The sequence below is a fragment of the Archocentrus centrarchus genome, chromosome 6, assembly GCF_007364275.1.
Source record: "Archocentrus centrarchus isolate MPI-CPG fArcCen1 chromosome 6, fArcCen1, whole genome shotgun sequence".
NCBI classification, from domain to species: domain Eukaryota; kingdom Metazoa; phylum Chordata; class Actinopteri; order Cichliformes; family Cichlidae; genus Archocentrus; species Archocentrus centrarchus.
In genome coordinates, this window is record NC_044351.1 from 9,136,743 (window position 1) to 9,387,152 (window position 250,410).

The 250,410-nt window shown below is 40.6% G+C and overlaps 4 protein-coding genes and 1 pseudogene across 13 annotated transcripts; 4 read left to right on the forward strand and 1 right to left on the reverse strand.

Moving 5' to 3' along the window:
• The first annotated feature begins 3,850 nt into the window (after positions 1 to 3,850).
• Positions 3,851 to 23,902, forward strand: slc6a15 (solute carrier family 6 member 15). The gene is made up of 12 exons (XM_030732412.1): positions 3,851 to 4,033; positions 5,619 to 6,114; positions 10,472 to 10,629; positions 10,854 to 10,980; positions 11,094 to 11,275; positions 16,338 to 16,448; positions 18,429 to 18,670; positions 19,021 to 19,225; positions 19,991 to 20,183; positions 20,989 to 21,148; positions 21,550 to 21,712; positions 22,475 to 23,902. Exons 2-12 carry the CDS (start codon positions 5,814 to 5,816, stop codon positions 22,853 to 22,855), a joined length of 2,223 nt encoding a protein of 740 aa, XP_030588272.1. The 5' UTR covers positions 3,851 to 4,033; positions 5,619 to 5,813; the 3' UTR covers positions 22,856 to 23,902.
• On the reverse strand, positions 23,903 to 56,893 carry lrrk2 (leucine-rich repeat kinase 2). Of its 3 annotated transcripts, none has more exons than XM_030732415.1 (52): positions 56,370 to 56,893; positions 55,570 to 55,652; positions 55,000 to 55,109; positions 53,567 to 53,655; positions 52,647 to 52,781; positions 51,258 to 51,392; positions 49,980 to 50,111; positions 48,961 to 49,080; positions 48,663 to 48,823; positions 48,500 to 48,579; positions 48,314 to 48,420; positions 47,981 to 48,110; positions 47,674 to 47,798; positions 46,989 to 47,116; positions 46,328 to 46,472; positions 45,801 to 45,940; positions 45,456 to 45,581; positions 44,782 to 44,952; positions 43,705 to 43,969; positions 43,252 to 43,440; positions 42,361 to 42,476; positions 42,094 to 42,166; positions 40,927 to 41,123; positions 40,599 to 40,849; positions 40,273 to 40,421; positions 40,005 to 40,098; positions 39,704 to 39,890; positions 39,434 to 39,615; positions 39,135 to 39,358; positions 38,585 to 38,712; positions 36,485 to 36,703; positions 34,250 to 34,451; positions 33,954 to 34,042; positions 33,070 to 33,248; positions 32,831 to 32,985; positions 32,621 to 32,752; positions 31,500 to 31,679; positions 31,188 to 31,334; positions 30,973 to 31,085; positions 30,563 to 30,753; positions 29,799 to 29,959; positions 29,447 to 29,617; positions 28,889 to 28,989; positions 28,460 to 28,672; positions 28,050 to 28,255; positions 27,728 to 27,800; positions 27,432 to 27,622; positions 26,820 to 26,972; positions 26,113 to 26,330; positions 25,666 to 25,734; positions 25,418 to 25,554; positions 23,903 to 24,954 (listed from the first exon to the last, which is right to left on the reverse strand). In XM_030732415.1, exons 1-51 carry the CDS (start codon positions 56,503 to 56,505, stop codon positions 25,430 to 25,432), a joined length of 7,596 nt encoding a protein of 2,531 aa, XP_030588275.1. In that variant the 5' UTR covers positions 56,506 to 56,893; the 3' UTR covers positions 23,903 to 24,954; positions 25,418 to 25,429. The 3 variants fall into 3 exon arrangements, with proteins under 3 accessions (XP_030588275.1, XP_030588273.1, XP_030588274.1); XM_030732413.1 differs by having other exon boundaries at positions 55,570 to 55,655; XM_030732414.1 differs by having other exon boundaries at positions 25,666 to 25,731; positions 55,570 to 55,655; positions 56,370 to 56,505.
• Positions 56,894 to 62,491: 5,598 nt separating this feature from the next.
• LOC115782323 (proton myo-inositol cotransporter-like) lies at positions 62,492 to 71,483 on the forward strand. Of its 7 annotated transcripts, XM_030732440.1 has the most exons (13): positions 62,502 to 62,541; positions 63,485 to 63,951; positions 64,230 to 64,389; positions 64,573 to 64,781; positions 64,886 to 64,994; positions 65,122 to 65,285; positions 65,867 to 65,981; positions 66,388 to 66,513; positions 67,766 to 67,884; positions 68,461 to 68,613; positions 69,517 to 69,689; positions 70,553 to 70,621; positions 70,721 to 71,483. In XM_030732440.1, the coding sequence occupies exons 2-13, from the start codon at positions 63,510 to 63,512 to the stop codon at positions 70,727 to 70,729; spliced, it is 1,848 nt and encodes a 615-aa protein (XP_030588300.1). In that variant the 5' UTR covers positions 62,502 to 62,541; positions 63,485 to 63,509; the 3' UTR covers positions 70,730 to 71,483. The 7 variants fall into 7 exon arrangements, 6 of the variants coding, with proteins under 6 accessions (XP_030588297.1, XP_030588300.1, XP_030588296.1 ...); XM_030732437.1 differs by having other exon boundaries at positions 62,492 to 62,541; positions 63,488 to 63,951; positions 70,553 to 71,483; XR_004020130.1 differs by having other exon boundaries at positions 69,517 to 70,621.
• Positions 71,484 to 73,827: 2,344 nt separating this feature from the next.
• On the forward strand, positions 73,828 to 156,226 carry kif21a (kinesin family member 21A). 2 transcript variants are annotated; one of them, XM_030730729.1, is made up of 34 exons: positions 73,828 to 74,154; positions 119,249 to 119,471; positions 122,059 to 122,241; positions 123,347 to 123,487; positions 123,644 to 123,775; positions 123,914 to 124,084; positions 124,667 to 124,782; positions 125,871 to 126,066; positions 126,211 to 126,400; positions 126,539 to 126,605; positions 127,537 to 127,740; positions 129,254 to 129,341; positions 129,425 to 129,539; positions 130,403 to 130,591; positions 131,556 to 131,755; positions 131,851 to 131,958; positions 132,076 to 132,144; positions 132,257 to 132,402; positions 133,203 to 133,347; positions 133,559 to 133,753; positions 134,604 to 134,705; positions 135,294 to 135,459; positions 136,110 to 136,130; positions 136,880 to 136,937; positions 137,122 to 137,176; positions 137,271 to 137,473; positions 138,098 to 138,223; positions 147,993 to 148,129; positions 148,673 to 148,847; positions 149,150 to 149,314; positions 151,117 to 151,234; positions 151,427 to 151,597; positions 151,798 to 151,997; positions 153,041 to 156,226. In XM_030730729.1, exons 1-34 carry the CDS (start codon positions 74,111 to 74,113, stop codon positions 153,129 to 153,131), a joined length of 4,710 nt encoding a protein of 1,569 aa, XP_030586589.1. In that variant the 5' UTR covers positions 73,828 to 74,110; the 3' UTR covers positions 153,132 to 156,226. The 2 variants fall into 2 exon arrangements, with proteins under 2 accessions (XP_030586589.1, XP_030586591.1); XM_030730731.1 differs by lacking the exon at positions 136,110 to 136,130.
• An 8,533-nt stretch (positions 156,227 to 164,759) lies between these two features.
• LOC115782114 (copine-8-like) lies at positions 164,760 to 232,595 on the forward strand (annotated as a pseudogene).
• The last annotated feature ends 17,815 nt before the right edge of the window (positions 232,596 to 250,410 follow it).

The following is a 250,410-nucleotide window of genomic DNA, read 5'->3' on the forward strand; positions in this document are numbered from 1 at the left end:
TTTTTTTTTATGAGCTATTATGCAATAAGACAAACCAGGCTGAAGACCTACAGGATGTGGTCCATGAACTTTAATTTTTTTGCCACACCTGTCCTAAATTTTGCTTACAAGTATTTGGGTATATGGATAGATGACAAGCTTCTCTTTAATGTATACATTGCTAATCTTATTAGGAAGCTCAAAGTGAAGATTGGCTTTTACTTTAGAAATAAATTGTGCTTTTGTGATAATGCTGAGAAAAAAAAACTTGTGGAAGCTGCATTTTTGCCTGTAATTGATTGTGGTGAAACACTGCATATGCTACCTCTTCAGTTCTAACAAGTTATGCCTGCTACAATTCTTCTTACACTGTGAACTTTAAGTTGTGACTTTGCAATAAGATTCATTTATTTCATTTCATATTGAGAGTACTGAAAGCACAAAGCCTGAACAGCAACAAATAAACAAAGCAAGAACAAACCTTAACGATTAAGATGCTAAGCTTGAGTTTTAACTTGTAAGAAAATGATCAGTGTAGCTTGTGGTCAGATAGTAGACCTAAATTTTTCTACTTTTTCAATTTTGTTAAATGGCTTATTGTTATGTTTATGCGTGTTATGTTTATGCACTGACAACTTGACACTGTTTATCTGCTGCTCAAAAGAAATCAAAGGAACACTAAAAAACACCTCAGATCTAAATGGGGAAAAATAATGCTAGATGTCTACATGATATGGACTGGGTAATGTGTTAGGGATGAAAGGATGGCACATCATTTGATGGCAATGAAAATGAGGCCAGGCATTGTTGAACCCAGGACCCACTGCAGCAGCGTAAGGTCTGACAATGGGTCCAAGGATTTCATCCTGATATCTAACAGCAGTCAGGGTGCTGTTGCCTAGCCTCTAGAGCTCTGTGTGTCCCTCCATGGATATGCCTCCCCAGACCATCACTGACCCACCACCAAACCGGTCATGCTGAACAGGCAGCATAAAAATCTCCACAGCTTCTCCAGACCCTTTCACGTCTGTCACATGTCCTCTGTCATCTGTGGAAACCACAGGGACCCAGTGGTGGACCTGGTGTTCTGGTGTTCTATGGCAAATGTCATTCGGGCTGCATGATGCTGGACAGTGAGCACAGGCCCCACCAGAGGATTCTGAGCCCTCGGGCCACCCTCATGAAGTCTGTTTCTGATTGTTTGGTTAGAGACATTCACAGCAGTGGCCTGCTGGAGGTCGTTTTGTAGCTCTGGCAGTGCTCATCCTGTTCCTTCTTACACAAACAAGCAGATACCGGTCCTGCTGATAGGTTAAGGACCTTCTACGACCCTGTCCAGCTCTCCTAGAGTAACTGCCTGTTTCCTGGAATCTCCTCCATGCTATTGAGACTGTGCTGGGAGCAGAGGTGGCAAAAGTACAGACATTCTGTACTTAAGTAGAAGTACAAGTACTTGTGTTCAAAAATACTTTGGTAAAAGTCAAAGTACTGGTTCAACTTCTTTACTTAAGTAAAAGTAAAAAAGTACAGGCTCTGAAATGTACTCAAAGTAAGAAAGTAAAAGTAGTTCTTTGGCAGACATTTCTACCTGCTATTTTTGTGTAAAGCTAACCGAACCTCATTATATATTATTGTAATTATATAAAATAAACATGAGAACACAAATGTTACTCCAGTCTAAATTTTAATCCTAATGAATGCACTCAGCTTGAATCTGTTATGTAGGACAAAAACTGTGAAAGGCAATTTAAACACAGCTCTGTTCTCTGTGTCCTCCATAGTAGAGGGTGACTGTGCCTCCACCTAAACACAAACATGAGGATACTCAGGGGTTACAGTGGGATTCAGAAGGTGGAGGAACCCTAAGATCAGCTGTAGTGGCTCTGCATGGGGAGAAGAACCACAACTTTCTATTGTGAGCTCCAGTAAACGATGTTGGTGTGCAGGCTGTGATCAGCTGACCTGCTGCTGCTGCTCTGAGGTTTACTGCTCTGTGTGGATGAACTGAACTCACAAAGATGTAACCCAGTATTTCACAGCTCTCTGAGCTGATCTCCTTCCCCTACACTGACAGCATACAGGCTGCATAAATGTTGGATTCAGTGAATGAATCTCAGCATCAGCAGCTTTGATTCAAACTCATCTCTGCTGCACTGATGTAACCTGTAACTCTGACCATGAACACAAACACTGTGCTCCAGTCCAACACAGAGCTTTACTGTAAATACAGTACAACAAGCTAACCTGTTTATCACACTAAACTACAGTATTTTCATACAATCTTTGAATTACACAACGTCAGCATACCTCAGTTTATTTTGCGGTCCTTACCTTTAAATCTAACCTCTCTTCTTCCTCTCCTGTCCTCTTTCTCCATCTCTGAGTGAACTTCTCTCTCTTTGCTCTCCCTGAAATACAGCAGCTCTTCTTTTAGCTAGCAGACACACTGTGTTACAAACTGCACACACTTTGTGTGTTTGCTGATATTTGTTGAGCATTTAGAAACGTTGCATTTACCTGCCACACGTTACTCCCTTCATGCTCGCTCCTCTTCAGTAGCGCTAGCTAAGCTGTTTATGTGCCGCAGCGCAACTTACGGACTCGGTCCGGCCCGATTATAGCGCTATAAATGATACATTAATTATACGGGTTTACGTATTTAATCCCTTTGTACCCTTTAAGCCCCGGAGGATGGAGGATAGGCCAGTACGATTGTCTCGTATCTGTTATTATTCCTCCGTTTAGCCTCAGATCGTTTGTTTGACTGCGCACTGACTGGAAATGCAAACTTCTCCCTGACGTGTTAAAAAGTAACGAGTCTGTTTGAAAATGTAAGAAGTAGAAAGTACAGATACTTGTGTAAAAATGTAGGGAGTAAAAGTAAAAAGTACTGAGAAAAATAAATACTCAAGTAAAGTACAGATACCTAAAAAATCTACTTAAGTACAGTAACGAAGTATTTGTACTTCGTTACTTCCCACCTCTGGCTGGGAGACACAGCAAACCTTCTGACACAGATTATATAGACAACCTGTGTAACCTTTGTAGGGTCCATCTATTGTCTCATGCTACCAGTAGTGACACTGACCCTAACCAAACGCAAAACTAGTGAAAAAAGAGCCAGAAAAGAGGAGGGGAAAATCTTAGCGGCCTCTACCTGTAAAACCATTCCTGTTTTTGGGGGTTGTCTCATTGTTGCTCCTCTAATGCACCTGTTGTTAATTTCATTAACACTAAAGCAGCTGAAACGGATTAACAACCCCCTCTGCTACTTAACCGACCTTATTAATATATGTTTTTGCTTTTATTAATTCTAATATATATATATATATATATATAATCAGCTTCTCTGACTTGTCTCGTCTGGAGTTTATGTAAATATCATCGCACCACCCTGCGAGCTTGAAACGTGGATGTCGCGCAAAATGTCGACCTTGGACTAAAAACCTTGCTTTTTACACGTTGTGCTCATGAAACAGTCTGTATTTGATTAATAACAAATTGTATAAAAGTAATCGAAATAACATCCAAACACGTAACGAGTCAGAGAAAATCCGCGTTTATAAACAGAGGCACATTGCTTTTTATGCTTAAGCCAGCCCCTTTTTCCTGCCGGATTAGTAGTAGTGGAGTGTACCATGTAGCAAACGGGGGACGATGAAGGCGGTTAGAAAGCACAAAAATGCTTATTTCAGCTAAATAGCAAAAGTGGAAATATGTGTGACGTGTAGCGTCACATAGATTTGTGATATAAGCTATAATTAAGTAAAATATTAATTAAATAAAGTGTTGGCAGCATGCTGTCAGGGAGGCGGAGAAGCCCCGCTCCCCTCCCCTTCCCTCCCCTCCCCACCCCTCCATCATCACTACCACCACCACCCTTCTCTCTAGGAGGACCACTCATCTATCTAGACAAGCGAAACGCAGGAGTCTGAGGCAGCACACTACACGCCGGTCGAAAAGAGAACCGAGTGATAATGTCTTCCCCGTGCATGTGCTCTCACAATTTCATTCCTTGAGACGCATCGTTTCAGATAATTGTTATTCCGCAAAGGTGAGTACCATTTTATTTTCAGCAGGAATAATTAGGCTTATGATAAAGGCATGGCGTGATGCGTTTAGGCGTGAGTGTATGGGGTGCATTGAGGTACCAGTGCGCAAGATGTGGACGGCCAGTGAATGATGAAACACCGCACACAGATGACACGAAGGCTGTACGCGGGAGGAGGAAATGAATTTGTGCTCATTCTTCAGAGAACAAATTGTGCGAGGGCACTCACTAGCGAGACTGGTTGGGTTAATGTTAAAAATAATAATAATAATATAATAAATACATTGCTCCATCCGCTTTGTTGTGTCATTTTAAACCAATAGGCCGAGCCATGTGCACAGAAGAAAGAAACAAATGAATGAATGAGTCATTCTCATCCTAGACGCACTCATACCTTTAATAACCGTAATAACTGTATTCCTTTTGCAACTACTTTAATAACTGCGAGGAAGGTTACGCAGCATCATTGCTCCTTTTTGGAAGCTGTGTTGCGTTCACTGTATTATGAAACGATGGCCTTTGCCTCATTCAAACCAGGCTAATCTGGAAGCGGTAAAGGAAATCTATTAATCTCTTAATCCTCTGTGCGGTGAAAGGCGGGAGACATGCCGGGCTTCGTCGTCGCGACGCCCCTTATTTCGGGGCTCACATGAAAATGCTCGAGGATGAATTTATGCGTTATGCGAAATAAGACGCCCCAGAAGGATGGTGAAATTTAGAAGTCAAGGATGCTGCGCACCTTAATCAGTCTTTGGGTGGCTGGCGTGCCCACACCCTTAATTCTTTCAAAATGCTGCTAATACTGAATGGTATTAAATGATGTTATGGGGCATAAAAGTATAATTACGGAAGTTAATATGCTTTCCTGTTTGAGGGCTTTCCCCATCGCTGAGAAATGCAGGAAAAATGGAATGTTTTGGTTTGTATGCAAATTGCTTTCAACCTTCAATTATTCAGGATCCTTGAAACGGGATCGTCTCCATATCTTAGTGTGTCACTGTGCTCAGCCGGGCCAACGCTCCCAGGCGTTTTTTGTTCAGAACAAGGAGTAAGAATAAAATCCCATTCACTGATTTTGTTGCCCTTGCCAGTCGTGTGATATCCATGTGAGAAGGAACTGGGCATCCCTCAGATAGAGAAAAAATTCTCAGTGTGGAGCAAATTCAAATAAGATGTTGTGGGATAAGAAGTAGGGTGAAAAAAAAGTAGTTTATTTCCTTTGAAATAAAATCAGACTGAAAATGCTCTATTCAATCATAGGTTTAGAGTTTACCTTTATATATATATATATATATATATATATATATATATATATATATATATATATATATATATATATATATATATATATATATACATATATATACATATATATATATATATATATATATATATACATACACACACACACACACACACACACACACAGAGAGAGAGAGAGAGAGTTTCTAAAAAGTAATTTCTTGTCACCTTTTATCAAAGCTATTTTATGAAGGAAATAGTACCTGAAACTAGACATAAAATAAACAATAGTTATCACTTTTATTGGATATTTATGCACTGCTGTGTTTCTATTTCTGCCCTACAGATATATGGTGATAATGAAGAAATAAACCTCTACAAACTGTCTCAAACCCCACTGGCCCTTGAACCCAAACACCTTCAAATTTGTGCCATTGCACAAAGTTCTTAAAAAAGTGACTTTTCACACACACCGGCTCTGCCCTACCAGCCTGCCAGCCAAAAAGACATTCCACCCTTTCGCCCTTGTTTGCTTTATCAAATGCCCAAAAACAGCAAGGCCGTCAAGAGAGAGCTTGACGACGATGTCACAGAGTCTGTCAGAGACCTGCTTTCCAATGAGGACGCCTGTGATGATTCCTTCAAGAAGAGCTCGCTGATTGTCAACAACCATGAAGGGGAAGGGAAAGAGTGTGATGTGGAGGAAGGGGGCTCAGATGGTGAGGAGGAGGAACGACCAGCCTGGAACAGCAAGCTCCAGTACATCCTTGCCCAGGTTGGCTTCTCTGTAGGCCTGGGCAACGTCTGGAGATTCCCCTACCTGTGTCAGAAGAATGGAGGGGGTGAGTTATAACACCAGCTAGCACCACACATCATTGTAAGAGCATTATTGATGGGTAGCATCATTTTAATCATGGCAAAAATCTGTTTATTTGTTTTTAATTGCATTCACAGAAGTGAATATTCAGCACAGAAAGATGATGAGGCAGGTAGTCCATCAGACAGCAGATCAGAAAAATGTAGAAAGTAAAACCAAAAGAAAACTGGGTGCGAAGAGGAGGTTAAAGTTACTTCTGGAAGTTTTAGAAACAAGTTCACCTTCATTAACTTTTACCAAATATGTTTACGTAACATTTTAAACAATTTTGCCACGTCTCAAAAATGAGAAGCAGTTCCTTGTTAATTAAAACTGAGTGTTGATTACCTTACTGAGCAGTGTCATTTAGTGATATTCAGTTACATTAGTGAAGTTCTATACCTGCAAGCCTTTCGCATATCATCACGCAGTGTCATAATATGATAGTATGTCTCAGTGGAAAATTGCATCAAAAAAAGTAAAGTAAAATAGAAGAAGTGCATCAAGATATAATATTCATGGGTGAAAATCAAATCTCTCGGGTGTGAGACAAGTCTGGCACCTACACGTGTTTCATATTAAAGGGGACAAACATGTTAAAGAAGCCACGTGTTTCATTTGCTTCTATAGCCTTGTGGCCTGCGTCAGTGCCTTTTTTTTTATATATTTTACCTGGAGTTGTCTGTCCTTACTGAGAAACCAGAAGTATAGCCTTACTCTTGTAGCTTTTTTTTTTCTTTGCAGACAGTCTGAATGGGCATTAAATGACATTTATGCTCAAACATCATGAAATGATCACGCAGTTTACGTAGTGGCAGTGTGCCCACTGTGTTTACAGCATGGGTCCTGTATCAACACCTCTTCAGTGAGTTTTCTGACAGGAAGACAATAATGCAGAGCTCCTAAAACAGACACATTGTTTATTCCTGTGCGGAATGAAACGTCAGCTGATCGGCTCCTCCAGAAAGTTGAAATTAACATCAGAACGCTGAAATCTGTCCTCATGAGTAGAGTTAAAATGTCTGGAATCAGCATGAGGCAGACAGATAGCTGTCTGTGTCAGTGAAATGTGTCAGAGTTAAAGAAGAGGAAACGGAGCCTATCCTTTTCTAGCACTCGTCCATCAAAACTAGACTGCCCTGCGACCTTCACCACTGACAGAAGGGTCATGTGACTGTGTTGTTGTGTCTGTGACTTCATACAACATACAAAGGCACAAACCAAGCTCATAACCTTTTACACTGCTTTCAACATACAGGAAATTATTCTACGAGAAGCTCAGATGCTCCTGATTGTATTTTGCAATAACCACATTCAAGCTTACTGCAATCAGAAGCACATTTCCTATAATGTGGTGTGCTCTACTTGATTCACTCCTCACAGGGCATTGTTTGTGTGTGTGTGTCCTGATAAGGTGTTGCACTGAGATTATGTAAAGCTACTGACTGTCTGTAGAAAGCTGATTAGTTGAACAGGTTGGCCAGACGACATAGAAACTCAGTCCAAGTTTATTACTACAGTGAAAGTCTGAATGGGCTGTGAGAGCCGGAGCAAACAGCAGTTCCTAAACTAGAAAAACATCTCAAAAATCCAATTTAGGTCCAAGTGCTTTATCATCATGATATGATCATATGGTGTTAATAAATGGTTATTAATGATGCCCAGCTCTTAGTCTGCGTGTGAACCTACACACTGAATCATGACCTTAGAAGTATGTTTTAGTGTACATAATTGGCATGACACTGTATACATCTTTGTGTATGCACGTACACACTCAGGGGTGTTAGCCAAAAAAATCACCGCCTCCAACTAGACTGATGTTTTCAAGTCTGTTTTAAATGGCTCTGGTCACCCTGCTGTGTTCCACTGTAATTAGATTAAAATGGAGGCTGACACAGGTCTGTGTGTGTGTGTGTGTGTGTGTGTGTGTGTGTGTGTGTGTGTGTGTGTGTGTGTGTGTGTGTGTGTGTGTGTGCGCGCGCGTTTTGGTAAAGGAAAGGTCCTTCATATCATCAGTGGACTGTTGAGGGTTCAGACTTTTATGGCTCAGGTTCAGGTTAGATTAAGGGCCAAAGGAGTCAGTGACCATCTTCATGAAGACAGCCATATAAACATATTTTTATTTTTTTGTCTTTTTATTTTGTGTATGTTCATCAGTGCCATTCATCTTTTTATGACGCTGTTGCAAGTACAGATGTTTCTGTTTGGGGACTTTTAAGTACTGCTAGCTAGTTTTTTGTAGCCAGAACTGATCATACTTGATTCAAGGGTGGCATGCTAACATAATGTTAGCGAGCTTGGTTAACAGGGTACATTCATACTCTGCATTTTTACACTGCACAAAGATATCTGCTAATTAGTGCAAACTACAAATAACTTACTGTAATTTTGTTTTAAAAAGTAAATTAGCACAGATTTCTTGAATAGGCTGTTAGTAGAATTAGCTGAACAGAAATCCAGACTTGAATTGGTTTAGGTAACACCAACAGACCATTAGCAACCAAGTTAGTACCTACTTGTCACTAACAAACAGACAGCTCTTTCATAAACACACAACTACAGGCCTTTATGAAATTTAAACAGGTAAATTAAAAAAATCACCCCTTGTAAAGTAATTCTGATTGTAGTGACCTAAAGGTAGGCTACCGCTGTATTTTCTTGGAAGTTACCTTTGGGATAGAGTAACTATTACTTTTGCAATCTGTTTTCATTTTTCACCTTCCCTTTAGAGAACATGGACATAAATGTTATTCTTTAATCCTTAATGTCTACTATTTGGAGCGTCCCAGGAACACTTTCAAACCCAATGTTGCTGTGGCATTTTTTGTCAAAAACAAAAACATGGACATCATCCTGCATTTTGCTTTTCAGCTCATAACATAAATCAAGTCAAGCAATTTTGGGGGTGGATAGCTGGAGAATTATTTCTCCTAGCTCATAATATTCTATACAGAGGATCCATACATCTTGGTAATGCACATAGGGCAATACCAAAAAAATCCCAGAAATGTTGCACGTCTGGTCAGTTACTGGATAAACCAGATATACCACCTTCACTTGCTACTGGAACTGAAGACGGCTGTGCAGCTTTTTCTTAAGAAGGAACAGCAAAAACAGTGCGCTCTTGTTGGGCTCTCAAAGTGTCATCAAAGTGTTTGAGTATCCCAGGGAGACTGTTGAGGTTCTCAAAAGACAATGGAGACCGGGGGGGGGGGGGGGGATGGGGGGGGGGGGGGGGTTTGATGCTGACTGATGTCAAAGCCCAAAATAAACTGTGGACTTAGTTTACTAGAATTAGATGTTTTATTAATAGAAACTACTGATTATATTGTACATACACATGCACACACACACACTCATAAAAAACATAGAAACACACGTATTTATTTCTCGTGCGTGACCACTCCCATCAAGGCCAAACCTGGGCGGACTCCGGAAGGGACCCGAATGAACGCCCCACCAGATTAAACAATAAGTTCTGTTTAAAAAGGGATGAAACTGATCTTAAAACAAATACACCTTTTGCGGAAGTTTTGGCGCTGCTGTGAGTGACTCATAGCAAACATCAGAGCGCGTTGACGCACCAGAGGTCACATTTGATGTGGCTGAATCTCAAGATTGGAACATTGTCACAGACGGGGATTTTTTTTTCTTTTTTCTTTTTGGTGAAGTGTTACGTCTCTGTACTTGGACCAAATACATTTTTTTTTCCCACATAGTTGAAATGATGATGCAATGGTTTTTAACAGATGTGGCATCCTGTATTTTTTTTTTTTTTTTTGCACCACACTATTACAGCACTTAATGTTAATGTTACAGTTAATGTTAGCTATTCACCCAGAAACCTTAATTCTAGAGAGAAATGTGAACTTTGTAATGGCTCCCAAAGCAATCAGACTATAATTTAGGTAATTTTAGACTTCAGTGTCTTTTCTGGTTTCCATAATGATTTGATTGCACTACACACCATAGGGACCTATAAGGGAGAAACACACAAATGCAGCAGATGTGTATGCAGTCATTTGCATCTGCTTGTGTGTTCTATAATGTGGTGTTTAGGTAAATGTGTCACCATCGGGGAGATATTAGGGAGAAGTATAGTTAAAGTTTAGAACGCAGCTGTGTCTGTTGGTGTGATTTTCTAGTGAGCACGTGGCAAGCAGAAAGATACAAAGAAAGCTGGTGTGTGTGTGTGTGTGTGTGTGTGTGTGTGTGTGTGTGTGTGTGTGTGTGTGTGTGTGTGTGTGTTGTCAACACGTGTTTGTCGACTGCTTTCAAGAACTCCGATGTTAGGGCCTCACGTCCTTCATCTTACTTGTTGTTCTTAATGTTTTGACTGACAGGAGCATATCTGGTGCCCTATCTCATCCTGCTTGTATTGATTGGCATTCCGCTGTTCTTCCTGGAGCTTGCGGTGGGACAGCGAATCCGCAGGGGCAGTATCGGTGTGTGGAACTACATCAGCCCTCGGCTCGGGGGCATTGGCTTTGCCAGCTGTGTGGTGAGTCAGACGCGGGGGTCTCATCTGTTGGAACAGGATGAGTGAAAAAAAGGATGAGGGTCTTTACTCTTCCTGAAGCTGTCTTCTTTATCTACTGTAAGCGCGTGGCTGAATGTTGTGTTTCACACTGTTTATGAAGATTCACACACGTGGCTTAAGGAAACATCTTTATTCTTGCTTTCAGTTCTGTGTGTCTGAAGTTAACTTTGTTCTCTCGCCTGTAGGTGTGCTTCTTTGTGGCTCTCTACTACAATGTCATCATCAGCTGGAGTCTTTTCTACTTCTCCCAGTCCTTCCAGCAGCCTCTGCCATGGCACGAGTGTCCCCTCGTGAAGAACAAGACCAGCACATGTAAGACATAATTAAGTAATGACTGTATTCAGTGGCAAGTCTTAAAGTTTTTAGAGCACTTGGAAATTCTCATTTAATAAGTTCATTATGACTGCTTTGGTTTTTGTCCATAGATGTGGTGCCAGAGTGTGAGAAAAGCTCAGCAACCACCTACTACTGGTACCGTGAGGCCTTGGACATCTCTGACAGTATCTCTGAGAGTGGAGGACTTAATTGGAAGATGACTGTATGCCTGCTGGCTGCCTGGACCATGGTTTGTCTCGCTATGATCAAGGGAATCCAGTCTTCTGGGAAGGTAAGCAGAATATTTTAAAACATTTAATTAAAAAAAATCTTAGAAAAGATACCAGTAGAAAATGAGAGAAAGAAAACTGCACCTACTCTTGTACTATGGAAAATGGGAAATAGTAAATGGAACAAAAGGCCTTTTCTTGCCAAGTATTTTGGGAAATCTTTTCATATATAATTGGCTCACTTCAGCGGGGCGTAAAGGCACTGACCACAGTAATGTGACTTGATAAATGTTTCTAATGATGCAGCCTCAAAGATGATTTTCAGAGCTCATGTGATCTTTTGTAGGACCTCTGGCTCAGCTTACTTTAGCTTAGTGTAACAAAGCTGACAGTAGCGTGACCAGCATCCGGAAGGATTATAGCCCTGGATAAAGGTTGTCATTTGCTTGCAAACTCACTCTGCTCCTCGTTTTCTTTTAACAGGTGATCATTATCATTCCACAGCTCATTATTTTGGTTTTATAGCACATTTATGGAGCGGTTCAATCTCAGCTGCCTTCATCAAGAAACAGCTGAGACAGAAACAGCTTGTTATGGTTAAAAACAAAGAACAACAACAAAAAAAAAATCCAGTCTGCCAAGCATCAATTTTGAAGCTAACACACCAGCTGTGATTATTATTATGTTATTTTTATTCGTTTATTCATTTGCTGTAATAAATTAGTATTGCATCACTTTTGAAGTTCATTACAATTAAAATTTTTACTGCATCCCCCTGTTCCTTTTGTTGCTACAGAAGGAATAGATGAGGAACAAAGAAGATCCTCTTTTGTATTGTTTCTGGTTCTCAGTTAAATGGAAACGATTCTTTGTGTCATAGCTGCTGATCAATTATAAACAGCTCTCGTTCAAAAATTCATTAAGCACAGCTCCAATACACTCATGAATTGTTAGAAAGAGACTGATGTTGGCACAACAAATATGCACAAGGAGTTGCAAATTAGTAATTTGTTTATGATATAAAGAAATACTTTTGATGGCACCAATCCTGCAATATAAAAAGTTACTTTTAAAAGTAACAATATCCAACAGTCAAGCACAGAAAATTAGTTACTAGCTAGAGAGCTGGTAGTTGTTTGCTACTGGAAGAATACCTGTAGCTGCTTTGTAAAGACGTTTGGCTCCAGGTGAAGTGTGAAGAGAGAAGCCTGCACCTCTAAGACCAAAAAAAGCAGCAGAAAGTCTGATTGAAGAAACTGAAACAGTTGGGTCCAAAGAGGAAGCCAGAAAAGGCGCAGCTTTCCAAAGTGCTTCCGCTGGAGTGACGGGGTTATGGTTAAAAACAAAGAACAAAAAAAAAAAAAAAAAAAGGCTCAGGCTGAAATAATGGAGGTTCTAAATATCACTTCCCTTGAGACAGTCATTATGGCTTAAGTAAAGGTTTTGGACATCACAGTTGATCCATACTGATAAACATTATCAGAATACATGAAAAAGAAGAAAACAGGTGGAGGACAAGGTCCACATGATCTGTGAGCCCAAGATGAGAAACTCACTGCAATGAAAAAAGATTCTCCAGCATCCGTCCTCCACCTTTTCATTTAGTATTTTGTCTTCTTTACATACAATTAAATTTTGTATTTATTTTTAATTGAATTGAAATTCTGAGCATTTAGTGGCTTGTGGTGTTTTAGAAAATACTAAATAATGTCTTAAAAGCATTAATAACTACTACTACTACCCACCTTCTGCTTATCAATTCTGGGTTACTGTAGCCTATCCTAGCTGTCATAGGGCAAGAGGCAGGCTATACTCTGGACAGGTCACCAGTCTATTCCAGGGCCAACACATAGAGACAGACAACTATTCACACCTACAGCTAATTTGTAATCACCAGCACCAGGCTGGATTTCAACCCAGGCCTTTTTTTTTTTTTTTTGTAAAATAAGAACAAATTCAGGTACGAAAATATTGCCAAATCATTATTTTGTGCGTGAAATGTTTGTACTCACAATTTACACACAGGATTGTGGGTACGCACTTTTAGTAAATGAAGACCACTGGCTGTAGCTCAAGTCTTATCCCAGCAACTGACTACTGTGCATTTGGCTTTGCGTCCACCACAGCAGAGACACACAAAACAAGATGGATGCCCTCTGCAACAGAGGTTCTTTGGTCTTTGGCCACTGTTGCAATGATTTGTAACGCTGGTCTCTTTTCTGCTGCTTGCCATACCCTGCTGCCTGGCAATAATTTTTACCTATGAACACAATCAGTGTATCACGTGTGCTGCGTCATCACGGGGGTTACAGACCCTTAAACAGTTATCAGTAAGATACAGTGAATTACTGAAAGAAATATATAAATACTGAACATTTTGCAAACTATAATTTTTGGAAGTAATCAGAAGCCGCTCAAGCTGCCAGTTAATTGCACAATTTGAGCCAGATGGTTGTCCTACAACCACCTGCTGTGTCTGGATGGCCCTTTCGAGTTGCCCAGAGCAGAAACTGTACACAAACTTTCTGTCCAAGTAGCCAGCTCAAAGTGTCTTTGAAGTTTAATCAGCAGCATGTGATACAAAAGAATATTAATGCCCTCTCTGCCAATGTTCAGACAAAAGACTTGTCCAAAGAATATCCCTGCCACAATCTGCCTGTCTGCCCCATTTGTGTGTGTGTGTGTGTGTGTCTGTGTGTGGGCATGAAAAGGGATCAAAACATTTGGTTTCCATGGTTATACACACTCTTTTGGCTTGGCTTGATTGTAAAGAGCGTGGCAGGAAAAAAAAGTAGAAGAAGAAGAAATGAAAAAAGATAGATTTGAATTGATAAAATAATGGAGAGATTATTAGAATTATTTAAAAGCTGTTAAACCTTTCAAATGCAAATAATGCTTTTCTTTTATTATACTTTCAGAGCCACACGTGTCATCTTTTAAATGTTTAATAGCCTAAAGTTTACTGACGCAGAAAAATCCTTTACAAGTAGATTTATGACGTCATCATAAGAAAACCTAACTTTTTTTTTAATCCGTTTGTGTAGATAACAGTTAAGTTCCCAGAACTTGACCTTGACAAGAAGAACCTGCTATCTGTAATGCTGCGTAACTCCAAACTCCTGTTTTGAAAGAACGTACTGTAAGACTGAGGTGGAGCCTGTATGGCTTTGTGGTGGCCAAGGCTACCGCTAACGAAAAAGAGGAGAAACCAACTGAAGAAAGGCATCATATTAGATCATAATCGATGATATTAGATCCTATTAGACTTTATATTAGGGATTTTCACTTGAGAAACATTTAACTCAATATAAAAATTTGATTCTGTTAGTTGTTTTAAATTCTGTTTGGTGTCTTATATTTGAAATTTAGCATTTCACAAAAAAAATTTCACAAAAAAAATAAGAAATAGATTTTCAATCTTTGTTTTAAATACATATCTCACTACATTGTTTTAATCTTTTAGAAAACACATTTTGTGAGTAGTTTTAATGGGTTCAGAACAGAAAAAAAATAATGTATGCATGATTTTATGTTCAGTGCCACCATGCCATGATTGACTGAAGCTAACCAAGGCCAGGCTATTGGCATGCCGGCCTCTAGCATGCGTGTTTGGACTGTTGCTACAGCCCAATGTGTCCATGAGAGCAGCATCTGTGATCTGATTGTTCATGTTGGAAATGTGACTAGACAGAGGTACCAAGATGAGGTGCTCCAGCCCGTACTTGTGGCAGCATCTCACCCTCCAGCTGTTTAATTAGGACAGTGTTTACCCGCACACTGCCAGAGCACCACAGGCTTTTCTGAATCAGCAGCATATCCAGATTTCCTTGGCCAGCATTTTAGTCCCAGTATGTCTCCTACTGAGCATGCCTGGGACGTGCTGGGTCAGTGTGTTTATCAGAGGCATCCACAACCAATGAGCATTGCACAGCTGCAGGTTGCACTCATCCACCAATGGAGAGCAATTCCTCAACAACAGGTGCAGATACAGTACATACAGTCCAGAATAGGCTAAGCCTCGTACTAAATGTCTATAAAATCTATTTAAAACACAAACTTGTGTTTCTTTTTTGACTAGTATTTAAAAACGTGGGGGGAAATCCCATATTATATAATATTACATAAATACTGTACATTTAGCATAATATAAGCAGCATGTGTGGTGTCAGTGAGAGGGGATATTCTTATTTGGATACCCCACGGCCCTGCCTGCCTGCTGTTTGAGAGGGGCAGCCAATCAGAAGAAAGTTAGCTTTGAGGGAGGGTGTGGCTTTAAAGGGGAAGGAGCTAAAATGGCTTCTTCTACATAGTGGACTTACTGAGGTGGTGCACTAACATACAGTATAAAATGATTAAGATTACGCTGAACTCATGCAAATCATGCAAAGCAATCATGAAAATAGAAGAATAAAAATGTGGAGTTGGAAATGAGCATAAAGAGTCCCCTTTAAACTTTCAAAGATATTAATGAGTCCTGTTTTGGGGTGTTTTCTCTAAGATGAGACATTACACTATTTCCTTCACAGCTACGTGTGGACCACCAAGTAGGACACGTGATGTCTCTGAATCACTGACTGTGCTCATGACTCGATCCCAAACTAGCTCCTGGTGTCTGCACCCACACCCTGCAGTCGGCTCTGTAAACTAACTGACTCAGGCCTTCATCCTGTTTTTAGTCTTTAAGCGCCAACTTGTCTATCCAGTTAATGATATGTAGGTTTGGAGAAAAAAAGGACTCTTAGGTCCACCCACTAATTAGTGTGATGTGATGTCATCATCACATAAAAGATAAATACTTTTAAAAAAGTGCCCTGACCACATCCTGCAGCTGCTTGAAAACCTGAATAAATTAGAATGGAAAAAAAAAAAAGGCAAATGACAGAAAAAAGCTTTTTTCTATAACAAAATGTTATCAGCTCTCCACAGACCTTCACTCTGTTTTCCGAACAGTTTGATGTTCCTGTCAAATCATCACAGTCAACACTGCATAGAAAGTCAGGCAGTGAGATCGCACTGCATTTGCACTGCATTTATTTGTTTTATTTTAATTTAATGTTTTCCAAAGACGCCTGCTCTCTGTCATCTGGAAAGCAATTTTATGACAGGAACTGTGATTGCTTGCAGGTGATGTACTTCAGCTCCCTCTTCCCATATGTTGTGCTGATTTGCTTCCTGGTTCGGTCGCTGCTCCTGAAGGGCTCCTTGGATGGGATTCGCCACATGTTCACACCGAAGGTAAAGCTCCTCTTAAAACATTTAGCTTCAAATTCAGTGTAATTATGATGTTTGGAATCAGAAGTTTTTATGATGCTGTATATTTGCAGGATCATAAAAAATACATTTACATTTTACTCCACTACATTTGACTACACTGAAATGTTACAAAGTCACTTTTTTTATTTATACTAAGACAGTGGTCTTTATATATATCGACCACTGAAACCGTATATAGTGACAGAAAATAAAGAAAAATGTACAGTAATAGGTCTCCTTTAATGAATCAGTCATAATAATCTAATGTAACCATATAACACTGAACAGGATTGTACAGTAAGCATCATGACTTCCCTTTAGATGATAGCACTGCCTTTATACTTAGGTATGACTTGAATAACACTCGGATCAGAATGCCCTTATTTCTCCTTCTGTTTATTCCCTGTTGAAATCGCTGCTGAATTAAACTGTGTCTGAACTCAAAAAGAAATCTGCACTGTGATAGGCTCTCTCCTCAGCAGCAACGGGCCAATGGCACGTCAGGCTGCAGGCTAATGTCACCATGGTAACAGGAGTTGCTGAGTTTATGTAACCAGCCAAATGAAGGCATTCATCGCAGCAGAGCACGTCTTTGTGTGTCTGCTCTGTCTTGTCGCTGACATCTTAGGACTCGCGTTCTGCCACCATCTCTCCTGAACCCGCAGACATCAAAGTCCTGCGACGTGTGTGTTCTGCTTTATGCTCAGTGTCATTTATGACTTTTGTAATAGAAAACTATAAAGAGGCCAAGAAACAAAATGCACACATAAACCGATGTTTAAAGGAATATTATATGGCCAAAAATCGACTTTAATTGTTCAACTTTCAGCTGTCAGCAATTGTTTTGTCTTGCGAGCCTGATGAAACACAGAACGCACGCAGACTTATGCATGATGTTCAGAATATCTGCAATGAATCAAACAAAAAATGGTAAACATGTAAATTAACAGACCCATGTTGGAGCAACCATTGCTCCTAAAACTGCAAGAATCTACAACTTTTACAATTGCTCAAAATGTTGGAGTCGCTTAGAAATGTCCTTGTTTTTGTTTGTTTTTGGTTTTTTTACTTTTTATTTATTCTTTAATTTTCTTTCTTCCAGGCAGGAGTGCCAGTACAGAACAGGCAACACAAAAACACAAAAATAGAAGAAGCAGATCACAGATATAAGACTAAAGAGCACATTAATCCTGAATTTACTTTTACAACATTTCTGATCAATTCCAAGTTACACATTATCAGGCATAACATTATGACCACCTGCCTAATACTGTGTTGGTCCCCCTTTTGCTGCCAAAACAGCCCTGACCCATGGAGGCATGGATTCCCTGAAGGAGTGCTGTGGTTTCTGCACCAAGATGTTAGCAACAGATCCTTTAAGGCCTGGAAGTTGCGAGGTGGGGCCTCCGTGGATCAGACTTGTTTATCCAGCACATCCCACGGATGTTCGATTAGATTGAGATCTGGAAATTTTTGCTTTGCGGCAGGACACATTATCCTCCTGAAAGAGGCCACAGCCATCAGGGAATACTATTCCCTGTACACAACAAACTGCAATGCACTGTGTATTCTGACACCTTTCTATAAAACCAGCATTACCTTTATTGGCAATTTGAGCTACAGTAGCTCGTCTGTTGGATGGAACCACACGGGCCAGCCTTTGCTCCCCATGTGCATCAATGAAGCTTGGTCACCCCTCGTCCTGTGACCGGTACACTACTGTTCTGTCCTTGGACCACTTTTAAGAAACACTGACCACTGCAGACTGGGAACAACCCACAAGAACTGCAGTTTTGGAGATGCACTGATCCAGTCATCTAGCGAAATCAAATCCTTATGCTTGAATTTTCATCCACTCTTCTTTGCAGAAATGTTTCAATTCAGTGTGATTGTACATACACCTAAACTGTAATAAAATATGTAGACTTTAAACAAAGTCAAATCTATGTGTTCTGTTTGCAGCTGGAGATCATGTTGGAGGCCAAGGTCTGGCGTGAGGCAGCCACGCAGGTCTTTTTTGCGCTGGGTCTCGGGTTTGGCGGCGTCATCGCCTTCTCCAGCTACAACAAGCGTGATAACAACTGCCACTTCGATGCCGTCTTGGTGTCTTTTATCAATTTCTTCACCTCCGTGCTGGCCACCCTGGTGGTGTTTGCCGTGCTGGGCTTCAAAGCCAATATCATGAACAGCAAATGTGTTGCAATGTGAGTACAAGATTCTAGCAGCTACAGCAATGAGCAACTGAGTTTATTGAGCATTAGTTTAAGGAAAATTAGCAACCATTTTATTAATTTAACAATCATTTGGAAGGACATGTACATATAAAGGACATGATAATAAAAGTCACTTGACTTTAAAATATTCCCTTCTCCCTCAAGTGGTTGTTTCTTTTCTTGGACTAATGAAAAAATAATCAGATTCATTTATAATTAAGACAATTTGGCCTACTCGGTTCAGACAGTACATTTTCATACTGCACGATCTCTGAACTTGGTGTTTCTGAAGGTATTCAAGGATGATGTTTAGCTTTTAACAACTTCTTACATTTTTTTAGGAACACCAACAAGATTGCGGCATTGTTGGGGAGTCACGTCCTTGAACGAAGCCTTTTACCTCCCAACATTAACCTTACTCAGGTTAGTCAGGTCAGTGCTGAAGACTACCATAAGATGATCGAGATGATCAAAGGGGGGGTACAGGAGGATGAATTCCAGCAACTGGGACTGGAACCCTGCAGCATCGAGGACGAGCTAAATAAGGTACATGGAGATTTTAAAAAATGTAAATGAGTCTGTTTTCAAGTCATTAGACATGGCCTTATTATTTTAAGTCTGTAACATTTCATGCAAATGTTCATTTTCTTTATTGCCAAGCATACTCCATACATAGACGTGGTATCCTTCCCAGGCCAAGCTCAAGCATGTCTTGATCAACACCTTGTCAGTTGTAGACAATTGGCAATTAAGCAAAGACAACATCCAAAGACTAGTGAGCTGCCACTGCAAGGAGAGTAGGGGTTACAGAGGGGCAGATATGTGAGATATGAGGCCATGGTGGAATATGGACAAAGACTGGGAAAAAGGGGAAAGATTTGGGCTTGTTCCGGTCGGAGGCCATAAAATCCATCTTGAAGCTTTTATGTGTCAGAGAGTTATTTGTTTACAAGTGACTAAACGAGGCTTCAGCATCATCACACTGAACACAGGAGTTTAGTGGTGGTGACGCTGAAGTTGAGGCACTTACATTTGCACTTCAGAATTCATAAAAGTGGCGTCACTTTGTGAAAACCCTATAAAATAACCCATTATCTTTTTGTTGGGCCTCATGGAAACCAGGATTACGCTAACTTTTGGATCACTTATCAGAAAACTGCCACATTTTTTTTAGTCTTCATTCAAAAAAGAAACAACAAAACAAAGATGTTTGAAGCCATGAAGCCTTTAGGTCTTTAAAAGTAAGCTAGTGCTCAGCTAGTTAGGTCTTTGGTTCTGTGCTTTAACCTCTTCTTCATTTCTCCCTAACAGGCAGTACAAGGCACAGGTTTGGCCTTCATTGCCTTTACAGAGGCCATGACCCACTTCCCAGCCTCACCCTTCTGGTCTGTCATGTTCTTCCTCATGCTGGTTAACCTCGGCCTTGGCAGCATGTTTGGCACCATCGAGGGCATCCTCACCCCGCTGATAGACACTTTCAAAGTCCGCAAGGAGTTTCTTACAGGTTAGAAAGACCACACTTGTTTTATTCTAAAACTGAGTCTAGAGTGAAGTTTAAATGACAGCATTTAAATCAGTCTAGTTCTGTGAAAGGAATTTTAGGCCTATGAGCGGCACATGCCCAAACATAAACTGTGTACGCAGGATAAATGAAGGTAGTAATCAAGTCTTGCAAAAACAGGCGGATGACGATTGCAAAAGGTCTGTACAGACTTGCATGTTGAATTTTGAGGTTAGTTCACATCTCTGGATGTGTGTTTACTCTGAGGCAAATGTAGGAAGCAGGCTTTTCGAGTGCCCCAGTGATGGCTGGTTTATCTGATAGTATCACATTTAAACAACAAGGCATTGCATCCCAGCACAACTATGGCTACTAAGCAATGAAAATACTGTGAAAACTGTCAAAAATAAATGCACTATTTAAAATGCAGATGTTCATATTGTAATGCTCTTTGTTTGACTTTGCCCAAAACTGAGCTACTCCCTCAGAAAGAGTGGTAGAGGGAAATAAATATTTAGGTAAAAACACTTACAGAAAAACTCCACCAGAAGCAACAATAGCAGATTAGATTAATAATAGACGGAGGCAAAGTGGCTGCTACACTGCAGGTCGCTGAGCTGGTCTTTTGAACTTTTCTAGCTTAAAATGGATCCCGTTCCACTTAAATATGCGCCACTCCAAACTCATCTAGTGAACTGGGGAATGACAACCGTACTGACTTTAAACTGCCATCATACTGTTCATATTCATAGAAACTTTAATGCACGTCAGTATGCACGGTGACTTACTAGCTGTGTCTGTCCTGCAGTTGGATGTTGCGTGCTGGCCTTCTCCATCGGTCTCCTCTTTGTTCAGCGCTCAGGGAACTACTTTGTGACCATGTTCGACGACTACTCGGCTACTTTGCCTCTGCTCATAGTGGTCATACTGGAGAACGTGGCGATCGCTTGGCTCTATGGGATCGATAAGTAAGTTTACAATATATATCTTCTGCATGTTGTCCTAATATTTATTTAATATTTATAATATTCACCTAAAAATATTGTATACTTATAGCTATTTAAATTGTTCATCTATTTATATTTCTTAATGTATATTTTTATGCCTAACCAAAAGGCATGTAAGTGCAACAAAGACGACTTCTAAAGGGTTGCAAACTGCACTTGTTGCAGAGTTTGTTACATAACTTCCACATCTATTTTTGGAGTCTTTTTTTTTAAATGCAACTATTTGAATGACTCTGTAATGGCAAAATATGAAGCACGTATATAAAGCCATCCGGTTTGCTAAGTGAAAACATGAAACTATTGTGAATTCTTCATCTGATCTCACCCCCTGCTGCTTTGCTCTTTTTCTTCCGCCTTTTCAGATTCTTTGAAGACTTGAAGGACATGCTGGGCTTTATGCCGTACCGTTTCTACTATTACATGTGGAAGTACATCACGCCCATCCTGCTACTGGTCCTCCTGTGCTCCAGCTTTATCCAGCTGATAATGACACCGCCCAGCTACAGTGCCTGGATCCAGGAAGAGGTGAGTTAATGTCTCCGGCTGGGCTCTTCTGAGATCAGGGATCAATGTGGGCGGAAGTGCTCCTAAATGTGAAACCTGGAACAAGTAAAAAGCGAATTGAAGAGTTCAAAGCAAAAAAGTGAAGAAAAAAGGCCCGAGTTTTTTGGCTGCTAAACACAGGTTTCAGCATCCTTTAATCTGAGGAAAATCAACAGGAAGCACGGTCTGCCACATAGACCCTCAAGCACCAGTGTTATTATTTTAAAACCTTCATAAAGTGGAACAAAGGTCAGACTAGACCCCGAATTGCATAAGCATAAGAAAACCAACGGATGTATTAAAACGTGATGTTAATTTTGTAAATTATGGTCCCACTTAAAGTAAAATACATGATAAAGTAGGATATGCTTTAAGGTGTTGCTAGTTTTTGATTTAAGCAAGGCTGAAAAAGGAAGTCTGCAAAACCAACTCATCACGTCAGGCTGATTATAAACGTCTATAATCACGTTCAGATTTTGACATTTACATTTTTATTTGTCAGGTGAGATACACATTTTTCCAGTATAAACAATGGTTGCCAGGGGGTTGCCTGGCAATTGACTTTAGCCAGCATGGATGGCTCACAACATATCCTAACAGTTTTCTATTGAAAATAATGTTACTAGACCATTGGTTGTCTAAACACTATATATTATATTTCAACACTGTAGTAATCACATACTTTCATTCTTCTGTGAACTTCATTCACTACAGCTTGCTGTTTTTCTTGTGTCTGCCCTCCAGGCCCTAGAGAAGAACTTGCGCTTCCCTCTGTGGGGCATTGTGGTCTGCATCTCTCTGGTGGTCATGGCCATCATGCCTGTGCCAGTGGTCTTTGGCCTGCGCTACTTCAACATTATCGATGAGAACACAAGTGGGCTTTCCACTGTTTCTTACAAGAAGGGCCGCATCATCAAGGAGACCGCCCGGCCAGGGGAAGATGACGACGCTAGCCTTATTCACGGCAAGTCTCCCAGCGAGGCGCCCTCGCCGATGCCTGGCAACAGCATCTACCGCAAGCAGAGCGGCAGCGGTGGCACAGATGTGAACACCGCACCCAATGGCCGTTACGGTATTGGTTACCTGATGGCTGACATGCCGGATATGCCTGAGTCAGACTTATAAACTGACAGTAATAGTATGCTCTTCCCGGCCATACCTGGCGGCCATTTCTCTCCTTCACCCCTCTGCGTGCGTTTAGTCAGCTGTATTGTCAGTATAAATTTCTCTTGTATATTCTTTGTAGATATTGTAGCTGCTCTCTTATTTGTTGTCTCTGAACCTTATCAGCCAGTTTCAGAGTTATGGATCAAGCCTGATCCTGGACTAGAAGAAACGTGTTGAAGATCTCTACTGAAAAAAGTCTAAGACCAGGCTTGTTCCATGTCAAGGAAACTGAGCCAATACTGTCTCTCTTGAAGGAAGGTCTAGGAATAAACACCATCGTTGTCTAATCCTTCACTGATTTACTCATCTGCTTCCCAAACTCATCTCCATCTCCCTCCAGTCTTTGCTCCCTCCTCTTTGGAGATCCAGCAGGAAAGAATGAATGTAAGATGATACGATGGATGACCCACCACACGCCTACTTGAACAACAATCTCCATTAAGGAGTCTGCAGTCGACAAGGTCAAAGATCACTGCACCCGCATCTGTGGGCAGTGTGAATCTATCCAGCTTTAAGTCCTGATGTGTATATTGGTTGTGTTCATGATGATGATGATGCCCCAACTGCCCACAAGTACTGAGCTTAGCAGTAATGTAGGTGCCCAATGATGATGTGATGATGCAAGATCTGAAAAAAGTTCCAGTCAACGTAAGAGCAAAAGGATGGCTTCTGAAAACTGCTCCCGTGATTGTCTGAGAGAACAGTGTGCCTAAGTTATTTATATTTGTTTATAGAATACATTATGGCTATTATATATTTAAAGTATTCTGTAAATATAATATAAATATTATAAATATATTTATCTTGTTAGTTTGGATATCAAAGCAGTGTTTTCAAGGTTCAGAAGTACTTCAAATACTTAACTCGTCTCTTTATTTTTTACTAATGTACTGTCAAAGTTGCTGAGGACTGAGTCTTCTTTGTAAATATTTTTTTCCATGAAATGGCTTCAATTGTAATGTCTTTTTCCCCCGATTAAACCAAACATGATCCATACACTGAAAATCATTTTGTTTCTTTTATTTTTGCAGTGTTTTTGTCTCTGATTGGGGGGGGGGTTAAGTTTCAGTTTATTTCCAACATGAACAGTATGCCACTACTCCTCAGAGATATATTTTAAACATTTTTTTTGTGTAAATATTGTGTACAATATGCAAATGCAAAATACAAACATGAAACAGTGCAAACTAAAACCCAAACATTCAAATTTTTCTCTACATTTCCTTCTTATAAAAAATAAGTTTCCTTATCCTCAAATACTCATTAAAGCAACACAAACAAAGAGCCATCACAGTACATAAAACTGTAGTTACTGACTTGTGTTTGACACAATCACAGTCACAACAGGAAATAAAAACGTGGAACAAAACAGGCAGCAGACGTTCATGTCCTGTTTACTGATGCGGTGTGATGGAGGTCACAGGTAAACACGTACACGTAACAAAATAAATAGTCAAATGCAAACTTTATGAGGGTTTTTCCTCCTTTGGCTTTCTATCTAGTTTTCACACTGCTCTGAAAACACAAACCATCCGTGTCCCTTCAATCAGAATAAAATAAAGATTGTCTTCATCTGATAAAACATGGTGCAAACGTGCATCAAAGGGAACAAAGTTAAATGTTTCTTGAATCTGATTCTTTGGACTAATTAATTACAAAGTGATCCCCTGTTACTGTATGGCTCTTAGAAACTGAGGTAAAACATCCCCTTCAGTGTGCACGGCTGACGTGCTTCTGCAGGGGGGAAGTTGATCCCTTTTCAACAAACATTCTGCCAAAAAAAATAATTAAATTATGATGGTCAAAACCACTTTTTTTGTAATACAGTCACAAACTCTTTACAGTTGCGAGAATCGTTTGAAATTTTACGTATTTCTGCGTGACCTGAAACATCCTCATATAGAAGAAGAATTAAAGAATAGAAGAAGAGATCCCAATTAAACTATACATCTATTTTCTTCCATCCTTCATTTTTCTTCCGCTTATCCGAGTCAGACTGTAGGCTATTCCAGCTATCATTGGGCGAGAGGCGAGGTGCACCTTGGATCTGTCACAACCTAACACAGAGAGAGAGACAGACATCCATTCACACTCTACAGAAAATCAATTACCAGTTAGCCTGACATGCACGTCTTTGGACTGTGGGAAGAAGCGAGAGCAGCTGGGGAGAACACACAAACACCACACAGGACGGCCCCCCCAACGGCCTGGTGGACTTGAAGTCAGGACCTTGTTGCTGTGAGGCCACGGGTGCTAACTGTCATGCATGCTGTCCCCCAACTGTGTTCAGTTGTTGCCTCATAGCAAGAAGGTCCTGGGTTTGAATCCATGCTGGGGCCTTTCTGTGTGGCATTTGCATGTTGTCTCTGGATACTCTGGCGTCCTCCCACAGTTTTTATTATTTATATAAAAAAGAAAAAAGAAACAGTGATGGCTACACCAAAATAAATGATCTAAATTAAAATAAATATAATATATGAAGTGAGAAGCAGGATGTAAAGAGACTATGTGAAAACGTACAAATCTGTGGGTTCATTTGTGGTGGAGCTGCTCTCTCATTTTGGCTGCGACCCGCTCTCTCCGCTCGCAGTGCTTTCTCAGGTCTTTGACCTCCATCGGGAGCATGCTGCTCCACACCATAAGTACAGACTCTTCATCTGACAAGCCGAGACAGACAAACAAACACTTTGGACTAAGGGAGAAAAAAGCTGCACAGCAGGACAACTGTTTTCAAAGTTGTGTGAGAAACAATGAACCATCAGACTCACCACTTTGATTCTTGTGTTGAGGGAGTTTTCGGCCCAAAACCAGCACCACGTTCTTCCAGCTGAATGCTGCTATTCAAAAAAAAAAAATAAATAATGTAAATACAGAATTAATAGAGGAAGGCTGCAATATGTAATACTGTTGGTGTGATAGTTTAACCTTTAAGCTGTATTCAGTTTGGATATGAAATGGCAGTGTGTGCAGAACACTATTTCAATCACATGCAGTCTTTTAAGAGGTGCTTGAACTGCCTGATGTCCTGTTATTTCCAACCTCACACATGACATCAGTAAGTATATAAGGTGCATATATATGTGAAGCTTCTGCTGTGACTAACATTGTTACCATAACAATACATCCACACCACCCAGGTACAGTAAGGATCTGCTAATATGGCATCAGGCTGGCATGAAGTTTAAGGTCAAACTAAATAAAAGTTGAGGACCCACGTGTGAGTGCAGACGCCATGCAGCGGAGAGAATCACAGTGGGGCCCCATGACCTGCAGAATCTGGTGTTTGGGGAGTTCCAGCAGCAGCAGGTAGCCCCTTCTCGTGCCAATCCAGAGAGTTGAAGCATTTGGCAATAGCAGGGCCTTCACTGTGGCCCAGGAGGGTGACGCCTCAGAGGGCAGCTCAGCTTCTCTGCCCTGTCGGCCTCGGTCACGTCTGCAGGGAACAGAGGGCATTAACATGCAGCTGCTGCCATGTGGAAAAACTCCTGAATTTTGAAAAAAAAGACTGTGACAGCAGTCAACTGCAATTTTCCTGCACAGCTAGCTGTCTTGCTAAGTGCTCGGTAATGTGTTGTTTGTGTGTCTTTTCAAAATCACACATCAGCCAAAACTCGTGGGCTGCGCTGCATCGTCTTTCACCTTTCATTTCTAACCACCGTGGTCTCTTTCTCCCTTTTTATTCAGCCAGTGTTTGTATCTGATAACTTTGGCTGGAGGGGGTCTGCTTTATGCCTGTATGCAAACCTCTATATATGTGTTTCACTGCAGAATTTGCAGCTGATCCATATTCTTACTCCAAAGACATGGAGTACATTGATATTCTAAAAGAAAATACAGTTTTATTTAGTGGAAGATAATGGTCAGTGCAATTTTAAGTGTAACTGCAGAATAATTTTCATATCTCAGTGTGTGTCGTGTGCACCTAATAATTTGAGCACAGTCGATACAATCCACCACCCTCTCAGTCCTCTTGTCCCAGACCTCGACAGTTGTTGTCCCGGCTTTGCTGAGGTACACGTATTTATCCACAACCATACGAGACACGCACGTCTCACTTCCCAGTGACCGCTGCTGGCTGGAGAGTACACACACACACAGACACACACACACAGACACAGATTTTTGCTCTTATACCATCGCTTGTGAAACTGCCCATCCTTGGTACAGTATGACTGTGCAGAACAGATCTAAACTTTACCTTAACAAATCAATCTATTGATTTAAAGAAAAAAAACAACTTTTCACTAAGGACAACAGTTTGATCAAAAATGTTCCAGGAATAGAACTTTAACCATAATGCACTTCTAGGGAATGAGCTAAAAAAAAATAGCAGCAGCATTGGACATGCACAAGCTGATTGTCAAGTTAGTTTTTTTTGTTTGTTTAAATTCATATGGGATCATTTCCAAAACTTTTTGATCACACCTCAGACTTTCTAATCTTCACAGAACTTTCCAGCTCCAATCAACACGTTTTTCACCTGCCAAACCACATTGACAGAACAAGCTGCCTAAACATTTCCACACGGACTCACTAGGAAGAGAGTTTCGGTCTTGTGTCGATGGACTTGCAGACATCATAGTCAGCGGTGAAGGAAAGAACCTTGGGTCCGCAGCCGGCCCACACAGATCTGCTGTCCAGTAAATGCGTCGACCGGCCCAAACACATGACCGGAGTGTTGACGTGACCTACAGTGAGCGTTTTAACTGGTTGGCCATTCTCCTGCTAAAAGACAAGAGTAGAAAGTATATATCAGAATATCATCAGTTAAGCAAACAAAAAAATGACTGAGAACAGACATCGAGTCTCTTTTTATCTTTGAAGATTCACCTTGAGCACAGAGTCCTCATAAACACTGAGAATTCCATCTGCTGTCCCAACCAGCAAATAATTCTTTCTTTGGCTAAAAAAAAAAGAAGAGATCATAATGGAACATATAGAAGCCTGCTCAACCATAAATTCCACTTTGTTTTTGTTGATATTGTCAAACAAGTGAACACACCTAACCTCTCAGCCTTAGGAGGTCAGCGTCATCACAGGGTTAATACTTAGAGGTCAACGAAAGCACCTTTACACACACACAGGCTGACACACTGGCACACACACTAACTGAAGCTGCAGGAGTTTTCAGTTCACTTTTCCACATACTTACGTGCGTTGAGGGTGCACATGGAAGTGCAGTGAGGTGACAGCATCAGTGACTCTCTGCAGGTGGTGCCAAGTCGACGTGTCCTGACTGTTGATGACCACTAAGGAGCCAGACTGGGTGCCTGCCACCAGCCAGTCACTGTCCTCATTAGGAATCTGGACTGTCACGAGGCACAGGACAGGACTGGTGTCCACCTCAAAAGAACCAGCCTGTCAACACAAATTATAAAGCCACTATGGTTGAGATGCTCATTTTTATCTGGTGACAATGCTGCCAGTACTATCATATTTCAACCATGAACTCCAGAGAAGGGTCAAAACATTGAAAAGTCATTAAAACTGACTAAAGTCCTTTTTTACTTGCCATTTAAATTGCATCAAACATGTGAAATCAGTAAGATATTGCATCAGTACCCGCGCAGTGACCGTGGTGGTGTTCAGGTTCACAGCTGTGAGGGATCCCTTCCTCTGGGTGCTGCTGCCCCCACCGAGCCAGACCCGGTGGCTGCAAGAATTACTGTCGCTGCTGCCAGAGCTCAGCGTGAAGCACTCGGCACTGAAAACCCGAGGAACCACAAGCTCCCTCATGAGACACAGCATCTCACCTGAATTCAACCGATCAAACACCTCCACACACACACACACACACACAAAAGCATCTAAATTGTGTGTTACTTGGGCAGGTCTAAGAATCAAAATCAAGCTTAATTTAAGTCTGTTACTTGTATTGATGCATTTCTGTTGCATAGTGTGGGTGGGGTGGCTCCACCACAGACCTCCTCTACAATATCCTACCTTCTTTCTAAATCAGCAATGTAGGTTACACAGCCTGCAGATCCTAACCTGAGCAGAAGTGGGTCGATCCTGCGGGCTCTCCCTCAAACAGTCCTTCATTAGTGCCTGAAAGCCAGGCCAAGGTGAGCAACCATAGTGTTTTACTGGATCTGTGGGAAAAGTAATGAAAACTTCAGTAAATGTTCTTTATATATTAAAAAATATAAATAATAAAACAAACAAAAAAAAAATGCAGGTTTTGTAAATGAACAACTTAAACATGACAGCACCACCAAACAAATACAGCACCAACTCTTTGTCTTAGATATGACGATCATGAAGTGGTATGAAATCACCATGAAAGGCAGCCTGTGATAACCCTGATACCATCAAACACAACCCGGAAGACCATCTGTCATCTGTCATGAGGCAACAGTACTAACCACTACACCACTGTGACGCCCCTTTAGTGTCAAACATTTAGTTAAAAATCTGAGGCTGTCCTCAATTCGTCAGCTCTCAGCTGGACCAAACGCTCACTGCAACATTAACACACTGAATAGTGCAATGTTGATCCCATGTTTGAGTTTACTGTCAGTGATTATAGGTGAACTGTTGCATTCTTACCTGACAGTTTTCCCTGAACTGCAATTTCATCAAACTCGCTGGGGAACTTCATGCCATCTGAAATGCGCTCGCCACAGGTCATGAGGTCGTAGAGCAGCAGGCCAAATGAGAACACATCAGCCTGCTGATTATAAATCACATTACCTCGGGCCACTTCTGGAGCTCGGAAACCTGAAATACATTTATGACAGTCTGAAATCATAAAACACTCCAAATCAAGCGGACAAAATATGTCTTCAGCTTAGAAATCTGATTTGTAAGGATAATTTTATATTCAGATCAAATGACAGATGACGCATAAGCAGCCCTTGAAATAAAATAATGATAAAAAACATAAAAACAGGATTCTGACCCGGTGTCCCCTCAGAGCTTCTCACTCCCATGCTGCAGCAGTACTGAGCGATGCCGTAGTCGGTGATCTTGGCTATGATGTCAGAGTCGGTCTTCAGGTTGAACAGGAGGACGTTGTGAGGCTTCAGATCCCGATAGATGATCATGGCTGAGTGAAGGTACCTGATCGCACAGGTTTAACAAAAACTCACCAGGTTAGTTAATTTCCATACTTTACCATATCCTTCCATGTGAAAAAAGATGATCATGGGCATTTGATAGGCTGAAAACATTATATAAATTAAATGTCACATTTGGAGTTTTTGCTGCACTTTGCACTTTTAAATTACATCTTAATTTCCATCCATCCATTCGCTTCCGCACATCCTGTTAAGGGTCGCGGGGGGGCTGGAGCCTATCCCAGCTGTCATAGGGCGAGAGGCAGGGTACACCCTGAACAGGTCGCCAGCCTGTTGCAGGGCCAACACGGAGTGACAGACAACCTTTCACACTCACATTCATGCGCTCAGTCACACCTTACATCTTAATTTTCAGGATTTAAATCTGATTTTAAAGATGTTACTGAGGCGTTTAATGACAACAAAGTCATAATCTTAATTTTAGTTTGGGAAGATTTTCTTGATAGCAGATTAAGATAATATGTCAAACATCAGCTTAGCCATCTCCCCTTAGCCTGCATCACAGTTATATTTATTGCTTGTGTGAAAACCTGAAAGCAGACCACAGAAGACGAGGCAAACAGTGCAACAATTGCTAAGATTATACCTGAGCCCATCTGCCACCTGCAGGGCAATCCTGTGCTGGAGCTTTTGGTTGAGGCTGCCATTCTCATGCTCAAAAAGGGAATCCAGAGAGCCCCGCAGAGCCAACTCCATCACCAGGACCTGAGGAGTCGAGCCGGCTGCCAGCAGGCCCACCAGGCTGGGGTGACGGAGGTGGCCCAAAACGACTAATTCCTGAATAACAGTTGGAAATTTGAAGCAACGAAGGGAATGTTTAGCTCTAAAAAGGCTGCCGACATTTGTGATTTCTAAAAATTACATGAAAACCATGAAAACCATCAGGAAGACCTGCGGCACTTAAGTAACTGCTTAGACACTTGAGTCTAGAACACAATGCTAGGAAGAGCTGTCTTAGAGACTTGGGACTTCAGTAAGCACAATTTCCAGTGGCACCTGTCTGAGGAGTCTATAGATGTAAAGCTCAGACGCGTGCCTGCTGAATATCTTCACAGCTACGTCTTCATTTTTATACACGCCTCGATAAACAGTTCCAAAGCCACCATCTCCTGTAAGCATAAGATTAAAGATGATGAGGGTTCAAATTTTTCAATGGATTTTCCATTTTAAAAAAAGAAAGAAATTATTATATGGACATTATAAAGGCGTACCTAGTCGGTTCTCCTTAGACAGATGTACATCCAGTTTTTCACTCTCCAGTATTGTTCCTGCAGGCTGGTCACTCAGTAATAAGTCTGGGGCTGTTTGAAAGACGGGGAACGTGCAGGGCCGACGTTCTTCACTCGCTCGCAAAAAATCTATAATCCACAAGGGAATCACAATTTTAGACTACCTGAAGCCTGCATGCATGAAAGGGTTTCAGAACCCTTCCAGAGACCCCACTCAGTGTGTTTTGTACCAAACTGACCCGGCAAAGGAAACAATGCAAGTGTCGATCCTTTAATGAGATTTAAACCATGTACCAGTAAACAGGTCTTCCAGCAGAATCTTCGTCCACTCCCGCCCATCGTCGGGGCTGTACAGAGCCCACTTCTTTAGCAGAGCTTCTCCACTGCCATGCATGTCAGTGTTGAGCAGGCCTGGAAACCATTCCTCCAGCAGGGAGTCAATGTGATCCACCACCTGACCCAGTAACACCCGGCCTGAGGGAACAGAAATGTTGGCTTACATTTAAAAAGGAATCACAAGTGTTGTGAGCAGAATACAGACATCCTCCATAACGCCATAATAATTATCCGGATGGTAATGTGTTTCCAGTAGTGATGAGAGTTTGAAACTGAAGCTTCGATACGTGCTTCGAACCCTGGGCTTACAGCTCCATAAAACCATTGCACTTTTCCAGGAGAGGGCGCTATAATTGAAGCTTCGAGTAATTAACCTATTTCCGAAACAGTTGGTTCAAGTGGTTCACTGCTTCACAAAAGCTTTATTTTCTCATCACTAGTTTCCAGTACACCCGAATGCCATAATGAATAGAAAACATATGGACATGAAGGTCTGTTAGAAATTAATTTGGCACATAAATAAAATGTATTTATTTAAATCAGTTTTTACAGAGGCTCTTCATGACTTTTCCGAAAATGGAAATGTGGCATCCAGTTTTGCCACTTTATGGGTGTGTTACAGTTAAATGCTTATGGCCATACCACCCTGAACACACCTGATGCTGTCTACGATTATTATCATAATTATTGTAGTGGCAATCCAACCACCAAAAGGCCACTTGAGGGAATTTGAAGCCATTTCCAACGCGGTGGGGTGAAAAGACTGAGGTCTGCTACTTTCAATACTTTATTTATCATTTAAAGCTTAAAAAACTGGAGTGCATGATGACAATATAAAAGGTAAGCTCCAAAAACAGTGCAAAAAGGATTAAAATAGGGCATAACCCTCAGAACCAACCACACACGGTTGAGAAACTGTGTGGCTTCCTCCTGACTCTAATTCCCTACACCTGTGCCCCTAAAGACTTCCTTATATAGAGCAAGCACGCAATCTAAAAACTGTGCCCCCTAGTGCCCAAATGACACCACTACATACCAAAATTGGCTACAACAATTATCATTCTTAAATACTATGGCACCTTTGCGTGAAGTGGGTACGGTTATTCTGACACAGCTGGAAGGATTTTCCTCCACCAGGCAGTACGCCTCCTGGGACCAGTTTAGGTAAATGCCTCTGCTCCAGTAGATCCGGTTGGGTCGGACCACCTTTTCTGGATAGCACACAGTGTGAGATAGATTCAGTTAATAATTGGCTTCTTTAAATCTTGCACTGAATATGTTCAATTTACCTCTTCCACAAAGCAAGTAAGAGGAGACCTCCAGCAGGCGGCTGATCTGCCGAGACCAATAATCCATGGGGAAGTATGGCATCTCGTATAGACGGACAATCACCTCAGAGTTGTCACAGTGAGGCAATTCTATTACCGGTCTGTGTTTGGACAAACTGTGGATTGTGCAATGAGTGGTTAGAGTGTGTGAAGCAAGTATTTGTTGATTTTCTTGGTATTTCTGCAACAACGCAGCCTACCTGCTGGGTACCAATAACAGGTCCTCACCAAACGGAAGAGCAATCTGAAACTTCTCCAGCAGTTTTAAGAACTGTGTCAGGTGGCTCTTTGGGAAACATTTAGTCTCAGACAGAAACCGTTCCACAAAAGAGCGCTGAACCACTCCTTGAGGATGCTCACAGCTCTTTAAGGTCAGTTTCTACACAGAGGAAAGATAATAACTTGACAATTCTCACATAGCTACAAATATCTGATATTTTATTAAAGCCATCATTATATCGCATGTAATGGTACATTTGTTTCCTAAAACTTGTAAACTTCTCTCTACAGCCTCATTCTAATTCCTCCTCATCATCCTCTGATGCCACAAGAATAGATACATAACATCTTTACCACCTCATACCAAAAGACCTGTATTTATTCAAGATTAAGCTCTTTATGGTATCATGCTTAGATTCTGATTTAATGGCTCTCTTCCACAGTGTGTCTTTTGTCCTGTCTCCCTCCCCTCACACCCAGCAGATGAGCCTGGTTCTGCCAGATGTTTCTCTTTCCCACTGTCACCAAATGCTTGCTCATAAAGGGTCGTTTTGATTGTTGGGTTTTCTCTGTAATTATTGTCGAGTCTTTACCTCACAGTATAAAGCACCTTGAGGCGTCCATTTGTTGTGATTTGGCGCTATATAAATAAAATTGAATTGAATCCCTTTTTTTGTATTTTCTAATAGCTCAGAAGCTTTTGTTTTGTTTTTTTACCCTCTGAGTTTTCTGATACTGTATTTATTTTATTGAGCTGACTTTTGGCTGCTGTAACAGAATTTGCCAACTTTTGGGATAAATAAAGTTTTTCTTATTGCTATTCTGAAAAAAAAAAAAACCTGAACAAACAACAAATGCATGCTACCTGGGAGATGACATTGCACAGCCACTGTGGATCAATAAAATAAAGCTCTTGGAGCTGAAGTGCAGGATCATCAAAGTGCAACAGAACACCTACAGTGACAAAGATACAACAAAACTTGGTCAGATGTAGAGACAATATCAATACTTCAAATATACTGACCAAAATTTTAAGGGAACACTTAAATCAAAGATTGGATCTTGATGAGTGTAAAAGTTTAAAATCTTTTTTTTCAAATTCATTTCAAATTAATTTAAAAAGTGTTTGTTATAATGTTCATTGCCCCAATTCCAACTGACCGACTTCTCTGAGGAAGTGGATGGCATGGGGGAGCTCGGCTTCCTCCAGCTGTAGCTGACTATCCTGGATGAGCTGCATCAGCTCATGGTGCCTGAGGACAGGGAACTCTGGGGGAACCCTGCTTCTTTCCCGAAGAATCCGGCGCTCCAGCTCCACATAGCTGTCTGGCACCAGTTGACCCATCACAGGCTGGTCCTGAATCTATGAGAGGGACAGGACATGAACTGAAAACTAAAGTAAGGAACGGGCAGCAAAACACTTGGAGTACATTCAAATAGTCAAATTTCACTTAGGATGGTTCCTAACTGAATGAAGCATGGCAGCAATAATAAGAGCTGAGGAAAGGAGATTCAATACTGCCTTTATGAACACCTTTAGAAGAGGACACACTGGACCATCCTTTATGAAAGAAGATGAGATGATGCCATCCCACCATTCACAGTTAAAGAACCATCCAATCGTTCATAAAAACCATCAACGTGACAAAGTGGCACAGATCATGTAAATGATAATTACTATGTTTTTGGTAACGTTTGTGTTTGTGTAATTCTGTCTGTAAACATGATAACTTGAAATCAAATGAAACTTTGTAGGGGTGTAGAGTGGGGTCATGTTAACAATCCATTATAATTTGGCTTACATCCACCACAAGGTCACCTTAATGATTTCTTCAAGGTCAAATAAGGTCAAACTTTCATAAAATGTCTTTTATCTTTAAAAGTGTGCTTAAAATTTTACTGCCTTTGTTTATATTGGCATTTTTAACAATAGCCTGTTAAATGTACAGGTGATCCATGACCATTATGCTACAATAATAAAATCAGGTTCTTGTAAAGTAGTTGCCTTATGTAAAAGCATGAGATTTATATAAGCTCTCTAATTCAGGATTATGACCTTTATTAATTGATTGAGTGTATATAAGGTTCTGTACTATTCAGTTTGGATTAGTAGTGCCCATTATTTTTTGCAGGCTTTAGGAAAATTATTATTTAATATTTGGTTCAGGTCAGCTGGGATAAGTGACGGATGGAGGGAATTTTACTTTGGTCATAGAAATTCTAAACAAGAAAGAGGAAAGGAGTTACACTGGGTCATCTCACCTGCAGGAAAATATTAAAAAAATATGATTTAATTCATTTAATAGACTGTTGGGCAAATTACTGTGATGCCACAGTAGCAGGGCAATCTACTAATAATGTGCTGATTTACATACAAAGACACAATCAGTTCATTTCAATAATAACACATCCGAGCAGCTCAAAAACAAATAGATCCAATGATGGAGTGGGTCATGTATGTAAATGATGCCATGTAAGTGCAGGTCTTACATTGGCCCCTGTGTTCTGTGGTCTACATACGAAAACAGTGCGTCAATTCAGATACATGAGAGAAAACAAATTGCAGGGGACCACGTGTGGTCAGGCATGAGTCTAGGTGCCTCCTGGGTGAGATGTTACCGGGAGGAGGCCCTGGAGCAGACTCAGGATATGCTGAGATAACGCTTCTGCACCCCCCCCAGATGAGCTGGAGGAGGTGTCTGGGAAGAGAGAGGTCTGGGCTTCTCTGCTTAGGCTGCGATACCTGCAACCCGGCCCCAGATATCCAGAAGAAAACGGATGGATGGAGTATATAACATCAGCAAGTACTCGTAAACTGTCAAATCAGAGCACGCATGATCATGTCTGATTGCCTCTGCAAGGTCGGGCCTGGATAGTACTAGATAGGAGACTGATGGGGGTCAACAGGTGGCATTTGACCTGACTGTATCTCAGGGGGTAGAGCACGTCACCTGCTGGTTGGAAAGTTGGTAGTTTGAGCCCTACCAGTCAGCCGGATTTAAAGCTGCCACACAATATTTTATTAAAAGCACAGAGTCTGAAATTTAAATCAAATCATCAAAATCCCAGTATTGTTGAGGTGCAGAATTGTGTAGGGCTCAGCCTGAAACACTGAGGGTGAGGACTCAGTGAGGAGTTACAGGACAGAGACCAAATTTTGGAACTGCACCCACAGCTTTGAGCCATCCACCTGTGCCAATTACACATTCATTCTTATAACATCTCCACCTCTCATTCCAAACAAATGAAGACTCCTAAAAGCAAGAATCACAACGACACAGGGACGAAATAAGACCTTTCAATCGAGGTCAAAGAAAAGTGGTTGGGAAAAGGAGATAGGAGGTCATTTTTTGGACTATTCAAATGTACCCTTATTCTCCTTTTCTTTCCTTTTACCTTGAAGCTGGTGACCTCCCTGGCAATGGCCTTGCGGAGTCTGGCCATGCCATCCGAGTCCTCACAGATGGAGACCATGTAATAATCCCTGATAGCAGGAAAGCCTTGATGGGTCAGGAGCTCCTCTCTGATTTTGCTCAGGCAGTTCTGCAGCTGCAAGTCCTCACTCACATCTGTGTGGGTTCCCACCAGAATCACTGGAGACAACGGTGCGACTGCCTGAAGTAAAAGTGGAAGGAATTTTGAAAAGATGTTAAAAAAAAAGAAGAAAAACCCTGAACAAAACAAACATGGATGAACACTAGATGCTGTTTATCATTTTCTATTGCGCATTTCATTAAGTGTCACCAATCTACAGACTGAGGCTGCAACAATTCATCAAGTAATTCGAATGACTTGGTTATAAAAAATGCTCGACACAGCGTGGTCTGTCTACACCAGGGTTATAATAGTTTTGGATTTTACATTATAGTTTAGTTTTAGTTAGTTTTTACTTTTTTTTCTCTAATTCAGTTAGTTTTAATTAGTTTTCAGAGTGGTTTTGCTCGTTTTTATTAGTTTTTATTTTTGGTTTCATGCTTAGTTTTAGTTAGTTTCAGTATTAGTTTTAGTATTTTCATACCTGATCAGGTGCAAGATTCAAGGCGCAAAAGTGACTATTGTGTAATGAAAACTTGACAAAAGATACAGTTTAAAGAAATATAGTCAACAACCAACTGTTCATAAGACATGCTAAATTTGTGTAATATTAAGGACACACATGAACATCAACAGGGAGAAACAAAGAAAAACATGAACTCCCAAACTCAATAAATTCTACAATAAACTCCACAATAAAGTTCAGCATCAGTGCAGCAGATTAATAACGCCTACATGTGGTGTTAAACAAAAACAAACTCTTTGAAGGAGTCAAAGCTCAAATCCAGCTGCATCCTGATGTTCTCACCACCTGATGCTGCTTCTGGTTTGGAGCTAGCTTGGTTAGATGCTGCTAATTAAACCTGCAGGGTCTTTGTGGCCTCTGTACACAACCCACGGAAGTTGCCGACCTCATGTCCGCATTTATGCTTGTGTAGCTGGATTGTGTGTGTTAATTACCTTGTGGTCGTGTGCAGGTGTTTGTACTCAAAGAACCTCCATACGGGACTCTGCCGCTTTCTCGGCAGACCGCAGCCATTACTTTGCGGACCAGCGCGGCGAGCGCACGCACATGCGCACTCACACAGTTGTCCTGTGGCGCTCCCAGCTTAAACTCGGAGAGCGGAAACAATGATTTCATATCAATCCACAAGGCTTAAAAAACCCCCCCAAAAAAACAAGTAAATGAAAGTCAGTTTATCGATAATTTCAGTTAGTTTTAGTTAGTTTTGTAAACTCACAATTCAGTTTTAATTAGTTATCGTTTTTTCCTTTTAATTATAGTTTTTATTTATTTCAGTTAACGACAATGTTTTTTCAATTTCAGTTTTCGTTATTTCGTTCGTTTTCGTTAACTATAATAACCCTGGTCTACACACACGACCAAAAGCAAAGAGGCGGAGCCGTTACCGAGACGGTGACCTCAGGTGGAGCGAAAGAAAACGTTTTTTCTAGCGTCCAAAACGGTAATGATCATTAAAACCTTTACTGGGAAACAGCTGGAGGAGTCCTTCATCAAACCACCTGATCAACAAGCTCCAACGTGAAGAGAAGTGAACTTTGTAGTTGCTCCCATCCACCGCTGTTTGTTTTACACAGCGGAAACTGACAGTAAATAAAATATGCAGATGAACTGTTGTTTACGATCTTTAAATCAGGCGGCTCGCTGAAAGCCAACAGCAGGCCTCCTGTTTGATATGGCAGTGATACCTGCAACAAGTAGGGGTGAATATAAAAATCAAAGCTTTTCACAGGCCAGCAAAAATATACACAGGCCAGTAAGGCATTGCATCAAAGCACAGGGCAAACCTCAGTTCTGAGAATAATCAACAAAATACTTGATTACCAAAATAATCAATAACTGCAGCCCAATTACAGGTCAGGCCAGGACACTTTGATTATAAAACAGTTTGCAGACATTTATTTCTTATAACTAGATTTATTTATTGGTTTATGACTTACTTTGATGTTGAAGAGCCAAGGTTTGAGAGCGTCCACTTGATCGGCTCCCTTGCTGATGTTGTAAACTACCAGGTAGAGAGCTCTGGATGTCAGGAAGTGAGGGTGAGAACCACTGAACTCCTCTCCACCTGTGGGGTAAAGAGATTGGGGGCGGGGCGGGGGGGGGGGGGGGGGGGGGGGGACACGACACACTAAGTAAGAGTCGGTATAACAGGGTAACCAGCTGTCAATGGCAAAAACCACTCATCTTAGCAAAACTGCTGGTGTTTTATTGTGACAAATGATGCAACGTTAACAGTTTAGTGTAATTTGATTCTCTCAGGGGGGGGTTGCACTCTTATTTATGGATTTTTTTTTTTGCCACAGAGGCTTTTACTGGCAGTGGACAGAGACAGGAAACGGGGGAAAGATACAGGCGGGCAAATTGGCGACGGGCCGGGACTCGAACCCACGCCTCCCACACCGCAGCGCGGCATATGTATGTGGTCACCGGCTTCGCCACTAAGCCACCCAGGCGCTCTATTTATGGATTTTTTACATGGTGGCCAACCTGAAAAGTCCCAGACATTCAGCACCATTTTCTTCTTGTCCCGCTCCCTGATGGTCCAGTCCCGCACGTCAATGCCGAAAGAGTTCTGTTTTGAGTTCAGCTGGGAGCGTTTTAACTTCATCAGCTGCTGGATCAGGCTGGTCTTTCCACTGCCTGCATTCCCCACCACGATCAGCTTCATCCGATAGTATGGCACTGCCTTCTTCAGCCGCTGCTGAAGAAACCTGGGAGAAGAGGATAAAAGTTCATTACACGGAATTAATATCTGCAAAAAAGCAGCAGGTTGTCATCCGCCTGACCTGACTATGTCTTTTGTCTTGCTGCCAATGAGTTTGAAGTCCAGCTGCAGCCGAAGCCCATCTAGTGGCAGGTCCCACAGTCTGCCCAGTTTTCCCATTTCATCTGGGAAGGACTGCAGGTCAGTGTTATGACTCACATCCAGGGAGGTCAGGCCTTCCAACAAGCCAATCTGAGGAGGGATCTGAATGCAAAAGACACAACCCTCAAAGGGAATTCTTTGTAACAATATGTTGTTTACGCTCTAAAAAGTACTGTATACTCTCTTTTACCTCAGTGAGCCTATTGTCACTCAAGTGGAGTTTCTCCAGTCTGGTCCATTTATGGATAGGTCCACTCAGATCTAGAGTTTGTATGCAGTTCTGGCTGAACATCAGCTCTCTGATGTTGCTGGACACCCAGGACGCCGGACCAGGCAGAACAGCAATGTTGTTGGTCCTCATATCTACTGAGCGTAAGCTGCACAAGACATATCATGCAAGTATTTCAGAATCTTTGAGGATTATTGCCATTCCCTTACTGATATAACATTTTCATTAAAATATAGGAAAAGAAGGTGAGGATCTGGCTTACACTGGAAGCTCAAGTACAGCCTCAGAAACTGACGTAAAGTTATTGTTTGCTAGTTTCAGTGTTGTAATCTTAGATGGCAGATGGGACAGGGAACCTGGTGAAGATAATACACAAATTTTAGTTTCTTTAAACTATGCAATATAAATACAAAACAACCATTCTTGAATAACTCAAGACTGCGTGGACCCTTTTGAAGCATGAAGATTTTTTTCACACTATTGCTTTAAAAAACTACCCCGACAGAACTGATGGAGAAAGGAAGACTCACAGAGGCTGTTCATAGAGGCATTAAAAGTTTCCAGTTTGGGGCAGCCACTCAGGAAGTCTGCAGAAATATTCTCCACGCTGTTCCTGCTCACGTCAAGCAACTTAACGTTGGGCAGACACACAGGTGTGCACAGCTCAGTAATACAGTTACTGAAAAGAAAAAGATCATCTTCACCATTCTGCTAATTACACGTGACAGAAAATGGTCCATAAGTTTGTGCTGATGATGTCATTCTGGTCAAAACCTTAATTAATAAACATGATATAACTCATTTATGTAATCAGTGCCCTGCTTTCTGTTTTCGCTGCTGTAAAATTCATTCATACCCTTCCATAAAAAGCTCCTCCAGCTGATCCATCGTGCGGCCCAGCTCAAAAGGGAATGTGGTGATTTTGTTGAATGAAAGGTTGAGCTGCCTCAGTGACGGACAGGTAACGGAAGGGTCAAAGGTCAGTAGGGGGCCAACACAGTTACGAGAGGCGTTCAGCATGCTCAGAGAGGGCAGAGACAGCAGCTCCTGTGGCAGAGACTGGAGCTGATTCCCCTGCAGGTCTAGTCGAGTCAAATTCTTCAAACTCTGGGTCAAAAAAATAATTTTAAAAATTAGTGTACATTTTTATTTTTTAGTGACTCTGCACAGATGGAATGTATTACCTGGCAGAGTTGAGAGGGAAACTCCAGCAGACAATTGTGGCTCAGGTCCAGACGGAGGAGATGCCATAGCTGCTGCTGAACAAAGCCATCATTCATTAGACAGGACAGAGAGTCCAACTCATTCCCAGATAAGTCCAGCAGTTGAATCCTTTCCTTTTCTTTAGGCAGAGCAGCAGAGATCTCAGCAGATCCCGGCACTGACGAGGAGATACCAAGAGCAAAATCATTAGTGACTTAGGTAACATCCCACAATCTACTTTTTATGCAACTAAAACTAATACGCAAGAGCACCCCATTAATTTCAGATGTTGGGGACATCCGAAAACACACACAAAAATGTAGCTATCCAGATAGGTGTAGACCAGGAGTCAAACCTGCTGACCTTCTGATTAGGAAGTAAGCCTACACCACTGACACAACACCATCATTAGAACATGGGCATACTGTTGCGACCCAAGCAGGTCAGTCACTTGTGGACATTTTTGTGCCAAATAAAGCAAACTCATAGGACTGTTGCTCTTCTAGTCGTAGCTTAGAAGTGATGCCATCATTATTACAGCCAAGTTGTGTTTGGTCTGTGACAGCTGTGCAAGCGCAGTGTGTTTTTGGCTCAGAACGGTGTCAAGTTTAGCTAGCAAAAGTCTGCAAAGTCTGAGGCGACTGTGGAAAATTGGGCACCTGAGGCCTGTGTTCATGCTCTGTGTGTTAATGTCAAACTAAGCAGTGTTCCAGATTCAGCATGGAGAATGGAGGTTTCACAAGTCAGCACTTCTCTTTCACGCTTACAAAGTCTTTCAGAATCTTGTGTCTAAAAATAAGCAGCCTTGAAATTTGAATATTCCTCATCGGCCTGCTTTATTTCACGTGATGACTTTGAAAGGATGTTATATGAAAGGAGTTATAAGAAATGTGGGGAAAGGCTGTAAAGTGAAGTAAATTTCAACACTGAGATAAATATGTAAGTCTAAAGATTATGTTTTCCTGTGCAGAAAGGAATAAGGTGACAGCTGCTCATGAAACTAGGGACATGATTAAATATAAATCGATACAGGATTAATGGTCAAACAGAAAGACAAAGAAGGAGAGAAGAAGAAGAAACAGAGAAATAATGAGAAAAGCAGCGCAACTATCAGACATCACAGATCACAGATCAGATTTCTCAGATACCTTTTTGGCTCGAGCTATTCCTTCCATATCTTCTGTGAACAGGCTGAATGTGTTCATTCTCAGTTTGACCACTCTGCACAGATGAGAAAAAGCAAGCTTCACGATATATTTCTATTACAAAGGAAAGAACTGCTTTGGGAAGCACATCTTTAAGTCCAACTTAAGAAATTTTTAGAACAACGCTTAGAATGAGATTAAAAATAGCGATCACAAGTAAAATCTTATTACTGAAGCATAAAATATCAAATGTCTTCAAACAGCTCTTACCTCTGCGCTGGCATGTCTGCGACGCCCCTGCTTCCTTTTGAAGGATTCCCCTCTCAGCTCCTCTGTTGAATTGTTACACGGCTTTGGAGAGAGAGCAGCAGACAGAGAATCACTTCCTATAAAGAGGAACACAGTAAAAGGTAAGCGCTCGTACAAGACAGCTGTGCTGCAGCAGTATTTCAGACTAACGTGTGCTACCTCTGAAAAACGTGAAATTTTTAAATTGTATGTGCTGATTGAACCATCCTAGTTTGTTGTGTCTCAAACTGTCCAGGAAAAAAAAGGCACACTCGGTGCGTTCACTAAATTAAGAATTTTAATGTGCAGGATGTTCAGCTGTATTTATGGGATGATGACAATAGTACTGTGGGTAGATGTTGCTGCTTATACTGCTGGAGAACAACACAACTACAGACTAACAGTTAACAGATTATTTCTACTGGGTGCCGTCGATATTAGAACTATACTGTCTGTCTATGCAGTGATTTAAGCATATAAATCTAATAATATTCATGGCATGTCAGTCACATGTCTTCTTTGTTGCCTGTGTTGGAAGTTGGAAGTAGCTGGACTGTTTTATCGAAAAGAATAGTAAAAGTAAACGCTCTGTTTCAGATAATCCCAGGACAGTATTTTCTGTTCTTGGCTCTGTATTATGTTATTGACAGGGGATGATTATGAGGACACGCCAATCAGATAAAATTGTACCAAGGTTGATGCGGGCCTGATACAAACTATAGGCAGAGATAAAACACTGTATCATAAATGAGGATAATGTAGAGTTCAAGAATGTAAACATGGAGCTGGAAATTAGCATAACTGTCATTTTTTTTAGTCAGGTGTTATCTGACATGGACTAGGCTGAATCAGCATATTTGAGCATATCTTTACCGTCACTCTCCACGTCATCGTTGAAAACCAGGCCGTCTTCCACAGAGACAAAGCTGAAGCTGGAGTCGTCGCTCTCATCAGAAATATAGCCAGAGGTCAGACATGGGTCAGTCACCGAGCGGGGGGGGCAGCTCACACTCTTGGACCTCTGGAAGGACTGGATGTACTTCGCCAAACTCACACCTTTACCTTGAAGACACAGAGATGCTTGATAAAATAATATTTTTAGAAAACAGCACAGATTTCTACTGCTATGGATTATATCCAGCTACATGAAGCCATTTGACTGGATAAACAGCAAACATATTTTAAAGACATAAAGGCCTGGATAACTGGTTTTATCATATTTGGCCCCTAAAATCATCAAAACCACCATCTCTGCACTCTAAAACACTAAAAGACTTGTCAATTTAGAGCAAATTAAAACTGAGAAACTCAGCAAATCTTCCTCACTGTTGCTGTAACGTAGACTGTAAGTTCTGCCTCTTTCAGCCAGCAGGGGGCTCAGCCAGGCAGAGTCCAGATGGCCTAGCCTGAAGCCGCCCAGGCACAGGGCACTGTTGTTGAGGTCTAGACCCAGGCGGCCAAGCAGCTGGATGACTGTGGGGCCGTCACCCCTCTTCACACTCACAGCCAGAGCCCTGCGGACGTGTTGCTCATGGGAGCCTCGGCTTAGCAAGAGTTCCACCAGTTCCAGAGGTCCACCTCTCTCACAGACCTGAAAAAGACAAGCCACGATTGAGGCTGAACTGATTGCCTAATTACTGATTGCTCAAGTGGAACTGTGAATTGATTAACAAATGAGTGGTAGTATCATTTGTAATGAAGCTTAAGCATCATACAAGCGCTGCACCAGAAGTTTTGGAGTAACTCCAGTCTTATCTATGTTCCGACCCTAACTGTGGGCTGCGACTGAAAGAATGAGATCAGACACCAAATCACCAAAAAGAGTTCCCTCCACAGGATGGAATTCCATTAGCTAGAATATATATCCTGCCTTGTCTGGGAACACGTTGAGATCCCACAGGAGGAACTGGAAGGCATTGCTAGAGAGAAGGGTGCCCAGAATATTCTGCCTGTCCTGACGTTGGAGAAACAGAAGAAAACTTGTGGGGTTCATCCTCTGGGGAAAATTAATGTCTCATCTAGGTATAATGGCATAATTATTAAGCGCTAAAGTGATTCACCAGCCACCTCCAGCATTCATAGAAAATTAAGCGGAGCTGCTGGTAAAGAAGGTTGTCTAATCGGAACGTCTGTGGACTGAACTCCAGCTCTTATGGACATGTGTCAAAGTATTCTTGGGCAAGATACTCAACCCCAAGTTGTCCCTGATGCATCCATAAAAGCACTGTATGAATGTGTGTGTGTGTGTGTGTGTGTAAAAAGGTGCTACATAAGTACCGGTCCATTTAAACCATTGGAATGGTTCAAAAATATACAATAAATTCTACATCAAAGTCTGTTCTGTTCTTTTTCTTGGTTAAGATCACACAGACAAATCAGATTCAAACCATTGTGACCTCTGACCTGGTAAATGAGAGATTCACTTTTGGTCTTCTTGTTGATGTCAGCTCCCAGCTCAATAAGACACTCCGCCATTGTCGTATCTCCATCCATGCAGGCCTTTTCCAGCATGCTGTAGTGCAGCTCTGAGTCGCACCACATTTTAGACAGAGCCAGGCACACCGGCTTCCTCAGCTGAGAGCAGACAGGCAGGGAGACGAGGAGGTTAGAAAGGCCAACAAGTGCCCTTTCCAGGAAAGCATCTCCCAAGAAATATCAAACCAGCAGACCATAGATTAAATGATTACTGTAATGTGTGTTTGTGTTTCCAGTGTTTCAAGATAACTGCCTCCTGATACTAGAATAGAAAATATTACTCTTGATCATTTGTTGAATAGGAAATAATAATCATCCGAGTTAAAAATCACACCCAGACTGCAAGTAGAATTCCTAATGTTGAAGGACAGATTACCAAGGTTTTTTTGTTTGTTTGTTTTTTCAAATTACTGGTCAGGTTTAGGTGTCTGAGCACTAGATACTTGAAATTAAGATCTGTATCTGACAGCGCCTAGATGAAAATATTGAGATTAAAGTGATCACAAGGATGTGAACATGAGCGTAAAATTTCAAAGAATTTGTTCAGTAGCTGTTGAGACATTTTACTCCACAGATGTCAAACTGATGGTGGTCTAACTTACTGGGCTGATGCTCTGATCAGTCTCCTCTCTAAGGCACTGGAAGATCTGCCTGTCAAAGTCTTCTTTCTGCAGTTCAGCAGCTGCTCCTGAACAGGCGTCCAGCATCCTCAATGCCACCTGTAAACACTGCGAAACAGAGGGCCAGAGATAGTTTATGGCTTTATAAGCACAAAATTGTCAGCACTAACAGCCAAGAGATGCCTCGGGTCAACTTTATTAACAATATAGAAACAAAACATGCAATGTTCAAATTAGCCTTAAAGGGCTTTACAACCTTTTTAATTAAACTACGAGCCAGATTTATTGCATCATGAGATTATGTCTGAGTAGTAACACTCAGGTCACCTTTAGCAGCATCTCAGAGTCTTCTCTGTACTGAATGAGAGCGGTAACCACAACGGAGGCCAGTACAGGGACCATCATCCTCGAGAGCTTCTTCTTGGATACAAGGTATGTGAGCAGGGTCAGACCCCAGTAGTGTATCTCTGGAGAGCGCATGGAAGTTAGTGCAAGCACAGTTATTTGTCTTTAATGACCGCTGGTAAGAGAAAGGCTTCTTGTGCTTTTTATAAAGCAGCTATTGGCAGTAAATTTAATAAAGTGAAGAAAAGGATTCATCCAGCAATTCCTAAGTTTAAAATGAGTCCCTGGATCTAATCATTATTAATGTACACAAAATAGAGCAGTGATTAACAATGTTTGTTAAATAAATTATTAGCCACAGCTCCCTAGACCCGCACTGTAGAATGAATACTATTCAGCTCAACAAATGGGTTGCAAATCAATGTGAAGAGCAGGTTTAGCATTTTTCTATTTCACATGCATTTTTAAATTGGTAAATTCAGTTTGAGGTTTAAATGACAGCTGTGTACCTCGTTCCTGTGGGAACATCTGTAGTGTATGCAGTGCTGTGTCTATTGCCCCCTGCTGGCACAGAAGGTCCACTGCACCAGAGCTGTCAGCCAGAGCAGACAGCACCTTCAAACCACACTTTTGTATGGCTGAGCTGCTGATAAACTGCACACACACACACACACACACACACGCATAGAAAGAGTGAACTGAACTGCAGGTAGAGCTGAATAAAGTGTTTCTCAGTATACGCTTTTTATTTGTTACATAACAAGTAAGCAGTACAAATGCGGTCATGTATTATTGGAATGGGGAAAACATTAATTAGAGTTACACATGAACATAAATCTTAATGACAGATATAAAACATCTGAAGGCACTGAAAGTGTAATGACATTAATTTACTTTTAGAAAGTTGAACTTTTCTTTTGACCTCTTGGAGTATGCTGTGAACTGCTGAACAGCAGGTAAGCTGCTTAAAATCTGGACTGAAATTCATGTCCTGGGACTCAGTCTACTAAGACTGAGAAATTTCATTTTCATTATACGTGAAAGATCCCCAGCTCGAGACAGGGAGGCGACAAACTAGCGTACTGTCCATTTCAAAACAAAATCAAATGCTCAAACTGTGGGAGAAAGAAGACAAAGGGAGTCAGAAATAGTTTCTGGTATTGGTCGTACCCTGTTGAGAGCCTCCAGATAGAGGATGTGAGCTCCTTCCACCACACACTGGTTTTTCAGGACCTTTAGCGACAAGTCGGCCATGTCAGGATCTGTGACCGAGCTGCCGTGCTCCCTTAAACTCCTGTCTAAGAATTTACACACAAGACACAGACCTAAGTAAACGCGTGCTCTCAGACACAGGTGCTCTGTTATGAATAACTAATCTAATTGGGCGGCAGTGAGCTTATACCTTTAATCTTATTTTGATAGAAATTAAAGCTTAGCGAGCTGCTCCGCTGAACCAGCGTGTATTTAATCGATAATAAAAGCTGCTCTCTGAGGATTCAGTTAGACAAGCAGGTGAGACTAAGGATGCTTTCCGAACCAAAACCAAACTCACTGGTGCCAAACCTGCTACAGCTCTCAGCTCAGGGCAAACAGCCAAAACCTGGTTTGACTACAAGAAAACATCCTCAGTCCATTTTGTCCATCCTTTTTCTCTTATTCATACAAACAGACACAGGCTACTTGCTGAATTAAGGACATGCAGACAACAGATGCACACTTGTTTGAAGTATATTCAAGCATGCAGTTTGCATGTAAAGTACCATTAGCATTTGTTTGGCAGGTCACCTCTGTGCACAAACACCAAAGAACACTTAGGTGCTGGTAAATGGAAATGAGAAAAGACACAAGAGTGTACCTGGGCAAAGGAAGACCAAGCTGGCCTGCAGAGCCTCCAGCTGAACCTCAGGCTTAAAGTTATGGATCTTCATGCTGCTGTGGATCTGGTTCAAGGCCATGTTCAGCTCATCCAGACTGGCTGTCCTAGAAATACAGGGAGACTAGTTTCAATCCAAAAGCAAACATTTGCGTTTTATTTTTGCCACAAACAACATTTTATGCGCAGATATAAACCACGTGTCTTTAAAAATACCATTTTAAAGCTTCGATAAACTGCATGATTTTTTTGTTTTAATTATAGAAAGGAATCTGTTCTTGGGCCCCACCTTCCCTGGAAGAGCAGGTTTAGCAGTTTGCAGGCGCTGATGGAAACCTCTGCTGAGGCTGAATGCCTCTTCATCATCTCCACCAAATTCACATGAAGGCCACTTGACAGCAGCAAAGAACGCATTTCACCTGCAGTCAAAGCAAATATGTACTGTACCAACCACCAAAACAGTACTTGTTTAATAATATATATAGCATGCATAACATAAACATTTGTTATTAAAGGCTGCAGATAGTTTGTTGAAAACACAAAGACAAATAGATGCCTGCTGACAAATATAAAAGCTGCGTCTCTGCACACCAAGTGTGAGTCTCAGCTGCTGAAGACTCACTGTTGTTTGTGATGAGTGTGGTGATGGCACTGGTAGCAGCTTCAAACACACTAGGAGAGGAGGAGTGCAGCAGCATGGCCGCCATCAGCTGTCTATGAACAGGAGTCCTGTAGAGCAAATATCCAAGCAACATCGTTACATTCAGCTTTAAATGCATGTGTGAAATTTCATTGCGTCACTGTGCACCTTTCATCCTGCTGTTCTTCTAGATGGTTCAGTCCAGCTCCGTGCAGCAACAGGCTGTGAATGGCCCAGCATGCAGCTTCCTGAGACAGCACAAGTGATTTTACATAAGCTAAAGTCGTCAAGAGTGCAAAGTAAAAACTCAAGAGTTAGATGTTAGATAGACCTGAACAGCTGGCTCAGGAGCATGGAGCTCCAGTGCTGTGAAACATTCCTTCATCCAGCTCAGCTCCATGTCCTCCACCGCCCCCTTACCCCTGTTCTCCTCCTCCTCTCCTTCCTCCAGACCCTGCTCAGCCACCGCTTTGTTCTGCACGATGGTTGCAGCTAACAGAAGGACAAAACATGTTTGCAGCGCCTGTGCTTCAAAATCTTTCATTTAAGACACTGTTCTGTGATCTCCATCATTTATCCACACATGTGGACATAAGCTGTAAATGTAGTTTGTGAATGCGGGTCCTCACTGAGGTCAGCCAGGCAGGAGAGAGCGGCGGCTTGCAGCGCGGTGTTGTCAGGGAACGTCTGACAGGCTCTTACTGCGACTCTGTGGACACCGTGCAGCACCAGGATGCTGTAGTAACTCTCTGCAAGACACCACAAACCAAGCAGCCAGAATTAAACCGACGCCTCGATTATTCGCCTCTGTCTGCATTTGTCATCTGAAAAAATAAACAAGCTCGTTTATCAGAATAAATGAAATCCAAACACTGCTGTGTTGCAGATTCAGCAAACAGTGTTATCATTACCAACTGTCAACAAATGAGTTATTCATTAGTTATTGATTAACAGTACATCTGAAAGTTGGCTCCATTTTACACTTTTTTTGCCTTCATTTAGTTTGAAGTATAGTTAAATACAAGAGTATGTAAAAATAACTTTTGATACACAATAAAATTATATTTATTAAACTTTACTAATGGCTTTGCAGACCATCTATGTATGCTATCTGGACAGGTAATGTAAAGTTAGAACTGATGACTATTAAACATATGCATGGTTAATAACATAAAAACATAATATATATAATAATTAATATAATTACTAATATATGAACTAATATATGAACATTGTCATAGCTGATGCTCATATTACCGAAGAGTGTATGAGCAGGCAGGACGGTTGGTAGAAATTCCAAGATTGTGATTGTGGTCTGTGGTTTGAGTTCAGTTGGAGTTTTTTTTAATTTTATTTAGTCGTGTTTTCACTTTCAGCAGCCGTTTGATTTTAACTGATCAGCAATAAAACCAGCAAGTGAAAGAGTCATTTAACTGGCAGATATATAATTTAGTACTGTATATAAAATGCCACTTATATAGATGTAATTCAAAAGTCTTGATTATTTTGTGTTGGACATGAAAGTGTTTGGAGAATCTAAATTCACCCACAAAAACAAAACCAAACATGTAATTACTAAATTACATTAGAAGAGGAAAAACAAAATGGGACACAAATATTATTATTTTCCTGTTGCCTTTGCTCTGACCTGATGTAAACCTTTTGAGCAGGCAGCAGGCTGTCTCCTGCAGCTCCTCCACCTCAGGGAACGCGTCCATGGCAGCAATGATGAAGCTGTAGCACCGAGTGCCTCCTGACATCAACACCTCCACATTACCGCCTGCAAAAGAAAAGCACGTAACTCCAGCTCAGTCTTTGACTCAGCGAAGTATTGCTGAATTACAAACAGCATAACACTGCACTGTATAGTCTGAGCAGTACTTGCACACCAGCTATAAATAGGATTTAAGTACTTGGCCATCAAAGAAGCTTATTTTTTTTAAAAAAACAGTAACACTTTCCACCCAGAAATCATTCAGCTAAGAAGAACTTCGGTGTTACTGTTTCGAGCACATTAAAAGTAACGTCGTCTACTGTACAGTCCTATTTATTTAATATATATAATTCCCATTTAAGATAAAATAAATGCTAAATATTTCTTCAAGTTATGCATTAAATGGGTAACAGGCCATAATTGTATGTAAGTAAAACCTCAACAAAGTTTGAACCCAAGCTGGACAGTTAAGAAATGCCCCCGATCTGCCCTGGCCTTTTAGCTCTTTTCATTTGAAATGAATATTGACTTGTTGTCTCGCATGTTTGACGGGATAACTTTTTTGAAAATGCCAAGAAACTAATGTAATCCCTGTAGTGCTAAAAACAGGATTTGGACTTCCCACATCCTGATTATTTCATTTGGTCTTCCTAAAAATATAAAACGGCTCCAATGCAATTATCTGCTGCATGCATAACATGATTGACTAGCAAAGGACACTGCTGTGGTGCTCACAATGACAATTTGAATTTTTTTTTCCTTTTTTTTCTTTAATTATTTATTTTTATTATAATATAATAATAAAAAATGACATTTTTCTTTCCAAACAAGCACTGTTATCCTGTCCCACAAGCTGTCCTCAGAAGGACGACGTTATACATGTTTAATGGCATTAGAGGCATAATGGAAATTAAATCAAGAGTCCCTAAAAGCCATTGCAGTGACATCATGATCTACAAATTGACCATGTGAGACAAAGAAAGACAATCTTGATGTCTTATGTACATCTTTCATAATCTGTGTTTGTTACCACTGAGCCTTCGGTAAAGCAAAATGAAAATGATGCTAGCACCATTTCAGCTTATAGCACACTGCAGCACAACTACACTAATCAGGTATAATATTTTATGAGCACTGATATAGAGCCCTTCTTCCTGATTGTGCTGTAAGATTAGCAGTAACACAGACAGCTTTGATGTAATCAGGTCTTACCAGGGTGAGCCAGAGGGAGCAGCACTTTCAAAGCCTGCAGCAGCAACTCTGAGCTGTCTGGAAACCTCTGGAGAACTGCCAGAACCACAGCATGATCCTGGTTCTCCACAAACTCCACAAGATGGTCATCACTTACTGGAAACAGACACAATGAAGATATACAGCTACTGTTCACATAGATAGAAAAAAAAGGTTAATGTGAAGCTAGCAAAATGCTCCATAATATCCATAAGTTCTAAATAGAAGCAAGATAAGCTTCAGTAACATCTGACGTTGCAATCCTTCTAGAAGCGAGAGTCTGGACACTTATCTGGCAGTTATTTTGGATTTCAATGGTTATATTTCAGTGGATAAAAAACCACTTAAAAATGTTTGCTGACTTTGCCCTAAATTTAGGTTTTAAAAGGATTTTTTTTCCCCTGGAAGGTATACATCTACTGCCATCTTTGCTCTGGTGTAATTCTTCCATTCTATGTGCACCATTGTCTCTCTCTTATAATGTCTCTGCTGACATGTGTAATAATGGGTTATCTGCAGACATGTCAGCATCCTTAAGTTAGCACAACAGTGATAACAAGTCAGAATAATTAATTATATACTGGAAAAACTGAGCACTAAAATGCAATACACTGGGCCTTATTCACTAATACTGTATGTGCTTAGAAATCTTTATAAACTGTGTAAAAAAAAAAATAAGTGCACATGCAAAATTGTTGTCAGATTTATGAAACGTGCCAAATCCAATTTTGCTCTTACTGCTGTGCTCATGTTTGTGACTTAAAATCATTCTAAAGCCACAGGCTCGTGCTCACTTCCTGCAATCTGCATACTGTGATGCCATTTTTCTTCATAAGGAAACGTGTTTACTCTGAGGTGGAGTGGAAAAAGCGGTAATGGCAAATAAGCAAGAGAAAGTCCAACTGAAGAAACTGAAGCAGTAATGTCCAAAGAGGAAGACAGGAAAGGCACAACTTTGAAATAAACAGAGGTACCATTTCCCCTAAGACACTCACTGTGGCTCAAGTTAAAAACAAAAGATTTCACATCAAAACTGATGTGAAAAAAGGAAATAGACACTATATATACAAAGAGGGAAGCAGGTATGGAGTATGAGTATGTTACTGTTCTTTTTTAATTCTAATTTTCTATTTTATTTTTATATAGGTGTTCACGTGGCCTCTCAATTGGAACTATCCTCAGACAAAGCGTTGCTGCATGTAACAAACATAGTTGTTAAACTAGTTTGATCTCTTTCCTAGAATGAAAGTCAGAGAATGTCAGTGATCAGTCTAACACAAGGATAATGTAGGCTATACCTATTAAGACAAAGAAATTTGATTCAGGTTCATATAAATCCACATGCTATGAAGTTGCAGTGTGTCTGCCCACCTCCCTCCAGAAGCAGCTGCAGAGCTGCACAGCCTTGGAGCTGCACTTCTTCGCTTGTAGGAAACGTCTTCATGGCCTGCACCACGAGGCCAAACACGTCCTCTTCCTCTTCCAGCACCAGCAGAGGAATCATGTCTGTGTATTTAGATTAAAAAGTCAAGTACAATGAATATGTGTTTGCAGCAATTCGCCAAACCGTGACTATTTCCTGATTTCTGATTATCTTATCTGAGTCTTCCATTAAACTCACTTTATAGTTTTATAAGCAACCAGATCAAACAAAAGCTTCAACCACTGATCAATCATTTAGTTTTAGAATTTTTAAGCTATCCACCAAGACTGTTGTATCTATGCATTAGCGATGTTATCAGAAAATGTTTTGGTTTTTTTTATAACTGCATTTTGGATAGGTGGTCAATATCTCCTGACAAAGAGAGGTATTATTGGGTTACTGCATTGCTGCTGGTTTCTTGTCCTTAGCAGAGCAGTTACTGGCATTGTAAAAGTTTTGTAGACACCTGAATTAGCAGAACCGCTGCCTTTCTAAGAAGCTTCACATCACACAACTACACATTAGGGTAGAAAGGAGTGTGAACAAACAGCTCACTTAAAGAAAGAAAGTGAAAAGTTGTTCTACAAATAGAGTTTTGCCCATGTGACACCAGACGAGGGAATCCCCACATACCGGGTGTGTAAGACACTTTGACAGAGATTTACAGTCAACTAATTGGCAAATTCTCTTTTTGGATTCAGCTTTTCTAAACACATATTTGTTTCTAAAAAGTTTTCTAATACTTTTTACTTTTTATCTGTTAATATGACCAACTTCAATCTGGTGACATTAAAGAGTCTTAAATGAGCTTTGCTAAAACTTTTGGCAGTGTCATTTCGAGCAGGAAGGATCTTTAGTGTAGTCATACCTGATCTGAGCAGCAGTGCCAAGGCTCTGAGTGCAACCATGGTCACTCGACAATCTGCACTGTACTGAGATAACACCTTAAGGATCTGCCTGGAAAACACATAAGTACAAGCAAAACCCAGGGCTGTAGTCAGATCAGTGAAATCATTCTTCCATCTCCATGCAAAGGTCAAACTTTTGCAAAAATCAACTAAAATTTTTATATAATTAATATCTTTAAACTACTTCATCCTAAATACTGATAACTTGATTATCATGAGATCAAAAATGACTTTGTGTCTGAGCATAATTGTGTAAGAATTACTGCTAACACAAGTACTTGAAATGGAGAAAAAGACTAGTACCAGAGCAACTGGTGACTGTGGAGGCCATTTAAAGTTCAGTGAAGTCATTGTTGTGTTCAAGAGACCAGTTTGGGACAATTAGCTTTATGACAGGGTGCATTATCCTGCTGAAGATGATGGGTACATTGGTCATAAAGGGATGGGCATGGTCAACAACTACAGTCAGGTAGGCTGTGGCTTTTTGGTAAACATTCAGGGGCACAAACTGTGTCAAGAAAATATTCTCACACCATTACACCAGCAGCAGCAGCCTGAACAGTTGATAGAAGGCAGGATGGCTCCACATATTTATGCAGTTTGTGCCAAACTCTAACCCTACCATTTGGATGTTTTAACAAAAATTAAGAGTCATCTGACCAGGTAGCACTTTTCCAATTTTCTGCTGTCCAATTTTGATACGAGTGTGTAATCTGTAGCATATGTTTCCTGTTCTCAGCTAACAGGAGTGACACCCTGTGTGGTTTTCTGCTGCTGCTGTAGCCCATCTGCTTCAAGGTTCAATGCGTTGTAGGTTCAGAGATGCTCTTCTGCATACCTTGGTTTTAACAAGTGGTTATTTGAGTTACTGTTGTCTTACTATCTGTTCTAATGAGTCTGGCTGTTGTCCTGTGATCTCTGGCATCAACAAGGCATTTTGCCCAGAGAGGTGCCGCTCACTGGAATAGAGATGGCTGTGTGGGAAAATCCCAGCAGCTTGTGAAAAATTCAGACCAGCCCATCTGGCATCAACAACCGTGACGCATTCAAAGTCCGTTCAATCACCTTTTTTCCTCCATCTTAATGTTTGCTTTGAACTTCAGCAGGATGTCTTGACCGTGTCTACATTGCCAAAATGCATTGAGTTGCTGCCATGTGATTGACTGATAGATATTTGCCTTAACAAGCAGTTGAACAGATACACCTAATAAATTGGCAGTGATGGTATGTTATTAATGAATGACTTTGTCTCTTGTTATAGTCTGTATATTTTAACATTTTATGTACCTCCGTGCGGCAGGAGCCATCAGAGTTGTAAAAAAAAAGTCATTTATGTACAACCAGTTGATGGTGAATTAAACCCACACCTCCCAGAGAGCATGGTTTCACTTACTGGTGCACTCCCAGTACCTCCCACTCCTGGGCTTCCTCCATAGGTCTGGTTAGCTGGTCCAGTGTAGTGGGACATATTTCAATCAACTGACACAGCAATGACCAGCCCACCTGTAAAAAGAAGAACACACACTTTATTAGAAAGATGTGAATGAACATGCCAGCCAAGCATTATAATAAACAAAGGAAAAGTAATTATTCTAACATCAAACATACACAGTATTTGTCAAATTGAACTGTGCTGCTTGAGAACAGCACCTTAATCTCCACATGTTTTTGGCACAGTGAGAGTACTCATATATGACCCATATATGAGTCTTACAGTCTCACTTTCAGTTTGCTTCAAGATGCAATCTTACCTCTGATAAGAGGCACTGCAGTCACAAGACATGCTAGATAATGCACAGGTGTGTCAGTCTACAGATGATTTTTTTTTTTAACAGCACAAAGCTGAGGCTATTTTACCAAAAGATTCTGCAGAGCATGCCTCACCTGTGGTTTCTTCATGTAGCACCGCTTGCCACTAAAATAAAAGTTCATAATGGCCCATTTTTGTTGGGTCTGTCATTACCTGCTGGACTCCTCTACTGCTGATGTAGGAAGACAGAACCGGCATGAGGGGCACGTGGACATCTTTGTCTTCAAACAGTTCAGCTGCTGCAACAAAGAACAGGAGAGAAGAAGACATGATGAGACATGTGAGCGTTGACTAGAGGGACTACAGTATTTTTGTAGGGACTATAATACTATAATATTTTAGTTTATTTGTTAGAAAATCAGTGTAGTGTCCTGTTATTTTAGTTAGCTTTGTGAATGCACAATAGTTTCGTTTCAGTTAGTCTTCTTTATTTCAGTAGTTTAAATTTTCATATCAGGGAACTAGATTTTAGTTGCATTTTAATCAGCTATAATGACCTTAGTATGACTCAAATCGAGATTTTGAAGAACTACACATCATATTTGATAGATAAGATAAGATATACTTTATTTATCCCCCAAACTGGGAAATTACTACGTTAAAGCAGCTAAATAATTAACCTACTGTACATTTGACCTGAAAATAGGTGGATGGATGGTAAAAAAAAAAAAAAAATTGCACAAAAGGAGCAAAGTTAAATAGAAAAACGTGAACAGTTCAGTGAATTACGAGGAGTTTAGTGAGTAAAAACCTTTAAACAGGTATTGCGCTATGAGGTGATAAAAATGATAAGGTAAAATAGCGTGAATGTCACACTGGGCAAATACAATTTGAATGAATTAAAATAAATAAATAAAAATCTGACCTAATTCTCATAAAGCAATGAAACAGTGAAATTCTGGCTGTTTGTGAGCAGCGTGATGATGCGCACGCTGGGACAGTGCGGTTCCTACCATAGTCTGTGTGCGCCAGGAAAAGCAGATCCTGGATGATCTGAATCAGCGTGCACAGCTGCCGGTCTTCCTGGGGAGTTTTCAGCCTCACTAGAAGTTTCTTCAGCCTTTCTTCCAGCTCCTCTTTGTTAACCATGGTCTTTAAAGTGCCGTTTTCCAACTGAAGACTTGACGTGCATTGAGGTCAATCACTGCGCTCCCTCAGACCCGACAATGGCCTTCTAGCGGCCACACTGCATTCAGCAGTGGCATATAAAGAAATCACTGAGCAGTTACTGTAGTTAGTCATGTCATTACACAATATTACTGAATATTTGCTATGTTACATAATAATACAGTAGCTATAGACAGCTATAAGTGGCTGTCGCGACAGGGGAAGCGGTGAGTGTCGCGGAGTTTCGGTTCCGACATCACAGTCCTCGGCTAACTTTCCTGTGGCAGATAATATGTTCCTCTTTCCGGAGTCAGATACTTTCTGTTGTTTCTGCGTGAAAATGAAGCGAGTCCTCTCTGAAGGCGTGTTCCTGCTTCCCAACGGTCACATGATATGACGCCGGGCAGGGAAAAAAACTTCCCGTTTACAGAAGAGGAAGCTGACGACTTTCTCTGACAGGGGGAAGCTGTCACAGAGAGTCAAGTCAAGCGGCGCAACGCGTATATCAGGCACCGCAGCTGCGCTTATGTTATCCCCTAGCGTTTTTCTTTTGTTTAATGTATGTACTTATTTATTTATTGACTTACTTTTTTTACTTAGCGTCATTGAGCCCTCCCACCCGGTGTCTAATATTGACCTGATACTGACACGCGCTGTGTTTAAATCAGGAAATATTTGTTTGGCAGGTAAAGCAAATTTTAAAGCATTTAAAAAATGTATTAGAGTTCGTCAGGTGTCCCAAACCAGTAACCCATGAAACTAGATCCCCGTCATCGAGAGCGCACGGAGGAGGAGCCGCTCCGTGCTGGTGTACGATACTGGAAAATGATCCCAGGATCCTGACCGCTGGGATCCGTCTTCTTCCTCGGGGCTTTTTTAATTCCAGTAAAATAATTGAATAATTAAAATTAAATTGAATTTATTATTTGAATGTCTGCAAATATTTTATGGATAATCGTTCTGCTAAAGTAAGAGTTTATGATGATGGAAGTGGAAACATTACGCTTTGGAGCTGTTTTTCTGGTAAGGGTACGGGACGATTTCACCACATTGAGGGCCAATGGATGGATAATACACTCACAGTCAGTCAGCTGTCCCAGTGTGTGCTGAGTTCATTGATCTACTTTTGCACCCAGAGAAAATGTCTCTGCTGTTTGTCTCCTGCTTTGTATCTGCAATCTAAGACATACCTTTGCATTATGTGCATGTCATTGTAAATATGCATAGATTTTTGTGTGTGTGTGTGGAAGACAGGTACTGTGACATGCTGTGGAAGAGAACCAGAGATTAATAATAAGTCATGATTAAATACAGAGTGGGGTACAAACAGAGTAAAAAGACCTAGGCCTATAGCAGCATAACTAAGGGATGGTTCAGGGTCACCTGATCCAGCCCTAACTATAAGCTTTATGAAAAAGGAACGTTTTAAGTCTAATCTTAAAAATAGAGAGGGTGTCTGTCTCCCAAATCCAAACTGGGAGCTGGTTCCACAGAAGAGGGGCCCGAAAGCTGAAGGCTCTGCCTCCCATTCTACTGACTGAAACTCTTCAAATAAACCATTCATCTCGGTCAAAGCCGTGTCATCTGCTCAGCCCGAGATGTGCAATAATGTCATTTTACTGGCATTTGCTTATTTTTGGATTCACCTGCTTGTAGTTTTAACTGTTTGGTTTGCATGGAAACGCATTTTATCAGCTTATAGCTATGATTCTGACGTTTCTGTGGCTATTAAATATGTTTGTTTGTTTTTGTTATCCTTTCAACCCCCAAGGAGCATTATTATGATGGTGCAAGCAGCACTGGGTACTTGGCCTGGAGGATAAAAACTACTCAGAGATCCACTGCTCGAGGCAGACAATCATCATATGGAGGTAAACCATTAACAACACTTGAGGAAGATCTGAAGCTACAGGGATGAGGGTGAATTATTATTTTTTTTTTTTAAGTATTTTCTTATATTGTATAACATTATCTGAATCCCACTTTGTTCCAGAGACTGTCCTGAGTGAAGAAGAGTGTAAGGAAGCCATCGCACTGATTAAACATTCAACCGATGAAGACACAATCAAGAAGATGATGAAGTTGACTTCCTTGACCCACAACAGTTGAGCAACGTACTCTACGTCTTTCCACGTTTCAAAGATGTCAAAGGCTTGGTAATTATTTAAATGATTATTTTGACTGTTGTGAATGATGTGTATTTTTGTGACAGTCAAAAAAATGAATACAATTAATGTGGCTGTGAAATGTTAAAGTCCTTCATTATGCTCACCCTAGGTGGAGCAGGATTTTGTTCTGATGTTTGGAGAAGATGTCTCCGGCAAGTTTCTGGAGAAACGGGCGACCACATTCAAGAGAAAAAAAGGCCAACAATGCAGAAAGCTTCCACCCACTAGTGAGCTAGAAGATCTCCTGGCAGCTGCCACTCCTGAGGATGGCACTGAAGTGGATGATGACATTGGTAAGTATGACTCTTTCCATATTCCATTGGGTGCAGTTATCATGTGAGCCTTGCTTTGTGATGCACACATAACAATTGAAAATGCAGAATAACCAAATTTTGCTGATGGTCAATTTAACATCAACTTTCTGTTGTCACAGGTTGGGACAGTGACCTCTCATCAACTTTGCTGCTGCTACACCTGATTCCCCCCTCTGCCATGGGTCGTAAGAGACCAGGGAAGGTGTCTGCTTCCCAAGCAGAGAAGCATCTTGTGGTTTTCAAGAAGGTTTGTATTTGTTGCTAATTTTGTTTTTGAGGTTGTTTCACTGAGGTAGTTTCAGTTTTAGGGTAATGGTGACACACACCTAGTTAAATGTTGTATACCCACGAAAGCTGTTTTTGTGTAATAATACAGCCATAGAATTGTAATGGTATTGGTGTTTTTCCTTTTCTCAGACAGGAACCAACGTCCAAGAACATCTTGATGGCATCACGACAAGCACACAACCCTATCTCCTGGCTGTAGGACGAAGGAAGAAAGCAGTCCACCAGTTCTTCATCATCCTTGACAAAAATGCCATTGCTTGCAGCTCAAAATCCTCTCTTGGTGCCTTTGACGAACTGTTTAAGGCACATTATGTATTTGCCACAACATACAAACCCATGCTGTGCAACATGTTTACATTCATCCAGACCACTGTTTACAACGTAGATGTTGGCAAAGTGAAGGAGAGTCCTCGTGTGGCAGAAATTCGGGCTAGGTTGCTTCACTAGTACTTGAACAAATCTGTTTGGCATGAAGTGTTTTGTTTGTGAGACAGAGTTTAGTTGCACAAATGCACTTGTTCGGCATATATGAGTAGTTCATGGTTACTTGGATGGAAAAAAATCTTCGCCTTAAATGTGCTCATTCTGGATGTGGCCGTGTGCTTGGAACGTTTTCTGGGTTTAGGAAACATTTAAACACCAAACACACCAACAATATTGACCAACAAGTTAACAATGTCAAGTCAAGCAGAGCAGATCTTGGTGATGCAGGAGAGATGTTGACTGCTAATCCAGAAGAGAGAGCCACAACATCTACTCTGTTGAAGTCCAACAGCAGGATTTTAGATATGTGTGCTACTGTTATCGCACAACTCAGAGCAGCTGGATTAAGTCAGTCTAATGTTAAGAGATTTGTGTCATCCATGGAAGAAGTTTTGAGACTCACAGTCAGGCTATGGATGTAGCTTTACAGTGCTTGTCTTCAGAGGATACAGAAAATAGGAGCAAAGTAGAGCAATCATTCAAAACATTGGAAAATCCATTTGAAACTTTAAATTCTGAAGCAAAGCTAAACAAACATTTAAGAGAGAAATGGGGATTTGTTGAGCCTGTTGAAAAAGTGCTTGGCACAAGATTTGACAGCAGAAGAAACAAAAGTACTGGGACATATGATCAAGTCATTGTAACTGATAGGTTTGCTTATATTCCCATTTTGGAAACGCTGAAGAATATTTTACAAAAAAAAAAGAACTTGCAGACCTGTTAAAGCCCAGGTATATTCCCAAAGTAGGTGTATATGCAGACTTGAGAGATGGCCACCTATTCAAAAAGATGCCCTTCAGATTCAGCTGTTTTATGACGACTTTGAAACTGCAAATGTCTTGGGACCTAAAAAGAGTTTACATAAATTAGGTGCTATATATTTTCCTCTAAGAAATTTTAATCCAATTTTTAATTCATCTTTGATTAATATTCATTTATGTGCTCTAGTCCATGCACAGGACATCAAACGATACAGCTTTAATTTGATACTTGAACCTCTTGTTAATGATCTGAAACTGCTTGAGATAGAGGGACTTCAAGTTCCAATTTCTGAACATGCGATTCGTGGTACTGTTGTTCAGGTCACAGGGGAGGAGTTATATGAGCCTCCAATAACTTAATGCAGTGTTAAACAGCATGAGAATCAGAGTTGATTTGTCACCACAGTGGAGTAACTTATTAACTCTGCTTAGAATCATATTTACACTCATCAGAGTTATTTGACTTGTAGTGTTAAGTTTTATTAACACTGTACAGTGTTAGTCAGTGTTAATTTTTAACACTAATTTGAGTTAAATTGTACTCTGAAAATGTAACACTATGGAAAGAGTTAAATTGACACCAACTCCAATAAGGACCAAATAGATTCAGACGCACTGTTAAATTTAGCTCTAAGCGTTGATTTAACACTGCAAAATTTACTGTGTACATTAATAAAACTTACTCCCCACAGCTGTGTCATCCATCCATCCATCTATCCATTCATTTTCTTCCTCTTATCTAGGATCGGGTCGGGGGGGGGGGGGGCAGCCCAAGGAGAGAAGCCCAGGCCTCCCTCTCCCCAGCCACCTCCACCAGCTCATCCGGGGGGGGCTCCGAGGCATTCCCAGGCCAGCCGAGAGATATAATCTCTCCAGCATATCCTGGGTCTGCCCCCGGGGCATCCTCCTGGTAGGACATGCCCGGAACACCTCACCCAAGAGGCCAACTAAAGTAAATGTGAATGTTATTAAGAAATCATTAGACAGGAGGGTGTTTTCAGGAAATATTGTAAAGTCTTTAGTTTCTATGCCATTGAAACTAAAGACTGTCCTGTTACATATATATTATAGATATATAATTCAGTTTAAGTACAAAATATTGTTTTTGTTTTTTCTAAAGTTTAGCTTTAAATTTAGTTAACTATAGTATTTTTCACACTTTGCTTAAGGATCGTTTTTAGATTAATTTTAGCTCACTACAGCAACCTTGACAAACACAAAGCCTTTTCAGTATAGTTCATATTTGTGTATTTGTGTACAGTCCTGAAAAATACTACTCAATAATACTCAATATTAGTGAAGATCATAATTTCACGAATTCTTGTCAAATAGCAATAGCAGACTTTGCCTAACAGGTGCTCTGCAGTATACAGCTGCCTCTTACAAGATGTTTTTTTTTTTCTTTTCTTTTTTTGTGCTGCATTGGAGTCCCCTTTAGTCACAGTCTTGTTGTGAAACATTAACGCATGACTGAATGTCTATTTTAAAATAAATGCAGATGTGTATTTCAGCTTTCACCTATTTGTGTGTGGTTATTGTTGCATAGGTTATTTTACATTTTGACTGTAGAAGTATTTAGGTGCTGTTGTGTGTTATATTTCTGTTTTTGTTTAAAGATTGTAGTCATGAATGTAAACGTAGAATATAGGAATACTTGGTGCGTTTTAAAGCATACATTAGATCTTTTGCTTAATTTTCATGAGGAAAGGCGCTGTTGGAAACGTGTCTGTTTGTTCTCACTAAAGAAAATTCCACTCATATTTGTTGGGATAAAGTCTAATAAAATGATCATAGTGTACATTTCTGACATCTATCGTGGCCAGTGCAGATTCCTGGTGTTTGACTTAACCACGGCTGCGGGATAGGAACCGGTTAGATGACTTTTTAGAGCCACAGTGGGCGTGTTCACCCTTTGGGATAATATCATATGATCCACCTAAGAAACTTCCTGTTTGTTGAGCACATCGACAACAGCAGTCTTCCCCAAGACAGCAGTTTTCACAGGTATGTTTGGTTTCGGGGTTTGTACAAATAGTTAAGGTAAACTTACAACGTAAAGCAAGTCCAGGCAATGAGATTTATTTAACTTTTTTGCAAACAAAACTCGTGATTCTTTACATTATATTAGTAAATTAAGTAGAAGTTACATACAGAAATATACATGAAATTCGTATAGCCCCTAATTCTAGGGGATGTATAAAAAACAAAATATTTGAAAATTGGTCAGCCACGTTTTTGCCGAATTATCGAGTAGATAATACAGATGTTGTAAATTCTGCCTTTAACTACATAAACCTCGACGCTGAGTGAGGGCTTGTTAAAATTGTATATTTTAAATGGAGTTTGGCGCTGCGCTACAGAGAAACCGTAAATTATCCGTTTGGGAGAAAAAAAAAAAAAAAACATTTTGCAGCCAGTTGGGCACGTGACGTCACGCGCAAACATGGCCGCGCGCAGAGTGTAGAAGTAGTCCTGTCAGTGGTAAACAAAACGTCTGAAAACTGCCTAAAGTCATTAGCCCACATCATCCAGGCAAATTTTCCCACGACGCGACAGTGAAATCTGCGACACTAGCAGAATCTAGCGCTCGGTTACCCACAGGAGCTTATCACGAAATGCTGTGATCACCTTGGTTAGCAAGTATAGCTGCTAAAATCAGGACGTGGGGGGTTTCTTCCCCGTTGCTTTTTCGAGCTGGACAGCTAAACACACACACAGGTTTGGATTTTCGGTTAATGCTGTCGTTTTGTTGGGATTCACTGTAAAAACAAAAATAAAAAATAGATTGCTGTGATTTGTAGTCTCTCTTAGTGGCAAATGACTGCATCCATTTACACGTCACTGCCACGTCCTGTATGTATCACAGAAGTATGTCACCTGGCCCATTTAATTAAGGGGTGACCTGCAACCCCTGGTGAGCTTAACCCCTGGTTTCTCCTGTGCGCAGCAGCTATGAGTACAGCTTGGAGGACATGAGCAACCTTATGGCCAGCAGGAGACAGAAAGCGGGGGACGATGGAGAGCGGAGTCTCATAGGACCTCCATCTGGGGGTGCAAATGAGAATCTCCTGGATCGAGAGCCCTCCACGCCACTTTTTGTCTATCTGTTGGCATTTTTTTCTGCCTTGGGGGGATTCCTCTTTGGGTATGACACTGGAGTGGTCTCTGGTGCTATGCTGCTCCTAAAGAAGGAGATGAACCTGAATGCCCTGTGGCAGGAACTCCTGGTTTCCAGTACTGTGGGAGCTGCAGCGCTCTCTGCCCTGAGTGGAGGCTTCCTGAATGGATGGCTGGGGCGCAGGATTTGTATCCTTGTGGCCAGCTTTATCTTCAGTGTCGGTGGCATCATAATGAGTCTGGCCCCGGACAAGGTGGTCCTTCTTGTTGGCAGAATTATAGTTGGTTTGGGCATAGGTGAGTTGGTGGTTTTAATATTAGAGCCATTGTATCCAGGTAAAGTGACCATTATGATTTTGTTAATCTGCAACCCCATATTTGACTTTCACACAGTGTTTCATAATAATATGTCAAGTATTTAAAAGCAAATACAAAGTTTCCAGCTTGTGCAGAACTACACTTGGATAATAGTTACCTGAATTAAACACAGGGCTTTGGATCATATATTAAAATGTGTTATGAATTGGGAGTGCATCTTTTGTACATCAGCATGAAACTCTTATCCCCACTGTCAGGCATTGCTTCCATGACTGTTCCCGTATACATCGCAGAGGTTTCCCCTCCTCACCTGAGAGGTCAGCTGGTCACTATCAATTCCCTCTTTATCACTGGTGGCCAGTTCATTGCCAGTGTGGTTGATGGGGTTTTCAGCTACCTGAGACATGATGGCTGGAGGTACACAGGTTTTCTACTGTTACCCGTGCTGTATATGACGGGTCTAATTTAGTTTTATTTATCCCATTTGTTGCCATTATTCGAAACTTTGGCTGCTGTGTGTAGTTTCTGACTGCCTTAATTCATAATCCATCAGTGCCAACAAGTGGTTGTTTCTTCTCTCTTCACTCGTCCATGCTTTAGGTACATGTTGGGCCTTTCCACCCTTCCTTCCGTGCTGCAGTTTTTTGGTTTTATTTTTCTGCCTGAGAGCCCTCGTTGGCTCCTCCAAAAGGGCCGGAGCGAAGAGGCCCGTCAGGTTCTCAGCCAGATCAGAGGAGGCCAGAATGTTGATGAGGAGTATGACACCGTCAGAACCAGCATTGAGGAAGAGGAGAGAGAAGCAGGTGAAGGTAAAAGATCTCTGGGAAAACAGGAAGTTATGTAACAGAACGGGGTTCATCTACATGTGCTTAACCACATTGTATGTTTTCATTTTTTTTCTGTTTATTTTTAGGTCGGCTTGTTATTTTGCGTGTTCTCAGACATGCTCCAACTCGCCGGGCTCTCATCGTTGGTTGTGGGCTTCAGATGTTTCAGCAGCTGTCTGGGATAAACACCGTCATGTAGGCCGACTTTTTGTCTGGGAATAGTTTCAGAAAGCCTGACGATACCCATCACTCTAAAACTTCAAGTGGTAAATCAGAGCCTGTGTTGTTAATCTGTCCTGATCTGTCCTGTACTTTATCCTAGGTATTACAGTGCAACCATTCTGCAGATGGCTGGGGTGCGTGATGATAAACAGGCAATATGGTTGGCTGCAGCAACTTCAGCTACCAACTTTGTGTTTACCTTATTGGGAGTCTGGCTTGTGGAGAAAGTGGGTCGCAGGAAGTTGACGCTGGGCAGTCTTTTAGGTGTGTACTACAGAAAGTCCTACAGAGATTACTTGATTGGTAGATGATTTACTTCATTTGCGACATGACATCATCCACTGGTTTGTGAAGTCTAATTACTGAGCCCTGATTGGAACATTTTCACTGTTGCCAGCTTTTTGGTTTAAAACCAGGGGTTGAATTTGTCTGTGACACGCTCATTAACTAACAACTAGACAATCAAAAGTCCTAAGCCTGGATAATGATCATAATTTACAAAACAGACTCAGTGTTATAGTCCGTATGACCCAAAATGAGCAACTGAGCCCATAAACTCATCAGGAAAGTGTTTACAGTGGTCAGGACTGAGGGCATTTTCACATAGATGTCTCTAGGACAGAAAGACACACACACATTTTAGGTACTTTCGTATCGGTTTCTCTTTTGAAAGTTTGTCCGTCTTACTGGATCTATACTATCTGTGGTTATTCCATTACATTTAGTCAATAATATTATTCAGAGGCACATAAAATTAACTGGGAAGATCTGGATCTTAGTTTCTTTATGCAAACATCCTTGCAGGATTTATTTATTCAGAATTTTGTGTTTGTTGTCCAATGCAGGTACTGGTCTGAGCCTGGCTTTGTTGGCAGTTGGGTTCTTGCTGTCTGCCCTGAACTCTCCTCCTATAACCGTCCACCCATTTGACCCTCAAAACTCAACCTGTAGCATATATGGGTAAAAAATTAAAATCAGAGTGCAGTCACTTTAATTTCTATTTATTTTTGTATTGAAACATGGTATGTGAACAGTTCAACTTCCTTTTTTTGTGTACTATGTGTGATTCAGCATTTGGTTGAATTATGACATTTTGGTGGCTTCGTGGTGATGCTTATCTCGGCATTTCTACACTGACAGAAGCCACATCTGTGTCAAATGCAGCTTCTGAACTGACAAACATTTCACTCACTTTCATTCCTGGAGTGCCTGTATACACCTCTGTGTATCCCACCCTTCTTTCTACCTCCAAAAATAGCTGTATTTGTTTATTGAATTTAATCTTATTCAAAGGCTTAAAGTCTGCTGCTCAGTAGATTTGGTGACGCCTTGTGTGAGTGCGTTTGCATTCATCTCTGTCCTGCAGGTCTTGTGAGGGCTGCATGTTGAATCCGGATTGTGGATTTTGTTTCCTTGAAAATGGCACCAACGTGTATGGCTCCTCCTGTGTTCCGGTCAATCAGTCATGCACGGATCACGCGGCCTGGGGAAGGTCAGATTATTATTATTTTTTTTTTTATCATCATTGTGGGGTGAAAGTGAAAGTGGTTGCATTGGTTCACAGAGTCTGAGGTGTGGATCACATTTCAAGATCCTGAAAGTCATTCCAGTGACTTTTTCTTACAGTTAATGATGCTTAGGTGGATGGATGGAAAGACAAATCATAGCAAAAATACATAAAGAAATAATCAAATGTTACTGCCAGACTGTTGGAAACGAATTAACTGGGAAGATATAACTTAAATTTTACTAATCACTAATGCATCCACTGTCAAGGTAAAAAAAAAACAAAAAAACATTTGAATAATTATAAACTATCCTTTCACATAAAATGCTAACCAAATACATAACAGATACAGTTTGAACAGTCAGTTATTAACTTACAATACCCTCTTTGTTGTAACACAATGGTCAGGAGGAACAAAAAGGTGGAGTTTTTTAGCCTCCTGTGTGTCTAACAGGATACAGTGTTATGTGATGGGTGTGGTGATGTTGGGGAGGGTAAGCTTTTTAAACTTGAGTTGGATGTCTGAGAGCAAGAGTACAGTTCGGTTTCCTGACTTTGGCTTTAAAGTATCCTTAAAATAGAAGTTTCTGTGACCGGCGCTACAGTTTGATTGTTTTGCGCATGAAATGTTATGACGATAAAATGTGCATAATTTATCCCAAAAGTTGAGACAAGTAGCTCAATAAAAGAAAATGCAACATATACAAATGTTTCAAAAGGGGGAAAAAACTGAACAAAACAAAGATTCAGTTTTATGGGAAAAAATAAACTAAAAGTAATTAAAAATCTAAATATAATACAGTGAAAGTAAAATAAACTAGAAGCACTCAGAGAGCGCAAACCTCCGCCAAGGCCATAGGGTCACTGATGCTGTAATACGTGTATGTAAATACTGTGAAATAATCTTTCATCTTTCCCAGACAACAATAACTCCCTATCCCGCAATAGTGAAGAATCTTTTAAAAAATTCCTGGATCCAGATCGTGATCCGGATCACCGTCAAAATTTAATCACTTCTTCCTCTTGTCATTTCCAACCACTCCACAAAATTTCAGCGAAATCCGTTCATAACTTTTGGAGTAATCTTGCTGACAAACAAACAAACAGACAGACAAACAAATCAACGCGAATGAAAACATAACCTCCTTTTAATGAAATAAAATCGGAATGAAATACATTATGAAGTAAAATATGTTTGAAATTCTCTCCCTTTTTTTTTTTTTTTTTTTAAATCCAGGTGTTCCAATCGAACAGAAACGAACAACAGTCCAATTTGGGCCTACAACTACTGTCCCACACCCTACTCCTGGATTGTTCTTCTGGGCCTCATCCTCTACCTTGCATTCTTTGCTCCAGGTTTAAAATAATTTCTTCTTTTTTTTTTTTTTTTTGTCCTGAATGTCTCACATCTTTGCTCATCTTATTGCAGCTGAACCTAAATGTGCTGAGTCAGTTTCCATAATTTAGTAAACGTGATTGTGAGGCCACTGTTGCGCCACATTATGAAGCCAATGAGTGAGAGTTAGATCTGACTGCTGTCCTCTTATTGGCTGCAAACTTGTGATCGACAAATAGCCAAACAAAGAACAAACAAGTGTTTTTGTAATCAGATGAGTCGCGTCTCATCATTAAAGAAAAAACTTACGCCTTAGCTTCACTTTTCAGACCCGGAAGCTTGGTCCAGCTTTTATACTAAAACGTGTCTATTCAAATATTTTCAAATTGGAAAAGAACAAAAATATCACTTTTTAATATTGTGTAATGTAACACAAAGAAACTAGACATGAAATAGAAGCTATTTCCCAAACATAGGGAAATGCTTGTCCATAATTCCTCTTCCAAAATTTATTTGTGTGATCATAATCATAAAGAATAGCTAATGTGTTGATGCATGCCTAATGTGCTAAAATTATGCCTACCACACATATATAGGAATGGGCTCCATGCCTTGGACAGTGAACTCGGAGATCTACCCACTGTGGGCGCGCAGTACTGGCAACGCCTGCTCAGCCGGGGTCAACTGGATCTTCAACGTTCTGGTGTCTCTGACATTTCTTCATGTTGCAGAGTTCCTTACTTATTATGGTAAGACTGCTGAAGATTTTAGTGGCCATTCATTACGGAGGTTATGTTTCTGGCTTGTGTGCGCACGCATATTCTTAGTAGTGAGGAAATTTTGCAACTGGACGTGACAATTCTGGACTTCACTGAGCTCCTGAGAGCGACTCAGTCTTTCACAAATGTTTGTAGAAGCAGTGGTGCTTGGTTTATACATCTGTGGCCATGGAAGTGATTGGAACCCCTGAATTGAATTATTTGCAGGCGACTTTTCATAAAATGTATTTTATCTTTAAAACTCTGCTTAAAATTTGACTTCCTTTGCTTGTATTGGCAACATTTAGGAAATGATACTGGTATATGGGAATTCTAAATATCCCATCATAGTTTGTATCCAAATATGCCACATTTGACCTCTGACTTTCACATCTGCCTTTCTATCAAGTTGACCCCAAACTCTGTTCTAGCTTGAAATAACAAAAGTACTTTGCACTTGTTAGCCAAAATAAACAAGTAAATTACATAGTTATCTTTTTTTTTTTTTGTCCTCATCCATCTCTATGTGTTTGCTATTGTTTTCCATCTTTTAAGGCAGCGCCTCTAGAGGGCAGCATGGCCGCAGTCACCTATCTCCCCATGTTTTGTTGATTGTTGTTTGTCTTTTCTTGGATGAGTGTTCTGGAACGCAATTTCGTTATATGTCTGACATATGATGACAATGAAGCTATTCTATTCTATTCTTCTAAAAGTAATCAAATGGCTTAAGTAGTTAGCTAACTAGCTGACTAAAAGTCATGAATTTTAATAGGTGTACAATGAGAAAAAATGCATTTTTTCCTTTAGTTTTTTTTTTTCTCTATTTGAGTTTTTGCATTCACAGCCAAGAGTTTCACAGCTTCAAACCTAATCACAGAAATCCCTGTATTCCAGGTGCATTCTTCATGTACACGGGCCTGGTGGTGTTGGGTCTCCTCTTTGTGCTGGGCTGCCTCCCAGAGACCAAGGGCCTGCAGCTGGAGGAGATTGAGCACCTGTTCACCGGTCGGCTCTGCTCCTGTGGAGATCCCTCACCCAGCGACAATCGTCATGTCCACTACATCCGGGTAAAAGGCAGCAACTACCTCCCCTCTGACAACGACGCCTCAGATGTAGAGTAGACTGGGACGGCTTCTTTCCCCTCTGTCTTTTGGTTTCCCCGTCTTGTTGTTTAAAGATTGGGATGGCTGCTCACGCAGGGAGGAAAGGTAGTCACGTCTCGAACGTGACCAAACACAGGCTTGAGCTCCCCGGGGGCTGACTGTAACTGATGCTTTCCTTCATTCAAGCGAATCTTTCTTTATTTTTACTTCTGCTTTTATCTCGCCTGGGAATCAGGCTACATCGTATTTATTTCTTTAGTGCATTCTCCTTATTTCCCATAATCTTTCATGCAATTAAAAAAAAGGGAATATTGTGACAGTGTTGCTGGGATCATAAAATCCTTGTTTTCCAAACTGATCCGACAATAATGACAGATATTATTTTTAGAAACAATTGATGGATAATTCACACAGTTGGTTGCTTTGCTGACTCATCATTTATTTTAACATATTTCCCTTAAGTTGCATGATTTCTGTCTAATCATCCATTGTTTATAGAATACATAAATGATATACCAGCAAGAATGTCTTTGTTAAAAAGTCATGGTGTGGTGTCTAGAAACGAAACTACTTTCACTCTTTTCTGCCATATTTGGACTTTTGCATATCTGCACAATCTTTTATAAATCATTAACATGGGTTTAATCTTTTAATCAGGTGTAAAAAAAGAAAAAAAAAGAAAAGCTAATCACTTGTTTCTGTTGATTGCAAAGTGGGAAAGTTTGCACTTTAAAGCCAGAAAGGTGTCTTTAAGAAAACATGAAGTTCATGTTTTCTATGTGCCAGATTGCTATAGCAAGTTGTTGTTTTTTTGTTTTTTTTTTTAGCAAAGTTTGGAATTCAGCCCAGCAAACTATGGAGCTGTGGAGTCAGACAGTGGTATAGCCTATATAACTGTAAGTAATATGTCGAGGTATTAAAGTGCTACATAGGTTCATGTTATAACAGTAATAAAAATGTCTTTCATGTTCACTTTTATATCTTTGTTGTTGCAGCTCAGATAATCCTGATCAAGTACCCCGAACAACTTCCTACAGAGATTTTTTTGTACAGAATGTCAGTTTTTGCACTGGATTAAATACCAGGTTGCTTTATTGGCACTGCTGGCATTTACAGATGATAGATTTCTTAAATTTTTAATGTGTTTTTTTTTTTTTTTTTGGTAACTCAAATACAGGCCATGAAGTGTTTGGAAATTGCACAAAACGCCCACACGGGAACACAAGTATACTTGATACTTGTAGCCACGTAATCTGTAGTTACAGATCTATTGTCCGTTCACATAATGCTGCATTGGTTGCGAAAAATCACAAGAAAACCAATGTCATGATCGTGTCACCCATCCACTTTTCATCCAAAATCAATCAATTTCCCTCCTGTGCTGGACAAGAGTAGACTCCTGCCACCTTTGTACAAGAGTCATCATTTTCCCCTCAGGTGAACAGCTGATTGCTCATTTGTCTTGACAGTTTTGGGGGGAAAATATTTCAGGCTAAAAGGCCATAAATCCATTTTATAGATAAATGAGGCCATCAGCATCAACATTTTGTATAGAAAAAGTTACATCTGTTTACAAGTTACATTGTCTTTTGTTTTCTTCTGTTCATTAAATGTCATATGTGAGAAATAAATGTATACATGTCAAAGCAGCCTGAGCTGTGAAGTCAGTTAATGTGTGTATGAAAAGTGTTGCACAAGTATAACAGAAAGTAATGAATCAAAAATGTACTGTAGTGTTTAGATGTGCCTTAAGGCAACTGCCACTAGGGTTTAAAGCTTCTGGCAACAACTATTAAGTTATTTTTTCCATTAATTGATTGATCACAAGCTCTGTAATATATCAGAGCATAACACAAAGAGCACATCATTTCCCAGAGCTTCTAATCACTTATTAAATTTGCTTGTTGTATCTGACGAAACCAAACTTGAGAGAAGTGTTAACCTGTCTAATAGTTTCAAAGCAGGATAGCAGTTTAATTTTAGGTGATCACAACACTGGAACACTTAAATACTGTTCATCTAACTCGTGGAAGGAGGGAAAACAGAAGACTTTAGAGCTCTAACTAACTGAGGGTATTTCAGTGCATTTTATCATATATGACAATTCAAAAGTTATGATTCCAATTATGTTCTCCCAGGAAAAAGGGAATGCTATTTCAGGCCATGGTTGTTTTGGTGTGATAACCCAATTTTGAGGGGACCTGTGGGAGGCCAGTCAATTTTAATGCGTGGGTGGCCTTCCCCCATGCCCACCCGTGAGTCACAGCCCTGCTTTAAAAGTCAGGCCAATTTAGTTTTGGTTAAGGAGAGTTACATAAGATTTTAAACATAATTACAGTTGTAGATTTTTTTTTTTGCCCACTATAAAGTAAAATGGTATTAAACTATGTCAAGTTAGGATGAAATGTTTGGAAATAAGGAGATCCTGAAAGTGTAGACAAGGAGTGGGTTATTTGTTTAGTGGCGAACCTCTCTCTCTCATTCAGCTTTGGACTTGGCTTCAATTTAATCTACTTTGACATCTGTCTAGTCATTAGTGAGCCTGTATTTTACCAAGCCGCACTGTCCTTTATTAGCTTGTGATGGGACCCTGTATTAATGGTGTTATTACTCAGTAGTAATAACACAATCAGTAGAAAACTCTGGTGTTGTGGAGTGCTGGAGGCTTTTGCTTAATCTAAATATGCTTCTTCAGGAGATCTAATCTTGGCCTATTCTTCGGGTTTGCTGAGTCATGGTTTACCTCTGTAGATGTCGAGTTATGTTTATATTAGACGGGGTGCAAATTACTCAACAGCTCAGATATTTCTGTGTAGTCAGAGCCTTACAAACGTTTCCGCTGTGCGTGACCAGATGTGAATCTTCGTAAAAAAATATACAGATAATCCAGCAGTTTATCCTCTGCTGGCCCCTATGGCACCTTCATACAGTACTATGATCATTCAATCCACAAGATGGCAGTAAAAGCCGACCGAAGTGAATAAATGTTCTGTACTGAACAAAGAAGGGGGAAAAATACTTTATTTTGTATATATTTAAATGTACTTTCTTTGCTCTTTTTGCTGGGAACATTGATTCATATTTTGCTATTTACAAACTAAATGAATTATATGTTTAAAAGTGGGACAACAATATATTAAATTCTAAACTATCTTTGTTATTTATGTTGTAATTACGCTGTAATAAAGTTAAAACGATAGCTACAGCTTGCATTTAATAATGACAGGATTTGTGTTATATTTATTGGTTATTTGATATGGTATTTAAAAGTTGAGCTATTATTGTTTAAACTCAGTAAAATGTAGGAAAGTTAACTTGGTTCTTGACCTTTTTTTTTCTTGTGAATATTAAAATTTCCAAAATAGGCTACATAATTGATGAACAGAAATTATTTTTAAAATTTTTATTTTGACTAAAATAAAATAAAATTGCAACATTCCACTCGAGTTTCATAAAGTTTGTTACATGCATCGGGAATGTGTACTGTGAACAGATGAATAAATAATTTCATGTTACAGTCCACAGAAACAATATCCTTTTTGACTTGCTAATGTATCGAAATTAATAAAAAATCTATCCTGATGTCATTTAGGACTTCTTACAGAGAATCTGATTTTGCCCATCTTTTATAGACACAAAAAGCGCTAGCGTTCTTGTTGTGGTGATCGAAGGTTACCGCTATCAGCGGGCTGCTGACTTCATGCCTGAAAGCCAAATGGCTGATGCCGTAAAGCGGTTCATGGTGCTGTGAGTTCTCCAAGACGCCCAAAATTTAAAAATAAACTAATATTACCATAACCCTTTCTATCAAAAACATAATGATATTTGCCAGAAAAAATTACCTCACGAAATTTACATTTTGGGCTATAGATTCATTCTGGGCTTTCTCTCGAGCGCAGTTTTCGAATAAATATCACCCCAGCCGGCTCCCTGGAGAGGGCGTGGCTTGCTGACGCATTGCGGATCCCTCCCAGCGCGTAAACGGAGCAGAGAGAGGAACGGTGAGGCGCGCGCGCGCGCGTGTGTGTCTGCCCTCACGTGTACGAGCGCGCCAATGGCTCACCAGCAGCCGGAGCGGCAATGTGCATACGGGCTCGAGTCGGAGCTGAAGCATCCGGGCCCAGCTGCGCAGAGATGCAACGTACGTAGACGCGACCTGCGGGCACACTGCCGCGCCTTCTCCCTAATGCCATGGTTAAAACAGTGTTAAGATTTATTTTTGTTTCTTTTGAAATGGCGCCCCTGAAGTCGAGGTGATCCGCTCGCCTGCGGGAGTACTGCGCACTCTTTTCTCGCTGTTTTTCCAGGGCAAGGAGCCAACACAAATAAATTCCCTTTTTTTTTTTTGTTCTTTTCTTTTACTACCTGCTATCGTATGAGGAATCATGACGACGGGGCAGGATGAGAGCTCAGTCCGTGTGGCATTGAGGTAAGCCACTAAAGAGTATTTAAATTTTCCATTAACTCCCAAATGCGTAGCTGTCTCAATTGCCCGGTACCACCTGTCAGTCAGTGCCGCGGGCCTTGCAAACACCTGCAGGTCATCAGCATCATCTTGAGATCTCCAAACACACTTTGACCTGGAAAATGTCCATCTCATTATATTATGCGTTGAGACGCATATTTAGGTGGGCACCTTTTGCTGCTGTTACCGGCTTTCAGGACGTATTTACGGTGTATTTGTTTCTCAGCCGTTAGAATTAGCAGGTTATATGTTGGGGCTCTATCACAGACGTAAAGCATCACGCCCATTGGACAGGTGCGCACACACCATCCTCTGTAGCATGCTTGCTGGGAGGAGTGATGATATCATTTTGTAACGGCTGAGCTACCAGAGAAGGAAAGACAGATGGAGAAGGTGGAAGAGAGACAGTCAGCCTGTGTTTGTCCAACGGTCTGGCCTGTCGTCAAAGCCTCCTGCAGAGACAGTTGATCAATGAAAGAAGAGCTTCACTGACAGTCAGGGTTGAAGGAAAAGGGCAGTGGGCCGTTCACTGCTCCCGTAACGCTGTCAAGTCTGCTCTTTGTTTGCAGACATTCAGTGGACAGTCCAGTCACGGCTCCCAGTGATTCAGTACTGTTAAAATCAATTCACCAGATGGACAGGCTGCTTTACCTTTAATTTCATGCTCTTCATGCTCTCATGCTGAAGAGGGCCGCTCCCACCCAGATGGTGAAGAGGCAGTGACATAATGGGAAACCAATCTCTTTCTCTCCACTTCAGTCTGTTTGTAAATATAGTAATTATTAAAATGTCTCATAATGGCAGCATTGTTGCTTTTTTCCCCCCTCATCTCCATCTGCTTGCATGTGTTATTCAACCTGAAAGGTGCACAAGTCCCTCATCATTGTGACGATTTTGTCTCTGCAGAGCTTCCTGATTCCATTTCTCATTTGGAAAAAAGGCAAATCCACATTTCCTACTGTTGCCACTCCATGTGTCATTGGTGGCTTATTTTTAGTGCTAAATCGACTTGGTCTCAGACGTTGGTTTTGAACATAGATTACATTCACAGTTTTAATAGAGGGAGCGTTGCTTTCTAGAGATGCTGTTTTGTACCCCCATTAAAAAATTTTTTTTTTTTTTTGAGAAATCCCTGAAAAATCTACTTTTATAAAAGTGAACAGACATTTGTTCGGGCAACTGCCTGAACCTGTACAGTTGATTAAAAAACAGTTGCCAACACAAACAGCACGTCACCATCACCAGTCTGTGCTTCGAGTGGCACTTCTCCCCTGTGGAGTTTGTAATGCGGTCAGTTGTCTTTCCCCACCTGGAGTCTCCTCTGCTGGTGCCTTTCTGTTTGCCACTGTGGGGTTTCACAGTCAGTTGCACGAAGTGACATAACGGCCCTGCACTGCCTCACTATAAACATTTACTGCCTCGTGTTATTTCTCAGTTCTGTGGTGTGATTTTACTGGAGACTTGGGATTTTTGTTGAATTTTAGAAAGGTTTTTATTTAACTCTGTAACCTTTAGAGTTCATTTTGTGGTGCTGTAAGGGTTGGGAATGGAGCAGCTCCTGCTATAATACCACCACATAATGATGGTGTCATGTTACAGTGATTTTTGTGGGTCATTGCAAGACAGTTATGTTTGATGCATGCATAACACTATCTCAGTAACCGAAGATGAAAAATATTTAAAAAAAAAAAAAAAAAAAGCAAAAGTCGAGAATTATGCATCTATAAATGAATGAGTTGTGGTGTCAGTTGTTGCAGTTCTATTAAATCTGATTTCTGACATGCACCATTTTCTCCCTTTGAGATTGTTTTTCTCCTGTGCAAGTTAGTTAATTTCTGTTCACTCCACATTCATTCAGTTAATGAGGACCACCAAAAGTCATAAAGCAGAGACTCTGGTTAGTGAAACTGTTATCATATCAGTAATCTAATTCCACAATGACAATAATTTGCCCCACTAGATGAAATGGATAAAAGCAGGTGTTCTATATCGAATAGAAAACCCTGTCCCCTATTGAACAGTTTGAACATGTAAAATGTTTCTGATTAATATGCCAGTTTCATACCAAAAACAGAATGCATGCCTGTCTAAATTGGATGCAAGCATATATTTAAAATGATTTGCATTCTCAAAGTGAGTCACTATGAGAGCATGCAAATATCAGTGAAAGTGTGGACACCAGTCACTCAGGAAGAGGTGGATGTTTTGTGTTGTGGTTCCAGAAACTGTAAACTGTACTTCACTTTGTCCAAACTGTCTGATTGTAAGCATATCTGTCCCAACTGTTTATTTGGTAAATGTACCGTGGAAAGCACAGTTAATCTCTCTCATATTGATACGTACACCTAAATCTGACGCTGTTAGCACAGTTTTGCTAACATTCTGTTTTCATCTGTGATGAGTTTGTAGCGGCACTTTTTTTTACTGCCACAGCTGACAAAACTAAACTTTTCTGAGTGTTAATGTGCGTGTGCACAACCAGTTCAAATCAGGTATGAGAGGTTTTTTTTTTTTTTTTTTTCTCTCAGATAAATCCAACAAGCCCCTGGATATTTTGGTAGGTGTGTGTCAACAAAAACGCCTCCTATGTACATGTGATGGAAAAAGAGCTGAGCTCATCTGACAGACCAGCAGTTTCACGGATGCTGTTTTAGACAGGGTTGCTTGAAAGGACCACTTGAGGTGGGTTAACAGTTTAAGGCTCAAGCTTCTTTTTTTTTTTTTACCTTCATTCAGAAGGTAGCTTGCTCTTTCAAACTTCTACAAAGGAACTCAAAGTTCAGAACATTTGCTTGTCAGTGTTCACCCATGCATAAAAAGGGTGTCAGTTGAGGGTGTATTGAGAAATAGTTGCATTGTAGTATCCCTCCCTGACTACAATATATTAATTGTACTGTACCTGGTTTATTTGCACAGCACATTATGTCATCACAGTTTGTTTTAAATGGTAGGTGGACATTGATGGGAGGGGCTGAAAGGCTTGAACTGAGGACCTGCTGAACCTGCCTGCTGTGGTTATTATTGCAGTGCATGCAGCAGAATAATTATTTTAAATGTGCTGACAGATTAGCAGTGAGGATCAAAAGTGAGAGGAAGTATCTTTGGCTTTGTTTATATCTGCTGTAACAGCTTAGCTTGCGCATTAACCACGCAATAACATGAAGTGAAGCAGCCTACAAAATAAAATGCCATGACACATCTCACCTTGAAATCTAACATTTTTCCCCCCTGTTGTAAAGACTTGTTGTTTCTGATGCTCAGCTGAAGGGCATAACAATGACGATAATAAAATTAAATGGGTCCCTAAACCTCTTAAGGCTTAAGTTATAGCCGTACTTTAATGTAATCAAGTGTAGGCATGCAGCAACTGGTGTAAGCGGGTAAGTCTAAGCCCCAGGTTGTAGCTCACAAGCCAACTATAGAGACAGGACTAACTGTGGTAGAACAATCTTGTTAAAATGAGCTGAGTGATTAGAGCAGATATATTCTATTACTTAATGACCAGAACGGGTCTCAACTCAGCTGACAATAGCAGTGTGAGTCGGGGTTTACAATGCAAATAGAGATTAGTGTCTTTCATTGACGAGGGGAAAAAAGGAGCCAGTTGGACAATTGCTAAAAAGATTGGGGGAAAAGGATGTAGCTACATCTAAAAGACTTAATTGTATCTGTTGTCACATATTCACCAGACACACTTGTTGGCTTAACATGCTTAGTTTTAGTGTTAAAAAATAGATAAAAGTTTGTCTATCCAGAAGTTTTCAGTTTAAAGACATGAAGAAGTTTCTAATGAAGTTTAAACAGTTTTTGGGCACTTTGACAAGGGCAGGGCCACTAGGTTACTGGCAGAGGACCAGTTGGAGCTCAGATACAGGACATTTAGATGCATGTTCGTCACCCATGGCAGCACCAACTAAACACAGCCCCCTGGGTTAAAGCCTCTGCAGACCTGGTGCTTTGTTCACATCCACTGAGCCATGCCAGTCTGTCAGGATGTAGCTGTTGACCCACACTCTTGTGAATCTGTCTATGTATGGTTCTAAGAGAGTGTTGGTTTTTACCTGCTTTCTTTCTTCTCCCATTCTAGTATTAGTCCAGTGTAATATTTTTACCCATCACTGTTGGTAGAATTTTAAATATTCACCCTGGAAGCCTTTTTTAAAACTAAAAACCACTGATGGTCTGAGGGTGGCCTGACTTATGAAACACTACACACAGTAATAGCTTGATACAGTCACACAATTTGAGCCTGAGCTTGATTCTTTATTATCTTGTTTAAACTGATGTGGTGAAAGTGTTGAGTCAGTTCTGCCTTGGTGCCTTTTGAGAACCAGCATGTATAGCATTATGTGGCGAATGTTAAGGTATTATGTGGAAAGAAAATTAGGAGGAAAGAATCTGGAGGCTGCATCTGTCTATCATTGGTGAATTTGCCAGTGGTTTAAAATTTGGAGTGAACAATTTCATCAGGTGTCTCAAAGTTGCTGGAGATGACATCTTATATTTCTGCATTGAAAACCTGGATGGAGGTACCACAAAAAACATTGATCAGTTTACCTCAAGGATCTAGTAGTTACTTATTGATGTAAAAGTTCACAAATATAGGGCGGCATCTGACCATTAAAAGCTCTGAAAAGGGCAACTGGTGTCATATGAGACCTTTTTAGACTGGTGAGAAGCCGTGCTGCAGCATTGTGGATTGTTTGTAACCAATCCAGGGATGATTTGGTCAGGCAAAGGAGTAACAAATTACAATAATCAAGGCATGAAGAAATAAAAGCATCTATAATCATTTCCATTTCAGCTTGAGACACAGTGTATTTAAGACAGGCAATGTTCTGCAGATGATAAAAACAAATTTGGACAAGACAGCTAGTGTTTTTATCAAAATTGAAAGCTGAAAGTATCACCCAGAATTCTCACAGTTGAAAGATGATAATAGGGTATCAACTGCAGTACATCTAAAATTAGAATTAATCTGCTGCTGCTATTCGTATAACAGTAGCTTACGCTATCTTTTAGCCAGAGTGGCTGTACATTTATTTGTCTTGTGAAATTATAGACTGACTCAGAAAGAGAAAGCAATTTGAAGCCACTGCCTTAGGCTTTTGGAAAATTTTTTGAGTGAATATTATTGAATAATCATTGAGAGTTAACTGTTGAGCTGTTTCTTGTTATGAGTCAAGGAGTCTTAATGCAGATTTGCATTCCTTTTATCTCGGAAGTCGGATATTGGAGATGGGAGTGACGTCACTCCTGAGTTGTTGCAGTAATAGGTACTAGTAGTTGGGGGGGGGGGGGGGGGGGGGGGGGTTTGATTTGCTCCCTAATAATAGCAAAACAACAATGTGCCTGTTTAGTGTTTGTTTTTTTAGTTTGTTTTTTCTTGCTGTGGCACGTTCACAGATAGACTGGTCAGTGCTCTGTGTGTGGTTTAGTTAAGAGCAAATACACTTCAGTGGCAGTACAGGAATTCCAGCTTTACTACGGTTTATCCGCACTGGTACCACTCGGAATATGAAATCGCGTGTTGGTGGGGCTTATCTGACTTTCTGCATGGGTAATCTGACTCAAGGAGGCATTCCAGTTCAAGATTCTGACTCGGAACTTGGGATTTCCGACTTCCCAATTCAAATGGAACACAGCAAAACTAAACTGGACTTTTTCATGTTACTTGATTTAACATAATGCAAAACAGCATGAGTAACATTTACAATGGGCAAATGTCATGGATAACAATATTTCTCGGTACAGTGATGAGATTCAATTTATAATTTACACTATATTTCAAAAACAAGGGAAGTGTTAATTACTGAGATTGATAACTCTTGGAGCAAAATGGACCACCTTCACCTCCACTGGAGGGTCTGTTTTACTTGTTTTGGTTTTTTTGCTTTGTCTAGATCGACGAGTGTTTGCTTTGACTTGTGTTGCTTCCGCACACTTGTGCATTCTCATGTGATGATCCACAAGTTTTTGTTGGAGAAATGGCCTGAAGGGATCTTTCATAGCACTGTATTACATCTCTGCACATGCCACTAATCTTTATAAGCGTTAGCCAAAATGTGAAAGTACTAGCCAAGTTACCTTGACAGAAGCTATGAATAACACCTACTTGGCCTGCAGCATTAGTTGGAAGGAGGTGTGCGTTTCCAACAAGGAAACTGGAGCGCAACAGCGGCCAGCTTTGAATAGACTCAATTTATTACAGTGTAACATAAGTGACCTCACATCATTTATACTTCATGGTGCTACAGCATAACGAGTGTACTCAAGGTGACAGCCAGCATGACTTTATAGTGGCGCCATTTAGGTTGTCACAGCACTTAATCCTGTGTGATAAAGTGCTGTGATAACACAAACTCTTTAAAGTTCAACACTTAAGATTACAGTCCTTAGTTAGTTAGTACCTCAAATGTCAAAAATAATGACAAATTACCTCTGCAAGTTTATAGAACTTGATGGGATATCTTTGGTATATCTAAAACTCAAAAACCTCCAATTTGTAAAACAGAAACAGCAAATATTCTTTGGCACAACTGCTACATTTACCTAAATGAAAATTGTGGTTGTTTGAAATGAAATTAATCATCCTAATATGATTGTGTACCAGTTAAATCAGTCCAAGTACTTTGTTGCAGCTTCACAAATGTCAGGAATTGTTCTGTTTTGTACGTTTTGTAAATTGAATGTCTTTGGGATTTTGGTCAGACAAAATCTGCAGTTCAAAGACATCAACTTTAATTGTAAGAAACATTTTACTCAAATAGTTGTAGGTGTAGTGTATTCCCACGAAAGTTAGGTAGTTTTCCACAGCAGGCCTCACGCACTCACTTGAGTGGGACAATATCAGATATTCAAATTATCTTTAGTAACTGACTTTGTCTTGGTGACAGGCTGCCCTGTGTCATAGTAATTTGCGTGTAGCCTAGATAACACTTCCAGTGTTTGACCATCGTGACCTCCTTCTAGACAGAATGCGCTTCCATTTCAAGACTATGCTAAGCATAGCCTACACTTAAGCTTAACTTGCCTCAAAATAGACTCCCGACTGGCCGCAGCACCTCAGGAGTCAGCACATTTCTGCCAGATGCATCTGCACCAGTGCAGAGACCTTCAGCTGTGGAGTCTACATACACCACATGTGGACATGAATTTTGACAAGAACCGGATTTCCCGAATCCTTCTCTTCCATTATGCTGCACGAAAACAAGATGGCTAAGCAGAATAAATTGGATGTAATTACAGAGTAGCTTACATGCAAGCCACACCCTTACAAAAATGTTGTTGGCAGTCTTGCTCTGGCACTCTTTACATTTACCCCTTTTTTTCTGGGTAATTTTCTTCCTCATTGCTTTAGTGTTTTTTTTTCCTCAAGTGTGCTACTGCTTGATATTGATACAGTTTCCTGTTCACTGTACAGATCTGTCCAGTTAAGGGCTTAGCCAGAAATGAATGAAGTCTAAATATGGAACAGGAGCCACAAATAGGATGTGGATGTAACTTAACTTGCATCATTTAACTGCCTGCAGAATCACAAATAGGACTCAGACAGTCGCAAATAGCTCTGTTTGCATAGCAAGCAGCCCCCATATTTATGTCAAGAGACTCTCTGCAGTTAATAGGGACAGATGCTTTCTCTGTAAAGTGACTTGTTTTTATTCATGAATCAGACTTTGTTTTAACATTATATAGAAGTGTATTAGACATTGCTGTACTGATATGGAAGATGCATGTTTAACATGCAAATGCACACTTTGATAGGGACCCAGGACTATGTTAGCACTGTGGAATTCATTAATCTAGTGCTTAACTCCATGTTTAATGGTTCCAAATCTAAAAAGTCTATATGTCTATATTTTTAATAATGTAGAATAATGGAAATTATAGATGGTGATTTTTAGTTCACTTTCTAGGTCAATTTAAGAGGGGGATGTTGTTACAATGTTACAATTTCTAAAGCAATGTAAGATTGCCACAGTAGTGGTATGGCATTGAAGGTAGGTTTCAGGTTTTCCTGTGTGCAGTGTTTTCTTTGGTAATGTAGAGTTTTTAAGATAACAGCACTGCAACTGAAGATGTAGCCACTAAGCTTGAGAAATTCATGTTTTATCCCATTAATGAATCGATTCGTTTAAACGGCTGGGTCGTAGTATTTACAAATTACAAAACCATTCAACGTGCAGTACACGTCCTCTGAATGCCAGTGCATTCAAAACAAACATCCAGTTAGCATCCCAAGCGAAGATGGGAATTTTGTATAGTTACCTCAGCTGCCTTGATCCTTCTCTGATAAATGTGGAAAGGATTTTCCAATCAGATTTCCAGCTTTGGAAGCCAGAAGATCTCATAATCGTTCAGGCTCCTGGCAAACCGTGGCTCAAGAAAATGAAAGAGATGCTACACTTGAAAACTGTTCTGATCACCATGAATAAAAATGTTGTAATAGTTTCTGAATTACAAAACAGAATTATGTGTTGGTTATTGTTAAAAGTACTATACTCTGTACTGTAAAATTTGAGAACACAATTTATTATTATTTTTTATTATACAGGGCTCAATCTAAAGTGCTGACATATATGTACCCCCATTGCAATGTCTCACCTATTTATGATTCATAGTTTCTAAATGTCAACAAATAGTAAAATGTGCCATTGATTTTACACTGTTTTCTACATGTCCCTGTGAAGTCTTCAGAATGCCACTTTGTCTAGCCAACAGTCCCTGAAATATTCAAATTACATTAAAAGTAACACATTTATAACTCATATGAAAAACATTGTTACAGGGCTCTGTGTAGTCCTGTGAAATACAAAGTATATCATAGGATATACTTTCCATAGGAATTAAAAGGGTAAGTAGCAGCCAGGTGCTGAAAATCAGATGCACTAGAATGACTGATCATCAGCAAGTGTGAGCACCTCTATAAAAGCACAAGTTATGGCAGTTTGCTGGTCTGGAGCATGTACTGTAGGTGTGTGTTAACGCAAGGCCAAGGAGGAAAGACATCAGCAATAATCTTGGACGAGCAATTGTTGCAGCCTATTAATCTTGTCAATCTTTGCAGGAGTGGACATCAGAGCAGGTCCACCCAAGGTCAACCCATACAATGCTCAGAGAAACTGCAAAGACAAGAGCACTATCTCAGGCCTCAATTAGCATGTTAAAGTTCACGACAGTACAATTGGAAGAAGACTGTACAGTTATGGCTTATAGGGAAGGGTTGTCAGGAGAAAACCTCTGTCTAAATAGAACAACACAGCTCAGGTTTTCAAATCTGCATCTGAACAAACCAAGAGCCCTCTGGAACAATGTCCTTTGGACAGAAAAGACCATAAATGAGTTGTTTTGCAATATTGCACACACCACATTTATTGAAACCAAACACAGCATATCGGCACAAACACTTCATACCAACTGTCAAGCACAGTGGTGGAGGGGTGATAATTTAGGCTTGCTCCCTTTAGCGATTCACTCGGTGCAACACATATAGTATGGGACATCACGCCCCTGCATTGCCTGGCTGAAGACGCCTCTATTCACGCCTTTAAGGCAGATGACCCATGACACATGCGGCTCTGCCCGCACATACACACCCCTGTCATCCCACACCCCATACTCCCGCAGCACCTGCCATAGGAGACCCAGAGGGATGCGGTTGAATGCCTTCTCCAAGTTCACAGAACACATGTAGACTGTATGGGCAAACTCCCACGCACACTCACATATCCTCAAAAGGGTGAAGAGCTGGTCCAGCGTTCCGCAACCAGGACGAAAACCGCACAGTTCCTCATGAATCCGAGGTTTGACTAACGGACTGACCCTCCTTTCCAGCACCCTGGCATAGACCTTACCGGGGAGGCTGAGCACACCCTCCAGTCTCCCTTATTAAAGATGGGGATGACCAGCCCAGTCTGCCAGTCCAGTGGCACTTCCCCAGATCTCTACGCAATGTTGCAGAGGCGTGTCAACCAAGACTGTCCTACAACATCCAGAGCCTTCTGGAACTCAGGGCCATCTTGTCCACCCCAGGGGCCCTGCCAACCGAGGAGCTGTTTAACCACCTCAGTGACCTCTCCCCCAGTGATGGGCGAGTCATCCCCATCTTCCACTACAGAAGGCATGTCAGTGGGATTAAGGAGCTCCTTTAAGTATTCCTTCCACCGCTTGACCATAGCCTCAGTTGAAGACAGCAGCATCCCACCTGCATATAGACCATGTGAGTAGTGCAGTCCCCTCCTGAGTTGCCTGATGGTCTGCCAGAATCACTTCAAGGCTGTCCGAAAGTCTTTTTCCCCATGGCCTCACTGAGCTCCTCCCACACCTGAAATTTTTAAAAGATTTAATAGACATTTGTAAAACTTTTGGTTTTACAAATGTCGATTAAATCTTTTGAGAATGTCATTATTTACACTGACCCTGTTGTCTGATTTAATCATGAAAAATGTGTATCAGCAGATATAAATACAAGTTGAAAAGTGGTAAAGTGAAATTCTAGCTGTTCTGATATCTAACTGTTGGAGGAGTACTGGCTCACTTCGGCATCACATCTATATCATTTTTCAATGATGATCAGCAGACAGCTGCTTGAACAACACAACAGCTCCTTTGCTTGTCAAACACCCTCCTGCGTCTGACAGTTTTGCACCTAAAATGCAGGCTTGGATTAAACCCTGCTGAAGGCACCAATGTGCAAATGAACTCCCACCACCTGCTGGCATCATGTAGCAGCTGTTTGACTCAATCTACATATTCATGAGGTGTTAGCCTTTCACTTTCTTTCTTTTTTTTTTTTTTTTTTCTTTTTTGCTGCAGGTGTGAACACTCAATATGGGCAATGCCTTTGTTAAATATTTATGTGCTGATTGGTCACCCACTAAGAAATAATGTCAGAAAAATGAAGTCTTATATCTGACAGATGCAAACAGTTAAGAGCAGAGTTAAAGTGACTTCCACACTCTCTTGAATGGTGTGTTTACCTAACCTGCTATCTTCTATCTGGTCTGAAAACTGCAGATGGTGGCTGGCTGTGTCACACACACACACACACACACACACACACACACACACACACACACACACACACACACACACACACACACACACACACACACACACAGTTTTTAGGGGAGGCTTTTGTGTAGCTGACCCATGTTTGACACAGAAATGAGATTCCTGTGTCGACAGCGCATGGTTCAGTGACACTGCAGTCCAGGCCTAACTCTGCCTCTATCACAGAGCAATGTGCCACCTCACAATGTTGTTCATTTTTTTGTTATGATTTCATCCAGTTTACTAAAAAATTATGTTTTTTTCTCTCTTTCTGGTTACAGACTCTCTTACCCCCTTTGCGCAGTACGAAAAAAGATGGAGTAGTTGTCTTGTAGTCAAAAGCTGACAGCCATGGTACCTTGTGAGAATGCCCGTAGTAATCTTGTTGTGTATCGAAAAACTAAAGAAATACACTTGCAGCCTCATCAAAATGGGGGCAAGTGCTGTGCTGAAAACAACAAAAACGTGTTAAAGTATAAAAAAAAATAAATGAACAGCTCACAGTCTTGCATTTGTGTGATACTTACAACTGCTAAATAACATGTTACATGCTTAGTTCAATGTCCATTCAAAGAGCCAGGGGAAAGGAGCTATGCAATAATAACTCAAGTCTGAGTCCTGTAGCATCAGCATCACATTAAATGAGATTATGCATATAATATTTAATTGTCTCCCTAGCTTGATTTCTTAAGAGTGTAAGGCCTTTTTTAGAATCTTTGTTATACGAGATGCTTGCTGTCATTACATTACCCGACCCACATTAATGATGCCAGAGTTTATTTGCTGTGTGTGATGATCCACATTTAATTAAGCACCTCTCGTATTAGACTCAACATGTTTGCGTCAGAGTTTCCACTCCTGAAAAGGATGCATCGTTCAAAGCACGCTGGATGGCTGACAAATAAAGTCTTTCACCCATATTAGAAAAAGAGGCTTTAAAAATACTGCTGTACCATGTGTTTTTATCGAAGCAGTAATTAAAAGGGAATATTTCTTTGACCATGCTCTCACCAGACATAATTTGACTCGCATTTTGTGCTTCAGTAAGATCTGTTGTGGCAGGTGTGAACAGAGCGGCAGCGAGGTGACTGAAGGTTTCAGGTCTTAGCTGTTCCAAGTGATTAGTTTCTGGTCCATTTACACATTGTAATGAAAACACTTCAAATGCTAGACATATTGCATTTTTAAGACACACGCATAAGCTGCCAAAGCAAAGGACCACCTATATGCCAGCTTTTTGACCACTTAATCACCACTGTTTCTCCAACAGTAACTCTACTCTGTGTACTTTTCCCTTCCATGTTGACTACTTCATATGATCCCTAGCTGACGCCTCCCCTTTCCTAACCTTTCCCTCCTCTGGTTATGATAAAGCAGTCTGTTGCCTGACCCTTGACCTACAGGAAGCAGCAAAGTCGTTATCAGCGTGCCACAGGGATTCGGCATGCCCTGATTTGTTTTCAAAAGCACATTTTCTGAAAAGCTCTCCAACTCTGTAGGATGAGAGGGATATCAACACAAATCCAAAACCTTATTAGAGGAATCATGATAAGGGCAAATCAGCAGCAGGGCAGGGTCAGACTTCATACACGCGTCACGCAGACTGTAAAACAGTCAGTGTGCCCTGGCAGAGGCCTGGGTGTGTGTCTTGTTTTTGCAATTACTGACCTTGTAAAAGTATGTGCTGAATTTGCTCTCTCTGGCATTGTAACACACCTAAAAGTGTATAGATACGTGGCAGATTTATTTCAAATGTCCTGCACTGTTCAAAATTAGGGCAGGTGTACATTTTGGGAATAACCGTGGCAAAGGAACAGGAATATTTCCCCCATTTTGTGCGATTTTACCCTTTATAATCCTCAGGCGTCATTTGAAGCAGTTAGGACCAAGAGCAGTCATAGTATATCCCATTTGTCAGTCATTTCAGTGCAGGATTATTCCAGTTTTAGCCTTTTTATTAAAGTTTTTAGTGTTTCTGCAAAGGATTTGTGAAGCCAGAAGCCGGGGTGTGATCATTCTCATGCCCAGTCTCTTAGAGAGGGATGAGCTTTTACCTGTTCCAGGATTACGTCTCACTGTGATGTGAGAATTTTGAGGTCTGTTGCCAAAACAAGCTTTGTTTTTGTTGAAGTGATTAGGAAAAAATTAAGGGTTTTTCCATGGTTTATGAGAACTCTGCCCTTCCTTTAGGGTTTGTATATTTAGAGGTAGGCCTGCACAATGTGATTTTTTTTTAATTTTTTTTATTTGCAATTAATATTTACTGGTCAGCGTGCATATTAGCATTTCTTTATCTTGTAATAGATACAAAATTGTCAATAACCCACTAATGAAATAAAAAATAAATTGAAACATTCTTTTATTAGAAGAGGTCAAAAGTTTGTGTATAGTCACTGTTATTTTTATGTTTAAGGTCCTATATTTGCTCTGAATGATTGATATGTGACTGCTGTGTATAAGAATATATACATGTAGTTTGTACATATGTTTTTATGTGTACATGTTTATCACTGAAACACATGGTACTAACATAAACCTGGTAGTACTTTTCCTATATGAACTGCATAACAATACATTGGATTGGAAATAGAGGCGTACCTTCATAGATGGTAAATGGACTTGAGCACTCAAAGCACTGTCTATAGCATATCTCATTCACCCATTCATACAACCACTTTCTAACATTCATTCATATATTCACACTTCAGTGAACGCATCAGGGTTCAGTGTCTTGCCCAAGGATACTTAGGTTTGCAAACTGGAGCAGCCAGGGATTGAACCAAAAACCTTCCAAGTAGTAGATGACTTGCTCTACCTCCACTGCCAGACCATATAAATTGGACAGGCAGCCAGGTTTGAAAGGGTCATTTGGCTCGTGACACTTTGCTTTTTGGGGGGGGAGCACTTTCACTTGCACACATGATGGATAATTACAACCACACACCCATACTATGCTCACAGAGAAATGTAGCCACTTACAAAGTGCAAAAATATCTTAGATTTCAGATGCAAAGCAGGAGACAAATGGGAGAGACATTTTCTCTAGCTGCAGAAGTGCATCAGTGAACTCACACCCCACCATGACAGTTGACTGTGAGCATACAATATCACAACACATTTCCATTTGTCTTGCAACTTTTGAGTATGGTCGTGCTTTAAAACTAGTCACAGAAGCTGATGAATGACCGCTTACAGTTATGTGCTGAGTTAAATGTACCATCTAAGTGATCTACTGTCTTTGAACCAAAGCCAGCCCTGTGTCTGAACTCAGCTTTTGGCTATTTCATGTCACATCCTGTAAAAATAAACTCTATTTTCCAAAAGCAGCTCATTGAGGGCAGCTCTTTGTGGAATTAACAGTTTCTTACTTTAGGCTTGGCTGCATGGTTGAAGTTGAAATAGGGAAAATTATTCCAGTGGATAACAAATAATTACATGATAAGCTTTTATTTTTCATGCTCCGGTGATAGTGACAAGGATGCTTTACAAAGTTATTAGACCACCTATCATGACAACAACAACAACAAAAATGCATTTTAGAAATCTGTCAAAAACCTGTTTAAAACTAAAAATTATATTAAGTATTAGGCAAATAACAACTTGTTTTCACAAATATACCGTATACCCAAATTTGAGCTGGCACACTGGAATTCTCTGAGAAGTAAAGCAAAGAGCTTGCACATACTGGTGAATTAAGCATTACAGAAACACAAAAAGCTATTTTGGTAATTACAGTACTGTTTAATTTAGGGTACCTAATACTGGGTGGTGGTCTAATACATGTGTTAGGGACTGCCTGACTCCTTGGGTTGGTAGTGAATGAACCTCATCCTCAGATCTTTGACTGCCACAGGATGCTGAGTCTCTTTCTGTTGCCCGTCCACTTGGCATCTTTTGGTTGACCAGACCAGCATAATATCCCGCTGTGATCGGATTATGACTAATTCTTTGCCTCTATTACTGGTCGCCATGGCAACCCCCTTTTTTGTCATGCACAGCCTAGACCGCTTTAACAGTGTACACACAAAGAGATTTATATACTCATATACAGTTCTGTAGTATTGAGAAACAAATAAATCAGCACACATATTAAAAATAAGAGCATTTGCTAGTGATGGATGTGTTTCACTGTGGCACAGACTGTGTGTGCTTATCCCTTTTTTTTTTTTTTCCCTCTCTCGTCTCCTCTCTGGCCTAGTGTTGCGTTTAAAGTAGATGCTCCTCTGAGCTCTTTGTCTGGTGCTGTAGGTGGTCCTGTCAGGCTGAATGGGTAGAGCATGAAACCACTTCTGGAGTTTTTGATGCTAAAAATGCACCTTCTCATTGTACTGCAGGGCATTTTAAAAGCATTCTCCAAATAGAAGCTGCTCAGGATCTTTTTCTTTTAAGCATTTATCCTGCCTTGGTACTGCAGTTTTCTCTTGAATTCTTTTTTTTTTTTGCTTACCACCGCTTTCATTTGAGGTGGTAAGCCAACATGCGTGCAGCAGGCATAGAGTGAAAAAGCCAGTCTGTAACATCCTCTACTGCATACCAATGTCTCATTTCTGCACAGTAAATTCCCTCTTGCTAGTTTTTAATTTTGGTGAAGCCCAGATATCATTCACGCTCCTGCTGTGTTAAGTATCTGTCTTTAAGTGTGTAGTCAGCCCCTCCTTTTCCCTGCACAAACCAGCAGAGCTTTAGCTCTAATCCCTGCACTGCAGTTGATTACTTGCATGTAAGTGTAATATGCAACCTCTGCCAGCATGCAGTGTGTTTACACAAGGGAAAAGCATATAGGGAACTAAAAGTAGTAAGACTTTATTGATGCCAATGTCATTTTTGATTGGTTAATTTGTTGTTGATTCCCTTCCTGATTCCAGATTAGCTGTAGGCTTTTTGAGAGCCAGGCTACTAATCTCCCTCAATGTCTGTTACACTGATGGCCATTTTTTTTGGCAAAATGGTGACTGAAAAATAGCAGTTTTGGTAAAAATTTCACCATGGGAACCCTTCCCTTTTTTTCTGTAAAGTAGGATTTATGGCTTTTTGAAGATGCAGTTTTTGGTGTGGTGGAAAAAAGTGTTCTAGGTAACCACAAAATGCAGGTGCCTATGTGTATATCTTTTTAAGTATTAACAATGTTGTACATGAGCATGAAGGATACTAACGTTAACTTCTGGATTCAACTTCTTTAAGTACATTTTAATAGGAAAGCAACTCAAATGTGTTGTACCCAAACAGGGTTATTATAGTTAATGAAAACGAAATAAATAACGAAAACTGAAATTGAAAAAACATAGTTAACTGAAATAAATAAAAACTATAATTAAAGGAAAAAAACGATAACTAAATAAAACTGAATTGTGAGTTTACAAAACTAACTAAAAGTAACTGAGATTATCCATGAACTGACTTTCATTTTCTTGTTTGTCATTTTTTTTAAAGCCTTGTGGCTTGATGTGAAATAATTTTTTCCGCTCTCTGAGTTTAAGCTGGGAGCGCCATCGGGCAGCGGTGTGCGTGCACATGTGCACGCGCTCACCATGCTCGTCCTCAAAGTAATGGCAGCGGTCTGCCGAGAAAGCAGCAGAGCCCAACTTGGGTCATATGTGCCTATTACCTTGACAGCATTCTTCCCACACCCTTTTTTGGGGTAGCTGTAGCTAAGGAGGTAGACCAGGTCATCTACTAATCGGAAGGTTGGTGGTTCAATTCTGGGCTGCATGCTAAAGTATCTTTGGGCAACATATTGAACCCCAAGTTGTTGTCCAATGCAATCATTGGAGTATGAATGTGCGTGAATGTTAGACAATTAAAAAAAAAAAAAAAAAAAAAGCGCTTAGCTTAGTTACATATGGTAGTGCTGGTGTGAATGGCTTAATTAAACGTGTTCTATAAGCGCTTTGAGTGCTCAAAGAAGAAAAGCGCTATATAAGAACTGGTCTATTTACCATTTTTTTCCTGATGAAGAACAAAGGTTGCACATGCTGTGTCCTGTTCGTGTTCTGCATGCTTATTTGGACAGGGCTAAGAGTTTCCGAAATAGTAACCAACCTTTCATTTTGTGGGCAGGCCCTCGCACGGGCAGGCTTATCACTAAGCAACGGCTCTCAGACAGGTTTGTTGAGGCGAAATTATGGTTTAGGTATTTTATGCATTTGTAGGCATTGCAGCTCAAATCAGTCAGCATTCCCATTGCATTTTCTGCAGGAAAAGCTTTTTTCTAGTGATTTTTGTAAATTTCTTCCCAAATAAAAGTTTAAGCATTAGAGGAAAAACTTATTCATAACCATCTCAACGATCAGCTGCTTTCAACACTGCTGGTATTTGTTTAAACTCTCTCTCCAGTTGATCTTTCGGAGTAAACTTCAATAGTTACTTCCTCCAAACCATCAACATGTCTACTGGCTGTGTACCACCGACTTTTAAAGTAGCAGTAATTAAACCATTACTTAAAAAGTCATCACTTGACCCAACTATCTGAGCTAATTATAGGCCAATCTTGAACCTTCCTCTCCTCTCAAAAATCATTGAAACTGATCATTTGGAGAGGAATGGTTTGTTTGAAGAGTTCGAGTCAGGTTTCAGATTCATCGCAGTACAGAAACAGTATTAGTGAAGGTTACAGGCAATCTTCTGACACTGGGTAAAAAGCACTGGTCCTCGGAGAAGCAGCTACTGCAAATAATTCAGCCGTTGCACCCAAACAGGAAATGTGACCCTAATTACAGGACATAAAAAAACAAGACAGGACAAGGCAATGTTTTTTTTCTAGCCAATTGTTTTATTGATATTTGAATTTAACACTGCTCTGTTTTGGTCCAGTTCAGTTTTATTTATTGAGCCCCAAATCACATCAAGAATTATTGATGTGATTACTATTGTTTTGACTGTTGGGTTTTCTGTATAATTGTTGTTGGGTCTTTACCTTAGTATCAAAAGCACCTTGAGGGGAGTCACCTCAAGGTGCTTTATCTTGTGAGACCCTACAATAATTACACAGAAAACCCAGTAGTCAAAACAACCCCCTATGAGCAAGCACTTGGCGACGGTGGGAAGGAAAAACTCCCTTTTTACAGGAAGAAACCTTCGGCAGAACCAGGCTCAGGGAGGGGCGGTCATCTGCCGCGACCAGTTGGGGCTAGTTGTTAGCTCGGTGGTAGAGAAATTTATGGGATTTTCATCTTGGGCTAAACTGGCTCTCTGGGCACAGTGACAGACTCTGGCTGGCAGAATATTTCAGGTTCTTCAGGGATCACTGCAAGCTGTGGCCTCTTACTCACAGTGTGCCGGGTACGCTTTATGGGTAACCCAAATAAAGTGCGAGTGACTGATTTGTTTTTTGATTTTCTGGATTTCTTTGGTAAAGGGTTCTTGACATTCTTCTGGCTGTTATCTGGCTGGGGTCTGGGACCTGCGGCAGGCTGGGGTCTGGGACCTGCGGCAGGCTGGGGTCTGGGTCCTGGCCCAGCGTGGGGTCTGGGTCCTGTCCCAGCGTGGGGTCTGGGTCCTGCAGCAGCGTGGGGTCTGGGTCCTGTCCCAGCATGGGGTCTGGGACCTGCGGCAGCCTGGGGTCTGGGTCCTGTCCCAGCGTGGGGTCTCGGACCTGCGGCAGCCTGGGGTCTGGGTCCTGTCCCAGCGTGGGGTCTGGGACCTGCGGCAGCCTGGGGTCTGGGACCTGCAGCAGCGTGGGGTCTGGGTCCTGGCCCAGCGTGGGGTCTGGGTCCTGGCCCAGGGTGGGGTCTGGGTCCTGTCCCAGCGTGGGGTCTGGGTCCTGTCCCAGCGTGGGGTCTGGGTCCTGTCCCAGCAACCTGGGGTCTGGGACCTGCAGCAGCAACCTGGGGTCTGGGTCCTGGCCCAGCGTGGGGTCTGGGTCCTGGCCCAGCGTGGGGTCTGGGTCCTGCCCCAGCGTGGGGTCTGGGTCCTGCCCCAGCGTGGGGTCTGGGTCCTGCCCCACCGTGGGGTCTGGGACCTGCGGCAGCCTGGGGTCTGGGTCCTGTCCCAGTGTGGGGTCTGGGACCTGCGGCAGCCGGGGGTCTGGGTCCTGCCCCAGCGTGGGGTCTGGGACCTGCGGCAGCCTGGGGTCTGGGTCCTGTCCCAGCGTGGGGTCTGGGACCTGCGGCAGCCTGGGGTCTGGGTCCTGTCCCAGCGTGGGGTCTGGGTCCTGCCCCAGCCTGGGGTCTGGGTCCTGCCCCAGCGTGGGGTCTGGGACCTGCCCCAGCGTGGGGTCTGGGACCTGCGGCAGCCTGGGGTCTGGGTCCTGCGGCAGCCTGGGGTCTGGGTCCTGTCCCAGCGTGGGGTCTGGGACCTGCCCCAGCGTGGGGTCTGGGTCCTGCCCCAGCGTGGGGTCTGGGACCTGCCCCAGCGTGGGGTCTGGGTCCTGCCCCAGCGTGGGGTCTGGGTCCTGCGGCAGCCTGGGGTCTGGGTCCTGCCCCAGCGTGGGGTCTGGGACCTGCGGCAGCCTGGGGTCTGGGTCCTGCGGCAGCATGGGGTCTGGGTCCTGCCCCAGCGTGGGGTCTGGGACCTGCGGCAGCCTGGGGTCTGGGTCCTGCGCGAGCGTGGGGTCTGGGACCTGCGCCAGCCTGGGGTCTGGGTCCTGTCCCAGCGTGGGGTCTGGGACCTGCGGCAGCCTGGGGTCTGGGTCCTGCCCCAGCGTGGGGTCTGGGACCTGCGGCAGCCTGGGGTCTGGGTCCTGTCCCAGCGTGGGGTCTGGGTCCTGTCCCAGCGTGGGGTCTGGGACCTGCGGCAGCGTGGGGTCTGGGACCTGCGGCAGCCTGGGGTCTGGGTCCTGTCCCAGCGTGGGGTCTGGGACCTGCGGCAGCCTGGGGTCTGGGTCCTGTCCCAGCGTGGGGTCTGGGACCTGCGGCAGCCTGGGGTCTGGGTCCTGTCCCAGCGTGGGGTCTGGGACCTGCGGCAGCCTGGGGTCTGGGTCCTGTCCCAGCGTGGGGTCTGGGACCTGCGGCAGCCTGGGGTCTGGGTCCTGTCCCAGCGTGGGGTCTGGGACCTGCGGCAGCCTGGGGTCTGGGTCCTGTCCCAGCGTGGGGTCTGGGACCTGCGGCAGCGTGGGGTCTGGGACCTGTCCCAGCGTGGGGTCTGGGTCCTGTCCCAGCGTGGGGTCTGGGTCCTGCCCCAGAGTGGGGTCTGGGTCCTGCCCCAGCGTGGGGTCTGGGACCTGCAGCAACCTGGGGTCTGGGTCCTGCAGCAACCTGGGGTCTGGGACCTGCAGCAACCTGGGGTCTGGGACCTGCAGCAGCCTGGGGTCTGGGTCCTGCAGCAGCCTGGGGTCTGGGACCTGCAGCAGCCTGGGGTCTGGGTCCTGCAGCAGCGTGGGGACTTGGTCCTGCAGCAGCGTGGGGACTTGGTCCTGCAGCAGCGTGGGGACTTGGTCCTGCAGCAGCCTGGGGACTTGGTCCTGCAGCAGCGTGGGGACTTGGTCCTGCAGCAACCTGGGGACTTGGTCCTGCAGCAACCTGGGGACTTGGTCCTGCAGCAACCTGGGGACTTGGTCCTGCAGCAACCTGGGGACTTGGTCCTGCAGCAACCTGGGGTCTGGGTCCTGCAGCAACCTGGGGTCTGGGTCCTGCAGCAACCTGGGGTCTGGGTCCTGTCCCAGCGTGGGGTCTGGGACCTGCCCCAGCGTGGGGTCTGGGACCTGCAGCAACCTGGGGTCTGGGACCTGCAGCAACCTGGGGTCTGGGTCCTGTCCCAGCGTGGGGTCTGGGACCTGCAGCAACCTGGGGTCTGGGTCCTTCAGCAGCATGGGGTCTGGGACCTGTGGCAGCCTGGAATTTCCTCCTTCTGGGAGGCTCTGGCTGGAAGAATATTTTAAATTCTTCAGGGATCTCTGCAAACTGTGAGCTCTTACTCACACCCTGCCGGGTGTGCATCAGGGGTAACCCAAATACAATGCGAGTCACTGATTTATCTTTTGATTTCCTGGATTTTCTGGGCATGTCTTCCTTCTGGCTGTTCTTTTCAGACTTCTCTTTCTTCAGCAGAGGGACGTCTGAAACTAGAACCTTCAAAGAATTCATTTCACCTGCTTCCAGTGTGACCGCGTCACCTGAGTCCTTTGTGACTTTGCTGTACTCAACTGGTTTCTGGACCTCCTTTTGGGCTTCCATCATCAGGTCTTCAGTTCCTGAATTATTGTTATCCAGAGTAACAGGTCTGTTTTCACTGTTGCTTACTTTGTTGCAGTTTGTTCCACTTGCGTCCATGAAGAACGTTTTATGTTCTCACTTCAGGTTAGCTTCACTGTCGTTGTGCACTGACTGACTTGCTGAGAGCTGAATGCAGATACACAGGTTCTGTGGTCTACTTATATGGTTGGCTCAATCCTTTGATGTGACAGAATCTTTTGATGTGACAGAATCTTTTGATGTGACAGAATCTTTTGATTTGTTAGAATTCCTGTCACACGGAATCATAAGCAAACATCATATTTCCATGGCAATGTGGCCAGGAAGAAGCCCAGAGATTAAAGCAGCTGGCTAATAATCCAAAGGTTGTTACTTTGTATCCAACTTTAGATGCTAGTGTTCTCACAGAATTTTCTGATATTAGCTCAAAGGCTGTTCTGAAATGGAATGGCTACACTATGTTTCCATGACAACAGTGTAAACATATTTTTTCTCCACCATCCATAGTTGTAGTTCTGGAGCTTTCAGTCAGTCTTTCCTGCATTCTTCATGAGTTTGCTCTAGTATGTGCATCTTAATTAAAATTTGTATAGAGCTTGTTCTAATGGCCATGCCCAAAAGCTTTCTGATTAGACAAACTGAAGCAGAATAAAACATCTTCTGATGATGCTTGTGCTGCCTGCCTGTTTTCTGTACTTGCATCTTGCTGCACTCTACCTGGGCATCTTTAAATCCTACCACACAATGTTTTAGACATTCTTCATCTTTTTGTTCTGACACACAAACATTATTTGAATTAAGAATTAAACAAGTTAGTTTTTATGATGCTTCCATAATCTCAGGCTCTCTGTGTGACTCTATGTGTGGCTTGTTAGTCTACACTCTTACTGCCACATGCAAACAATTAAGCACACACAAATACAAAGACTAATACATAACCTCATGCCCACAACAAAAGTTTTGTTTATAGGGACGAGTACTTCCTTTTCTTTTATAACTCCCAGTTCCTCCCTCCCTGATGATACACACACTCTGGGTCGATGCCAGTCACTATTTACATTAACTCTAGTAGTTGAACATTAATTGGAGATGGTGTTTTTTAAATATTGATGGCTTTAAGGACAGAGGTGTTGGCTTTAGTCAAGCTGATGCCATAGAAACATCATTGTCTGTCTGGACAGCCACAGCAAATGTGTTGTTAGTCTTGCCGTGACAAGATGAAATGTTAAAGGTAGATAGATAGATAGATAGATAGATAGTGTTTATTTGTCACATGCACAGTTATACACAGTACAATGCACAGTGAAATGTATTTTGTACCTGCAACCATATATACACACACATATAAATAAGAAGAATAAAAATAAAAATAAGCAATTCACACTATACTCTATATACTATACACTATACACACTTTTACGTGGAATTATAGATTATAAATTATATTAAAACCGCAAGCGGTGATATCGGGCCCTCGCACTCCGCGCGCGTCGACCTGTGGCGCTCGTCGACCCGTGCCGCACTTGGAGGTTTTGTGATCGTGATGGGTCTCTAGAAAGTTGAATTCTTTTATAGGAAAAGGTATCTTTTGCTCTCGGCATAGACGCAATGGAATATTTGGGGGTGTGGTCAGGGCTCCAGCATGCAAAATAGGGCATGGGTCTGATTGACTTTTTTGATGGGCTGTTTGTCTAGATGATGTGGAGCCAATTTGGTCTCACTGGGTGAAATGCCCTAGGAGGAGTTCATTCAAATAGCAGGCCTGAAAATGGCAAAAATTGACACTTTCAATTGAAGATGCTGGACTTCCTGTAGGGTTTGGAGTATGGCTCCAAGAGACTTTTTTGTATGTCTTAGGATGTTACATGAGTGTGCAAAATTTCAGAGCTGTAGATAAAATGTAACTCAGGGGCTAGCTAAAAAACATGGTATATTATAATATTTAAAGCTGCCAGTAGGGGGCGCTCTAACGTTTATGGACTTTATGCATGTCAATGTGTTCAGGGCAGGAGGCTTATCAAATAGATGAGGATTTTGTAAGGAATGGTGAAAGATATTTCATGTATTTCAGAGCAAAACTAATTCTGTGGACGGTCATACAAATTTTCATTTGCTTCTGTAGGGGGCGCTATTGCGCCTACAGTCTTGAATCTGTAGTTATGGATTCAGCCTGGGTGTGTACATGAGTGATTAAATTTTCAGCCTGATCAGACAAAGCATGTGCGAACAAGTGCACAAACAATTTTGGTGGTGAGGGAGAAAAACAAAGGCCAAATTTAATGGCCTGGTGTGACAAGGCCGTTTAATATTTTTTAAAGATTTCCACAATATTTGATGGGCTACTTGTGTAGATGATCTGGAGCCAATTTGGTGTCAGTGGGTGAAATGCCCTAGGACGAGTTCGTTCAAATAGCAGGCGTGGAAATCGCAAAAATTGACACCTTCAATTGAAGATGGCCGACTTCCTGTAGGGTTTGGGGTATGGGTCCAAGAGACTTTTTTGTACGTCTTAGGATGTTACATGAGCCTGTACATTTTCATACATGTAGATAAAACGTAGCTCCGGGGCTACTCAAAAAACATGCTATTTTAAGATATTCGGAGCTGCCACTAGGCGGCGCTCTAACGTTTATGGACTTTATGCATATGAATGTGTTCAGGGCAGCATGCTTATCACACCACTGAAGTTTGAGCCAGATTGGGCAAGTTGGCTTTGAGTTACAGCCATTTTTGTGTTCATGGCGAATCATCGAACTTTGCCGTCCCATAAGGGTCACGCCCTTTTGTCAAAAACTCACAGTTTTGAAAACACAGTAAGTCCAACTTCTTAAGGCTTTCCAGGTGAAATTTGAGATGGTTCTGCTAAACCACCTTGGAGCTGGACCTCCAAGTGTAAAATATGACATTTCCTGTTCCCACTAGGTGGCGCTGCGACTGATATTAAATATTGTCATATGTATGTGTTCAGGGGGGCACCCTCATCCTACTGGAGAAGTTTGATGCACATTGGATCATGTAGGTATGAATGAGAGGCAATCAAAATTTCATGGCGAATGATCAAAGTTCAAAGGGGCATAAGGACCCCTCCCCCTTGGCAAAAACTCACCATTTTCGAGATTTAGATTCCCCTGGGGGTGTAGGTTAAACAAACCAAATATGAAGATGATAACATCTAAAACCTCTGAGTTATTAGAAAAAGTGTGAGGGCTGCAAATCGCCAAATTTGCATAATTAATTCAAAATGGCGGACTTCCTGTTGGGTTTAGGGCATGGCTCCAAGAGGATTTTTTGTGCGCCTGCACATGATATACATGTGTATGAAGTTTCATTCATGTACGTGAAACACAGCGGTGGGGCTCCAGTTTAGGGGGCGCTAGCGAGCCATTTGGGCGCGCCCTTGCCCGAGCCCATTAAAATACTTAAATTTTCACCAGGTGTGACGCATGTGCAAAGTTTCATGAGTTTTTGAATATGATAAAGCCCCCAAAAAGCCAATTCATTTGCCTGAATAATAATAATAATAATTAAAACCGCAAGCGGTGATATCGGGCCCTCGCACTCCGCGCGCGTCGACCTGTGGCGCTCGTCGACCCGTGCTGCACTCGGAGGTTTTGTGATCGTGATGGGTCTCTAGAAAGTTGAATTCTTTTATAGGAAAAGGTATCTTTTGCTCTCGGCATAGACGCAATGGAATATTTGGGGGTGTGGTCACGGCTCCAGCATGCAAAATAGGGCATGGGTCTGATTGACTTTTTTGATGGGCTGTTTGTCTAGATGATGTGGAGCCAATTTGGTCTCACTGGGTGAAATGCCCTAGGAGGAGTTCATTCAAATAGCAGGCCTGAAAATGGCAAAAATTGACACTTTCAATTGAAGATGCTGGACTTCCTGTAGGGTTTGGAGTATGGCTCCAAGAGACTTTTTTGTATGTCTTAGGATGTTACATGAGTGTGCAAAATTTCAGAGCTGTAGATAAAATGTAACTCAGGGGCTAGCTAAAAAACATGGTATATTATGATATTTAAAGCTGCCAGTAGGGGGCGCTCTAACGTTTATGGACTTTATGCATGTCAATGTGTTCAGGGCAGGAGGCTTATCAAATTGATGAGGATTTTGTAAGGAATGGTGAAAGATATTTCATGTATTTCAGAGCAAAACTAATTCTGTGGACGGTCATACAAATTTTCATTTGCTTCTGTAGGGGGCGCTATTGCGCCTACAGTCTTGAATCTGTAGTTATGGATTCAGCCTGGGTGTGTACATGAGTGATTAAATTTTCAGCCTGATCAGACAAAGCATGTGCGAACAAGTGCACAAAAAATTTTGGTGGTGAGGGAGAAAAACAAAGGCCAAATTTAATGGGCTGGTGTGACAAGGCCGTTTAATATTTTTTAAAGATTTCCACAATAATTGATGGGCTACTTGTGTAGATGATATGGAGCCAATTTGGTGTCAGTGGGTGAAATGCCCTAGGACGAGTTCGTTCAAATAGCAGGCGTGGAAATCGCAAAAATTGACACCTTCAATTGAAGATGGCCGACTTCCTGTAGGGTTTGGGGTATGGGTCCAAGAGACTTTTTTGTACGTCTTAGGATGTTACATGAGCCTGTACATTTTCATACATGTAGATAAAACGTAGCTCCGGGGCTACTCAAAAAACATGCTATTTTAAGATATTCCGAGCTGCCACTAGGCGGCGCTCTAACGTTTATGGACTTTATGCATATGAATGTGTTCAGGGCAGCATGCTTATCACACCACTGAAGTTTGAGCCAGATTGGGCAAGTTGGCTTTGAGTTACAGCCATTTTTGTGTTCATGGCGAATCATCGAACTTTGCCGTCCCATAAGGGTCACGCCCTTTTGTCAAAAAGTCACAGTTTTAAAAACACAGTAAGTCCAACTTCTTAAGGCTTTCCAGGTGAAATTTGAGATGGTTCTGCTAAACCACCTTGGAGCTGGACCTCCAAGTGTAAAATATGACATTTCCTGTTCCCACTAGGTGGCGCTGCGACTGATATTAAATATTGTCATATGTATGTGTTCAGGGGGGCACCCTCATCCTACTGGAGAAGTTTGATGCACATTGGATCATGTAGGTATGAATGAGAGGCAATCAAATTTTCATGGCGAATGATCAAAGTTCAAAGGGGCATAAGGACCCCTCCCCCTTGGCAAAAACTCACCATTTTCGAGATTTAGATTCCCCTGGGGGTGTAGGTTAGACAAACCAAATATGAAGATGATAACGTCTAAAACCTCTGAGTTATTAGAAAAAGTGTGAGGGCTGCAAATCGCCAAATTTGCATAATTAATTCAAAATGGCGGACTTCCTGTTGGGTTTAGGGCATGGCTCCAAGAGGATTTTTTGTGCGCCTGGACATGATATACATGTGTATGAAGTTTCATTCATGTACGTGAAACACAGCGGTGGGGCTCCAGTTTAGGGGGCGCTAGCGAGCCATTTGGGCGCGCCCTTGCCCGAGCCCATTAAAATACTTAAATTTTCACCAGGTGTGACGCATGTGCAAAGTTTCATGAGTTTTTGAATATGATAAAGCCCCCAAAAAGCCAATTCATTTGCCTGAATAATAATAATAATAATAATAAAAAAAAAAAAAAAAAAAAAATAATAATAAACGAAGCAATTACAATAGGGCCTTCGCACAGTTCGTGCTCGGGCCCTAATAATTAAAGCCGCAAGCGGCGATGAGCGGGCCCTCGCACCCGGCGCGCGTCGACCCCTGGCGCGCTCCAGCCAAGCCGCGCGTCGACCCGTGGCACGCTCCAGCCGAACCGCGCTTGGAGGTTCTCACAGACGAGAGAGTAGCTGGCTCACCCGGCTGCTGACGGCTCAGCAGGCTAGCCGTACTTCGCGTCGATCGTCTCCCGCTTCCACTAGGTGGCGTCGGTGAGTGCCCACTAATTAATATGTCACAATGCTCTATGTAATGCCTGCAGCCATCAATGAAACTGTAATGACCATAGGATGATGAGTATCAGTGTCCTACTGATTTCCTGTTGCCACTAGGTGGCGTTATGAGTGTGAAACAAAGCTGATAGAGGGGTGTGTCCGGTCTCCCTTACCCTCCCATTAAGCCTGTGAAGTTTGAGGCAGATCGGACAATGTATGTCAGAGATGTAACAATTTGGTGCACTGTGGTATATGAGTAAAATCCCACATTTAGAGGGTTGCTACGGCAACACCGTTCAATATTCTACAAAACCATGAATATCTTTTGATGGGCTACTTGTGTAGATGATCTGGAGCCATTTTGGTGTGACTGGATGAAAAGCTGTAGTAGAAGATGATTCAAATAGCAGGCCTGAAAAATGTGAAAAATGCTGCAAAAATGACACCTTAATTAGAACATGTCAGGCTTCCTGTTGGATTTCGGCTATCGGTCCAAGAGACTTTTTTGTACGTGTTAGGATGTTACTTCAGCATGCACGATTTCAGGTACACAGACCAAGCACTGCCCTGGGGCTGATGTTTAGAACCTATCTGGGCCTGAAATGGAAAAAAAGTCCAAATTCAGAGGGTTGCTACGGCAACACCGTTCAATATTCTACAAAACCATGAATATCTTTTGATGGGCTACTTGTGTGGATGATCTGGAGCCATTTTGGTCTCACTGGGTCAAATGCCCTAGGAGGAGTTGAGGCAAAAAGGCCTGGAAAAGGCGAAAAATGCTGCAAAAATGACACTTTAAAGTGAACGTGGCTGACTTCCTGTTGGGTTTCGGCTATCGGTCCAAGAGACTTTTTTGTAGATGTTAGCATTTTACATCAGCAGGCACATTTTCAGGTACATAGAGAAAGCACAGCCCAGGGGCTGATGTTTAGAATCTCTGTGAATTTGAAATTGAAAAAAGTCCAAATTCAGAGGGTTGCCATGGCAACACCGTTCAATATTCTACAAAACCCTGAATAACTTTTGATGGGCTACTTGTGTAGATGATCTGGAGCCAATTTGGTGTCACTGGGTAAAATGCCCTAGGACAAGTTCGTTCAAATAGCAGGCGTGGAAATCGCAAAAATTGACACCTTCAATTGAAGATGGCCGACTTCCTGTAGGGTTTGGGGTATGGGTCCAAGAGACTTTTTTGTACGTCTTAGTATGTTACACGAGCATGTACATTTTCATACATGTAGAGAAAACGTAGCTCTGGGGCTACTCAAAAAACTTGCTATTTTAAGATATTCCGAGCTGCCACTAGGCGGCGCTCTAACGTTTATGGACTTTATGCATATGAGTGTGTTCAGGGCAGCATGCTTATCACACCACTGAAGTTTGAGCCAGATTGGGCAAGTTGGCTTTGAGTTACAGCCATTTTTGTGTTCATGGCGAATCATCGAACTTTGCCGTCCCATAAGGGTCACGCCCTTTTGTCAAAAACTCACAGTTTTGAAAACACAGTAAGTCCAACTTCTTAAGGCTTTCCAGGTGAAATTTGAGATGGTTCTGCTAAACCACCTTGGAGCTGGACCTCCAAGTGTAAAATATGACATTTCCTGTTCCCACTAGGTGGCGCTGCGACTGATATTAAATATTGTCATATGTATGTGTTCAGGGGGGCACCCTCATCCTACTGGAGAAGTTTGATGCACATTGGATCATGTAGGTATGAATGAGAGGCAATCAAATTTTCATGGCGAATGATCAAAGGTCAAAGGGGCATAAGGACCCCTCCCCCTTGGCAAAAACTCACCATTTTCGAGATTTAGATTCCCCTGGGGGTGTAGGTTAGACAAACCAAATATGAAGATGATAACGTCTAAAACCTCTGAGTTATTAGAGAAAGTGTGAGGGCTGCAAATCGCCAAATTTGCATAATTAATTCAAAATGGCGGACTTCCTGTTGGGTTTAGGGCATGGCTCCAAGAGGATTTTTTGTGCGCGTGGACATGATATACATGTGTATGAAGTTTCATTCATGTACGTGAAACACAGCGGTGGGGCTCCAGTTTAGGGGGCGCTAGCGAGCCATTTGGGCGCGCCCTTGCCCGAGCCCATTAAAATACTTAAATTTTCACCAGGTGTGATGCATGTGCAAAGTTTCATGAGTTTTTGAATATGATAAAGCCCCCAAAAAGCCAATTCATTTGCCTGAATAATAATAAAAATAATAAAAATAATAAACGAAGCAATTACAATAGGGCCTTCGCACAGTTCGTGCTCGGGCCCTAATAATAATAAAAAAAAAAAAAAAAAAAAAATAATAATTAAAACCGCAAGCGGTGATATCGGGCCCTCGCACTCCGCGCGCGTCGACCTGTGGCGCTCGTCGACCCGTGCCGCACTCGGAGGTTTTGTGATCGTGATGGGTCTCTAGAAAGTTGAATTCTTTTATAGGAAAAGGTATCTTTTGCTCTCGGCATAGACGCAATGGAATATTTGGGGGTGTGGTCACGGCTCCAGCATGCAAAATAGGGCATGGGTCTGATTGACTTTTTTGATGGGCTGTTTGTCTAGATGATGTGGAGCCAATTTGGTCTCACTGGGTGAAATGCCCTAGGAGGAGTTCATTCAAATAGCAGGCCTGAAAATGGCAAAAATTGACACTTTCAATTGAAGATGCTGGACTTCCTGTAGGGTTTGGAGTATGGCTCCAAGAGACTTTTTTGTATGTCTTAGGATGTTACATGAGTGTGCAAAATTTCAGAGCTGTAGATAAAATGTAACTCAGGGGCTAGCTAAAAAACATGGTATATTATGATATTTAAAGCTGCCAGTAGGGGGCGCTCTAACGTTTATGGACTTTATGCATATCAATGTGTTCAGGGCAGGAGGCTTATCAAATAGATGAGGATTTTGTAAGGAATGGTGAAAGATATTTCATGTATTTCAGAGCAAAACTAATTCTGTGGACGGTCATACAAATTTTCATTTGCTTCTGTAGGGGGCGCTATTGCGCCTACAGTCTTGAATCTGTAGTTATGGATTCAGCCTGGGTGTGTACATGAGTGATTAAATTTTCAGCCTGATCAGACAAAGCATGTGCGAACAAGTGCACAAACAATTTTGGTGGTGAGGGAGAAAAACAAAGGCCAAATTTAATGGCCTGGTGTGACAAGGCCGTTTAATATTTTGTAAAGATTTCCACAATATTTGATGGGCTACTTGTGTAGATGATCTGGAGCCAATTTGGTGTCAGTGGGTGAAATGCCCTAGGACGAGTTCGTTCAAATAGCAGGCGTGGAAATCGCAAAAATTGACACCTTCAATTGAAGATGGCCGACTTCCTGTAGGGTTTGGGGTATGGGTCCAAGAGACTTTTTTGTACGTCTTAGTATGTTACATGAGCCTGTACATTTTCATACATGTAGATAAAACGTAGCTCCGGGGCTACTCAAAAAACATGCTATTTTAAGATATTCCGAGCTGCCACTAGGCGGCGCTCTAACGTTTATGGACTTTATGCATATGAATGTGTTCAGGGCAGCATGCTTATCACACGACTGAAGTTTGAGCCAGATTGGGCAAGTTGGCTTGGAGTTACAGCCATTTTTGTGTTCATGGCGAATCATCGAACTTTGCCGTCCCATAAGGGTCACGCCCTTTTGTCAAAAAGTCACAGTTTTGAAAACACAGTAAGTCCAACTTCTTAAGGCTTTCCAGGTGAAATTTGAGATGGTTCTGCTAAACCACCTTGGAGCTGGACCTCCAAGTGTAAAATATGACATTTCCTGTTCCCACTAGGTGGCGCTGCGACTGATATTAAATATTGTCATATGTATGTGTTCAGGGGGGCACCCTCATCCTACTGGAGAAGTTTGATGCACATTGGATCATGTAGGTATGAATGAGAGGCAATCAAAATTTCATGGCGAATGATCAAAGTTCAAAGGGGCATAAGGACCCCTCCCCCTTGGCAAAAACTCACCATTTTCGAGATTTAGATTCCCCTGGGGGTGTAGGTTAGACAAACCAAATATGAAGATGATAACGTCTAAAACCTCTGAGTTATTAGAAAAAGTGTGAGGGCTGCAAATCGCCAAATTTGCATAATTAATTCAAAATGGCGGACTTCCTGTTGGGTTTAGGGCATGGCTCCAAGAGGATTTTTTGTGCGCCTGGACATGATATACATGTGTATGAAGTTTCATTCATGTACGTGAAACACAGCGGTGGGGCTCCAGTTTAGGGGGCGCTAGCGAGCCATTTGGGCGCGCCCTTGCCCGAGCCCATTAAAATACTTAAATTTTCACCAGGTGTGACGCATGTGCAAAGTTTCATGAGTTTTTGAATATGATAAAGCCCCCAAAAAGCCAATTCATTTGCCTGAATAATAATAATAATAATAATAATAATAAAAAAAAAAAAAAAAAAAAAAAAAAAATAATAATAAACGAAGCAATTACAATAGGGCCTTCGCACAGTTCGTGCTCGGGCCCTAATAATAATAATAAACGAAGCAATTACAATAGGGCCTTCGCACAGTTCGTGCTCGGGCCCTAAATATTTACATTGTGCAATGATAGTCCAGTTAGGGCTCAGAGTTGAGCAGACGGATGGCTTGTGGGTAAAAACTCTTCTTCAACCTTTCAGTCTTAGCCCTCAGGCAGCGGTAACGCCGGCCTGATGGGAGCAGGGAGAAGAGAGAGTGTCCGGGGTGGCTGGGCTGTTTGAGGATCTTCATGGCCCTCAGCCTGCATTGCTTGGTGTAAATGTCCTGCAGGTTGGGGAGGGTGGTTCTGATGGTCCGTTCAGCTGAACGAACCACCCTTTTTAGGGCCATGAAGTCCTGCTTGGTGCAGTTTTCCATCCAGGTGGTGATGCTCCCACGCATGATGCTCTCGATGGTGCAGGTGTAAAAGTTCCTGAGCACCTTGAGTGGGAGCTTGAAGTCTCTCAGCCGCCTGAGGAGGTAGAGACGCTGTCTGGCCTTCTTCACAGTGATGTTTATGTGATGAGTCCAGGACAGGTCCTGTGAGATGGTCACTCCCAGGTATTTGAAAGTGTCCACTCTTTCCCCCTCAGCACCACTGATGACAAGTGGATGGTAGTCCCTCTGCTGCTTCCTGCTGAAGTCCACGATCAGTTCCTTCGTATTGCTGACATTGAGCAGGAGGTGGTTCTCCTGGCACCAGTTCTCCAGGCGGGAGACCTCTCTCCTGTAGGCTGTCTCCTCATTGTGGGAGATTAGTCCCACAACAGCAGTGTTGTCAGCAAACTTGATGATGACGTTGGACTCTGACGTGGCCTTGCAGTCATGGGTGTACAGTGAGTACAGCAGAAGGCTGAGCACACAGCCTTGGGGGGATCCAGTGTTGAGGGTGAGGGAGGATGAGGTGAGGTGACCCACTCGTACCACCTGTGGTCTGCTGGTCAGGAAGCTGTGAACCCACCTGCACAGGGATGGGCCCAGGCCCAGGTCCAGCAGCTTAGAGACCAGCCTGGAGGGAACTATGGTGTTGAATGCTGAGCTGTAATCTACAAACAGCACTCTCACATAGTTCCCCTTACCAGTGTCTATGTGTGAAAGGGTCTTGTGGAGGAGGAAGGATATGGCGTCGTCTGTGGATCTGTCTGGCCGGTATGCAAACTGTAGTGGGTCGAGGGTGGTGGGCAGTGAGGAGGTGATGAATGTCTTGATGAGTCTCTCAAAACATTTCATCACCACAGAGGTGAGTGCTATGGGCCTGAAGTCATTGGGGCTGCTGGGGTGTGGTTTCTTTGGGACAGGGACTATGATGGACTTTTTAAAGCAGGTGGGAATCACACACAGTTTCAGTGAGAGGTTGAATATCAGTGTAAACACAGGTGCCAGCTGGTCAGCGCAGGTCTTAAGGACACGTCCACTAATACTGTCTGGTCCAGCTGCTTTCCTGGTGTTTACACGTCTAAACGCCCTCCTCACGTCGCGCTCCGTCACAGTGAGTGTCTCCGCCCCTCCGGCCGGGAGCGCAGCGGGCTGTCGGCTTCCCGACTCAAAGCGCGCAAAGAAGATGTTGAGTTCATCAGCCAGAGAAGCGTCGGCACTCACCGGGGGTGTGTGTGGTGCTTTGTAGTCCGTGATGGTGCGTAGTCCCTGCCACAGTCCCCTGGAGTCAGACTGTTGTAGTTGCTGTTCCAGTCTGCGGCCGTAGCGATGTTTTGCCTCTTTCACCGCTCTGCGGACGTTGTATGATGCAACCTTGTAGTCCTCCATGTTCCCAGAGGCGAGGCCGGAGTTGTAGGCAACGGTGCAGGACCTCAGGGCGACGCGGACAGATTTATCCACCCACGGCTTCTGGTTGGGAAAAGTCCTGATGGTCCTCCTAAGTGAAGTGTCATCAACAACTTTCCCAATAAATCCCACAACAGTTTCCGTAAACTCCTCGATGTCTCCGCCCACGCTGCTGCGAAACATGTCCCACTCGGTTGAATCCAACGCACCCTGCAGAGCGGCCTCTGTTTGATCAGACCACCGTGTCACTTCTCTCACAGCAGGGGGTTCCTGCCTGAGCCGTTGTTTGTATTTCGGCATGAGAAGGACAGAGGTGTGGTCAGACTTCCCAAAAGGCGGAAGAGGCTTTGCTTTGTAGCCCTCTTTGAATGGAGAGTAGCAGTGGTCTAGGGTCCTCTCTCCTCTGGTGGGGCAGTCGATGTGTTGAATAAACTCCGGTATCAGCTTTTTCAAGTTTGCACTGTTAAAGTCCCCGGCTACGATGAGAGCCGCATCACGCTGGTTAGCCTGATAGGTGGAAATCGCCTCATGTAGCTTGGATAGTGCAGTGTTTGTGTCCGCCTGAGGTGGAATATAGACGGCGCTGAAGATGACCGAAGTGAACTCGCGGGGCAGGTAGTGGGGGCGGTATTTCAGGGTTAGGAGCTCCAGGTTAGGTGAACATGATCGTTTCAGAGGGACAACATTCCTACTGTCACACCAGTTGTTATTAATCATTAGGCACACACCTCCTCCTCTTGATTTTCCAGACTCACTCGTTCTGTCCGTGCGATGAACACTGAAGAACTCCGACGGCTGTACGGCGTGGTCCGATATGAGGGGGGTCAGCCATGTCTCCGTGAGACAGATGATGTTGCAGTCCCTTATGTCCCTCTGAAACTGTATCCTGGCCCTGAGTTCGTCCAGCTTGTTATCCAGTGACTGGACATTAGCCAACAGGATGCTCGGCAGTGGCGTTTGGTGCGCTCTACGCCTCAGCCTCTCTCTTACGCCGGCTCTTTTCCCTCGGGGCCTTGTCTGTGACCTGGGTGCTCTGCGCCATCCTTTGTTTGAGCTGGCCCACTGGAAATGCAGGATCTCCTCAGGCCAAGCCGGGTCGGGAGAAAAAGGTGTCAGAATACAGCCAGAGTGCTGTATTCTGATATTAAAAAGAGTCTGTCTGTCATACGTGATATGACACAGAGCAGGCGGAATTATAAAGTCCAGAATTAAAGCTAAACCTAATATAGACAAACAAAGCGTAGGAGCAGGTACGATGGCTGCTGACCTCACCGGCGCCATCTTGGAAGGTGTTCAGCTCAGCAATCAGAAATCAGCTTCAAAAACCAAACTCAGGATTCAGCATGTTTAAATGTAGTTTTTTTGTATTTGCAAAAAGGATAATGAAACAACACACACACAAACTGCATTTACGGCTACTTTTAACTACTTTATCAGTTAGAGAATAACAATCAGGAATAATTATCAAAACATCAATATAAGGACTCTCAAATGTCAGCAAATTCCTGGAGGGAGACTGCTGAAACTACGTGAGGGAATGAAGACAGTGAAAAAACAGGGACAAATATGTTTGCAGCCAAAAAACTGAGCACAAAGAGCGAGGACCAAAAAAAAGTCCCAGTACCGCATATAAAACACCAGCACACGACCACGTATAAGGAAAAGGAAAAACAAAATATATATTAGGGCTGCACGATATTGGAAATTAGTGCGATATGCGATATGGAGGTCTAGTATTGCGATAACGATATTGTCGCGATATTTTTTCTTTTTACCTAAAAATGCAATATACATGACCAATAAGAAAAAAAAAATCTATAAAATGTATACCAACAACAAATATGCATTTCAAATGTTGCATTTATTTAACATATAAACAAACATGTTCACATGTTTGTTTGTTTTTCATTTAAATGTTATAGTACATTAGGGCTATATGTCTTGAGAGTAATTTTTTATCTTTAACACTTACCAATTGCCAGATGCAGGCGATGGCCAAAGCACTGCACTCTGAACCAGTTGTTGACCTCAGCAGCCTTCACCACGTTCGCTCCGTTATCTGTTGTGATGGCCACTTGTTTGTGTTTGGGCAAGTTCCAGTTGTTCAAAACATCCCGCAGGGCAGCAGCAATGTTTTCACCAGTGTGTGTCTCGGGGAAGTATGCTACTTATAGGCAGCGTGAGCTCAAATTTGCATGTCAGAAAGTGCACGGTAAAACTCATGTATGGCTCAGTGGTTCGACTGGACCACAAGTTAGTAGTGCTAGCATAAAAATCCACTTCACTGAGCTCTGCCTTCTCATAAGGAGCGGCAGAAGCGAAACTATCATTTATGTTAGTTTGTGAACTTGCCTTTCGTTTGCTTGACTTTACCGGAGTAGGCTGTGGGTTTTTAGATGTTAAATATACGTTGTAAAGTTCCTTGTGGTTGTATTGAAGGAGGTTTGTCGTGTTTCCTCTTGACATAGCCACGATTTTTCGGCATGACTTACAAAGAACTTGTGTCTGTGACTCGTCCTGTGTGGAAAAACTGTAGTCGTCCCAAATGCTCTCTGTTTTCGTCTCGACTCGTCTCTTCAATTCCCGCCATGCTTGTTTTCCTTCTGTGTGTGTACGTGCTCCCTGCGCCGCTGAGAGCATGTGCTCGCTCTGGCCAATAGCGACGCGGCACCTTCACATTTAAGGTCGCGCGGGATTGGTCAAAGTGCGGACATAAAGAAAGACGTGATTTATACATTAAATAATTAGAAATTATCGCGCATTTTTTAGATATGCCTATCGCACGTGCCAATATCGCGATGACAATATTTTTTCGATATATCGTGCAGCCCTAATATATATATAAAAAATAATATTTATTTCTGCTTTTATTTCTAATTATGTCAGTTTTGGTCCTCAGTAGACCACAAGGCAGAGGCAGCTTCAGGTGATGGAGAACATCAGGATGCAGCTGGATTTGAGCTTTGATTCCTTCAAAGAGTTTGTTTTTGTCAAACACCACATGTAGGTGTTGTTAATCTGCTGCATCGATGCTGAAGTTTATTGTAGAATTTATTGAGTTTTCGAGTTCATATTTTTCTTTGTTTCTCCCTATTAATGTTCATGTGACTCCTTAATATTACACACATTTAGCATGTACTGCTACTGTCTTGTGAACAGTTGGTTGTGGAATATATTTCTTGAAAAGGGTATCTTCTGTTGAGTTTTCATTACACAGTAGTCACTTTTGCGCCTTGAATCTTGCACCTGATTAAGTATGAAAACACTAAAACTAACTAAAACTAAGCATTAAACAAAAAATAAAAACTAATAAAAATGAGCAAAACCACTCTGAAAATGAACTAAAACTAACTGAATTAGAGAAAAAAAGTAAAAACGAACTAAACTATAATGTAAAATCCAAAACTATTATAACCCTGTACCCAAAATCTGCACAAGCACAAAATGAAGAGCTTTGCAAACATCTCCAAATAAAGTAAGAGAATGCATGCCAAGTAGTTTCATCTTCGATTTTAAGGAAATTTCCTGGTTTGCTTTAAATTTTTGGGTTCAGACAGCCGTTAATGTGGTCACAGAAAGACCTATTTTGAGGCTGCACTACAGACTGATTTAAACTGTATTTCCAAATGGTCTCATTCAAGATCAGATGGGTGAGATTTGGCATTTAACCACAGTGACTATCAGGAAGATTAAGAGAAATGACAGCAAAGAGTTTCAAAGGCAGTTGAATTTGTGTTGCTGTAATTTGCAACTTGCCTGGCTAGTTCTGAACTTACTTAGAAAATGTAAACCCCACCCTGGTGGTGCAGGGTGTTTTTGTTAGGAATGATCGTCTGAGCTGATAAAGGAAACTAATGAAAAGTAACTGCCTCAGAGCAATCACTGTTAAATCAAGCAATGCTGCCTTACTTTGTTTACAACCAGAAGAAGGCATGTAGACACCAGCGTGTAGCGGCTGGCAGTTTTCTCTCATGCTACCACTTTTGTCTTCTGCACATCCTGGTTTTCCCTGCATTCACACAAGTATAGCTGTCTCCTCTGTAAAGGACATTGAAGCTTTGGAAAGCCCAGGTGCAGGTAACATTATCTGAGGCAGCTACACTGCTGTCCTCAGAAAATCCTAATAAAAAATTCTGGCCTTCTGCAGCAACCACTGAAAGGAGTGTTTTAGTTTTACATAATAATGACAACGTAATTCATTTTGACCTGACCTCCAGTAATATCCAGAGTTAAATGTTTAATTGCTTTATTTAAATTTCAGATAAAAAAACAACAAACAAAATATGACCATTAATAACTGACTGGTAATCCTTGGATAAAGTTGTGCAAGAATTGCATGTATTTAGTGCATCTATCTCTTACACATCCTTGAATCTCATTGTTTTACATTATTTTCATTTTTTTTTTTTTTTTTAGACAGCTGAATTAAAACTTAAACTATATGTGACAATGAAATACCTTTTGTAGCTTGCGGTCTTAAACAGGCACACAATTACACTTTCATGCATGCTATCCCTCCTTTTAAAGAAGGGTGATATCAGCACCTTTAATTATTTAGTGAGAACATTGTTTGGTGGCAGTTGGGTGGGGGTGTGGTAGCGTGTTTGGGCATGCTCCAATATTCATAGATGAATACTTGCATCTCAGATACAAACTGAATGTGTAAAAGTATAAATGTAAAGCTTTCAGTGATACAGTTCAGTCATATCTGCATACAGTATGGGAAATAACTGACCCCCTGCTGAATTTTACATTTGCTCACTTCCAAAGAAATAAACAGTCTCTAATTTTTACAGTAGTTTCATTTTAATGCTGATTACCCCCCCAAAGAACACCATCCCTGATGATGGGCATTGGATGGGTCTTCATCATGACAGTGACCCAAAACATACCACCAAAGCAACAAAGGAGGAGCTAAAGAGGGAGCACATTAATCATGGAGTGTCCTAGCCAGTCTCCAGACCTCAGTCCTATAAAAGAAATCTGTGGAAGGAGCTGAAGCTTTGACTTGCCAAGTGGGAGCCAAGAAATCTAAAGGATTTAGAGTTTCTGTAAAGAGGAGTGTGCCAAAATTCCTCCTGATGTGTGCAAACCTGGTGACCAACTGCAAGAAACATCTTGGCATTAAGTCATGTTTTGCTTGGGGATCAAATAATCATTTCCCCTTTACATCTCAATGGGGAAATTTTATTGTTTTACTGTTAACTTGAAATAATGAAATGAAACCCAGCAAGGAGCAGCAAGTTGAACTTTATATACTTTATAATAATAATAATAATAAAAATGGCTCACTAATGGGATAACATTGAGTAACATTTAATAACAGTTATTAAGCACCACTTTAGGTTTCCTTCGTATACATAGTCATGTGGAAAAAGTACACTCTCTGTCAGTTCTCAGATTTTAATTATGAGGACATGATAAACAAATCACCTGGTTCTGGTTTGTCCAAATACAACATCACCAAACTAAGCTGCCATTTTCATTTTAGGAAGAAGAGGCTTTCCCCTGGCAACATTTCCAAACAAGCAATGCTTGTTCAGTCTTTTTCATATTTTGCTGTCATAAACTTGAACATTTAACATGCTAACTGAGGCCTGTGGAATCTGAGATGGAGCTCTTGGGGTTTTTTTGTGATTTCTCTGTGCATTGCCCAGTCTGACTTTGGGATGAATTTGCTGGGCTGCCACTCCTGGGAAGATTGGCAGCTATTTGTTGATTTTTTTATTTTTATTTTTTTATTTTATTTAATTTATTTTTTTTATTTATTTATTTATTTTTAATATAGTATCAAATCACAACAACACTTCAAGGCACTTTATATTGTAAGGTAAAGACCCTACAGTACAATAATACAGAGAAAACCCCAACAATCAGACATCAGCTGGGGGTGAGGGAAGGGAGTCAGGACAAAAGACATGTGGAAGAGAGCCAGACATTAATAACTAATTATTAAATGCAGAGTGTGTATAAACATAGAGAGTGAAAATAGGTGAGTGAGTGAAGAAGAAACACTCAATGCATCATTGGAAGCTCCCAGCAGCCTAGGTCTATTGCAGTGTAACTAAGGGAGGGTTCAGGGTCACCTGATCAGCAATAACTATAAACTTGATCAAAAAGGAAAGTTTTAAACCTGATTTTAAGCTGAAGGCTCTGCCTTCCATTCTACTTTTAAATACTCTGGGAACCACAACCAATGAAGGGAGCCAATGAAGAGAAGCCAATATGGGAGAAATATGCTCTCTTTCTAGTCCCTGTCTGTACTCTATCTGTAGCGTTTTGTCGTATTTGGGGGGCTGCTAGCTGTAAAAGTTGCTAACTTTTTGTTAAGAAAGTAACAAAAAGTGATCTGAGAGCCCTTCTGCGTCTCTCTTCTTCCACCATGTATCAACCGGAAGTCAGCTGCAGCATTTTGAATCAAGTGTGAGTCAGTTACTAATAGTAGCCAAACTATAGGTCTCTGCTACAGTCCCATCATGACCTCTGACCCTGTAGACTGCAGCCTTCAAAATAGATGAGCAAGCACAGCTGTTTGTGTGGCCCCTTATTGATACAGTCAGCCTCAGTGTACTGCACTTCTTACAAATTCTTTTTTTTTGGCTTCATTTCAGTTGATGTCAGTAATTATTATTGAGGAATATTGATTTTAAATGTATTTAAAATATTAGCGAGTAAATGCAGTCTTTGTCAAAATCACCTACACAAAAATATCACAGCAGTACATTACATATCTGAGTATAAACAATAAAACTAAAATCCATCGCAGACCTTATTTGTTTTAATTTACTGTTATTGTGACCTAGTTATGTGTTTTAATACAGGAATTTGAATTTAATTCTGTAAAAATAAATTATTTGAACTCATCTGTGTAATGCTAATGCTGAAATGCTGATGGTGCTGAAAAAAAAAAACATTTCATTGTTTACATCCAGATGAAATGCAGAGTAAATTTAGGAAATGTCGTCAGATTCCCAGTTGTGAGTGAGTGCTGCGGGAGAGGACAGGATTACACACCCAATTAGTGAGTTAAATCATCTGAAACAAAGACCCCCACCCCCAAACCCCATGTGGTTACTGGAAAGGATTATATTTCTAGAACACTCTTAGAGACCATGGAAACATGTAATTGGTTAAATACGGTAAATTTGACATGGCATTTAATTTATCTTCTGACTGGGATTACATACATTGTGCATTAAGACAGCAACATGAGATCCAAATAATAGAGCACAAGCTTTAACTCAGAAGGGTTACATGGATTTGTATACTCTTGTTTACCCAGGGTTTGTGTTCAGAACGTGGATGACTCCCAGCGTCAATGTTAATGTTTACACTGATGTAATTGTCCCAGTTAATCTATCTGAATAGTATATAAGGTTCAAAACTTTCAGGATATGTTCCAGTTGCTTTATACTGTATTGTTAAGACAAACAGTGCAATTAAAGTTAAACCTCATAATCTCATTGAGAAGCCATGCACCGCTCCAGGTGCTCCTACTATGCGGAGTGCTCTGTAATAGTCACGTTTTAACCATTCGCATTTGTGATGTGCAACAGATCTCCTCCGCTGTGTCAAATGATGACCAGAGGAGCCAAAACTGGCTGCTGAGGTTCATTTGGTGATCCCAAAATACTTTTGCATGTCAGTGTGCTGTGAACAGAGACACAGTGGCATGTATCACAAAAGGAGTGTGCTCCTGATCTGAGGCACCACCTTCAGGATTGACTGTTGTGGACTCTCCCACTGAAAACTGCTGTTTGGCCTTTGGGGTTGTAGAGGGAGCAGGTTATTGGAATTCAAAGTACTCACAGATTATTAGCAAGCTGATAAGACAAAACAAATGTAACTAAGACAACAAAATATACAACATAAGCAAACTAAAACTAATAAAATAAAAGTGGTTTTAAAAAAATAAATAAAATAAAGGTGAATGTAAAAGATTAAAAAAAAACAAACCTCATGAAACAGATAAACAACAGTTAGTGAACTAAGAGAAAGTAAAATAAAACTAAAATTGAATAAAGTATATAACCAGGCAAAAGAATAAAGTAGTATAAAATTTAGTAGATTTTTAATAGACATTTAAAAGTCAGAACATGACTGCCGGGAAGAACATGGCAGGAGGACTGGGAACAATGTACTGCTGCAACAGGGAGATGACGTTGAAGAGGTTCCTGAACTCTAGACTGAGTTCAGGAACTGTTTGTTCTCACTTTGTACACGAGCATCTGATGGGCTGTTTTGAAATCGTCCGGAGCTCAGATTTTATTATCCTTCAACTAAAGCAATATTTAAAAAGTAATAAAGATGATGGGACACATTGTTGCATTTCTGCTGTTACTAACAGTCCTCGCTGCTCTGCTCACAACCCTCTGGCTGTGGCTGTTTCATAACGGCACCTCATTTAACTGAGAAGCAGCTTTTTAAGGTCATTTATATCGCTGTGCTATGCACTAGTAATGTAGTAAAGGGATCTCAAAAAATTCAGGGACTACCAACAAAATCAGTCGAGAGCACTGAAAAGCGAAGTATCTTTTGCGTGCGCCCACAATCAGTGACCGTTTTGTTCGTTATTCACCGATATTTCGTGACCTCCACGTAGGACATTACCTCTCCTCCCTCGCCTCCGTCCGGCCGTGTAATCCTGCAGCCGTGGCGTTGGTGTCAGCGCCGGGATCCACTGTCACACAGGCGGGCACAATGGCTGCACTGTAGTCCGCTCACAGTATTGTTTTCCCCCCGAACTCAGAGGCACAATAAGGCCCTTATCCACTCAGGACTGCTTTCAGGTGACTTTCTTCCAAGCTTGTTTGTGAGCTGAATACATGAAAATAATTTTTCTGAAGAGTGGCTCATTTGGTCTTATTTGAACATGAGCACAACATAGAAACTGAAGTTATGAATTTGCTTTGTGTTTTAGATGCTGACACCTTACATAAGAGCAACCCTGGCCTTCACTCCTACCAGTACATTGTGTTGTAAATTAATTACACTGGATTAATCACTTCTTTCATTCAGATCCTGACTGATAACCCCTAGATTAGAGATTCTTCAGTGAAGGAGACAAGCATGATGTCAAAAGAACACCTCTGGTAGAGCCTGACTGATGAAGGTGGTTTAAAAATCAGATATTGGGCTATATATACGTTTTTTTCCTAACATTTCATGTGTGTCATTATTCATTTTCTTGTTTTGCACACTGCTGAATCCTGCTCAGATCAGCTGGTTGCAACTTCCCTGTTGGCTACATGCATGTTTGGAACTTCATCAAGAACAGAGTGACTTCTAGAAGACAAATGCCAACACTCGAGGTTAAAGGGCATTTGTCTTGAGTCTTTTTTTTTAAATTTTCATCATCACTTGTAATAAATGTTTGTTTCATGCGTCTGAATAGGGATTAAAAAAAGAAAAGGCTGACGTGTCAGATTATCAGATTTTTAAAGTGCCAAATATGGGTTTTGGTTTCAGCCTTAAATCCTGTATTGATCAGGCCCTAATTTTATGTATCTTAATAAAATAACTCCCTTAGATTAGATGGTCAGAATGAATACTTAGTCTGTGTTGGTTCATAAGCTAACAGATTTCCATTATTTTTCTTATATATATATATATATATATATATATATATATATATATATATATATATATAATTAGGGGTGGGACTTTAACGCGTTAATTTCGATTAATTAATTATGGGGAAATTAACGCGTTCAAAATTTTAACGCATTTTAATCGCACTTTGCAACGTGGAACGTTTCTCAGTGCGCGAGTTCCCGGCATACAGATTATATCGACGCACAATGTCCAAATTAGGGGCCGCATCCTGCGAAGGACCCGGCCCACGTCTTTCGCAGCCCACGAACACCACAAAGGCCGGAAGTGAGCAGCTAGCCTTCATATCAGCTGCCGTCACCTCTGCGTAGCTCATGTCGCCTAGCAACCGTGAGTGTGAAGCACAGCTGTGTAAAAGCAGCTGTTAAACGGAGAACGAACTTTTTCTCCTTTTTGTGGTTTAATTTTAAGTCTTTAATTCAAAATAAGCTGTTAAAACAAGCATAACACATTTCAACATCAAGGAATACAGCTGAGAGAATGATTAATTTCCAACTATAACAAGTGAGACATTAATGTTGAATAAAACTATCCAGTTATGATGCTTAACTTTAATTTAAGGAGTTTGCTTATCACAGGAGCACTTCCACCCTTCGTTGGTCTGTGTAGCAGACTGGTGGGAAAATAAACAAAATTTTGAAGTTTAAGCTTATGTATATTGATTCATTCATCAACTAAACTTAAATTAATATTTCTCATGTCAAATATTGAAATGCGATTAAAATGCGATTAATTTCGATTAATTAATTACAAAGCTTGTAATTAATTCGATTAATTTTTTTAATCGAGTCCCACCCCTAATAAATAAATATATATATATATATATATATATATATATATATATATATATATATATATATATATATATATATATATATATATATATATATATTTATTTTGTTTAAGATGCTGCTGTACAGCATCCACATTACGCTAGTTAATGCAGAAAACTGGCAGATTTTAGTTGGTCAGCATTCACAAAAGCATTGCTAACACATCAGCCTTGCCATTCACACACAGACACACTACAGCAGCACACATTCACCCGGTTGTCATGTTTTATAGATCAAAATACTGGGTCAGAGTAGGATATAAATTAGGATGTTGACCCCGTCCCCACAGATCCACACATCTGCCGCTGATGTGATTATACTGAATCCAGTATGTTCCTATGAGCCGCCTATTGAACAAGCAGACTGCAACTTCTGGACAGATTTGAGAGGAATTTTCAACTAACAGTTTTACTAAGAAAAAAAAAAATTGAAATAGTGATGCAGTCTTTCTACATCATTGCGTTTATTTTTTTATGCATCTGCAGTAAATTCTGAAAGATGGTCTAAAGAAGTTTTTTGATTTAATTAATGGCATTCAAATCTGCATATGCACACACAAATCATCCACTCAAACTACTTTGTGCACATGGTGATGCGTTGCCATTGTTTCTCTTTGCGAGTCTTTAAAGGGTGTTGATGTAATATGTGACATCAGACTGAGTAAATGCAAATGGATTCTGTGAAAGTCTCATTTGATAATTAATGTCTGAAACCCTTTTAGGAGATTGTGATTAATGTTTTTCTCACTGATCATATTTCACCCACCTGCAGCCCATACTCTGAATTGGGGGCATTTTTGGATTAAATGTGATGTCTGTGTGTATTTTGCATATTTCTCTAAGGTCCTTTTTATTTTTCTAGCTTAGACACGAGTTCTCAAAGATTTAAGAGAGGAACATGGCCCTCAAAGAATCCTGAATCTGTAGAAACAGGAAAGATGGTGTTATAATTTCCATTTCCAAAACAAGATTTAAATTTTTTTTTTTTAAATCTTGTTTTTATCAGATTTAACTGGTGAGTCTATATGTGTATTTTTATCTAACTGTGACCAATAAGATGGCTGCTGCGTGACAAAACTTCTAGAAGAACTTCAGTTTTAAGAAATCTGCATAACTACAATGGGATGTATTCCTTTCATTTTTCTGAGAACCTTGGCTTCTTTGTATTAACTTAAAGCCTGAATCATATATAACTTTTAGCACTATTGTACACAGAAACAAAGTAATGACCGAGTCTAAGCACCAGTTCTGTATTTTCTGCAGGATTCGTCCTCAGCTGGCCCGAGAGAAGATTGAGGGATGTCACATCTGTACGTATGTGATGCCTGGAGAGCCTCAGGTGATCCTGGGGAAAGACAAGGCCTTCACCTACGACTATCTGTTCGATATGGACTCACATCAGGACACCATTTACACCAACTGCATAGAGAAGCTGATCGAGGGCTGCCTTGAGGGCTACAATGCCACTGTGTTTGCATACGGACAGGCAAGTCTTTGTCCTCAGTGCCACAGCTGCAGCACTGATGGTGCTTTATAGCACCGTCCTGTGGTTTTTGATGTGGAGGTTTTTTTTGTGGCTGTGAAAATCTGCATGTCAAATCATGTAAGCTCAGATCTTATAATCCTGCAAGTTATTACCCAGAGGAGATGGCTGTTTCCACTGCACGCACACTGATTTGTGCACAATAGTGCATCTGCACCACTACTGTAAAAAGTGCAGTAAAATAGACCTTTTTGCATAATTTACAGGTTTTTTCCTCCCGCCCGATATAAAGCGGGAGGATAATTGTTGTCATACGGTCCGTCTGGGTATCTGTCCGTGAGGTTTACTTTTCCAGAATCAGAGTTAGCACCATTACATCTGGCACATGTTCTTTACTCTTCAAAGATATGTTCAAAGACATGTTCTTTACTCTTCAACATGATATTCATCCACCAGCAATGACAGATACTAAGAAGAAAAAAAAATGCATAATAGCTCCATTGAAGGGACATGTTTGGTATTTACCAGTGATTTTTATATTATCACTGCCAGTGATACTGTTAGTGTAAAGCTTTGAAAGATATTAAAAACTTAAAGATTTGTAGGATCCTTAGCTGTAAAACCAAATATAAAAAATTAGCAGGGCCAATAGCTAAAAAATGTCTATAGACAAAGTACCTGAAAATATGACCAAAAAGTCAAAGTAAAGTATGTTTGGGTGTCAAGAAAGGCGATTACAAATAAAATGTATTCTTTATATTAGTATTTATCTGCAGATCGCTGATCATTGTGTCATTGGCAACACGGGAAAACGGGTTAGTGCACAGGTCGTGACCTGTGCGACAGCTGTTGCACTGCATAGTGGGATTTGTAGTATAAGTGGTGGGAGCGTACTGGTACTGTTCAAGCTAGACCCATCAAACTTCACACACTTGTTCACTGACTTTACTATAAGAGCACTTGTAATTACTTTGTAGTAAAATGTGCAGGGAGCAGCACACAGCCTTTCTTCGTCTTACATGATTACATCTCAGTCATTGGGTTTTTGACTGACTATTTTAACACTGGGCTTTGTGAAATTTTGTCAATTGATACTGAAAATGAGTCCCCCCCGAAATCTTTTCTTTCTACCACCTACCCCCCTTTATTTTACCGTTTTCTTTAACCCCACCCCACCCACACCCCATCCCCCCTGCAACAGAGCTCCTGCTGCACATGATTCAGAAGAAGTGAAATGCACAGCTTTTAGACAGATATACATCTTTAATGTGTGTCCATATTAACCCGTATCTCCCTAGTAACTGCTACTCTCACTGTTGGCCTACTTCTCAAAGCACATCCACACACTGAGCACACACACACACACACACACAGTGGTTGGTTTGCCCTGGATCAGACCCATTTGCCTCTGAGGCTTTACAGGCACTAATCTAGATTTAGACCAACCTACTGGGCTGCATCACAAGAACTCAGCCCGACTGGGTTGCAGATATAAACAGACAGTAATGATGTTGAGCAAAGAGACTAAATCTGTCATATTTAAAGCACTTTAGAATGGTCAGTGCCCTGGATTAGTTTTAAGAAAGTTGCTGTGGAAAATCCTGCAAACAAACAAAACCACAAAAGAACCGCAATCCCGAAAGTAAGAGGAGAAACCAGAATACATATTTCAGAAATTCCAAAAACACCTGAAAATTTCAGCAGTCCCAGAAAAATTGGAACAGAAACTCAAAGAGGAATTTTTTTTTTTTTTTTTTTTTTTTTAAAAAAAAAAAAAAAAAAAAAAAGAGGAAATTTCTCACGTTGTAATGAGTGCAGCTGTCTTTTCACACTAAATTTTAAATGTGGTGAACTTTTCGATGCAAACATCTCAAATCTCCAAAAGCCCGTCCGTCTATTTCCTTCGGCTTATCAAGTTTAAGCTTGTGGTCGGGCTGAAGCCTCTTCCAGATGTCCAAATGTTTCAGGACAAAATTTAACCTAACTACTGGAAATATTATGTGTCAGTGTTTGCACTAAATGTTGTTACAAACTTTTTAAGAGGTTCTGCGGAGAAATTGTTTTGAAATAAAAAATTTTCGAGTGCTATTAATGCTCACATTTGAATATTTAGCATTTCAACATTTCAGACAACATTCTGGTAAAATGGACAGAAATGTGGAAACACCAGTGGGAAACATGGCATTTAGCACAAAATGCGCTTCCTATAGCTCCTTTAAAAACCAATCAAAGTGCTCTGCAAGTTCAAAATAAATCTAGTAAAAATGTATAAAGTTAAAAATACAGTTAAACAATTACTGGACGTACTTAGTAAAGCCGAAGTGAAGTAAAAACAAAGTGGTAACCACTCTGTATCACACAACGTAGTGCAGAAGCAAAATGAAACTGGTGACAGCTTTACAAAATTAAAATAGGACACACTGTAACAAAAGAACAGTTAAATTTTTTATTCTCAGAAGAAAGATTTTTGTGAAGTTTGAAAGCTTTCTGTGGTCATCAGGGAGACCCGTCCATGTCTCTCAGGCATTTAGATTTCACTGAGGTGTAGAAATGTGCATTTATTACATTTATTCTTCTCCCCTCCATCCAGACGGGTTCAGGGAAGACCTACACCATGGGGACTGGCTTTGACGTCAACATAGCAGATGACGAGCTGGGTATCATCCCCCGTGCTGTCCACCACCTCTTCAAGGGCATTGAGGAGCGCCGGCGGACCGCCCAGGAGCAGGAACGTCCTGTACCAGAGTTTAAAATCAACGCCCAGTTCCTTGAGGTACACGCTCACTTCACTGCTTCTGCTTTTTTTTTTTTTTTTTTTAACCTGCTTCTTTGGGGTAAAATTTAACCCATTAAATAAAAATAGATGTTTCTCAGGCTTTTCTGTGTCATAGGTCAGGCTTATGCTGTTGACACTGCAGGTTTAACAAGCTTTGACACGGCGCTCATTCATTTGAAAATATCCACACTGCAACTGCAGCAGCTGTCGTTGGTGGGATCAGGAGGTGTTATGGGGCAGGGTGGGGGGTGGTAGAAGGTCTCTGTCTGGACAGAGTTAATAAAGCATGATGTTAGTTGACAGTTGTGCTGGTCCATCAGGCTCAACCTACACAAAACTGGACCCAGGGAGGCACTATGTGGATGAGAAAGAAATTTCACACCAGGCACATAAGATGCCATTTCAGGCCCAAGTCTTCAGCAGTTACTAGATGGTGCAGATGGCCTCAAAACTACAAGTAGCTGCTTTAACTGAGAGCTCTTTGGCACTGTATCAGCAGGAACCTGCATCTAATTAAGATCAGATATTGATAAAGCTATACTACTTTTATTTTTTTTAGCAAAATAAGGTGCCACACCTAATTACTTACTTGCACTTCGTGGCTCAAGTGATATCCATCCGTCCTCTGCGACCCTGAATTGGATAAGCAGAGAGATATTTTCTGAAAACATTTTAATATGTTGTTGATCAGAACCTCTCAGTTCTGCCACCATAGCCAAAATGAGAAGAGGTGAGCTAATAAAAATGCTGATTCTGTCATTCGAGCCACCTTGAGTTATCCCAGTGTGCTGAAAGCAATGACCCTAATGAGCAATGAACCTTTCGCCATACTTTCATTGCTTTCACCTCTCAGGCAATGTACAGGCAGTACACAGAATGAAAGTAAAACCTGCAGTGATAACTCGGGGATGGATTCTAAGCTGTTTAACTTTTTCCAGACTCTTAGTTTCTTTCCTTTCTTTTTTTTTTAATATAATCAGGCAGTCACATTGATCAGAATGTTTTGAACAGAGCTCTGAGAACAATAAACATTCAGAAGAACACAATCAGGAGACAAATAATCAAAAGAATAATCTAATCCATTGTGTTTGTCTTCCTGCAGCTTTATAATGAGGAAGTTCTGGACCTCTTTGACTCCACTCGAGACATGAAGCAGAAATCTCACATTAAGATCCATGAAGATGCCAACGGAGGAATCTACACAGTGGGAGTGACCACACGGACGGTGTCCTCCGAGGCCGAGGTAACAGGACATTGTGTGAATCGTAATAAGACTTCAATAATATATATTTTTAGCACTGGTCTGATATTTGCTTTTTTAAGTATATTTGGTGTTGTTTCTGTTTCAAAGTGGGTTCAACTAGTGTATTAATATTTAATACTCTCTCTGACTCATTAGATGATGCAGTGCCTGAAACTGGGGGCCCTGTCTCGCACCACAGCTAGCACTCAGATGAATGTCCAGAGCTCTCGATCCCATGCCATCTTCACCATCCACCTGTGCCAAGTCCGCGTCTGTGCCTCTGACAATGTACGACTATATAATACTGAAAGCCATTTCTGTTCTCACCAGTAACGTCACTGTTGCATCAGTGAATTGCTGGGGGAGGTATATGTATACATGTTGCTGCTGTCACTGACTGTATTTACATATGTGATTATCACACAGCAAGAAAATGACACTGATAACCGAGTCACCAACGGTAACTCTGAGATGGACGAGTATGAGACGCTGACGGCCAAGTTTCACTTTGTGGACCTGGCCGGTTCTGAGAGGCTGAAAAGAACTGGGGCGACGGGTGATAGAGCCAAAGAGGGCATCTCCATTAACTGTGGACTGGTGAGCTTGCCCCTTCTTCCACCAGGATTTCTGAAGCAGCAAAGGCTTGACAGTCTAACGATAGAGTGCCATCTAGTGGCCGACTTTACAACTGTAATTCGGTGAACTACTCAACTATGCAACAAAATACTGAAAAGTATAACTGTATAAAAACCTTCCAAAATGATATTTTTTCATGAAACTGCAGGCTCAAGCGTCAGCCTGAAGCTCTGTCAGATACTTTCCAATGTTGCATGTTATTTGTAACAGTTAGTAAAGGAAGACTCTGCAGCAGTGTTTTATGTTTTTCTTTTTCTTGAAGAAAAGAAAGATGGCAACTTTCTCATAAAATAAATTCATTATTTCTTCTCTGTAGTATTTTTAAATGTTATTTCCAACTGAAGAACACATCACAATTAGAGTGACCTGGTATCCCACATTTGTCACACAAACATACTATTGCTGGGATATGGTCACGCTAATTACAACTAACAAATGTAGTGCTAAAATTGGTAACTTTAGCTGTCTACAAATCCATTGATAGCGACTTGCTGCCTGTCTCTGAAATCTTTTCTCCCTTTGTCTCCTGTCTCTTTTGACCAGCTCGCTCTGGGGAATGTAATCAGTGCTCTGGGTGACCGGAGCAAGCGGGCCTCACATGTGCCTTACAGAGACTCCAAACTCACCCGTCTCCTGCAGGACTCATTAGGAGGAAACAGGTCAGAGGACCACAGATTTGATCTTTTTCCTCAAATAGAACATTTGCAATTGTCTTGATTTGTTTTGAACTGATAAGGCAGCAATTTTAACTAAATATTAGCAAACCAACAATACCAGATTCAGCGTCTCCACAAATAATAAATCAGAATTGAACCTAGAAATTTCTCATGGTGTTTCATCTGCCTCAGAGAACAGCTCTTAGCCAAGAATGTGTTAGACAATAGGAAAAATATAAAATCACTACAAGAGTACACGCAAGGTTTTGATTCATGTCAGTTGGTTCAGAGAAAGTTAGACTTAAAATTGCCAACAGAAATCAAGTTATCATGTTTTATTCAGTCAATTTGGTTTATCAATATTAAACACACATTGACAAAAAATTTGCTTAGTTTGAATCTAATTGGTATTTTTCAGCAAATGCATCATGAATCAAACCTGTCACATTTATTAAAAAAAAAGCACAAAACAGCAAAATCTGTTGGACTTGTTCTTTAAACTTTAAAGCCCATTGTAGACACTGCACCCTGGAAGTCTTCTCCGTGTCCAGCTCATACAGTCTTTACACTGATAACTCCCTAATACAATGTCAATGTGATGACTAGAGCAAAACATTAGCTTGAAAATTCACATCTGGTGAGTGGATATTTCTGCCCAGGCATCTCCCAAATGGAACATTTCCAGTAGTGAGAACCCATCTCAAGTAAATCCTCATAACACCGATCAAGCGTAACATTATGACCACCTGCCTAATATTTCTAGACGTTTCCTAGATGCTTTGTCCCAATCAGATAGTCATCACAATTTGGCCCTTGTCAGACTCGCCCAAATCTTCACACTTGCCCATTTTTTCCTGCTCAACTTTGAGTGCAAAATGTTCACTTGCTCCCTAATATACCCTACCCACTAAAAGGTGCCATGATGAAGAGATAATCAGTGTTATTTACTTCACCTCTCAGTGGTCATAATGTTATGCCTCATATGTGTATGTTAATGTGAGAACTACTAGGTACAACATGCTGACCTGATTCTTCTGACACGGTCTGTCGTGTGAAAACAAATTAAGAAAAGTCTCTTTCTTCTCTTTTAGCCAAACGGTGATGATTGCGTGCATCAGTCCATCTGACCGTGACTTCATGGAAACTTTGAATACATTAAAGTATGCCAACAGAGCCCGGAACATCAAGAACAAGGTGGTGGTGAACCAAGACAAGGCCAGCCAGCAGATCAGTGCTCTGAGGACGGAAATCGCTCGACTGCAGATGGAGCTCATGGAGTATAAGACGGTGAGGAGGGGAGGAATTTAAAGGACAGGAAGAACCATTATGGGGGGGGGGGGGGGGGGGGGGGGTACCTTGTTGTGTCAGATAAGGTTTTCAGAAACATTTTACAACAAGCTGTCCTTTGTTTTGTTTTCACCACCCCCGCAGGGTAAACGTATGGTGGGTGAGGATGGCGTGGAAAGCTTCAGTGATATGTTCCACGAAAACTCAATGCTGCAGACGGAGAACAGTAACCTGAGGGTGAGGGTGAAGGCCATGCAGGAGACCATTGATGCCCAGCGGGCACGACTCACCCAGCTGCTCAGTGACCAGGCCAACCAGACCCTCGCCAGAGCAGGTATGCGGCATCAAACTTCTGTATTAGATTAAGCAAGAGAGTTTTTTTCCTTTGATTTGTATTCTTATCAGTTTTGTTTTGTGCTACTCTAGTCACAGTTAATACATGCTGTGCATGTCCCTTATGTTTCTCTTACAGGTGAAGGAGGTACAGAGGAAATTGGAAACATGATTCAGAGTTACATTAAAGAGATTGAAGACCTTCGGTAAATAGAATGCTGATTTATTCTTTTGTTGTTTTTTTTCCACCTTTCCCTGCAGGTTTTTTCAACGATCATTTCTTTTAAATGTCTGTTGACTTGGAAGCAAGACATGTGAAATCACATTCCATTTAGAGGGCTGGTTTGGTCCAGACTTTTGGAAAAGAACTGAATTCAATTATTATTCTGCTTTCTTTTCCTGCTACAAAGACATAATCGGAACAATTCAAACATTTAGACTAAACACAAAAGATACAGTAGAACCAGATGAAAAGACAAGATAAAGATTAGGTTAGCATGGAAGTCCAAATTTTATGCTATGATTTATGCTAGCTGTGACTATGCTATAAATAGGCTGAAGAAAAAAAACTAATTAAAATTGGCAAACCTGGTGACACAATATCTTCAGAGAACTTGAGAGAGGATATGAAAGGACAGGGGTTTAAACCAATCGAAGTCAAGAAAAGATGCAGCCTGTCTAGATGAAATACAGTGATTTAGTGTGCTCGCATAATTGACAACATGATTGAATGTCTTCTCCTTTGTTCGGCTGCTCCCTTTAGAGATCACCACAGCCTATCATCTGCCTCCATCTCACCCTGTCCCTAGCATCCTCTTCTGTCACACCTACCCTCTGCAGGTGCTCGTTCACTACATCCAAGAACCTCCTCTGAGGTCTTCCTCTTTTCCTCGTACTGTACTTTGCAGCTCAATCTTCAACACCCTTTGTTCAGTATTTATACTATCCCTCCTCTGCACATGTCCAAACCATCTCAGCGTTGCCTCTCTAACAACAGCGTTGAATGTGTACATTGTTTTGACCCTCAAAGGTCATTTGAATTTTGTGAGGTGCCAATTGGGAGATTTTCCACATCACATTTGAGTGAAGACTCTGTATTACAAACTGTCTGTGACAGTCTGTTGATGCTGTCCTCAGGGCCAAACTCCTGGAGAGCGAGGCTGTCAATGAAAATTTGAGGAAGAATCTGTCTCGTGCCTCTAACCGTCAGTCGCTCTACGGAGGGTCCGGCCCTTTTTCCTCCTCTCTTCTGGCCCCGGAGAAGGAGACAGCTGACATTATCGAACTCGCTAAGAAAGATTTGGAGAAACTGAAGAAACGAGAAAAGAAGAAGAAGAAAAGGTAATCGTGTCATTTTAGACAGAGTGAATGGCTTGTTATTTACACATGATTTTACCGAGGATTGGCTCTGTTTAATGCAGTTGTGCATACATTTGAGTGAGTTTCATACTGGAATGGCATTTTTATTTGTCTTAAACCATTCATAATTTTCCAAAGGCATTATTCCTTTACCCAGAAATCCGTTTGACTTGTTTCAAAGGTTCAAATCTTTGTATATTGGAACATGCATATTTAAAAGCCACTAACAGCTTATTGAATTATTTAAAAGCATTTGAATTCATTTATACACATAAACACACCTGCTTAAAATGTTTAATCATCAGTGATCTGGTAGTACTGTAGTACTGCTGAACTATAAATTTCAGTGCAAGCAGACACTGCAGACTGATCAGAGGCTCCAGCTTTAAAAATAAAAGTCAGAGCTGTCCTGAGGGGCAGTTTGGGGATAAAAGGTGCATTAAAGGTGGGCTTTTCAGTGCAGAGCTTCCTCTGACCATTCTTCCCTCCATTCTTCCTTTGTTCATCTCTTGCTTCCTTCTCTCGTTTGACCCTTTGACCCTCCCTGAAGACTCCAGCAGCTGTTGGAGGAGAGAGAGAGGGAGGAAAGGGAGGAGGTGGTGGTGGTGGAAGAGGTTGAGGATGCCAGGTTTGTCAGAGCTTCCACCCTCCTGTTGCCATTCCCCATCCTTCCCATGCTTCCCCATAACTCAGCAGTTTATTTTACTTTTATCATTTAATTTTTGGGCAGGTGTGTCCCCGCCTGAAGTGAAACATGCTACTGTAGAAGCACATCACTTCCCCGAAACACAGTTTTACCAGTGAATAAACTTTTAATCTCCTTTGTCTTAATCTCCTATTTTCAAACAATATAAGGCTGGATGACAAAATTCACTTTTTCTTTTCTTTGTGTTAATCTTTTCTTTTTGGTCACTTTATCCAGGCGATTTTGTGTGAAATGCTGCCTTAGCATTGCTAACCCCCTGCGTTTGGATAAAATCCTTATCCAACAGATCTGCTTCACGGATTTGGTTAAAACATTTCTTTATTTTTCGCGCTGCATTTTCCTTCCATGCTTCTTTACTTTTGCCAGTTCTGTTCAGACTCTGATGAGATGCCTCCCTCCTTTTGTTTAAAAATACTGTCTTTTGCACAAATAAGCTTGTAAAAAAACCCCAAATATTCTGAGTTCTTACCCAAATCTGACTGCATATGGCTTGTTTATACAGTTTATCACACAGAAGTGTGTCTGCAGAGACATCATTGGAAACTACATCTTGCATTGTGGTGAAACCAGTCAAAAAGCTTCTTTGCCAAAAAGACAGTGTAACCTCCCTGATGTCAAAGATGCTATGCAAAGATATGTTACTTTCTGCTGTGCTTACCTAAGAAATGAAACTGTTTTTATTACCAGCAGATGTACGTGCAGTCCACTTCCTGCAGAAAGCTTCCAAGTACTCTTCTTACATTACAAATCGAAGACAGATTGAGTTTGAACATCTTTTAAATCTTTCAGCGTCAACAAGGAAGAAGTTCCCGACAATGAGCAAGAAAAGGGCACAGAGAAGGAAATGACTGAGAGGGTCAGTGAGGACACAGAAATGGTATGATGGACTCAATGTTGTTTCATCAGTCAGCCTTGTGTATACAGTATACTGAACATGCTTTTATTTATGTTATGCTATAGGAGGTCCAGGATGGCAGTGACCATGAGGAAGGAGAAGAGGAGGAAGAAGATGAAGAAGAAGAGATGGATGTAGAGGAGAGCTCGGATGACTCTGACTCAGAGTCAGATGAAAAAGGTTTCCTGCATTTATTATTATTTTTATGGACTTAATGAAACTGTTTCAAAGTATCACTTATTGGTTGCGACCCCCTTTTTTTCATTCTGATTGAAGATTTTGGGTCAACTGTTTCCATCAGCTCTGATTTAAATGGACTGAATTCTCTGAACAGACGTGACTGTCTAAATACGTTTGATGCGTGCATTATTCTTGTGTGACCCTCCTTCATGTGTCAGCTTCCTAAATCATCAAAACTTTGAGAACCTGCTGCTTACGTGGTACAGCTTTCTTCTGATTGGCTTGAGAATTTGCTTTTAGCCTGTCCGTTCTGATTGAGATGTTTATGGAGGACTTTTTTTTTTTGTTGTCAATATTAGACTCCGTATAAATTCAAGCACAGACTCCTGATTATCATGCAGCAGGCAGTTTTCCATCACCACCTGTAACGTCAAACCAGGGTGTGCCAAGGTTTTTGCTGACCAATTAATAAAACTGGCTAAAACCAAATTATAATTTTATGACAGTGCTCATGAAATTCTTCGAGCTCTGCCTAAAACCTCTTTAGTGAGCACAAAAAAAAAAATCCCATTATGCAGAGAACCCATTGGGCACTGAAAGGAAACAGGTTTATGCTTATAGATGGCTGGATTTACAACTGTGATGATGACAATAAGCATTTCATGCCTTCAACATATGTGGGGACTTTTTTCCTATCTTTTCTTTACTTTCAAGTTGAAAATAAGAATAAACAAACTAAACTTTGTGATTATGTAATCCAAGATTATTTAAATGCATCATCTAACAACAAAATACAAGAACTGCTTGAGATTCATGCCTGGAACTGTGGATGTAGCTACTTAATCATCATCTGTGTCTCTCAGAGAATTACCAGGCAGATCTGGCCAACATCACCTGTGAGATTGCCATTAAACAGAAGCTGATTGACGAGCTGGAGAACAGCCAGCGGCGTCTGCACACACTCAAACAGCAGTATGAGCAGAAGCTGATGATGCTGCAGTGCAAGATCAGAGACACCCAGCTGGAAAGGGACCGCGTCCTCCAGAACATGAGTAAGATGACAAGAGGGGCGTGAGAGGTCATGTATCAGAGGGAAGAGCATTGCAGTGTATGAGGCATGGCAGTTTGGATAAAATCATCCACCAGGGGGCACATGTGGGCTTGGTTCATCATATCACTGTCTCTGATCAGCTTATTTCTGTCTCAGAAGTAAAGTGCATGTCTCACTTATGTTTAGAAGAATTCATGTTACAGCCTTCATATTTGGTCTGAGCCTGAGCAGACAGCACCTAATCACTTAATGGATCAAAGGTCTGTCTGAGACAGATTTTAAAAGAATGCATTTTAAAGCCAGACTTATTAGTCTTATTAAAACACACACAGACACAGGTTCTTTCTAGACTTTATCATAAACACTAGATGTTATAGTAATGAGGTAAAAGTTAGTGATAAGAGGGGACCACAGCCTTGCTGATGGGGCCAGCTGCAGACAGGAATAAACTTTTCTTGTGGTTTTGGGTGTGATAGACCACAGCCTCCTACCCGTCTTCCTGCACTTGGGTAACAAGTGAACTGGAAATACGTCAGCGTAATGGAATATGTTTTTTGTTCATGATGTTCGATCATGATGACAAGATCCTGTCTTTGGTAAAATAAATATTTTCCCCTTGTTTCCACTGTGTGAGGAGTTGGCTACAATCTTTGCCTCAGTGTGCTGGTGGTATAAACATCATGGAGAGATGGGAGATTGCAGAAAATCCCCTTCTCAAAAGAACTGGTGGCATTTGGCTTTGTCCTTGGCAGTGGCAGTGCACCATCAGTGTCTTTGGCAGATTAAACCTCTTCCGCTGCTGTAGGAAGTACATCCTTGTACTGTGCGTTTTTGGTAGGCTGATGCTGAGCTCCCACTTAATCCACCTGCAGATAAAGTCAGTCACAAACAGCTGAGAGAGATTGTCCCACAGCAGTGTTAGATTTTAAAATATGATAGTATTATTTTTTTCTGAATATTTTCAGATTCAGTAGAAAGTGGTACAGAGGATAAGGCTCGCAAAATCAAGGCTGAGTACGAGAAGAAGCTGAGCCTCATGAACAAGGAGCTTCAAAAGCTCCAGTCGGCTCAGAAGGAGCATGCTCGCCTACTCAAGAACCAATCACAGTATGAGAAACAGCTGAAGAAGCTTCAGATGGATGTGGCAGAAATGAAGAGGACTAAGGTATGGACTAAGGAGATAGATCTGTGCCAGACATGACAGTGATCCTTCTTGCGTGTTGCTACTAAGCCTGATATTATTTAATATGGTTTGTCCAGGTCCGTCTCATGAAGCAGATGAAGGAGCAGCAGGAGAAGAACAGGATGAACGAGTCTCGCAGAAACCGAGAAATAGCTTCTCTGAAGAAGGACCAGCGCAGGCAAGAGGTTAGTGACAGGAATTTTCTCTGTTTATACCTGTTTAATTATAAACTCTATATCACAATCGGTGCCATGAGTTTCATCACTTTCATTGTTGATGCAATATTCACGTTTCTTCCTCAGCATCAACTGAAGTTACTGGAAGCTCAGAAAAGGCAGCAGGAGCTTATTCTGAGGAGAAAGACTGAGGAGGTGAGTGGCATCAGAAACAAATGTGTGATAGAGGAAACAGATCAAACTGTTTAAACTGTGAAGACGTGTGGCATCATAGATACCCAGTTTTCTGTTTTGTTGTGTGTGTCAGGTGACAGCTCTGAGGAGGCAGGTCAGACCTACCTCTGGTAAGGTGATCAGAAAGGCCAATCTTCCAGAACCAGTCCAGGACTCTCCACACCGACCGCCCTCTGGACGCATGTATTCCTCCAGCAGCAGCGGTCCCAATGGCACTTGGTGAGTCTGTGTGTGCAGAAATGTGTGCTTGGGTGTATAGAAGGAAGGCTCTAGATCTTCTATGTTCTAAATCATAAATACTGCAAAAAAATTCAGAAAACCATGAAGATATTACCTACCTCATCATTTCTTAAAATGTAACATAAATTATTATTTACATCTGTGATTCGCAGCCAAAGTGTCCCAGGATATTCCTGCAGTGAAGGATCAACAAATCTGAAAAAACAAATTAAAGATTCAAACCACCCACCAACATGCTAAGGTCTAAACTATTAGGCCAAACTGTGGCTTGCAGTTAAAATTTTTAGCTAACAGTGTAGATTTAAGAGTTGAAATGATGGATAAAATTATGAATAAACAGTTTGCTAAAACTGTAATTATTTAAAAAAAACCTAAAAATTAAAACTAAAAAGCTAAAATTAAAGATTAACAGCTCAACATTATTATGTAAAATATTTAAAACATTTAGCTATCAGTATGAAATGGGCCATGAAGTGTGCTAAATGGCTAAAAAAAATAGAGTAAAATGCAAATCAAGTGAAACAGTAAGCTAATAGTTATGGATAAACGATTGAGACACTTTGATAAGTTGGAAGAAGTCCAGATCCACTTTAAAATTAACACATCTACAATTGTGAGTTGTTGCTGATGAAGGCATTCTGAAGTCCATCTCACAGGGTTTCAGGGGGGATTTCAAGTGATCATCACTTACTACATCCTCCCTGAATGCATACATTTAGGCATTAAATCATTTCTGTATTGATGAGTCAGTTTACTGATGAGTGATGCTGCACGTGCAGGTCTTCTTACAGGCGTACAGGAGGTGTTTACTCCACCAGAATGGCTCGCAACAAGTGGCAGTCTCTGGAGCGGCGGATCTCCGATGTCATCATGCAGAGGATGACCATCTCTAATATGGAGGCCGACATGAACCGCCTTCTCAAGGTGAAATCCTGAAGCAGAGCAGAGTTATGTAGGTTTTGAATGTTAGCTGAGCAGAATGAAGACCAGAAGGGTGCCTGGATCTGTTAAAGTTTAATACTCTACTATTGTCAGTACTGAAATTTTGAAGTCATCTGTGATCTCTGTGGCTGTTTTTAAAGATTAAATTTAGTGAAAACAAGTTTGTTGTATTTGTTTCATTTTAAATACACAGCAAAGGGAGGAGCTGACCAAGCGCAAGGAGAAGGTCCTCAGGAAGAGGGACCGGCTGCTCAGAGAGGGGCCAGAGGCAGAGAAGACGGTTCTTCCCCTCAATGAGGAAGTGGAAGCATTGACAGCCAACATTGACTACATTAACGACAGTATCGCGGATTGTCAGGCCAACATCATGCAGATGGAGGAAACCAAGGTGTTAAAGCCTGCTGATTCTGGAAATTAGCTGCCTTAAAGCCAGATGTTGAAAACCTCAGATGGGCTGTTTAGCTGTAACTGCTGTAAACTCTGCTGCTGTAACTCTTTCCCCCTTGGACGCCTGCTAGGAGTAACCCATGTTTCTCTTTTCTGAACTGAGCGGTTTCTGTCATATTTCAGGCCTGCTTCCAGAACAAAATGACATCAGAAGTTAGTGAAGGTGATCTCTCCCTATACAGCTTATGAGCTTATAACCTTGGAGAAACATGGAAGCTATTCTAATGGTTGTCAAACCACATTTTTATTGACATATATACTGAGGTGTCAAAACTCATTAATGAGAGTACAGGGGAGGTTGTCAGATGTCATCTTTATGGGGGAAAGAGTTACACCAAATGGAGAGATGAGATGTGAATAACTATCATATTACAAGCAGCTAAATTGCAATTTGTAACTTTTATAAAAAGTTTTCTTAACACTTATTGACTGAGCAGTCAACGATTTGAAAGAATTTATCTTTAAATAAAAATAGTTTAACTTTTTTTTTTTTTTTACTTGTACAAATGAGGATCCTCTCCTGGCATTGAGTAAACCCCTTAAGCTAATCCAAATTTCAGTTCCAAGGGAGAAAACATTCAGCAATGGCTTTCTCTGCTTATTTTGCTAAGATGTATATAGTTTATAGTTTACTCAATGCCAGGAGAGGATCCTCATTTGTAAAACTAAAAAAATAAATAAAATAACAACATAAATAAACAACATATGGGTTTGTTAACAAGGTTGGACACTTGATTTTCGTTGCTGTTCACTGTTGTCGTTAAATTTCACACTTTTTTTTTCCCTCCCAGGAGGAAGGTGACACTGTGGACGTCTCTGCTGTGATTGGGTCCTGTACTCTGGCGGAGGCTCGTTTCCTCCTCGATCACTTCATGTCAATGGCGATTAATAAGGTACCGTCCTTCACAAAGACAACTCAAACCTGTACAGAGAAAACATCACCTTATGAGTAAAGTACAACAGACAGGAATGAACTCAGTTTCATTATATATCCATGTTATTTAGCTTAATTGACATGATATAAATTTTATGGGTAAAACAATAGAAACTTCTTTATGTAGAAAGGAAATACAGTTCTAAATTAATGGAAAGTGATGCTTGTAAGTCCACTGCAGGTGGGTTGTAAGTGACCAGGAGGAAAAGGGTGTGTTTTTTTGCTGATGCTTCCATGCTGACCTTTTATTTAACCAAAATTCAGCTCGTTAACAATATTAAAAAAAAAAAAAAGAAAGATCCAACTGATAAAAATCGATGCTACTGAATTGGGGCTAAATGCTGCTGTAGAATAATATAGCCCACAGTGTCAGTGAAAGCTCAGCAGCATGACAACATGACATTCAAGTGCATCTACGTACGTGTCCGACAGATGCTTGTACTATTCCATACATCAACTCAGAAACTTCCAGCTCTAACTAAAAACATGAAATGTTGCTTTTAATTTTAAATTTGTGAATGCAAACATTGTGATCTGACCCCTTCAGGGCCTGCAGGCAGCTCAGAGGGAGTCTCAGGTGAAGGTGATGGAGGGCAGATTGAAGCAGACTGAAATCACCAGCGCCACACAGAACCAGCTGCTCTTTCACATGCTGAAGGAGAAAGCAGAGTTTAACCCGGAGCTGGATGCACTGCTAGGGAACGCTTTGCAAGGTAAAAAGTACAATAAAATAAAACCGTGTTTAGTTCGCACTCTGGTAGAAGTTAAAAGACCAAAACACAGACCAGACCTTGCCCACCCACTGAAAGTGTCACTGATATCATGTCAGCTAAAACTGAGATTAGAATTTAACTCTGGGATGTTGAAGATAATGATGCATTTCTTTTCCATGGGTGTATAAGTATAAATTTGACAGTAAAGATTCTTCACCTGCATTAGAAATCTTTTTGCTCTCAGGAGGTGTACTCGGTCACTGGTCAACTGCATGTTGGGCCTTTTGAGGTGCTGTCGCTTGTTGCCTTCTGCTGAATAGAAGCTGGCCTCATTATTGTATAACTGACAGTTAATTCCATTCAATTTTAGTGCTTTAATACTAGTGTATATAAGATTCGTATAATACAGTTTTGCATGCTTGTGGTTCAAGCTGGTTACTTCTTTTTGCGCTGATACTGTATTTTGCCAGCCTCTGTTCAGCAGGATGCTCTGTTTACAGTTGGCATATTTTATTTTATTTTTATACCTTTTTTAATTTAATTTAATTTTTTTAGAATTTTGGGGGATGGTGTTTTTGATTTGTGCATTGCCTTTTTCTGTTCCCCCATCTTTTCTTTTCCCTTTTTTTTTTTGTTTTATGTTTTTACAGAGCTAGGTAACATCCCGACTGGTAAGTGAAACCATATTAGACTTTAAACTGGTTATGAATGCATGGTTCCTTCCCTGCACTTTGAGAACTAACTAAACATAACACAAACAGGTGCATGAGGTGCAGTGCAACCAAGCTTCCCTCCATGCGTTGGCTGAAACTTTACCCTCTCCTTATCTGGACTTCCTACCCCCGTCCTCCTTGCAGCTCATATGTGCTACAGCCTCCATGCTTTAGCACCTGCTAACCCCAGACACTTCTACAGGAATCATACAACATGGATATTTTAGCTCTGTCAGACCTTGTAGGTCAGCTGAGCTCATCAGGACCAGCAGACTAATCATTTCTCACACTCCTCCACCTTGTTATGTCATGTTGGGTCTTTTACATTCATCTCAGCCCACCTACATATCTCTGTATAATCTTCCCAGTATGACCTCTCTCTGACCTTGAATCTCATCTTTTTTTCTTTTCTTTTCTTTTTTTTTTTTTTTTTTTATCCATTAGATTTTAATGAGCTCAGCGAGGATCACGTTTGTGGATTAAACAGCATGGCGCTGTGCTGATATCGCCTCTCATCTGCTTCATCTGTTCATTTTTCCACATCTGTTTTGAGCAAAATAAACAAAATAAACCAAAAGTGCAAAAGTTAAGATAAAGGAGTGAAATAATCTGTCTGGCAAGACGTGCCTGCTAAGAGTCATTTTAGCTAACTAGTCTTCTCAGTTTTGTCGCTCCATCTGATGCTATTCACTGATCTCATTTGACAGAAAATGGGGATGATAGCAGCAGTGATGAATCTGCCCAGAGCCCCTCTGCAGAGGGAAAGTAAGTGTATGTTAGGATTATAGTATACTGCTGTGTAAGGTGTAGATTAATGTTAATGTGCTTTAGTAGTTTGTTTGTGTGTGTGTTTCATACATGAGACATTGTTTAGTAGAGCAGAGCAGAGCAGTGCATTTCAAGTGCATTAATTAATATTTGCATTAAAAATTGTCTGTATTCTCTCTAGCACTCTGGCAACGGATTACATGAAACTTTGTGGAGAGACCAAAACGAGGAATAAGGTATTGTAGAGTTTGTTGCCCGTGTTTGTTCCGTATCCTAAAAGCAGTTTCAGTTTTGTCTTGCTTTAGTTATTCACTTATCTGTGCTGCACAGGCTCGTCGGAGGACCACCCCTCAGATGGAGTTGCTCTACGCTAACAGTGACTCTGCCCCTGATGCACCCACTGTAGACTTTTCTAGTCCGATGTTGCCGTTAGCTGAAACACCAGATGCAGGCGGCGACATGGATTTGTCAGGCTCATCAGTCAGGGACTACACAGCTCTCTCCCCTGGCTTTTCCTCTAAAATGGGCAGCATGTAAGTTCAGGCCCGGCACTCACACTAACAGATTAATTATTTCTTTTATTTTTCCTGCATGTTTGTTGTTACTCTTTGCTGCTTTGTTTACTTTTTATTGTTCGCAAGCACCCTTACGAATGGCTATACCTTACTCCAACATCTGAATCTTTTGAGCAAAGGCCTGTAGAGACCAGCAGATATTTTGTAGTGCTTGTTTGATATTGTGCCCTGCAAAAATCTTCTTTGTCATTCTTTATTGTGGTGCAGTTGCACACTAACAGAAGTATATTAACCGGGCTGCTGTAACTGGCTTGTCAGTGCTTTAAAATGGAGCAAATTCACTTTTTGTAAGAATAAACCTTAGCTAATAATAATCTATCAGAAATTATATAATTAGAATTATATTTGTGGATGTGTGCCACACACTGCCCTGATTGTTAAACATGAGCTTGACGAAGAAACCATCACTGGTTTTGGGACTTTTAACATCAGGTAACTGTATTTCTGTGTGTACTGCATGCTCATCTCTCATCGTTTATAATTGTCATTGTAATTATTTTTGCGTTGGTTTAATTTTAAACAATATTTGTTTGTACTGTCTTTGTGCTGTTTATGGATAAATCCATAAAACTGAACATTCAGTTCTAGCTCCAGAAATCCGCCAGGTGTGGAAAAGCGAACTCCTGAGCCCTCCCCACTCTCTCGCAGGAAGACCTATGACAAGGCACAAGCAGCGGCTGACAGGGCAAAGGTCAAGGACATGAAACAGTAAGAGCTTGATGCCAGCATTGTGGCTACAAAGCTGAAACAGAACAACTTCACTTTGACCTTACTAATACTCCTCCTTCTGGTTTCCTGCTTTGGAAAAGCATGTGGTGTCAGCTAAATAATGCTCTGCATCTTGTTTGATGACCTTCCACATGCCAAGTTCTGTGCTTCGTTTGAAGTAATTTTTTCCCGCCTAACTTAAATAACATCGTCTCTTCTCTCGGCCATAATGGTGAAAACTTGCTCTTTTTGCTTTTGACAGTTTGGCCTCAAATTCATTGTCTGCTTGCTAATTGATCAGCTTGCCTCTGATGTACTTTGCAGAAATCACTCTTTACTTTCCTTTATCTGATAGGTTTTCCAGAGGGAGATTAAAATAGAAGAAGATGCTGACTGTGCATCAACTGAAAAATAATGTCGACAATTTTTACTTATATCTTTTTTCTTTTGTCCCTGTCGCCCTGTTTCGGAATATAGTCAACTATAAAAATATTAGTGCTGTTAAAATAAAGCAGTCGAGATGTGTTTGAATGTTTAAGTCTGCACTACAAGCTAAGCAGTTTGTTAGAATTATTGCATTAACTGTTTAGGAATAATTTAGGAGCCATGGTTATCGTTCAGTGGTGATTTTCTTTCCTTCAGATCCTTTGCCAGGCCTGTAATTCAGCCAGCTGCTGCTTGTTCATGGGTCTTTCTGCCCTTAGTTTTGTCTTCAGTGAAAGTTCCAGTTGAGCTGATGTCAGGTGACTGACCCAATCATTTAAAATCATTGTGTTTCATTGCTCTTTGGTTACTTTCACATTAATTCTTGGCTCATCAACTGTCTGCATTGTGAAGCAGTATTTTTCAGAGTTTGAGCAGAAAATATAGCTCTGTACTCTTCAGTATTCATCCTGCTACTTCTATCAGTAGTAACATTATCACTAAACACCAATACCCCAGACATGTTGGCACCAATACGCTACAGTACGTGCCCATGCTATTACACTGCCTCCACTCTGTTTGATAAAGGATGCAGTACACTGTAGATCATGAGCCCTTCCTTTCTTCCTCCATTGTCTGTTTTCATAAATGCACTGCAGCTCTCAACCTTTCTAGACATACCCTGATGGAGGTGCGTGTGAGAAAATGTCTGTCAACTTGGACATTAAACAGTCCTTAACCAACCAGGTCATTAGTCCAAAGTCTGTGTGATTTTTCCCATTGTGGTGATTTGCCCAGACAGCACCTTTGTTATCTTCTAAATTGTTGGTTTGGCCACTCCTAAAGTTTTGACACACTCTGACGAGTTTATTTTGTTTTCTCAGCCTAACGATGGCCTCTTTCACTTAGATTAACATTAACATGACTGTATTTTAGCGACATCCAAAGACTCTATACTGTAAAACATGGATGCAGCTTCTGTGTGAAAAGTTAAGTCAGTGCTGAAGTGCCTTAAACTTGCGTTTTTTTTTTTTTTCGTCATGACCAGTAGGAAACAACCTCTGGTTGCAAAAAAACTATATGCCCCCCCCCCCCCCCCCCCCCGAATGGGACTTTGCTAACCGACACATGCCATCATGTTTCTATGTAGTCTATGGCAAAGTCCAGACCTGTCCAGAAGGCCAGATAACACCTGGTTATTGGTTGGTTGTCCAGTTACTTTTGAGCCTTTGCAAATGGAGGGGTGTAAATCCTAAATGGTTAATGCTTAGTTAATTCAGAGTGAGAGTGCAGGAGGTCAGGATGAAAACCGAATAGTACTACATTCGTGTCACACGTTAGTGCAAGCAGATGTCAGACGTTTGTAGTGCATGCAGCTCTATGTAAGCAAAACAAATGCTATGCAAATATTATCTATTCATGAGATACAGAAAGTGGCTCGTTTCTAAAGATGTCTACGTAGTTTTTTAGAATCTTCTAAATGGTTCTAGCACAGTGGCGTGGTGGTTAGCACTGCTGCCTCGCAGCTGGAATAACATCTGTAAGGCCTGGGTTCAATTCCACCTTGGCCCGGGCCTGTCGCTATGTGGAGTTTGCATGTTCTCCCCGTGTCTGCGTGGGTTTCCTCCCAGAGTCCAAAGACTTGAACTTACTGGGGTTAGGTTAATTGGCCACTCTAAATTGCCCATAGGTGTGAATGTGAGTATGAATGGTTGTCTGTTGCGGGGCTAACACAGAGACAGGCTGGCGACCCGTACAGAGTGTACCCTGCCTCTCGCCCTATGACAGCTGGGATAGGCTCCAGCCCCCCCACGACCCTGAACAGAACAATCAGAAGAGAATGGATAGATGATGGATGGATGGATCTATGCAGATAGATGTAGAATTTTTATTATATTGGCAGGAAAATACCAGCAACAGAGCTCCTTAAGTAGAAAGCAACTCAGATTGCTGCATTTAAATTGTTTGTGTTTTAGGCTACTAGGACACCAACAGCATAAACCCTCTAGGCTACAGTGTGCCATTTACTCTGCCTCCAGCCTCAGGCTAAACATGACATTTTTGTTAAAGCGGGAGCCTTTATTTTATTTTTTTTTTTTTCATCCATCCACCAGTTTCTTTTCTGTGTGTAATAAGCAGTCTAACTGCACACACACTTAGCTATTGTTAGATTTAAGCTGCCATTAAAGGTTGTTTTGACACGAGATGCATAATGTTAGATTCTAAAAATTATTCTAAAAATTACAGTGTTCAGCTTTTTCTCCCAAAGCTGTAATTTGACATCATTAAAGAAGGATCTGAGACTATAAACCGTTTTGAATTGGAGGATTTGGGGCTACATATAATAAGCTTTTCATTGAAACAAGGCTACTAAATCCCTGCGGTATGCCAGGTTTTTGACTAAAAAGAGAATAAACTTTAATGATATGATGATTTATTGACAGAATCATAGTGGCTTACACTATCAGCCAACTGGTAATCTTAATAAACCAGACTGAGCAGCAAACATTTCAGTAATCTCTTAATGGCTTCAGATGAGTGTGAACAAGTATAATACTTTACTGTGAAAGCCATCATACCAGTGGCTCCTACATGACATGAATGCAGCATGTGCATCTGCTGTCTTCATGCAGTCCTCCCACACTCCTGCCAGCAGTGTTTTAACAGCTTGGTCTGCAATTTAATTATGCAGCAGCTTAATTGGAAGTGATTCTGCCTACTTTCAGAAACCTGAAGAGCCACCTGCTATTTCCTGTCTCTTCCCTACTGCTTTTCCCAATAACCAGTTAAGCTCTACGACAGGCCACCTAAGGCATACTACAAATGTGTTGCAGTATAAGTAGGAACCAGAGATGAGACAAATTTTCATTAGCTGCCAGAGAGATAAATTAGAGTTGGAAAAAGATGCTAAAGGGAAACCGGGTCCAGTGTGCTCTGTGAAATCTGTCATTTTGTCAAATGCTGGCCAGTGCCTTACTCTGTCCCAAGTTACTGCAGAAATGTTTAATACATATGGATTTGTACAAAAATGTAACAAAAGACTAGCAAATCATCATTTTGATTGCTTTTGCACTGTCAGTTGTTCAGAATCTCCAAGTATATATTGTGCCATAAAGTGCCACCAGTGTGTCCTGTATTCTATCTGAAGGCCACCAGATGGCAGTAGTTGTGGTTGCGAAAAGACCTTGGTGCTGTAGACGTCTATACTAACAAGCCACACATAGTCACACAGAGAGCCTGAGATTATTGAAGCTATCATAAAAACTAACTTGTTTTCTTAATTCAAATAATGTTTGTGTGTTGGAACAAAAAGATGAAGAATGTCTAAAACATTGTGTGGTAGGATTTAAAGATGCCCAGGTTAGAGTGCAGCAAGATGCAAGTACAGAAAACAGGCAGGCAGCACAAGCATCATCAGAAGATGTTTTATTCTGCTTCAGTTTGTCTAGTCGGTGTGTCAATCTGTGTCAATTATTAGATTCAATTGGCTTCTCTCAAAATGTAAAGGAGCCCACCCACCACTTTAATCATACTCTGGATCTTGTCCTGAAAGCCCCCTCCTGTCTGATCATTTCTTGGTAACATTTACATTTACTTTAATCGATTACACAGCAGTGGGGAATAAGTTTTACTACAGTAGAAGTCTTTCTGGAAGTGCTGTAACTAAGTTTAAGGATCTAATTCCTTCATTATGCTCTTCAGTGCCAACACAGTGCAGAGCAGCTACCTAAACTCTGCTCCCAGTGAGGTCGATTATCTCGTCAATAGTTTTACATCCTCACTGCGTATAACTTTGGATACTGTGGCTCCTCTGAAAAGGAAAGCTTCAAATCAGAAGTGCCTGACTCCGTGGTATAATTCACAAACGCACAGCTTAAAGCAGATAACCCGTAAGCTGGAGAGGGAATGGCGTCTCACTAAATTAGAAGATGCTCATTTAGCCTGGAAAAAGAGTTTGTTGCTCTATAAAAAAGCCCTTCATAAAGCTAGGACATCTTACTATTCATCATTAATTGAAGAAAATAAGAACAACCCCAGGTTTCTTTTCAGCACTGTAGCCAGGCTGACAAAGAGTCAGAGCTCTGTAGAGCCGAGTATTCCTTTCACTTTAACTAGTAGTGACTTCATGGATTTCTTTCCAATTAAAATTTTAGACATTAGAGAAAAAATTATTCAAAACCATCTTAAAGACTTATATTCATGTTCGGCTGCTTTCAGCACTGCTGGTATTTGTTTAGACTCTTGCGCTCCAGTTGATCTTAGTTAACTTCAATAGTTACTTCCTCCAAACCAGCAACATGTTTATTAGATCCCATTCCTACTAGACTGTTCAAAGAAGTCTTTCCAATTATTGATGCTTCTATCTTAAAAATGATCAATCAGTCTTTATTAGTTGGCTGTGTACCACAGGCCTTCAAGGTGGCTGTAATTAAATGGCTACTTAAAAAGCCATCACTGGACCGAGCTGTCTTAGCTAATTATAGGCCAATCTCCAACCTTCCTTTTCTCTCAAAGATTCTTGAAAGAGTAGTTGTAAAACAGCTAACTGATCATCTGCAGAGGAACGGTTTATTTGAAGAGTTTCAGTCAGGTTTCAGAATTCATCACAGTACCGAAACAGCATTAGTGAAGGTTACAAATGATCTTCTTACAGCCTCTGACAGTGGACTCATCTCTGTGCTTGTCCTGTTGGACCTCAGTGCAGCTTTGATACTGTTGACCGTAACATTTTATTACAGAGATTAGAGAATGCCATAGTGAGATGAAGTTTCATGAAGCACTGAAGCTTTCCATTCACTCAGTGAACCCATGGGTCGAAGCTTCACGGTGCTTCATTTGCTCTACTACACTATCAAGTGGACAGTCAATGTAAAACAGGCAGGCTGATTATAATCACACCAAGCCTTGGTGTGATGCGGGGGAATTGTTTCTCTAGTCGGCATTTTCGGTATTTAACAGCTGTGCATATGATATGATAACAGAGGCACAGAGCTGATTAGGCACCCCTGTGCTCCTTCACCTCCCCTCCTCCTTACTTACTTGTGGTTCCTCGGATACTTAAGAGTAGAATGGGAGGCAGAGCCTTCAGTCTTCAGGCCCCTCTTCTGTGGAACCAGCTCCCAGCTTGGATTCAGGAGACAGACACCCTCTCTATTTTTAAGATTAGGTTTAAAACTTTCCTTTTTGATCAAGCTTAAAGTTAGGGCTGGATCAGGTGACCCTGAACCATCCCTTAGTTATGCTGCTATAGGCCTGGGCTGCTGGGGGGTTCCCATAATGTACTGTTTCTTTTCATTCACCTTATTTACTTTGTTTATACTTCACTTTGTATTTAATCATTAATTATTATCTCTGGCTCTCCTCCACAGCATGTCTTTTTTTTCTCTCCCCTCAGCCCAACAGGTCGTGGCAGATGACTGCCCCTCCCTGAGCCTGGTTCTGCTGGAGGTTTCTTCCTGTTAAAAGGAAGTTTTTCCTTCCCACTGTCACCAAGTGTTTGCTCATAGGGGGTCGTTTTGACTTTACCCACAATACAAAGTGCCTTGAGGCAACTGTTTGTTGTGATTTGGCGCTATATAAATAAAATTGAATTGAACTGAACATTTCAGAAACTCTTAGCCCTGTCCAAATAAGCACGCAGAACACAAACAGGAAGCAGCATGTGCAACCTTTGTCCTTCATCAGAAGAAAAAAGGTAAATGCACTAGTTCTTATATAGCGCTTTTCTACTCTAGCTGAGCACTCAAAGCACTTATACAACACATTTACATTCACCCATTCACACCAGCACTTCCATATGTAACTAAGCTAAGTGCTTTTTTTTTTTACTGTCTAACATTCACACACATTCATACTCCAATGCATGCATCAGAGAGCAACTTTGGCTTCAGTATCTTGCCCAAGGATATTTTGGCACACAACCCGGAGCAGCCAGGAATCAAACCGCCAACCTTCCAATTAGTAGGTGACCTGCTATACCTCCTGCGCTAAAGCCACCTCAAAAAAGGGTGTGGGAAGAATGCTGTCATGGTAATAGGCACATATGACCTTGGGCACATAGGCCGGGTTGGGCTTCAGCAGCACCCTAAACAGCACCTGGGTAAACTGAGTGCATGAAGGATGCGCTGAAAGAGCATGAATGTCACTAACAGGTATAGTCAAAGCTAAAGCCAGCAGCAACACAGTCTTCAGAGACGAAGGCCTTAAATCAACCTCCTTTAGAGGTTCAAATGGAGGGCCACAGAGCCCATTGAAAACCACTGCTAAGCCCCAGTGGCCTGGAGACGGGGTAACCTGCGGACCCCCTTCTTAAAATGGCAAACCAAAGGGTGTTAGCTAACCGTTTTATCACCAATCCCCACGTGGAAGGCAGCAACGGCAATAAATGCTTTTGAATATGCAGGGAGGCGCATTCCCATAGACTCTGTGGGAACATGGCTTTCCAACTTGACCTCTATAAACACTTTCCCACTGAGTTTATGGGCTCAGTCACTTATTTTGGGTCATACTGAATTTAAAAAGTGTCTGTTTTGTAAATCTGGGGTCACACTGTGTTTCAAAATGGAGGATTATCTATGGTATGAAACCACATGCTTATTGGCTAACAGCTAACTACTTAGATGGTCAATACGGCACAGAAACCCATATTGTTTACCAGATAATTTGCGTGTGAATGTTAGATAGAAAAAAGTCCTTGTATGAATGGGTGAATGGGACATGTTGTGTAAAGCGTCAAGTAGAGTAGAAGGTGCTATATAAGAACCAGTCCATTCATCTTTTCAGTCCAGTCTTTGTACCTGACCATTTTCAGAGGAATGTTTTGCTTGTTTGTTAGGCCGCTTAGCTCTGACCTATGAGTCATTCAATCATAAAAAAAAAGCTACCTAAGTCACAACCAGTGTTGTGTCTACACATAATAGACAGCTTAGCAAAGAACCAATTGTATCAGATGTATCTTATACACTTGGTTACTCGCAGCCTTTCACAAAAGCATGTCATTTGTTCTCATTTCTTTTGTTGAATCTACAAAAAAGCCAAAGATAATGCAGGCATAAAATTTCCAACATGGTGATTCCCAAAGAGCTGCTAGCCAAGAACTTGGCATGGTGTGCCGTGTGTCCTTTAAAAGGTTTGAGGAAAGTGGAGGACTAAAACGATCTACAGCAGATGAACAGTGCTTGAAAGTCATCTCTTTAAGAGATGGGGAAAATCCAGCAAAGATGTGACACAGGACCCAAGAGATGCATCTGGACATTCAGTAGATCAGTCAGCCATTCACTGAAACCTCATCAGAAATGCTCTCTGTGCAAAGGTGACTCTCAAGAAGCAATTCTTAAGGAACAGAAACAGGGAGAAAAGGCTGAGGTATGCCAAATTATACAAGAACGGGAACAAAATCAAAATCAGCAACAGGTCTTACTGAGTGATGAATCCAAAGTTGAAATTTTTGGTTCAGATTGTTGCCAGTATGTACAGAGGTGGTCAGGAGAGAGGCACAGCAGTGAGTATCTACAGCCATTTGTAAAACACAGTGGTGGTTCTGTCATAGTTTGGAGCTGTATTTCAGCCAGTAGTGTTGGATCTTGTCAGAAATGATGGAATTATAAACAAGAGTAGCATCAGATTTTGATCCAACATGCAACACCATCTGGAAAGCATCTGATTGGCAACGGCTTCATTTTTCAGCATGACAGTGATTCCAAACACAGCTTAACGGCAAAATTCACAACAGGTGTTTGATCCTCGAGTCGACCGATAAATGTCCTGGTTCATGATGAGGACAACTGTCTAAACACCAGCTCTAACTGAACCAGGACATTTATCGGTCGATTCGAGGATCAAACACCTGTTGTGAATTTTGCCGTTAAGCTCCTCGTTAGAGAACAGCAACTTGTGCAAAAAGTTCTGAAACATTTAACAGTTGGACATGTGCATTCAAAAGCTTAGAGAAGGTCACATTAAGTTCACCTGTAAAGGTTTGAATGCATTTTAGGCTCGTCCTGCAATTTCACCCAAAAGCCGAATATCCCTAACTTTTTGTGAGTAGTGTATTTTATTTTCATGTGTTTCCACATTTCAATAAATTGCTGCACCTGTTCTCCATTTTCCTAGCAAATATATAAAGTCATGAGTGATACATTGACAAGTATTGAGGAAGGATTGTCTCAAATCTATACTGGTACACTTAATTATATCAAATATTTTTTCAATAACTCTTTTATTAGTTTGGAAAATGTGTAGTCATTTATGCTCAATATATTCTACATTACACTGCCGTTTCATTCGTGGGTACACACACACTACAATTAGCTCTTCTCGAGGTTGCATTGCACCTAATACAGAATAATCAGGAACTCAGGAACAGGAAGTAGTCTTTTAATCAGTAGCTAATCAGCCCCTACGAATGTGAGATCCTTTCTTCCCCTCAGGGATGCCTCCACCTGTCCTCTATAGCAATCTTCCTCCTAGCTTCTACCCTTTTTCTGATCCAAACAAGTACTTTCTTCCTTTTTTCTTTTTTATTTGACATATACATTCATCCATTAATTTTCTTCCCCTTAGCAATTTCATAGTTGCAGTTGGAGCCTATCCCAGGGGTACACCCTGGACAGGTCACCGGTCTGTTGTAGGCTGCAGGGCAGTTCATCCAGTGGTTCTGTAACTAGAGCCTCCCCCGGGTTTCATCCCACATTGCTGTGGCATCCTTGTAGAAGAGCTACCCAGAAAAAATGAATGAATGTCCTCTGAGATCAAAAGATAAGCAGCAAAGCCAAACAATGTCACTGTGTTTAGTGCATTACTGCTATTGATCCTGAACCCTCCACCGATTTGATTTTTTTTTTTTCTCACTTCTGTGAAGCTTTTGAATCTCCTTCATTTACAAACTGTAGGTATCAGTGTTTGGATAGCTCATCCTGCAGATTCACCAGTACTTGTAGCTATTTTTCTGATGTAGAGATTTTACAATTGCTCTATCAGATGCCACGTTAACACAGCCAGCCCATTAGTGATCAACCAGACTTCCTGTGATGCTGTTGAACTCTGTGAGAAGACTCCATGGGTTCCCGGTGATCACCTGTCTTTGGCTCTTTGGGTGTTTCAATCAATTAGAGGCTGCAAAAGCAAATTATCTAGATTATTTATAGATTCTTGGTTTGCATTTTCTTTCTGTTCGACACAGCAAGGGTGACTCTGTTCACAGCTGTCTCATGATTTTTCTGTTATTTTCATCTCTTTCTGTTTTTGGCTTGCATCATTAAGAGAGGTGCGTGATTGTGTTGTGAGAGTCAGATTTTTATCATGTGCCATGGTGCCCTTTTAAGATAGTGATTTGTGTGTTTTCCAGGGGTGTCATTAACCCGGTGCCACCCACCAAGAGCAGCCGGTCGGCAACATTACAGTGCGTTCACGTGGCAGAGGGACACAGTAAAGCCGTTTTATGCGTTGACTGCACTGACGACCTCCTCTTCACAGGATCCAAAGGTTAATGCCCACAATCCTTCCTCTTTCCCTCCTTCCATCCTTCCATCTTTCACCTCCTGACTCTAATCTTACACCTCTAATCAGTATATGTTCCAGCTCTGGTAATTTATCACACTTCGATATGCTGTTATATAACAGCAAATAAAACCTGATGGGGATTAATTAGGGTTGTCATGTGGTGGATAAATGAGGTGATAGAATATAAATGACACTGTTCAATCCATAAAATTGTTATGGTGAATGCTTTTAAGCATAATAAATGGATTTAAATATGCAGGCAATCAACTGGATTGAAGTGCCAATTAATCCCAACAGGATACTTGTGAATTGCATTTAAAAAGTGCTGCCCAGCTGCCATGTTTAGTTTTGTCGTCGGTTAAAATGGGTTTTGTTTTTTATGTCTTGCTTCACGATAAATGTTATCCCAGCAGTCTCCTGGTTGAGCTGTCCAGTTTTGATGTCCTCTTCTCAGAAATGTTTTCTGTATTTTAATATTGTTATAAATCATGATGGAATTGACAAAGACTGTGTCCCAACTTGCAGACCGGACCTGTAAGGTGTGGAATCTGGTGACGGGTCAGGAGATTATGTCCCTAGCAGGTCACCCCAACAATGTGGTGTCAGTCCGCTACAGCTCCAGTTTGGTCTTTACTGTCTCTACCTCCTACATCAAAGTCTGGGACATTCGGGACTCGGCCAAATGCATCCGAACACTAACGTGAGTAAGACTTTAGTAGTGGTTTTTTTCTGATTATATTCAGCAGAAACAATAATAATAGATAATAAACAGTTTCCTGGCACACACATTAACTTTTGCTTTTGCAGTTTTCAAAGTTTTCTATATAGTGAACTCACAACCAGTTCAGCTGGTATGGTTAGGCTTCTTTTTTTTTTAATATAGATAGAATAAACACTTTTTGAAAGGAAAGCCTCTGGAGAAACTTATCCATTTGAGTCACATCTCCTATAATACTTTTTTCCTAATTACGTGTTGCATATTTGTATATGTTTCATCTCCAGGTCCTCTGGTCAAGTTAATGTCGGGGACGCCTGTGCATCTAACACCAGCCGAACAGTCACCATCCCAGCAGGAGAGAACCAGATCAACCAGATTGCTCTCAACCCCAACGGCACAATCCTGTACGCTGCTGCTGGAAACTCTGTCAGAGTCTGGGACCTGAGAAGGTGAGCAGAGCCACTTAAAATTAATGCTGAACAATACCCAGACAGCTGGGTGGCAGGGCGGCAGTCAGTCTTGTTTAACAATTTGATCAACATCATTTAGTATGTTGCCATACTAAATGTTAATGGAAAACTAGGACCTTTTTTAGCTTATGCATTATGTAAATGTTGAGAGGCGCGTATACTAAAGAAAATACTTCTTTATGACTATGTTTTGTCACATCAAAGAGCATAATTATGTAATTTGAGGTTTACTTTGTGTTACATTAAAGTCACAGTTAGAGCTCTACCGTTCTGTAATTACCTGCAGTCACTATGAATACAATTTTATAGGAAGTGTGATCAAAAGATTTCTACATAGTGCCTATAATAATTAAAATTGTACTTGATTTAAATTTAGTCACAGTTGCCTTCAAGGTCCTCCAGGTAGTCTTGCAAGGCCAAGTTGCCGTGTCCACATGGTGCGAGCGGTAGACTGATACAAGACCCCAACCCCCTGACCCAACCCTAACCACAATGCCACAACTGCTACAGGCAAGCAGGGATCAGGCAATCGCAGAATGAGGGCTGCAAGAATTGTAATATCTACATGAATATACTACATTTTTGCATGTTTAATGCTTCTTAGTATATTAGTATAAACTCACCCTGAATTATAAGACTCCTCCAGGGCAGTAGATTTCAAAAACGGAGTATTCCAGAATTTTGTTCTGTTCAGACTGCACTACCCACTGATGTTTGTGGTACAACTTATCATATTTGCTCAATCCAGCATCAAAGTTGAATGACATTCCCAAACTGGAGATCCCAGTTCATGTTGATGGTAAGAAGGGCCAGTGTACAAATTTCAGATTTTAAAAATTTTCTCTTTAATAGTTAATGAAATATTCATGTTCAAACATGGCCTCAGATTTCAAAGTGAAAAAAACAAACAAAAAAAACATGCTGGATGGAGGTCGACGGACTATTTTTCCAAAAGAAAAAATAAATCTGAAAGTATTTGATAGATAAAGCTCAAATTTCATAGCAGTTATTTTGTATAGCCAAACTTTTGGACCATGAAGTTTTTAGGCAAATTGGAGATGGTAACAGTTCTAAAATTCTGACTTGAGATGGAATGACCCTCCTGCAACTGGGATCAATCCTTATGTAACAGGAGTATTTCAAGAAGTCCAGAGATTTAAAAGGAGGTAATCTTGAAGGAAAAAGAGGCCAAATTTAAGCCTGGAATGGTTTTTACTTTTATAGGCATAGACTGAGAGAGTTTTTATAATAAAAAAAGAATGTCTTATGGAAGTATTGACAGCCAGACACGCATCAATAATGCCGACAGCGTGTTTGATTCCCCCTGATACTGCCACACAATTTTCAGCTGCGTAACATGCACGCTTCATTAGTTAATACAAACTCCAATTTCATTTTGTGTTCCCTTGGAAATCAATTCAGTATGAAAACCTGACAAGCATCCAGTCCAAAGCTGTCACCCATTTCTGACAGCCAACTGGTGTTATGATGAATTGCCTCTTTGGTAAAAATAAAGCAGTCACTCTGACTGTCTAAAGTAACTTCAGATTATTATTTTCTGCAAAAACAGTCCAGTTTGCTCTGAGACTGAGCTCTGGAAACTTTATTCACAAACCTTGTTAAATAGATAAACTACTAAAATAAACTACATTATTAAAATCTACTCTCTGTACTTGAGTGATTTGATTACATGTTATTCGGTTTTCTTTTGGCACTCTCTCCATAGTTTTACCTTTTCAGAAATGTTAGAAATGCTCATGAACATTTTTTTTCTGCATTAGGTTTGCCTCCACTGGAAAACTGACTGGTCACCTTGGTCCAGTAATGTGTCTGACTGTGGATCGGTCTGGAAACAACCAGGATCTGGTTATCACTGGGTCCAAGGACCATTACATCAAGGTGTGTTTTGGGATTTAAAACTCTTGCGTTTGACATCCCTGATGTTCTCTTGTGTCTTGAGGTGGAAATGACGGATTGCTTGGGTTATACATGCTACATAACCCATGTTTAACTGACTTTCTTTGATTATAATAAACCTAATGTTCGAATATATAGATCATACATTTTAACATATTGTTGTTGCTGTTGCAGCTGTTTGACGTGACTGAAGGCTCTCTGGGAAGCATCAGCCCCACACACAACTTTGAACCACCACATTATGATGGTATTGAGTCACTGGTAATCCAGGGGGACATTTTCTTTAGCGGCTCCCGAGACAATGGCATCAAAAAGTGGGACCTGGACCGCAAAGACCTACTGCAGGTACTGGGAATTTTGTATGTGTATCAGTGTTATTGCCTTTGCAGAGCTTTCCCCCTAGAAAAACAATAAATGGGATAGCTTGGAAAACTTGCTGTAAAATGTGCAGTAAAATGATCCCTTACCATTAAATTCTGTGTCCTGTAATTACCATTCATGAAACTGACCTCATTAACCATACTTCTGTCCATCTTACCGCTCAGCAAGTTCCAAACGCTCACCGTGACTGGGTTTGTGCACTTGGGGTCGTCCCTGGATCACCAGCCCTGCTGAGCGGTTGCAGAGGTGGGGTGTTGAAGCTGTGGCACACAGACACACTGGGAACACTGGGAGAGCTCAAAGGTCATGAGAGCCCCATCAACAGCATCTCTGCCAACAGCAGCCACCTGTTCACTGCCTCCGAGTGAGTTCCACACACACACTGAGACACATGCTTTGGCTCTCCATTAGTCTCCCTCCGGATATGAGGAACACAACATCACCTGAGGCTCATATACACATGGGTAACAAGTCAAAGTAAAAACTCAAACCCCTCGACCCTGTGGTGAGGGGATCCATTGGCTCTGTTATGCTGTGGGCAACATTTTGGCAGCATGATTTAGGTCCACTTGTCCTTATAGAGTAGGGTTTCTCAGAGTTTTGATGACTGCCAGTTTAGGGAGCCAGCATGATTGACAGCTGCACAAGAAAAGAATGCATCATTTTTCCATTATTGTTTATGATAGAGAAACACTAATCTCCTGGTCAGGTGATGAGGCTTCATGGTGGTGATAGCCATTGTTTCACTGGTTTATACTCATCTTTTAACCATTAGTGAAGTGGTTGTTAAATGTTTTTCTGTTCAGTTGTGTTAGTTAATGTTAGGAAGCTTTAGTCTGCTATGATGTTACAAACAGAAGAGTTGAAACTGTAGAGAAATGCTGCTAAATCATAGAATGATAAACTGTAGTGCATTCTTTAGTTATCACTCTTTAGCCACACAGATGTTACAGCCACCTCCAGCCCACGTGCCACACTGTGAGTGGGCTGGCCTTAGGAAAGGGTTGCTACACATTAACACACATTTGCTCTTATGAGGGATCCCTTTTAACTTCTCAGTTCTGATGGGAGTGTGGTTTTCCTAGATGACAGATTTATATCCTCCCAGTAGAGTTTCAGTGAGCTTTAGAAAAATCACAAGATCACAAGACGAGCTTTTCTAGTGGCACACGGTGGCCCAAGATCTTACTAACACACTTTATATTGTTTTTTCCTTTAATTTGGCATCCCTCTGCATGCATCTGTGTATGTGATCAGCATATTACCTATACAAGGTGGTGCCAAATACCAGCTAAAAGGTCTTTAGTTCAGTGAAAATTTGAATATATTCAGTGGATATGGAACTCTCATCAGCTGTGTGCACCTAGATTTGGACATCCTGTCTTATTTTGTGTGTCTGTCTTGCAGCGACCGGACTGTGAAGATCTGGCGTGCACGTGGTGGACTGGACGGCACCTTAGAAGTGGTTGATACTGTAGATGAGGTGGCCAGTAACTGAACACAGTACCACTTGCTTGGTTTGATTGTAGAAGGATGTAAAGGCACTCCTGCCCTGCACTTTGACCCCTTAACTTTTCAAGCCTAAACAACATACCTTCCATATCACGTGACCTTTATGACTGAGCCAACAGGAAACGCTAGTAATCTCATGACAGTGGAAGCTAACACATTAGTTCTATTCTTAGACCCTGTATGCTCAGAGGGTCTCACTAACTGGGATTTAGTTAACTGTATTGTTAATGACTTGTATTTCTCTCTTTTTGTGCTGTAGAGGATTCGTCATTATGGATCATTATAAGAACTTATATTCACAAGATGTTATAGGGTATGTTGAACACACGCACTAGACAGTATCTCTGCAGCTCGGCTTACATTCAGCACGGTGCCACGATACAACACAGGCAAACCTCCCAAAAAAAGGATGTAGTGTGTTTTGTCAGAGTAGGGAAATGCACACATGAAGATAAGATAAATGCAGCAGAGCTAATGGGTTGGTAGCTGGTCTTCACAACCCAGTTCTCCAGTTTGTTGATGGTTCTGTTTGGCGTGCAGAGGAACTGATATTCCCTCACTCCTGTTCCTAAGAGCAGCAAAAGTGGCTGTATGTGGAAGAAGACAAATCACTCGACCCCTTAAGATCCTTCTCCTGCTTTTGTGCTCCTTTCAGTTTCTGCAGCAGCTTTAGATCAGTGACCAAAAATGTGTAACGTGGTGTTTTTGCTGTCCTCAACTGCACTTGTAAACTGAACACACTTTACCGTAGCTGTACTTTAATGCTAAAGTTTGACATTTGGGGACAAGTCAAATTAAATGAGCTCATTTGCGTTCTTGCTGAGAGTTAGATAGGAAGATCAGTGGCATTAAAGTCACCTCTAAAGATCACTAGTTTAAACCTTAGATCTCATTTGTTTAATCGGTAGAAAAGCTGAAGTGTAAAAACGGCATTTTGTCATTTTACAGGTGATTATGTGCCAAAATGTTTCTTGGACAGGCTCAGTAACTCCCTAATACAGTTTCTACGCTTTAGCTTTCCCGTAAATTAAACAAATTAGATTTCATTTTCTAACTACTGAGTTTTAAATGTGTGGCACGCTGATTTTGTCACCTTTTGCCAAAACCAGGCTGAAGGATTCTGTGTTTCCAGCCTTTATGATAAACTAAGAAAAGTGGCTGTTGGATGCAGTTTCCTATCACATAATCATGGAAGGGACTACTTCTTTTTTTTTTTTTTTTATCTACCTCTCATTAAGAAAACAGTTAACACATGTTTCCCAACATGTCAAACTATGAGGTGCAATCACAAAGTTACATGACTGTACCCGTTAACATCTAAAACACTATCTGACTGGACAATATCCCCTTCGGCAATGTGTCTTTCTGCAACACTGACAGCGTTTGCAGACGTCATCTCACCATGCACCTTGAATTTGTGCATTATCAACATATCCAACATTTATTTTGAGAATCCTCTCTGGTAAAGACAGCCGGGTTTTCAGCTACAACCCAGAGACCGAACAGCAATTTAGTGGAAGAGTCTGCAGTGTCCAAGCCTGAGGATGGCATTTCAAGTCAGGAATGTGCTCATCAATTTGCTTTGCACCCCAAGAATTCTCCCCGGGTCAGACTGTACAGTCTGAGGGGGAGCATTGAGTAGTCACACTAAAACAATCTTTGCTGCCCAACTCAGCAAACTCCCTACTTACAGGTTTTACCCTCCCACCCCCTGGCTGCATCCTCTTTTCCAAATTTCAAGTTGCAGTGGCTGTTTTGACACAGTGGAGACAGTGCTGGTGTCCAAGTGATCAAAAATGTTCTTCCACAAAACAGTGAAACACATGACACCATTGTGATGCCCTACTGTGCTGACCAACTGTAATTCAAAACTTGAATTTATCTGGTGAGTGGTGCAGTGATTAGTACAGTCGCCTCACAGCAAGAAGGACCTGGGTATGAATCTTGCAGCTGACTGAGGCCTTTCTGCTTCCTCCCACATGCGTAATAGAAGAGCCGGAGGTTCTAAATTGGCCAAAGGTGTGAATGTGAGCACGATTTGCTGTCAGTCTCACTGTTGAAGACCCTTTTCCCACAACCCTGAATTGGATAACCACTTTAGAAAATGGATGGATGATCTTGTATTGTTTGTTTTTGAATGGGTGGAGAGGCATAACTTTATCATTGCACCTCATATATCTTTAATTCTTGAGCACATGAAAAAAAAAACACAATTAGTCTCTGAGATTCACCTAATCCTTCTTAAAACAGGTTCAGCATTGAGGATAGTCTACACTTCTTGTCCATGTTTCATTGTGTGTAAAAAAAAAAAAAAAAATATATATATATATATCTTCACACATGCTGGTAACACACACTGCACCTACACTACTAAGTTGTCGTCTTATCCCCATGCGGCTAAAGGCATATGTTCACCTTCTCAACCCTATAAGAGGGCTTCTTGTCGTGGACTCCAGGTGAGGTCCACTCAGTACCGTAGCTGTGTATGTGTGTATATAAATGTAATGGTATCTCTTTGTTGTTGAGAGGAGAGGCCTTCTGACTCAGCCAGTGTTATTTGCCTATTACCACAGCGACCCAACATCTGTCTCCCAGTTCTGATCCTTGTGGGGCCTTCCAGGAGTCACCCGTGGTCTCCGTGATTTAACTGACCTGCCTGTCATGATTGTGTGCTGTCATTTATGAATGTTTGGTGAAACAGCAGCTGCAGGAATTATTCAACTACATATGAAATGTATGTAAACAATGTATGTAACAAACAAAAAAAAAAATCTGATTGTTAGTTTTGTGGGACCACCATCTGAACGCAGTCTCACACTAGAGCCGAGAGGACGGTAACGGGCACGAAGACTGACGAGTAGCATTAGTAATGCTTTGGATTGAGCTTTTCCTTCAGACAGGTTGTGTTTAGTGGCCTTTGGTTAGTTTCTTTCCTTTGTTTTGTTCGTTATGCCCTTCTTGTTCCACATATCCACGGCGCTCCCCCCCCTCCTGTTTTAGGAGCCATTCTCCAATGGCGGACTCTGTAGCGATTCTAATGTCAGATGCCTGGTCAGAATAAATGCCATCTGTCAAAAACAACCATCTGTGTGTGGGTTTTCTTGCTTATGAGTAATTTAATATAGTATTTCTACTGTTACTATATCTGTAGGCTGATTACTCATACAAACTACAGTTAAATGTGTCTCATTATTTATTTTTTTCATATTTATATTTCTCTCTTGGAGTTCCTTAATTTTTCATATTAACAAGTGGCATGTTAACCTGCCTCATGTGTCCTCTTTGTTCAGGCTGTGAGCCGGTGCATGGTAAGGATGGGTCTAGTTGTATGATTTGGCTACAAGAGGTCACAGGTCACCAGTTCATAGCCAGTGACAAACGGGAGGGAGGATAAAGGTTAGGATGCCAGTTATTAGTTTATTTGCACAAATAAAGACAAGGACAAATGATAACATGAGTTACGAGGAGCCAGAAGTACTCTGAGTGACATTTTTTGAGCTCCTTGGCTCACTCCCTCTTGCTCTCACCCTCCTCTCTCTTCATCTTTAATATAGGCCACTTTTTGTTTACATTTTTATCTTGTTGGTTTTAATCAGAAACGAATCCTGTGTTGTGTTCCTCCTTGTATTGTGGCCTTTGAAGCCAATGATAATATTTGCAATAATCATTTCTGATTTTTTCACTTATTGCTGTTTTGGAGTTCTTATAAAATTTAATCTTTCCACATATCTTCAAGTTGGAGTTATTCATGGTTGTGTGAAGTCTCCCACACTCATACTGAGACATTTCATTCTTAGTGTCATTTTGTGCTCTAATTTTCAAAAATTTTCTATAGATTTTCTTTTCTTTCCACAACACTGTTTCCAGAGCAGATGGCTGTTCAGGGGTGCTTTGGAACAGTGAAAACTGGGCACAAGATGGCAGTAGTGGGTAACACAGCAAGCCTGAACAAGGACAGCGCAACTAATCCTCAAGGCCTCTTGTTTCCACAAGTACTGTCTCGGAAATTAAAGGCTGATTTTTCCATATTATCCCACTCGGAGATGCCAGTTCAAACTAGCTCCCTATACAGCCTTAATTAATACTAATCCTTTTAAGAGTTGACACCATGTAGAGTAATGGCCATTCTTAGTTTCAGTCCACACTCATCGTGGTTTACGGCATCTAAGCACAATGACGCCTTTAAATTAGGCAGTTTTTATGGGAGACTTCTTTATGAATACATTTGTAATACACTGTTGCTTCTGAGGTAAGTCCTTCATGTTCATGAATTTCATATGCTACCATATTTCTACTGCATATATATTTTACTGACACCACAGCAGTAATTCCTTCATCATCACTTGGAGCATTATTAATATTGGTTGCTTTTTATAACAATAAGCTGCTCCTTCCTCACTCAGATTTAAAGTTCTACCTGCAGATGTTTTACAGCAAACATCTGCCTGTTTGGTCTGTTTATTCGTGTTATGTTGTGGATAAAGATTCAGAGAAAAACTGGAGCTTGTAGCAACAAGCAAATACTACAAATTAGATTTTTTTAATAATGTTGATAGTAAATTTTTTTTAATTATTTGTACAGATCAATCTAGTTTTAGTTATGGCAAAGTGACAACAATAGCCTTATTACATAATAAAAAAGGTTAAATCAAATTAAGTGCAGAAATCTGGAAAGCTTGTTCACCATCAAGGGCTCTTTCAATTAAACAAATGACTAAAAATTTAAATTTATACTTTTTAATAAGCGTTGATGTGAAATTAACAGCTCTGAAAAGAATGAATGTCTGTACTACTGATCTGCCCATCCTCGTAGTGTACCCTGTGGTCCCTGCAGTTTGTCTATTACCTCTGCACTGTCATTAACATTTTCAGTGATGTGTGGCCTTTCCAGTCAAAATTAGCAACATTATGTATAACTCATATGGGAAATCTGGCTGTAATTTCACAATATTACAAACATAATTCCAAGTACTCACTTTAACACTTTAAAATTCTTCAAGAAAAATATACAGTTAGGTCCATCAGGTTTTGGAGAATGAATTAAGGCGTTCAGCTTTAACTCACTGTGTTTAACGAGCATTGCATTGACTGTTTAGGAATTACAGCCATTTTTATGCAGTCCACCATTTTCAGAGACTCAAAAGAAACTGGACGACTGACTGACAAACAGTCTGTTCCCTCACTGTTTCATGAAAATTAAGTGGATAAATGCAGACGGTTTACAACAAGGTGCCGACCACTGGTTAGACTCAAGAACAGGAACACCAGATTAGACTTTGCCAGAAAACACCTGAACAGTTCTGGAAAAAAAGAAAAAAAATCTCTGGGTGGATGAAACAAAGATTAACTTGTACCAGAATGATAGGAAGAGTAAAAATGGTTGCAATTTATTAATAGGTCTAGATGTTAAAGTCCTGTCTGTATGACATAGTACTTGCTCTGAGTGAGTAGGAGCAGCCTTTGAGATGGGGTTTCCTGCTCGCCCCTAGGGCGACACATCATTAGTTGTGTACCCCAGCTTCATGCCCTCAGAGGGCCACCACAGATTCATCAGACCTGGGTATGTGTTGCGTGGTGCACACCAGTTACTTGGCAGCCCACACTTTCTCCTTCCACTTCTGCCATAGCCAATGAATGCTTCATTTGACCATAGTGGCAAGCTCTAAGATGAACTTGCATTGGGCCTGCCCTCTGATGCCCACCTCCTTCAGCAGCCTTACAGTGGAGCTGACTAAGCAGCCCCTGTAGCCCACCTCCACAGCACGGACCTTCATGTTCCAGCCCCAGTCCTCTGCCTCAGCTGCTATGGTTGCATATCAGTTTCTTCCTTTCATATGTCATCGCGATGGCACCGTCCCACTGGATTGTCAGCTCAACAATGAAGACATACAGCATACAGCAGACCAGATCTGGGCACAAGCTGGTAACTCCGATTTCACATGAAAAGGTGACTCTTTTGTTAAGGTCAGTCCTCATTTCCCGGTGTCTGGCTGATTTCAGCAGGCCTGTTTCAGGAGGAGAGGGCTTGGCATGCTGTACCTCACCTTTCTGGATCAAGGTTATTTGTTGCAGAAAGGTGGCTTGGAGTTCTGATGCGCCCAGGGTCCGCAGTACTTGACTATGGCTGCCAAGTGTATCTCCCTTCTGTTAAACTGCTTTCACAACCCACCAGGATGTGTTTGAGGAACACAGGTGACATGCAGGAACTGCTTTTTCTCAAACAAATTAAAACAAATTTGTTTAGTAGATGTTTTAATTTTTGTGTTTCCCTATTAATTATCTCATGCAGCCTCAAATGTTTGCACATGACTCTCTGGAGGGGCCTGAGCCTGAGGTTGGGAATCACTGGGCTAACTGGAGAAATAGCAGCAAATGAAGAATTACTCACCTCTTACAGCTACAAGAGTAAATTTCTGTTAAACTTTAAACTTCCACCACTATATCAGCACAACATAATTCCACCAAAACACTTTGTGATCTTATACATTAGACTATATGATACTATATAACACAACACCAGGGCTGGGTTGTGCATTTTGGATGCAGGATGTCTATAAAGCCCTAATTATTTTTTTTTGGACTGTTTTAGGGACAGATTTTGACAAACCTCAGCAAAAAAACCCCATGTTTACGCCACCACTGTGCCTCTTTATAAAGACATTTACATGTGTCGAGGGAGAATTAATAATGATGAATTATTTGTTTCTGTGGCATAAAAAGTTGGAAATGGATTCAGAAAAATTATGAATTTAAAGATCACTCAGAATTTTAGTTTTTCTCTTCTTACAACTTCACTTTACACAATCGAAATATTTGATTTTAATGGTATGAAAGTTTGGGATGTGTGCTTGAGTTTAAAATAAAGTTCTGCAGGTTGAACAGAGGTGTGAGGAGGTTCGTGCAGCTATCGCAGCAAGACTGGCAAATTAAGAGAGAGGGAGATTGAGGAGACAGTAATTAGGGAGCAGCCGAGGCTTCTTCACACTCTGGTAATTTCAGCTCTATTTGTGGTACTAGGCATGAGTATAATACAATTCTGTAGAACCAGATACACTGACAGCTTAAAGCAAAGAGAAAAAAAAAAGTTTAAGGAATTTAAATCAAACTTATGTAATGCAAGTAGTCTGATTAAAGTTAACAAGGAATCTCAGAACGTGACATTTTTGCATTCCCGAAAGCTTCGCTGGAGCGTTTCGAAATTCATTTCAAATTTTACAACCAATGTTAGTTTCCAAAGACTTAATAAAACAAATTGGAGAATAAGATTTAAAATCAATTCAGAGCTTCGGCGGCGGTTCACGAGGTGATAAAACAGTTCCTCGATAATAAAGCTCATTTGTCATGCAGCTACGCCAAGGAGTCTGAAACAGCACTCTCTAAATCACCATCCTCGTTCTTATTACAAACTTCACCACTTCATGGATCACACCCTCAGCGACTGTATAAATCTGATATTGCACTTGTACTGAAGAAGGGCTAATGATGAATTAGACCCTTCATGCTGCATGACCCTACATTCATTAAACAAGACTAAGAGGCTCCAGCTAAGTTAGCAGCTCTGCAGTTATTCAAAAACTAATATTTGCCTTCTCACGTACTCACAGCTAAACTCATTCCGCCCGCTGGCCACAACCCGGGTAAAGTGTACAAACCTCGGATCCTGGATGTTCATTTGACCCAAACTACACCTAAACAATTTTGCAGACCAGTATGCACCCCAATTGCAGCAACACCCACCAGTGGGAGCTACCTCAGGATAATACATTTCACCACACTGTAAAAACTGCTCAGGAACATCTTGGCGAACATGACAGAACGAGGGGTGTCCAGATTCTCCACGATCTGAGCATTGTAGGGTGCACCAGAACTATAAACTGTGTGAGGATAAAACATTGACGCAACCCTCAGGTTTGAAAAGGAAAATTCCTGGTTTTAAAAGAGAAAAAAATATGTGCCTCAGGCGTGCATTCTTCCAAATGATCAATAGGGGGGGATTCCTGGATGGATGTGTGGCAGTGTAAAAATCAAGGGGGAAATTAATCTACTGCTCACTTGATTTCAAAACTCTAAGATGGCAATGGCAAAAAACACTCAAGGCTTTACATTTATAGTAATCTTCATCACTTATGTAGCCTAAGACTGGATCAAGCCCATTCCCAGAGACGCCTCAGCCCACATCCTACAAGAGTGATCCAAGCCAATGTCCCAGCGCCCCACATGGACTCCAGACGCCCCGTGTCATTGCCTGCATGGCTCAGAGCTGATTTGATGTCATGAGGAAGACCTACACAATAATTAAGCATATGGTTATATTGTTGTGGTCGATGTGTATATTGCAGTGCTAACATGCTGATGCTTTCATGCGTTACCAACTTCTTAGTTTAGCAAATTAGCATTATGAGACTGTGTCCTTTTCATCCTTAGATGTAAAGTACAGCTGACATTTGATCAAGTCTGAACAAAATGACCTGCTGACCTAATGAGAAGATGACCATTTATTCATGGCAATCCATCCAATCTGACACACTCAAAATCCTACTGGTGGGCCTAGAGGAAAAGCCATGCATCCATTAACAGTGCTGTCGCTTTTCTCCCTTTCTGCTGGCACTTGATGCAGAGCCAAAGCAGCCACGCTTAAATGTTTAGAATCACAAATCAAAGGTATATACTGATCATTGCAAGACCTCATCCAGAACTCGGTGTACTTGTCAGCAAGTGCAATCTGCAAAAACAGTCATTAAATGTGTGAAGCTGAGACTTCACACTTGATTAGGAATTTGAACATTTATTCTATTCCTGGCTGGAAGCAGAATCAGCAGGTGCATTAATTGTTTGAGGCAAGGTGCTTCCAACACACTCGATGCTTATTCCGCATTTTACCTGGATACAGATACTGGTCTGTGATGTAACCACAGGACAACAGTCTAAGGATGATAAGCTCACCAGAGGAAAAGTAGCAAATCATTTCATATAGGTAATTTCTCCTTCAGTTTTCCTTAATGTCATGGAAAATGGTTGTAAGATCATCTTGTGGTCATTTGCCAGGTGTTGACTGCAGATAGAGATGAGCAGACTGTAGCATAACTAGGGCTCATTTTAGGCAGAAAAATGCACACAAATTTGTGGGAGCCACATTCAGCTCCTTCACACAAAATGTGACTCAGGGTGACATGGGTGAAATAACATGCAGAAGGATTGGGATTTAGGTGATACTGAAGACATTAAAGGCACAGTGGAGCCTGTTAGCTCATGTAGGAGAGGGGGTAGCTGATTCCCATAGTGCAGTTACCTTTGGTTTATTTCATCTCATTTTTGTCTACCAACATATATATTTAAAAAACGTAAAAAAAGAAAAGGTGAAAACTTCTGGGACCTTAAAGCTCTTTTACAAATGTACATTTTTAGGTATTGATTTTAGGAGTTCAGCCTCTGAACTAAATTTCAGCAATTTTAAAATTGCTTATTTTTCACTAGATTGGTGTGAAAGGTTTTCTTAACATCAGAACTCAACTGTATACAAAAGCCTCTAAACGTGATGGAGCTACACAGAAGTTGAATTGCGAGGGGAGGGAAGTAGTTGTGATTAAGTTTAAAATGATAAAGCATAAAGAAGATAATCCGGTGTTAACACTGTATCAAGAAAAATATACCAATACATGTTTAGTTAAAATACCATAAACAATATGAATATTATAACCAAAAATAGTAGACTGGAAGATACTATGAATGCTTTGGTATGCTGACCGGCGGTGACTCCTACACTGGGGCTTGTGAAAACTCCAGGAGGCACAAAATGGGCCCCAAGATGAGATTAACAGCATCTGAAAAGCAGGGGGGGCTGTTTTAAGACTGGTGGTCTTTGAGGTTCCCAGAGGGTAAACCCTAACAACTCATCTGTTAATATGTAGACATTATATCTGCTAACGATGCCTCAAATTACCCACAGTAGTCTATTCCTGCTTATACGAGTCACTAACTGTCTACTTGAACAGGCTGATGTGTTACTCGGTCCGCACAAGCAAAGAAGCAGAGGCCAGGAGTTTAGACTTTATTAAATGAGGAAGATGGATGTAGCCACTCTGACATCCCCATTGGAGAAGACCTGTTGTGTAAGTGTAAGCACAATCAATCACCGCAGGCTAAAAGCAATGATGCTGTGTTACCGATTTGACATAAATCTTCTTATTTCTGACCATCAAACATTTAAAAAGGGCCTGTCACATTAGTGGCTTTTGACTTCAGGCAAATGAATTAAACCCAGTATGCACATGCAGGCGGTGGCAAGAGGGACTGTAACCAGAACTGTACTAACTTAATTGCACTTGAATCAAGCATATTAATGTAATTTCACTGTGCTAGGCCTGCTTAGGGGTGCTGGAACACACATGTTAGAGAGATTCTAACACGCACAGCTCTTTATTAGGGAAATTAAAAGGTGTTTAAACTGCTGCATGAACTTTCTGTCTGCTTCTTCAGACTAATTGGAGCTGACATATATGCCCATTTTTAGCTCCGAGGTTCATGCTGGGCTAGTTAATTGAGTTTGTTGTGCTCAGGTGGTTTTAGTCATCTGGCTTTCAGTATGGAACCTTTTAACACTGCCCAGTCACAATCAACTAAGCCTCTCTTTAATTTGACTGTTGTTGAAGGTAGCAGCTCACTCCACGTGGGCACAGATTAGAGGATGTTGTACGACTTGGAAGTAAGAAGGAAAAATAAAACCGGTTTGGCCTGATTATTCCATAATTACCCTTTTCTTTGTGCCGGCTGTGAGTATTTAAAAGTTTGAATATTTTAGTCAGATTTTTTTCCCCATTACATTTTAATTCAATTAAAAACACTCGATTTTCTCCCACCCATGGGGATAACTCACTTTGTAGTCTTCTGAACAATCCTTAATATTTCAGTGCGAGTGCCCATTTTTCAATCATTGCCCCTAAATTTAAATGGGGGAAATTAGCTTTTGCATTATTGAGTATTGATCACATGATTACCTGAGTTGCTGACACTAAGGCAGATAGGAATTACCAAACAAAGTAGGATATTTTTCCAGAAGTATTATCAGACTACTGCTGAGATGAGAGATATTTCACTGATGTAACACTGATGATGTACTTTTGCAGTACTGAATGCAGCTTCCACTAAAACTCCACATGCTCCCAAACAAATGAAAGCTTCTTTCCACGGACCAGAAACTGAACAGGTTTGCCCCTCCTGTACTGTTCCCATACAAATACAAACAAGCTTCCCCTATAACCCAGTTTACCATAACTAACCAGTCTGATTAGTTATCCTTTACAGAATCTGATGGCTGCCTCTCTATGACCTTGTTGTTTTGTTTTGTTTTTCTAAGCAAGATGCACAAATTGAAGCTACAGTATGTTGAGCTGAGCTGAGGTCCTGGCTGTCTTGAGTATAACTGGTTTTTATCAGCATATTTTCTAGATTCTTAAACGATAATATTTCTCCAAGTCAACCGCAATTTCAAACCAAAACTAAGCCTCATATGTAACCCTACACTCGCCCCCTAAGGAAAAACGATCCTTCAATCTCTGGTCCTCACAAATAGCTTCGCACTCCCACTTTGTGTGCATGCCTCGGAGGACACGCGTGTATGTGTGTCTTCCCGCCCCTTCACACTGTCCTCTCTCCTCCGGAGCACAGAGGCGCACAGAGACGCGACTCCGGCGCTGCTGCAGGTCTGCGTCCGTGCGTTTCTCTCTCTGCCTCTGGTGCTTCGCTCTTTTAGAAAACAAGCAGCAGATTGACCATCCAGTGCAAGGTCTCAATTTCTTTTATCCCGGTTTTTCACATGCCGCCGTTAAAGCGCCGGATAGGGGACCAATTGTGATCGACCGAGCAGCGATGAATATGGCGTTTATTGGGGACGCGGACCCCTTCACCGCTTCGATACCTGCCACCAAAGTTGAACTCACGGTTTCTTGTAGGTGAGTGCAAACTACTTTTAGATGCACAAAACATGCTTATATGTGTAAAAATGTCCTGTGTTGTAATATTTGACAGTGAGTTGGTGCGGGTCACTGTGCAGGCTGCGTGGTGGGGAGTGAACCCAGCAGAAACTCGCTTTGCGCTCGTTTATTATTGCAGTGCAGTTTATCTCTTTATACCTCAGCAGCGGCCGTTGAATAATTATATACTGGATTTCCACGAGGAGGCAAAGGGCATACAGTTACAGTTTACTGGTAGCTTTCCTTTAGATGAGCGCCGGATGGAGGTCAGAGTTGACTTGTCTTTACGCTGCTGTCACGCTTCCGAGCTCTGATAAAGCTGCCGCACGCAGAGCTGCTGGAATTTCTGCAGATGAGCACTTCACAATGTCATTATGCTTAAGAAATGTTTATTTTATGTAAGAATTTCCTGCAGGGAGGATGGGTGAAGGATCCTGGAGCAGTCGGATTCGCGCTGTGGCAGTTTTACTACTGTAGAAGCATCCAGCCAGCTTTTAAAAAGACACCAACCATTTTCAGGCTGCAGCTTCTTGCAAATGAGGGTTTGCTGTTTGTCTGTGTTTTATATGAGGGAGGATCTGGAATATCTAGATAAAAATGCAGATTTTTTTTGAAAAAAAAAATCTATTTATTATTCTATCCATCAATCATCTCCTGGGGTGTGTTGTAAGCAGGGCTGTCAGGATTCTTTAGCACATTATGAGGAATTTTATATTCAATAAAATGTCAAAGTTCTGAAATGCCCTTTCTGAACACATAAGGTGTCATCTCCAAATTGAGTTTTAAACTCTTGGATTGGATAAAATAAGCCAAGATAATAAATTTTACCATCACATGAGGCAAAGAAAAGCTGCACATATCAGTGAGTTAATTATCAAAACTGCTGCTGATTCAAGTTGATAGACTTGAATACCTGGTTAACTGTTAAGCTCTTCAGTGTGAATAGTGGACGGGAGAGCCCACAGTGTAAAGTGCCATTCCAGTAAAGGCAAAGCACATGATTCACACATCATATAATCTTCAAAGCAGAGCTGAATGTGGCAGAAAATTTACATAATTAAATGATCTGCACGAGGGCAATCTGCCTCTATGCAAAAATGAAAAAGGAAATCCTGGTTGGGAGCTTTGGGGATGAGTGTGGGAAAACGGGTGCATCCATTTTGTTTCTTCAATTTGTCATCTGTATGTGAAAAAAGCAGTAATGTGTTTGTTATGCTGATGTGGTTGTCTCAGAACTAAATTAGTTTATTAATTGCTTCAGCTCTGAAAGACGCAGTCACACCCCGAACAACTTTTCCAAAATTCCATATAGTTGATTCAGGGGATCATTCAGGTCTGTGTTCAGGCTGAAATTACGTGACCTTTAAATTTTCATTTCCCTGGAAAACTAAGTCTCGTAAACCTCATTTGAGACTTTTAATGAACAGAAGAACAAAGACTTTGGACTCATTTACATTTCTGCGGACCTAAAATCTGCCAGCTGTTTATGTAGATGGAGCTTCTGTTGCTGTTTTAGGTCTGAGATAAAAGCTTGGCACATGAAGCCTACTGGGGAATGACCTTAATGATTTTGAGATCAGAATTTGATATTTTGTTTTTGTCCAAAATGAGGAAGAGCCACCATCTGGACAAAATAATTGTTTTTTTTTTGTTTTGTTTTTGTTTTTTTTAAAGCAAAAAGATTGCATCATAAAAGAAAAGCTCTCCCAAATTATGAGTCATTTCACTATTCTTTCAAAAAGCTCTTCTTATTCATGCAAAGATAATTTATAGGCTTTGCCTTATGCATATTCCTGATGCTGTTATAGAAAATGGATGGAATGGGAAATGGACAAACTGCGTGACATTTCTTTAGTGCTTGTAAAGGCACTTTGAGTCAGAGGCATTAAGTAATGCCTTGTTTCTGTCAGCTCTTACTAGAAAGCATCTGAATGTGGACTCATCTTTTGCTCAGCGTGTGGAGGCAGCCAAGCAATAGACAAAATACACAAGTCACCTTTGACAAAGATGAGTGAAGTATTAAAACTCTGTTTCAACAGAAGCCTCCGGTGAGCTAATACCATGTATAGTGTTGGGATATACATGCTTTACAGTTCCCAACCAGCATGTGTAATTTGGGACAGGTATTTGCTTTAATTACTGTCTCGTAGGAGTGCTCAGTGAATTTTTATGACTGACAACAGTCCAAAATCAAAAGGAGATTTAGGTTATTGTTGTGTGTGGCAAAGGAAAGTGTCAAATCCTGCATTGTATGATTTTAGCACTGCTGTTTTGTTGTATACTGAACTGGCAGCTCTGGCTTTTTCATGAAAGCTTGAAATACTAGATTTGAGATCGTTTTAACTTGATTATTACACACTGTAGTCTGAAAAAGCATTGATTTTAATTTTAATATGTTGAAAAAACCCTACAGAGACACATTCCTTGGATGGTGAGCAGCACTAATAATTCAGTCAGTCTTCTTTGTATTGGACTATGGCAGAAATCGCGCACCTATCAGAATCAGATTATAGCCTATTGTTGTTGTTGTTTTTGGTTAAGTGGATACTGCTTGTTAAATGCCTTTTCTTTCATGTGATAGTCCGGTTCTGCGTATTCATGCTTTGGCATTTTTATCTGCCAGAGGTGACACCTTCGACAGCCACACCAAAACAAAATTTACCAGTCCTCAGCTTGTGGGCAGTGTGATTTTCCCACTTTTGTGTCGCCGAAGCTCCTGAAGCATTCAGCCTAGATAGAGTCCATCGCTGAGTGAAAGCCCTCCTTCACTCAATAAATCCAAACCATCTCCAGACTCATCACATGTGCAGTCAAGCAGCAGAAGTGACAGATTGATTAACTCAAGACAAATATGGTGTGTTAGTGAGAAGGAAAAAAAAAAAAAAAAACACACACAGCCATTTATGCCCTCACTCGTGGTCACCAGGCCTCGATGACACAAACGCAAGCAACTCAGTGGAGTTGAGGTCTGTGCACAGTCAAAAAGAACCTTGCAGACAGTTGGGCGTTGGGGAAATGTTTGTGCAGAATGATGTTGGGTGTTCACGTCAGCTCGGCTGTCTTGTGATCTGAGTGGTCCACAGCGGAGAGATAGCCATGACCTTTGGGCACAAAAGGTAGGAAGTGTATCCCTTTGAAGAATTGACGTGTTCTGATGTAGCTGTATTGAAGCCGGACGCTGACCCGCTGAGAGGCTGGTCGATGTGTCACAGCTGATGTTGCACTTTCCACGAGGAAGGTGAAGAAAGAGACAGAGTTAGTGAAACAGGGAGGGAAACTAGAGTGTTCAGGTTGCTTACATTTTAGTTCTGCGCACAAGTGGCTACTGTGACTGCAGTAATAAGCAGGTTTGTCTGGCTTTTTTGTTTATATTTAACATAAGAACATTTCTAGTGAATTTAGTGTCGTTGGTAAGCACAGTTCAAGGATTACTCAGCAATGGAATTTCTTCTATTGTCTGAAAAAAAAAGTATTTTAGCTGTAACAAACTAAGAAAATTATTATTGGTCTATTTATCAGCTTATAGATAAGCAATAGGAAAATATTTATGATTTTTGTTTTACCTTTTACAGGTCTGTTTACTGTAAAATACCATCAAAAACTAAATGGAGAGAGAGAGTTTTAATTTTTAAACTGGTTGTTGTTCCTGTGTCAAATTTCAGAAATAGACGGGGCCGTAGTCTCTCAGTCTAGTCTATATTTTTTTTCTTGGACTATACTAGAGTAGCTTTGCATGATTCACAGCTCATAATATTTTTTTATTTATCACAATGGGCTTTGAGTCCTGCGACAGGCTGGCGACCTGTCCAGGGTGTTCCCTGCTTCTTGCCCTGTGACAGCTGGGATAGGCTCCAGCCCCCACCCCCGTGACCCTGAAAAGGATAAGTGGAAGAAAATGGATGGATAATGGGCTTTGCTGAAACCCCTTATTCATCCACTGTCTGAAATAAGTGGGTTTTTTTGTTTTTTTTTAGCTCCTTTCCCTTTAAGCCAGCAATCTTCTGATTGGCTGCCCCTCACAATCAGAAGGTTTGTGGTTTGGTTGGTATTTAATTTCAACATCCACCATAGTAGCAGTATTTGATTGACAGAAAATAAAGAAAAGCACAATAGGTCCCCTTTAAAGCCCCTGTGTGTGTATGGTTTCAGAATTTCTTTGACCATTTATGGTGATAGTGCTGAAAATAACAATAGCTTTCACTACCAGCCTCACCCCGGGAGCCTGAGAAGAATGATGCGAAAGCAAAGAACATGCTGCGCCATCTTTTCTTCAGTACGACTGTCTCATTTTCCACAGACGTAAACATGTAATCACACCAACCTTTTACACATTGAAGCTAGATAATGACTCCTTCACCAGAAGGAACAGCACAGTCTCTGAAAGTAAATTGTGGTTGCAGAATCTGAAGTGAGAGCGCCAGAGATCTCCGACTGGATCTGCACCCTGCCAACAGTTTAAACTCCTCTGTAATTAGAAGAGAAAAGCATGGCTGTGGTGAGGCTCGCTTAGTAAGCTAAAAGATGACAGGTTTGTTTGTTTGTTTGGGAACAGAGGAGCTTGATCTTTATGTAGCACAGTTGATTGGAGCTAGTTAAAGAAATCAGACAACTTCAGGTCATTTGGTCCAGTAGAAATGTAGTTGATTGGTTTGACTGTGAAACACCTGCCAACTAACTCTCTAACTCTCATACAAAATGCTTTACAAAGTGGAAGTACTGCCAAAAAGGTTCCAGGGAGCCACAGCGTACAAGATGCCAGTGACATTAAATGATCTGCTGAAGATCTGCTGGTGCTTCAGCTGCCTGCTGGGATATGAAGGTGCTGCGGTTGCCACAAACTGGGGAAAGCTACCAGAGAAAACGGACTCTTTCTAGGTTAGCTGTGCAATATAGCTTTCATTTTCCCTGGAAGCATCATATTACAGGACAGACCGAATTTTGTAGTGAAGTGAGACTAATATCTAAATGCCAGTGGTGCGATTATACTGTAGTATGCATTGTACAATCACCATGCCAAACATTATCTCTCTATTTAGCGTAAGACATTGTGCGTTATCTGTAAAAACTCTTGGGTTACATGCAGTGGGTTATAATGAAAGCTATGGAATAGAGTAACTATTGAAGAACACTTAGTGAAGAAATGTTAAAATGTCACAAGTCTTTGATATAATTTAAAATGCAGCAGATGTGCTGGAGGTGTTATAAAAAAAAAAAAGCATTAAACAACAACAAATCAAATTTCTGCAATGCGTATACTATTACATACTCTCTGCATACTGAGTCCAAAAAAATTAAACACATTCAAATACACAAAAGTCCGTGATTTATTAAGGGATAAACAAATACAGTAGTCATTGTATACAGTAGCAGGACCTCCAATTGTCACAGGTTATTTTACACATTTGCTTATAGTAAAATCACAGGGTTAAAATAATAAAAAAAAAAACCCACAGTGTTGTCATGAGGGGGAGTATTTTCAGAGCAACAGCAGGGCTCTTTGTGGCTGCGCACACGCTTATAATGAGGTGCTAAAATTCCTCTTGGTACAGTTTGTTTAATTGATCATTTTTTCTACTTTCTTTTTTCCCAGTAGTCGTTGTTGCACATATTGCCACTTCTATTGTTTCTTCTTAATTACCATTTAGATCCACCGACTGTTAGTCAGCTCTAAAGAATGACTACTTTTAAATTTCAAGCTCAAATAAAACTAGATGGAAACAGACTAAACTAATCTCATGCCCCCACCCCCCAACACACACACACACACACTTCATCTTGTCTTACCTTGTTTCTTTGCTCTGTTCCACCTAAATTGTGAAGGATTTAGGGAGCAAAGAGCATAAAACCAACAGATCAAGTTGGTCTCAGGTGGTGAGCTCTAACCGCAGGAGGGGTCATGCCGAGTGGCTGCATTAATGAGTTTTTTGAAGCAGTCATTTGGTCTAATGAAGGCACCAGACAGCTGTTGGCTCTCAGAGGTAACCAGGTAAAGCTGGTTACCTCTGTGAGCCGACATGCCTCCATCACATTACCAGCCATCTCACCTCCTGCCCCCCCCACCCCCACCCCTTTGTTCCCCTGCTTTCATCTTTTCTACAGCCACTTTCCTGCATCTGTGTGATTGCTGCGGACAGATTTGAAGACATCATGTTGATTAGTGTCCAGTATTTGATGCCTTTCTACTGAGTGCAATAGAAGGTTTTTATGCAGATTCATGCAGTATTCTAAGTCATAAGAAGCATTGCTTCTAGACTTTCACAGTATTATTTAGCATTATAGAGTATTTAATGCTAAAATCCATAAAAAAAAAAAATCCTCTTCGGATAATATACTCATATGCACTTATGTTATCTGTATCAGGGGTTTGTTGTTAACAAGTGTGCGTATGACGACTGTCTCTTTGTTCTTAGATGACAAAAAATTATAGCAAGATTGATGATGAACAGATTGTCATCACAGACCATATGAGACATAAAGCTGGAGATGCACCAATCGACTGGGCAGGGATCGGAATTGGTCAATTTTCAGTATTCTCCACTGACCAGTGACCGGCTTGTCAGCCTCACATATGTGTGATTAGGAACCTGAAAGGGAAAACTTAATTTCTTTTATTATGAAAATAGAATTTTGCATTGATGAAAAGTTAGTTTTTGTTTGTATATTCTGTCAATTATAGCTTTTTGGCAGGTCACACTAGGAAAATAAATCAGAATTAACCAATAAAATTAAAATAAAAAACGGGCCACATTTCAACAGGGTTACATATAGCAAGTACTTATCAATTTATGCATTTATTTATTTCTGTCTCTAAAAAGTGAGAAACTACTAAGAAACAGGCATTACTGTCTGTCACATGCAGAGTGTAGTAAAAACCTGAATCCAGGACAGAAGAAAATCAGTCCTCATAATGACAGCCGGGGAACGTTTTGGTGTTTTTGCTTAGAAATTTACTATAATCATTGACATGATTATTTAACAAATTTCTCAAAAGTAGATGCTCTGTCTGTACCAGTCTAAGAAACAAGTGTTCCAGCACCAAACGACCTGTTTCAGCCACTTGCACACAGATTGCTTGACAGATCCATTAAAAGTCATTATCAAAAATACATGTAAAATAAATAGAATGTGATGTACAGTAGTAGGCTGTAATGTAATTATGCAAATGACATTTAGAGGTTCTGTGCAGACTATTAAAAAAAATGTCAGTACACAATAAAATATAACCTCAGACTATTGTTTACTCCTTGATTAAACTGCTAGAATAAATATAAAAAAAAAAAATCCTTCAAAATGATAACAAAAACTAAACGATAAAACCTGCCATTTTATACCAGTTTCAGATACTGAAGGCAGCTACACAGATGATGGTTGAACCAGTACAGATCCTGACGTGTGCAATATTTGGAGCACTTTGGAAAAAAGTGCATCATAGTGAAAATATGACAGCAATTCATGAACGCAGGAAGTTTGTTGGTTTAGGTGCAGATGAGATGTCAAGACTAAAATTACATAGAAAGTAATGGTTTGTAATATGAGAGCAGGGCTTTTCCTACACAAGTATTTTTAATGCCTCCCACATAGTTTCTGACCTTCCCCCAAAGGAAAATCACCAGGATTTTGTTTAAAAAATATAACCACCTTTTTTTTGAAGTCAGGCGCTGTCATGAAGCGACTATTTTATCTCTTGTCATGAATGAGAAGGGAACCGGTTGAAATATCGAGTTCAGCTTACAAAAGTCCCCCAGGAATGTACACATGTATTTCCTTGTGGCAGCAGCTTGCTGTGTTGCTATAAAAGCTGAGCCCAGCCCAGCTGCTGTGCATTATGTCATACTGGGCTGAAGCTGGGTCGATTGGAGATGTAAATGCCCCTTTCTTATTGGATTAAAAAGACTTGTGTCCTAATTATATGATCCATCATTTTTCTATTCATTTGTCATCATTACAGCAAATGTAATTTTTTTTTTCCTGAAACATTTCACTAGACACCCCCCCCAATCTGTAACAGGAGTTTTATTCTTTATAACAGCTATTAAAAAGCTTGTTCTCTAAGGGGGGGGCTACAGTGAAAATGGTGGGAGACTTACTTATCTTTAGGTAAAGTTTTCTTTTTTCTTTTATTGCTAACATTTAAAATATTAATAGTGAAACTCGCAAAAAAGAAGTTTTGTATGAGAAGAACAACTTTTAAAGTTATGCTCTTCATTTGAATAACTATGATAACCTCTTGTTCCATTCAAATAATCTTTTGCATTCATATTTAAGCAAAGCAAGAAAACTGACTTTCATCTTCATCACTGACACTGAAATCATATAAAGAAGAAGAAGAAGAAGAAATCTTTTCTTGGCAGGGAGTAGAATGATTACAGGGAACCAGAACTGTTTCATTGTTCATAAACTTTGCACACCTGAGGTGAATTTTCTTCTCATAGGTTCCAAAATCACAGACAATTAATGCCAAAGATGCAGCAGAAGAAGGGGTCGAATGAAGCTGCGCTGTTTCCATAATGATTCAAAAGTTACATAGTTACAGTTTTGCCCTCACAGTTATTTTGCAGACAGTTATTATTCTAATTATTTTATCAAATTTGCATAGACTGTTGATGCAGTGGCTTCTTTTAGTCAAGCACAAGTGTTTTGGTTCATTATTGAATTCACTTCACTTTCCCTTGAAGATACAAAACCAACCTCTCACAGAATCTGGGAAAATCGTTAATAGTTAGGAGAGGTTCTCAGGTGTTTCATCAAAGCTAGACTGATCAAACCAGCTGAGTTTTCTCGAGCCTCCATTGACCGTATTGATCTGGAGTTATCCTCCTGGCAGCTTGTGCTGTTGGTTACGGCATCTTCGTGGGAACCCCTTTATTAGCTGATTTATGGCTCCCCAGACAACTGCTGGTGCTCTGAGCAACACCGCACACTCTTTTGGAGGCTAAATGTCAAGCTGGTGTGCTTACGTGAGACTATGCTACGGGAGTGAGCACCCACTATGCAATCGGAAGTTCTCTGACTTTAAGAAGTAAGAGTGCCCGGAAGATTTCTTGCTGGGAGGGCTTTCTTGCTACTTTGGCTCCTGTGATGTTGAGTTGGCGGTGGTTGGTACCAACCCCACCAGGAATAATTCTTTCAGTCCCTCTGGGGCTACAGAGCCTCAAAATGTATGCACCCGCATTCGTCTCATAACATGTTCGTAGTCAGCAGGAGGAGGTGGCAGGGAGGTGGGAATGTGTTAAAGAAAGAGTGGATGTATATTTCACAAATTGTATGCACAATATAGAATGAGTAACATAATATTTGCAGTCTTAATTCTTGCCATTCTAAAGAATTTTCCAAATAGCAAATAAGTTTCGTCATGGGATGAAAGTTACATTTTAAAATTTTGCCAAAAACATGATAAAACACTTAAGAAACAAAGATTAATTTGACTGAAAGTATATCATATTTTAAATTTTCTATAGACATTTTATGCACTTTATACATGGTAGAAATTTTAAAAACACAAGATCTGAACACGTTTGGGCAGAAATGCAACGCGAGACACACGTGTGCCATTAGAAAAAGAACACTGTGTGATTTCCCCCGGACTCTTACTGCTGTAGGAAAAGCTGATCTCAGATGCTCTCAAAGATGGAAGTTCCCCCATCCCATCCGCACATGCAGGAATTTAAAGCTTCAGCTGCCATGTTTAGGTGGCTGTTACGTAACCGGCGGGATTTCAAATGTAATTCCGGTGTTGAAGAGGGACTGCTATCGTAAATGTTTGATGAACTACAAGGCACTCTGTTCTGACCACCCCAGACATTTGCAAGGCTGCCTGTGGAGGAAAGGGCTTTTTAAAGAGTCTCCCATCTCTATCAGGGGCAGGTGGAAGCCCTCAGGTGTGGATGAATCATCGGGAGGTTACCATATCCATAGAAGTGTGTGTACTTCTGCCTCCCAACACACTGACACACACTTATGTACGCAGTTGTGTGCTGTCCTTCATAGACTCTTGAGACAATCTTTTTTTCCTACTTTTTTTTTTTTTTTTCTCTCACTGCATCTTGTTTCCTGCCTCCATGCACACTCCTCTGGGAGACAGTTGGGTACAGTTTTCTCTTTATTGGACATTTATCTCATTTGGCAGGTGAAGTTGCCCACTTCTCACTCCTACGCAGTTTTCCAAACTATCATAAAATGCAGCCTCGATATGACTAGGTTCAGTTCCACCGCTTATTATCATTTATTTAACATCTCAAAGCTCTCAAAGGGCCAGTGGGCGTGCCCTGACAGAGAAGCAGCAGAGCGTAGCGTTTTACCATCTGGGTAACACTGGGATCAGCACAGCACGAGTGCCTGATCTAGATACATCACTAGCCATCAATGGCTTCAAGACACTCGCTGCTTGTCATACAGGACAGGACGGGCGACAGAGTGCTCACCCTGCAGCTAGCTTCATAGCAGCAGGCTCGCTCCCCTTTCTTCCCCTTCAACTTTTGTTCCCTGTGAGCCGTGCACAATATGGACAAAGTCATGCTGCTGTGATTATTGCAGCTTAAAGTCATACGCCACACAAAAGTCCGTCTCTTTTAAGAGTCAAAATCTACCCCGTAGTGTTTAAAAGTGGCCGTGATAAGTTAGTTGTTTCTCATGTTGACTTCAGCAATCGTGTTATCACTGAGGTCAACTTTTAATTTATGTCGGTTACAATAGATATCAGTAATGACAATTTTACAGTGGATCATGAGATCCAAAAGGCCATAAAACATACAGACACCTCAGTTTGCCATCCTTTTGACTGTAACTATTTCAGATTTTGGAGCGCTTGTTGTGTAGGTGTAAAGTGGTTCCTTTGGCTCATTCAGTAGTTTTTAAAGATATTTTCATGCACTTTGCTTTCATATTAACATTTTTATTTATTTGCCAGTCCCCAGACTTTAGAAATGTGTCATATTTCATTTCTCATATTCTGTTAATTACAAAATACCACGCATTATAAACTGTATGGTTATTTATTATAGACAAAAATCTTAATTTATCACTTTGTTACAGTGATTTTTGATTCTCTTTTGATCAGGATCAGTTTTAGAATCAGAATTAGTTTTATTACCGAGTAAGAATTTTAATTACATTTGGTGGAACTCAAATTCTTGGTGCTATGAAATACAGTTGTCCAGGTTACTCGTATTATTTAGCCTTTCTGGTTAGCTCTATGAAAGCTTTATGAAGTTCTAATGTAACATTTGGCAGGAGCACAAGCTGAGGGAATAAGTGCAGGGTTCGCTTTAGCCTCTTGGGTTGTTGTTGGATTTCTGACTGCTTCCTCCTGAGACCTCGGGGCGAGCAACTGACACAGAGTGAAAACCACAAATGCCCCACCTCTGGTGACGTAACGTGCCAGGTCTCCCTTTCCTTCTTCTGAGCTTGAGCTGCTTCTTGATTTCCTTTTACACAGGTCTTAGGCATCTGTGCCTTGTCATCTTTATTTGAATATTTAATTCCTTCAGAGCTGGCTTAGTGTGGGATACCTCAGAGGCGCCGAGCATCTGCTCTGCGATGGAACTCTTCAGTGCATTTATCCCTACCCGTGCAGTGTGGGGAATGTCATGTAAATTTGATGGCAGCTTCCACAGTTGCTTCTGGCACTCAGAGAGAGTGCAAAAAAGTGAAAAATGCATCTTTTCTGCTGTTTTTTTCCTGTATGTTTAAAATATAAATGGGCTCCACTTTAAGCTTGCTTTTTACTGCCGCAGTACGACTGGATGAAGTGGTAATCAAGTCAGTGGAGGATTCTCAGTAAACAAGTTGTCAGGGTCAGAATGGGAGTTAATTAAGGAAATTTTAATGATGTAATAACTTTCTAGTTGCACTTTATTTGTTCAAGTGGGAGAGCTGTGTAATTAATTTTTATGTTAATGGAACTCTTGAGGTGATTGTTGTTGTGATTTGACACTATAATTAAAATTGAATTGAACTCTTTGTTTTCTCTCTCTTTTAGGAACCTGCTGGATAGAGACACGTTCTCCAAGTCTGATCCAAGTGAGCCTCTCGCTTATCACTATCTCTGTCACACACATGTGCACACAAACAGATCAGCACAACAGCTCCCAGCAGATCTAACACTAACACACAGACACACATATATATGCACGCTCACATGCACATGTACATGTGGACTTTAAATTCTGTAGACAAACACAAACATCCACCCTGTGCAGGCAGATTTTGTACTGTACAAACACAGACTTGCATGCACTACATACAGACACACACTCTGCCTCGCCTGTGTGAATCAGTAGACATTTGCATATGTCAGGGGTCGTATTCGTCACTGTTCTCTGCTCCCAACGTGAGTGAGGGGAACCAGATCTTCTTCACACACAGACCAGCCACTTCCCTCCTACAGCTTAAAAGGCACACATGCACACTCCTCACTCAACTTGATAGCAGGGGTTCAATTTGGCAACTGGTCCAGTGGTTTTTAAAGGCCCAGTCTGCAATCCAACAGTAATTTGCCTCGGTAGAGAGACATTAAGAGTAGGATTGAAGTTTTCTTCTTGTAAACATGCAAACTGATTTCTCATTTCAGAGACCGGTTTTATGTTTAGGCAACTTGTTAACACGCCGGTTCTGTACCAGACCTTCATTTTTTTTTTTTGATACAGACTGAAATAAATAGTCACACGAGCACCAACAAAAACCAGATAATAGCCTGACTAAACAGACACTGCTTTAACAATGGAAATTAGTGTTGCTCTTTATATCTCATATACTGTCACAGTGTGTTTGTAATATTAAGCGGTATTAGGAATGCAGGTGTCATCTTTAGGTGTACAATTAGAATTTTTGGTTGGGCAACAAGAAGGGGCTGCTTTTCTTAAATAGGTACTACAGTGTGTTTTTGTATTTAGAAAAGAGGAACAAAGGGGGTACAATTGCAGCTTCCTATTTTGGGGGTTTGGTGGGAGACTAGGGCGGTCGCTATGTTGACAAAATAGCAATTTCTGTAAAATCTGGATATTACAAACAAGACGGAGATGTGTGCAAATATTGGTTTGAATCTTCATTAGGCTTAGCTAAATAAAATTAATGATTTGAAGCCCCACTCACACAGGCCTAGAGGCCAGTTGGCAACCCGCAGCAACCAGGGGTTACCAGGAAAAATATATATTTCCTGATGGCACTTAGCGGTGTCCAAAAGTCGCAAGGGTTTTGGGTTGTTAACCAATCAAAACCAATGGTCATCAAAAAAGCTAGTAAATTAAACGTATCCCTTGTGTAAGGATGATAGGGATGTCACTGAAACTGGTACTTAAGGGTACCTTTATTTACAAAACTTCTGAAAACATGATGGTACTTCAGTAGTGTCTGAATTGACTCTGACTTTTTATACATATTATTTTGAAGATATTAAGCATCTGATAAACTACTGGGGGGGGGGGGGGGGGGGGCGATACAGCATAGTATTGCGATATTTTGTGTGGCAATATTGTATCAATACAGAGATGCCAAATATTGATATTTTATTAAATAAACTGGGAATACTGCAAACAAGAGGGCTCATCTCATGCACCATTATTCTGAGATAATGCTAGCTGAGGAAACTTGCATTAACTTGGCTCAACCGAAAAACACACTTAGCTTGACAATGCTACCTCAAGCTAATGGCTAATTAGCAAGCTAATGGCTCAGTCACGCCACTAAAAATAGGACAGCAACCCCCAGGCATCTACAAAAAAATAAAAATAAAAAAATCAGTGGCTGCCTGGTGATTGCATTTAATATTTTTTTTTTTTTCACATTCTGCGACCAATTGCAGCTTGTGGTGACTAAATGTTTCTCCAGAGCTTGAGGGTGTTGCACACTCACGACCACTTTTGACTGCAAGATGATTGCACAGGTCGCCTGATAGGAGGCGACCTTTTTGCAAACATTCACAGTGTGATTTGGACTGACTGCATCACTCAGAGATTGTTGAAGGTTTGCAAACCTAATTGGTATCTAATTTCTAAATGCAGACAGATTGCCAATATGTTTGCATCAGTCTGAATGAGCACAACTCGAGGGGACCCGACTCAACTGGCTACCAGCTGGTTGTATTCTGGTTCTGTTCCCACAATATAGGTTGCTGAGTGCAAATGCAATAGTTAAATGTGAATTTTTGTTAAACTTGAACTTCTGTCTATGTAGACAGCACCAAATATTTGATTTTTTTATTTATTACAGTATTATGAGAAATAGATTGCATGTAATTGCCAACTTGACCCCATTCAGTCACAGACTGATAGCAGACTAACTTTGTCTTATGGCAACATTTATGGCAGGTTTTAGTGACAGTGTTGTATGCTTGGCAATCTTATTTTGCAGCAAAACAGCAACTGAAGTGAGATACCTATCTGGAGAAAAGATACTAGATACTTTTACTGGATAAAACAGATATTGACAAAGTTTAAATTTGAGGACATAATTTACAGTTGAAAACAGGTGATAAATTGCAGTATATATTATTGCAATACTCAGCATGTTGCAAAATGAAAAAAAAATCACAATAATATCATATCATGAGTGAAATATTGCGATAATATCATATTGTGGAGTGACTGGTGATTTCCACCTCTAGACACTACATAGCTTTATTTTTCTTAATGTTGCAAACTTGGATGGAATTCAGCCTGAGTAAATGCTGAGAACAGATCCTCTCATACTCAGGCACACGTGCCCAGACAGGCTTAGGTAATCCATTTCCTTGTTGTTTTCATCTGTCATTCCTACTTTGCGTTCACTAGCAAACTGTGGCAGTCCTGTCTGTTAGCAGCCCGCTAAAAAATATCAGTGATTGGAGAAAAGGGCTTACTCTAAAGTTATAAGAAATAATAAAAGTTAAAATTGTTTTTTATCCTCCCATGGTTTGTTTAGCACTCATTTTTTTTCAGCTCAGTTTCCTAAATATTAGCACTTTGCCACCTGAGCGCCGCACAGCAAACCTAGTAGTGTTTCTCCTTGGTTGGTGGCGTGTGAACCCATAATTGATGAGCTTCCAGAATTGTGGATTGGACCTTTAAATGTCAGACAGTGGGAAAGGAGGATGAGCATCCCTGCGTTTATGCAAGGAGGCACTTGTGCTGCGTCCATGTCTCTGCTCTGCTGACAGCACTGGCCCCAGTCACACAGCATTAGACCGCATCGGCAGAGCCACGCACACACTCGCATGCACACACAAAAGCGCACACATCCAGGGCCTCAGGCAAGCTCACGTACCATATTCATATTAGCTCATAAAACTGAACAACAGTCCAGTGTTTCTCTTTGGTGCATGCTTGTGTGCTTATCCCATAAGAGCCCACACCCATTTCTCCTTGAAGGAAAATTTATTCAGAATTTCAAAAATCTTTTTAATTAAAAACGTATTCAAGAAAATTTCGAGAGCATGTGAAACTGACACTCGTGTCGCAGTAGGTTCTTGTGTGTGTGTGTGTGTGTGTGTGTGTGTTTTTAGCAATTGGCAAAAAGGCCATTAAGAAGACAGGAACGTTATCAAAATATTCACCATTGGTATCTCTTACGTTAAAAAAGATGCCTTTGTCAGTCTCCTCCCTTCATCATTCACTGGAGCAATGGGAAGAGTTGAAAGGGCACTGATGGCGATATTGTTACGGGTGTATGATCAATGATTTTTCTCACCGCACAATCATGTAGAGACCATGTGTCATCTGGTGCTTCATAGCAAGATTAAATGATGACTGTATATTCATCCAGCTGAGCCCTAGCTCACTGCACGCTGTACACTGTGCAACTTATACACACTCCAGAGTGACAGACTGCCAAAACACAGCAAGTTTGAACACTTCTGCAGTCGAGCAGGACATGGGAAAATTAGGATGTGTGTTTTTTGGAGTTTGCACTCAAAATCAGGGTGTAATTTGTAAGGTGATGAAAGCAGCAAAAAAAGACCCCAAAACAAACATGAAATTTAAAATTTTTTTAGCAATAATATAGCGTATCCTGACTCTACTTTAGTCCTTTTCTAAATGATCAAATGTCAGTTTTGTGGTGGGTGGGACTGCATTAGCAGATCAACCTGAAGACCTGATCAGGAAGATTTCAGAATCTTCATGTGAAACTACCAGAATGGATGGATGGTCACAAATGCTAATGAATACATGATTGCGCTAGTCATGTGATTTCATCAGTTGATGAACGCTCATAAATTCACTCAGGCATAAATTTACAATTAATTAATGCAACAGTTAATTATAACGCATGTCGCCTCAGTGGAAGGTGTTGGCTTAATAATCAGACATCACAAAAATATATCTCTGGTCTGTTCTACTTTTTTTTGGCGGGGGGGGGGGGTCTGCTGATAGGACCTTTATTATTTTAGAGGTTTTATTTTGTGTTGAAATAGATTATATAGTCATTTAGACAAGTGCTTGTATGTATCTATTCTGTGTTAACAGGAAATTTTAACAGTATCAAGTGAGAGTAAAAAACATATATATTTTAATTATATGTAAATGTCTGCTTATTATGCAATTTGTATGTTATATAACTTCAAATCTAAGAACTGTTGGTGCAAGTGGCTCTCTTAACACTACAAAGTTTATCAAGTGATGGGGCGCCCAGGTGGCTTCGTGGTGAAGCCGGCAACCACATACATATGCCGCGCTGCAGTGTGGGCGGCGCGGGTTCGAGTCCCGGCCCTTACCAAGTTATATTCTACATAGTTAATCTCACTGAAAGAGAAACCTGTCTCAGCATATGAAATAAGAAAATGTAGCTGTAAGTAGTGATGAGAGGGCCTACTCCACTCTCATACCATTTTCAATGCCATGGGGAAAAATAATGAAAGTAAGAGGCATCATTTTGTAAAATAAAGATTAGAACAATACTGTGCAGCTACAGCGCTGTTTATTTCCTGTCCTTCTGGAGACTTGGCTCTATATTTTTGTTGCAGATTTCATAGAGTTGTTAAGGTGGACTGCCAGTGTTTGTGTAGTTGCTAGTAGACTTTTCTCTGCTTCACAGCTAACGTTAATATGTGTACCGGCCAGGCTCATGTTTTTGATAACTGTTAAATACTTTAATGTTATTGAAACAGGAGCTTTAGTGGCCGTAAAGGCCGGGGCAGCAGCCTTTAAGATGCTTCCCCAAGTTTGTAGCAATATTGTTGATGTGTTCAGCTGTTAGTGAGAGGAGGTGCTGTGTGCCTGCCTGTCTGCAGTGATACTGTGTGCAGTTGTGTATCAGCTGAAGGAGGTGAAGATTGGTATCAATACTGTTGCTAATGAGTGTCGAATCCAATAGTCATGTTATTTACATAGTGAGCGTCAGGTTGTTTTCATTATGACTTGAAACTAGCAATTGAGCCCATAATATCATCAGCAAAGTGTTGACTGAGGGCACTATAGTCACAAAGATTTCTATGCAGCCCAGAGTCTTTGTGGAAACAGAAGTTGCCTCCTGCTGGCTGTTAGAAAGAATGCAGGTTTAATGCACTTTCATATTGGATTCACTTTTCACAGCAGGAAACGACATCCATCTTTTATATACAGTCTGCATTTTTTGAATAATTGCAGTGCTTCTGTGGTAATGCCCCATTTTTATTTATGTATGTATGTATTAATTTTTTTGTCAACCTCATCACTGTGTCAGTACATAAAGCACTTGCTGAGGTGTGACTTTACTTCCTGTTTGGTGGCTTTGCAGGTGGTTTTGATTGGGTGGAGCTGAAAATGTATCCACAACCTAAGCGCTTATTCAGCATTAATATTCCACCATTCAACTATTCAGTCTTCAAACAGATTTCAGAGTGTCTGCTCAGAGGTTTACAGAGTGTAGGTATAGGAAAGGCTGCTGGAATGCAAATGAAATGGGATTTTATTGCTACCTGACCTCACTTTCTTCTCACAAAAGGTCAGTCATTTAAAAAAAAAAACACTCAAACACTTTGGATGAAGAGACAGAGTCAACAATGAGGACTTTCCTGGATTCACCCCCATCCCCATCATCACACCCCCATCCCCCAAGCTCCTTCCTCTTCCTTTCTCTGAAATATCAACATGCTACAAGGCAAAGTTCTAGTGACATTTAATTAGGGATGTTGGGGTCCAGGGGGGAGAACATACTCTCAGCTGACTTCTTAGCGTTGTCTGTTCAGTGTTAAATACTCTTCAATCAATCTGACTCTCTCCTGTCTCTCTCCCCTTCCCTGTTTTTAATTCAACAGTTTGTGTCCTGTACACTCAAGGAATAGCCAACAGGGAATGGAGAGAGGTGAGTACAGGGGTGGGACTGTGGAGGCACTAAATGGCAGCAGTGCAGCTTTTTCAGCACGTCATACTGAAGTGGTATTAAATGCTTCTTTGAAAGCGTTCTTGTGAGTCATTTGTTGAAAACAGTGGCTAATAACTCTGTTTTCCTAAGATTGTTTTTTTGACCACTGTGTTAGTTTGAACTGACCACATTTATCCCAACTCACTTTTGTTGTTTTGTTGTCTTGTTTTGATGGGGGAATCCTGACTGTTACGTGCAGACATTTCTTTTCAGAAAGCATGAAAATGTTTAGTCATACTGCTGTCATTTGGTGGGCATTCATATTTAACCAGCAGTTTAGTGTATGCCATCTAAGCTAGCGGTTTTTACGCACCCTCTCTCAGGTTTCGGTGAGACTTAACCTGAGCAGTGTGGTCCCAGTTCTCCAATTATATATATATTATATTGTTTGGGTTTTGGACTAGAGTTTTTTGCTTTGCAAAAACTTGATTTATAAGAATTTGTGATTTGGAGACTGCCAAATGAACTCAGAGTCCTTTAAGACACACCACAATCTATGACTGCATCAAACTGGTAATGAAAATTATCATTACTTGCAAACCTGATGGAGTTTCATGGCTGATTAAGTGCAACACATATCGAATAACATGCATTGGTAAAATATGTGGGCTAATTGCAAATTGTGAGTTTTACAGAGCTCTGGCATGCTTGTGCATGGGTCACAAAATTGTCTTTACTGTTACAAGATGTCAAAAGAAACAAGAACAAACATATTCTTAGAGATGTGATTTGTAACTTTGTTAATATTTCTCGATGGCTGCATTGAGATATTTCCATGATAGTGAAGGAGAAAGCCACAGTTTAGGGAAACAGTTCTTTGATTCCATTCACCTGAAATATTAGCTCTCCAACTTGGTCACAGCTTATCATAGGTCAAACAGTAAACTAAATATCACAGAATACATCACATGACCAAGCTGGAGGCTGTTGTTCATGAACAAATACTGTAGTAGCCTATTTGGGTTTCTCATTCACTCAGTCACTGTTTTTCTCACACTTTCAGCTCAAGTTTGTGTACTTTGTTTGTCGCAGGCTGATATTTTCAGACCAAAATCCTTTCCAGTCAGTTGTGCTTATAGCATTTCCTTAAATGTCTCATTGGCTCTCACTGGTCACAAGGAAGCAGTTTTTGAGTCATGTCACATGTTGTGTATGTACTAAAGCTGAAATCGAAATGTTACTAGATTCAGCCTAATTTTATAGAAAAGTGTCTGCGTACTCATCTGAAGCTCACGTGCAGGAGTACAGGAGCTAAAATAATATAATATACATAATTATAATGACAGTGTGGAGGTTAGTGCTGTTGCCTCACAGCAAGAAGGTCTTGGGTTTGAATCCACTATCTGGCCAGGGTCTTTCTGTGTGGCGTTTGCATGCTCTCACAGTGGTGACTGACCCCACCCCACCCCTGGCAAGCCTGAAAAGGATAAGTGGAAGAAAATGGATGGATGGACATAATTATAAATAATTCAAATTTTACTTGGTTTTTTTTTTAATTAAAGATAAGATAGCATCACACACTGTGAAACAGTTCAAGTGTCTCCCACCCCTTTTTCACTCCTAGAAGGAGTGTAGTTTTTTTGTTCAGCATTGCAGCCAATAATAAAAATATGACCCGTGTCATTTCACTTCCAGTTTGGTCGGACAGAAGTCATCGACAACACCCTCAACCCCGACTTTGTCCGCAAATTCATCCTTGACTATTTCTTCGAGGAGAGGCAGAATCTACGCTTTGACCTGTAAGTTAACAACTGACTTATCCGTGTTAATGTGTGCGTGCGTGTGTGTTTATGCGTGGCGTGCAGGCATGGGTGAAAGTGCTGCTCTGCGTGGAGTGAAGTTGAGTTAGGACTGAAATATTCATGGTGTGTGCTGAGGGAGTTGTACGTCTTCTCTCTTCTAAATAAAAGACAAGTTTTCATGCCGCTTTTTTACCAGCATTTCCATTTGAAGTCATCCCATTTGTTCAGTGCTTTGTGACAAAATTGGGCCAGATGGCCATAGTGAATCACACATTTATTTATTTATTTTTTTTTTATGTCCATGATCCGTTTGTTGTTGGTTATCTTCAAATATTGCTATCTTCCTCATAGCAATATTTGAAGAGAATCAACATAAAACAACTGCTTTTTTTCCCCAACCTATATTTTTATAGATGTGAAGTGCTATGTGGTGTACATAAAAGCCCTTAAGAAAGTAACAAATGACCTTCTTTTTAACAGCAGATGCAGAAGATTGCTCGGTCTTAATCCTTTTAGACCTAAGTGCATCGTTTGACACAGTTGATCATACAAATTTAATTGACTGCCTTAAGCACTGGGCGGGTATCCCTGGGTCAGTGCAGAGTTTCTTGGAGCTTACTGCTCAGATAGAACTTGTGTTAAAGTGGCAGATTTTTCACCTGCCACAGCAGAAAACTAACACCTCGCCTCAAGACCCTCTCATGTTCTCTCCCCCTTTTGTGCATTTTATTTTGTAATCTCCTGTGTAGACACAATTTGATGTTTGTGCTCATTAAAATTCAGAAGGTTTCCTGGTGTAAGAGTTTGTGTTGTAACAGGCAACACAAATTTAACAAATCCAGAGATTTGATCCAAAAACTTGGCACCACTCCATACCTGGGATGGTGAAAAGAATGAGCATGTTGTGCTACATAGACTACATAGACCACACTCAATCAAATAATGCGAGTTGTATTATGTTCTGATAGGAGAGCTGTCCCAATCCTACAGATACAGCCACTTAAAATTGTCGGCTGATCCTTTGGCGGGTCTGTGGCTGATCGTTGGCTGAAATGAGATCCCCGCTTGTGATGTGGCAATGCGACCATGAGTGGTAACGCCTCTAAGCAGCATTTAGGAAAACTGTCTTGTGTATCCACCAGGAGTGATAATGGAAGCACAATCGCTGTATATTCAGACATTTTAAATTTGCTCAGGGGTTCCATAATTCTAACAGAATCATAATGCTGAACCTTTCTGGCAAACACTGATATACATACATTATTTGCTTGCAGCCAGTAAAGCAGAGGCTGTGGGCACCGAACAAGCTGCTTGCCTTCGATGGCTATTGCTGACTAATGAACATGAAGGCATCAAACGATTATTTGACCGCTCTGCTGATGTTTTTAAACAAAAAGTAAATTTGAAAGTTAAAGGTGAATTGATTATTGCTGGGTTCTGTCAGTGAACTGTGCATTTAGATGTGATACGACAGCAACAATGCTGTATGTGCATGTGTACTCTGCTCTAAAGAAATATGTGGAGCTCTGTTCAAAATATTTAGGGTGAGGACTCAGTGAAATGCTACTTTAGGGGAGGGACCCGAAGATTTGGCCCTTACAACTATGTGGAATAACCCCATGCCATTGACGTGCCAGCTTTCCAAATAAATGAACAGTAACAGCGGCAACAATGGAAGTCATGCTGCTTACTTTCAACATTACTCGATGCACTGAGGTGTCTGCCGCTTATCTTAGTTTATCTCCTCTGTGAGTCATTTGAATCCTCTGCTTCACTGTGAAAGCGAGCAAATGCGACAACAGACACGTTCTGTAAAAGTGTCCAGCTGAGTACTGCAGTATTTATTTATTTATGTATTGCTTTATAGGTGCCAAAACTGTGTATGCTGACAGGTAAGAGAGTATTAACACGGCACGGTGTTCTAGTTTTTGCACTTAATGACAATGGAAAGAGCTCTTCAACCCCAACCACAGACACCCCTCTACAGTATTTTTTAATCACACTGCGTGTGAGTGTGGCTTAATATGCAGGAACCTCCTGACGCGTTTCCCGGCTGACGATAAATTAATAAATGAGCACATTAATAACATGATTTATCAAGGGTTACACGATGTCCTATCACTAGGTTTACAAATAATTTATGGACTGCCACAAACCACTTTGTGTTATTCTCTGAAAGCGGCACTCCAAAAAAAAAGTCAGCGAAAACTAAATTAATACTTTGTATTTCTGGTAAATCACTACTGTAATCTTAAGGGCAAAAACTACCTTTGCAGACAGTTAGGAGAGCCGAGACTATCATTAGCATTACAGCGGATTCTTCTGTGGCAGGTTAGACAGCTATCAGATATCACACAGATGACAGATATCACTCTGTGCCCCTCTGCCAGAGTACACTGTCATCTTTGGAGGAAGACTGTCATAAAAACAGTCCTATTTATATTATTTTTAACTGGAGGACCATGTTGAAATTAGAGATCTTTGCTTTTCTCATTTTAGTTCTTGTTGTTCAGCTCTCACGCATCAAAGTGAAACTTTTCACCAAGTTTGCAGAATTCACACAGTAGTCTAGACACCATTTTATTGGTATTCTTCTAATTTTCTGGAAGGCACCATGAGTGTTTATTGTGGAAAGTAGATACCCCCGGAGAATGAGGGGGGACTCTCAGCCGGCTGGGAGCGGCAATTTTAAGTGGCTGTATCTGTATGAACATACAATAATAATGTGAAATGTGAAAAAGTTGACACATAAGGAGTGAGTTGTGGTGGTGGTGGACTGACCTGTAGCAGCACACTGCGCTAGCGTGGGTCCAACACAGTGAGCTGTTTCAAGTATACCTTTAATCCAAAGCCTGTGCTGTGGGCCTGTGACTGACTATGAGTAGGCATCACTTGTCATCTGGTAGCCAAGAAGCTGATAACTAACTGTGTCTGTGATGCATGAATCACAAGGCTAAAGTAGTCATCTCTTTAAATGTACTGAACACAAAGATTAAAAATTGCAATTAAAAAAAGAAGTTTAATAACACTTATTTATTCCTCTGCCGAGGCTCTGCATTCTCACTTTGTTTGTCTGACTGTCAAAAACAGAAAAACTACCCCGTCAAGTTCCATGAAATGTGGTTGAGAGGTGGGACACGGGGGAAAAAGAGCCCATCATATTTTGGTGCAGGTCGGGATCACTGTTTTTTTTTTTTTTTTTCCCTGAAACAACTGCAGGGACACTTGCATGGGCCTTGACAGAGCACTGCTCTGCTGCTCTCTCTCCAAGTGTCCTCATTATTAAATATTCCTCCTCCCAGCTGACGAGAGCCTCGTGTCACATTTGTCAGCAGAATGTCACAAAAAGTACCTGGCTGAATTTCATGAAACTTTAAGGAGAGGTTCTATGGGCAAAGAAGAACCCAATTCAGTATGATGCAGTTCTGAATCATTTTTCTTTAAAATTGTGCTGGCTGGGTATTGGCTGTAGTGGAGATCTGCTCTTTCCGAGTGCCCCTCTTTTGTCTGACTTCCTGTCAGCAAGATTAGAGAAAACCACCAAGTCAAATTTAACAAAACTTGACGGAGAGGTCGAGTGTAGGCAGAGGACAAACCCATTAAATTGGGGTGCTGAATCATTTTAGTTCATGGATCACACACAGCTCAATTTGATTTTAACTGGGCTGACCAGTAAAACCTCTGCAGAGTAACCAATTAAAAACACCTCCAAAATTTTGACTTTTAGTGTAAAGGACTGCAAGTGCATTCTGAAAACATTTACATTAATGAACTATCCATTTTAAAAAAACAGATGAACAGCCTGAGATGTCTCAAGAAAACAAGTTTTCAGGTTCTTTTTTAGTTTTCTATCTTTTTCTTTTACATCAGTCTTTTGACTGTTATATTTCTATTGTTGTAACTCAAAGAAACACATTTACACACCTTCATGGGTTAACCGCTTTACTCGGGTGTGTTAATGTCTTTGGCAGTAGGAGGCTGTAAAACTGACGACTCAGACCTCTGGCTCAGATGCAAATTTATAACTTGGACAACCGCTCTCCTAATATGATTCATTCTTAACAAGTTGCAATGGATTCTGGTGCAAAATATAGTGAAGAGTCCAAAAATAGTTTCCTCTAGTGGGCCAAATTTAAACTGGTTCCGGCCCTTTTTTTACTAAGGACACAGGGGACTGAATTTTATTATTACTGAAACATTATTATTAAACATGACAAATATAGTTAGATAAAGATAAAATAAATGTCTTAAGCTCCCTTAAAAAAAAAAAAGTTGTTGTAGTTGTTCTAAACTAGCTGGTTGAAAATTGGCAGCGTATTGATTCTGAAGTCAGTGAATGTGATGTGGTTGGTATACAGTGTGAAAGTTGTCCTAATTGGTTCATTAGGCATAGTGACACTGACAGAATTTTTATGAATTAGGTGTCTGACAAAACTATGCTGCTAATAATATAACATTACACTTTCTCTTATCCACATGTTATACATACTGTGTGTATCTCCAGTCATGGTGTATAAAACTGAAAAAAAAAAGAAATGGCATTAATAGACGAGCTCTCCAAGAAAGACTCTGCAGTGGATTTTTTTTCTATTGTGTTCAAGCCTCACACATTGTCATTGTATTTTCCCGCGGTAGCTCATGAAATATGGAATGGCTCTTTTGTTTGTTCACTTGTTGGCCTGTCAGCGCGGCCACATGCTGCTCACAAGCTGTGGGAGGTTAGAGTTAAGGTCAAGGAGGGATTCTGGGTGTGTGTGTGTGTGTGTGTGTGTGTGTCTGTGTGTGTGTGTCGATGTCAAGTGCATGTACAGAGAGTGTATTGTATCTTAAGTTGTACGTAACAGTTGGTGTCAAGCACTAAGGATTGTGTGAATACAAGTGTTTATATGTGAATCAGTGAAGGGTGCATGGTTTGTTTTTTTTGCTATAGCTGTATGTGCAAAGACTCTCTTGACTAATAGTCATTTTTACCTCAGAAACCAGAGTTGGTCATTTCGGGTGACTTTCTTGTTGGACCACCTTCTGCCTTCAGAACTGCCTTAATTCGTCTTGATGCAGATTTTGGTCGATATTGACATGACTGCGTAACACAGGTGCTGCAGATTTGTCCGTTGCACATCCTTGATGTGAATATCCCATTTTACCACACCCCAAAGGTGCTCTATTGAGATCTGGTGACCGGAGGCCATATAAGTACATTGAACTCAGTGTTGTGTTCAAGAAACCAGTTTAAGATGATCTGACCTTTGACATTGCATGTTATCCTGTTGCTGCCATCAGAAGATGGTACACTGTGGTCATAAAGGGGATGGTCATAGTCAGCAGCAGTACTGAGGTAGACTGTGGTATTTAAACAATACTCACTTGGTACTAAGTGTGCCAAGCAAATATCCCCCACACCATTACACCACAGCCAGCAGCCCAAACCATTGTTGCAAGGCAGGATGGCTCCATTCTTTCATATCATGTCACACATTCTCCTCTGACTTCTGGCATCAACAAGGCATTTTCACCAGAGAACTGCTGCTCACTGGATATTTTCTTTTTCTCAGACCATTCTCTGTAAACCTTAGAGATAGTTGGGCTGAAAAATCCCAGTAGATCAGCAGTTTCTGAAATACTCAGATCAGCCTGTCTGGCACCAACAAGCATGCCACGTTCAATGTTACTTAAATCATCTTTCGTCCTCATTCTGATGCTCCGTTTGAACTTCAGTATGTCATCTTGACCGTGTCAGCATGCAAAAATGCACTGGGTTTCTAACAGGACACTGGCTGATTAATTCATTTTTATTTTTATTTATTGGTACTTTAAGTGTTTGGTTTGTGCCTCCTGCTATCTACTGCAGTTAACATACTGACTGTGGAGCAGAACCTCTCAGCTTTAAGTCTTTTAATAGTTTTGTCATATTTCTGTTAAAACTGTTGCTCTTTTGAGAGATGATCTCAGCCCTAGTGAATGTGTTTCTGAAAATTTCTGTATCTAAAAGTATAAGTAACTCGTGTTTATGTGCATGTGGTTTACATTTGTGTGTATATCCCTGTGGACCAGAGGAAAGTAGTTCAGACTTTACCAGAATATCATACAAGATGTTAAAAGCTGACAAGTAGTGAAGAGTGGGTGATGGAGTGTGTGTGTGTGTGTGTGTGTGTGTGTGTGTGTGTATGTGTGTGTGTGTATGTGTGTGTGTGTGTGTGTGTGTGTGTGTGTGTGTGTGTGTGTGTGTAGTCTAGCCAACTCCCTGTGGGGCGTCTTGTGAGTGGGTGAGCATCAGGGCCTTGTTACTGTCTTCTGGACTGATGGTCTTGTGATCCCTCGCAGCTAGGACATGACTACGCCCACACACACACACACACACTGCCTGCCCTCAAAACAAGAGAAATGTCCGCACACATGCACACACTTTGCTACTTAAGCAGCCTTTTGCACTCGTGTTGAGCTTTAACATGCATGTACACACACAGGTTCTTTCTCATTACAGGACCAGTAGCTGCACTTGCCTCCTGCTCATATCAGCCTTTATCCTGAGGTCTAAAAGTCTTTTCAGTGCTGCTCCTGCACTCTTTCCTTACCTCCACCTTCTGTATAATGCTTCAGATCCCTTCAATACAGTGCTCAATGGAGGCCCCTGGTGAATGGTTGTCTAACAAAGTGTGGCAAACTGGATCAGACCTCAAACACCCACCAAAAAAGGGAATGCAGTAAAGATACATCTATATTACATTTGTTTATTTCACTGGAAAACATTTCTTTCAGTGTCAGCAGTCAAGAATCAGAAAGTGGAATCATTTCTAAGAACTCAAATTAGTTTACTTTTATTTCTATGGAATATCTAAAACAAAGTCCTTCACAGAGCAAAACCATAAATTCATTATGAAGAATGCATTTCATTTTTCTTTTGCTTTTTGGGGAGAAAAATGCATGTATAGACCGCTGATTACAAAATGAGACACAGGTGTGAGTGAGCACACACAGACCAAATGAATGAGAACAGTGCAGACAATCACAAAAGAGGGAAAGGAACAAAACCTGTGAAATTTATTACAGAATAGAATTTAACTTTCAAAGTAAAACAGGAAGTAACCAAAATTCACTGAGACAAACGCACTAAGACTAATGTTAGAAAACGAACGCAAAGAAACACAACAGAATAAATAAATATGTCACAAAATCTGGGAACAAAAGTAGATTTTTGCCTTGGCTGGATTTTTTTTCTTTCCTTCCCATAATAATCAAAAAAATAGAGTCTTAACTCACAAAAAAAACAGAATCAGTGAGCTGATCCAGAAGCAATTAAATCTGAAATTAACTGAACCATAAATTCCTGTAATTTGGAGTATGTATGACGCCATCAACAGGGATTCAAAATGTATTTAATTTGATTAAAATGTCTGATGATTATCTGTGAAGTTAAGCTGAGAAAATGAAGTTTGCTATTCAAGAATGCAAACTTATATACCCGTAATCCATCATTTTATTCAATTATCACATACTTGTGACTATTCATACTCATAAAAATATTTGCTAAATTCCATTGTGGGCTTTTGTCCAAGGCAGTGGCCCTATTATGCTTTTCCTTATTTTCTGTGATAAATGCTGTTACACTGGTGGACGTTCATATTAAATATGATGAGTGTGAAATAATGAGGTCAGTGTTTAAATCAATAATCTCTGTAAACAGCTCAGGTCTTAGGCTGCTTCTGAGAGGTTTTTTTTTTTCCTGCTGGTGCTTACGTATGATATCAAAGAGAGGGGTTATCCTTAATGTGGTCATGGCAGACACACAACTCTGGAAAGCAGCTCCACTCACCTGCTTTTCAGAGCATTTGTTTGTGAGGGGCAGCCAATCGGAAGAAAGCTGCATCAAGGCCCACTAAGGAATAAATAAGGACTAAGGAATAACGATAAGGAGTCATAAAAAGCTACACTATTATAGTCCAAGAGTAAAAATATGAAAACATTTTTGGAAATGAGCTGATTAAGTCCCTTTTAAGTGGATTTGGACTACATGAACTTAAGGTTTGATGCGTATTTCAGTCCTTTTTTTTAACAGTGTTTTTGATAAAGCACCATCCTGATTATGTGCCAGGACCAATTACAACTTTTAATGTAGAGGCTGCTAATAAAATATTGGTGTGATATGTTGTGTCAGTCAGTAAGAAAGCTTTACAAAGGTTTATGAAGCTGTTAGGAAACAAAGCTCGAGTGTCAGTGTGCTGTTGTCTGTTGTTTGCCTGACTCTTCAGCCCCATTTATTTGTGCGCTGTCATTAGTCATCGTTGCTCAGTTCAAACAGAGCTCTGAGCAGCCCTCCCCCCTGAAAGACAGACAGCGCAGGACCAAGAGAAATCCTGTCTGGCCCAGTGCCGATGCAGAGTGACGTCATCTACATAAACATTCACGCACGCACGTCCAGTTATACACAGCAAATGTGCACTCACAAGACGCCATGGGACATCTACTCTAGCAAACACTCTTTTGTGTGTTTGTGTGTATGTGTGGGTGAACAAGTGCAGCCAAATCATCATACATACATCACCCACCCCACCACCCCCCACTGCTCCCTCTCCTTTTTAACTCTTGCCCTCTTTGGGTCTCTCATAATTAAATAAAATTAAATGAATCATTCATGAACATTTGGGAGTGACAGAGGCGAGGGGCGAATAGAACATGAAGCGCACCTGTGCGTTTTGCTGGCAGCATGTTGCGTAACCGTTGCGTGTTTTCCTTGCTCTTATGGAATTATTAGTAACGGGGGCTGTACGGGAGCTCTATTCCCCATCCTGCAGTGACACACGGCATCTCCCAGTTTTGTCAGCAGGCACCTTATCGTACATGGCATGCTGTCTGTAGAAAGAAATGCTCAGGCTCTTCCATTTACACACTCCGCTGCACACTGCTGCACATACACCACGCTCGCATATTGACACACCTGACACACCGAAGGAGGTTCCGCAGTGCAGGAAATAAATAAAGCTGGATAAATTGCTCTGTGGGGAGGCAAGTAGATTAGATGATATGCACAACGAAGCTGCTGTGTTTGGTTTTGGACACATGTTTTCTTCTGCGTAGGATGAATAAATACAGAAATTGTTCAGTTGACTTCTGAATCCTTACAAATATTTGTTAGGCAGCAGTGATTACAGAGGGAAGTCATAAATCTTCAAGATCTACAACTTTTATTTTTCATTTGACAACCATAAGCTTGGTGGGCAAGAGGAAAATTAACAGAACATGCCTCAAGAGAAAGCCTGTAAGGAGCCAAGTGGAATTTGTTAAGCTGCCTAAAGTGATTTACATTTGAGTCAATGTCTTTTGGGTCTGATTAAAAAGTGAAAGTGAGGGAGTTAGAAAGAAGCTTAGCAGGCCTCTGCATCTCGCACCTTAACTCTTCTTGAAATTCATGGTTCAAGGCCACGTTTGCCACTGTTAGTGGAACACACTCAAATATGCAGCCATATGATAGACTCGTATATTAGTATCATATTAGATACTCACTTGCAACTGTACTGATGCCAGCAGTGTCATCCTCCAATTGATGCACAGTTTCACACAGCACTGCTGCACACAGGCACCAACACTAGCAGCTGAACAGATGTGTGGTACTGACATTCACAACACTGAACAAATCTTTGAGGAATTTCAAAGGTCAGTAAAGCTCCCGTTTCAAGTACAGTATTAAGCAGTTATTATACGTGTTAACCTGGTTATCCTTGTTTCATTTTGAAGTGCTTTTTTACCTTTGCTCTTCCTTGCTATTTAGGTTTAGTGTGTGGTCGGGTTTATGGTTAAAACAATGTGGTTTGTGTTAAAATACACATGTATGTTGAAAAGTGACAAACTTGGAGTGACACTCAAGTCATGCTATTACCGTAACATGGTGCTTATCTGCAGCAGGTTCCGGGTCTACTTGGATTTTACTCTACCGTAGAACCAAATACCATTGGTGTCTGTTATTGTTACAGTCAGTGAATTTGGGAACAAAATGCAATTTAGCTGAAATTAAATCACTAAACCCTGCAGCACAGCAGGGTCATGATGTGCTGAGCTTGAGATAATGTGAAAGGTGCTTTAAAGTGAGCAGTATTTCCAGATGTTAAAAATGGAACAATGCACCAAAGGCATTCACACACTTAAATGCTATATCACTCATGATAAATGCAAGAAAGGAGCACTGAAATGCATTGTTCTGTGACATCTGAGATATTGTGCTGAAGGTTTTTTTTTTTTTAATAAAAATGTTTGTAATATTTGCCAGCTGTCATGTCAAAATCAGAATCCATTTAAATGACAATGTTGGAAATTCAAAGTTTTAGACTCTGGGCATCACCAGCTCTCAGTATAAATGACTTGGATACAATAGAGAGAGAAAATAATAGCCAAGGGCAAATATAGACCTACAACTCCAAGCAGACATAAAAAAAATGTATAAAAGCAAAACAAAAAAGGTACATTATTTTTAACCTTTATTTTTGTACAGACAGGTTGGAGCACAAAACTGCGTATCCAGATTTATCTTCGCTTATTTATTCATTTTCATAACTGAAAACTGGAACATTTTGGTGGTAAAATTGCTGAAATAGTCACCAGACCTAAAAGAACTGAGCCTAGTAATTATGTGCCCACATGCATGAAATCATTTTAGTAAAGCTTTTGGTCCTGCCATCGCAAACCTATGTTAAGCCTGAATAGCTTCTTTGCAGTGATTAGTGGAGAACTACTGTACCTGGCATTAATGCTACTAGACGATGAAGGGAAAAACAGGACCATGGTCACTTTTCAGTCTCATATCTGTCGATCTTGCTGCTGTGGTCTTTGTTCAAATGTTTCATCTTTTTCCTTTTCTCTGCAGGTATGATTTAGACTGCAAGAGTGACAACCTCTCCAGACATGTGAGTGTCTCTTTCACCTCAGCTGTTCAACAATCAGTCATGCATTCATTTCGATTTTCTACAGCCACAGTTAACCTTCCAGAACAATAGCAGCCTGATTTGAATCTGAATGTTGGGGGTAAAAGTGGTGATCATAAACACACATTCAAAGCAGCCAAAGAGCTTTCCAGGGTGATGAGGTGGAATATTCTTGACCAAGTCAATTAAGTGATCTCAGTCTGATTGAACTTGATTCCATTTACTGAATGAAAGACTGATTCAAGCCTTACATCGCAAAGCGCAACGCAAATTGTCGGATGAGGTGGTGTAAAGCACGCCACCACTGGATTCTAGAGCAGTGGAGACATGTTCTCTGGAGTGATGAGTAACATTTCCCTGTCTGGCAGTCAGATGGATTAGTCTGGGTTTGGCGGTTGCCAGGAGAACAGTACTTGTCTGTCTGCATTGTGCGAAGAGTAAAATTTGGTAGAGGGGGGGAATATGGTGTGGGGTTGTTTTTCAGGACTTGGCTCGGCCCCTTAGTTCCAAGACATTTTGGGCAATTTCATGTTCACAACTTTGCGGGAACAGTTTGGGGATGGCCCTGTCCTGTTCCAACATGGCTGCGCACCAGTGCAAAAAGCAAAACATCAACCCGATAGAACACCTTTGGGATGAATTGGAGTGGAGACTGTGAGCCAGGCCTTCTTATCCAACATCAGTGTCTGACCATTCTGAAGAATGGTGGCCAACATCATATTAAACCCTATGGATTAAGAATGGGATGTCACTCAAGTTCATATGTATGTGAAGGCAAATGAGCAAATATTTTTGGCAATATAGTATATTTAGGCTGCTGAGGGTTTTATACAAAATGGCATCGAGACTTCACACCTGTAGTGAACTGTGAGTGGCATCTCCATTTGACAGAAACAGAAGACCTTTAGGAACTTAAGGAATCTTAAGTTAAACTTAAGGAAACACAAAGCGTGAGCATGCTACTGTAGTTGTTTTTACAAATTAAAGTCAGAGTCGAGGTACAGACTGGTTGTTGTGACACATGGTATGCGCTCTATTGCAGAAAATGCTACAGTGGCTATATCTCTCAAAAGCCTCTATATATTCTGTCTTCCATGTAGATTTCATTGTTTTATTTCAAATTACTGAATATGTCAACTAAATAAAAAAGATGGTTTATTAATATAACAAAGATTCAATTTGGAGAAAACATTTATTGTCTTTGGGCATTTGACAGCAACTTCAAGAGGGAGAAAAATGATCAAATAAAAATTTCTGATCACATAAATATCAGAGCCAGCTTCTGATCAGCTGTGTTATTTTGGTTTTGGCTTTGGTTTGTCACGCTGCTGCTGACAGTGGAGCCTGCTTTTCTGAAATTTGATGTATCCCTAGTTTAAAGCTACACCATTATTGCCTTTCAGTTCGAACAGAAGTTTCAGCAGCTCTAGTTCTGTTTGTAACTCTCTTTTCACCTCATCACCCAGCCCCCTTCCTATTACCCAGCCTCAACCTCACTGCCAACTGCTGGCGGAGCTCTTTTCCTCAGCCCCAACCCCACTGTGCCCCCAGGCTTCCTCTGTGAGCAGTGAGCAGTGAGCAATGTGAGCGCTGCAATTCACTCTAAGCATGAAGGCTAAGGACGCTTGGATGCATCCTGTCGTCACTGTGGATGTGTGGGATAGGAGATCTGGCACACAGTGATGGCTCCATTGTCCAGTTCATTTCCAGTTGCATGGCTAAAAATACAGAAAAAAATGCAAACGCATGCAAGTACAGTATCTTTTAGGGCAGCTTCATTGGCAACCTTCAAGGTTGCCTCCTTTCTCCAGGCAAAACAGATGTTTTTCCTTTGCCATATGGTTTGCATACCTTTAGTACATATAGCTGCAGGAAAAAAAACTGCACAGAAAGGGGACATACAGTAATGTAGGGCAGGGATGTAGGTATGATGAAGTTGTTTTTTTTTTTTCTTCATAACCACTGCTTGTCACTGCCCTGTGCACAATTATTTAACTCATGTTTTTTAGTTTTTGAAAAATACACCGATTCTTGTTACAAACCGTGGTCTCATTACAAAGTCTTTATTCCGCACTTGATGATAATCAAATGAATCCAGGCGGAGAAACAGCTTTTTTGTTTGCAGGCAGTAATTAAGTTAACTGGCTGGTGTTCCCTCATGACTGCTTTGAGAGAAGTCTGCAGCTTTTATTCCCTTTATTAAATGTCTTGTGGTTAGAAAAGCACATGACATCTTGTTATTTGTTTAATAGCTTTTAAAACAATAGTGGCATTTTCTTCATTAGACTGTTCAAAAGTATGATGCAAGAAAGACCTTCCAACTGCAACAGACTTAAAGCCCAGGGGTCCTTCGAATGACGTTCTGTTCTACCTTTGGTGCTGTTCAGAGTTTTGGTTCTGGTTGCACATTATGTCACACCTCCTATAGTTTTCTGAATACCTTTTTTTTTAATGTTGTTTGCATTTAAGATTTTAATATTTTACTTCTATTTTTGTCTATCCCAGCTGTATATAGCAGAGTCTGGGTACACTCTGGACAGCCTGCCAGTCCATCACAGACCCAACAGAGATCCAGAGAATCATAGTGACACCTACAGCTCATTTAGAATCATCAGTTAACCCAACAAGCATGTCTTTGGACTGTAAACCCATGCAGGGACAGGAAGAACAGCTGAATTTATATAGCGCCAATTCACAACAACAGTTGTCTCGAGAAAGAGAGAGAATCTCTAGTGATCACAGCGTCTCTATGAGCAAGTACTTGGCAATGGTGGGAAGGAAGAACTCCTCTTTAACAGGAAAACACCTCCAATAGGCCCAGGCTAAAGGAGGGCAGCCATCTACTGTGACCAATTGGGGGTGAGGGGAAAGTGAAGAGAAAAGTAAAACTTCACATTAAGCTTCTTGAATGGCCATTGAAAAACCTATTGAAAATTTGTGGACTATGCTTAAAAGCCAGGTCAGTGCCAGAAAATCAACCAATTAAAATGAACTTTACCAATTCTGCCAAGAAGAATGGTCAAATATCCAACCAGAATTATACCAGAAAATTGTTGATGGCTACCAAAAGTGCCTGGTTGAGGTGCAACTGAGGGAAATTTAACCAAATATTACGTGGGTTTATGTATATATTTGAGTCTGTATATATGCTTTTAACCCTGTGTGGATTAGAGCAAATACATTCAAACTTGTGCACTCAGTTCTTGTATATCTATATCTAGATATAGTTAATATAAAATGGAATTGAATTATCCGTCATGACATTTTTTTAGTATGACCAGCAATCAAAATTGGCATACACAAGAGTCAAAACAGTAATTTGCTGAAGCAAAGAGAAGTTTCACTTTGTGGACAAAGACTTGGAAAGGGTCTCTTTATTTTTCTGTTAGCGGGTTAATGAACTGTGGGAAGACATCTGTGATCTTACCCCTCAAACCTTTTCTTTCTCATAACTCTACAGCACCTCATCCCCTAGCCTTAGACTTTCTAAGGTGTAGCAGCCAGGCTGGAGGTGCTCGCAAGCAACACATTTCTTGTGGAAAGGCCAGAGTGTTTTTGTCATATCTTTTTGTTCTGAGATCTCGGCTGGGGAAGAAATTTACTCAGCATCGGCAAAGATCTTTGGAGCAGCTTTCTGCCCACCGGACTCAACATGGCTCATCTGTCAAGTGCTTTTATACACATGCACACGCGTGCATACACAGTCTGGTAGGGGAGCCCTTAGTATCAGTGCATGAACACTCAGTCCAGGCTTTTTGTAACCACTTTTTATACACCCTCCTCTGTCTCTCTGCTTTGCTCTTCTTGCTGGCCTAGGGCTCCACCTCTCTGCACTGACTCCTATCATGTGATTACCCTGCAGTGATCAACAAGGACACTAGTCTCTTTACATGCTGGGCTTGGATGTCAATGTGCAAAATAAACGTGGATAGAGACGGGAAGATGTGACATTTAATTAGAGTAATTTGTTTCTTTTTACACTTCATTTTAAAGCTCCTGGAGAGGCAGCTTCTAATGCTTTATTTCATGAGTAATGTGCATAAATCCTGCAAAAGCAACTTTGTTTTGTTTTCATTATTTTTTTAAAAATTTATCCTTTTTATCATGTATCCCTGCTGTGTGGTATATCTGTATGATGGCTGTTGGTTCAGTCATGCTGAAGCCACAGCCAGTCACATAATCGGCTCATCCTTGTTTGTTGCAGTTGAAAAAGATTGCAATGAAAAGTGGCGGGGGGATATAAAAAACTACAAAATCCTGTAACAAAGGCTGAAATCATCAAATTGGCAACCTAAAAAAAAAGGAGAGAGAGAGCGAATAGGTTGCATTTTAGCTAATAAAATGACAAATAGGTGCCTGTTTGTTGTCTTTTGATTAGTAGATTGTTTTCAATCTAATCTAACAGTCATTAAGAGAAATGTAAAATTTTTTGGACACAGGACAGATTTTACAAAAAGAAACAGAAAATTGTAATGAATGTTTCTCTTTAACGCATAGACCTGCTTTTCCTTTTATTAATGCAGGACTTCCTGGGCCAGGCCTTCTGTACACTGGGTGAAATTGTTGGCTCCCTGGGAAGCCGCTTAGAAAAACCTTTGATGTAAGTAGCATACACCACACCATGTGCACACGTTTTTTGGTGTTTTAAAGTGATGGGACAAAATATTCATATTACATTACTGTAATCTGTGAGTCACTAATCATCAGATGCCTCAAAAAGCTGTTTAAGTTTTAGATTTCGTGGGGGTGAATTGAATTTTAGGATTTTAAAACTGCCACTGTTTGTCTTTGAAGTGAGGCAGTGGCATAAAAATGAGGCATTTCCCATATATATATATATATATATATATATATATATATAATATACAAATGCTTCAAGTTCCCTTTAAAATATTTCATTGACAATACTTTAATACAAAGAAGATTATAGTGCAGTGCTGCACTCGCATCTAACCCATCAACCCAAAAACCATCAGACTTTGTTGAAGAATACAACCTAATTTAAAATCACACACAACCGAGATTTTCTTTTAACTGTACAAAGGATCCTCATAAATCATGGGCCAAAACAGTGCAGATGTTTCTAGTTCAACACAGCCTGACCTTTCCTGGGCAAGTTTTGTTGTCATTTCTTTTAAATAATCTTCAGACTTCTTCTTGGATGTTGGCTCCATTCTGGCATCATCACAGCTTCAACTCACAGAGCAGAACTACAGAACCTGTTAATCTTGTTTTAATTGTCCTCAAAAGATAGTGAGACATCAGCTGCCCAGCTATGGTCTCATCCCCATATCCTCCAGTGTGTGTGTGTGTGTGTGTGTGTGTGTGTGAGTGTGTGTGTGTGTACATGTGCGCATTTGACTGAGTGAATGTGAGCTGGAAGTAAGTGACTGTACTGGCATCTACATCCATTAGTGTATGTATTTCTGTGTGTGTGTGTGTGTGCGCGCGTGTGTGTGTGTGTGTCAGTCAGAATCAATGAGTGGTTGCAGCTGAATGGGTCTGCTAAAGAATGATACACAAGAAATATGATGTAAGAATGTGTTGCTGTCACCAAGTTATGTAATCACCTCTGCCTGCAGTCATTCACTGTGTTTTAGCTCCATGTTTGTGTGCATTTGTGCTTCTTTCCTTGTACTCGCCTATTTTATTTGTTACTTTTTTTAGGATTTGTGAAGATATTTTTAGTTATTTCCCATTACAGAATTACCTGTAATGCAAACATGCATTACAGGTAACTGTGTGTGTGTGTGTGTGTGTGTGTACACACTTTGTTCTTGCTCCTTCCTTAGCTGAAAGCATCCCTCTCTTGCTCACTTGGCTGGCAGTGTGTCATACAAATAAAGACAGAGTAACAAAAACTACTGGAATAACAACTGCAAACCATAGACTGTATATGAAAGATGGACTAGGTTGTGGACTTTGAAGCCTTAAGTGTGGCATTTTGTTTGTTGCCATCTTTATTTCTTGATGCCAGAAGTGACCATATTTGGATGAGACTGTAAAGTTATCAGCTAATGTTAGCTTATTTGGTGAGCAAGATCAGCTGTATTGGTGCATTGCACAGATGCAATATACCAGTTACCCGCTGATTAGAGCTAACATGTAACTAAAAAAGACGTAAAATGTAATTGCTGTAAAACACTGAGCAGAGACTTTTTGGATAATCTGTTAGTATAAACCCAATTCCAAAAAAAAGTTGGCTTATTATGTAAAATGTAATTTAAAAAAAAAGAATGCCATGATTTGCAAATTTCATAAACCCATACTTTGGTCACAACAGAACATAGAAAACATAGCAAATGTTAAAACTGAGATGGGTACTGAACCTTGGTGCAGCCCCTCAGTTTATCCACTGTCTGAAACAAGTCATTTTAACTCTTCAAACTCCTTTCAAGCCAAATTTCTTCAGACTGGATGCTCCTCATAATGAGAAGGTTTGAACACAATCAGAACCGTGTACTCCAGAAGCACATTTTGTTTTTTGTTTTAAAGTTTTGGCCACAGCGAGTGGCAGGAAATTGGGAGGAGAGATATGGGGGAGGACACACGGGAAATGGTGGCAGACCGGGACTTGAACCTCCGCCGCCTGCACTGCTATGCAGCCAATGAGCCACCCCAGCGCCCGCACATTTTGTTTTTTAAATATTAAAAAAAAATTAATTAGTACACATTTCAACATAGCAGTAACAAAGATCTCATGTGATGAAATGATAATGATTAAAACTGAAGAAATAAGTATGAAAAATACAAAATCCCTATGTCTGTTTCCCAATACAGCTACATTTGTTATTAAAAACAGTTTTGTGAAATATTGGGAGATGGTGTGTACTCTAGTTGCTTTCTGCTTTTTAACATAAGATGGGGGCTATTTTGCACACATGAGATGCTGAGTATGAGCACTGAAGGGTATCAGAGACTAAAAACCCATTTCAGTGATACTTGTGAAACCATGTACTGATGGTGTCAGCCTTTCTCTGTCTCAACAACCTCTTGTTTTGTACTCCATTTTTTTAAGAGTCTCTTTCTCTCTGTGACTATCCATCTCTTCTTCTTCTTCTTCTTTTTTTTTTTTGTTCTTCGTCTCACCATTTTTTCCATCTGGCCCCTTACAGAACAGTCTCTTCGTGTACAGGGACTTAATTTCACTGAATGTTTTCCTGTTCATCAAAGGATGCCTGTGAATCACAGGGGATGGGGAAACTTTCAAAGACTTGCTTAAATCAGCCATTAGCTGTTTCTCAATCTTCTTATTTATTTAAGGCTCTCTCTGTCATTACCAGACATTACTTAGCCAAATAAAATTATCTCTGTCCTTCCTCATTCTGAATCAGGCCTGGGGTCCGTGGCATTCATTTTGTCTATTTTTAGTGGTCAGTCTCCCTTGGCTTTATTGGCTGAATATTACGCTTCGCCTGCTCAGGATGCAAACAAACATTTCAGCTGAAATGTCACTGGATGCGGTTAGATTACTTTGATGTTCTTTTCTGAAGGTTTTCATTCAGCATTAATTGATATTTATTAAGGCAATCAGGCAGTGACTGTGAGAGAAAACATGAAGTGGAGAAATTAGATGCCAAGTCTGCAGGAATTTACATGTTGTATTTTCTCATTTTGAGCATTTTCCTGAAACTTTTAATGGCAGAAAAATCCAGTTTCCTGAACAGTTTTAAATATTTGCCCCAAACTGTCATCTGTGGTGGGAAAAAAATGCCACAAGAAGATGAATAACCAAGAAACAGTATAATTCAGATTACTACAACAAAATGCAGTTTAGAATTGAATCAGTAGGACAGATATACTGTATATAAAACTAACATGACAAATTATGCTGTGATCACAGAACAACAAATGTCTGTGTAGTATGTAGCAGTAATGGAACCAATATCATTATGATATATGCAGTGTAAAATAGATTAGAATGCATTATTTATGTGAAAAGCCATCATTGCACTTAAATTGGGGTCAATATGTTAAATTTTCTGTTTTGTTTTTTTCTTCTTCTAGTGGAATCCCAGGGAAGAAATGTGGCACTATCATAGTGAGAGCAGAAGAAATGAGCAACTGCAGGGTAAGAGTCTGTTTGCTTCACCTGTTGGCTATTTTGAAGTGGAATTTCTTTAATTAGCTGCATTTTCTGGTTCCTTTATCTTGCCGAAGTAAGAACCACACAGATTAGACTAAAATGTCCAACATTTTTACACTATTTTTACAATGAAGTGAAACATGACCCTGACACAAAAAAATGGAAACACTCTTGAATCTTGGACTCTGCTGGTAAATGGATATTTGCAGCAGCTCATATATGGCTGTGTTTGGAGTAACAAAAGTAGGGTAAGAGAGACTCACACAACAATGTACCCATCTGGGCCAGTGAAGACCAGTGATTTAAAAGATAAGTGAAAGATGACGTCCATATTAAATTGGAACAATGATTTAAAAAAAAGTAGTTGGTCTACAACACCTTAAAATGCCAGCTAAAACGCAGTCTTGAATTTCCTCTTGAGACAGATTAAGATCCATTCTAACCGCGACTAATGACTAATGTGACCGTGGCGACTCTCAGGGTGCTAACTGGACATCCCGCGAGTCATTTAGAACTGAAGAAGCCTTTTCAGATGAGAGGTGAATCATTTTCAGTGCCATTTTCATACAGGAACTTTGGACAGTGTCAGGAGGACATTGCCTTTGTCACATGTAGCACACATGCAATTTGTATACTTGTATATTGTCTTATAGTTTTTATACTTATTTGTTTTTTTCTGTACGCACGAAGTACCGCAGCAATTTCCTAAGGCTGTGAACCTGTTCACCCATATGGCAATAAAAACCTTCTGATTCTGATTCTGATTCTGATTCTGATCAGGAAATAGTTCACTTCAGTTCATCCATTTCCTTCTGCTTATTTGTAGTGGCAACAGGCTAAGATGGGTATTTCAGACATCCTTTTCCCCATCAGCATTTTCCAGTTCCAGCTCCCTTTGGATATCTGAGCTTCTCACCCTATTGCTGAAGCTGAGCCAAGCACCAAATGGTCACTACTTATGAGCATAGGTCAGGGTTGGAGCTAGTTAGGGGCTGCATTGCTTGTGTTGTCTATATATTGAGGTATCTCTATCTTCACAAATATATGTTCTCATTCACTAACTTACACACACACACACACACACACACACACACACACACACACACACACACACACACACACACACACACACACCAACCATTGTGAATCCATTTCACCTGCTTTGGTCCACATTAAATGAAAGTGACAGCAGCTGCATTAGAGAAGCAACAACAAGACACCTCCCACTAAATGGAATAGTTTTGCAGGTGGTGGCCACAGACTGGTGCTCTCTCCTGCATGGTGCTGAGCTGTGTGTACAACAAAGGATGCTGAAACCTGATTCCATGCTCATGAAGTCTGTTTCTGACAGTTTAGTCAGAAACATGCACATGAGTAGCCTGCTGGAGGCCATTTTTGTTCTGGCAGTGCTTCTCCTGTTCCTCCTCCCATAAAAGAACAGACACTGGTCCTGCTGCTGGGTTGATGCCTTTCTATGGCCATGTCCCACCTCCTAGTATCTCCTCCAAACTCTTTGCTGTGTCTCCCAACACAGTGTAAACCTCGCAACGATGTATACAGTATGTGCGACCTGAATGGGTTGCAGGTACCATCTCGTGCTTCCAGTAGTGATAAGGGTGACAGCAAAAAGGCAAAACTAGAGGAAAATCAGTGAGGAGGGACAAGGAAAGATCAATGATCTTGCAAAACCATTTCCTTTTTGGGGGGTGTCTTGTCCAAGGATTCAGTTAATGTTAAGAAAACAGCTGTTTCTGAGGGAAGTACACTGACATTCAGGGCTAGGTATTTTATTTGGTGGCATTTTTCTACAATATCAAAGAGTTTTGTCCAAGTGTTGGCATCAATCTTTCAAAATCAAAGAATCATTTTGCACCAAAATGTTACAAAAGATAAATTCATTGTAAAAGAGACAAAGATGCCAGTTTCTCTGTTGGCTGTAGATGCTATACCCAATGGTATTGCAACCATTAGAAAGATTCATCAGCCCTTAATTTTTGCCACTATTCTTTCCATCCACTCATTAGATGGTGACATGCTCATCCATTTTTCTGTGCACGTTCCAAAGGCGCCCATTAAAACCAAGAACTAAATGTAGGGAAATCTATAGTAACTTGTGACAATTTATGGAAAAAAAACATGTCACTGATTTAAAATGATATAATGCTAATAATATGCTAGTTTGAAGGATGGCATTATGCATTATAATCGTGATGCAATCTTCTGTTGTTAGCTTTGGGGCTTTAGGGGTGAGCATGACTTCCTTCTGATACAGCAGCAGTATTTACAGATGTAAAAGTGGTGCATTTAATTTTCTTATTTCTTTAATCGCATATTAAAATCAAATCAGCAGAAGCAAAAGTCTCGTGGTTCACAAATATAACCAAATAAACAACCATGTGATCAAAAAGAAAACAACATAAATCAAATAGGAACACATGCATAAGTCTTCATCCTTTTGACCAATATGAATTAATTTTTGGTTAACAGCAGGTCGTGTTGTATGTCATTAGAACATTTCTGAGGCTGTGTGTGTTTTGGTTCCTTTCCTCCTCTTTAGGAGTCGGTGATGTTACAATTTTGTGGCAACAAGCTGGATAAGAAGGACTTCTTTGGGAAATCGGATCCGTTTCTTGTGTTTTATCGCAGTAACGAGGATGGATCGTAAGTTGAGAAGTGACTTCTCACTGCTGTCCATGGATAGCTATTATACACACAAAAACACATGTAAAGATGTCTGAGGTGCACAGACTCTGAGCATGATTGTTAATGCTCCAAGCTTATACATAGAGGACGTACAGTAGGAGCTAAACTGTCTGTGTGATATTACATAAAGCTCAGTGTTGTATGTGTGACTTCTGCCTTCCATTCAAAAGCCATAGATGGAGGGATGAGTGGAAATAATAGGACAGAGTTGACAAAAGGGAAGAGAAAAGAGAGAATGAATAGATAAGATGGAGTTAAGTGAAAACTGTGTGTGGAGGTTGCAGTTTCTTTGCCCTGCAGATGCTTTTATTCAAGTCGACTTCAGGGTCTCGCACTTAACACATTTTCTTTTAGTGCAGCTGGGTATTTACTGATGCAGCCTAAATGTTCCGCTGCAGGGTATAACAGCAGCGCATCGTGGTTACAAAGAGCCAGTCGTGATTCCTTATATTAAAAAAAAAAAAAAAAAAAATGGAACTGGAAGCTGTTATTTCCGCTATGGGTGAACTTTATGAAATCCATTTTAAATTATGTTCCCATTAATAATAAGGAGAAGAAGCACTGAGGGTTTTGTTTTTTAACTGTGAGGAAGATTTGTCATCTGTTAACATCCTTGTATATCTGACAGGTATACCATCTGCCACAAAACAGAGGTGGTGAAGAACACTCTGGATCCAGTGTGGCAGGCTTTTAAAATTCCTGTCAGGGCATTGTGTAACGGCGACTATGACAGGTATAGTAGGACACACAAGGAGATACATCAATGTTTACAGTTAAATGGATATAATATTAATATATACAACAGAAGTTTGAATATAGGTGAATTTTTTTTTTTTTTTAAAAGAGTTCCAAGAGTTAGGCCAAGACATTTTTTTGGCTTTGTTTTTGTTTGTTTGTTTATCCTCATTTGTGCCAATACCTGTATTTTAATATAATAGCACATTGTGACTCAGGCAAGCTTGGAGTAAGAAGCTTAAGTTTCATGTGTCTAGAAACTAGAAATATACTGTTCTGTGTGAATGCTGAAGCACACTTTGCTCATTCACTCAAAAAACCTTCATCCACAACATTTCCACACACCCATACGTTAGCTAATGCTGCATTTGTGCTATATGAAAGTTTATCAGGTTCTGGCATGTTAGTTCACATAAATGTGTGAACATCGACTTGGAAATAAAACCAGAGAACTTGGATCCTCAGAAAGTTCTGATTGATTCAGCAATAAGCAGTTTTTCATTTGTTTGAAAAGTTTACAACCAACAGATATGAGTGCAAACTTTGTTTTTGCATGGATAAATTATTTTTGAGCCTTACACAGTCAGCTCTGTAATCTGCTGTCTTAATCATAAAGTTTGTAGAATGGAAGCAGCCACCATGAAATCAGCTATTGGTATGTGGACTCCTGAGAGGTGTGCTGCGTTTCCATCAGTACCTACTCAGCTTGGCTCAACTCGACTCGGCGCGTTTCCATTAGTTCCTGGTACCAGGTACTTTTTGGTATCCACTCAGCTAGGATTTCAAGCAATCCAAGGTGAAGAACAGCATCCCACTGATTGGCCAGGGAGTGTTGTCACTATTTGAGTCATGAGAGCGACTCGTTCACCAGAATCAAAAGTGGGGGCACGTAAACCAACACCGTGGTCGAATGAGGCGGTGCAGATATTTCGGTGCTTGGTGGCAGACGAGAAATGAGAAAGTGTATCAGGACGTCTCCAAGCTACTAGCTGTCTTTGAGTCGCATACAAATTTCATCAAAAGACTACCGCTCGCGTTGCTATATCGACTCCACCCACATTGAGGTGGTACTCAATTGTATTGGAAACAAAGCAAGACCGTGCTGAGTTGAGTCAAGTCACGCTGAGTAGGTACTAGTGGAAAAGAGGCAGTATACTACAAAGGAAGTTCAGGCTTTCTCTGGCTTGACTAAACCTAAAACCCCAGCAGGAGATAACAGATATTACGGCAGCAGTTATCAGCTTCCTCTGTTAAGCCAAACTTTGTGCTTCAGATTGCGCGCACGCTCGCATAAAAGTAAGCCGTAGTAATGTACAGCTTAACGGCTGTAAATAAAAGAAACCAGGTTATGTGTAACGTATTAGTTACCGTATATGTGCATGTGAGCAAAGTAGGGAAGAAACAGAGGCACTTGAGTGACACAGCACCTTCTACAGACCAGTTTGCACAAATGTCATAAAGGAGAAAATTATCTTTGGAGACCAAAACTGTTTTTGTAACAGACTGTAAAAAATGTCTGTGCAGGTTCTCGGCTGCAGTTTTTGGCACGTCCACCTTGTGTTGAGTTGCAGATGGTTTTAATGCTTGCAGATGGTTTCAATGCTTGCATGTGAATCTGAGACCTTGGTAATTCTCTTGTTTTTTTTGTTTTTTTTTAGAATGGTAATATTGAACCTTCAGAGTAAAGTTTATAACTGCCCTCTCTTCACTCCTGTGCCTTCCATACACCAGTGGCCAGCTCTATAAACAGAAAACCAGTAAATCTGTGATGATGATTGATTTTTTTTTTTTTTTTCCCTCCTCCTTGTTTCTCTGTGCAGGAGCATTAAGGTGGAGGTGTACGACTGGGACAGAGACGGAGGGTGAGAGAGCAATGTTTTCTTGCATGCTAAAGCAAGTGTGTGATCTAATGTCCAAGCATTTATACAGTACTAATTATGAAGTATTAAAACTGCATGCCATTTTAAAAATGTACGCCCAGTGAGACCGAGTGTTATCGTGTGCTTCTAAAAACTAAAAACTGCCCTGATCACACCAGAGCATATGTGCAAAGTAGGGAAGTGCTTTTGGGATTTTGTTAACAGACCACACTCCGAACTGTCTGTCCTTATACACACTCTTGTTTTTCACAGTTAAGAGTAGATACTGCAAAAAAAAAAAAAAAAAAAAATAAAAATATATATATATATATATATATATCTCAGTGAAGCCCTGCATGTGACAACACTCCCTTCTACTTCAAATATGCAACACATTAATTATTAATATTGCCTGATGGTCTCTCGATGGTTACCTTCATAGTTTCAGACAGGGAATAAAGATTGTGTTTATCTTTTGAAGCAAGTGAATTCCCAGAACTCAGGGGCACAGTTTGCCCTTTCATTGTTTATTTCATACAGTTTGTGACATTTCAAGGGCATTTTGCCCTGAGCTCCCATTAATATTTGACCCTGACTCCAACTGCGCTGATTATCTCCATGAAATTATATAAATGGTTGCTACACCCACGCCTACAGTAACCAATGAGCTTGTTAGTGATAGCCCTGTTTTGTTTTGTTTTGTTGGTTGTTCTCTGCTATAACACATGGTTGGGTTTTTAGTAATGAAGAAATGTGACTGTCTATCGGTTCTTGCAGCCACGACTTCATCGGAGAGTTCAGCACCAGCTACAGGGAAATGTCCAGAAGCCAGTCACAGTTCCACATCTATGAGGTGATTACACTGTACATGTCACCACTGATAGGGTAGTACTTCTGATACACCCAGTGAACGAGAGAAAACGTACTTCAGAGGTTGTTGCCCACTGTTGCATACCATTGCACAATGTTTAAATAAAACATGCCATTCAACCTGGAAGCTGTAGCAAAACGCTGTGCCACATTTTCAAATTGAACGTGCCTGCAGGGAATCACTTTTTTTTTTTTTTTTAGCAAAGAGAATGCAGTGAAAAAAAGTGGAAATAATTTAGATGTATTTTTCACTTTATTGTAGGGAGACAAGTATGTAGCACACACACTGTGCCACTCCACAGCATTTATAGCCTAATCTAATGTCACGGCACACCCCACAGGCCATTAAAGCAGATTATTTTTCTCATTCTGTGCCCAGCGCATCTGTATTTTTTAACCTCACAAATGACTGAATGCACCCACTATTTCTGATAAGACCCATGACACATATAAATGTAGTAAGCACTTATTTAATAACAACATTTGGTTTTACTTATGGCAGCTGTTTGGCAGCCATATAATGTATGTATGTATGTGTGTGTTTGTGTGTGTATATATATATATATATATATATATATATATATATATATATATATATATATATATATATATAAAATATTGAGGTGACATTAGCATTTTTCTGTGTAGCATGAAGTTTTCTCTCTCTTCGCCCTGGGGCCATACAAGATAAATGACTAAAACTGGACAAATACATAAATCAGAGCTTGGCATCTGACCGATCTGTTGCTAGTGGATTGTCTGTATGCATACATCACCTTGATCTGATCATTTATAATACAGGTGCACATTTTCTGAGGCACATAATTTACATTTTGTTTGAATTTTACCACAGTCAACATTTACCAACCTTGAGGGGAAGTGTTATTTCTCACCATATATTACCTTCATGTAGTTTTTGAGCAGATTTTTTTTATCTCTACCAACGAGGTTTGTTTCAAGGATCAAGGATATCTTCATGTTTGATTGTTTGCATGAAAATTTTACCGGAGGTGGGGCTTTCTAGTCTGTCCAGATTTGGATCCAGCAGTTTTTGGAAGAATTCTTCAGCTCGATGGGACAAAATTGGACATTTCACATCATATCTTATCAAATTGAAAAAAGGAAAAAAAAAAAAAAGGGAAACAGTCTCTGATTGCTCTTATTTGTAGGGCTTCCATAATAATTTAAAATTTAAAGACTCACTTTATTGTTGTGTTCAAGTCATTATATTTGTATTCCAAAGATTGACATGGAGGAGCATGCCAGGGATTATACACTGATTCTTTAATTAGACTGACAGGATGCAGCCATCCAGATGGAGCAGACTAATATGTGCAGTGCATGTTGTTGAGCAAGTTCTTTAAAAGTCTGTGCCTTTCTCTTGCACTTAATTGCAGTTTGTTGATCGGTCTGTCAGCTGTGCTCAGCATAAATCACTGAAAGTTAAGATTCAGTAAAACTATGAATCTGTGTCCTCCAGAACAGAGAAAATCCATTGTTCCAGAGGACAAATAACAGAGAATGAAATTAGGCGTGTGAGCATAATGTTTGGCGCTTCTGATATAGTCTGACCTCTTTTTGGAAGCAGCATCCTGTGGCATTTGGAATACACGAATCTGAAGAGGGAAAGTAAACTAAATCCATCACTGCACCCACTGCAGTGGCGATGGAGGTCTTGTGCTGACATGTTTAGTTTAAAAACGCATATGTTTTAATTTACTGACTAGTTTGTTTTAATGATTCAAGCTGATGATTTCTACACAGGTGCTAAATCCAAAGAAGAAAGGGAAGAAGAAGAAAAAGTACCAAAACTCAGGAACGGTGGGTTTGTTTTATGGTTGTTGTTAACTCAGGTCATTTTAATATGTATTATGAATTTCAGATGTCGCACTTGCTACAGTACAAAGTGATCACAGATTAAATGCCAAATCAACTCTGTACTTCAGATGTTCCCTGTAACTATTTTATTTTGCAGCATCATATTAGTGCCATCCTAATTTTAAAAGAAGTCTCAGAGATGAGTGTTATTCCGAAGAAAAAGAGTCATAAACTGATGAGGAAAAATTATTTTGTCAAGGAAGTGCATCACTTTGCAAAGTTGGTTCAACCTGATCACACTATAGACAGCCTGCCTGTATTGTGCCCATAGTGAATGATCATATCAGATTATACAGTGGCTTGCAAAAGTATTCATACCCCTTGAAATTTTCCATATTTTGTCACATTACAACCACAAACATAAATATATTTCACTGGAATTTAATGTGAAAGACCAACACAAAGTGGTATACAATTGTGAAGTGGAAAGAAAATTATACATGATTCAAAACATTTTTTTACAAATAAAAAACTGAAAAGTGGGGTGTGCAAAAGTATTGAGCCCCCTTTTCTCTGAGTGCAACCAGTTGCATTCAGAAGTTGCCTGATGACTGCTAATGACTAAAAAGAGTCCACCTGTGTGTAATCTAATCTCAGTACAAATACAGCTGCTCTGTGACGGCTTCAGAGGTTGGTGAAGAGAATATTGGGGAGTAAACAGCATCATGAAGTCCAAAGAACACAGCAGGCAGGTCAGGAATAAGGTTGTGGAGAAGTTTAAAGCAGGTTTAGGCTATAAAAAGATTTCCCAAGTTTTGAACATCTCACGGAGCACTGTTCAATCCATTATCTGGAAATGGAAAGAGTACGGCACAACTGTAAACCTACCAAGACAAGGCCGTCCACCTAAACTTACAGGCCGAACAAGGAGAGCACTGATCAGAGATGCAGTCAAGAGGCCCATGGTGACTCTGGACAAAATGCAGAGATCCACAGCTCAGGTGGGGGAATCTGTCCACAGGACAACTATTAGTTGTGCACTGCACAAATGTGGTCTTTATGGAAGAGTGGCAAGAAGAAAGCCATTGTTAAAAGAAAACCATAAAAAGTCCCGTTTGCAGTTTGCCAGAAGCCATGTTGGGGACACAGCAAACATGTGGAACAACATTTCCAAACACCTCGCCACCATCTTATCACCGCTTGTTGGCATCACACCCCACCACATTGAAAACTCTACAGATTTTACTAACAAGGTCCAGAATCTTGTACTGGATCCAGATGAAACCATGGTGTCCTTTGATGTGGTTTCACTTTTCACTTGCATACCTACAACTGAGGCAGTGGAGACCGTCAGAAGACGACTACAGGAAGACGATTCCTTACTGAACAGAACCAGCTTCACCCCAGATCAGATTTGTGCACTTTTAGATCTCTGCCTTACCACAACATATTTTAAATACAATGATGGATTCTACAGACAGAAGCATGGATGTGCCATGGGCTCCCCAGTGTCTCCCATTGTAGCCAACCTTTACATGGAGGAAGTGGAAAGTAAAGCTCTTGGTTCTTTCAAAGGGATGGCACCTAGCCACTGGTACAGATATGTAGATGACACCTGGGTCAAAATCAAAACCCAAGAAGTAGAAGCCTTCACTCGTCACATTAACTCAGTGGATAAATACATACGTTTTACCAGGGAGGACACCAGAGATAACAAGTTACCATTCCTGGACTGTGCGGTGCTTATCGAGGAAGATGGAAGCCTCAACATTGAAGTTTACCGGAAGCCCACACACACAGACCAGTATCTCCTCTTTGACTCCCACCACCCTCTGGAACACAAACTTGGGGTGATCAGGACCCTACAACACCATGCGGAAAGTGTTCCCTCTAAGGCAGAAGGGAAGCATAAGGAACACACACACATTAAGAAAGCCCTCAAAACATGCGGTTACCCCAACTGGGCCTTCATCAAATCAGCTAAGATGCACAGGAATGAAGGCCAAACACAAACTACAGAGAATGGGAAGGACAAGAGGAACAACATTGTCATCCCATATGTGTCAGGCTTGTCAGAGAAACTCAGAAGAATTTTCTCCAAGCATGACATCTCAGTATACTTCAAACCAAGTCACACCCTAAGACAAAAACTGGTTCATCCCAAGGACAAACCCGCCAAACACAAGATCAGCGATGTAGTGTATGCTGTTCAGTGCAGTGAAGAGTGCTCGGACCTCTACATTGGTGAAACCAAACAGCCTCTTCACAAACGAATGGCACAACATAGAAGAGCCACCTCGACAGGACAAGATTCAGCAGTACATCTGCATCTGAAGGAAAAAGGGCACTCTTTTGAGGATGCCAATGTTCACATTTTGGACAGGGAAAACAGATGGTTTGAAAGAGGAGTGAAAGAAGCCATCTATGTCCACTGTGAACAACCATCATTGAACAGAGGAGGTGGATTACGTCAGAGGTCCCCAACCCCCGGGCCGTGGACCGGTACCGGGCCGTGGGACATTTGGTACCGGGCCGCACATAAAGAATAAATAACTTAACTTATTTCCGTTTTACTTATTATCTGCGCCTAAACTATATTTTATTTTGAAAAATGGGCGGATTCGCTCCGTTACTTCCCTCCATGACTTCCTCTTGACGTGTCAAGACGTTTCTGCTCACATTATACGTCACCGCTAAAATTAAACCCAGAAGCTTCAGGCCTGTCTAACGAAATCGGTTGGTTGACCTACATAACGCTTCTTTAAATTTTTGAGTGCTCAACAAGAGTAGAAAAGCGCTATGTAAGAACTAGTCCATTTACCATTTTTATTTATCAACACCGGGGATAGCAGTGAGGTAGACCCAGCCATCAAACTGACTCTCCAGCGCTTGACACCGCGGCTCTGCAGCCACGCTCCATGTGAAATCGGCCGAACCCAGTCAAACCAGAAGCCAGCAAAAATGAGTATCAGAGAAACAAGCTCAGGGGGCTTACACTGATTCAGTGTTATGGTGAGTTGTATTTTTCATGCGCTTTATACAGTAAAAATCACCTAAGTCGAAGTCGCACAAATCGGGTTTTCGCTCTAGTTGGATGGCATCTGCAGGTCCTGATTTTTTCTAACATTAATTCCAATAAAATCATCACATAAATCCGTCGGATATTCACCTACCTCGGATGAAAAATCTGGTCCCATTGTAATAAATTTCCAGTTAAATGTGATCGCATAAACTGGATGAGTTTAGCGCTAAAACCCTCCTCAGCTCCTGTCCGCCCACTTCCATGCATCGGCTCGTTCATGCACAACTACACACACACACTAACAACGCCTGGAAATTGTTTTAGTGTTTATATCAGTTCATTTCACCGGGGACAATCGTGGCAAGTGTAAGCTACAAACTTGCACTTACGAGTAAAATTTCAGATTATAAAATTTGCAGAAGCAAATTCATAGATGAAGCAGAAGCCATTGCAGCGAAATTCGATAATAGACCCCAAACTGGGCCATTTGAATCCGACTGAGGTGATTTTTACTGTATTTGTTTTTGCGGTGTATCTTATTTTGAAGGCATGTTTTACCATGGCTCTAACAGCTGACCAGAGAGCGCTGTGGGCAGAGAGCCTGTTATTCGTGATGAGGCGGGATGTTACGAGAACGCTGCTGATAGAGTTGCATACGAATACAAAGTGGATTCCCGTTTTTTATTATTATACGTAGAAAATATCACACTTGGTTATGGTCGTATCATTTATTTTGACGTATTTATTCGCCACACCGGTCCGTGGAAATATTTTCTAACACTAAACCGGTCCGCGGCTCAAAAAAGGTTGGGGACCACTGGATTACGTCACCAACTTTCCCCCGCTTACAGTGCTGTCCTGAGCTCCCTTCCCAGACGTCTCAACCCCCATTCACACCTTTGTTCCAGTGACCTCAATAGGCCACAGGAAACAATGGAGCGGAGTCCTAAATTGGTTTCAACTGAAACCACTGATTAAATATGACCCACGCCCCCTTCACACCTGGGCACATGTGTTCAAGCACATGATCAATAGAGGGTCATAACCACCTCCAGGGGACTACGCCCACAGGGGTTTAAATACCTGGGTCTCTCCACCATTTGGTTGAGAACTGAAGAAGCCTTTCGGATGAGAGGTGAAACGTCTTCAAGAAACAAAAAGAAGTCTAGTCGCCTTTTTCAAGCTCCAGAGACTACTATGACCTGGATAACTGAGAATCTACACAGACATGTGGAACAAGGTGCTTTGGTCATATGAGACCAAAATTGAACTTTTTGACCAAAATGCAAAACGCTATGTGTGGCGGAGAATTAACACTGCACATCACTCTGAACACACCATCCCCACTGTCAAATATGGTGGTTGCAGCATCATGCTCTGGGGCTGCTTCTCTTCAGCAGGGACAGTGAAGTTGGTCAGAGTTGATGGGAAGATGGATGGAGCCAAATAATCTTGGAAGAAAACCTGTTGGAGTCTGCAAAAGACTTGAGACTGGGGCGGAGGTTCACCTTCCAGCAGGACAACGACCCTAAATATAAAGCCAGGGCTACAATGGAATGGTTTAAAACCAAACATATTCATGTGTTAGAATGGCCCAGTCAAAGTCCAGACCTAAACCCAATCCAGAATTTGTGGCAAAGTGTATACCACTTTGTGTTGGTCTTTCACATTAAATTCCAGTGAAATATATTTATATGTTTGTGGTTGTAATGTGACAAAATACGGAAAAGTTCAAGGGGTATGAATACTTTTGCAAGCCACTGTACACTGCAGTCAGTTGCAGCAAAAGGCCATTTTTTTAAAACCCAGAATTACAGTTAGAAGAATCAGATACAGACTTTAGAGAAACATTGCTGTGAAGTGATAGCTGATGTGTCTGAGTTGCAGTGGCACTTGTAATGACTGGTGGCATCTGTAAACTGAAGCTTTATGGGTCCTTATCATTTACATTGCTCAGTTTTTGTGCTGATGTTGATAACAGAAGAAGTCTGGAACTGTTGCACTACGCAAATCATCACTCGGAACTCACTCTGTAAAGTTTCTAAACACTTTCACTTTGCAGCAATACCACTAACAGCTGATCACAGAATATCTACATAGGAGGGAAGAAATTTTAATGCCTTGTTGCAAACAATGCAAAGAAACAATGCAAAGAAAATAAATACAAAGACAAAAAAACCAAACAAAATTCAACTCTGCATGTGTTGTTATAATTGAGTTTGTGGTTCAGCAGTAGGAAGAAATGGGTGGAAGGGATTTATTTAATTTACTCATGTAGCCACTTAATAGCTCTAAAACATCCTTTTATCTAATTTAAAAAAGCGTTTAGCTGTGCCGTATTAAAATATTAGAATCATAGAATAGCATAAAAACAACACAGTCAAGCAAAACAAAGGGCAAGTCACAGCCCTAAAATAGAAATGACAGAAATATTTGATCAGTGGTGTAAAATGTATTATAAGAGAATTAGATGGTGTGGTAACAGATTCATACTGCAAAATATTTCCTGTCTAATTGGCACACTTGTCTGCCTGCAGGTCACTCTGCTGTCCTGCCTGGTGGACACTGAGCTGTCCTTCCTGGACTACATCAGAGGCGGGTAAGGTCACAATAACTGATAGCATACAATACTCAATTAGGCAGCAGCATTAATCTCGTCATTAAATTCTGAATGGCCTGCAGTTACTAGTGAAGACATTTCAGAGAGTAGGCTGAGAGGACTGCTGCAGCCTGTTATCTCTTGGTTCCAAAATTAAGGCAGACAGCTGCCGATAACCTGCTGCTTAATTGCTCGTGCTGCGTGCTTTGAAACATGCTGTCATATAATCTGGCAGGATTGATGGCTCCCTGCCTCGCCTTATGTGACTTGTTTTTTTTTTTTTTTGTTGGAATCAGATTAATTTCACAGTGGCAATTGATTTCACAGCATCAAACGGTAAGTGTTTTAAAGCTCTGCCCATGTAATAACGGAATCTCTTTATTATATCAACAGATAAAACTTTGCTGGCTAATGATCAGGTCTTTGTATGATTTGAACTCTTACGGGACAGCTTATTCACTAATTTGATTTATTCCAGTGCCCCTCAATTTAAAAGAGAAGATGAAAAATCTGAAAGCTGGGTAATTATTGGAATATTATCTGTTACTTACTAGCCAGAAAAAAAGTGTAACAAAGTTTGTGCCTCTGTGTAGGCAGAAAATCATTACACCCACATTTTTTCCCAAATGTATTTTCAGTTTAGATTGTTATCTTCATTGTGTGGCGGTTTATGAAACCCACAGGTAAACCACTTTTCATTTATCAGAACAACTTAACGTCAAACAAACAAAATTATCTATTCTGCACAGATGATTTTGTCAGGGACGAGTAATGTTCTAATTTTAGTAAGAGATGATTTAGTGAGTCAATATATGTTGTACAATTTTTAGAGGCATCTTTCTGCCACGGGAGAAATGAATTCGTGTCTTTGCTGCCATCAAACCAGTTTCCAAGCTGCGTGTGAGTGTGGCTAAAATAACAGTGATATAATGGATCTATTTATAATGTATCCATATTATCTACATTTGTTTTTCTTATTGATCTTATTTGTAAAACAGCACAATATAACAACTGTCTCATTAAGTTAATAATATTTCACAAACCAAGCCAAAGCCAACACTGAACTCATTTAAAAATGAATATTATCTCTGTGGCCTCAGTCTAATATGTCATATTTGTCTATGCCACAGAGCTCCACTGTTGTTTAGAAATTATTCTAAACACACCAGTGGTCCACACTGTTGCAATACTTTGCATGTGTCTTCATTTAAATGAACATACACACACATGAGGGGATGACATTACAGAATGTGCTCCGCTGCGTGTCCAGTAAGTGGTGAAAGATTTACTGGTCAGGATTATCCATGATAGATAACAGTTTGTTCAGTGACCTGCTCTCCACCACAGCTTCCAAATACTGTAGGTTATTTGAATTCATGCCCAAATACACCATCCTGCAGTTGTAAATATTAACATGAATTCATTTTTCAAATTTCACTCTGTACTGGTGGCAGACCTTCAAGGCCCTAATAAAATTAGTATTTGGGAGAGCAAGTAATATAATTGGGAAAATTGGGACATAACGACTCCAAATAAAACCAGCATCAGAAGTTTGGTGATGCCCAAGATGAGGTTTTAAAACCTTTTGTTTTTTTCCAGGCAGGTTTAGCTTCAACCCCACATGTGCAAAGTTGCATGTGGCTGATCACACCAGAGAACTTAATGTGTGAATGTTTGAGAAAAACATTCTCTCCGATAATGAGCAGATGCGCTTCTCACTGTACAAAAAAGTATTGTGAACTTCTTCTATGTGCATGTGTTAGTGCAGCAACATGATGGGCTCTCATGTTTCCCTGTTTGGCAACTAATTGGCTCTTTAGGGGCGGAGGTGAAGGGCCACCAACTTTGTCTTTATGAAATTTTTCAGTTGTCCTTATAGATTCTGTGAGTGCTGTGTGTTTCTCTTATAACATCTGTGAGGTTGTTCATTTTGGCCTTGGAATTTTGCAGCTGATTAAATTCGGTGATGATGGTTTCAGGTTGAAATAACCAATAGCTTAAGAGTTAATTACTGAAGCACTGAAAAAATAAACCTACTTGTTTCTTATTTTTAGGAAATTTTAATATTTTTGGTTTTGATCTTGACAGCGTTACAAATACCAAACATGGTCTTTAATGTCATCATTGTCTTAAGAGTTTTTTTTTTTTTCTGTCATTGTCTTTCATGTATTTATTTTTATCTGTTGTCTCAATTGATGCCAAAAATAAATACCAGACAAATGAAGCTCGACTTTTATTTAACATCTGTATGGTTGGCTTAATATCTTGCAAGTATTAAATGACTGCAGTAGCTTTCTTGTTACTTATCTATACTGTAATATTGTGGGTACATGTATGACCCACTGAGGTGTGAGGCAAACAATGAGATTATTTCTTCCTCCTGTGCAGCTGTGCCTCAGAGATGTCTGGCTACAATTTAACCCCTTTTACCCACTCTCCTCCTTTTTATTTCAATATGACTCACAGCCCAGGGGGGAGCGGGCATAATTACAGTGTGACGCTGATGTGTGTTTTATTGTGTTGAACCATTTGGGTTCCAGGCAACCCATCGCAGCCCACCTCACTCCATTACATGAGCCCTTACCAGCTAAATGACTACGCCATGGCACTGCGGGCTGTCGGAGAGATCATCCAGGACTACGACAGCGACAAGATGTTTCCCGCTCTGGGCTTTGGTGCCAAGCTTCCTCCAGATGGACGGGTCTCACATGAGTTTGCCCTGGTGAGGACATGTTTTTTTTTTCTCCACATCCAGCCATCCATCTGTCCATATACATACAAAAAATAGTCTGGACCTTGACTGTGTGCATTGTGGCCTTTGGTCTTTTCTTTTGCAGCTATTCTGTTGTAGTTTTGCTGCTGTGGTTGGGATCATCGTCCTGATGCATGACCCAGTTTTGGCCAAACTTTAGCTGTCAGACAGATGGCCTCACGTTTTACTCTAGAATACTTTGGTGTACAGAGGCGTTCGTGGCTGACTCAGTAACTCCAAGGTGTCGAGGTCCTGTGGATACAAAATGAGACAAAATCATCAATTTTCTTGGGTTGAACTTGCTTGGACAGCCAGTCCTGGGAGCAAACTGCCAAAACTGCATTTATAGAGATGCTCACATTGGCTGATGGCCAGTTAATAAAATGCATTTGATTAGCAGCACCTGGCTGCTACTAACCCTCTTAATTTCTATGGAAACAGTAGAGGTTTACTTAGTTTTTCACAGGACTCTATAGAGTCCTATTTGTTCTTTTTCATGACTGCATGCAATCAAGCATTCATACAAATCTAGAGACATACATCTGTTTACAGTACATACAAGTAGGGCTGCGACAATTCATTAGGTAACTTGAATAACTCGATTATAAAAAACATCATTGAAGCAAATGCTTTGTTTAATGCACGACTCTGTAGAGCTCACTGTGTGAACGAGAGCGTTTCACCCACATTAGCAACTAAAAATAGACCTGCAGTAGAAACGTATTTAGGAGCACACGTGTGAATTAAAAGTAAGACAACATTGAGGCCATGCTGCCCCCAGTTTTCTCAACAAAAAGACCGACAGCACAACAGCATTAGCAACAATGCTGTTGTGGTTTAACATGGAGTCGGTAAACACACAAACGGCAAAGAGCAAAGACACAGAGCTGTTATCAAGACAGTGAGCTCAGGTGGACTGAAAGAAAACATTTTTCTAGTGTCCAAAACTGCAGCGCTTCTTCCTGTAATCACTAATAATAAACTCTTTACTGGGAAACAGCTGGTGGGAGTCCTTCATCCAACCACCTGATCAACAAGCTCCAACATAAAGAAAAGAGAACTTTGTAGCTCCTCCCATCCACCACCATTTGTTTTACACAGAGAAAAATCTGCAGTAAAGATACAGACGTTAAAACAAAATTTGCACACGAACTGTTAACTTAGTGTAACACAATGTTTAAATCAGGCAGCTTGCTGAAGGCTGACGGCAGCTTTATATCACAGTGAAACCTGCAGCAAGCAGGAGTGAGCCGAAAGAGGGCATGGGGTGTACTAGACCATATTTATTTCAAGGGTTTAGTAACATTATTTTTGCAGGTTTAGATTCATGCAAATATAAATAAATTATATTCATTAAATTCCAATATTTAAAAAAAATATAAAAATGTCTTTTTTCCCTCAGGCCAGGAAAAATATACATGGGCCAGTAAAACTCTGCGCCACTGACCCTCTGCTGTTAGGCTGGGGACTGAATTATTATTAACATTAATTATTAACATGTACACATGGGCAAGAAGTGAGGCATACGCTTTAGATGTCTCCAGTCCTTCATCTGATAATTAAGATACACTCTTTTGAGACACCAACCAACCAATGTTTTTGACCAAAGGAAATAAAGCCTTGCTTTGTGGCAGGGCTTGTGAAGTTCAGTAGTGATTTGATGAACATCATTAGAACTGGCAGTATAAAAGATTTGGCTTATTCTCAAACCGCTGTTGAATACGGCTGTGAAAACAAATCTTTTCGTATCTTTCACACCGGCTGGAGGAGTGTGTCTGTCATAATGAGAGCACAAGAAAACTAAAAGATTTCAAACAAAAAGTTAAAAAAGATCCAAGTTAAAAAAGAAAACTTTATGAAAATCAAACTGAAAACACTTTCAAACAGGCACTTTTGTACACACTTCCTATTACAGACAACAAATCTATTGGTGGGTGTTCCATGCTGCTGTCCAAAAACGTGTAAAAAGCATCCAAACTGCCTGCGAACACTGTGGAGATGGAAGCCAAATGAGCCAGTTTGTTTTTGGCAGTAAACAAGCCAATTTAGGTGTGATAACATTCCAAGTTTATTTATTTATTAACTGTATAAGACCAGTGTTAGTCATACAAGAGTGACAAAGAGGGTACTAAGCATCTTGATTGTAGTTTCATTTCTTTGCATAAATTGTACCCGTACAGGGAGAGATTATTTTTTGTAGCTACAATTTACAGATTTCCCCTGAACACATCACATGCAAGCAGTCATAAAGTTAAAGGTCTGAAACGAGGACAGATATGCACTTTGTGAATGCTTACATGTGATATTTTTTTCCTGAATGAGCAGATTGTGGGTTGCAGGGTTTCTTACTTTGTGTATGGTTTTTTTTTTTTTTTTGGACAAATGCTCATGCAAACAGCACAAGTGAGTGAGTGAAGCCATTTGTCAAACATGACCAAAGTCAATAAATCAATATGATTAATTAGCAATATATTCAGTTAGAGGTTTTATATATATATATATATATATATATATATATATATATATATATATATATATATATATATATATATATATATATATATATATATATATATATCCAGTTTGAGGTTTAGACCATCAAAGTGATGACATTTTGTAAATGTTAAAGCTTTTTGGAACTGTTACTGTGGTGCAGTGGCTAGCACTGTCAGCTCACAGCAAGAAGATTTTGGTTCATGGGGCTTTTTTATGTAAACTTTGCATATTCTTCATGGACCTGCGTGGGTTTCCTCCAAGTGCTCCCCCCACAGACCAGAGGCATGCAGGTTAGGTGAATTGGTGATTCGTACGTGACTATAGTTGTGGGTGTGTGGTTGTCTACACCTCTGTGTTAGCCCTGTGATCGAGTGGTCATCTGTCCAGAGTGTCAGCTGGGAAAGGCTCAAGCCTAGAATTGATGGACGGACGTTTTTAGGCCTTTTTTTCTGACCAACTTTATTTTTTTCTTCCCCTTATTTGGATTGTGATGATTAAAGTTAGGGGTGAGGTAAGATTGAGAAAGCTCAGATAACTGACATAAAAAAAAAAAATTAGACATTGTGCATATTCATGAGAAATAGCTGAGCTTTTAACTTCATCTCTCCTTCATCCATCCATCTGAACCACTCTGCCAGTGTCAAGTGCTCTAGGGCTGTAGACATCCTGACCACTTCTTAAGCCATACATAGTCTCTTCCTGGTTGACTCTCACCTCCAGATGTTGCTCCAGAGGCATTTTCAGCCATTACAGCTGCTCAGTGTTGGCTATTCCCTAGAGGCACATATGCATTAATTTAACCATTGAGGGTCCAACTTAGTCAGCTCTTAAAGAGGAAGGATACAGCTGTGTAGCCACAATGGGAGAAGGCCATCACTGAATCTGACGTTAATTATGCAAGCTCCATTTACAAAACAACGGAGTCTCATGTGCACTGTTCATACTCATGGGTAGCCAAGCAGAGTTAGTTAGGATGGTTCTTTATTCAGATAACTGAAAGCCCAAACCATATGGGTAGCTTAAATAATGTATTGTTTCTTTTTTGTGAGTTTCTTTTGGGCATCCAAAAGCAGTCAACCAGGCACCGATTTAATATTTTAATATTACAGACGTGGGAGACACAGAAGGAAGAAGCCTTTTATGGGCTCCTTTTACACAAAGTCATTCTAACACAAATTATCCTCATCTTTTTATAACCGCTAGTGCAGCATTAACAATGTGAAATTGCTTGCCTGAGGATACCCTTTACCAGAATGATGCAACAGAAGGATTAAACTATCAATATTTCCTTAAATTATGTGTTATTTTTGAAGTCTAAGCTGAGATTTTTAATCCTTAAGGGCTTGCCGCTCTTTAGTGTCTCTTACACTGAGTGTTAATATTGGAGTATTATTGATGTCTCTCAGTATGCTTACATGAAATCCTGTTATTCAGCAGATTGCATTCAAAACATGTCCGTTATAAAAAATTAATTGTAACTCTGTCCCAGTACAGGAGACCACATTTAAAAATAACTTATATTTTGTTTGCCATCAGGATGATGCTTTCTTTATTATTCCTTTTAGCTACACTGTCTCTAAATATCAAAACAGACTGCGATATATTCAGTTTGATGCATGATGTTAGACGCATGCTGCTGAAATGTAATCAAGGCACTCTGACTGTGTAACACAATTTTCAAAATATTAGCAGGCTGACATTAAATCAGTGAAGGTGACACTGCAGGTAAAATGTTAGCGTCTGGTGTTGCAAACATCATAAATCAAACTCAATCAAAAAAACTACTGTGCTGCAGCTGTTAAAGAAACAATAGATCCATAATTCAACAAATAACTGCTGATGTTGGGATTACTGTCAAAGAAGACTCTTAACATTTGATGTTAACTGTAAACAAATACAAATATTAACTTACAGGTATTTTTAGGGGGAACTCATTTCCATTTCCATTTCTGTATTTTTATTTTTGGGACTCCTGGGCCTTAGTGCAGCTCCTCTGTTCATTTAGTGTCTGAAACAAGTTCTATTCCTTCTTTCTTCCTGTCATAAACAGGAAGTGTGAACATCAGGTGGATGGATCTTTTGTGTGTACAGCCAGAGTTGTGTGCCGTTGAATGTATTACTTTTTGACATCTTGCAGAGCCAAAAGTAGTAAGAACTTTCTGAAAGAGAGTGTGTGTGTGTGTGTGTATTTAAAAAAATAAAACCTAAAAGGTCATTTTTAATTTGTTCCAAAATCATGGGGAAATTAATTTCGATTGCATTATCTAGACATCAGTTTCATAACCATCTATCCACCTGAGAGCGTTGGAGCCTGTCCCTGCTGACAGAGAGAGAGAGGTGGGGACCCCTTGGTCAGGTTGCTATCAGGGCAGAAGGCTAATGCAGAGAGACAGAAACCTGTTCACGCTCCTCGGTCCACAATTTAGAATCACAAATTAACCTTATGTGCCTGTTTGAGGGAGGAAATGGGAGCATCTGGAGAAAACTCACAAAGAGAACATGCAAACCCTGCAGACAGGTTCAAACCTTGAACCTTCTTGCTGTGAGACAATAGTGCTATCCACTGCACTGCCAGCTGTCTTGAATATGTTAAGAAAAGGCTCTTTTTTATACTCTGATATATTCCTGCATGGCTTAGATTGCATGTTGTATTTTTATTTGTGACACTAAAATCTTCCAAGAACCTTTATACAGAAGAAATATCTGAATAACTTCTTTTTAACTCATTCACATCTTTCTGTGTTTGTCCAGAATGGTAATCCACAGAACCCATACTGCAGTGGCATCGAGGGTGTGATGGAGGCGTATTACCAGAGTCTCAAAAGCGTACGTCTCTATGGACCCACCCACTTCTCCCCTGTTATTAACCACGTGGCCAGGTACGTCGATTATGATCAAACCGAGACATGTGAAACACGTGGGCTGACACATGTAAATGTCATTAAGCACAATGTCCCCAAGAAATGTACGGCTCAGCAGGAAAGATTCATACAAGCTCAATCATCTTTGGTGAATTAGCTGTGAAGCAAAATCTTCTTTGCTTAGAAGAGTTTCCTTTCTCTTTTCAAAAACCTGAAAAATGTTTTTGTGTGCTGGTTTCTCAGCCACACAAAATAAGTGTCGATTAAGAGGTACAAACGTTGCCTCAGTTATTGACCGTCAAATGTATTACTGTCAAAACAGAGAATGCACCTTTAATCACTTTAATCAATTACAGAATCCAAAGATGGGAACTGCTGATTTTAAACTTTTATTTTTAACATAGGTTTAAAAAAAAATTGTAAGCACAGCGCACACAGGATTATTGCTGCTGGCGCCGCTGCTGTGAATAACAGTAAATGTCACACCTCCTACCGTTTCACAGATAACCATAAAGGGATTTATTTATTGTATATCTCCGTAGCCATAAATAGAAAATACAGTATGTGCCAATGCTTCAATGTTCAAAAGTTCAAAACCAGATCAATGTGAAACACGCACAGTTAACTTTTCACTGGATCAACAAATATGAGAAGGTGCTCTCCTATGGTTTAAAATATTTAAAGCAAGCAATACCTCCTAAAAGAAGCTGTCAGCTGCACTTACTCAATTTACACAAATAATCACTGATAAAAAGTTATGTGCTGTTTTGTAGTACTGTATCCAACTCCCACCTCCCCTATTGCCAGATCTTGTCTCATGATCCTCAAGATTGACTATAACAAGCACCCCCCCCCCCCCCCCCCCCCCCCCCCCACACACACACACACACACACTTTCATCATCGGCTTTCAAATCCCATCTCTGCGAGCGTCGTCCACCCACTCAGCCTGAGAATAGATGCATTGTTCACTGCTCACTTCTGTGGAGCATCTGACTGAAATCCAGGAAGATGGTGCTTAGAGAAAGTGACATCAAGTCATGTCAAATCTCTAAATGCTTGACTGTCTGAGACTATATATTAAACAACAAGAGTGTTGTTTCATATACACTCTCAAAATGCTGTGACATTTTGGTTTATGTAACAGAAACCTTCTGTAAACAGCAGCTAGGAGCTCAAATATAAACATGCTTCCAAGGTGTCACAGTAGGTGTATATTTCAAGAATAAACCGTCATATTTAACAATATTTTTGAATTCTTATGTAAATGAAAAAAAACGTGCTGCATGAGTAAATACTTCATAATATTTACCGTGCCTTTGTATGATATTAAATTGATTGTCTTTCTATATTAACTTTTAATGCCGTAAGAAACCTAATATTTGGAAATGTTCTGGTTTAAAAGAAAAAGGTTTAAAAAAAAACAAAAAAAAATGCTTTTTGTTGAATAGTTTTGAAGTATTAATTGAATGAAAACCACGCTGTGACTGTGTGCTTTGTGTGTTAAATACCAAAAAATAATTTGTGCAGGCTTGAACTAAAAAATATGCCTATTTCCCATTTTACTTAATACACATTGTTTTAAGCTTGGCAGCACTCTACTGTAATTGGACCATCTGGCTTTCACAAAATAAGATTATAATTGTATTGATCTCTGAGGGGCAATAACCTAATATGAGATATTATCTAATAAGGTAATTGCTGAGTGTAATGAATGGGGCTTGAGACAGGAGGACTTTAAAGGGCAGCTCCAGCAAGTTAATATTCCTCTCTCATAAGGTTGGTTCTTCTATAAACTTGCGCCCCATGACACATAAAATAGTATGTGAAGTACATACTTTAATAGCTTTCAGCTGAAAAAATGCAAATGAAATACCAATAAAATACAAAAAAAAAGAACTTTGTAAATGCAAACCATTCATGAGAGTCCACTTTAGTGACTAGAATATTAATTCTAACCCTCTGTTAGTATACCTGTCAAAGTGGCCATGCCCCTAACTTTAAGAGCTACCATTCATAGAGATGAGGCACAAAAATAAAAATAATAATATAATAATCACTCACCATAATGTCATGTAAAAATCGACTCATCCATGCAAGAAGACTGATTTTTGTACCAGGCTATAAATATATTAGTTTCATGGTTGAATTTGGTCATTTTAACACAGGAGCCAATGGGGATCGACTCACTTTTGGAGACAGCCTCAAGTGGCAGAACTGCAGCTAGTGGTTTCTTCCACTTTGGCTTCATTTTCCCACCACAGAACTTGCAGCTTATTTATTTATTTGTTTGTTTGTATTTAATCATCTGACCTCTGACTTATTGTGTTTTTGCACACCAGGTATGCATCAGCAGTGACTGACGGCTCACAGTACTTCATCCTGCTCATCATCTCTGATGGAGTGATCACAGACATGGCGCAGACCAAGGAATCCATAGTCAATGTACAGTAGCGCATCACATTTCAACTCTAGTCTATGTACATTTTATATTTTAGGATTAATTTCAGTTTATTTGAACCAGTAAACACATAGTGGGTTACCAAAAGTGACCTACACTAGCAGTCCATGAAATGTGTGCTTGTAATCATTCTGTTAATTTACTGTAAAAAATGCAAAGAACCCTGGAGGCGTGATTAAAACCCAACGGAGACCTAATAAACTAACAAACATCCAATATGAAAGCGAGAATGTGAAAGCAGTCCAGCTGCTATCTTTGCCTCTTCCCTCTCTCTATGTCTCTCATCTTTACTAATGAGGGAAGTAATGGAAGAGGGGGTCAGTCTGGTCACCACCACCTCCCTTACCCCCCCCACTCCCCCCGACGCTGCTATGTTCAGCTCTAATAACTCTGCTTTCTAATTAGAGTGATCAGAGTTAATGTGTGTAACGATTTTGGGCGAGCTCGTATATTTGGAGCCTCAGCTGCATGTGCAAAACGCTTTGCACAGCCTCACCACGCATCCACTCTCCCCCTTCTTCCTCCATTATGTCCCCATGTGATGTAATGTTATTGTAAAGTAAGATTTGAGAGTAATTATTTACTAGCCCGCGGAGGATCCATGCCCTCAAAGCTCAAGCAATTTGGGCGTCCATCTAATAACACAGGAAGTTATGAAACACTGAAAAAGCTTCATTCATCATTCATCACTCGAACTGTACTTTGCTGTCCCACTCAGCTAAGATTTAATAAACAATATTGCGATGCAGGGCGGGAGTTCAGCTGGAGCTGAGGGCAGAGGAAGATGTAAATGGGAGTCATTTTTAAGCTGTCAAGCTTCGGGAGATTTAGACAAGGTTGTAGATGCATGAAATTAGAAACTCTAGATCTCGCCAGGCGAGAGGCTTTATGAAACTGTAGGAAGGGCCCCGTCTGTCTTAACAATGGCATTTAATTTTTCTATTGCGCTTTCTTTCCTTGGACTGTTGCGGTTAACATATAGTTAGTAATTTACAGGCGTATTTCACTGACAGCCTGCAGGGTTTAAGATAGCACATGGTGAAAAGAATGAACGCTGCTCCTTCCGCGCCTTTGATGTGTTTATTCTGTCAATTTCCACCCTTTACAGGCCTCATCTCTGCCCATGTCAATTATAATAGTCGGGGTTGGACCAGCGGAATTTGATGGTAAGGAGGGTGAAGATATTGTGTATATGTGTGCACATACTATTGTGTGTTTGTTAGCATGCAGTAATCTTTTGCCCTCACCCTTCGTTCAGCTTCCTATCTTGTCTCCCACATGGTGTAGCCCTTCCTTGTGCAGCTTTTCTCTTCTTCACTCCTCCACTTAGCCTCCCATTAAATTCCCCTCCCCTGCTTCACAAAAGCTGAGGTAAAGGGGATGTAAAAATTCACATTTTCATCCAAAGGCAGCACTTCTTTTTTTTTTTTTTCTGTCTTTTTTTTTTTTAATGCATGATGACCACATTCCTCACCACTCTGATGTGTTTTTTCCCGAAACATTCGTGTTTACAATCCACAGAGCAGTCCTCTGTAAAAACAAGCTCACTCACGGTGAGCAATGAGCCTGCAAAGTCAACGGGATTATCACGCATATGAAGTCAGTGCGCACGTTCACATTATGTCCCCGTGGTGCTCATCGCTGGCTGTGCTTACATGTATTCGAGCACGTTTCTCCCCTATGTGCACAGTTATGTGTAACTTGCAGCCCCATGGTTTTACGCTCAGCCGTGCAAATTCTGTGTACTCCTTCCCATTTAACACCATCAACACTCTAAGGAAATGTAAGCCTGTGGCATGCTAATGACTTCAGCAGATTGAAACACAAGAACTGTGTGTCATGCTTGCTCACTGTAACTTTGACATGGCTGCTCAAGCCTCCTGACGGGGTGTGACTGATGTGCTACCCTCCTCAGAAATGATTGAGCTGGATGGGGACGAAGAGAGGATCTCATCCCAGGGACGATACGCAGAGAGGGACATTGTTCAGGTACAGAATCCTCCTGAAGACATGGCTGACCGGCTGGGAGGCTCATCACTCAAATGTTGAGAAAAATGTGGGCTTTATGATTAATGGGAAAAGGGCATGGTGCTTGACCCTTGTCTTGTTCTGAGTCTATTTTTCCTATCTTCCTTCTGCTGTTTCTACCCCCGTCCCACCCCCCGTGTGCATTTTCCTCTCTTTGTCTTACTCTGTTGTCTTTTGCTTTTGGTTTCTTGATAATCTTATGTAACCACTTTTTTCTCTTCATCTCATTTCTTGTATTCACTTTTCTTTGTTTCCCCTTCTCTACATATTTCCCGTTTCCCGTTATCTCTACTCTCCTCATTTTCCTTTTCTCAACTCATTTTTCATTTCATCTCTATCTCCTTGTTACCTTTCCTCTCTTTTTCTTGTTTCCTCTTCTTCCCTACGCTGGTTGCCCTTTTTCTTGATGCTTATATGTTTTGCTTTCCTCTCCACATGCTTGTTTATTGTTGTTTACCTTTTTCTTCTTTAGTCAATTCTTACTCTTGTTTCCTCTTTTTCCATACTTTTATTTCCCTTTTCTTTACTCTTCTGATTTCCTCTCTATATCCTTGTTTCCTGTCTTCTTTTCTTGTTTCCTCTGCTCCACTCACCTTTTCTTTCCATTTTTTCGGCTCATTTCTTATTTATTCTCAATATACTTCTTTTCTGTCCTCCCTTTTCCTTGTTTTTTCATTTTTACTCTCATCATTTTCCTTTTTTTAACTCATCTCATTTCCTCTTCATCTTCTTGTATCTTCTTGTATCTCCTTGCCTTTTTTCTTCTTCCCTATTCCCTATTCTCTATTCCCTATTCTCCTATTTCTTTTTTTTTTACTCCTCTTTCTTCATTTACTTGTTTCCCCTCATATCATTTTTTGTTTTCTTCTTGGCTCTTTATTTGTTTTCCTTTTTTTTAACTTATCTCTCATTTTTTAAGTCTTTTTCTTTACTCTTTGTTTATTCTCAATTTCCTTATTCCCTCTCCTCTCAGTTTGTTCCTTTCAGAGACTACATTGACCGACGAGGAAATCACATCCTCAGCATGGCTCGTCTGGCTAAAGAAGTGTTGGCCGAAATTCCCGACCAGTTCCTGTCTTACATGCGAACCAGAGGGATCAAACCTGGCCCTTTGCCACCTCCTTACACCCCCTGTCCACCACAAGCTATCAACCCTCTGCTCACCAGAAGGGTAAGCAGAATTTAGAGGCCAAGGCTTCCACCTTAGTGTTGGCCAGCCATCTCTACTGGCCTCTGCGCTCCTCTCTTTGTGCTTCATTCTTCACTGGAAGCTCCTGAGCACATGGGAAACTTTGCTCACTCGCTCATGTTGCACTTTTGGGAATATTTGGCCGTGAAGGGTGATGAAGACAACCATGAATGGAATGCTTCCTCTGTTTAGAAGAGTGGATGAAGGCAGGGATTTTGAAGGGCAGTGGTGGTGGTGGTCTGAAATCTACACCTGCACCAACAAGAGTAAACAGGACAGAAACTGACAGAAAATGAGGATCAAGTCAGAATCCAAGCTATTTGCAGTTCCTTTTTCCACTTCCTCTGTCTTTCACTAAATCATGTCTCTTCATATATAAATGTTTACAAATTGAGGACTGGAGTGGAAATTTTTTTCAGGATGAAATTTATACCAATAAATGTGAAAACCTTTCAGAATCGTATTTTTGGCTGCAGAAACAGGAGGTTGTGACTTTGTATAAAAATGTTTAGGCCCTAGTGCCACATATATGTACTGTATATATATATATATATATATATATATGTATATGTATATGTATATATCTGTGTGTATATTTTATTATTATTATTTTTTAAATAGAGCATGTTGTAGTTTATGAAAAGCATGCACTGTTGTCCTGCACTCAGGGCTTTGTCCCTCCCACACAACTCCCCACGACCACTGCCACGTGCCATTATGAACAAACCCACCTGAAATCTTCCCACACTCCCATTGTCTGCTCCATCCACCTGCCTTGACTCAAAAGGAAGCTGTGCTCCTTGGGAGTCTGATCGAATCAAATGCAACCAGGACTTGAACCAGCCTTACTCTTGTCAGAAAACATTCACTGGCACAATGGGTTCTGGAAATGTGGATATCTCCAAGCCCAGAAGTCAAAAACACACATTTCACTACCGAACCTGACTGTGTGTTACGTTTGCGAGTCTTGTTGTTCTCATGAAATAACACTGTACTTCAGAAGCATTTCTGTTTTTGTTTTGCTTTACATCTTTCTACCTCTCACATTGTTCAGTGTTGCCAAAAAATTTTGTTTTTTTTTTTAAAAAAAAGAAAGAAACACGTGTTGTAAGTGATATTTGGTAAGTCTGTCTCACAGTTTTACCATTCTCACCATGTATACATAATGTTTGCCAAACTGTACTTTGAGAATTATTGCATTTTGGTTGCTATCAGATCAGATGGCTCACACCTTTGTGGTAGCAACACACTATCAGTACATGCACAGAAAACAGGTAAAAGTGCAGATTGCTTTACTTTTAACCAGCCATCTGCATGGATCAAAGTAATGACTGTGACAGCCGTTTTTAATTACATGTTGTCCATCAGTATTGTAACTAAAAGTCCCAAAGGTTTTGTAGCATACAGTTAACCGTCTCCTCAAATTCAAACTCCACAGAAAACCCGTGTTTCATCATCAAATTCCTGCATCCTGAAGGCTTTTAAGGAGGCAGCAGCTGCTCTCTGCTTAGATTCACAGCAGTGCTTTCGATCCACATTCTTACTGTTTCAACTTTGGCTCTCATTATTCTCCTAATAATTCAGATTTCTCATTACTGGCAACTACTTAGCTGTGTTGTTGCTAACAATTAGCATGGTGTGTAATGAAAAATTCACTTAAAATTAGCAAGTGCTAACTATAAATATTTATGATTTTAAGCATTTTGGTTAGTTAACCCTTTGGCATCGCGCTATCATCACTGACACGCCCTTTAACAGCCTTTAACCTGCGCGTATCACCGACGACACATTTTTGAAAGCACACTTTGCATTACTGTAATCACGCGACACTTCCTGTGCTGAAAAAAACATGCTGAAAGCTGAGAAATTGTGCTTCACAGCCAACATGTGTTTATTACGGTAATTTCTCTTGCACTTTCGCAGGAAGTTGGCAATTGGTGGCACATTTGAAACACGCCATGCCAGCAAAGAAACGATCGGTGTTATAGGGCATAAGACTTTTTGCCTTGCCAGCAATGAGATCTGATAAAACCACAACCACATAAGTCTTTCTATGTTTATGTTCTTCTTAATAAAACCTGCAGATTTTTTTGCTTTAACATTAACTTTTTAAACAAAACGTGTATTTAAATCTGTGCAAAAAAGCCGCTATCTGGCATGCTGTACAGTAACTGTAATTTTAGAGTTTTGCAATTAGTAACCAACATGTAACTCACTTCCATTTCTTTATTAAACACTTTCACACAATCTAACAAAGGGTCTCACTACCTCTAGTTGAGGCTGTTTTGAAACGGGCCAAGTTTCTGTCAGAAGAGATTTGGTTTCCAAGTGCCTCATTGGCTTGCTTGACACCATGTTAGCTCCAGCCAGCTTTGCCGGACAGATAAACATTGACACTACAAGAAAGTGATTCATTTTCCCCCTTCATAAATTTTGGACTCCTCCTTACTGTCAATTAGGGCCTTTGATATGTCATGCTGTAATATTTCCCACTATTCAGGAGGGTTAGACCTTTTTTTTTTTTTTTTTTTTTTTTTAGAAAGCAAAGAAATAAGGATATAGAATTTGCCTCTATTGGTAAATAAATGCCCGCAAAGTAATTGTGCAATTGTATATTGAAATAATAATAATGTCTTGTTGACACAAAACCCCAAGGAAGCCATTGGCTTAGATGTTAGCAGCTACACTCTATTGCCAATGTGTTTGCTCATCTGCCTTCACACAGATATGGACTTCATTCTTAATCCACAGGGTTTGATATGATGATGGCCATGATGTTGGAAGCTATAACAGCTTCAAGTCTTCTGGGAAGGCTTTCCACAAGGTTTAGGAGTGTGTTTATGGGAATTTTTGACCATTCTTCCAGAAGCACATTTGTGAACTCAGACACTGATGTTGGACAAGAAAGCCTGGCTCACAGTCTCTGCTTTAATTCATCCCAAAGGTGTTATGTCGGGTTGAGGTCAGGACTCTGTGCAGGCCAGTCAAGTTCTTCCACACCAGTCTCATTCATCCATGTCTTTATGGTCTTTGCTTTGTGCACTGGTGTGCAGTCATGTTAGAACAGGAAGGGGCCATCCCCAAACTGTTCCCATAAAGTTGGGAGCATGAAATTGTCCAAAATGTCTTGGTATGTTGAAGCATGAAGAGTTCCTTTCACTGGAACTAAGGTGCTGAGCCCAACTCCTGAAAAATATCCCCACACCATAATCTCCCCTCCACCAAAATTTACACTTGGCACAATGCAGTCAGACAAGTACAGGTCTCCTGGCAACCACCAAACCCAGACTCATCCATTAGATTGCCAGATGGAGAAGTGTGATTGGTCACTCCTGAGAACATGTCTCCACTGCCCTAGAGTCCAATTGCAGCACGCTTTTCACCACTGCTCTTGGTGATGCATGCTTGGATGTAGCTGCTCAGCCATTCCATGAAGCTCTCTACACACTGTTCTTGAGCTAATCTGAAGGCCACATGAGGTTTGGAGATCTGTAGCGATTGACTCTGCAGAAAGAACCCGTGTGCGCTATGCGCCTCAGCATTTGCCGACCCCACTCTGATTTTATGTGGCCTACCATTTTGTGGCTGAGTTGCTGTTGTTCCCAATCACTCCCACTTTGTTATAATACCACTAACAATTGACTGGTATATTTACCATTCTTTCACAAATGTTTGTAGAAGCAGTCTGCATGCCTAGGTCCTTGGTTTTATACACCTTTGTCCATTTAAGTGATTGGAACACCTGAATTCAATTATTTGGGTGGGTGAGTGAATACTTTTGGCAATATAGTGTATCAGTTCGTGTCTATCAGTGGCAACTGCACTTGCTTGCGTTGTTTGTTTGCAAAAGGTTTCTGCCAAAGTTTTTTTTTTAAAGATTTTCTTTATAAATGTAGGTTACTGTTGAAATCTGGAACTGCTTTGAATCCAAGCTTACCACAGCTGCTCTCCTTTCTAAAGTAAGCTACAAAACTGGTAGAGGCTATATGTGTTGAGCTTAGTTTTCAGGTTATTGCACTGTCACTTTCAGATAATTTTCGGCCTTCCCAATAATGGGTATAAGAAAGCAAAGCACAAACCATTTCCTATTAGACAAGCATCAACCACCCTATCCAGAGGACCCTTTTAATCCATGTAAATGTCCAAAGAATAGCCTTTTTCTTTATGTTTCTGAGCTGCGTCCTATAGATATTGTATGTATTTTAGGGCCCTATTCAGTCAAGGAATCAATATAAAAGGTTTACAAAATGTTTCTAAACTCACACCTCAAAATAATTCTATACTTCTTGGCTGGTGATGCTTAAATAATTTGTCTACTTATAAACTGCTTGTAAATTCAGTTTATTAGACGTTTATACACTGTACAAATTACTGCCTTTTTTGTGTATTGGTTAGTATAACGTATGTGTAATGCTGCTTATTTCTGCTCATTTAATTGTTACATTTTATACTGAGGCCTGTAATCATATTTAAATCATGACTAACAGGCCTTATAAATGTTTATACATAGGTTATTCATATTTAAATCATGAACGACAGGCCTGTATTTTTTATAAACAAATTGTTATAGTGATGTGCGTTTAATGTGTGCATAACATTGAAAACCTAATGATCAAATCCACTCCGTAGCAACATTTTTCTGCCAAATTTGACATACTGGTAACTGTAGCCTCTCATCCCAGGAAAAAAAAAAAATGCTTTTTCAGTTTGACTGAATAGGGTCCCTCCATTTGGGGAGAGGTGGTGTGATGGTGGGGACCCCATACAACAGTTGGGATGTTGAATTGCACAATGTAGCACTAGTTTTAAGACTGGAGCAACGTGAGCCTGAACCTGATCACCAGATCAGGCAGGAACAGTCTTTTTATAAGTAGATGTAACTATACAGTATATTCTGTATATATTGTTCGTACGTTTTCTGGAGAGTTGGCTTGCAGCAAACTGCCGGGACTCTGTGACTCTCTTCCTGAAACACAAGGCATGGCCTTTTTATTTATTTATCACGACAAGATGTGAGCTTGATCTCACACCCACGGTCTCGTATATACTGTATGTCCAGTACATTTGTGTATGAAACATGTATGACACTTACATAAGTGAGGGTTGTATAAAGATTTAGGGTTTCCTCCTTCTTCTTCTTTCTGTTTGGAAATGGAGTGGTGGTTTTTTTTTTTTGTTCCAGATGTCAAGCTGTTATATAAATTTTTATTTAGCTTGTGTTTTTGTTTTTGAGAACTTCGAGGCAATTCATAAAGGATTAGATTTTCATTTTTTAGAATATGGATCTAGATGCTTAGCAAAACCCACATGATGATAGACAATCATTTTAGCCATTAACCAAATTATTTTCTTTTAGTATCATTGCAGAACTCCTCAAAAATGTCAATGTCAACACTGCTAAGAGATCATTAAAAATTAATCAGGATCCACCTAAAACCGTTAGCCCTTGAACCGGGGTTGACATTTTTACTAATTAAACAAATGGGAGAGAAATATTAGATTCTTTGGTGGCATATTGTGGCCAACTTGCCATTTGCTCAATCTGGGAAATCTTCAGATAGTCTGATGAGTAACCCTGTGGAGACAGTAAAAGTTATTTCAGAGCTTCTAGTGTTTGTGAGATAGTAGGTGAGGGTTTTGATATTGCATTTCAGCAAATGTAACAAAAGTCTGCTCATATATGATAGAACCAACAGAAGACTACAAGCAGAAACCAGAAAGGTTCCAGTACCAAATGCCTCATCTCTTGTCTATTAATTCTGCATATTCATATGTAGATATCTGTTTATAGATATTACCATTCAGTAAACCCTGACTCTTGTACTCTATGTGCCCACTGAGCTTTCTGGTCTCAGACAACACAATATACAGTTATAGCTGTGGTAGGTGGTACATAATCTTTTTCCAAATAATTGGCTTTTGATTTCAGTGAAAATGAAACAATCTTATAAAAGGGGTCATAAATATATAAAGAAAAATGCAACTGTTATTTTGCTGTAACACGCCTTGCTTGGCGGCTTGGATTATATACTTTGTATATTTTCAGTTAGAGGGGACCTATTTTACTAATTCCATATTTTATTCTTGGACTCAAAGTAGCTTTTCATGGGATTTTCTTTGTATGAAGGTAGCTTTGAACTTCACCGCTAAAAATAATCCTTATTTATCCTATACTGAGTGCAGACCCGTTCAGCTTTTTTTTTTTTTTTTTTTGAGCACGCCCATGTATGACTTTAAGACATCTTTCTACTTACTGACTGCTTCTCACAAAGACGTTTTGAGCAACAGATGGGCAGACCCTCTGTGCTCAAAGCCAGAGCTGCATACCTGAGATGGTGATGCTATGGATATCTGCTCTGTTACATCATGCAGAGCAAGACAAGAAAACAGGGATTACTTGCACATTTGCTTTGGCCATGTTTAATATGAGCATCCCCCCCATAAAATTATAAAAATAAAGAAAAGCATAATAGGTCCCCTTTAACATTACCTCTTAGCCACTGGGTGTGATGGGATGTATAGCTATCTCAAATAGAAACCCAAAGCTTGATGGACCTGACAGGAGTGTTTTACAACCAGTCAGGTGATGTTTTAATGTGACAGCGTGTTTTATACATTGTAAAGAGGTGAGCATTCAACGGTGTCTTAACTCAAGAAATTCCATTAACCCTGTTAAAGTCCACAAGACTAAAATACGACATTGTACAACTAAATGACTTTCACATTTTTCCATGCTCTTCATTACAGACATGAAATTATGTAGATTGGTTCTTTGGGATGCGTGGATTTGCCCTCAGGAAGAGGTTATGACTTTCTAAAGGAATGCAGTGGACTTGGATAGCTTTGTCACGTGCAGCGGCAGTGTGTGAAATCACTCGTCATGTCAGCTGTTTCAGCTGTAGGAGTAACAATCAAAAGCATTTATTGTGACAGAAAAAAAAAAAGATCGGTGGGCAGACGAGCTTTAATGAAGTAGGCTTACACCTCGCTGCCTCCCGCTGCTCATTGTTGCATCCGTGTCACTCTGCTAAAGCAGCCGCATGTCAGCATGCCAGGCCATATGAACGCCCGTGTAATCTGCACAAATAACATCAACTCTGTTTGCTGTAAATTATATTGATAATGTGGTTTAATTGAATGCTTGTGATGAATATCCTATTTTATCCTGATGGGTTTTTTTTTTTTATAGCATGCATTAAAATTGCATGTGCGCGATTTTTTTTTTATTACTCTTTTTATTTTCTATCAAACATGCACTTGTGGGTTTAAACAAAAAAAAAATTGTACTGTGACATATTTCGTGTGTTCAGTATTGAAGAGAACATTTTTTGCCTTAAAAATCTCAATTGATTAATCTTGGAATTGTGCAATGCCTTCAGATGTTTCCTTTGAAGACAGATTCTTCTTCTCTGATTTACTTTTTTTGTTTTTATCTTTCAGTACGTTGATGCGGTCAGACTCATCGCCGCATTGTTCATTCAGACCCAGTGGTTGAAATGATGTGAATAACAGGGCGTATGATCCAAACAGAAAAAAACTGCACTGTCTTGCGCTCAGAGGACAGAATCACTGGGCTGGGGATAGTGTTATGTGACATTATACAGCCAAGTTTAGTTATTGTGTGATAATACACTGAAACAGTTCATCTGCCCAAATTTATTTCATCAGCCCTCAAAAGGGTGAGTCAGGACTTTTGCATGATGCTTGTAGTTGCACAGAAGGCCAATCAAATATGATTTCTACATTGATATGTAGTTCTTTAAAACCAGTTCTCGAGTTTAGTAATGTTACAAGACAGCACAGGTTTTACTGTTCTAACAGGAAATATAGAGGCCACAATTTATTGATTGAAATGACTGTTTCTGTAACAGCTGATGTCTTTAAATAAATATTCCTATCTAATCTGTTTTTTTCCCCCTTTGTTGTTTGTGTGCTCAAGAAAAACAAAATAAAAACAAGGAGGGACTGAAGAGTCTTTGCACCGGCTCTCTTGAAATCCAGAATTCCTTCTTCTCACATAGAGCCTTTTCTCTCAGAGGGCAGGCTTCCTTGTGGCTCTGAGTGTAGAATGGGAGCCTCTTCTTTGAAACCAGCTCCCAGTTGGGATTCAGGAGACAGACACCCTCTTGACTTTTAAGCTAAGGTTTAAAACTTTCCTTTTTGAAAACGCTTATAATTAGGGCAGGACCAGGTGACCCCAAACCATCGCTTAGTGATGCTGGTATAGGCTCAGGCTGCCGGGGGTCTCCCATTATGCAATGAGAATTGTCTTTCTACTCCACGTGTGTTTATATGGCATTAGTTTGTCATTAACTTTTCTTTATTTTGTCTTTGTCTCTCTGTGCTCTCGTCTTTTTTTTCTATTCTGTTTCCCTTCACAGAATGTGACTGTTTGCCTATGTTTTAGTGTAGGGGTGCCAGCCAGGTATCTCTCCAGGGCATCAGTTCTCCTGGCTTTTTTTCTTTTTTTCTTTTCTGTTTCCCTTCACGGGCAGCACGGTGGCGTGGTGATTAACACTGCTACCTCACATCAAGAAGGTCCTAGGTTTGATTCCACCTTGGCTGGGTTCTTTCTGTGTGGAGTTTGCATGTTCTCCCCATGTTTGCGTGGGTTTTCTCCGGGTACTCCGGTTTCCTCCCACAGTCCAAAGACATGCAGTTACTGGGGTTAGGTTAATTGGTGATTCTAAATTATCCATTGGAGTGAATGTGAGTGTGAATGGTTGTCTGTCTCTTTGTGTTGGCCCTGCGACAGGCTGGCGACCTATACAGGGTGTACCCTGCCTCTCACCCTATGACAGCTGGGATAGGCTCCAGCCCCGCCCCCCGTGACCCTGAAGAGGATGGATGAATGGATGGATGTTTCCCTTTACCCTCAAACTTCTGCATTTCCTAAACTTCCTAAATCCTGCCCCTGAAAATACCCCCTCCACCACTTACACTCCTGTAAAACACAACACTGAAACTCGCAAACCCACTCTGTTAATGGACACCTGTAATGGTCAGTGTTGCCAGTAAAATCAAACAGAGCTAGCATGCTGGAATAGATTCACACCATTACACCTTTAAAGTGTTCATCTTAAGATTGAATGCTTTAGAGCAGGGTAACAGGCTGTCCTGCTTCCAGGGAGTCCAGAGTGTGGCTCAGAAATGCTGCCTTTGCCTGAATTTTGAGGACAAATAATAAGTGTCGCCCTTGCCTCCTTGGTAACGGACGAGCCAGCTGTGGAAAAGATAAGGCTGGTATTATTTTGTATTCTTAAAATACACAACAATGCACAACAAATGCAATTCAGTACTTTATGACTTTCCCACACTATCTGTGGTAAGTTAAAATGAAGGTTGAATGAAAAATGTTTAAGGTTTGGGTTAAACTAAGAGGTTGGTTATAATGATGAGCATGAATAAGTGAAATAAACGTCAACTATTTGTTTGAAACTGGAAACAAACATCAGTTAATCTACAAACATCTGTTTTTTATGTTTTCTTTTGTTTTGTTTTGTTTTTTTGCTGAACCATCCAGATTTCACTTTTCAGATATTAAAGGATCACTTTAAAACATTTTGGAACTAATAAGACATGCCAAGAATTTTACAGTTTACATTATCTGAAGGATTTTGAAGGACTGATGAAGTGATGGCAGCAATCAGATGCTGGTACTGTCAAACACTGGCTCTCTGCCAGCCATCTGGAGTTTACAGTTGAAGGATTCTTCAAAGCCCTTTCATTTTTACATCATGTGACAATGACATTGCTTGCACAATCACATTTTATGGAATCCCTAATTTATTATTTAGTACCACATGGACTGTCAAAAGACCAAAAAAAAAAAGCCTATTTTTTTTAATAGCTGGAAAATAAAACATCATGGGACTGTCTGCTTCATTGTGCAGGAAACCAGACCCTAAATTAATGATCCACAATGTGCACAAAGCATCCCAGGAATGTCTTTTTTTGTGCTGCAATATTGAATCAGTGGTTTGCTGAACTGGTCATCCAGTACGAAATGCAGAGGCAGTGTTTTGTGTGAGCATGCAGTCGCCTCCTGTTTTAAATATGCGGTACAGTGTTTCTGTAATAAGTCTGAGGCTTTCTGCTTTATTATCTGGTACAGTTTTTCCACACTTTCACTCAAATGTCCCACAACAGATCCACTGAAAATGTACAATGGTTACAGACCGCCAGCCTTGGGTAGGAATTGTGTTCCTGCTGCTTTTCAGAGTAGCAACAAAACAATCGCTTGATGATGCTTGGAAGTGATCTGACATGCTCAGAGCGGGGGCCGCTTTGTAACAAGTTACATTGTGCTAATTACAGCTAGTAGACTTTTCTCTCTTCTTTGTGTCAGTTCTTTCCAAGATTTTAATGAGTTTGCTGCTGCTATCTGCTGTGTATGTGTATCTGTATATTACTTTTAACTTCATGATGAGATATTATATTATTATGGTTGCCTCCCACTTGAGGCTATAATCAGAAACTTTAATTGGCACTCTCAGATCCACTCAAACAAAATCACAGTAGGTTAATATCCATCCATCCATTTCTTAACCACTTATCCAAGATAAGTTATGTAATATAGAAGAAATCACAACCAAGAGAAAGATATGTACTGCAGTATTTGGACTTCAGTATAATTTAGTGGTAGGATTCACAGTACATTATATGACTTGACATTAGTGATCTTTGCACATATCACCTTTCATATTCATAAAGCATACAGTTTTATCACAGTTACAGGCATTGAAATTGTATGTAACTGATGAAAATGTAACGCTTTGTAATAATGACACACTGTTAAGCATTAGTAAGGCATTAGGTAATTTTAATTCATCAGTTATACGGCATTACTCCTTTATATCATGTTTAAAGATGACATGTCATTATAAACATGATATAAATGGTTTAGTATTGCATAACAAGTTTGTGTATAATGTGCTTCATTTCAATTTTGAGTTCTTCCTTTTAATGACTTTATAGTTGTAAAGAATGTTTGTGGGGGTTTTTTCCCCCCCCCCACATAAATTTGTGAATTTATGAATTTTCATATGAATATGACCTCTGACTGGTGGTCCTAATAAGCCATCACAAAAAAAAAAAAGTACTGACTGTCAGGACACTAACAAAGGGCCATGTACTGTGCGATAAACAGCAGATACGTTTTTTTAAAGGAGGATTGGCAGCAAGTGCAGTGGTGGCAAAATTAGATGATGATGTGTGGAGAAAAAAAAAAATCCCCTCCAGTCTGGCTTAGCATCCAGGATGAGGGTGCAGAGGCTCATCATTTTTGTCTGTGGCAGTGACTGCAGAGCTGGTGTGTTGGATTTCCAGGTTGATCCTGGGAGGTTACACATATCCCTTTTGGGCTACATCAGGAAGGGCAACTGGCTTAAAAAAAAAAAAAAATAATAATAAAATCTGCCAACTCAAACATGCAGAGCTACCTGCTGTGATGACCTCTTGTGAAAAAGGCAGCAGCTGATAGTAAACATGACTCTACTGATATATTCAGGCCTAATGATCAGGACCTTCAGAATTAGATTTAGACATTCATTATAGACTCCTCAGTATTTTATAAAACTTGAGCCTACTTGCAAAAGTTAGTAGGTTTTAAGCCATTTACTGGAACTTTGAACAGAGATTTTGTATTGAATGCCTTTAAAAACAGACCAGGTCCAAGAGATGATCCCTGTGGTAACTGACTGGCTGGAATCTGCCCAGACAGTTACTGCATTTAAAAAGACGCCCCTTTACATTTGTATTTTGTTGCAAAGTGAAGGGGGGTCTTTTCAGGCTTTAACAAAGACTTGAATCCAGCACGATTTCAGTCATTCACTAATTCATGTTTACCCATTGAACCTTAAAAGATGTCTAAATGGCACATAAGTATCAAGGCTAAAATTGATTACATTTACTTTAAAAAAAAAATGAAAGTTCATTAGATGCCTAGATTGTCACAAACTGGGTCATCTGACCACGACAAGAAAGAAGCGCACACCAAAGCCAATTAATGTATGTAAGATGAGTGCACAGAATGCATGCAGATGTGGTGAACTGAATATCTATGTCAGCAGTCAAAATCTAAATGGGTTTAGTGGCCAGTAACCTAGCTCCAAGATGTTCCATCGAGCACTGGAAGGCTCAACCCAGGTGGTGCCACTGTTGCCGATTGCCAGAGGCCACGCCTCCTCTCAAGTGGCTGCAAGAAGAAGTTGCAACACAAACGGATAGACAAGTGAGGCAGAATGGGTCATCACAAAATAACACCACCAAGATGCTATAAATAGCTAGAACTGGAGTCCTGCAGTTTTTCTCATGTGTTGATACATTTTTTTTGGCCCAGCAGTGACACCGTTGCTTTCATGTGGATTTGCATATATCTATCTTTTTTCCCCCCATCTTCATCATAAAATAATACCTTTCTGCCATTCTCATTTCCAAAATAGCACATCCTTGATTCCTTTCCTCAACTCCTTATCCACCAGAGATATGAACAGAGGAGACAAGGAAGTGACACGAGGAGAGAGGTGTCCAGGCGACAGACATTTAATAACATGAGACATCTTTGCCTTGCAGCCATCATTTTAAAGCAATGTCAATTTAATATAACCTTTGACACAACTGACACACATATGTTGTTTTTTTTATAGCTACTTTCAACTAAATTCTCAATGTGGCACGATGTGACAGATACCAGACCAATTTTTGTTTGCTGCTTTTAATGACACATAGAAATTGAAAATTTGAGCAGAGTCCTCCTCCCACCACGCTTTGTATATTGCAGCTGTGTGCCACATCTCTTTTACACACAGAAGGGAAAAACACCCAAGGATACACCTGTGCATGTTTGGTCTCCTCTTTTCTCTCTGAACTGCCTTCTAGCAAAACGGGGAAAGCCGTAACTTAAAATTTCAAGCATGCCTCTTTGTTTTTCTTTCTTTAAAAACTTTTAATTGGCTTAACTTTTGTTGTGAAATGCTTGTGATTACACATCTACAGAATCTTCACTTCTATGCATTTCTTATGGGGTTCTCTCTCATTGTGTGTTGCATGCTGAGCTCATTTGCACAGCTGTCTGGACAGTCAAAACTTCTCAGTCCAACGTTATGCGAGGGAGGCAGTAGTTAGCAGTGTCACCTTATAGCGAGGTTACGGGTTTAAATCTGCTGGTTTTCTGAGGTTGTTTGCAAAGGTGCTGAAGAGCAAGAACGTTGCCTCACATTTAACTATATTTAGAGGTAAAAGGGTATATTTTTAGTGACCTGAGATCTATTTTTTTTTTACTTTTAAACCAAATCTAAATGTTTAGACATCTGGCAAAGCCATCTTCAGCATAATTACAATACATTTTTACTGGGTGGGATGAAAAGGGTGTTGATCTTCCAAATCTTCCCCTCAGCAAGAAAGAGAATCAGCATATTTCCCAAATGTCAGACTGCTCCTTTAGTAAAAATGGCAAGATTGATAGTCTCAGTAAGCTGTTAAGTGTTTTAGAGGATACTATTTAACTGATCTAATCAGCATCTCATAACATTATGACCTAAATTAAGGGAAGAAACAGTTTCCCAAAGATAGTTTCCTACAAAACAGATTTTTTTTTTGACAGTTCCAACGGAATCCCCATTTCTATCTGTCAAACTAAAAATTACTTTTTAATATGCACCTCTAAGGGAATCGCATGTCCCAGCCTTTCTCACAGTGGGGACTGATTGCATTGAGTGCCGAGGCTCTAAAGCTGCCTTGAACAAGCTCAGCATGAGCCTAATACGACTTGATCCAATATGTGGATCTGCTAGAGTCTCTGAGCTGCCATTTTTGCCACTTTTATTTCCCTCGTTTCCCTTTTTAAGCTTATCAACTGTGAGATGCCTGCGTGCTGAAATAGGTGGTGATGAGTAATGGAATAAGGAAGTGTGTGTAAAATTTTGATGACACACCCCAAAAACCCTGCAGCCAGCACACAAACATACACCAACCCTGCAGAATGCAGCGTCTGTCCACTCGACTCAGAAAGTACAAGGATAAAAGCGTCCTGGCAAGTACAAGGCTAAGTATGGATATGAAACATCTCGGCTGCTATTCTTAGACCCGAATGGGGTGGTTGTTGCTAAATATAGCCAGATTGTTTTGTGCCTTCCAATCTATTTTTACACAAGCCGAGGCCTTCCTGGGATGTTATGGTCTTTTCTTAGTCTGTTATGTAATAAACCAATCCTATGGCATGATGCAGTGATGCAGAGTTTGACACAGAGTGAAGTACTTTATCATCCAATCAAGACTGAAGAATCTGCATTGCAATAAAAAAATATATATATATTAGATAGAGTTAAAATAGTTTTGATGCAGGATGTGTCTTGGGGACTTCTGGGCAGCAGTGTGGCTGTTCTTTGCCCAAAAAGCCCAAAAGAAGCCTAATGTGTGCTGGAATCTTGGCAGGGTTAAGCAGCCCAGAGGACAGTTTGTCAGCTCGTTGTGAGCTCAGATGGTTGACAGGGAGAGATAGGTAATGAGTTCGTCTTCGGGGAGACATGTCGTCTTGAGTATGCAGAAGTAACGACATTAAAGAGGGGGGAAAAAAAATGCTGATTTTTCAGCATTAAAATATGCGCCTAGGGACAGTTAACATTCACAGCTCGTCCTCATTTAGTGAGAACAAGCCAGCAGAGCCTGTCCAGACTTTGCATTTGTGATGTCACACAGATGTGTGGCTCCATCAAGACTCGATTGGCAAAAATAAAGAATATAAATGTGACAGTGCCATGGAGGATTTTCTAGAGATGTGGCTCTGTTTCAGAGTGTGTAAAATCTTTCTACAGATCAGTGTAAATGCCTGAATGCATTTTTTTTTTTAACAAAGTCAATGTGAACAGAAAATACTGTCAACAAGGAAGCTGGATGAAAAATTGAGTTTTGAGTTTCTATTTTAGATCACTGGCAGAGGTCTTTATTATATTTAGAACTTAAATTATCTTTTTCTTTAATGAGATTTGATTTTATTAAATATTGTCAAATCAACAGGACCTTGATAATTTAGTACACCTTAATGCAACCTTAATGAATTCATACACAGAACAATAATCTGCAGTTTTTACAGCTCTCGTACTTCTTTCCTTTGATTGTGCTGCTTTTCTGCAGGGGTTAAAAAAATAATCAACCATCTTTTTCTAGCAGACAAACCAAGTTTGCACAAAGCTTTTAAAGAATGAAAACATGTAAATAAATAAAGCCCAAGGCTTGCTGGAGGACTGGAAAATAGGTCACTCAATCTGAGACAGGAATTCAAGTTAATGAAAATGTCCGATGTGCCGCTTTACATAAAATATTCAATTTTTTGTTGCTAAAACCACAATTGGAAAATTATTTTTTAAGGAAATATGATTGATTATTTTCATTATCTTTTGATATTCTTTCCCGAGCACAGGACACACCGCTGTGAAGCCCATTTGAACCGGAGGGCTATCCAGTAAAATGTTTCTAGAACATTTCGTAGAACCATTTCTCTGAAGTTATAATGTAAATGACTGTAGCCAGTCATTTACATTATAACAGTCTCATAAGATTTATCAATAAATATAGTAATGTTTAGAAGATTTTTATTCCTTTGATGGCTACATAAGAAAGCTTATTGTTCATGAGGCCTTATAGTGTAATTTCTCATGTGTGCATAAGCAGATGATTCACGCAAAAATATCACTACAGCAGTTTGCCATTCAGAAGAACAATAAAATAAAATCAGCAAAAATAACGGCTGACAACTATCTTTGCTCTGCTACTATGAGGAAAGTGGAAAAAATACAAATGACTTTAATAATCTAATGAAGGTGTTGTGAACAGCGCCAGTGGAGCAACAAACAAAAGGCAGCTGGAGATCCACATATAAAAGTCCAATAAAATATACATGCAACAGAAAGGCAAAATTAATCCAAAGGGCAGCCTAATGCAAAAACAAAAACTAGACAGAGACAGGAGGAGAAACACGGGGAAGGCCACAGGATACGCTGGCAGGATAACAGATGAACTGACAAAGAGCAAGAAACACAAGGCAGGTGTACGAAATTTAGACAGTGAGTTAGAAAGAAGACAGGAAGTAAAATTTACTGAGACACAAAGGAAACCAAGAGCTAAAATCAAACAGGAAATGAGAACAAAGAGCGCTCTGAGGACCTACAAAATTAGATCTACAAGATTAGAACACACACAAGGAGAGACACTGGCACTAGAAACACTAGATTTAAAGGTACAGTCAGTCGTTTTTCTAGGTTATTTAGAAAAAAAAGAATATTGAACTCATAAATATACATTGATTAGTGTGTGATTATGTCTTCTTGATGCATTCTCATAAACTTTGAATTAATGCATTAAAAATAAATAGGAGTGGGTGCCAACTAGAGAACGGCCACATACGTAGGACGTCAAAGGTGGAGAAGCAGAGAACTTGTAGGCATTTGTGTGTCGTGGAGGCAATTTTTGTGTCTGCACTCTCACACTAAATATATGAGGGATCATACCTATGTTTTATTATCTGAGAAGGGGTCTCCTTCACCAAAGAAGCAAAAACACAAAGGAAGGAGACAACGCAAATGGCATATGGATAAAATGTTATCCTCTTCCTCTTCACCTCAAGCCTCTCCTGAGCTGAAGTCAGGGCTCTAACACACCAAAATGTGCATCAACATGCTCATTTATTCCCAATATTGTCAGCAGATAAGACATATGACCCTCCCATCTCTGGACAGTTAACAATGAGCTGGCTAAACAACAACAACAGCTAGTTATCAGCTAACATTATGCCACCCAATGTTAGGCTTGGCTCGATAATCCCACCTTCCCTCTGGTAAACAGTGTGATTACATTCTCACATCATACGAGAGTTTAATAGCAAAGTGTCCCAGTCCGACAATGTTAGAACCAACTCAAAGAAAGTTTCATAACAGCAGCAAAAAAGTTCAGGATATCTTCAGCAGCTCACCTCAGTATTGCTGTCATCGCACAGAAGTGAGCTTTACTGACTCATCGCCTTGTATCAGAATCCTCTGACAAAGTTTTACAGCCTCCTCCAGAGTAAATAGACTTGGACACCAGCTGAGGTAAATAGAGGAATGATAGCCTACACTCACTGCAGATGAAACAGATGAACAGTGGAGTTGTTTGTCCTACAGTGGCCACCATAGCCAGGATTATGCACTTGAATTGGGAGCAGTACAAAGTTGACTGCAGTCTGGAGAGATTTTACACACTGTACCTTTAAAAAAGAAAAATGGGAGCTCAGACAGATACACTACATTTCTCTGAGCTCCTTGTCTCTGTCTACTCTTTCCTCTCACCTACTCCCCGGCCATGGCTAATGGCTGCCCCTCCCTGAGCCTGGTTCTACTGGAAGTCTTGCCTTATTAAAAACTCTTGTCCACCCCACTCTTGCCAAGTGCTGCTCATGGGGGTTTGCTGGATAGCTGCGGTTCTCTCTTTAATATTGCATGGCATATTACCCAAACAGTCAAACCTTGAGTGACTAGGTAACAATCATTCATAGTGTGGCCAGAAAAAATGCTCCAGTGGGACGCTAATGTTTCTCCATGCCAGATGTGCAGTAATGTAAACACTTGTTTGTTTGTTCTTTTAAATACATTTTTATAAAAGCTTGGTAAACTGATTATATACACTCACGGCTCACTTTATTATGCACACCTTGCTATTAACAGGTTGGACCCTTTTTGCCTTTAGAACTACCTTAATTTTTTGCGGCATATATATTCAACAAGGTGAGTAGAGTTCAAGCTCATGTAGTCAATTAAAGTATCTTTCTATTTGATGTTCAGAGGACGGAACAGAGATAGATCAGAAAGTTTGGCCACATCTTCAGCTGCAGAGAATCTATCTCAGTCCTGCTCTCAGTATGTCTCATTCACACCCGGTGCTGAGCGTTATTCTGCTGTAGACAAAAAAGATAAGAGGAAGCTGGAACATTACAACATTTACAGACTTGTATCTAACGATGTTAAGCTAACGAAAGCTGAGGACAGATTTTTCCTTTACAAAGGAAGTCACAGTTGATTGAACCCTCTTTGACTCTGTCATCTGACCGCCACACTGGGCAGAGAGAGGAATCGTAAGGCAGATGTACTCATGTGACCGTCATAAAAGTAGCTCACTGTCTCTCATCACAAATGCTGAAGTAAAATTGAAAAATTGTTTCTTTCTTATGCTGCATGTTTTGTAAATGGTAAACATCGACGATACAGGTGAACAGATACAGGTCATCTACACATAAATGTGCAAAATGAGATGAGCAAGTGAGCAACACAGTAAATAATTAATGATCAATTTACTGGTGGACCCCAGAACTACTGAGAGGCTGTTTAGCCATGGAATGCAATGTAAATGGATCTATTTATAGTGCAGCAAATGAATTCATGTAGTGCAAGCTGCTTGGAGTTGCCGTGTTCATATAGCTTTTAGCAGCAAATGACAGGGGACAAAAGATGGGGAAACAAACTACACCCACATTTGCATGTTTCACAGGAACATTAAAGTTTTAGACACACATGGCAGGAATAGCAATAAATAATTTCCACACCCAGAAAGATGGAAAGTCCCAGATCAGTTCCCACACGTATTAAACCATGTCGTCTCATGTTGTCTCATGGGATTGTTTGGGAGTGAAATGGAAGGGAAGTGACATGTTAAAACCTCTTTTTATTAATTCTGAGAGTGAGGGAGGGTTTGGCGGGATGTCACAGCAGCTGATGGGAGTAGGGAGGCTGTGTGATGCAGAGTCTGATATCAATGCTGCGGATATCAGCATGAATAAGTTAATGCCAAACCCCAGATCCTCTGCTAACAGTAATAAAATATGATTG

Excerpts from the sequence above, each read along its gene's own strand:
- slc6a15 (XM_030732412.1), top strand. The coding sequence starts at position 5,814 with ATGCCCAAAAACAGCAAGGCCGTCAAGAGAGAGCTTGACGACGATGTC. Across the intron at positions 6,115-10,471 it reads GTGTCAGAAGAATGGAGGGG|GAGCATATCTGGTGCCCTAT; the intron begins GTGAGTTATAAC and ends TTTGACTGACAG. Across the intron at positions 21,149-21,549 it reads TGGCTCTATGGGATCGATAA|ATTCTTTGAAGACTTGAAGG; the intron begins GTAAGTTTACAA and ends CCGCCTTTTCAG.
- lrrk2 (XM_030732413.1), bottom strand. The coding sequence starts at position 56,505 with ATGGTTAACAAAGAGGAGCTGGAAGAAAGGCTGAAGAAACTTCTAGTG. Across the intron at positions 50,112-51,257 it reads GCTCCCTCTGGCTCACCCTG|GCGGTAATGTGGAGGTGTTG; the intron begins GTAAGACCTGAT and ends TTTCTTTTGCAG. Across the intron at positions 27,623-27,727 it reads ATGAGGACTCTGTGCTCAAG|CAGGAGAATGGCCAACCAGT; the intron begins GTGAATCTTCAA and ends CTTGTCTTTTAG.
- LOC115782323 (XM_030732437.1), top strand. The coding sequence starts at position 63,510 with ATGAGCAACCTTATGGCCAGCAGGAGACAGAAAGCGGGGGACGATGGA. Across the intron at positions 65,286-65,866 it reads GACGCTGGGCAGTCTTTTAG|GTACTGGTCTGAGCCTGGCT; the intron begins GTGTGTACTACA and ends TGTCCAATGCAG. Across the intron at positions 68,614-69,516 it reads AGAGTTCCTTACTTATTATG|GTGCATTCTTCATGTACACG; the intron begins GTAAGACTGCTG and ends CCTGTATTCCAG.
- kif21a (XM_030730729.1), top strand. The coding sequence starts at position 74,111 with ATGACGACGGGGCAGGATGAGAGCTCAGTCCGTGTGGCATTGAG. Across the intron at positions 122,242-123,346 it reads TCAACGCCCAGTTCCTTGAG|CTTTATAATGAGGAAGTTCT; the intron begins GTACACGCTCAC and ends GTCTTCCTGCAG. Across the intron at positions 138,224-147,992 it reads AAGGTCAAGGACATGAAACA|GGGTGTCATTAACCCGGTGC; the intron begins GTAAGAGCTTGA and ends TGTGTTTTCCAG.